This window comes from Castor canadensis, chromosome 3, assembly GCF_047511655.1.
Source record: "Castor canadensis chromosome 3, mCasCan1.hap1v2, whole genome shotgun sequence".
NCBI lineage: Eukaryota > Metazoa > Chordata > Mammalia > Rodentia > Castoridae > Castor > Castor canadensis.
In genome coordinates this window covers 26,328,673-26,588,471 of record NC_133388.1, presented here as the reverse complement: position 1 = coordinate 26,588,471, position 259,799 = coordinate 26,328,673, and the positions used below count along the sequence as shown (strand labels likewise).

General features: G+C 38.2%; 2 protein-coding genes and 1 pseudogene across 10 annotated transcripts; 1 reads left to right on the top strand and 2 right to left on the bottom strand.

Moving 5' to 3' along the window:
- Positions 1-17,705: 17,705 nt before the first annotated feature.
- Ston2 (stonin 2) lies at positions 17,706-151,216 on the bottom strand. Of its 9 annotated transcripts, none has more exons than XM_074067395.1 (10): positions 151,058-151,216; positions 146,989-147,082; positions 136,541-136,675; positions 118,551-118,834; positions 116,468-116,740; positions 96,655-96,852; positions 63,508-63,672; positions 32,790-34,625; positions 26,362-26,564; positions 17,706-24,523 (listed from the first exon to the last, which is right to left on the bottom strand). In XM_074067395.1, the coding sequence occupies exons 4-10, from the start codon at positions 118,636-118,638 to the stop codon at positions 24,440-24,442; spliced, it is 2,847 nt and encodes a 948-aa protein (XP_073923496.1). In that variant the 5' UTR covers positions 118,639-118,834; positions 136,541-136,675; positions 146,989-147,082; positions 151,058-151,216; the 3' UTR covers positions 17,706-24,439. The 9 variants fall into 9 exon arrangements, with proteins under 9 accessions (XP_073923496.1, XP_073923498.1, XP_073923499.1 ...); XM_074067397.1 differs by lacking the exon at positions 146,989-147,082 and adding an exon at positions 136,853-136,936; XM_074067398.1 differs by lacking the exons at positions 146,989-147,082; positions 151,058-151,216 and adding exons at positions 134,455-134,531; positions 136,853-136,942.
- Positions 151,217-177,013: 25,797 nt separating this feature from the next.
- Positions 177,014-221,984, bottom strand: Sel1l (SEL1L adaptor subunit of SYVN1 ubiquitin ligase). Its single transcript, XM_074067393.1, has 21 exons — positions 221,800-221,984; positions 216,054-216,091; positions 214,997-215,222; positions 202,560-202,727; positions 200,785-200,890; positions 199,814-199,976; positions 197,479-197,532; positions 197,329-197,388; positions 195,786-195,867; positions 195,287-195,441; positions 193,535-193,591; positions 189,861-189,929; positions 188,381-188,458; positions 187,290-187,352; positions 186,600-186,687; positions 186,121-186,269; positions 184,850-185,015; positions 184,313-184,387; positions 183,461-183,633; positions 179,307-179,435; positions 177,014-177,269 (listed from the first exon to the last, which is right to left on the bottom strand). Exons 1-21 carry the CDS (start codon positions 221,867-221,869, stop codon positions 177,060-177,062), a joined length of 2,379 nt encoding a protein of 792 aa, XP_073923494.1. The 5' UTR covers positions 221,870-221,984; the 3' UTR covers positions 177,014-177,059.
- A 22,048-nt stretch (positions 221,985-244,032) lies between these two features.
- LOC109680772 (la-related protein 4 pseudogene) lies at positions 244,033-247,208 on the top strand (annotated as a pseudogene).
- Positions 247,209-259,799: the final 12,591 nt, after the last annotated feature.

Here is a 259,799-nt window from a genome sequence, read left to right as displayed (position 1 = left end):
TCAGTAGTCACAAGATACCTAATAGGTTGTCCCTGTCATCTTGCCTTTGTAAAGTTTCCACATACTTGTCCTACAAAGCTGAGACCAATCTTTTTTCTCATTCTTCCAGAGAAAGGAGGTCTTGATCTGTTAAAATTTGTTTCTAGATCTTTCTTTACAATACATACTTGTAGTGTGTTTCTCTACTCGCTCTCATCCTTTCTAGAGAAATTCAGATCTTGAAATCTTGAATTTCTGCCCTTGTTTGTCCTATAATCCTTTCTCTGTATTCTTTTATTTCACTTTTTATTTGGAAAGTGAAAATATTTGGCATAATTACTTGTATATTTTTGAAACATTATACTAAAAGGAAAATTAGGCAAATATTTTCACAATGGTTTTTATTCTTGCATTTGTTTTTCTTGCATACAAAGAGAAAAACCAAAGCTGTTCGTACTTCCAAAAAGCATGGAAATAGTCTCTTTTCTAAATTTTTTATGTATTCCCATTTAAAAATTATATTCTGAATATATTTTTGCACGTGTGATTCTCACTAAACTTTTTTTCTATTCATTCAGCGTTTCTTGACCATCAGGCCATACTTTAGGCCATAAGGATACAGTACAGAATAAGAGTCAAATTCCCTTCTCTCTGATGCTGATGAGATAGACAATAAACAATATAAATAAGTAAAATATTACATAATATACTAGAGAATTGTGGAAAACAAGGTGTGAAGAGTACAGTTAGAAAGGTTCATTATGTGTTTTGAAAAGAGATCCAACAAGGCTTGCTATGCATAGGATATGGCATTTTAGAAAAATGAGCAATGATACCTCATAGGTCTCCCTTTAATCAATGGAAAGATGTTGGTGCCCTTCACTAAGATTAGGACAAATGGAGGAAGGAGCACATTTATGTGAGAAAAGTTCTTGTTTTGGTAAACTTTAGACATCTTTTGAACATTCAAATAGAGACATCACAGTGACAGGTGAGTATAAATTTCTCTTCATGATAACCCGGAGGTAAACATTTGGGAATTGTTTCACAGAGAGGTGTTTGCAGACACAGGAATGTATGAGATCATGTGAAGAGTGTGGGGAGAAAGTAGAGGCATTCGATATTTAGAGAATGGACCAAGGAGAGAGTGCCCCCCTCTCCAAAAAAATAGATTGGGAAGAAACAGTGATGCAGCATATAAACCAGGGTAATGAGGGTGTGGGAAGATGTTTCAGGAAGAAGAGAGAGGTTAATGTGTCAAATGCTGCAGATGCACATAAAATAATCCTGGAAAAGATCTTAGATTTGTCAAATTGGAAGACTTTGACGAAAGGTGTTGTAGCATGGTGATGATGGAAGATAAATTGGAGTGAATTCAGAAGAAAACATGACAGCAGATTGTTGAGAAAACTTATTGAGAAGCTTTGTTGTGAAAGATAGCCCCCAAATGGGGTTCTATTTGGTTGTGGAGGGTATGGCAGCAAATTATCTTTCTTTAATTATTGTTTTTATTATAATTTTTTATTATGATATATTCATTATGGGGGGATTTGCAGTGACAATTCTGATCAGTCTTATATTGCACATTATTTACGTTGTCCCCATTGTCTCTTCCCCTCAACTTCCTCCCCACCCCACTTAAAACAATTGCAAGAGGTTTTTTTTTAGTTCTTTTTCTGATTCTGTGTGTGAAGTCCATCAACCATATACCATCACCTTAATCTCCTTCTTTCACCCTCCCCTCTCCCACTAGTACCTCCCCTCTTTATTTTTATTGTAATAAAATACACATAAAATTTACCATTGTAACCATTTTAAGTGTATAGTTTAGTAGTAGTAAATACATTCATATTGTTTTTTTAAACCAGAATGTTAATTCATTAATTTACAATTGGGCCTAGACTTTGTTTAAGACCAAAGTGTTTATGTTTTGTCCTCAGAGATATTTAATAAGCCAAAGTCTTATTAAAAGCATGCTCCAGATGGCGCAATCAGCACAGTACTTATACATTCACGTTGTGAGTGACCATTCCTACCATCTACCTCTACAACTCTCACCTTGAAAAACTGGAATGCTACACCTGTTACACAATAATTCCCCCTTCCTCTCAGCTGCTATCAACCACTATTCTGCTTTTTCATATGAGAGGATTCATATAGTATTTGTTTTGTTTTTGAAGCTGGCTTATTTCACTTAGCATTATGCACTAATGTTTTATCCACCTCAGAATTTCCTTCTTTTTAAAAGTTGAATATTTACCATTTTATTTATTAATCCATCAGTGGACATTTAGGTTGTCTACATGTTTTAGCTATTACAAATGATGCCACTATGCCTTTGGGTTTTGTGGATATCTGTTTGAGAAACTGCTTTCAATTATTTGGAATTTGTATCCAGAAGTGGAATTGCTGGATAATGTGGTAATTCTATTTTATATTTTACTTTTGCTTCTTGATATCTTCTGTGATTACATGTGAATTTTACTATGGGTATTTATTTTCTGCAAAAAATATCATAGGGCTTTTAATAGGGATCACATTGAATTTGTAAATAAGTTTGCTTAGGATTTAGATCTTAGCAACATTAAGTTTTCCAGCTCATTGATAAGTTTTTGTGCCATCTTTAGGGCTTTTTACATGTAGGATCAGATCATCTGTGAAAAAAAATCATTTTACTGCTTTTCCAGTTTGTATGTCTTCTATTTCTTTTAATTTCTTAATTGGTCTGAATAGAACTTCTAGAAGCATGCTGATTAGAAGTGGTGAGAGTGGGCATCCCTGCCTTGTTCCTCATTTTAGAGAAAAAGCTTTTAGTCCTTTACCATTAAGTATGATGTTCACTGTGTTTTTTAAAAAATACATGTGTGTGTGTGTGTGTGTGTGTGTGTGTGTGTGTATTGAGGTAGTGTTTTAGTCCTTTTTCTGTTACTATAACAAAATATCTGAGGTTGTGTAATTTATAAAGAAAAGAAACTTATGTAGCTTATAGTTTTGGAGGTTCAGCAGCACGACACCAGCTTCTGTTCAATTCTGATAAGGGCCTAATGGCAGATGGCATCACAATGGAGGGAACATATTTGGAAGAGGTGACAGTATGAGACAGGAAGCCAGAGAGCTTCTTTATAAAAACCCACTCTTCTAGGAAATAACTGAGGTCCATGAGAGCTGCATTAATCCCTGGCAGGGACAGCATCCCTGATGACCTAATTATCTTGCACTAAACTCTGTTTTATTTTGGCAGTGGGTAAGGGGATGGGGTGGGGGTGAGACTAGGGTTTGAACTCAGGGCTTCATACTTACAAAGCAAGCTCTCTGCTGCTTGAGCCACACTTTCAGTCTTAAAGATTTTAACACTTCTCAGCATTGCCAAACTAGAGATAAAACTTCCTACAAATAAATCTTTGAGGGATATACTTAAACCATATCCAAATCATAGTAGGAATAGGTTATTGAGATTTTTTTTTTTATCATGAAAGGGTGTTTGGTTATTTTAGCTTGTTGGGTGTTTTTTTTTATCATGAAAAGGTGTTAAGATTTTTCTAGTAATTTTTCTGCATTGAGATAATCTTGTTTCCCCTCCTTCATTCTGTTAATATGTATATTGCATTTGATCAGTTTTCATGTGTTGAACCATCCCTGCATTCCAGGAATAAATTGCACTTGGTCATGATTCTTTTACAATGATGCTGAACTCAGTTTGCTGACATTTTGTTGAGGATATTGATTAGTAGTTTTCTGATATCTTTGTTGGCTTTGGTATCAGGGCAATGCTGACCTCATAGGATGAGTTAAATGTGCCCTCCTTTTCAATGTTTCTGAAAAGCTTAAAGTTTGAAATCAGTTCTTTAAATATTTAGTGAATTCCCCCAGTGAAATCATCAGGTCCAGGGTTTTTCTTTGTGAGGAGATTTTTATTATTGACTCAATATCCTTTTTAGTTATGGGTCTATTTGGTTTTTTTCTTTCTTTATAATTTAGTCTTAGTAGATTTTATTTTTCTAAGAATTTGTAGATTTCATTTTGGTTATCCAGTTTGTTAATGTACAGTTGTCTGTATTACTATCTTACAATCCTATCTTATAGATTTTATAACAATGTCCCCACTTTTATTCAGATTTTAGTGTCTTGAGTCTTCTCTTTTTTTCTTAGTCTGTCTAGCTAATGGCTTGTCAGTTTTTTCCCCTAGTACTGGGGATTGAACCCAAGGTCTTGTGCTTGCTGGGATCCATGATCCCAGCCTGATTTGTCAATATTTTTATGCTTTCAAAGAACCAAATTTGATTTCCTTGATCTTTCTCTAATGTTTTTCTATTTTCTATTTTATTTATCTGTTCTCTAATCTTTAGTTTTTCCTTACTTCTGATACCTTTGAGTTTAGTTTGTTCTTCTTTTTCTAGTTCTCTAAGTTATAAAGTTAGGTTATCAAATTGAAATTTTTAAAAATAAAAATGGGAGTTTTCTTCTTTTTAAATAGCATATTAGTACTCTACTCCTTCAAAGGTCTGTCTCTGCTCCTGTCAGTTGTTGGTATTAAAAAATTATATTTCATATACCGTGTGTCCTAAAGTATGTGCTACTAATTATTTTTTAAAAATAGACTTTATTTTTAGAACAGGTTTAGGTTAAAGCAAAATTGAACAAAGTACAGAGATTTCCTATATATCCTTATCCTCCACACATGCATAAATTATACCTTGTTATCAATATTACCCATCAGAGTGGTACATTTGTTACAATCATTGAACCTACATTGGCTATCATATCACCCAGAGTCTATAGTAGTAATGTAAGAATCACTTTTGGCTGGGTGCCAGTGGCTCATGCCTATAAGCCTAGCTACTTGAGAGGCAGAGGTCAGGAGGATCACAGTTTGAACCCAGCCCAGGGCAAATAGTTTGTGAGACTCTATCTCCAAAACACCCATCACAAAAAAAGGGTGGTAGAGCGGCTCAAGGGGTAGGCTCTGAGTTCAACCCCCAGTAACCCCCCTCCCCCCAAAAAAGAATCACTTTTGATATTGTACATTCTACAAGTTTGGAAAAATATATAATGACATGTATCTACCATTATAGTGTCATACAGATAGTTTTACTACCCTAAAAACCTCTATGCTCCACATGTTCGTCCCTTCTTCCCCTACTTCCTGGCAACAACTGATATATTTAATGTCTCCATAGTTTTGCCTTTTCCAGATGTCATAATGTTGGAATCATATAATATGTAGCCTTTTAAGATTGGCTTTTTTAAATTAGTAATTTGCATTTAAGCTTTCCTCGTGCCTTTTTTTTTTGGTGGTGGTACTGGAGTTCGAACTCAGGCCTCTTACTAGGCAGGTGCTCTACTTCTTGAGTCACATCACCAGCCCCTCCTTCATGCTTAGTATCTGATTTCTTCAGCTGCAACCTGCAGGACTTCCTTTAGCATTTCTTAAAAGGAATATGTAGTGGTAACAAAAGCTAGATAAACAAGCTACGGAAGCTTTGTTCATCTGGGCATGTCTTAACTGTCCTCTACTTTTGGAGGACAGTTTTGTTAAACATAGGATTCTTGGTGGACAGGATCTTTTTTGTTTGTTTGTTTCGTTTTTTCTTTTTTAGCACTTTTAATATATCTGCCCACTGTCTTCTTGTTTCAAAAGTTGAGAAATCTGTTGATAATCTTACTGAGGATCTTTTGTATGTGATGAATTGCTTTTTTCTGGGTTGCTTTCAGGATTCTTTTTTTCACTTTCAACAGTTTGACTATGACTTTGTATTGGTCTCTGAGCTCATTCTACTTGGTTTCTTGGATGTTTCCTGGAAGTTTTCAGCTATTATTTCTTCAAATATTCTCTCTGCTTCTTTCTTGACTTCTTCTCCTAGAATTCTTACAATGCATATGTTGGTCGACTTGATGGTGTACTACAGTTCCCATAGGCCCTGCAGTTTTCTTCTATTCTTTTTCTTTCTGTTCCTCATACTCGATAATTTCCACTGTCCTGTTTTCAAGTTCACTGACTCTTCTGCCACTTTAAATCTGCCTTTGAATAACCCTTGTGAATTTTTTGCTTCTATCATTGTGTTCTTAAGGGCCAGAATTTCTTTTTTGGCTTCTTTTTAGGTTTTCTTCTTTATTGGTATTTCCATTTTGATCAGACATTATTTTCTTGTCCTCCACATTTTCCTCAAGTTCTCTGAGACAGTTGTTTTAAATTGTTTATCTAGTATATCCACCAGTAGGACTTTTTCAGAGACTTTATGTTGTGTGTTCCCTTTGAATGGGTCATACTTTCCTCTTTCTTTATATGCCTTGTGATTTCTTTTGTTGAAAACTGAATATTTGAATTAATAACTCGAAATCAGATTCTCTCTTCCCCAGGGTTTATTGCTTTTTGAAAAATTGTTCTGGGCTCCAGGAGCAGTCTGAGGTACAAACTTAAGGTCTTCTTGGGTCTTTTCTGAACATGTGCCTTTCCATGGGCATGCACTCTTAACTTTCTAATTTCTTCCATGTAATGCTATTACATTTAAATGCCTTAGTCTTTAATGTCTGGCTCCTAAAAGGGGAGAAAGAGAAAAATGAAGGTAGAGGAGGAAGGTTCAGAGCACTTTTAATCCCCCTGGAGCCACTTCAGCAGAAGGGAGAGAAGCTTGCAACAATGGGGGGAGGTGCAACAACCATGGCCATTGCCACTTTGTCTGCATATTTGTGATCTGAAACAGTAATCACTGATTGCAGCACAGATCCCTGATATTTGAAGGACAGTGCCCTTTTTACCCAAGCTGGCTCTTGCATGCTATATGAAATCTGGTCCTGGAATGAGTGGGTGGCTGCCTGCCAAAGGTCTGGATGGTGAATGAGTAACTGTTACTGTGCTCAGAACTGAAAATGAGCAGAATTAACTTGAAATTGCCAACTAAGCCTTCCCCTTGAAGTTGCAAGCCTTCAATAGACTCTAAAGTTTCAATATGGTTACATAAATTCTGCCAGAGCACTTCTTGCCAAATTGGGGAGACAGATTCCAAGTGCTTCCTACTCTACCATCTTCCAGAATCTTCTGAAATACTTTTTTGAAAGTGGGATTCACAAGGGCAAACACAACAATGGGATTGGACTTTGAGCACATGATAAAAGCGAGAGCACACAAAGGAGGGGTGAGGATAGGTAAGACACCTAAAAAATTAGCTAGCATTTGTTGCCCTTAATGCAGAGAAACTAAAGCAGACACCTTAAAAGCAACTGAGGCCAATAGGAAAAGGGGAACAGAAACTAGAGAAAAGGTTAGATCAAAAAGAATTAACCTAGAAGGTAACACACACGCACAGGAAATCAATGTGAGTCAATGCCCTTTATAGCTATCCTTACCTCAACCAGCAAAAACCCTTGTTCCTTCCTATTATTGCTTATACTCTCTCTACAACAAAATTAGAAATAAGTGCAAAATAGTTTCTGCTGGGTATTGAGGGGGTGGGGGGGAGAGGGAGGGGGCGGAGTGGGTGGTAAGGGAGGGGGTGGGGGCAGGGGGGAGAAATGACCCAAGCCTTGTATGCACATATGAATAATAAAAGAAAAAAAAAAAGAAAGTGGGATTCATTAAAGGCTATTTCCAAGGTGATGGGAATAATCCAACAGAAAACAAAACACAGTGGTACAAGATAAACTGCTTATTTTTTCATCTGTTTTTATGAAAGCCTTAAAGATAGATGTGAGCACAAGAACTGTTCACCTCACCTAGGAAGAGAGACTTCTGTGTTCTGTAAAAAGAGAGAAGAGGATGACCAAAGAGTTGATGTTGGGAATATATAGCTAGCTTGGTAGATTTGGTGGTGAGAGGAAAAGGAATGTCCTGTATTTGCTTCCATCTTTTCTATAAAATATAGGATATCCTTATCATCTGAGAGTTCACTGTGAGGGGTGGTAAAGGATTGCTTGATATTTGAGAAGAAAAAGTACAAATAGACATTTTTCCAAGGTCAGAAGATCAAAATTTTAGAAGTGTCTAAGATTGCTATGCAGAATTGACTGTTCATTTGAATTTAGGGTGAGAATCATCATAGCTCTATGCTTTTCTATGTCTTAGTCAGATATTTGTAGGAAGACACAGGTTGGCATCTGGGCTTAACTATTGTGGCACACATACCTAACTGTCCCCAAATAGCCATAAGTTTTTCTTAATAATAGAATGCCCCAAAATTTAGCTCATTATTTTAGTCCATTTGTGCTGTTATAACAAAATACCCAAGACTGGGTAAATGGTAAAGAACAGAAATTTATTTCTTATAGTTCTGAAATTCATCAGAAGTCTAAGATGAAGGCACCAGCAGGTTTGGTATCTAATGAGAGCCTGTTCTCAAGTTCCAGGGTTGTACCTTGTTATGTTTTTGAGAATATGTCCTTATGTGGTGGAAAGGACAGAAGCAACAGAAAAAGTTGAACTCTTTCCATTAAGCCCTTCTATAAGGGCATTAATCTGTTTGTGAGGACAGAGCCTTCATGACCTAAACATATCTTAAAAGCTCTACTTCACAATACTTTTCCATTGGGGATTAAGTTTCCAATGCATGAATTTCAGGAGACTCATTCTGACCACAGCACTGGTCTTGCCTAGTAAGACACTGACTAATTGGTTTGTTTGGTTGGTTTTTTGAGACAGGGTCACTCAGGCTGGCCTTGAATTCATTATATATCCCAGGCTGGCCTTAAACTCACGATCCCTCTGCTTCAGCCTTCTGAGTGCTGGGATTATAGACATGAGCACCATGTCCAGATTAAGATACTGTTTTTCAACCTTCCCTGTACCTATGATTAAGTTTGAGCCAGTAATATGACAGATGTGATGTGAGCAACTCCTAAAGAAGAAACCACTTGCTCTGACCTCAAGCGTGACTATGATAATGAAGTATTGAAACTCAGGGGATAGATGGGGAGTATTTATCTTCTCAGAGATGATGGAAAAGAAAATAATAGACTCTTTGAAATAGAAGTTGTAATAAAGTAAAAAAAAAATTAAAGTGAGGTTTTAGACAAAGGAGATCATTTGAAAAGTAGGAGTGGTAGTCAAAAAGTGAGATGCTAGGATCAAGGACTATAATTGTGCCAGGCATGTTGTCATACACCAGCAGTCCTAGCTGACTAGAGGCAGAAGTAGGTAGATTGTGAGTTTGAGGCCACCCTGAAGTTCACCCTGGACCCTGTCTCAAGAGAAAAAAAAAAACGATGACTAATTATGTGACCATAGGAGTGGCAGCTGAAGTGAGATAAAGAAAAATACAAGTTAAGGAGGAAAACTATTCTCATCATTGGTTTGATTGTATATTAAGAATAGTGACCAAAGTAGGTATGAATAAGAAGATATTCAGGTGAATGGGGAAAGACTTGGAAGCAAACGGGGTAACGATAGTTACGGTTGTAGTGTTTGATAACATAAACTTCAAAGAATCTAAGTTTTTGAAGAGGAATGAGAGCAGTTTATGTAGCTAAAATAGGGAATGAGGCTACTGATCATACAACCTATCTTCAAGTCCTATAAGAGAAAGGCAGCATCCCTTCAGGGGGCAAGCAGTACCCTAGGGTATACATGGGTTTCAGGCAAGGCATGAAATGAAAGGAAAATTCAGATGATATTATAGATGAACGATGTTGAATAACAGATCCCAAGTCTTATAGTGTTCAAGCAATTAGGGAAAAGTGGAGAGGTGCCATACTCTTGGTGTATTAACAGTGTTTGGATTTCTCCTGGAGGATGAGGCAGATGGAGAGGTGAGATGTGTTGGTATAGTGATCTTGAGGACCAAATAGAGGAAAGTCAAGAATCAGTTGAAGATGGAAGGACTGGATGTTCTAGAACTCTTTCAGTCCCTTACGATCTGGCAGATAAAGGGATGAGCAAAAACCTCTTCTGAGAGGTTGGTTTGATTTCTTAGGCTGTTTGCACTGATAAGTGTCCATGGAAATTTCCATGAACAGTCTCATCTGAAGCTCCAAGAATTCTGTAAGCCATTTTATTTTAAAGACTCTGAGATTCAGTTTATTTATTAATGAAATGAATGAAATGGGAATAATATCTCTAGATATATGAAGATTAAATATGTGATAGATTGAATTAGTGACTCTAGTTCTTTACCCTTTCCTATGTGCATACACTTTGACTGTGACTTTGTAGTATAGGAAATAAGTAGAGTATTATTATTATTTTTTACCTCTTTCATCTGTGTCTGGCCACATGACTTGATTTTACCTCTAGAATTAGCAGATGTAGTGGGTGCTATGTCTAAGCATAGGCATCAAGAAGGCTTATGTTTCTACTCATTCTTGTGCTTCTGCTTCCTTATAAAAATGACATCCGTCAAGCTGATTGCTCCAAGTGGTAGATATGAGACACACAGAGCCAATCTGTGTTAGCTAAGATGCTATAGCTAAACCCAGTCTTGGGCAGAGCTTCCACTTATATGTAATGGGACAAGCCTTAGGTTAGTCAATCCCTAATATACTCACAGGTGTGTGAGCTATAATAAAATAACTTTTTAAAGCTGTTGATGTTTGGTTACACAAAAATAGCTAACTTATAACCTATAAGTAAGATTTCAGAAATCAAGCATAGTATCATATGCTTGATGACTGTTGGTGTTCAGTTACCATGGCTATGTAACAAATTACCCCCAAAATTATTAGCCTGAAACAACCTGTTACTACATTCACATACTGTATGTATTAGGAATTTGGAGAGGACACAGTGGAGATGGCTTTTTTATGTTTCTATGACATCTGGTCCTCATCTGGAAGGCTCAAAATCTGAAGGCTAGAATCACCTGAAGGTTCATGTGCTTATATGTCTTAGTTGATTTTTGACTGTCAACTGAAACCTTTCCTGGGGTGTTGACTGTAGTGCCCACATATGGGCTCTCCCTGTGGCCTGCACTCCCTCAAACATGGTGGCTGGGTTCCAAAGGTGAATGCCCTAAGAGAGAGCCAGACAGAAGCTCTTTCTTTGACATAGCCTTGGAAGTCACATAGCATCACTTCTACTATACTCGTTTGGTTAGAGCAGTCATATGCTCTAACCAAGAAGCAGGAAAGAGACTCCATCATTTGATGTGATCTAGAAGGTTCTGGAAGAGCACATGGAACTGAAATATTGCTATTCCTTGCATTCATTTTGGAAAAATATAGTTTCCATACTTAGCGTGTTTTGCTATTTCTACTATTTTTATCAGATAGATATATACTGATTTTTAACAGAACCCACTATTTATACTTGATTCAGCCTCATTTACTTCCATCACAGTTTCCCCCTTCCTACTTAATATGTACTTGTTCCCCTTACCTTGACCTGCTTTGTTTCTTGAAGGGCTCAACATACACTCTTTCTCTGAATCTTTCCCAATTACAATCAGTCACCCAATTTACTCCCTAGATTTCTAAAATCCATGTCTCAACACCATAAATTTGAGAAATGTCACATATAGCTTGCATTATACATTATCTTCTTAAGAATCATTCATTTTGAGGGCAAAATGACATTTTAATTTAAGAAAAATTAACTTGGGCTAGGGATGTAACTTGGTGGTAGAGCGCACCTAGTGTGTACAAGGCCTTGGGTTTGATCCCCAATACCACAAAAGAAATAAAAAAAGAAATTAGTTTTCTAATCTTAAGAATTCCCTATATGTTTATTATTTTATTGATGATGATGATATCAGGGAGCAAACAAGAACAGTCTATGATCTCACTGCAAATATGGCTTTATAAGCACATGTGAAATACTCCTTGCTGGATTATATAAATGTGAAAAAGCCTCCCAAAGCCATTCTTAGGAACATTTCTGCATGTGGTTATTTACGATACACATTTTATCTTTTTCCTAAAGTTTCAAGATTGAGGAATACACTCATTTTCTGTAGGTCCTTCAACCCTCTGCTCTTCATTGGTTTTGATTGCAATTTGTTGCTCTTTTTTTTTTTTTGCCTCAAATACTTTGTTTTCCACAGGCACATCTCTTATCTGCATTTTATTTATGCTGACATTAAAATGAAAAATTACAGTGTTCAGTTACTACCTGTATATCTCCTTCCATGTGAATTTATGTTTTTGTAAGTTGTAGGCTTCTGATAGTTTCATACCTATTTTTTAACAAAAAATTTACAGAGCTGAGGGTATAGTAGAGTGCTTGCTTACCATGCATGAAACCCTGGGTTTGATCCCCAGCATAATACTATGTATGCATATTCCCACAAGCTCTAATGTGAGTACCACTATTGAACTAGGATGTCACATACCATTGTGTAGTTTCCATACTGAATAGAAAGAGTCTTTTGAGGTGGAGGTAAAATCCAGCTCTTGATATACTTGCAGCTTTACATTCTGGTGTGGGGGATGTCATCTCAGAAAGTGGGTGCCCTTTTGAAATTCAAATGACAGGGTCAAATGTGCTGTTCTTGCCCTGATGGTGCACTTGGTATAAAAATTGTCTACTGAAACAGGTGTTTCTGGAGGCCTGGAACCATGTCTCAGTCACCTTTGAAACTTATAGAACACAAAATAGAGGCTTAAACGTGTTTCTTTTTTTTTTTTAATTTTAAATTTTTAAAATTTATTTTTAATTATTTATTTACATATGCATACATTGTTTAGGTCATTTCTCCCCCCTGCCCCCTCCCCCACCCTTCCCCACCTTTTCCCCCCTTCCCTCCAGTTCCAGTCAGGTCCTGTTCTGCCTTTATCACTAATTTTGTTGAAGAAAAAACACAAGCATAATAAGGAAGACATAGCGTTTTTGCTAGTTAAGGATAGCTATACAGAAATATTCCTAGCAATGCTTTTGTGTACACATGTGTTACAACCCATGTTGATTCATCTCTAACTGATCTTTACACTGGTTACTGATCCCCTTCTCATGATAACCTCTGTCACGTTAAGGTTTCTGTATTAGTTCCTCTGGAGTGGAGACATCAAATGCTTTCATGTTTTGGGTTTCCTACCTATTCCTATATCTCCTATATGTGCTCCCCCTTGTCATGTGATCCAACTCCAACCACATTGCTGCATTTGCCCTAGATTTAAAGTCCGCATATGAGGGAGAACATACGATTTTGTGTCTTCTGAGCCTGGCCGACCTTGCTCAGAATGATGTTCTCCAGTTCCATCCATTACCTGCAAATGATAAGATTTCATTTTTCTTCATGGCTGAGTAAAATTCCATTGTGTACAAGTACCACATTTTCTTGATCCACTCATCAATAGTGGGGCATCTTGGTTGTTTCCAGCAGTGAATAGCACTGCAATAAACATGGGTGTGCAGGTGCCTCTAGAGTAACCTGTGTTGAATTCCTTTGGGTATATCCCCAGTAGTGGGATTGCTGGATCATAAGGCAGGTCTATGTTTAGATTTTTAAGAAGTCTCCAAATTTTTTTCTAGAGTGGTTGCACCAGCTTGCATTCCCACCAGCAGTGTACCAGGGTTCCTTTTTCCCCACAACCTCACCAACACATTGTTGTTGGTGGTAAACGTGTTTCTTGACCACAATATTGTTTTGCAATTTTTCTGAGATGACAGATACTAGTTATTACTAGTGTAAAGAGACTAGTTATTACTGTCACTGGGATTGGAGCTGACACAGTCACAACCAACCTGTAGGTGGCAGAGTAGCATAGATAAGTGTTTGGACTCTGGAGTTGCTTTTGCCACCTATTAGCTTTATTACTCTTGGACAAATTAGTTGGCCTTTCTGTACTTTGGGGGTTTTTGCCTATAATATGAGGGCAGTAATAGAATCTACTTCATAGGGTTGTTGTATTAAGTGGAATTGTATGTAAAGGACATAATAGAGTGCTAGCCACTATTGTTACTGTTCTAGCACAAGAAATTTATAGGGCTAAATACATGAAATTCATAAAGGATTTTGTAGTGGGAACTGTGTGTTTTGTACCTTATGTTTAGTTAATGAAAATAAAATGTGTTGGGAGAGTAGAGCATAGAAGGAAAGGTCAGCAAATTATGATGATAGTAATTGTTGCCAGGGCCAGCTTTTGGGGTAGTGTCTTCCCATCTCTCAGGGTATGTGAAAAATATTTATAATCAGAAACACATACTTGAAAATTTTGCAGCCAAGATCTAGAAGATTTTGTATACTGCTATACCTATTTCTCTCTTCTCTGAGTTCTTCTCCCATATGGGGGCAGCACTATGTTGGGAAATTGAATTAGTCCTGACATTATGGAAGCATCAAATGGTTTCAGGACACAAAAGAACTTAATTCTAGGTTATGGAGACATCCCCATTTGGCCATGCTGTTTGTTACAGAGAATATTTCCTAACTGAAGCACTGTCCACCTGCAAGTAGAAATCCCACTACAGGAATTTTTATGAAAAGGCCTTGAATAGAAACAAAGTCATTTCATTCATTTAGAAGTGGAATGTCTAGGGTTTTGCTTTTATTTTTCCTTAATTACATAGCTTTTCATTTTTTTAATGTTTTTCTTTGCAAATAATATATATTTTTAAGTGAGCTTTTTTCAAGTGGAGGAGGCTATTGTCTTGGGTACTTGTTAAGTTCATAATTTTAAAATCTCAAGAGAATAAATTGGTATATAACTTTTTATTTAGTATTTTGGCAACAAAAGAAATAGCAACTTTTTTTTGAACATTGGGTTTCTTACAGACTCCTTGTAAGATATACATATCCAGGTTCAGTGGGAGATCTGCTGCTATCTCCAAACAGTGCTGGAATTGAACTTAATATGTGTTTGCTGATTTGTTTTGTTTTGGACACATTTTTCCCCATACGCTGAGAAAGCGAATTTTCTTACTTGTTGCTTTTTAATGAAGATAACAAACTTAATAAACATAAAACATTGAAATTTTTAACAAGCAAGTGTTAAAGACAGCAGATGAGATAAATAGGAGTTTGGACATAAAGAGCTCAATTTGGGCAGAAATGACGACTGTTTTAGATATCTAAGATACGCCCCTTTCTCTGCCATGGCCACTAGATTAACCAAGACTTTATGATGGTTAGTGAAGAAAAAGGTCAAGAGAGAGATAAGAGGGTAGAGAAGGGAGGGGAAGAGAAAAAGAAGGTGACTAGCGGAATTGAATTCTCTGAGCCCTGGGGTTTGCACTGATGGGTGGAAAATAGATTCTGTCCTCTTCCTTTCTGCGGTGAGGGAGGAAAATAGTACAAGTTTTTTGATTCTCTATCTCCACCAGATCTTTTTTATAATGGGTTTTTTTTTGTTTTTGTTTTTGTTTTTTTTTTTTGAGATAGGGTCTTGCAAACTATTTTCCTGGGCTGGCTTTGAATTGCCAGCCTCCTGACTGACGCCTCCCCACACTTTTTTTTTTCTGGTACTGGGGCTTGAACTTAGGGCCTACACTTTGTGCCCTTTTTTTGTGAAGTGTTTTTCTAAGGTCTCACAAACTATTTGTCCAGGCTGGCTTCAAACTGTGATCCTCCTGATTTCAGCTCCTGAGTAGCCAGGATTACAGGCGTGAGCCACCAGTGCCCAGCTTGATTCTCCTTCTGAAAAGTCTGAAACTTTTGAGATTAATAAAAAAAATAGTGTGATTGTGCTAAGTTCTTTTTTGGAGATGTAAGACTGTTTTCTTTTTCTTATTTGGAAAGCTACTTAACTGGGACCCTGAGAGGATGAGTTGGAAGGAGACTAATAGTGCTTTGCATAATAAAGGTGAAGTAAAGGGAGACTCATTTTACTTCCATTTATTTGGTCTGCCATCCTACTCAATGGGCCCATGAAGCAGATAAACGATCTTGTTGAGTCTGAAACAGTCAATTCATATTGGTAAAACTCAGGGAATAATTGTGTGACTCTTTTTAATGACTTCCTCCTACTAGCTAGGAACTGGAACATTGTTCAGATGGCTTAGGATCTTGGTTGGTGATGACTGTCAGTATCCTAAGGAAGAAATTGAAAAGTTGAGGGTAATAGAGTAACCGTCATTGAAAAAGACATCCCTTAGTTTACGTTTTGAGCCATTTATGTGGTTTTTATGAATGTTCACTTTGGAACATAATCCCCACTAAAGATGGGATTTTAAGAAGTGTTTTCAGTTTTTCCTTGACAGTCAGAGAGACAGTGGTTTGGACGAGAAGTTAGCCTATCTACTCGGCCAAATGGAAAAGGAATTCCAACTCTGTGGGGTATGGTCAATGAACTATAGGAACAGGAATTTCTTATGGTCTGTTCTTCCATTTTTGTGCCATAGCTGCTCACCACTGATTTCTAACCTTTGGCAAACATCTGTTGTATACCCTCCCCGGCCTGGAATTACTATTGCCTTGGATAATGAAAAGAGGAGGCTACTTTCACTCAATGAGATAATATACCTGAAATCCTTGTACCAGTGATCGCACCAGAGCATAAGCGTTTCTGAAGTGTGGGCTAATATGTCAGGAAGAGAGAAGGTTGCTACAGCTTGGTGGTAGTTGGAGGTGATCAGGAGCTTGGAGGAATATGGAACAAGAATGGACAAATGACACTAAGGACATTTTAACTCTCACGTTCACTTCCTCTCGTCCTCAATTCTCCTTCCCAAATCCTACCAAACATTGGTGAACATGCTTGGCCTCAGACAGTTACTTGACTATTGGGTTGGGATATTAAAGGAAAGGGGGACCCTACAAAGCTAAATCCTTGTGACAATGTGAACTCTACAGTTAGGTCTTCAAAATTTATTCAAGGGATGGAAAGTAGTGCGAAGGAGTAGAATATTCTCTAGAATCCCCAACCTAAGAAAATGTTATGCTCTTGACTCTTAACCCTTTTGTGTACCCTAATATTATTTACTAACCCTAATTTTGTACTGACTAGATTATAAAATTCAGTGTGTTCTGTTCACAACAGAGATATCTCAACAGAAGGGGGGCACTGTATTGAGTTCTACCCAAGCAGAACCTTGTATTTTGTAGTAAAACATCCCTGTCAATGTGAACTGAATAAAACACAAAGCTCTGTTTATTTTCTGCTTTGTTTATTCTAAAAATAGAACCTTTATTTTCCTTGACTTTAGTATTTCCCATAGTCTAAAAAACTAGTAGGTTTTTGACAGACAAGTCTTTCTAGAATAATACTTTATTGGCAGGATTCCAAAATTGCTTCACAGTATTTACTAGATTGAGTCCAGCCTCAGGCTAATCAACTTTATTTCTTAGTGTGCAAGAGACCTTCACCCAGGTTAGGCCGATCTGCTAATTCAGCATACTGTTTCTACTCCTGTCTTTTCCCAATTCTAAATTTCCTTCCACAGAGCCAAATTTTATCCCCACCTCCAGGACTCATTTAAAAGCTATTGAAAATATCCTAAATATTCTAGTCAACAGTAATATTTTTCTCATCTGAGTTTATGCTACATTAATAATGATTCATCAATTGATTGAACAATTATTTGTTAAGCATGGACAATATACCAGGAACATAATGCAAATTAATCATTTATTTGCTTTTTTAAACTTCTCATTTACTATATGTGTATATACTTATCTCCAAGAAAACCTTAAGGATTATTATCATTTTCTTTTGTTTTCTAACAGAATTGGGCATAAAATAGGAATGTATAAATATACCTTAAATTGACTAAATAATATACAAGATAAATTTAACTAGAACATTGTAAACAGGTCACTGTTAACTTGGCAGCTTATGATCGCTAACCATATTAACTGGGTGATGGGTTGTATTAATAAATATTTACTCTTCATTATACCTGTCCTCATTAAATATTTCAAGTGACACTTTGTTTAAATTTTTTTATTAATAGTTCCTTTTCATAGCTCAAAAATGTATTACAGATTAGAATCAGCAGAACAAAAACCTCATCTTTGTTGAGACAGCCAGTGTATAGACTTTATTACATAGGCACATTTTTTAAAAAGTAAACTGGGTTTTACATAAAATTAACCACAATAGTGCAAGAAGTTACACTGAATTAAGATGAATGATGAATGAAGGAAAATACAAGCCTTGAATCAGCTGAAACATTCATTGGATCTTGGGTTCATCCATCCTGACACACTGAGATTCAGTAACAGACATTACAAAAAATGGAGGGTAAGGAGGCGTGCCCCTCTGTCAACCACTGGCTAAAACATTGATTCTGATTAATCTCTTGAATATGCAAAGATTCTGTTGGCAAGTGGAAACAAAAGTTATTAAAATGAATGCTGGTGGAGGGTCAGAGGAGTTAATATCATTTCCTTCTCTCACCCCTATACTTTAAAATAATTAAATCCAACAGGCTGCTGTTGAGAGTTGACTGTACCTCTGCTTCCCCAGCACTTCTCCTGTAGGGTATCACTGGGGTTGCCCGTACTAAAACACATGAGGTGAGCACATGAGGCTTCAGTCACAGTGTGGCTAGACAGTGAGGGTTTGATCTGAGACAGAACTGGGAATGAAAGGAAAAGGATGCTGAAATTCCTTGTTCTGTCCAGTTAAAATCATCCATTACATCTAAGTACAGCCAGAAAACAAACTAAACCCACACTCAAACTCATCACACAAGAAAAGCTATTTTGAAGTGTATCTATGTTTTCACAAAAAATTTTAAAGTACATTTTCATTTTCCTAAGGGACAATGAGGAGGTGGGTGGATGGGAAGTGGGTGGATGGCAAAGCCTTTCATCTGGCTTTGCCATAACTTACAAATAGTACCAGAATGTTCGTTGTTTTTCCCATCCCAAAATTCCTTCAGTCTTTTATCTAAAAGTATATGTCTATACACCACTGATCATCCTATCATCTTAACATCCTCATTACCTTGGAGAGCTAGACCAACAACTACCTTAGGTTGTACCCAAATCATAACATCCATTTGGGAACCTGTCAACTCTCTATACTCACACCACTGAGTGATGCCAGTGAAACTTCTAGAGCAATATGCCAACTGGTTTTCAGCTCCATCTTTGATCCTCCTTTTTAAGTGGTATTTTGAAGGCAACTATAAAATAGAAGATTGCAGGGTTTTCTGTGTTTCTGCATCTGGGCAGATGGAAAAGGGTAGAGACGTGGAAAGGAAAATGATGACCCAGTTAGTTTCTCCAATATTCAAGATTTAAATTTCTTGGTTCCTAAGAATATATGAAGGGTCACATTGAAATGAAGTATCACCGAAAATGGTACCAAAAGATATTTTGTAAAATAACTCATAAAACTAATACTAGAAAGGATATGAAGAAACTATTAGTTCAGCTCCATCACTTATCTGTAGAAACTCAAGTCTAATTGGGAAAATAACATGTCAGTTAACATAGAGATTGTCTCCACGAGTATGTCCTTTAAAGAGGCAGAGAAACCCCAACTTCTTCCTTGATGCAGCCATTATGGAATGCCTGCCAATGACTTTATTTAAATGATTCTCAGTATCCTTTGCTTCTTTCAGGGAAGCTCACTGCTAACAAAGCATTTAACCAGAGCAGATATTTTATGACACAATACTTGTTCAGTTGAATAATTCTATTTTTTTTAAATCTCTGATATGCAATCCTTTTTCCTGCAGCTTCTTCCTTTTACTTTAAGAGATGGCCCGTAGGTCAAGTATTTTGAAGCTTTGTGGCTGATTCTGTGTTTTCCACCTCTTTATGCCTTTTCATATTGAATTTCTATTTTCTTTAGTCTGTTTTCTTATAGCTTTTTATTACATCCAGTTATTATTTGCCTCTTTCCAGGCCCTGCTAAACATGTTACTATGGAAAGTTTCTACCTTTACAAGCTTGAAATGTCAAGTTTTTCTTTTTTTAATTCTCAAAAAAAAAAAAAAAAAAGACTTAGCAGGTTTGTTAAGGCATACTAGAGAAATGTAAAAATGGCACATTTCTTGCTTTAGTGAATACATGGGAAAATATTACTAAGATACACATTTGTTTTCTATACTTATGGCTGCCTTATACATCTCCTTCACATTTAATTCATTAAATACATAAATGAGTCACAATATCCAAAGCCAGTCTTATTTAGAGCATAATTAAGACATGGTAATTTGGCATTTATATTGGTAACATTTAGAAGCTTGATGAGAAAGCCTTAATTTTATATAAATTATAAAACTCATGGCTTGGATGGGACTTGGCAAAATATTAGAGATAATTCATTTATTAGATGATTTTTTTAATTAAATTTTGTTAGTTTTATATAATTTCCTATCAGATTCCATTCTTACAATCTAAACTCTAGATATGCTGGAATTAGCATATAATAATCATTAAAACAGTTAAAATTACCATTTCAAACTGGGAGAATCTGTAAAAGTAGGTGGATGGTACTGCTTCTTACTCACACCAGTTTAAGAATTCCCAAGGCTTTCAAGAAAAAAAAAATCAGTTCATTTTGTTTTTCTACTACTAGACTGAAAATAAATCACCTTTGAAATTATCATGATTTCCTCTGACAAGTCTAATCTTACTATGGGTGACATAATAAACACACAGTAACATCGGTTGGTTAATGTTGAGGAGAACCAAAACTAGCAGTGAACTCTTATCAGTGGTCTTCTCCCACTGGTCATTCTTTTTTTTAGAGACAAGGTCTCCCTACATAGCCCAGGCTACCCTTGAACTCACTATACAACCCATGCTGGCCTCAAACTCTTGATCTTCCTACCTCCATCTCCCAAATGCTAGGACTTCAGGCATGTACCACCATGCTAGGCTTCCCATTGGCTATTTTAATGGGCAAGACTGAGGCTCAAAGATCTGTGTGGCAGCAGTGAAACTGAATCAGTAATCTAACTATGGACAACAACTTTGCTACTACACCTTTGAGCACAAAAGTATTTCTCAATATGAGTAAGAACATTATAGTTCAAATTCAACAGCAAATTGAGTGCTTAAGTGCTGACAGTTATTATTAGTTGACCCTGGAGGCAGGAATAAAAGGAAAGCAAAATTAAGTCCTCCATAATAATAATAAAAGCTGCTTGCTTGCTTTAATATGTATTTGATATATACTTGATAATAAGGGTTAAGTAGTCTCAGAGTCTTAGGATCAGTGTCCAACAAACATTTATAATACTTAATCATGTATGAATACCTAACCATTTTCCTTTATTCCATGAATATGTTTGCCATACCAGTAAGGATTTAAGGCAGCTGAACCCTATTGTATTTCAAGCTTTGTGCTAAGTATTAGAAACACAAAGAATAAGGGAAACTCCTTTTCTTCATGTGTCACATTTCCCAGGAACATGAGTTTCTAGGGAAATAAACTGATTCCAACCACTGGATTTGAATAGAATTTAGACACATTTCCAGTAAGAAATATTTTAAATAAAAAATGTTTAAGGATTATGAGCCTTGATAATAGTGCAGCAAAGTAGAAAGGGGAATAATTAAATATGAAAAAAAGGAAAACTCAATAAAACCATGCAGATAATATTTAAAATGAACAAAGTGCAAACTTTTGATATGGGATAACTAGCACTACGTCTATAAGAGCAGGCAAAGGGGGTTTAAAGGTCCCCCTCAAAATGTCTCAATTCTCTTGTTCTATATATTATAACATATACATGTCTTGTCTTCTTTCACTGTAAGGTTGAAAAAGCAAGCCCTAGACTCAAAAGAAAGAAGAGCTCTTGATATTATATGACATCTAATTTATATTTTAATAGTAATACTATGTGTTGGTAAAATGAATTAACTTTTAATATTTTCACGTTATTGATAACATAGACTAGGAATTTTTAGAAAAACTTAGGTCCAGGATGGTAAGTGTAGAATCTGCACATCAAAAAGTTGCCCAATTTTGTTTTTTGGTTTTTTTCTTTTTAATGTAGGTTATTAGTAAAACACTCAAGACATATTGCATTATATCCTCCAGTCCTCTAAATATTACTCATAACCAGTTCCCTAAAAGTAACAGAGGCAAAACAAATTTGATGGAATTAAGATAGGTTTTTAAAAATTAGGAATAATTTGCTTGCTGAATAAAAAAGCATACAAAGGGTTTTCCCACCTCTTGGTTAAAAAACAGAACAAAACAAAAAACAATCCAGGTGAAAGTATGAAGGCAATGAGAATTAATCGAGGAGAAGGAATGAGATTCAACAGGTAATATGCATGATGCTAGCAGGTGGACACAGATCTTGACACTGTGCTAAGTGTGGGTAAGTAAGTTCTGGGATAGATGGCCTTCATTCCTCTTGTCACTCCCCTAACCTACTGGGCATCCTGTGAGGAATCTTAAGTGTCTTTAGTAAAACAGAGGAAAGGATATGCTCTGAAATCCCTTGAGAAACTCCTTTTGGAGACTTCATTGCATTTCAAATAGCATTGAAACACTTACAAATTGTGGGGTTAGATAGGCTCATTCCTTTGAGACTATTTGGAAGGGATCTTGGTCTTCATCCAGCTCAAATCCAATGTGAGAGTCACTTTCATAGCACCTGGGATAGGTGGTTATTTTAACACTTGTGTATTCATAACAACAGCACATTTCACCTCTTTAGAACAATGCTTATTAGAAAGTTCTTATATTGAAGCAAACATCTTATCTAAAAGATCTTCTTTGTTCTTACTTTTCTTGCATGAAGCTATACTAAACAAATCTAATTCCTCCCTTTTTATAGCTCAACAGAAATGTTGAGGCAGCTATTATATCATTCTCACCTTCTCTGCACTCCATTCCCAGCTGTACTTTCTGTTCTATAGGGGAGCTCTATTAGTTTTATATAATCAGACTTTCACAACCCTGTACATTTGTCTGTGGACACAATCAACTTATAAATGTTTCTCTTAAAGTAGAGTATCTGTAATTGAACCCAACACTCCATTTAGATATGTACTGGCCAATACCTCATGCAGAGTTCTCTAAACATCTTTTAACACAGATTGAGAGTGAATACATTAGCTTTGTGAATAGCAATGATATACCCACAATTAAAAATTGAATTTCCATTTCCTTAAGAAAACATTTCTACATGAACTGCTGGAAAACCAGGTCTTCCAAACACCCTTCTCACCAACACATACACATAAGCACACAAATACAGATACAAAAACACTCTCATACACACTCAACTCTGTACTCTGACAGCTGCATTTTAAATATAAAAACTTGAGAATATAGGGTTTCTCATTAATGCCTATTCAATCTCATCCTTTTAGTTTCAGTCCTATGCTTCCTTTAAAACACTGATGATTTCTATAACTTAGTGTCAGTACATAAAATTCAATGAATGTTCATTGAATAAATTAATCTTCAATCTGTCAGCCAGAAACTGGAAATATTATCTATTTCTGTATCATCTACAAATCTGATAAAGTGTGCTTTCTGTACTCTCACTCTATTCTTTATGAGAGAAAACACCATGGTACAAATAAGAAGCAGAGGTAGGCAGGAGCAGATGAAGAAAAAGAAGACTGAGTGTCCTAACTCTTGGAATCAGGATTTAATGTTCACAACTTTGGGAAATGTGGCTTTTCCCCATCCCTACCATACAGTCTTCTGCCTTTTTGATGTATTGTAATACTATGATTATCAAATTGAATTTTGGGGGAAAGCTCATTTAAGCTTGGTTATAAAAATTATCTTTTCAGCTTGAATTTCCTGTAAAGTTGGTTAAAGAGACACACAACAGTTTGTTAGCTATGAGGTATAAAAGAACTCACAAATGCACCTGACAAATGCTTAAGGGCATTTATTCACATGTTTCAGGAATAAGAAGTGGTAAATAGTTTTCAGTGTGCATTTGGGAATTCACAGGATTGAATCTGTCTCCTGAACTGAATATAATCTTACCCTGTTCCACAAAATGAAGACAAGTTCATTGCTTTCCCTTCAACACAATGTGAATCCAATCCAATCTGTTTATAGAATGTAGGTCCAATCACTGAATAAAAAATATTCAATTGGGTCTTTTTTCCCCTTGTCTATTTTGACTTAGGATATATTAGGATTGTTTAGAAAACATATAAACAATCTCAAACCAGGAAGGACACATCTGGAAAACTTTGGATGCATAGTGTTACATTTTAAGATTGGAGACTTGCTACAAAAGGTCTAGTAGACTCAAAGGAAAATTTGCTTTGAACCTTTTCTAAACCTTTTATAGAAAGAGTGACAGAGATGGATTCTTAACTTCTCAAGACTGCTTTTTCCAGAAACTCATGAGTGACAGATGAATATCAGAAATAAATCGTGCCAGCACTGATGTTGGAGATTCTTTTCCAGATACTACTGCCACAAACTATATACCAATGCTGCAACATAAGCGGAAATGAGGAAAAGCAGCTTAATTATACAATAAGCTCCAAAAGTCAGGTGAACCACATGCTTCAGGTGTGAGCAGAGTCAATGAGCCTCTCCAAAGCAACCGCCTCAGGTTCCTGTTAAAATACAGGTAACTGCAAACAGGAAGCTGACAGACTATTCTTATCATGGAGTGGCCCCAGCAGGATTGACTTAAACTTCAGCTATTCAGAAGACACTCTGTCATGACTCTTGGGTCAGGGTTCCTTGATATAGTAGCTCTTTGTCACTGTATCCCACACTCCTTGGGATTGTCCATTTCATCTCCTTCAAAGTCTGGCTTCAAACTCTTTTTTTGTTCAATTTCCACCTGCCAAAATAAAAGTTGCAAAAAATATCAGAAAGAAGGGGGAAAAAAGCATGCAAATAAGCCAAAAGAGAATCTCAGAAGATTTTCTTTTAAGATTCCTTGAACTTTTGCTAATGTTTTAGGCCACGTTAGAGCTACTAGCCTTGAGGCCTGGAATTTCCTCTTCCTCATCATGTTCCATCTGGAAAATTCTTTTGGAGGTACAGGAATTTAGGACCTCATGTTTGCTAGGCGCTGCACCACTTGAGCTACTCTACCGGCCCTGGAAAATTCTTTCTTTTTTTTGCTGGGTAGGGGTATATTGTGGCATTTACAAAAGTTCTTACAGTGTATCAAATATAATATACTTGGATTCATCCCTTCCCCTGGAAAATTTGTATTCTTTGCTTTGCTTTGCACAGTTGCCCAAAGCTAATCTTAGTAACCTTGGGAGCTTCTCTTGTGAATATTTCCACTATAACTTATATATGTATCTAGCTCCACTCTTCTATAAGACAGGGGCAAAGATCTTGTTCACTATTGTATCCAATAGTGTAGAAATAGAGTAGGCAATTGACAAAAGGTTTATCAAATCAATAAATTTCTTTGTAATTGATTATTTAAACCCCTCCAAATACTTCATCTCTTTAAAAACCCTCCAAACTGGTTAAGTATTAGAGTTTACAGTTCTACCATATTTTCTGCAAAATATTGTCACTGTCATTACAAGGTGATCCATAAATTAATCTCACCTTGAAAGAAGCACACCTCAGCTGAAGCCTTTAAGTCAGGCAGGGAATCTTTTGAGCTCAGGAATTTCATAATTAAGGTTGCTTCTCAACATCTCATTGGATATTTATGGTGCTTGACCTTAAGAGTAGCAATGTAAGACAGAACAGGGTCATGTTTGAGGGGAGTGCTTTTTATTTCCTTGCCACAAGATGGAGTGTTTGTTCCTTTTGGTAGTTAAATATTTTAGACTACATAACTAAGGAAACATTTAGAGGAACAATAAATTACCATATAAGTCTAAAGGTATCACTGTGAAAAGGAAGTTACTAAATTACTTTGCAAAATTCTTCAACAACCCTCTCTTCAATCTGTAGTATTTAATCTTCTGTGAAATGTCTTAACTCTTAAGGATATCATCACTTTCTATATATGGCAGAAAACCCCAACTTTAGAGCAGGGTACCATCAAACCTGCCTTTAATTCCTGGATTTGGGAAGGGGAGGTTTTGGGAGTAGAGGAGGCAGGAGGATCTAGAGTTTGAAGCCAGCCTGTGCTTCATAGTGAGACCCTGTTTCAAACAAACCAAAAATGAAAACCAAAACAAAACAAACTCCAACTTTAATTACTCTCACACAGCCCTGATCCTAATATTATTGAAGTTTTTTGGATTTTGAATTTTTTGTATTGTTATGGCCCCATACACAGGTTGTATGTATTCTACATTATTCTAACTTTGTTCAGATTTATTTCATCAACATCCGTGTATGAAATTTCCAGATCCTTTCCTCCACCTCTGAAACATAAATTATATCCTCACTGTTATTTTGTTGTTATTCATGATGACAGACATCATATCCTGTAATCACACCCTCTATTTTTTCTAGCCTTTCTTTTGCCCACGAGAGAGGTTATTTATTAAAATCAGAGCAGAACATTAAGTAAATGTAAAAATGATAAAAGAAAAAAAATAAAATCAGAGCAAACATCCACAGCTACAAATGCAAACCTCCTCTAGAGTGGTAGAGAATACTTGGCACCCAGGGCAAGCACTGCTGAAAGGGAGTAGGGGGGAGGGTAGAGGTCAACAAATGGACTTGGAAACATCAGCCAGAGCCCCCTGAGGCTACCTTGTAGCTGTAGTGTGCGGAATAATTGACCCACTTCCTGACATCAGTCTTGTCTTCCACCGAGATGGATCTCACAGCAGCTTTGGAGGCAGAAGTCGTGGGCATGCTGAACTCCACGTTCACGTGACTGGCAAATTTGGAAGGCACTTCCCGGTCAGAGCCAAGTTCAAGGTGGCAAAAGAAACAGTGTGGGTGACCAGACGCTATGAAAGAAATGAAGAATGTAGAGATTAGGTTTGCTAACAAAGGAGGCCTGGAGGCTTGGCACCTGGCAGTCCTTCAGAGGGTCCAGTGCTGAGCAGTGCATTTGCTTCAGCAGAAACCATGTTCTGTGTGCCTGAGAGCCTTTCATGTAACACCATCAGATTAATGCAGCCCAATATCCTAGCAATGAAATCCACAGCCTGAGAAAGGGGCCATTCTGCCTGCTCAGGTCAGAGTGCTATATGGACACAGCACGAATACCAAGGAAGAAGGGCTGTTGAAGAATAAAAGGCATCAGCCCATCACACCTAATAAAACATCAAAGATAGCCACCTGGAGCAAAATCATTGCTTTCCTTTGAAAGATGAATTGAATTGTCTTTTTTTTCTTCTTTTGATGGTACTGGGGTTTGGAAGTAGGCTGCTACTGCTTGAGCCATGCCTCCAGCCCATTTAGCTATGGTTCGTTTAGAGATGGGGACCAGCCTCGAACCACAATCCTCCTGATCTTTCTCCCAAATAGCTAGGATTATAGGCATGAGTCAATGGTGCCTGGCTGAATTTTCTTAATACCATTTCATATTTTCAAAAATGCTTTTGGCTTATATGAATGATACATGGAACTGACAGACCTTATAGACAACACACACACACACACACACACACACACACACACACACACACACACATATTAGGGAAACATGGCACACTGGATAGGACGCCTGATTCACAGAACACCCAGGTTGGTTTCTAACTCCCCTACTTTCTGGCTCAAGTCCTCTGTTCTCTCCAGGCCTCAGTTCTTCACCTGTAATGTGGAAAGTTGAGAAGAGAAATGAAAGGTGGGCTTTTAATGCCAGGTCTGGCCCCTTGCTGCTCTTTAATTCTGTGTCTGCATTGTACCTATGATTTTCATTTGAGAATGTTGTCAGATTTTTGAGGAAAAAGTGTTAGAGCTCAGTTCAGTGACTGTAATCATCACTGTCATTCATCAGACACATCAAGAAACTTTGTTAGGAGGGTGTGACTCAAGTGGTAGGGTGCAAAGTCCTGAGTTCAAACCCCAATACTGCAAAAAAAAAAAAAGAATGTTGAGTGCCCTGTGCCTGGTACTGCTTCAAACAGATTCTTTCACTGGATCTTCCTAACAATCCCTTGAGGTCTTAATATTATCCTTACTTCACAGATGAAGAAACTAAGGATTTTGGAGGCAAAGTGAGTTGCCCAAGGTCATAGCTAGAAAGTGGCAGAGCCAAGAACTGAACCCAGCAGTCTGACTGCACAGTTCTTAACCACTCTGCCTGAGTAAAACGTCATGATGACAGACTTTATAACCAGGTTTGCAGAGTGACAGGAATGGAGATGGAACAGGCTATGTATAAACAACATGAAGTGGCTTTGACTTAATTATGTAACTGAAACATCCCCTTAATTATCCCAGTTTCCCCAAGTAAACAATTCCAGTTTTCATTACTGGTTTGCACAGGATTTTGTAATCGCAGAATAAGAAGGTACACACCCGCTCTCTAAGGAAAACATTACAGAGTGAAGTATTTGTTTTGCTCTGTTTCACAAAGTTAACATAATTCAATGGTTCTTTCTAAAAAGTTAAGACTTTGGAAAATTAATTGAAAAATTTGTACTGTTTTTAAGAAAGAAATTTAAATAAGATACATATAAGTAAAAGTTATATTTGAAAATGAATCCATTCAATACATCTTTTTAATTGTGTACCACAGATACAATTATATAGTTTCATTTATTGAGCATTTGTTACAGGCCAGATACTGTGCTAAACACTTGATAGCATTATCTAATTTCATTTTGAGTGAGCTAGGTATTAATAACCCTGTTTAGATGAGAAAAAACAGATTTCTCTGAGAGGGTTAAGTAAATTGTCTGAGGTCATATCAACATTAAGCAGTAGAAGTGGGAATAAAACTCAGATATGACTCCCAATTACGTCTTAAATTCTCACTGTATTGCTATGGAATTAACTATAACATATATAGAAGAGTCTCTTAATTCAATGGTACCTTGAGTAATTGTTTTTATCTAATTACCTTTATCTGCACATTGTAGTTCTGGGAAATCATTTCTTTTCACAAAAGTGACTATTTCACCAAAGCATATTCACAGCAAACTCTGAAACCAATATCTTTTCCTAGTTACAATTATTAGATGTGGAAGGCTGGTGGACAGTTAAGGAAGTACAATTTTAAAAGGTGGTATAATTAGTTCACGATAATGAGTGAAATAAACCCAGATATTATGTCATCTTTCTTGTTGAAATTTAACATTAAAATTCAGATTTAGGGGCAGACATGGTACACATCTATAATCTCAGCTATTCCAGAGGTGGAGGTAGGAGGATCACAGTCCAAGGCTGGCCCAGGCAACAACCCTACCTGAAAGCAAACTAGAGCTGTGGCTCAAGTGGTTAAAGTGCTTGCCTAGCAAGTGCAAGGCTCTGAGTTCAATCCCCAGTACCACCAAGAAAAAAATTTTTTTTTCAGATTTTTCTCTATAAAAGGCTAATCATATTGGATTTGTCTTCTTTTTACTTGGTCTAATGAGAACTGGAATTCAAGCAAAGAAAGTTGTCTATGCAGAACAGAAGGTCTTATTCCTTGTTGTGTGACCTGTGAAAATAGCAAGAGTTGTTCTGGAACCTTATATGACTAAGAAAAACTCCTCCAAGATTTGGGTGGCAGGACTCCTTGGAGAGCTCAACTGTGCTTGAGCACAACTGGGCTGGGCCCTGCTGGCAGGAGCCATGTTGGAATACAAAGGCACCTACTAGGTCTCTTGGTGACTGAGATTGTGTCAAGCCCACTGTGGTTGCATGCACGAGACACAGCAAAGCCAGGGCTGACTTTGGCCCACACTGCCTGCAGTCTCATTGCCCTGCCAACAGCAGCTAGGCCAAAGCTGGTGGGAGTGTGTATAGAGAAATTTGGCCTCCTAGGCCTGCTGGGCCTTTTGACTTCAGCTGAGCCCCAACTTCCTTCACTGTAAATGGAGGTGAAGGTGATTATGAAAAAACAACCTGTGAAAGGCAATTTTCCAAGGCTAATAGAGAGCTCAAAAAAAGCGGCTGTTACTAACAGAGCAACATCAATTCTCTGGTGTCAGGATGAGCACTGAATGGGAGGCCAGGGGCTAGCTATATTGATTACCAGCTATAGGTGGGAGCTTGCAGTCTCACTGGGATGTAGATCCTGTACATCTCAAGTTTCTAGAAAAGGGTACCATCAATTTCCTGAATGGCTACAGAAACATACCATTGGCTAGAAATAGTACAAGAAAATTCCTTCAGGGATTTCCTGTTAAAAATATTACATAACCAGCAATGGGGGGTAGGGGCTTAACTAAGAAACATCTCTATATATGCTTATGCTGTCCTGTATGCCCAAAATCTCCCATGATTAAGGTTCTAGTAAGCTACTAATATATATAATCTATAAATTGCACTTTACTTGGCTTGAGCCTACTGAACACTCTGCTGGGAAGCATTAAGGAAGACGACTGCTGAAGATCTATTTTTTTCCCCCTGCCCTGTTGTCCATTTCCCCTTTATTCTGGTAGCAATTTTCTTCTCTCTCTCTCTTTGAGAAATAATCTTTCCTGGCACTGCATGTCATCTTGGTGCTCACGTTGGTGAAAACACTCAGGACTCCCCTCAGCTTGAGCCAAGTGCACAAGGACACTTGTGCAGGCTGCACCCTGAAGAGACATTCATTAGTTTCTGTTACCAGAGCTTCTTTGGAGCTATCTTTTCTGCTGTTTGTTTATTCAACCTCTCCTTCACTTCTTGAGCTATTCAGATTCATCAGCTTTTTTTTTCCCTTAAGGCCATTCCTTGTACCCAGTACCCCCAAAACCCTATACAGTATTTCTAAATATTTTAAATCACCTTGAGATGTGTTTGTATATACTTGGAAAACTGCAAATTACTGCAGAAATTCATTCTTTCTTTTTTCTTTTCTTATCTTCCCTTCCTCCTCCCTTCCCCTTGCAAGTACTGGGGATTGAACTCAGAGCCTCATGCTTGCTAGGCATGTACTCTGCCACTTAAGCTATGCCCCCCACCCAGTCCTTTTGTTTTGTGTATTGTTTTTGAGATAGGGTCTCACTATCTTTGCCCAGGCTGGCCTCAAACTCACGATCCTCCTGCCTCCTCTTCCTCCCAAGTAGCTGGGATTACAGGCATATACCAACACACCCGGCCATTAGAAATTATTTCAAGCATATGTCTATTTGGCTTCACTTACAAAGTGGAACTGTGATATTGAGAAAAGACCTCTGTGTGACTGTAGAAAAATAATGTCACACCTTTAGGGCCTTAATTTCTCATCTGTAGAATGAAAAGGTTTGACTGAGTTATTCACCAAATCCCTTCCAGCATGAAAATTCAGAAATTCCATGGCTCTTCCTTCCCAAGGGCTTCTGTGCCAAAGGAGAATTCAGGGTTTCTTTTTTCCCGTTAAGTCAGATGTGCCCCATGGCTGAGGTTGAAATCATAATGCAATCACTAACAGAATACAGTGCTGATTTCAGGGCAGTGAGAAAGCTAGCACAGAGAGGAAGACTTTGATTAATAATTCCCTCAGTTTAGAAATAGAGGGTAGTAAACCCAGCCTCCCTCAAACAGATGCCCAATTGTCTTTTCAGTTTGCACCACTACACCCAGTGTCTGACACAGAATGCCTGGTGTGTGCCCACTCCCAAGACAGCCTGGGGAGTTGAGCAGACCATACTGCCTATTGCTTTCACATCATACTCCCTTTAGGCTGTGTTATCATAGCTATGATAACACAGCCACTTCACACTCATGCAGGAAGGAACACTGAATACACAGTAAGGACTTAATGGTGAGAATGGTAAAAGCACAGCCACACATTTCAATCAGCATTTTCCCCCTAACCTTATTATTTTGTCTGAGTAACAAATCCACATTCATTAATAGATGGGCACAATTTATTATAAACAAGAACAGAAGTACTTTAAAGGCTCATGGGATCATGGGTTTTTGGGGTCACCCAGACATACTAGAAGAAATAAAGCTATTAGAGCTGGTTTGACTGCTGCCTTATTTTGTCATTTCACTGAATCTCACTGGACCCAGGAGGGAAGTGACTGCCTATGGACTCACTCAACCACAACAGCATTCCCCATGGCTATGAGCCAGGCAGCTAGGCTTGGTAAGGGTGTTTTGTTAATATCAAACATTCCTCCCTTTGTTTTTTTTCTTCATTTTTTAAATTAGGATATATTTGTTGTACAGGGGGAATTCATTGTGACAATTCCAAACAGACTTATATTGTACATTGGTTAGCTCACCCTCACCGTCTCTTCCCCTTTACCCTCTCCCCACCCCACTTCAAGCAATTACAAGAGGTTTCATTGTTCTATTTCATTTGGGTATTTGAAGTCCATCAACCATGTTCCTTCACCTTAATCTCCTTCGTTCACCCTCCTCCCTCTCACAAGCACCCCCACACACTGTACCAATTTTACAGTCCTGCCGTTCATTATTAATTTCAAAGTCACTGTTCAAAGGGCTTCTCAATGTGTCTCTGCTGAGGTTATACTTTACTTTGGTCTACTGAAACCCTTCCATTACTCTCCCTTACCCCTTCCCTCCCACTCCCTCCATTTGCTTTTCATCTGATGGAACACTGGCTCTTTTGGACCTTCATATCCATCAGACCGCCAATCTTTTTCCCATCCCTGAGTGCCAGAGCTAAGTTCTGACTTTTAGTAGCTAACCCAGAAGGCTCACATCTTGTGTATATGATTGTATGTATTCTGGTCCTTTCATTGCCACCCAAGGCATAGTCAGAAAGATGCTCTTCAGAACCCACAAGCCTTCCAGGATCTGGAAATGGATTGCTTCCTGCACCACAGCTAGTATTTTAATGAGTCCCAAAAGAACAAAAATTGAGAAGCTGCCCTGGGAAGCTGCTTTGCAGCTCAGCTGAGCAGAATAATGTACTGCTTTATGGACAGTGTATGATAATAAAGGAGTGAAAAGACAAAGTGAACTGAGTCACTACGCTTATTACTTTGTGCAAATATTTCTACTTTTTTGGTCCCCCATCCCCTCAATCACCATCTCTGCCACACAACAAAAACAAGCACTTCATACAGAAATAGAGGTGGAAGGCTGATCAGCTCTTCAGCAACCACATGGTTGTTCCCCACAGATGGGAAACTACCTACCTGAGTTTTTGTCAGGCAGTCGGTTTATCCTCCACACAATGGAGTTGAAGGCATGCTCATACTTGGCTGTTCCCAGAGTTACTCTCATAACAGGCTCAGAGCCAGAGATGCTAGTTGAGCCAAAACTTGCCCCCCGGTTAACTTTGGCTTTCAAAGACTTTTCCCCCAAGACGCTTTCCCTGCGGAAGTTTTTCACCCACTCACTAGGCACTGGGTAACGAACCATTACATTCTCACAAGGAACCTGAGTGAGAGGATCACGGTTAGAGGAGAAGCCAGTTGACATCCTCAGCCAGCTCTGTACCTCCACCTCCGCCCCATTGATGCTTGCTGCCGTCCTGAGTGTGAAGGGCAAAGTCTTTTCAGCAAACACTGTCCTGAATCGCATTAGCTCGAACCGGCATGCATCCAAAGGATTGAACAGAATAACTCGAGAGCTGTTGAATACATCTTCATCCACACATCCATGAAAGTGGCACTCATGGAGCTTAATCCACTTTGTGGTGGTGGTGGGCATGATGTCCTGTCGAGAAACTATTTCATTTCCTTTGATGAGAACATCATTGAGGCCCAAGCGGCACTCTGCAAGTCCAGAGAGGAAACTCAGAATGTGAATCCGTGTCAAGACTTGGTGTTGGAGAATCTGGTTGTCTCCTTTGCTTACAATACCAGAGAATTCATCCTTGACATCCACTGTGATCTCCTCTTCAAGGTAGTTCAAGCCAACTGTGCTTAGGTCCATTGACAAGACTGGCAGGTCCATGAGATGGTCCTGAACTGCCCGGATAAAGCTCAGAAAGTCATCATAATTAGTGGTGCCCAACTTAATCACTTGTTCCCTCTCCGCTGTGTGGGCCACGGCGGGTTTCGGCTGGTATTTCTTCTTTTCCTTATAGGTGACACGGTCTATCCGCAAGCTATGGATCCTCCCATTCTCATCATAGTTTTGAAGCCGGGGTTCAGAAACCTCATGACAGGTCTCCAGCTTGAACTCACGGAATGGCTTTTCTAGACCCTGCTCATAATACAGCTGCAGGTAACCACTGTCTGTTAGTTTGATGTAGATTGGTCCCCAGTGCCTGGAGGACATGATGTTTTTCTTCTCAGGGATCCTCAACATCATTGGCCAACCATCCCTGGGCTGGGACAGAGCATATCCAGACAGGTGAGCATCTAGTTCAACCCAGGCAATCGGGTCATCATCAGGTAGTGTTGCATTGCCAAAGTGATCGGGATCATCAATTTGGAGTTGTTTGAGTTTTTCAACAGCATTAGAGTGTGACTGATTTTTGCTGGAATCATCAAAACTGATGGCATCCTGATAGATGACAATGAGAGAATCCCTTTGGCTTTTGCCCATGGCACTGGAAATAGAACTGTTTTGGGAGCGCCGCTTCTGTTCCTCAAAGAAAGCACTGAAAGGGTTGATAGGGGAGGGCTGTACATCCTGTAGAGTCTCATTCAGGAAAGGATTGGTTGCTCTCCACGGTGGTGCCTCAGGTATGGAAGGTGAATGGTTTAAGGAGGAGATGTCTAGCTTCTGAACTTTGGAGAGGCTCATCAAAGTGCTCTTGGGACGGTCCCTCTTAAATGACCCAGTTGAGTTATAAGGTACATCTGGGGTCACAGGTGTAATAGATGGTGTATTTGATTTCAGAGGGGAGGTGATTGGTGGCAAAGTGCAGCTGACTTCATTGTCATCAAAAGTAACCCAGCTGGGGAAACGAGCAGAGGTCACTGAAGGGGCAGGATGTCCATTCATGTCTGGACTGCTGGCCTGCCAGCTGATGGCCTCCATCTCTACCTCTTCATCTTCCTGGAGGGAGGAGGAATTGTCTAAAAGAAAAAGGAGAACAGATGAGGGAGATAGATGCATTCAAGGCCTCTAGAATTATGGGAAACTGAAATAGGGGAGTGAGTACAAAGCAACTCCTTACCCGTCTCAAGTACATTAGTGTGGGCCCAGATCTCACAATTTGTAATGAGCATACCAGAGGAACCATGACATGAAATGCAGTAAGAATACAATGGCTACATCAAAATAGAACCAAAGTCTGGAATAGATGTTTTCTGTACTTAGCTGTAAGGAGTGTGTTATTAGTTTTTAAACACTGAAAACCACCTCCCATGTAAAATGATAAATCTTCCCTCAGTAAAGGTTTGTTGACTGAATGAGAAAAGAAACTTTGCTTTGGAGTAATTCATTTTCCATGACTCTGGAGGAATGTGTATGGAGTTCTCTGCCACTTTCCCACCCAGTATTTCTGCTGGCAGTCATTTAGAATCAAAGGGAAATGGACACTAAAAGGGTCATGTTTTCTGACTGACTTGCTAAACCTTCAAGCATATCACATCCAACCATACCAGATCAGCAGTGTCACATAAGATTGTACATAAAATCACACATGGATGTAATGGCTGGCTTGTCATCCATCCCTCCAAGAAATTTATTCAAACAGATAGCAATTTTCCTAATTAACAACATCATTTTGAAAGGTAAGATAAACACAAGAGTACGCACACACCCACACATTCAGACTCACACAAGAAATACAGTAAGTAAAAAGTATTTTCTATATGTGCAGCACTGCAAAAAGTATTCAAAGCATTTTAAAATTAAGGATGAGGCTGGATGCAGTGGCTTACGCCTATAACTAGCTCTCCAGGAGGGAGAGATCAAAAGGATCATGGTCTGAGGCCAGCCTTAGAAAAAGTTTGCAAGACCTCAACTAATAAAAAGCTGGGCATGGTGGCACTCATCTGTCATCTCAGCTACAAGGTTGGTGGTCTAGACCCAGTGCATAAATGTTGAAACGCTATTGAAGAAAACTAAAGCAAAAAGGACTGGGGGCACGACTCAAGTGGTAGAGAGCCCAAGACCATGAGTTCAAATCCCAGAACCTTTAAGAAAAAAAAAAATTAAAGATGAGAATTCACTTTTGTAGATACAGAAATGATTTGTTTTCTAGGAAATTGGTCAGGAAACACCCTAGGTTTCTAGTGTTCATATTTTATGTATTTATTAATTAATATTGTTATTTTTGTAGTAGTTATGAAGGCTAAGGGGAACATTGTGACCCTGAGTAAAATATACCTCTGTAGAACAGGAAGTCATCTTCCCTACGAATAGGGAAAAGCATTTATTTCAAAACTCACCAAATTCCACTGCAGCAGCTCCATGAACTCCTGTTAAGGCACTGTTTCCACCCAACAGTCCCTTGCTGGCCCACCCCTGCTAGAAGGATAGTCTTGTTAACCTCTAGCACGTGACCAGTCCCTGGTTTAAAACATAAGGTCCTTTTCCTCTGGAGGATGGCTTTCTGCCAAAGCTGTTTGTACTCCTGCCAAATAATTCTCTTCTGTTGGGAATTTTTTTCCTCAAAATATCATTTCTCATCTTCTTCTGGGCCAGAAAAGAAGTGAGAGGTCTTTGTCTCTACTGAAGATCATTGTCTTACAACAAATTCCTTTTCAAACCAAGTTATTTAAAATCATGCAAAGTTCTAGACAGTTTTGAAGCATCAGGCTCACAATACAATTTGAATGAAGTGTCTTTAAATTTTAAAGGCAAATATCCCTAGAGATACTATTTTCTCTTTGATGGTTATTAACAAACATCAAGACTGTCTCAAAATTCTCTTTCCTTTGGTAGTTTCATGTCCCAATTAAATATATATATATATTTAATTAAAAACCTATCCTCTGGATAGTATTGGAATGTAGGTCTAATTTCTGAAATTTCAGAATTTTTCTATAACTCATGTACAAAGTAAAAATATCTCAGTGTAAGATAGTTTACAGATGAAAAACTGAAGTAGTTCATAGTTTATATGAAAACAAAGCATTTTTTGAGGTGAACCCAAGAAATAATCCCTTATGACCACTGATTTCTCTATTGCAAACTCTTAAATTATGCTTCATTCATTTCTCACTTAACTGAAATGTAACTTTAATTGGTTTTACAAGGGTAGAGTGACGTTATCTTCAGAGACTCTTATTATTAAAAGATGCTTTTTGGACTTTAAACACAAAAATTTATCTGCATATTAGATTTCAGGGGGGAAATACTTACATTATATATAACAATAAGTTCATGTCCTTGATATATAGTAAGTGTATCCTTAATAAAAATGAATATACTTTCACAGATAAATAGGATTAGAAGAACAAACAACAATGAAGAAATATGTCTAATAAATATATGGGGAAAAAAGAGTTTAACTTTATAAAACAATAAAATACAATTGTCCCCAAAATTAAGAGAAAAAGATTTAGGACAAATAATAATCATTATTGAGGGGGAGATTTACACTACTGGGAATTTTTCCTGAAGGACAATTTGAAAATTTGTATAAAAGTTTTGAAAGGCGACCCAAGAATTCTTATTTATTTATTTATTGGCGGTGGGCATCAAACTCAGGGCCGCTTACATGGTAGGTAAGTGCTCTACAACTAAGGCACATCTTCACCCTGACTCAAGAATTCCTATATGACTTCATTCTAAGAAAATAAAAAGACAAGCATGCAACAATCAATGTACATAGTGGATGTTTATCATAACAATATTCAGATCAGTGAAAAATTGTGAACAAGCTCAACAGTGGGAGATTGTTATATAAACTATAATACCCTTAAAATGGAATCCCATGTTGCCATTGAGAAATGCTCTTGATGTATGTTTATTCACATGGAAATTGACCATGACATACTATTGAGTGAATAATAACAAAAGCCTATAATCTGATTCAGGTTCTCTGGATTTCAATTGTGTATCCTAGCTTAGTTATGTGACTTTGGGCAAGTTTTTAATTTCCATGTTCCTCAGTTTTCTCATTAATGAATCTAGAGAAATATTAAATCATACATGACAGGCAAATTAAAAAAATTCAGTGGATGTAGGCTGCTTTTACTGCTACATCTCAGTATACAAAATATATCTGTGCTAGAAAGTTTAGGAATAAAATGTTTCATGTTTTGTTATTGAAAATGAATGTCTCATGAAAAGTATGAGATACATTAAAAATTTTAAAATCTGTATCCTTTCCTTTAATGTTATATTGCTCACAAAATAAAGAAATAAAATTCAAAACATACCTTTATCACTACTACTATTACTACAACTACTAGTAAATTCTTATGTATGAAAGTTTCTTTAACTAACCTTAAAGAAAAGACACAAAAAGTGTAGCTGTAGTCCATGTTTGAATGCATCAGTTAGATCTTTCCTAAGACAGTTAAGGCTGGTTACAGACAGTCCTGGAAACAATGAGGGGGAACGCAAGACTGGCAAATTTTTCCAGTAAGAAATAAGCAAAAGAATTATTTTGAATGCAAAGTTAACTATTAACCACAATCCCATTTTGTTGACTTATTAAAATGAAACCTAAACCCAAAATCCAACATTAGTTTAATTACCTTCTCTTCTACTTGCTACCTCCAAACTGCTTTTATTATGAATTGGGTTGCTGCCAAACAAATGCTATATATAAAGATTAGGTTCTCTTTCTGTACCACAGGGAAAACTTCCAATACCCAAGAGGTTCCTAGTGCCTTCACTGATGCAAACTAAAGAGAATCAGAGGATTCTTTTGATGTTAGGATCAATCTATTTAAGTTCCTGAAAGATTATATTAAATGAAATCACCAAAACTGAAGGAAAAGTGAGATGATAACTGCCATCTTCTACCCCCATTTGTTAACCTAATTTGTTAATGCAATGACAAATGCAGAAAACTTATTGAGAGATGTGCCCTGGAATTTATTGGGAGTGGCAATAAATATTCCTAGATTGCTGATTTCTGAACATAAAAGGGTATTTAAAAGAATATACTCAAGAGAATATACTGAAATAGCCCCATATACACAACAAGCACTTAAATATCTATGGAGCCATCCGAAAAGTGAAAAAAAGGAATGCAGAATTTTAGGGCTTAAAAAGATTTTAGAAGAAAGTAAAATTCAATTCCTTCATTTTGCTAAGGAGACTGAGTTTCAGTGATTTTAAGAAAACTGCCCAGGGGGAGATTAGAAGACAAGTCCTGCTTTTATGAAATTTTCATTAACTCTGCTATTTCCTTAATGCTTGTTCATTAAGCTAAAATCTAGTTAATTTTTCCCATTACCTTGGAGATTGGCAAGAGTTATCCTGACATACAATTTCTTAGGAGCTTTGCTCAATGGGGAAAAGACATTAATTAAATAAGGATTAACATTTATACAGAGAAGTCTTTGGGCAAAAGATCAGGTGCTGTCACTCCCTAATATGTAAATATGTGTGGATGAGAGAAGGAAGCTTATAGCTTACGTAAAATATGCTGGGAACTACTTACGGCTAGGATAAAAAGCAGAGCCAGAGTCTATTCATCTATCCTTAGTATTGTCCAGTGCTGGTAAAGTTACCTGGTCAGAGATATCCCAAAGCAAAGAAGTGAATGTATCAAACAACCACTTAGCACTACTTATCAGAATCTCTGCCAAGACACATTCTGGTTTTTATTTACTAAAGGGACCTGTGGAACTGTACTGAGCACCCTGTTCCAATGACTGATCCAGCCTGCCTTGCACTTCCCTCCCTGCTTATCGAGACTGGCTGACCCAACACTCAGAAAAGTAGTATGAGACTTTAAGTTTGTTGAGTGGTCAGGAATAGTCCATTTCTTTTATAGGTTGCTGGTGTGTATCCTCACATGGCAACCAAGAATCAGTTTTTTCCCTCTGGTTTTAAATTTTTGCTTCTGCTTGACCATTATCCATTTCTTTAAGGCTTTTTCAACACTCAATTTTTGGATCCCTACTTTTGTCCTTTTCCTTTACCAAGTAAAGTTCACCTGAATTGAGCTTACTAGTTCCCTGGCTTAATATGATTTTCTGATATCAGATTCTCCTGTTGTATAAGATGAGGGCTCCATTCTCCGCTCATGGAGGCTTCACTTGTAACACCTTGCTGTGTCTGACAGGGCCAAGTCATTTCCTGGCAAAGGTCACAGGCAGGGAGCAAGGATAGATTCTGACATCTATAGTAAAATGAAAAATCAGTATTCTGTTTTATAAATTCTTAACATATTATATATCAGGGTATTTCAAAAAGACTAGTGATAAGACCCTAACCTGCATTTTATTTATTTTTTATTGTCATAGCAAAAAGTATCCATTTTCTTCCCATTCTCAACTATTCAGAGGCCTACCAAAGAAGAGTAAACAAAGTAGAGTTTCTAGGGTTTGAGCCTTTTGGATGGATTATGAAGGTCTGCTTATGGGTTATTAAGAAAAAAAGTGGAAAGGGCACTTTTGGTTCAGGAGCTTAGAAGAGGAATATTACCTAGAAGTCACTGTAAGGGAGAATGTATGATAGGAGCAATTGATTTGAGGCTAGTTTTTATGCTCATGAAGTTTAAGGGCTGGGACCCAGGAACAGTACTTCCTGAAGGAACATTGACAAGTCCCCAGAGCAGCAGCAAGACTACAATGTCCAAGCTCTCACTGTGACCAGAATGCATTAAGACTGCCTGTCCACTGCCAGAGTGTGTCACTCATGTGCTTCTACATCCTCACTTCCTCTCCCCTGGTCACACTATGGGAATATGCCCCAGTAACAACCCAGGACACTTGTCTGCTCCAAGAACTTGTGGGACCCTTGAGTTAGAAAAACAGTCAAGCTCCTGGACTTTAGTGAAGGACAGGGTGAATCAGGATACTATATAGTGGGGTTGAGAGGACTGAACCCTGATGTTACACTTGGTCAGAGGTATACCAGTTTCTAAAAGCCTCATCTTTCTTGGATGAGCAGGTAAAATTAGGTTTCAGGCAATTATAAGATGATTCCTAGATCTTGGAACTGCAAAGGAAGTTAAGGACAAACTATATAACCTACATTTACCAGCTCTTAACTGGAATAGTCAGGATACAGGGAAGAGGACCAGACTTACTAAGGATTAGAGAACACCCAAGGGTAAGAGGTTGATTACCTTCCTGGTTATATTAGTGAATAGCAAAACCAAGCTACACCTCAGAGAGTGTGTCAAAGTATCCAAATGGAATTAACCAAGAGGTTTCAGTTTCACTAATACCTCTGTTCATATCCCTTACTACTCTTTTTAATAAACAGGCAGACTTTTAACCCACTAACATCCTACCAATCAGTATATTGGCACCCACCATCTTATTTATAAAATACTTCTGTCTTATTTCCATTGCATATATCCTGGGCATGGACCCATGCCTACCTATTTTCAGAGTAGAGCCTGGAGTCTCACCAGTCTCTCCTGCTTAGAAGTGCCTTGCCCCTAAGGGGAATACATATTTTAAGTATACCCAGCAATGTCTATCCCTCCACAGTCCTGAAACAGGTAGAGAGCAGTGCCATTCTATTGTAGGTCAGATTCAAAGTCTTACTGTGCTGAACCTTAGTGATGGGAATTTCTGCTTCATTAAAGGTATTTCTGAAAATTTGGTTAAGGGCGATATGGGCAACACCACCCAGAGTTGGGAGCTCTTGCACATTATTACATATACTTCTGAACACGTGGACAGGGGATGAAAAGAACAGACATCCTGACCTAGTCTGTATCAAATCTGACTGACTTCTGCTTGTTTCCTTTGATAGGCCATAATATAGTTCCTTGAAGAAATTCAAGAAATCTGATGGGGGTGGCCAACATCACCCATAAAAAGTTAGGTGCAACTCCTGCAAGCTGAAAGAATCTCAAGATTTTTCACTTATGTTACTCAAAGCTTATTTCTCTTTATGTGGACTTTTCAGCAACAGTGACAACAGCAAAACAATTGAACAGTTCATGTATGCAATAGGCCACTTCTTTTTAACTGAGTTTGGATTTGGTAATTTGATTTCATTTTAGTACTTGTCCAACTCTCTCTTCGTTACCAGAATTAAAGGAGACATCCTTACAGACTGATGATAGATACAATTAATAAAACTGTAAACATATCAAGTTAAGATAAATCTTAGAAAACAACTAATTTCTAGCAGCTTGATATATTTATTCTAGTAGGTAGCAATTTAGGTGCACTCTTGAACCTCTCAAAAATTTCAGGAAATCTCACAAGATTATCTGTGAGTCAACAGATAATCCCAGATGATTCATACACTAAGTACTTTTCCTGATTTCCTATAGCATGCGCATCACTCAGCATATATACACATGTGTCTCCTAGGTGGACACAAAGCTCATAAGGCCAAGGCTAGTTTAAAAGTGGTTTGTAGAATGCTGGGTTGAGTTCCTGGCTCCAGGCTGGTCTCCACAGTGTGTTTTGGGCCATGATAAGGCAGAGGAGGATAAAGCTTAGGTTCTAGAGTCAGAATGGCCTGTCCCTGTTACATGAAAACTGAGCAAGAAAAACTCAGAATACCTTTGAAGCTACATTATTACTAATCTGATGGAAGGAAAGAAGAAGAATGAAAGGAAAAGGAAGGGGAATGGAGAAGGACTATGTTTGCCTCATGTTAAAGTTAGTAGAGTTGGCTTCTATTGCTTGTAATGCAAGCTCCTTAGCAGCCAGGCAAGAGACAGGTGAAAATATTCATGTGGGAACCAGGGACAGATATAAATTCTAGACCCCTTCAAACTTGTCTGGTTATTGAGCAAAAAATATTTCAGCTTTATTCTTCTCTACTCTCCTTTACTCTTCCAAAAAGAGATAGAACAGTATTATTATTACTCTAGTAATACAAGAGTCATACTTCAAAGTCTGTAAGTTTGAGTAGAGGGTGTTTTATTCTCTTTATGAGAGACTCTTATTGGAAAAATTGCCATCTTTGACATGGGAGACCAAGGTAGAAACATGTGGAAGGCAGACAGCCCTAATTTCATTTTCAAGTGGTCAAGAAGATGGACTTTATAGTCATTCACATCCTGGATATTCCACCTACTTACTCTGTATCTTGGTTAAGTTACTTAAATACATTAGGCCTCAATTCCCTCATCTGTAAAGTGGAGATGATAAAAGTATATCTCTTAAGTTGGTATGTGAATTGAGTTCATGTATATGAAGAGAACATAGCAAACCTTATGTAAGTATTTGGTATTATTACTGCAATTTTTCCTTGGAGAAGATCTTGGAGAGACATTTGGCATTGTGGGGCCTTTGATAAAACTATGGAACAGAAGGTTTTGTGTCTAGTCTCCACTCTACTACAAACTATTGTGCCAATTTTGTCACTAAAACATGGAATAATCATCTCTGTACTCATTCACGTTCACAAGTGGATATGAACTAACACGTGAACATGCTTCTCAACATTGAGCAACACTCAATCACGTATGGTTAGGCCTATACTGACTATTCATACTGAGGTAGTTTTAGGTTCCAAATGAGCCCTCTCTCCCTGTTTTGTTTGAGTGGTTCAGTCCCAGGTGGGCAATTACTACATATTAGAGATATAAGACCAAAAAAATGTAGAAAGCATTCTTGGAATACTTATTTACAGATATATTAAGCCTAAACTTGTCTACATCAACTATGGATCTGTAATGAGAGGCTGGAACATGTATCAAAGAGGTCATGGCCTTTTCAATAGTTTCACAGACTGTAAGTGTTTCTGGGAAGAAAAGAAATAAAAAGAAATAAAAGAAAGTAACTAGAGAACAGGGGAAAGTGGGAATAGCAAGAATACTTTTGTATATCTTTATACATCCTGAACTGATAGATGCCACTTAATTTATGTGTTCCCATCTATTAATGGTTTGAATGCATGTGTTCCCCAAAAATTTCTATGTTAGAACCTAAATAAAACCCAATGTGGCAGCATTGAGAAATTGGCTTTTAGAGGTAATCATGAGGCTTGGACCTCATGTATGAGATAGAGCCCTTATAAAAGGGCATTAATGGACTAGCTGGGCCTTTTTGCCCTTCTGTCCTTTCTGCTGTGTGAGAACCAAACAGCTCAAGGCACCATGTTAAAAGTAGAGATCAGGGCCCCACCAGACAATGTACATGCTGGTACCTTAATTTTAGACTTCTCAGCCTCTAGAACTGTGAGGAGAAAAAAACTCTATAAATTACCAGTTTAAAGTACTTTGAACTAATAGACTAATATACCATCTCTCCCTAGAACCGCAGGATTGAGTGTTCTTATTCTCATGTGGGAGTGACTCAGGATTTAAGGTGCACTGAATGTAATGCACTCACATACAGATCCATTTCAAAGTACACTGGTTTTATAAATGTTCTAGTCATCAAGTCCTAAAATAAATAGTTTACTCCTACAAATATCAAAGATTAAATTTCTTGACTCTTAAGAAAGTTGCAAAATAAAGTGCAAAACCACAGACAATAAAAAGCACCTAAATCCTGCTGCTACTTGTGATTATCAATGTTACCATCATGTGTGTTGTCTTCAAACTGTCTACTCTGCACGAACACATTCATAATGTACGCATTCATAGGGATTATTCTATATACAGAGTTTTAGAGCCTACATTTTGCTTACTACTTTGAGAATTTTCATGGGACAACAAGAACAAGGAGATGTTGGCATCTTCTGATCTAGCTATTAGTATGTACATTATGTTTGCTGAAAGAGGACAGAACATCAAAATATATTAACTCTAGTAAGTAGATGCAATATTTGGCTACCTATAGAAGCATATAGGATATGTAAAAAGTAATAAAATGTGATACAGAATAAGGATGGTTGATCCTGATGATTTGATTCCTATTGACATTCAGAGTCAGGAATTTTATTAGACAGAGATGAGGTAATGAGATCAAGGCTGCTATTTTCAAATCTAAAGACTCTTTCCCAATTGCGACACACCATGAAATGTTGACAAACAAGCTGCCTTCTATTCTTTAAAAATAGTAACCTACTCAAAGGGTACTTCCTAGGGATTGGCTTGAATCACATTTGCAGCTAAACACACAGTAGACTGTATCCATTATCTGGCACTTCCCCATCTCTACATACATGAGAGAAATAAAGAGAATAAAGATGGAATTATATGACCACCACTAAGAAGAACCTTAGTTATATTACAAGGTAGGTTACACAATACAAAATATAGAAGTTTGCTTTTCAAATGCATGAATTGTACAGCACATTGAAATTTCCTCCTTCTTTCCTTTCTTTCTCTTTCCCTCCCTTCCTTTCCTTTTGCCTCCTCCTCCTCCTCCTCCCCCTTCCCCTCCCCCTCCTCTTTTTGTTTTCCTCTCCTCTCCTCCTCTCTCTCCCCCTCCCTCCCCCCCTCTCTCCCTCCCCCTCCTTCTTTCTTTTGTGCTATGGATTGAACCTAGGGCTTGTGCATGCTAAGCAGAGCTCTACCACTGAGCCTCTGCCCCAAGCTCTAGTATAGAACTTTCTATGCTTTATTCAAAAGCAGACACTATTCAGTATGAATTTGATAAAGGCTATTATCAAAGAATAAATAATGCCCAAAATATTTAGAGAGGAAGAACATAAACTACATGGTCTAAAACCTCCTTAAGATTTCTTGAAAAACCTAAAAGACACTTCTTAAGAGTGTCAAGAGGTGTAAGAGGAGAAAAGCACCTCCTGTCTTCAGTATCAGGGCAAAACTGAATCAGGGAAAAAGATCTTTATGATATGAATTTTTCTTCTAAGAGTTTCATTTAGGATTAAAATTTCTAACTCTTAAGAGACTATGGTAACTTCTGGAGCACACTCTGGTGCCTTTTTGAGCAGACATTAGACTTTAGGGCAGGTGAGGTATGGAAGGAGAGAAGCATGATAACACCACTGTCACCTTTCCTTCTATCATGGTGTTACTTGCATCATTTCCTTTCCTTGGGGACCACTCCCTTCCTCTTAGCCCCATTAAGTTGTTGCCTGTTCACATCTTAATTTTCTTTTAAGATACGGCAGAGAAGCTCCACTCCTGCAGCCCTTCCCAACACCCCCTTACTTCTAGGATGTACAGCATGGCAGCCACATACTATCATGGCACTGACAGCAAATGAACCAAGCCACTCTTGGAGAAGAAAAATGATGAGGGACTTAATTTACCAAGTTTCAAGATTTACAATATAGTTGTAGTAATTAAATAGTATAACAAGAAAGACAATTAGATTAACGGAACAGAATGAAGAGTCTAGAAGTAGACCCCTGTGTAGATAAGCACTTGAGTTTTGACAAAGGTACTGTGAATTCAATGGGAAAGAATCTTTTTGATAAAATATGCTAGAGCAACTGGATATTCATATAGAAAAAGATAAACCTTAACCCTTTATTCTCTCTATATACAAAAGTTATTCTGAGAAGAAACACAGATCTATATGAAGCCAAAACTATAAAGCTTCTATAAGAAAACAGAAAATCATCTTCGTGGGTAGATGGTCATTTCTTGCAGCAACTGTAAAAGAAAAAAATAAATTGTCCTTCCTCAAATTATCAAGACATCACTTAAAAAGTTAAAAGGCAAGCCATTTGTAAAAGACTTTATCTAGGCAGAAAAAAAATCCCTATAAATTAATAATAAAATAATAACTCAATAAGCCATAAAAGAAGTTATCTGAAGACCCAGATATACCTGAAAAGGTACTTAATAGTATTACACTCCAGAAAAGTACAAACTAAACTATAATGAGTCCTATACCAGCTAGAATGGCTGAAATTAGAAACTAGTAGTTTTACCATTATAATACCAAATGTTAACAACTAGAACACTCATACATTGTTAGTGCACATATAAAATGATAAAATTACTTTGAAAGACGGTTTGGCAGCCTCCAATAAATTTATACATTCACCCACATTATGACCCAGTAATTCTTGTCCTATGTTTGTACACAAGAGAAATGAAAAATATATTCACAAGTAGAATTGTTCAAGAATGTTCACATTACTTTCACTCAAAATAGTGAAAACCTGCAAACACCCCAAATACATATTAATGAGAATCGATAAGCAAATTTTAATATATTCATGATAGAATATTACTATAGTAATAAAAACAAATGAACTACCTACATATGCAACAACACAACAAATCTCAAAAGCACTATCTGAATCTCAAGTTCTTATTGCAACATCATTTATCCTGGTTTGATTCATTCACTTAATCTTATAGCAAACCCTAAAAGGCAGATACTATCCCTCAGTTTTAATTTAAAAAGATTCACAGAGGAAAAATAATAGCCAAGATTATATTCATTCAATATTTACTGAGCACATTCTATTTGCTATCAGGCAGTATGTCAGGTGCTAAGGAAATAATCAGACACAAGATTTAACCCAGTCTTATCATGACATAATGCTGTCAGGTATTGGGGGACATGCTAAATGTAAAAAAATGAACAAGATACTGACACTGCCTTTAAGAAGTTCGGAATCCAGCAGAGGAAACAATTAGATAAACAACCAATTACAACACAGTGAAAGTGATTACAGTACAACATAAAGTGCTCTTACACGTACATAAAAAGTGCTGTGTGGACCCCAAAAGGAGATCATTCTTTCTGGATAATTGAAGCCAACCTGGCAAAGGAGGTAGTCATACTACCAACAAACCTCTCCTATTGCAAATCTGTGTCAATCTCCAGAAAGTCTTAGCCTCCCAAAACAAAATACTAAGTGTCTGAGGCTGAAAGCACAAAACTGTATTGTAAATTCATGGTGATTTGCTGGCTTTTGGTCTCCCTCTTCATTTGAACATGATTTGATTAAATTAAGTGGCTGTCTCAATTTGAGTGGTATCTGTCAGAGGTCAGAACACAACCCAATGACTAATGAGAGCAGCAGCCACTCTGGATTGTGCCTGCTTAAATAACCATTCAGAAGCATGTACCTTATCAGCTGACTGCTCTGTGCCCAGCTCATAGCAATAGCAATGCTCACCTTAATCAGCATCAGACTTCCCTCTCTGTTTATGAGTTTTTAGAACAGAGGCTGGCAATAAGTACTAAATCAATTTGAGAGAGGCAGTCCAGTAAGCTAAGTGTACATGTATAATACCAAGGCAAAAATCCCATTGAACAATGAACGGACACCTAAACAACAAAGTACAAGAATGAAAAACAGGTCATAAGAAGGGAATGGCACTGAGAGGGAGGGTGAAAGAAGGAAGTAAAGAAGGTGAATATGATTGATGTACTTTCTATATAGGAATGAATACAGATTTTTAAAACCTGTTGAAATCACTGTAAGAAGGGGACTAAGGTAGAAAGGAAAAAAATGGAGGGGATGAACCAATTAAGGATATAATACACATATACATGGAAATGTCATAGTGAAACTCCCTGTATAGCTATCTTAAACAAACAAAAATGTCTCTTTTTTGAAACTGGAGGACAGGAAGGTAAAACAGGTCCTGTCTGGGGATTGGTGCCAGTGGGAGGGGGGAGGATATAAGGAAGGAGTGTAGGATAGTGAATACAGTGGAACTATTACCTATTTATGCATGTAAATGGAAAAATGAGACTTGCTAAAACTATTCCAAAATGGGAGGAAGGAGGATAAAGGAGAATGATGGAGAGGTGAATTCAACTATGATATACTGTAAGAACTTTTCTAAATGTCACATGTATCACTATTATGACAAATAAAAAACAGAAAAAATAAAACAAGGAATATAACTGCCAAACCAAAACCAAAATCAAAACCAAAACAAAAAAAGAATGACAGTAGGAGGGATAAAAGAGAATGATGGTGGAGGGGTAAATTTAACCAAGATATATTGTAAGCACTTTGTAAATGTCACAATGTACCCCCAGAATAATAACAATAATAATAAAAAAGAAACATGTGTGCCTTATAACAAGATTGAAAGGCAAAGGTATCAATTTTTCATTTTATTTTACTTTTTATCCTGTTTCGGTCATTACTTTTCACTCTATCAGAGTCTCACACAACACCTAGCACCTAGCAGGTCCCCAGTGAATTTGTATTGAGTACGCACACCTGGATCAGGGCTGTGCTCACTTGCAGGTGTGGCTGAGAGTAAACACAGGAAAAGGAAGCCAACAGTGGTGGTGTGGGGGACAAGTGTCAAGCCATGGCTGATATGCATGAGTGCCCTCTGCCCCAGAAGTTGAGTCACTGCATCACCACATTGACACATTGCGACAGGTCCATTCACAATAATGACATAAGGTCATTTCCTGAACAAAGCTACAAACCTTAGCAGAGGCTCAAATCTTAACAGGAAAGCCCTTCCCTGGTGAGCTGAACAGGTGCATGAAATATTGAATTGTCCCATTCTGAATGAGGTGTTCAACCTAAATTGTCTTAATGATCCTCAAGACAACCAACAGGAGATTTTATAGTCTAAATGGGGAAAATGAAATTGAAAGTCATAGAGCTTAAGTTAACTGTCTTGTGGTCAAAAAATCCACCAGGTTTCAAAATCAGTGCCCTCTTTATCTACTTAAAGTAGAACGCACACACAGAAGTGCACATATCCTAAGTTCTCATACTTATCTTTTGGTACACACATGGATGTATTTTTCTTCAGTATTCTGGAGAACTGATTTGTCATCCTTTATGCAAAGTAACTCCACCAATTTACACTTCCACCCACAGAATGTAAGTTTTCTGGTTGTTCTACACCCTTGCCAACACTTGTGGCTCGTCGTTTTCCTATTAGTTATGATGGTGGGTACACAGTGTCATACAGCGGCTTTGTCTTTCACTAATAACTAATGAAATTGTGCCCCTGTTCACATTTATTGGTCATTTGACTATTATCTTTTCAGAAGTACCTTTCAAGGCTTTTGTCCATTGTCTTCTGTGTTCCTGTTGATTCACAGAAATTCTTTATATATTGTGCATATGGGTTGTTTGTCAGACGTATCTACTGCTAATATTTCCTTTTGCCTATTCTGTGGCTTGCCTTTAGCTTTAAGTGATGCTTCTAATTAATAGGAATTCAAAATTTAAATATAATCTAATTATTTTCCTTTATGTTTATGCTTCTGAGTTTTATTTAAGATGTACTTTGGGGGACTTATATCACTAGCGATATTGACTGGTGGGATGGTCAGTTAGGATTCCTACTCTATTCTAAGCTAAATCATTGCAAAGCTCTTACCTGGAAATGGACTATGAAAATAAAAAACTGAAAATGTATGTTGCTCATTCATCAAGAAGTTGATTGGGTATAATTTTTCTCAAGAATCAAAGCTGATGAGCAAATTTCTTTTTTAAAAAGGGACAGTATGGTGTAGTATTAAGGGCATGGACTTTTGAGAAATCTGGATCTGACTAACTCTTGCTGGTGTGTGACCATGAACACAAGACAGTCTAGTTGAGCTTTGGTTTCCTAATGTATCAGAAGGGACTAATACTCTCTATCTCAGAGACGTAGCTGATAAATGGAACAATATCTAAAGCTATTATATCTTTTGCTGCTATTATTGTAAGAAAGAAAAATGGTTTCTATTGAATATAAATTGGTTCTGAAAGGGTTTCCCAGACAGAAATTTGCAAGTTTTAAACCCTGTAATTGTCATTAGTCCCTGTCAAGTCTCACACTCTCTTGGAATTTATGAAATGCAGCTCAGACTCAGAAATTATTTTTATAAGGACTCTGAGAAGACAAAACACAACCACCCAGCCCATGTGCTGAAGATGGGGTATTTACTCACAGGTATCTCAGGGTCAAACAAGACCTAGCTACTTCCATCGCAACTCTTGAGTCTGTCCTGAGCCCCTCTATGGATAGGGATCAGTGAACAGGGCAGCTTTTCATGTAAGGAAAAATGAACGCACAGATTTAAGACATAGAAATTTTCAAGGGTCAACCAGATTTACACAGACCTGGGCTCTTGGGAAGATTAGGGACAGGTGTCTGTCTTTCTGTCCCTAATGATCTTTAGTGGGCTGTGTCTTAAATCAGAAGAGCTAACTGCTGGGATGGTGCTAGTCAGGCAGATTAGGCTGGCCACCTGATAGGAGCACCTTATCTGACTTATCAACTATAACAATCTTTCCCCAGTGTTTGCCTAAAACCTTGTCTGCCTTGCTTCTGTAGTAATGGAAGTAGGTTGTCAAAAGCCCCCAGCCAGTTTACTGTGACCCTGAGCCTCAGTGACCTTATCAACAAAATGGGGGACCATATCTAGCCCATAGTACTGTGCAAAACAATGAGATCTCATGAAAAGTATTTATTGTACTGTCCGGAACATAGTAGTTGCTTGATTTAAAAAGTAATCATCATCATTATTCTTATTAGTTTTAAACAAAAGAGATGCCAACTATTGGATATAAACTATTAAGAAGATGGCTTGTAGATTGAGAATAAAATGTAGTCATCTAGATAATTCTAGAATTTGCTGAATCATGATTTGATCAATTGCTATTATATTTTGAATGTATATTGACTCCAAATACCTCTGTGCCTTCTCATTTATCTACATATAAAAGAGAATGAAAAAAAATCATTTAATCAGTTATCTAGGTCTTGTGTTCTGCAGATCTGACCTTTCCTTGGAGTCGGGGTAGAGCATGAGGTTCTACTATGAAATATTCTTACAAAGTCAATCCCCCAGACCATAATGGAGCTCAGAAATGTTATTATTTTGATCATGATTGTGTATCTAACAGCACAGAATCTGTGGGGGAGTTATCTTTCAGTGGGAAAAACAGGAACTGTTAATTTTATCATCACTACCTTTTTCGAATAATTCCCATGGAGAGTCGGAAATAATGTGCCAAAAGCAGGAAGAGGCTCAGCCAAAGGTGGTGCTATCTCATTTGCGAATCCTCCACACAGATGACCATCCTTATATTTCAAAACAACAGCTCTGAAATTTTTTTATGCTGTGATGACTTTGGAAGAGCAACAGGGCAAGAGATCATGTATGCAGGACTATGAATCAGGGCTGGAAGATCAACCCTTTTAATACTGAAGAATTTAATTCTCTCAGCCTTATTTTAAAATGAGGGGGCTGGATTAAATGATCTTGTTTTAAAGACAGGTCAAATTCAATTCCATATTCTTAAAATCCATCCTCTCTCCTCTTCTACTTTTTATGGTAAAAGACAACCATGTAAGCCACCCTACTTTGGAAAGAAAGAATTAAGAATATCACACTGCTTTTGATGAGACACAAATGAAAGAAACAATAATATAGGACTTCACATTAAAGATGAAAATCTGTACATAAGTGCCATCACACATTCATTACCACAACAGCTTCCTGCTTACTACACACTTTTTCTCTTGCACTGTCTGTGGCAATGACAAAACAGTGTCTGTGAACCCTCACAATAAGTCATTTAATTCTACCCTATGCTATGAACAGTCAAAACTATGTTGAGCTACAGACAGATGGGCTAGCGTGGGCAGCACCTCCTCCCTACTCACTGTTGTCCACATGTGAGTGGTAGGCAGCATCAGGAAGAGGCAGTAAAGTTTAAGTTATGTAGTTCTGAGAAGTCCTATTGGCCTCTAGACAGCTGAATATCCAGGAGTTATTCATGAGCTAATTATGGCAAACATTTATTGAGGACTTATCATATGAAGGCCCTAAAGCCATGCAATTATATATATATATATTTTATTTATTTATGTTTTTAATCTCACTTAATTCTCAATTATTGCTCCTATTTTGTGGGTACGGAAACTAGGGAAAGAGCCTAGGGCCCTGGCCATCTGCAAGGTACTGACAGCTCTTTCACAGAGGAGATGGACAGGAAAGCTCCTGTTTCCTCTCTTCTGTACCCTCTCTCCACAACCAATGATTCACATCCTTTCCTTGCAAGCCTGAAAGTCCTGTGAGGTTAGATAGCTTGGAATGTAGGACACTCAATCTGCTCTTTGACTTTTTGAAAGTATTTTCTTCTAAGTGCCAAATGGTTCTAAGACTACCTCTCTGCCTTCCACAATGAACTCAACTGATATCACCAATATCCTGTGAGTACTTGATCTGTGTTAGGCATTAGTTTCTTTGGTAGGTCTGGGCTAGGATTTGAGCTGAAAGGCAAGCACACGTGAAGGGCACTGAGAAGAGAAGAAAGTGAGCCTAGACTCTGACTCATTTCCTAGAAGAGCAAAGTTTCTATTCCTTTTTGTTTGGCACCTGGTATTGTATCAATAGATAAAGAAGCGGCAAGGCGTTGGAGGCATGGTTCAAGCTGTAGAGTGCCTGCCTGTAAGCACAAAGTCTTGAGTTCAAATCCCAGTACCTCCCAAAACAAAACAAAATGCAGCATGGCACACTGGAAATAACAATAGGCTAGGAGGGAGGAGAAGAATATGGGCCATAGGTTTGACATCAGCTGTCTCTGCTCTGCTCATCTCTCCTCCTCACTGCTCTCCATATCCCAACAGAACCCCGATACTGAGAAACACTAAATGTGAGAGGTGTTTCTAACTTGAAATGGGAAAAAGAGAAAACCTGAATATCTCTGATAAGTACTTATTAAAAACAAAAACAATTTAATAATTCATTTTATATGCCACTCATTGTGAAAAAAAGAAAGATTTCTTAGCTAATTTTATTTGCTTCTCACAAGAAATCTATGAGAGATGTTACTACCAAATCACATAAAGATGAAGGGGAGAGAGATTAAATAACATGCCTGTTAGTTGTTCAGTTAGGAAGGGGCAGAGCTGAGTTTATAATACAGGATTTGTTGCTGAAAATAGATTTTCTTTGTACAGAATTTTGTTCAAATGTCCTCCTTTTCCCCAGGTCCAAAAAGAGGCAAATCCCTAGAAAACCCAGAGAGTGCTTATAGCACAACTTCTCTGGAGCTAGTAGGGGTCATCAGATAGGAAAGGACCATATTCCTACATATTCCCTTTATTTTGTATATTTTTGTAAATGAAGGAGAAGCCATAACACACAGAGACATATGTGCCTCATGGCTTGGCTACTTGCCAATCTAACACAATTATTTCCTTGTCTTTGGCCAAAATGACAAACCATACTGTCTTTGCCTAAGTAAGAGAATAAGCAGTAAGCTGTGTGTGTGTGTGTGTGTGTGTGGCATTTGTGCAGTGTAGTATAAAGCCCATAAGTCACACCTTGCATTCTTGGCTAAAATTCCTTCCTCTCCATAAAGAAGAGAGATTATGTGATTGTTGTAGTCATTCTTCTCTTCCTGAAATAGCTCTGGGAAGGTCAGAACTTGGCTCAGGTTCAATCTGCTTAGTACCAAAGGGACCAAGCTAAAGGCAAGCTGTTGAAACCCTGTTTTGACACCCAGTTGTTGACACCAGCAACAATTACACAAAAACACTGTCCTTCGCCTTTAAAGCTGAATCCTTAAGGAGGGCAGTCAGAAGAGAAACTTGACCTGTTTTACCTGCCCATAACTCTTTTATCTATGACTGTTCTCAAGATAAATGGAAGCTGTGCTGACTTTCTGAGACTTTTACTTTAATTTAATTTACTTAGTCAAAGTAAATTGCAAATCGCAAACTCAGTGAGGCCAAAAAGGGTATTATATGTTTTAACTGTTCAAACCTCACCAAGTCTCCTGTTCTTGGCTGATAAACATCCACTACATATCCAAGCTAAGGGATTCTCCCTCTTCCCTCCCCACACAAGCTTAGGCATGCTGCTTAGAACCCAAACTGCCCCTCACTGTTAAAGTGCAATTGGTATAATGGTGAGCTCTGCTTTCATGATACATTTGTCTGTATTCACAATAACTGTACTGGTTTTCAGGAACCTGCCAATTCTTGCAAGCTTGAAGCCCTGAGTTCAAATGCCAGTAACACCAAAAAACAAACTAATTTCGGGAATCCAGTCCAGTTAGCGTTTTCTTTCTTTTTTGATATGTAATTATCTTCTGGTAGTAAATTCATGTCATTACTCAACCCTGCCAGTAAGAATTCCGTTTAAGAAACATGTCCTTACTTGTTTGTAAAGCCTAGCCATCAAAAAAGACTGGACCCTTTTTGAGCAAAGACATCATCCTGTGTTTTTTCCTCCTCCATTCTTTTTGTCCACCACTTCCATCCTATATCCTCCTCTACACTCTCCTTCCAAAGTCTGGCCTCATTTCATAGATTCTGCCATGAAGGCTTATCATTCCAATCAAGGAAAACTAAAACCTACCTAATGATCAACTCACTGATGAGAACCAAGGTTTTTTGTTTTTTTTTTTAGTTTCTCCAGCACACAGTATTTTAAGTCTGAGGTATGGGAAGAGAATAAAGCAGAGAAAGCAAATTATACAATCCTTGAGGGCAGAGACTGACATAATCATCTCTGGACTCTTCATAAGGCCTGACAGAGCACCTCCAGTCATTCACCTGATGTCTCCAAGTGCCTTCTACATGCAGAGACAATGGTAAGCAAAAGCAGACTGGTGCTCACCCCACAGTCCTCATTCTTGTGGTGAGATTGGAAATGGAGTTAAAACAAAACAAAACAAAAAAACCTGTAAACAGATCATTACAAACTGCAATAAGTATGATGGGGAAAAAAACTGCACACACCTTTCAGGGAAACCAGACCTAGCCTGAGGGTCCAGGAAGGTTCCCAGAGGAAGGTAGCAATAGTGGAGCAGAGATGTAAGTGTGATTTAGAGTAAGGGAGAGAGGCAAGGAGCAAGATTTTCCTGCACCTTGCAAATTAGATTTCAATGAAGTCAAGCATATTCTACTTTTAAAACAGCCAGAGTGCCATTCTTCTATATGTAGGAAGAGATGTGGGAAAAAAATTCTCGAACTCTTCTTTAAGTCTTTCATTTTACACATAACATGATTAAAATCCCCAGATGAGGTACCCAAGGCTATTCTTGGTGACTAGCCTAGGCTTCTGGCTCCCAGTTCAATGCCTTTGTGAGTACACAGCCAAGAGCAGTTTTAGGGACACCAGGGACCCTGAGACTTATAAGTGATGAAGGGCTTATCTCATGTTCAAATGCACATAAAAGATTTTTAAAACCACTTTTAATAAAAGAACAGTGCTGCTTCTGAAGTAAGGCTCAATATGTTCAGCTCTTTTTGACAAAAAATGTATTAAACCAGAAACAAAGAGTGAACCAGACAGATTTCTCTAAGTGTGTGCTTACAATGGCAAGTGAAAACTGAGTTGTAGAAGTGATAATGGCATAAGCTCTGGCTCTAGGAATCACAACAGAATGGGCTCAGACACTGGTCCCAATGCAGAGAAAGGAAATATATTCAAATACAGCCCTAGGAAGAGGAAAAGCAAACAGCCCATCTTGACCTGAACCTTAGGTTTAAAGAGGAAGAATGGGGTAGCGGGGGGGGGGGAGAGGTATGCATAATTAAGAAATCTGAGTCAAAAGAGTAGTCTGGTTGATCATTATTCTCAGGATTGGTCAGGCAGGCCTTGTCATGATAAGTCATTGCTGTCTAGGGGGTTGCAGGGGGTGGGGTTGGGGGGACACAGATTCAACTATTCACAAGAAGATTCTCTATCAGTTCTTCCTTTCTGAAATCCAAGGTGACTACAGGAGAGACTGGCTCAGAGCAAAGGTGACAGATGCAAAATGGAGGCAAAACTGCCGAGTAAAAATTATATTGCTTTTAGTTAACTTGTGGGCCCAAGTGAGGAGTCAGTGCTTTTCAGCAAAAGCAGTTTTGAAGTACTATTCTATGACCAGTTAATCCACAGTAATTGTTAAAGTCTATTGCTTTCATCCAGAAAGAACAATTAGCCTCAAACTCTGATTATTACCACACCTGAGCCCCTCACAGAGCAGAAGCAGCCCTGAGTTATTGCTGGGAATTTTTAAGTACTTGTGAAGCCTCCTGGAAACTCAATACTGTTTCAACAAATTTCTCTAATAGCATTCTCATTTTCTTTCTTCTATTTACAACACTGCTACACCAAGTAAAAAAGAACACCTGCATTTCTCATTCTTGTTAGCTTTTCTCCTCAGTAAATAATGCAAAGTGTTCATTAGAAGGCTTGGTTTAATGCAGAGGAAAAACCTATAGTGTGGTCTGTTCTGCCACCTCCAAACTTAAAAGAAAACGTAGGCAGTAATTCAAGAGCTTTTACTATCACTGAGGGTTGTTTTTTTTTTAAAGCAATAATAGTAAGAAAAAGTTGTCTAAATGTGGCCAGGGGGCATCTCTCAGAAGATGCCACATTAAGAAGAAAGAGTCTATGGACTACAGATTAAACCTCATTTCCTTCCCCACCTCACACCTCTTCAAGCGACAAAAGATTGGAAATATCCCTCCAATCAAAACAACCACTCTTTCCTTCTCCGCCTTTCCATGATTCTTAGCTCCAGCTTTGCATTAACCTCTTGTCTCTGTGAAGAAGATGCTGCTTCATTCAAACATCATAGGAAAAACAGTTGTCCCCCAGACAATGAAGTCGCTTGCACTCAGGCATTTCTGGTAGGCAGGCAACAATGCTGGCAGAATTCTCAACCTGTTGCTATAGTAGCAGAAAGAATGTGATTCTAGCAACTCTGCTGAGATCCATATCCAAATCCCTCCTGCTCCTGCAGAGAATATTAACCCTTCATTGCCCTTTCTCAGGGGCAGAATCACCTGGGAAGAAACCCAGATTTTCCTTAAAGTCAGATGTAATTGTCTCAACATTCACTCTTTCTTTCATTCAGTCAGTACTTATTTATTTAGATCTGTTATTCTGGCTCTTAGGTTTTCATTGGTAAACAAGGCAGACACCAGCGTTGGCCCTTAGCGAAGGAGCAGGATATTAGATTACTGCTGAAAGTATACTGTTTTCTTTTCAGATCATATAAATCTTTCACCTTTTACAAATAACAATATATCAATGTAGCAGCAAATATATGGAAGACATGAGGTTTTTCAAAAGATATCACTGGAAAGGAAACAACTTATCCAAAATAATCAACCAGTTTATCCTCAATATTTGATTGTTTGCATATATTAATTTGACAATACCAATAGAAATTCCTGCTCCCATTCTGTCATGCCTCCTACAAAGTATTAGTTTAACTGAGTTGTTTAATCAAACCAAGTTTTCTGCATAAAACAGAAAAAGCATAATTTGTCAGAGCACCACTGCACACAACTGCTGAACATAAGACTATGATCCCTCATTTATAGTTACCAGGCAACAGAAATGGCAGGCAGGGCTCAGGAAATACACAAAAGCAGCACAGTCATGAGGACCTGAAAGGACCTCTCAGACAGTCCCCACTCCAATTTACTGCTGTGGTCAAGGCAGTAATGAAGAAACATCAGGAAATACAATTTAGAAATGATCTAAAATCCAGGTTTCTTTTGCTCACATTCTAGTATGGAAATCTCATACTGTAGAATGATTCCTTGCTAGACTTCCTTGTTTCCCATGGAGCACAAATATTAGGAAGGTAAGGTTTCTTAGGAGGATAAACTCAATAGGTAATGATATCCTGACAAGCTTTTAGTGAAACTAACCATCAGCAATCAGATTGCCAAGCAAAAACTGAGAAGACAGGTTGCTAATCTCAGCTAGCCACGAGATGTGATCTCAGAAAGGTTACCTAATCCTTTATACCTCAGTTTCCTCAGAGGTAAATTTGATGCATCACATAGATCCACAGGCACAGAATGATCAATAGCAAAACCTATAAATCAGTGGCCTGAAATAAAATGCTTCATTGTTATTCTTATTCTATAAAACATGGTTTCTATCCTGGAGAATATTTGAGAATCTCAAGCATATGTTTGGACACTGGTTCTATCTTAAAATGAAAGAGACTTGGGCCACAGCAAACAGGGAAAATCAGGCCATCAGGAAAGGCTATTCACCAAAACCTGTGATATTAAACTACAACTTGGGAAAAGGCCCCAAGGCTCAGACTAGATGGAAACTTGTCACTTTTCATCAGAGAAAGAGATGATAACAAAGGGAAGTTATGTGATCTAAACTAATGACCACATCCAGATAATACTTCTCCTGGAACTGGACAGTAGACAGCCAAGCCCAGTGACCCATGCTCTTCACATTTTAGAGGACAGGGCAGAATAGAAATGGGGACATTCAATAGAGATTTCAGTAGAATCTCTTCAACCAAAGTCTGAGATACCTTCATTCCCTTTGAAATTCTATAAGACAGATCACAGTAGTGAGTCTGATGTTTACTTCCATGTTACAAGGAACAAACTAGTTCCAGAAGACCGATACTTCTCTGAACTTGGTTATGCTGGGATCCAGCCATGACTCCATGATCCTTTCAAATAAGGAAGAAATACAGCTCCCTTACATGCTCCCTCCCCTAGGGAAGGAGAAAATATTATAATGGCCCTATTTCTTCACCCCTCTCTTTACCACAAGACTTTGCCATTTCTCATGCTAAGAAAGTGGGTGTATTTTCCTGCCCTTTGACACTAGTCTCGGCCATGTGACTTGCTTTGACCAATAGAATGTTAATAGAGTAACAACACAATTACAAACTTGAAGGAAGGCTACAGGATGGCTGTTGTCCCTGCCATCACCATGAGGGGTTTGTGCTCAGACAGCTAGTAAGGGTAGACTGAGAGACATGTGGGAGTAAAGTCACCCTTATGTGAGCCCAGCCTATAATCAATTTATTCCCACTTTCAACCTGCAGATGTAAGGGTTAAGAAATGGACATTGTTATATGTCTCTGAGGTTGTATAGTTGTTTTAATGCAGTGTTATTGGAGCAAAAACTGATGTACCTACCACAGTAAAATTTCACATATGTTTAAGGGTTAAAATACTGTTTGCATTGTTTTCTTAATACATAATAAGTAATAGATTTCCTATAGTTTTCCTCATTAGACCATAAGGTCCTCAATGCAGGATCTTATTACATTCCTAATGCCCAAGACTTATGAGTCCACACCATGTTCTAAACCCCAGGGAATACTACAGTAAATAATATACTAGTCCAGCCATCAATCTACACCTGTGATTTTTTTCCATTTAGTATGTGGGTCAATGTTCTTTTCCTCAAAGGTGATAACAAAGTTTATGTCTGCAGCTGAAAGTGTAGAAAGTCAGCAAGGAACTCAAACCACCTGAGTGTTTTTGCTCTAGTGCTGGATGCACTGGAATCACTCACAGTACCTCTCAGGAATCAAGTGGACTGGCAACCATGGAATTATCACCAGAGCTTTGTAAATTACAGATTTCTAGTCTCCATCTTCAGGAACCTGGTTGAATAGTCTGGCACAAGGCCTAGCCCTGTGTTATTAAAAACATCTCAAAGTGCTGGTGGTCACAAGAATTGAGAACTCCTCTCCCCCACCAATCTAATAGAACTCCATTTGTGGATTCAATTTCTTCTGCTGTATTGAACTATTTGTGATGACATTAATATACCCTAAAGTGTGCACAGGGACCATACCCAGGTAACCAACTGTATCAGTCAGTTATAATTAGCATAACAAACCGTTCTAGACTCAGTGGCTTAAAACAATACATGTTCATTAGTGCTTATAGTCTATGGGTCTGTATGTGGGTGTCTGGTCTTTGCTGGGGCTATTCAAGTATCTGAGGACAGCTAGTATGTCCTCAAAGTTCTGATTTAGGATGCACTGTCAGCTGGAGTGACAGGATCTCTAGGCCACAGCAAGTGAGGTAGCACTACCATGTATCCCAAGACCTAGGTTGTGGGCCACACATTCTACTGGCCAAAGTAAGTAATAAGCCCAAGCCCAGATTCAGGGGCTGGAGAAACAGATTCCACTACTTGATAAGAGAAGCTACAAAGTCATGTTGTAAGGGATTGATAAAAATAAAAGAATAATCGGGACCATTTTTACAATCAATCTATTATACAGCATAAGAGAAAAATGTCACCTCCAACCAAATGAGATTTCTAAGTGAGACAAAAGTTTTTACTCTCATCTCAAAAAGAAGTCCTTACATTAAATCTGATATTGCCTATTTCTAGTTTTGCTTGTGCATACACATGCATGTGCACTTGGCACAACCTTAATTATCCTCAAGTTCTCAGCTGCGAACTAAAGCAAAAGCAATCCATATACTCCCAGCACTACTTTACATCATTCTTTGGTGTATCTGAAGACGTGAATGACAGCCAACCTATAAGGATGTGTTCAGGGCAAGTCTCTCCATGATGTCTCTTCCTGACTTAGGATATGGCCTACAATGAAATGTGGCATGGCTCATGAGGGCTACATCCTTCAAGGAATTGCACAGCATTAACATGAGGAGCACCAAAGTATACAAAGAAATATTAAGAGAAAAAGATTAAGAGCAGCAAATGGCCCAGAGGAACAGGAAACCGGGGCTCACTAGAGAGTACAGGCTGACACTTATTATAATTTAGCATGGGCTAAGCATTTTTTGGGGGGGGGGTGTAGTACTGGAAGTTGAACTCAGGACCTCATGCTTGCTGGGGAGGCACTCTACCATTTAAGCCATGCTCCCAGTCCCTAAACATTCTTCACTCTACCTTCCTACTTCACTCATCCTTGCCCTGACTGTCACCACTTAGTAAATGCACTCAAACTACTGGGACTGAATCTACAACTGTCTTTCCTGATCTAGGATCCAAGGTGTGCGCAGCCTGGCTGAGATTTAGCAGTACTTACTATAGCATCCTATGACTAAGGTGCTGCATTACATTTTTGCAGAAAATTTACCATAACATTTTGGCTAGCTCTACTCAAATTCTTTAAACACCTTCTTGTGAGGTCTGGCGCCACAGGGGGTGGAAGAGGAAAGAATTCCAGAAACCAGAAACACTGCTTGGTAGAGGAATAGCCAAAGCAAGGTAGTGCCTGTAGGCACTTTTGAAGGGAAACACCCTCCTCAAAGACAAAGCTTCTTATGTGCATAGTTTGGTTCCTATTTATATGTCCAGTTTTCAGTCTGCTTGATAGGATTGCTGCTTAAAAGACTAAGCAACAAGAGTGAGTACAAAACAATGAAAAAAGTAATACTACATTCACCATGAAGATGCCTCAGAAAAACTAAATCTGAACAGACACTGCATTCAATTTGGTGAAGATGAAAACATAAGGAACAGGTCATCAAAAGGGGGAATCATTGCCCACACTCCGCTAAATCAGATTGTTCCAGAGCACTGGATCTGGGAGAGAAGTAGGTTTAAAAAGGATAGTTGTGTTTTTATATGGTAATGTGTAGTACCCAATGAGCAAAGGTCTCAAAAGCCAGAGTGGCTATCAGTGCAGTTAACTACATGGGTGGCTTGGTGTGAGGTCCATTTGTTTTCAATTATCAACTGTCAACCTGGAATCTCCAGGTAAAAATCATCATAATGGTTCTCACCTCCACTTCTTGCTCACTTTGCTTCATAGTAAGTGACATTCTTGGATCAGAAGACAATGAATTAGCCAACTACTGCAGTTTATCTATGTGTTTAATTAGCTAAGAGGAGGCCAGAGCAGTAAGAAAGCAAACCCCTGGCATTATCACCACAGGAACACTGATAATGACAATGATGAAGAACTACTGTTCTCTTCAGCAAAAGGCTTACTGTGCTTTTCATAAACTTAAAAGTGGGTCATGAACTCTAAAAAGGGGATTTTCACCCTGCCTGTGTCCATCACTCACAAAAGCCAACTTCACACTCTTCTCACAAGCCAGAAAGTTCAGATGTGCCCTCTTGGTATGGTTTGTGTGACTGTTGTCCAGTGCTGTTCCCAAAACCCAGCTATGTTAAGTATTGGCTACTTCTTATAGAGAATCCTTAAGTTGCCCCCACAGAAGTGCCCAAACAAACCTATACTGCTCTTGCAGAGACACATGGGCTCAAGTCAAACATCTACATGTGTCATAAGGCACCTCTGGCTCGGGCAATTTTTTCTGTGGTTTCCTATGCTGCTCTCCTCTAAACCCTCTTAGCTCAGCACTTTCCCACTCCAATGTAGTCATGAGGTAAATCCTCACGGCCATTAAAAATAGGGCTATCTCTCAAACATACTAAAGCAGTGTGGAACCAAACTAACTTTACACATAGCCTTATCTTTCCTAAAACACTGTTCTTTTCTCCCCAGGTATTACAGTATGGGCTAGACCAGGAACCAGAAGCAGCTGTTTTATTCTTCCACATGCCAGCACAATCTACGGCTTGTGTTTACAGTAAATGTTTGAAGCACAAAAGCTTGTTAACAATGCCTCACTTGATTTCTCTGAATTACTCTCTCACCCACAGCAATCTAGGGAGAAGTCCTTGGCACCAGCCCCACGTGAAAAACCTGCTTCCCAGCCTCCTTCAATTTGCCTTCCGACCCTCCCCTCAGATTTATACAAAGATCTCTGTTTTCTCCCTTAAATGCCATATGAATCCCACGTTGGACACCAGATCTTTTTCTTCCCCACAGCACCACAAATTTAATTCGGTACTTCCACATTCACGTATACTTAGACTTATACTTATTTTTTAATGCTTTTCCTCCATCCCCACCTCTGACATCCCTCATTCCACGTTGAAACCTTTTAAATAAGGTTTTCTGTTTGCTTTTGTTTTGAGACAAAATATCATTTTGGTTTATTTTAAAGCTATGGTAACAATTAGGCTGTATTTCTGTTGGTCAGAGGTGCCCATGCATTAACATGCCACAATCCTTAGCACTTTTTCTTCCTCAAAACCAATCTGGTAAGCAATGTTTTTTTTTCTTTTCTCCCTACAGGGCCAAAAGGGTAAGTTATACCAATAAGAGGTCATGTGTGTAAGTTTTGCTCCAGGGTGAGGCTATCAGGTTACAAATTCTAATAAACCTTGCTGCAGAAAGACATTTCTTTGTCTTGAGACCACTGAGAACTAACCAGCCAAACAGAACACCTTAATTCCCTCAGAAACTCTCCCACCCAAACATAAACCAACACTAAAACAAATAAAGTGAATGGGTGGCCCTGCAGCTGGCAGCCCTTACCATTGGAAGCAGAGGTCCCCTGGGGACCCTGGCCTGGGCTCTGGCTCCTCTCGGATGATGGTGGCCAGGGGTCCAGGCTGTGGGTACAGGTGAAGGTATGCTCCTTGCATGCTTGAACAGGACTCAATGCCGTCTGATTGCCTGTCTGCCACTCAGTCCTCTTGTCTGGGTGGGAAGGGCCAATATGAAAAAATGTGCAGGTTACTCACTGGCCTTCCCCGGCAGACACACCCAGGAGGAGGGAGAGGCAAGGCAGACTAGGAGATTCTTTGGAGGCAGTGCCTGAGATCTGGCTTCTGATTCCTTTTGTTATTACTTCCTGAACTTTGAGCTCAGCCTGCACAGGCATGGGTACTGAGGGGAGATAAATAACACTTGGGTGATTGATTCCAAGAATGTGTGCACGAAGTTCTTCAAAAAGGCACAGCTTAAGCTCAAATACCTTTAAATTTAACCCCCAAATTTGTTTTTTGTGTTAGAGTATTAGCACTGGCACACACTGGAGAGTGAATGGTTACCCTGGGGCAGGGAACAGGAACAGCCTGCAGCAAGCACACCAGATGTGATTTAAAAAATGCACTTCCAGAGCCTAACTTTTAGGCTCAGTTTTAGAGAAACAGGATTCTCAACATTCTCCTGGAGTTTAGGATCTTTGCAGAGTACAGGGGCACATACTTGAAATAGGAATCTGTAAATGGAGGTCTTTATAATGGATTCATACTGTAAATGCAAGAAGCTGTTACTTGATAGCAGGGCCATGGATAGACCCTGACATGAAGCTTTTCACAAATGGAGTGGTCCTTTAGTAACTGTTTTGGTAAGTGTGGATGTTCATAAACAAAAACACAGTGGCAGTGATATGAAGAAGGTGGGGTAGGGTTTGAACTCAGGGCTTTGAACTGAGATCCTCCCAGTCTTGGATCAGGGAGCAAGGATTACAGGCTCAAGTCACTGGTGCCCAGCACCATTATTCTTTCTCCCTCATGTATGTGCACTTTGAGACCCAGATGTTAGGCATCTTGGTTCCTGTTCAGCCACTGGGTGGATGGAAGATCCAGGATTTGGACTCACGTTTGCCTAATTTCAAGACCTTATGTTTTTTAAAAAAATTTGTAGCTTTTCCAAAACTGATATGCCATAGAATAGAATTCTGTGAGATGAAAATGAAAGTGAAAAAAGTCTAGGTTTCTTTACTGTAGATTCTTGAACCTTTAATCAGCTAAAATACATTGTGAGTCTCCAAGATCCAGACTTAATATGCTATGTATCCTTTCCCTTTTTCTTTTCTTTTTAGTTGTTGTTGGTTTGTTTGTTTTGCCTAAGGGGGTGGGGCTTAGGGAAGTGGAGGGTGGGAATTTTTTTTTGGGGGGTGGTACCATTTTTTTTTAACCTGTTCTGTTTGTCTTTATTTTATAAATCACATACTCTTTTAAATCAAGGATTTTGACCATACTCTGTAAATCACAAACATGCTTTTCTAAAGATTTTTATTATAAAATAAATTTTATAGATATTATATATGCATACAATATATTTCAACATAGTCTAAAAATAATAAAATAAAAGGTTATATTGGGCAAAAGGCTTGAAAAGAAACCTCTCTCCAAACAGAGCAATGAAAGTGGTACAATTAAAAATTATACTTACGTCATTAAGGAGATACATAATGAAGCCACAGAGAAGTACCACTATACTCCTAACAAGAACAGCAAAAATCAAAAATCAAAATACTGCAAAAATCAAAATACTGAACATAGTAACTGTTGGTTACCACATGAAGCAACTGAATTCCTCATATACTGCTAGTGAGCATGTAAAATCACAAACATGTTTTGTCACATGTCTCATATACTGCTAGTAAGCATGTAAAATCACAAACATGTAAAGTCACAAACATGTTTTGTCAGTTGCAGAAACATGAACATCCACATAGCTTTCATTCAGAATATTTATTATATTCATTTTGTTTTCTGATATTTTGACATGTTAAAAATCTTGCTGACCCAGTAGGGAACTGCCCCCTCCCAAGGCTAGTCCTACTTAAGGGCCAGATTAGAAACACAGCTCTCACATTCAAGTCACTCTTGATTCTATAGGCCCAACTTGCTCTAACTCTTAATATCCAACCAGTATTTTTCCGGCCTTACAGCATCCAGGACCAATTATCAGGTAGCAACAGAATCCAAAACCTGTTCGGATTATTAAATCAGCTAACCCTAACTGTTCACTCTACCATGCCAAGTCTTTCCTGTGAAATCCCTAATAAAGACCATGGCCTTCCTCTTGCTCCATTATGTCTCCTGATTGGTATAGGGTTTTTCTCCATTGTGAAATTATTTATGACGAACAAGGTGGATCTTATGTCAAAATCTTTCCCACACTCATTACATGGATAAAGCCCTTCTCCAATGTGAACTTTCTTATGCTGAGGAAGGTGGGCTTTCGTGCCATAGGTTTTACCACATTCATTGTACTCCTATGGCCTCTCTCCATTATGAACACACTGGTGCTCAAGAAACTCAGTTTTGTGGCTAAAGGCTTCCTCCCACTCACTGCACCTGTAATGTCCTTTTCCAATGTGGAAGTCCTTCCAGCACTAAGTGCTTCTGAGTAAATTCCTTTTGTTGGACCAGCACTCCTGCTGGGGAAGCCTTTAGCCACAAAAGTTGTTCTCAATACCCTCCCATGTAAGGATTCTCTGCTATGTGAACTCCACAGTTCTTAAGATAGGGAGTCCTGTCCTCTTCCACTCTGAGCGCTTTAATACACTGTACTGTTTCCAGTCCTGGAAGATGCATATAATAAGCCAGAATTGTCTGCCATATGCCCCACATGTGTACAGTTCATGCCTGGGATGTAGTCTCTGCTCCTCAGTCAGCCACAAAATATTTTCCATGACTGTGTCACACATCCCATAACAAGGGTAGGTCACCTGGGTAGCTGGATCGAATTTGGGAGCTCTGACATGTGAAACTGCCTCTTGATTTTCCACTTGAAACCAAGAACCAGAGCAAGTCCCTCTCAAGGGCTGTCTTGCTGAGGCTGGAGTGACAAGTGCCTTGTCAAGGCACCCAGTGCTCTTCCCCCAGTTCAAACATACAATAAAAATAATCCAGGGAGATACAAATCCTGTTGGATATGGCAGATGAGTGGACAACAGCAGCTCATGATGACTCCTTCCCCCATATATCACAGGAAAATAATTATGAAAAGGAACTTGGAGGAACATTTTCCAAGAACCTCCCAGCTGTCTCTGTGTATGGCTCTGAAGCCATTGGAACCTGAGACTGAACCTAGAGCTCACAATCTGCCAGGTGAACCAAACTGTGAGTCACCAAGATGCCCACTTGGAGGAGAGCACCAGAAGTCCCTCCAGTACTGTGGTTTTTGAACTCAAGGCTTCACACTTGGTAAGCATGTACTCTACCATACAAGCCACTTCACCAGCCTTTTTTGTGTTGGGTATTTTCAAGATAGGGTCTCGCAAACTATTTGCCTGGGATGGCTTCAAACTGCGATCCTCCTGATCTCTGCCTCCTCGGTAGCTAGAATTACAGGCCAACATTGAGCCACCGATGCCCAGCTTGGTGGGGATCTTTTGAGTTTGGGAAACACTATTATAGAGAAGGGTTATTGTATTTTTCTTTCCCTCTTTAAAATTTTGTTAAACTTGAAAAAAGTCATAAAATTTTTTAAGTAGTATAGAAGGGTACAAAATAAAAAAGTAAAAATCTGTCTATTATCCCCAATGACCTGTCTCCTTCCCCAGAGGAAACCACTGTCAGCAATTTCTTATGTATCTGGTTCAGAAATTTTCATACACATAAAGCATACATAAAATCCATTTTGAAACAGCACACCCAGGATTAAAGTATACCCATGATGTGCTATTTGGCACTTTTTAAAAACTTAATGATATATGTGAGATTTTCCACATCAGCATATAGAATTGCTATTGGCAAGTCGGTCAAGAAGAATAAAAGGTAGGTCTGGGGCTGGGGTTGTAGCTCGGTGGTAGAGTGCTTGCCTAGCATGCACAAGACCCTGAACTTGATCCCAAGCACTGCAAAAAGAAAAGTAAAAGGCTGGTCTAAAATCTGGGGTTACTGTTTTCTAAATGGGTCCTTTATGTGGTCACAGTGTTTCATGACTGGCTTCCTCCTCCCCTTCCACCTCTGTACTTGATACTCATGTAGAATGGAGAGCAATGTGGGAATTGGAGATTCTGTTCTAAGACTTCACCTTAGCATTCTATAAATTCCAGACATGATCACTAGTATCTTATAAACAAATATACAAGAGTGAATCTAATAATCATTTAAAACAGTAAAATGATATTTCACAATAGAGATTTCTGAGTGTCTTGTACAAACCCTCCCTTTTTGTGTGCACTTTTTCTAAGTAAACACAGTTTGTTATGCTGTCTCAGTCATGAGACAATTACTAAACTGTAAGTCTAAAATGGGTATACATTTGAGCTGCTATACATGAAAAGACTCTAACCTAGTCTATAGTATAGGCACTGAACACACTGTATCATAAACTTGATATAATATGAATATATGTTAGAACAAGCAATAAAACATTCAACTAGAACCAGCCTTCCCTGCCTGCCTCCTTAGAATTGGAAAGGTATTTGAGGGATGATTTAATTGTTCAGGGCTAATATAAGTCAACATCTTATTTTTTCAATAGATTTTCCCATAAAAGAGCTTAAAAGTCAGTCCATTGGGTTTTATTCCTTCTAACATAAGTAGAGAAGTACCTCCATAGTTTGAGCCATTGACCTGATCCCTCTCCTTTTTCTTCTTTTCCCTCTTCTTCCTCTTCCTATACATCTTCCCAAGCAAGGAAAGCCTTGTAGATAAAGTTACAGAGGGAAAGACTGAGAGAAGGGAGGAAGAAGAGTGACTCACACTCCTTTATTGTGCTTATAGTTGAGTGGATGCTATGTAATTTGCTGTAAGATTTGAAAAAAAAGTCAGAGAAACTAATTCTTTCTCTCCTCCCACTTTGCCTCCTGTCCCAATATTAAACTTCAACTTTCAACACAGTCCTTATAATACAGTAGGCACTTATTTGAGTATTTGTACCCCGTTCTGCCCCTTCTAATTTAGAGTAAACTTCAAAGGGGATCACCACGAACAAAACTGTGTTGCTTTTTATTCTCAATAACATTTTTTTTCTCAATAACATTTAACAGCAACTGTCCATTCAAAAAGAAGTCTACACCTGGAATGGACAGTATACTACTCCTCTCAAATAGGCAATGCTTAAAGACCTAAACACTTGCTTTGGCTGCTCTAGAGTGAGTAGCAGGGAAGAAACAGCAGGTGCATAGTGACTTTTAAGAATGTTTGAACCCCAGTTCTGCTTCTTATGCTCTGGTCATGTCACAGTTGGGAGTTCCAGACCCCTAGTCTCTCAGGTGAGAATAACATCTTATATCTATGAGGATAACATCTTCTATCCACAGGGCTGGGGCTGAAGATGAACTGAAAGACATATGTAAAATATCTTGTACACTGCAGAGTACCTCACAAATGTTGGGTCATGACCACCATCACTTCTGGTGCTCTGATTGGTAGCAGTAGAGTGTGATCATTGCTTTCAAAGAGGAATCAAGCTGAGTCTGTTGTACTTGTCTGCCATCTCTAACAGCCATAGGTAGTCTATTGAGCTGCTGTTAAGAACAGCACAATTCAGATTCAGCACAATTCAAGCAGAAAATGAGACCAGTTAATTTTCATGTAGACACAGAACTCCTCCTTCATTCCTATTGCACTCAGACCTTCCAAGCTACTACTTCTTAGAATATTTTGCCCCTTACTTTTCCTACTGATTCACAGATCTACAAGCTTAATCAAATTCAGACTGATTTGAACTAGTTCATTGGTGGGTAATGTTTATACTTCCATCAGGAGGCAACTAATGTTTGTTTATTTCTCTTCTTTATGTACTTAGCAACCATTGAGAATCAGTGCCTCAGAATTACTTCATTGGGATTAGAAAATGGTGAATTTCTTCCATTACTTCCTCCTTTATTAGCTAGGACATTATTGATATTTAAAATGAGAGCATATATTTTTGATATCTGTTTTGGCTATATGTGTTGTTAGATGAAATAACAGTTCCTGTCCATCTATAGGCATCATTAGTATCTAATATACTAAAAAGATGACTTGGTTTAAAAAAAAAAACTACTCAAATTTCTGAGTAACAACTCAGAAACATCACTTAGCAATCTTTAATCAAAAGGTTGAGAGGAGCTGGCGCAATCAGTTCACTGATTCTGCTGCTTGTGAGCTCTATGATTTTGCTTAAGACATTTACTTTTCCTTCCCTCAGTTTTCTCATCTATAAACCAGGGTAATAATGTCTACCTCATAGCTTTTGTGAGAATTTATGAAAAAGTATGTCGAGTATGTTTCAGTTTCTGACAAATAGATGCTCAAAGTAAATCACAGTTATTACTGCTTCACTATCCTCTGCCTCTTTATACCTAGCACAGTGCCTTGCAAACAGCAGTCGCTCAGTAAATGTTGGCTGAATAAATAAAAGGATGATTGACTTTACTTTTTCCTGAGCTGGTGATGCCTTTAATATTTCAAGAGGTTGGGCATATAGAAGGGAACAAAACAAAGATTCTACTCATGAATTTACATTGAATTGGATATGGGAATGAAAGGGACACTATTTGCTCCTAGATTCAAATACTGCAGTCAGCTAATTTGAAAATAAGTACTGTTGGTAACTCATAGGGTTGGTGTAGAAAGGAGCAGGATCAACTCAACTGTATCACTAGAGATGTGAAGACTCAATTTTCTCTAAAAGAAGGCATGCCAGTATTGCTATGACCTGAGGTGCATTAAGTGCTCATGTAGTGCTATGGTTTGGTAAGTGTCCACTAGGGGGTCATGTGTTGAAGGCTTGGTCTCCCTGGTGGCACTAGTAGGGAGTAGCAGAGTCTTTAAAGGAAGGTAATTAGATCACTGGGCTAATGCCCTTGAAGAGGATCTCTTTTTTTCTCTTTTTCACTTCCTGGACATGAGTGAGTTGTTTTGCTCTGCTATATACTCCCATCATGACATACTGCCTCACCACATGATCAAATCAACAAGGGTCAAATGATCATAGACAGAAACTTCCAAAACTGTGAACCAAAATAACCCTTTTCTCTTTATAATTTGGTTATCTCAGGTATTTCACTCTAGTGTCTGAAAGTAATACAGTGGGTTGAACTGTGTCCCTCAAAAGACAGGTTGAAGTCCTAACCTCTAGAACCTGTGAATGTGGTGTTATTTAGAAATGGGATCTTTACAGAAGTAATTAAGAGGAAGCATACTGGATTAGGGTGTACCTTAAATCTAATCACTGGTTTCCTTATAAAAAGAGACACAATGATATATAGGGAAGGAAAGGCATAGATGGGGGTTATGTTACCACAAGCCAAGGAATGCCAAGGATCACTAGCAGCCACCTGATACCTTACTAACATGTTGATTTTGGATTTCTGGCCTCCGGGACTATGAGAGAATAATTTTCTGTTGTTTTAAGCCACCAAGTTTGTGGTGATTTGTTACAGCAGCTCTAGGAAATAGAAACCAGTGAACTCAGATAGAAGATAAGGCTCAGTCAGTCTACCTGTGGCTTGAACTGTTCAGTGGGAAAGAGGGAAGGGGTGGGGGAATCCTAGACAGGAAAACCTGAATCAGCTTTAATTCATCTGATGTCAACTGGGCCCATAGCCGACTCTTCAAAGTTGCACAAGTACTAACAGGTAAGTCTGCATAACCTGAAAAGCAGGTGGGCAGAAGTCACAGGATTTGTTAGCACTGATACATTGTAGATGAGAATGCTCTTTGTGAGAGTAGGCAGCTTTCATCTTCTTCCACAGTGGGGCAAGGGGAAACAATACAGTCTGCCCATGGCAGAAAGGGCACTCCATCCTGAACTCTGTCTTCATTGCATCTCAGAAAGCCTCCATGGTCTAGTGGCAGCATCTACAACTCTCTGAAGTCAAATTTCCTATGCACTCCCTGGTTACCTTACCATGCTGAGCCTCAACACCACCACCCCTTTTTGGCACAATGAGAATTCAATACAATAATGCAGCAGAGAACATGGCTATGCGAGCAGTGCTGACTTGGCACCCTTTACAAAGTCACTATCTGGATATTATAACAATAAGTAGTGGTGGTGGACATTCATAGTCCCTGAACATTCTCTGGGAGCTAGGCACTGAGCTGGACACTGTAAAGACTAAGAGTAAGCTTCAGTCTTTGATAAATGAAGTGTGTTGGGGCTGTAAGATTTGAGATGCTGTTTCTCTTTCTTCTTAACAGGTATTTTAATGTTATAATAGGTTTTATAATGAAAATCCTTAAAATGAAAACTGGTCTAATTTTTTTAAGTGGGGAAAGTGACCATATGCATTTATTAAAAATATTTTTACAACATTGCTCACTCATTGAGGCACAGCACTGGGTATCAAGAGGGACAGTGCCCACACTCAAATTTACCCACACTGAACTCGTAACACTTGGTCACTAGCATATGATTTAGTTTGCACTTAATTAGTGGCTAATTATTTCAGGTGTGCTAGCTTTATTTTCCTAGCTTAACTCCCTCAGGGTATGAACTACCTTCATTCATACCATCTGTTAGAACCTAGTCCAAAGCCCACTCATTCCCCAGGATTAGCTGGCCTTACATACAGGACAATGCAACAGATTTCTCTCTACCTTTCTGGAAAATGAACCATAATCAAGTTGCCTCGTTATTATGTTAATGCTACGAAGGAAGCAGAAAAGCCCATAAGTAAGACTTCTTACATGTTGGGGGGTCTGCTTCATCATTTTCTACTGTTCCCCCTTCCTGCCCACATATACAAATGGCACCACTAAGATCACAGGAAAAAATGCAGGTGGGGCTAAGAGATCCAACTAGGAGTCAAAAGCACTGGGAACACAGGTGTATATGTGTGTGTCTCTATGTGTGTGTCTCTATGTGTGTGTGTGTGTGTGTGCGTGGACGTGCTTGTAGATCCACACACACTGGCATAAATACACCTTAAGCCTAATGCAACTAAATCATTTCCTACAGAGATTAAAAGCCAGCCTTTCTCAGTGACTTCTAAAATTGTTGCTTCAGGACTGTCACAGATGCTTTGGGTACTTGAAGGAGACAATGAAGAGACTTCAGCCCCATATGTCTTTGGAAATGTGGACAGGAGAACTATGTGCCACATTGTGCCAAGTTCTTGTTTTGTTTTGTTTTAAAACTGGGTCTCACTATGCTGCTGAGGCTGGCCTCAAACTCATGATCCTCCTGCCTCACCCTCCCAAGCACTGGGATTATAGGTGTATGCCACCATGCCCTGATTATACTAAATTCTTTACTCTTGTTCTTTTATTTAGTCAAGCTCTATGAGGTAGTATCAACTTTGTCACATTGGCTGGGACACTGCTTAGAAAAGGAAGAGCCAGGACTTATCTCACATCTGGGTGACTACAGCATCACCTCTCTATGTGACCACAGTTTGGCACTATTGGGAGGGAAAGAAGAGGGCCACAGAACCAGTATCAAGCAAAATCATTGGTTCCTAGCCATTTTTCTCCCATACCCCTATCCATTGTCTCACATTATAAGCAATGAACTTTGACTGGAGACCCTCAAGTCATTCCACAAGTATGGTCTTTATGCAAAAATCCAGGTTTGGATAGAGAGAAAGAAGAGAACCATATTGAAACTGCTGAATTAGGGTTGAAAGCTGCCTACTCCCTCCTCACCATGCACAGCAGCTAACTGAGGTTGGAGCATAGACACCAAACAAAAGGCTCCCAGGAGCCCACACATTCTAACCTAACTACTGCCAGCGATTGTGGGTAGGGTAAGCAGTACCACCTCCCCCCCATTCCTCAACAGCTTAATGAAGATTTGGCCTGTCATCTTCCGGGGAGCAAACTCCACGGCTGTCTGAGAGAGACTGATTTTTATTCTTTAACAGAACCGTGGATCCTCCGTTAAGGCCAGAAGTTAGCAATAAAATGGGTCATAAACATATTTATGGGGTTATAACCCCCTTAGAGTAGGCAGCTGGATTTCTTCCAGGCCTGGGGCTGCCAAAACCAAACTCCTGAGGAAGTCTGGCGCACAATCACCAGGGAGAGGTGGGAATCTTGTGGAGGCCATGGCTCTCACTGGGCTGTTGCTGCAGAGAGGAGCTTATTAGACCAGGTCCTCCCCCTGGGACTCTGGAAGTGCCCCTCGGACTCTGGAAGCATATTTGTCCAATACCATCTAGCAGTAAATGTGGGCACACAGCTTGCTTTGGAGGTATAGGATAATTCTGAAAAAGAGTCATTCATATTCTAGAATGTCCAAGATTCTGCAAGGATGTGGCTCAAGTGATAAAAGTGTTTACCTAGCAGTAGGAGGACCTGAGTTCAACCTCTAGTACCCACCCTCTCCCCCCAAAAAAGAAAGAAAAAACTGTCCAAGATTCTATACAGACATACATCATGAGTACGTGCTATCTTTGAATATAGCAAAGAAAAACCTCTCCATTTTCTTCCTATACTGATACTTTTAAAAATCTCTCTTTTGGGATAGAAATTCCAGTGACAAGGTCATTATTACTCAGATATTAAAAATATTTTGCTGTTGACTTCTCCAGATCAGCTGGATATATTAAAGTTACCTTGCTTTCTTGAACTTTTTGTCATTTACTACTTGTCTTGGTAGAATTCAGTTGTCAAGTAGACTGCTGAAGTGAGGATAGTTACCTATTTCCAAGTGGAGAAAGTTATTATGTGGAGATAAGATTAGATTTGTTCATTTTTTGATATAATAATGTATGTAAATCTTTATTAGTGTATTAAATAATAAGCTCTATAAGCACCATACTTTAAAAACATTGTGAGCACAACTATTTATCTCCAGCTACTGTAATAGAATATGGAAATACCTATGATATATTTTGGTAAAAAATGTCATAGGTAATCATTCAGATGTGATGTGCTACTCACATTCATAATTGAAAAAAATGCCAAATTTTAGTAAAAGGTTCAGAAAACCTTTTTCAAACTCATGGACTCCCTCCTTGAGAACCCAAGTTGTAAACCCTGAGCTTAGAGTGGCTACCTATGGCTCTGCCATAGAAAAATCCAGTCTTGACTTTCTCTTTCACATCTGTGTTATATTTGTTCTTTACGGATCTCAGGCATGGAATAATAATAGCAACTATAACAATAATTATAATATTATTAGAAAAGCTGATATCCATTAAGCACATTTATTGTATCAATCATTATTATAGGAGCATTAAGTAAATTTTTCATTCAATCTTCACAAAAACCCAATGAAATTACTCTTTACTGTTCTAATTTTGTAGATGAAGAAACTGAAGCTCAGAAAAGTTGGAAGGGATGCCAGTATTCAAACCAGGAAATCAGTGATCAAAGTTAGATAGTGCAGTGATTCCTGTATCACCATAACATTGTATGTACTTGGAATGAGCTACCTCTCCAGAGAATAAGTTCTTCAAGATAAGAAAGAGGCAGTGACAACTGCTGCAGTGACAACTCAAGCTTCACTTAGAGTATTGGCAGGTTACCCCTTCCTGTCCCTGGTGTTACCTGGTAACTATGATATTACAGGTGATACATAGATTTCTATCTAAAGAAAAGATTTAGTTTGTGCACCTATTGTGAAACTACCTTACTTTCTTCTTGGAAAGACAATGGCTAGAAGTGCCTTTGCCAAAGTTTCTGTTCAAAAGCTAAGAAGTTCATCAGTGAGACAGATGCTATATAGCTCTTATAGGTCATGTGATTCTTAAACAAATACGTTAGAGTGGGAGTCAGGGTTCAAGCATGGCTATGATTCTGACACTGAATGGCCAGGGAATTATAGAGTACAATATACAGAGAGAGAAAATATCACCACTTCTTCATTGTTGAAAAAGAGTTTGAAAGATCCAAGATGTCTTAAACACTGGAGTAAATGAACAAGTCAGTGAGTGAATGAGTGGAAGCCAAAGCATAGGGGCTTACATCTCAGATGAATGAACAGCAGCCACAGGAATGAAGAAGAACATGAGTTTGATTGGGACCAGGGAAGGAAGTAGCTGTTAAAGAAGTTGTAGAAACTTTCCAGGGTTCCTGGTCCTTGTCCCAATGTACTGAATGCAATATTAAGTTGAGGATGTAGAAATCACTGTGAGCTTTAGAGGAGATAAGGTTTGTATCTGATGGTGCCTAGAAACTGGAGTTGAGTCATGTGGACCTTGGGAAATTTGCTCCTCCCTGTTGGCCCCTGTTAGTCAAGTATTTACTCTGTTCTGTAGGTGATCTAATAATAAGTCAGACATTGATATTGTTTTTACCCTCTAGGTACATTTCATACAGATTACAGTTTAATGTGAACATCTCTTATGTGTCAGGAACTAGTCATAGGCCAGTGGACGTACAAAGTCCCTGTGCACATGGAGTTCACATGGGCATGACAGACAACCAGATAATTTTAAGAGAGGGAGATGAAGTGCAATGGAGAAAAACAAAGGATGGTAAAGGGATAGAGAGTAATATGCCATCAGAGACTCTATTTTAAAAGGCAAAATATCAAGAAGGAATGACTTATTTGGTCTTCAAACAGTGAAAAGTTACCTTTGTTTTTGTCTTTAAACAAGATGAAGTAAAATATTGGGCTATAACAATACAATGGAACACTACTCATCAATAGAAAAGAATGAGTTATGGATACCCACAACAACATGATGATGCTCAAAAATAATTATGTTGAGTAAAAGACAAACTAGGGAACATACTTTATGATTTAATTCATACAAAATTATTTAAAATGCAAACTCACTTGTAGTGATAGAAAGCAGAATTGTGGGTGTTTGGGATAGGGGGTAGAGACAGAGGAAGGGATCACAAATAGATATGAGGGACCACTGTGAAGGGTGGATATATTGACTATCTTGATTATGGAAATTACTCTATAGGCGTATACATGTGTCAAAACTCAATAAATTGCAAACCTTGAGCCTGGAGAAAAGCACAATAGCTCTATAGGTTTTGAACAAAGGCCTTTTAATTAGGGAGATGAGCATTACAAATTTCAATAACTTCTGTGACAAAGACTTCTCATGAATATTTATGTTTTCTTTGGGGTGCAGAGTTGAACCCATTTTCCAGTTTCTCTAGAAATAAGAGGTGGACAGACCTAGAGTTCTGGTCAATACATAGTACACTTCTACTTACCACCCACCACTGGATGGGGGAGACTATGAGGACCTAGACAAACTTGATCCCTGCAATCCAACTCATACTGACAGCAGCATGAACAAAAAATGAACCTGAACTATCATGAGTCACTTAAATCTTGGGGTTGTTTCAGCAGTTATCAATTTATAATGCATTATATATTAATCATTAATGCAAAATGTTATGTGATACATATTAATATATCAATTGGCGTAATATTCCCAATACCAATATTAACAGTGATGGAAGAACAGAGAACAAATCACTGAGACTTAATAAGCCTTAGTGGCCTCTTCAGCCAAAAAAAAAAAAAGACATTTTCCTGTTTTTCTCATAGGCTATATAAAGAATGAGTAAAACTGGGTATTTGAAAGCTTTTTGAAAACTGTATTTTTCACATACTCTAGACAATGATCAGAATAGCTGTTACAAATATCTGATTCTGATTTCCTTAAGTAAGTTTCATGGTTTCACTTCCAGTGAGGACTAGGTGACTTTTCTTTGTTTCAAGTCAAAAAGACTTTACTCTTAATTCAGCAACTCCCCACTATTTAATATGATCTTAACAGACGTGTTGTGAAAACCATTCATTGGGACAATTCTTTTTTTTTTTTTTCCCCTTTTTTTACTATTTATTTTATTTTATTATTTTATTATTATTATTCATTTATTCACATGTGCATACGTTGTTTGGGTCATTTCTCCTCCCCCGCCCCCCTCCCTTCACCTTCTTCCCCCCTCCCCTCACCCTGACTTCCAGGCAGAACCTGTTTTGCCCTTATCTCTAATTTTGTGGAAGACATAGGCATAATAAGGAAGACAAAGCGTTTTTGCTAGTTGAGATAAGGACAATTCTTTTTGATACAAGGTGAGCGATGTATGTGTGGATACATTCGAAATTTATAGTTAAGGGCCACATTTGTAAAAATAAACATACTATCAACTATTTTTCATATTATATTTTCTCATTTTATATGTGTGTGGTTTTTTTCCTTCAAAAGACTGGCCCTGAATGCTGTGAATGGAAGATTGATGTATTGCTAACCTAAACCATCACTCCTGGAAAAGGGACCTCAAAGTGCATTTGAGTTCTGGCAACTGAGAAGCAGGAAGGAGAACAACTGAGTGTGTTTGGGCACATACGTGCTCACCCACAGAACTCTAATCAACTACTGGGATATCTTCCAGATTCTTCTGGAAAGTGCTACTGTGAATACTATCACAAAAAGTTCTGCCTATATACTTAAAGTGGATGAAGTCAGACACCTTTCAATGAATATCACCTCTTCATTTTGGAATCAGTCACTTTAAATTATGCTTCAATAATAGATCATCCATCCCAGAATCTCTGAAGTTTACAAAGATTTATTTTGCTCATGATACCCTCCTGGAGGGTAAGCTGCAGCTCTGTTCCCAAAATAGCAGTCCTTTTTTAAACATTAGACCTGTCCCTGGCATTTGTAGGCACTGGCTTGGCCTAACAGTTCATGCTCACAGAATATATGTCTTAAGTATCTAAGGACATAAATCAAGCTAAATGCTGCTAATGTGTGTCCTATACTCCTTGATCAATATATGTACTTAACAATCCAGAAGACCAAAATGGAATTTTGATTTCTTAGACTCCTTGATGTCCACAAAGAAACATTATAGTACAAGGCCAAATGGCCTCTGGTCTGAGGCCCATTCCATCCTCTTTCTCCTCCCCTCCATCCTGAACTGTGAAGGCCCTGTGTGTTGGTTTGTGGTCCCTCATCCACATGACCAAGATCTTCTTCCAGCCCCCAAAGTCTAAGGGTGACACACTAGCAGTGTGGGCCACCCTTGAGTGTATGGGTCCTGGAAGAGGCCCAGAAGTAGGCCTGGGGCTGTCAAGGCAGAGGATTCTGTTGTTCTGGGTACATGAACAATGAAAGTAGACATACACATCTGTAAAGGCAGAGGGGTACCAGACCAGAGTCCAAGCCAGGGTCTAAGGGTGGCAGGCATGGAATGGCTCTGACAGAGCAAAGGAAGCACATGAAAATCTACTTCATTGGCTCCAGAACAAGTTATATGGCAAAGCCTATGTCAATGGGGCAGGAGTGTCACACTGTTGTAAGGGGGAGTGTCATACTATGTGTATGTCATAGGGAGGCACAGGGAATGCTTCACCAGGAATATAAACTTTCTTTGGTCACCAGGTCTAAGGGTTTGAGGGAGGACAAAGTCCAAGAGTTGAAAGTAAAGATTAACAGCTCACAACTGGTTCCTTTCTAAATGTGGTGAAGTGACACAGGGCACACATCATTCAGTGAAAGGTGGAGGAATTGGATTACAATATGCCAGAGTGGAAAATGCCCTTTTAATTACAGTATTCTTTGTGAGAAAAGCACAATAACCTGGTGAAAGGAAAAACAAGTGTCCAAGGATACATTCCAACTCAAAGTAATGTGTTGCTTAAGGCAACTAATTTGTCCAAACAAACCAATCCTGGGTAGGGGAAAGAGGGTGACTCTTGCAAGTTAAACTGGAGGTTGGTCCCTTCCCCCATCCAGTCCTCCTTCTTCCTCCCTTCCCACCCTCCTTTCCAGCTCTTCTCAGGAAAGCTTTTGGACCCCAGTTCTGCAGTGGAATGCCACAGACACCAGATGTTTCAGAGGGCACGGGGGTGAATGTACCTTTCTATTACAAGAACTGAAAGAATAAGAGAAATCACTCATCTGTAAAGGCAATTTATAAAAACTGTCCAAGGACAAAAATTAAACTTTTTCTAGATAGATTAAACTGTTTTTCTGCAACTTTCAAAAATTTTCTTTGTACTCACTAAGCTAAGCATTGGCTTTAAAACAGGAGGAATTCTAAAAGTACGTTATATTGCTATCAGCATAAAAACTACTCCTTATGGTCAAGGAATTTTTTGTGCCTGCTTCACTTAACCTCAGAATAAACCTACAAGCTCAGAACCAGTATTATTATTTACATTATGCAAAAATTAGAAACTAAAGGTCATTGAGTTAAATGATTCGCAGTGAAGTAGTAGAACTGTCAAACCCTGTTTGTCTAAGTGTAAAGACAATGGCTTTCTAGTACTCTATATCTACTTTCTGCACAGAATAAGCAGTTAGCATCATGCCAGTGAAAAGTTAAGGACAAGTACATGGCTCTTTTCAAAAAAAGTAAAAAATATGTGAAAGACTAGCTCTTCAAAATCAGAGACCAATCTCTACCCTCCAAGCAAATAGGCCAGCCCCAAACAATTAAATCAACACATCCATCATAAAAGAAACTTAAAAACAGCTGTAGCAACATACTTTTTTCTTTTATAAGTGGAAATAGTATCATTTTTATTTTACATTTTTCTTTTGGCAACACTGGTGTTTGAACTCAGGGCCTCATGCTTGCTAGGCTGGCACTCTACCACTTGAGCCACAGTACCAGCCCAAACCCTTATTTTTCTTGATGTTTATTCTATGGTTATTATGAATAATTTACATTTAAAAGAAATAAATGCACTAAAGAATAGAAGCTCTACACTACACCCCCACTATTAGCAATTTGGGATATATCCTATCAAACTTTACACATTCATATATACCTGAGCTGGGTATGGTGGTGCATGCCTGTAATCCCAATACTCAGGAGGCAAAGGCAGGAAGATTTGAGGCGAGCCTGGGCTACACCTGGAGATCCTGTCTCAAAAAACTTGGACTACAGGTATATCTCAGTGGTAGAACACTTGCCCAGCATGTGCAAGGCCCTGCATTCCATCGTCAGCACCAGCCCCCCCAAAATACATTATACGTATATATGTGCACATATACATATACAAATGTACATATATATACATACATGCATTATACATACATATATATCAATATATTAGCATATATATACATACTAATAGAACAAAACTATACAGAAATCCATATTGCAGAACTATTACTTATATTCAATAACCTACCCTTTCTTGTTTTCTGTTTGTTTCATTTTTACTTTTTGAGACAGGGTTTCACTATTTATCCCAAGCTGATCTCAAACTCACTATGTGGCCCAGCTGGCTTCAAACTTGTGATTCTCCTGCCTCAGCTTCTCAAATACTGGGATTACAGGTATAAGCCACCACACTTGGCAGTAACCTACCTTTTCAATGGACAGTATTACTGGGATGATTTCCATGATGACATAACATTCCATTAATGTATGTTTGGTTGGAAATCTAGGCTTCATTTGCTGGCTTTCATTAACATGAAACAATACTGCACTGTACACACAGGCACATGTCTAATTAGTTCCTTGGGATAACCTAACTGTTAAAGAGTATAACATTTGCTCAAGACCCTTAGGTTCAATCACCAGTATTGCAAAAATAAATAAATAAATAAAGAGTATGATACTTAACCTGACACTAATTAGAAGAATACCTCCAGAAAAGTCTTTCCATAATCCTTGAATGTACACTGAATTTTTTTTTATCATTTAAACTTTATCAAGACAATGGACATTATTACTTAGCCTGGTCATCTGATTGTCAGAACTAATCATCTCTTCATATAAATTCTTTGTCATTTTTCTTTTGTGAGATGCAGGATCTAAAACATATTAGCTTAGGAATCAAGAGACTTTTATAACCATGTCTCATTACGGTGTTAAACTTGCTCTTAAGGGAAAAAATATTTTCTGGGATCTGACAGCTTCCATTTTTATTGGGTTACTGCTTTAAAGTTTTTTTCATAAGTGATCTGAAACCTTAAGAAAAGTGGTCCATTATTAAAGTCAGGGGTAAAAAAGAAACTTTCAGAGAGGAGCAAAATGAAAAGTAACCAATTTTGCCTAGCCAATCTCTTAAGTTTTGCCTAGCTACTCTTGTCCAGAATGGGTGCAGGACAAGAAGTTACAAGGCTAGAGTCTACTCCAAATACATCCTAGGCCTTGGTTTTCTTTCCCAGGAAACGTGGAAATTCTACTAAATAATCGGCTTTAAGTTTCTACTAATTTTAAAGGACTTTGATTCTTACAGAAGCCAAACAAAAGCTGAGGGTGTAGCTCAGAAGTACAGTTCACATTAGCATGTGTGGATGCTAATTCAGTATCCAGCACATATCCGTGTACCTGGAACCTGCATGTGCACATACACAAACACACAACCACAAAAGCTAAACAATCACTATAATCTTAAACTCCGTTGAGAAGACATCTCTTTCCAGAGGCTTTGGGGGCTAAACACTTGAGAGGAGACTATGTGCCAGTCACTATATTTTAAGCACTTTATGCCCATGGATATTTGTTGAGCTAAAGTTAATATTTTATTATCTAAAAAAAATATAGCTCATAATTTTCTTTGAAGCCTGATTTTTCTGGTGTTGAATGGTTCCCACAAGAGCTTTAGGGAGCAATTTCTAATCTCATTTAGTTCAGTAGTGTTATATCATTCATCTGGAAAGCTATTTAAAGTGGGAGATGCCATCCTTCACAGGTAAATCCCGTTAACGATTTGAAATGCTACCTTCATTTAAAATGTTCAGCAAAATAATTCAGAGTTATAACTAGAAGAACTAATTTCTGTTTTTCTCAATTCTTTTTCTGGACTCAAGTACTTGGGGCCAAAGTATTTTGAAGTAAGCTCTTTTTTTCCCGAGGTGGGAAGCAAGGGTATGTAAAGCTAATGTAATGCAGCAAAATCAAAAGTTATTATACAAACATTTGTCACACAGCTCCTTAGTTTCAGGCTGTATGCTGGAGACCACAAGCAATACCAGAACGGAAACAATGTTGTTACCCTTGAGGACCTAAAAGTTTGGTGGAGAGATAATGTCCATGCAGAGAACCCTCTGCCATAAAGGTAGAATAGGTGGCACAGGTTTCTGACCAAGGAGAACCTGCTTGGGGTAGCTTACTTTGAAATTCCAGTCTTCAGGACCATACAGGACAAAGTAAGAACTTTGTGTGAGAAAACCTCATTTGAATTTCATCTTAAACAACAAGCAGGACTTTGTCATGATTGGAGGAGGAGTTATTCAGGGCAAAGACAAGAGTAGAAACATAGGGAAAATTCTGAGGCAGAATGGGGGTGACAATTTGATTGAGACTCTATCCATGTAAAATACTTGTGAGTTCATTCAGTTTTCTTTAACCTAGTTTGGCCTACTGGTCCAGACCACTACCTGTCTTGTCTGGATACTGTTCTAGAGTCTAACTAGTGTGAGCCTGTCTCTCCCTGCCCCATTCACACTATTTTCCAAACTTGATCACATTATTCATTTTCAGGTTTTACTCTGCTGTTCATAGAAATCAGTTAACTCAAACTCCACAATATGAGTTTGCTTTCAAAGGCCTATATGACTAGACATCTCTGACTGGATGAATATCTCACCACTGTGTAGACAAACAATGTCTCTTGGTCAGTTTGAGTCCTCTCAACTCACTGTGGTTTCTGTGACTTTAGGGCATTGCAAATGTTCCTTCAAACTCAGCTAGCAGTTCCCAGTTTTGAAATAAATTCTCTAAAGAACCTTCCCATCCCACAGTTTCAGAGGCAGCTCCCCTCTTTTGTTTTGCTATAGACCCCTCAACCTATTTTATCAAAGAAGCTCTCTCACTATACTCTAGTTGCCATTACTTATTCTCTTTTTTTTTCTTCCCAATTTTATTTATTTTATTTATTCATATGTGCATACAATTTTGGGTCATTTCTTATCCCCCCACCCGTTCCCTCCCTCACCCTCCCATCCCCTCATTACCAGGCAGAAACTATTTTGCCCTTATCTCTAATTTTGTTGAAGAGAGAGTATAAACAATAATAGGAAGGACCAAGGGTTCTTGCTAGTTGAGATAAGGATAGCTTTACAGGGAGTTGACTCGCATTGCTTTCCTGTACATGTGTATTACCTTCTAAGTTAATTCTTCTTGAACTAACCTTTTCTCTAGTTCCTGGTCTCCTTCTCCTATTGGCCTCAGTTGCTTTAAAGTATCTGCTTTAGTTTCTCTGCATTGAGGGCAACAAATGCTATCTAGCTTTTTGAGTGTCTTACCTATCCTCATACCGTCCTTGTGTGTTCTCGCTTTATCATGTGATCAAAGTCCAATCCCCTTGTTGTGTCTGCCCTTGATCTAATGTCCACATATGAGGGAGAATATATGATTTTTGGTCTTTTGGGCCAGGCTAACCTCACTCAGAATGATGTTCTCCAGTTCCATCCATTAAAACTGCGAATGATAACATTTCATTCTTCTTCATGGCTGCATAAAATTCCATTGTGTATAAATACCACATTTTCTTAATCCATTCATCAGTAGTGGGGCATCTTGGCTGTTTCCATAACTTGGCTATTGTGAATAGTGCTGCAATAAACATGGGTGTGCAGGTGCCTCTGGAGTAACCTGTGTCACAGTCTTTTGGGTATATCCCCAAGAGTGGTATTGCTGGATCATATGGTAGATCAATGTTTAGATTTTTAAGAAGCCTTCAAGTTTTTTTCCAGAGTGGTTGTACTAGTTTGCATTCCCACCAACAGTGTAAGAGGGTTCCTTTCTCTCCGCATCCTTGCCAACACCTATGATAGTGGTGTTGCTAATGATGGCTATTCTAACTGGGGTGAGGTGGAACCTTAGTGTGGTTTTAATTTGCATTTCCTTTATTGCTAGGGATGGTGAGCATTTTTTCATGTGTTTTTTGGCCATTTGAATTTCGTCTTTTCAGTTTAGTTCACTTGCCCACTTCTTTATTGGTTCATTAATTTTGGGAGAATTTAGTTTTTTGAGTTCCCTATATATTCTGGCTATCAGTCCTTTGTCTGATGTGTAGCTGGCAAATATTTTCTCCTACTCTGTGGGTGGTCTCTTCAGTTTAGAGACTGTATCTCTTGTTGAGCAGAAGCTTTTTAGTTTTATGAAGTCCCATTTATCTATGCTATCTCTTAGTTACTGAGCTGCTGGGGTTTCATTGAGAAAGTTCTTGCCTATACCTATTAATTCCAAAGCATTTCCTACTCTTTCCTGCACCAACTTTAGAGTTTGGGGTCTGATATTAAGATCCTTGATCCATTTTGAGTTAATATTTGTATAGGGTGATAAACATGCATCTAGTTTCAGTTTTTTGCAGACTGCTAACCAGTTTTCCCAGCAGTTTTTGTTGAAGAAGCAGTCTTTTCTCCATCATATATTTTTAGTGCCTTTGTCAAAGACAAATTGGTTATAGTTGTGTGGCTTCATATCTAGGTCCTCTATTCTGTTCCACTGGTCTTCATGTCTGTTTTTGTGCCAGTACAATGCTGTTTTTATTGTTATTGCTTTGTAATATGGTTTGAAGTCAGGTATTGTGATACCTCCAGCATTGTTCTTTTGACTGAGTATTGCCTTGGCTATTCCTGGCCTCTTGTGTTTCATATAAATTTAGCGGTAGATTTTTCAATCTCTTTGATGAATGTCATTGGGATTTTAGTGGGAATTGCATTAAATATGTAGATTACTTTTGGGAGTATAGACATTTTTACTATGTTGATTCTACCAATCCATGAGCATGGGAGATCTCTCCACTTTCTATAGTCTTACTCAATCTCTTTCTTCAGAAATTTATAGTTTTCCTTGTAGAGGTTGTTCACATCCTTTGTTAAGTTTACACCTAGGTATTTGATTTTTTTTGAGGCTATTGTAAATGGGATTGTTTTCATATATTCTTTCTCAGTTTGTTCATTATTAGTGTATAGAAATGCTATGATTTTTCTATGCTGATTTTATATCCTGTTACCTTGCTATAGCTGTTGATGGTGTCTAGGAGCTTTTGAGTAGAGTTTTTTGGGTCTTTAAGGTATAGGATCATGTCGTCTGCAAATAGGGATATTTTGACAGTTTCTTTACCTATTTGTATTCCTTTTTTTCCTTCTTCTTGCCTAATTGCTCTGGCTAGGAATTCTAGTACTATGTTGAATAGGAGTGGAGACAGTGGACATCCTTGTGCAGTTCCTGATTTTAGAGGGAATGGTTTCAGTTTTTCACCATTAAATATAATGCTGGCTGTAGGTTTGTCATATATAGCTTTTATAATGTTGAGGTACTTTCCTTCTATTCCTAGTTTTCTTAGAGCTTTTATCATGAAATGGTGTTGGATCTTAATAAAGGCTTTTTCTCCATCTATTGAGATGATCAAGTGGTTTTTCTCTTTGCTTCTGTTAATGTGGTTCATTACATTTATTGATTTTTGTATGTTGAACCACCCCTGCATTCCTGGGATGAAGCCTACTTGGTCGTGGTGAATAATCTTTTTGATGTGTTGCTGAATTCGGTTTGCCATTATTTTATTGAGGATTTTTGCATCAATGTTCATTAAGGAGATTGGCCTATAGTTCTCCTTTTTGCAGGTGTCTTTGCCTGGTTTTGGGATAAGTGTAATACTAACTTCATAAAATGTGTTAGGCAGTTTTCCTTCCCTTTCTATTTCGTGGAACAGTTTAAGGAGGGTTGGTATCAGTTCTTCTTTAAAGGTCTGATAGAATTCAGCAGAGAATCCATGAAGTCCTGGACTTTTCTTTTTAGGGAGACTCTTGATTGCTGCTTCAATTTCATTTTGTGTTATAGATCTATTCAGGTGATTAATGTCCTCTTAGTTCAGTTTTGGATGATCATATGTGTCTAGAAATCTGTACATTTCTTCAAGATTTTCAAATTTATTTGAATATAGGTTTTCAAAGTAGTCTCTGATAATTTCCTGGACTTCCATGGTGTTTGTTGTTATCTCCCCTTTTGCATTCCTGATTTTGCTAATTTGGGTTTTTTCTCTTCTCATTTTAGTCACGTTTGCCAGAGGTCTATCGATCTTGTTTATTTTTTCAAAGAACCAACTTTTTGTTTCATTAATTCTTTGTATATTTTTTTGGTTTGTATTTCATTGATTTCAGCTCTTATTTTTATTATTTCTCTCCTTCTATTTCTTTTGGGATTTGCTTGTTCTTGTTTTTCTAGGAGTTTGAGATGTATCATCAGGTCATTGATTCGGGATCTTTCAGTCTTTTTAATATATGCAGTCATGGCTATAAACTTTCCTCTCAGGACTGCCTTTGCTGTGTCCCATAGGTTATGGTAGATTGTGTGTTCATTTTCATTGACTTCCAGGAACTTTTTAATTTCCTCTTTTATTTCATCAGTGACCCATTGTTCATTAAGCAATGAGTTACTCAGTTTCCAGCTGTGTGCATTTTTTTTGTCTTTACTTTTGTTGTTGAGTTCTAGTTTTATTGCATTGTGATCAGATAGAATGCATGGTATAATTTCTGTTTTCTTATATTTGCTGAGGCTTGCTTTGTGTCCTAGGATATGATCTGTTTTGGAGAAGGTTCCATGGGCTGCTGAGAAGAATGTATATTGTATAAAGTTGGATGAAATGTTTGGTAGACACCAACTAGGTCCATTTGATCTATGGTATGTTTTAGATCTAGGATTTCTTAATTGATTTTTTTGTTTGGATGACCTATCTATTGATGACAATGGGGTGTTAAAGTGTCCCACAACCACTGTGTTGGAGTTAATATATGCTTTTAGGTCCTTCAGGGTATGGTTGATGAAACTGGGTGCATTGACATTGGGTGCATATTGGTTGATAACTGTTATTTCCTTTTGGTCTATTTCCCCTTTTATTAGTATGGAATGTCCTTCTTTATCTCGTTTGATCAATGTAGGTTTGAAGTCTACTTTGTCAGAGATAAGTATTGCTACTCCTGCCTGTTTTGGGGGGCCATTGGCTTGGTAAATCTTCTTCCAGCCTTTCATCCTAAGCCTATGCTTATTTCTGTCAGTGAGATGGGTCTCCTGTAAGCAACAAATTGTTGGGTCTTCCTTTTTAATCTAGTTCATCAAATGGTGCCTTTTGATGGGGGAATTAAGACCATTAACATTAAGTGTTAGTACTGATAGGTATGTGGTGATTCCTGTCATTTAGTTGTCTTACTTGTTTGAAGGTTTGATTGTGTGTACCTAAATCAATCTTACTCTCTACTTTCTTGCTTTTTCTTTTCCTGTAGTTTGGTAGTGCCTGCCCTTTCATGGTTATGTTGGGTTTCACTTTCTGTGTGCAAAATCCCTTGAAGGATCTTTTGTAGTGGTGGCTTTGTGGTCACATATTTAGTTTCTGCTTATCATGGAAGATTTTTATTGCTCCATCTATTTTGAATGGTAGTTTTGCTGGGTGGAGTATCCTAGGGTTGAGATTGTTTTCATTCATTGCCTGGGTGAGCCCCAAGCTGTTCTTGCTTTTAATGTTTCACTTGAGAAGTCTACTGTGATTTTGATGGATTTACCTTTGTATGTTATTTGTTTTTTCTCTCTTACAGCCTTCAATATTCTTTCTCGAGTCTCTGTACTTGTTGTTTTAATGATAATATACCATGCGGTAGTTCTATTTTGATCAGGTCTGTTTGGTGTTCTGGAGGCCTCTTGCACCTATATGGGCATAGATTTCTCTAGATTTGGGGATTTTTCTGTAATTATTTTGTTGAATATATTACGCATTCCCTTTGCTTACACCTCTTCTCCTTCTTCAATGCCCATGATTCTCAGGTTTGGTCTTTTGATGGAGTTAGTGAGTTCTTGCATTTTCTTTTCACAGGTCTTGAGTTGTTTAACTAATAGTTCTTTGGTTTTTCCTTTAATTACCATTTCATCTTCAAGTTCTGAGATTCTGTCTTCTGCTGGATTAGCCTTCCATTTTGTTTTGCATTTCTGTTTCATTCTTTTTTCTGAGGTTTTCCATATCCTGAGTGGCTTCCTCTTTAATATTGTTTATTTTCGACCTGAGTTCATTTATCTCTTTATTAATCATGTTCTTTGTTTCACTTTGGTGTTCATACAGTGCCTCTATGGTTTCATTTCTTCTTTTGCTTTTTCAAATTCTCTATTTTTGTTGTCTTGGAATTTCTTGAGTGTTTCCTGTACATTTTGGTTGGCCATATCCAGTATCATCTCTATAAAATTCTCATTGATTACTTGCAGGATTTCTTCTTTCAGATTATTCTTGTGGGTTTCATTGGGTTCTTTTGCATAGTTTATATTTGTTTTGTTGGAGTCTGGATCTGAGTATCTGTTTTCTTCATTTCCCTCTGGTTCCTGTACTAATTTATTACTGGGGGGAAACTGGTTTTCCTCTTTTTTCATCTTCCCATCATTGCCCTTGCTATTGTTACTGTCCCTGTATTGTGAGCAAGTAAGTATTTTCTAGCTTGTAATAGTAACAATGTTGATATCTAGAATGGAAGGGTGAGAGGAGAGGGAAAGCAAAGTAGGGAAAGAAAAAGGGAAAAACAAAGAAACAAACAAGTAAAAAAAACAAACAGCATAAAAACCAGTGTCAAACAAATAAACAGGGAGAGACAGTGTACTAATCAACAGTAAGCTAAACAGGCATTAGAGAGACAGAGAGAGGATTAAAAAAAAATCCCCAAGTTCAAATGCAATAAAGTTTCAGTCTTAATAATTTTGGTGTTATTCCCTCAGCCTCCAATCCTGCAGATGGTGTCTCAGAAGTAGTTCTGTCGTTGCCTCATCAAAGGGGAAAAAAAAACATAAACAAAAAACAAAACAAGCAAAAAACACAAAACACAACAATACATCCCAAGTTCAAATGCAATACAGTTTCAGTAAGTCTTTCAGCATACAGTTGTAGTGCAGTTGTTGTCTCATCAAAAGAAGAGAAAATGAAAAAAGAAAAAAAAAAGGGTCTGGAGACAATTCTGTGAATGTCTATCTGAGGCTGCAGTTCACCTGCCTGCTGCTGTCAGCCAGCATTTGATGGAGGCTTTATTGATTACAGATCTCAGGAGTGAGCTTAACACTCACCTAGCCCCACAGGCTTTGTTTATTTAGAGTTCTCCTGGGCACAACCACCACTGCTACACTGGGGGAGGTGGCAGTATACCCGCCTTCTCCGGCCGGCGTGTTTATTTACAGTTCACATGGGAAGTGTCCCTTCCCCCCTCTCCAGTGGAGCTTTCCTCACACCGCCACTTTTACAAGCTTTCCCACTCCAAGGTTGCTGGGCAGGGGCCGCCACTCCTGCCTTCTCTGGCCAGCTTGTTTATTTACAGTTCCATGAGGGATTGCCCCTCCCCTCCCTCTTTGGCACTAAAGGCGCCCCATCCTCTTTGCTACGTGTTTCTTGTTGTTGTTAATTATTCAGTTTGTTTTTTTTTCTCTTTTTTCCCTGGGTGGGAGTCAGTCTCTTCAGGGGCCTATGTTGATCTGGCCCAGGGTTGTTTGTGGGAGTACCATGCGCCGCTTAGCTCACCTGGTGGACTGCTTCTCTCAAGCCGGTAGAAGCTGGCATCTGGCGGCGCAGGAGCCCTCCTGGTTTCTCCATTTAACATGGAGTGGAGATGCTATGCACAGGCTGGGAGTGTGGAGGAGTCCGGGTTTTGCCTCTTCTTGGTGGTTTTTCCTGTAAGGTCTATCTCCAGTGTCTCTCCAAGATTTTACTTTAGGAAGCACGCTTTCTGCTTCCTCCCTCTAGTTACCATCTTGGAATCCTCTACTTATTCTCAAACATATCCATAAGCTCTAATAGACTGCAAGCTGCTTAATGGCCAAGCTCATGTCTATCCTATCACTACAGTCAAGTCCTAGCCCAGTGGCTGTTACACATAGATTCTCATTGTGGAGTGAACAAATTAGTGTAAAATCACAGTCTGTCTCATTTTGTATATATAATATAACCAAAACAGGGGTTCTTAACTATTGTTTGTGTCATAGACCCTTTGTCAGCCTAATAAAGCTTACAGATTCCTTCTCAGACAGGCGTATTGAATATGTGAACAAGGACATAGGACTTAAAAGAAACTCTTTATGTTAAAATACCTATCAAACATTGAAAACCAGTTTCTTGAATTTCTGATATTGTAATATATGTACTTCTTTATCAAAACATTAGTGATAGTGTGTTAACACTACCATTAATGTAACTACTAATTACCATCATTTCTAAGTAGCAATGATAAATGACAAAAGAGAAATGATATTTTGAGACAGCTGCCTCTATTAAGATGTGCTACCAAAACATCAGTGATTTCAGTGGGTGACTAAGTGGGAAGTACTGCTAATAGTACTGTGATTAGTTGCCCACATCCATAATTAAGGGAAGTGCTCATTTCACCTTCTAGAAGTCAGAAACAATAAAGATGTCAATTACCCAAGTTTATGGACCCGCTGGACTCTATGTGGTTCTAAATATCTAGTTGTGATCACCTGGTTGGAACTGAAAAAAACACAGCATCTTAAAAGCTGCCCTGTAGGATTGGGAAGAGGTGAGTTCCTGCTGGAGGGCCCAGCCACAGGAGGGATAGTGTTGTGTAGTGATGATCATGCCTGGGTGTCAATCTCAACTTTGTCTCTTAATTAACATGTGACTCTGGACACTGGTGACCTCATCCATAGTCTCCAACTGAAGATCACAAGGGTTTTTATTGTTGTTGTTGTTTTTATTTTTTTTATTAACAGGTTCCAAAATGTGTATAGTTCAGATCATATGTTTGGAACACAGTATCTTAAACTCTGCTGATCAATCCTACATTTTGCACCATGCAGCTGATTCAATAACCATAAGAATCAACTTCAGTATCATGTCAAATCTTTTCCCCAAATCACCTTCTTTGCACACTCTGAGGTGAATAAACAGGGAAGAAAAATGTGGCTTGTTTGGTCAAAGAAAGTACAGGGCAATGAGATTCTGAGATACCCAAACTTAGGGAGTATCCTTTCACTGCACCCACACATATTCACACACATGAATCATTTTAAAAGAGTATAGTAAAATCCAAATGAGACCAGGGGAAACAAAATGAATGAAGACTACTAGATAACAGCCAAACATCTGAAAACAGGAAAAGACAGCACTACATTAGTCCCAACTGCTTGTTCTCTTAATCCTTCCCAATCATGAAGTTACATTTCAATGAAAAACACATGGAGGCATAGGGAATTGGAGTACAGGTTTGGTTCAACCCTATATGTGAAGTTAGTTTACTTCACAAAGACCCACTGCATGCTTTCAATGTGCCAGGCAGTACGCTTCCATGAAGGCCTAGTGGGAAAATCCTAAACAAATACTTGTTCTGCCATGAAATAAGTGCAGATGGGAGGTTTGTATATTGCAACTGGGAGATGCCAGGGAAGCAGCACCAGGACTGGGAAAGGCTCTGTAATTGCTCCTTCGTATAACTCACTGTATCCATACCAGCCTTTGGCAGCATACCACATATAGGGCAGGGGGAGGAGAGGAGAGGAAAGGAGAGATAATTGGGTTGAATCCCTGTTTTTCCCCTTTTAGTTGTGTGACCTTGGCCAAGTCATTTAATCTGTTTAGCTGTTGTTTCTGCATCTATAAAATGACATAGAAATATGTGCTCATCATTAAATGAAATGATGTATACATAATGTGTGTGGCACATTCCTGGCACATAGCAGGTGTTCTGTAAATAGAAATATTTAAAATTATATATAAAAATCCTTTTTAATGACAAAAAAAAAATCTGTTTGCAGATTATCAGTTCTGCAAGGGAGAATACCACATAACTAACTTTTCTCTGTATTCTATGACTGGTAAATGATAGGAACTCCATAAACATTTGTGTCTTGAGAAATGTTTATACTTCTCTGTAGAAACTTTCAAAGAAAGCAAACATTAGAATTTCTTGAGTGTATGTGTGAGTGTATCTGTGTATGTGTATGACTAAAATCTCAAATGGACAACTAATGGACACAAGAATATACAGAATAGAAACAAGGTCAAATTTGTATTTGTTCATGAAAGAGATAAAAGATACAATTTGTTTTTAAAAAACACTAATACTCTCTCAATGTGAAGAAGGAAACTTTTGTTCAGAAAGATTATGAGTTATCTCTGGAATTTTTAGTTAGAAGAAAGAATTTTAAAAGTTATTTTTGTTTTCCAAGCAAAATATATTCAATGAAAAAAACATCAGAAAGTACAGATGTACCTTAAGAATAAGAAAAATTCCTAGTAATCCCATCATACTCATGATAATCACTGTTTACCTGTGAATCTGGGCCCCTGATTCTGGTTTAAGCTGTACCAGCTGCAGCAGGATTAGGACAAATCAGGTAATAGACAGGCATGTTACATCTTGTAAAGAGACAGGCAGCTAAGGGTAGGTGATATTTTCATTCTAACCTTAGCAAATAATGACATGAGAACCTTTCTGAACATCTAAGAAGTTGTCACAAACTTAAGGTATCCCTATCTGACATAAACACTTGTTTCTGAGAAAGAAAAAAAAAAAAAAGAAAGAAAACCAGAGTCCCAAGTCTCTAGGGATTTTACTACTTTGTCAGAACTCCACTGTGATCAGTTAAATGCAAACGAATCAGGAACATCAGGCCTAAGTTTGTTTTAATGTTCATAGGGTTTACATACAAAGGTTTTGCACAATGTAGTCTTGGGTCTGCTGGATCTAGAATTTTAAAAAAAACGTGTATTTTTTTAAGACCAAGAAATGCAGGAGAACATGAGACAATGTAGAGCTAACTTTATAAAGCTAACTAATCCAGGCAAGTTCACCAAAATATTTCTTTATGGATTCTGTTTTCCCAACACTTTAGTAAGTGCATAATTCCAATTTGCCAATTTACGTGTGTTTGGATTTTTATATATTGACATCTGACCAGGTAGGCATAAGAAAACTAGTATAAGAAGACTAAATTTGTTTATGTATATGTACATAAATATCTGTATACATACATAGGTAAATATAAATTATATATAATACATACATGTAATTTCAGAACCTATCAAAGTCTTTGATAAGCTAGTATATGTTACAGATTTCCAACAGAAGTGGAAGACCATGACCTAACATATTGGCTCCCAGTGTCCTGATTTTTCTTGGCCTACTGCATGGGACATACTTTGTGAAATGCTGGGCTCTTAAAATGCAAATGGTATACAAATGTCTGGGACACAAGTGACTCTTGCCACCTGCAGTCTCACACTGTTCTTTTGAGGATCCATTCAGCAGATGATTATTAAACACTCAATATGTGCCTCATTCATTCTGCACACTCCTCAGTTTGCCTATACATACTAAGCATTCTAATCCTACACTTAAATATATATACTTTTCTTAAATACAAAAAAAGAACACCAAACCTGAAGTCCACCACTTAACAGAAGCTTGTGCCACTGCATACGTTTTTATGTTTTCTCTTCCCTGCTTGGAATGGACTTCAAAGGCTGAGGCTTGTTTTTGCCCCATTGATCCCCTTGCTGTTTATGAATCCATGTAAACCCAGTGACATCACATAGTACTCTGCCTGGTGAGGATGACAGGGTGTGCCTGTCTTGTCTAGGCAAAGGAGTCCCTTGGGGAGACAGGAGTGACAGAGAATCGAGTGTTTTTTGGGATCTTGCCTTTTCCCAATTCTCCTGCCATTTGCACTGGAGAGCTGAACCCCAAAGCAAGCATCAACACTACTCTCCAACTCTGCCTCATATCCTGTAATCCAACCAAGGCGAGGGGATTTGTTTGTCTTCCTCCTCTAATTATCCCCTTGGTGAGAAAATGAGAAGAAAGTGTAAGCTGATCACAGAATCTTTGCCTCCACAATTATGCTGCAAATCAGACTGCCCTGTGGGGTTGCCAAATCCCTACAGAACTCCTGCACAGATGACAGGGCGGAGGCTGTGGTTCAGCTTGCTGTAGCACACTACCAAGTAAGGGGGGCCAAGGGAAACAGGCTAGGCTTGGGGCACCATAATGCCTTTGCACACAGAGGGGCAACACTGAGCATCAGCCCCAGTTGTTATCCTCACACACTGTGCCGCCAGAGAGAGCCCTGGTCAGCTGTTCTACTATTCCAGCTCCCACTTCTTCTGTAACAGTCCCTTCATTAAATTTTCTCCAAATAAACTCTTTCTAGGGCATCATCTGCTTTCTGCCAGGACCCTGACCAAAACAAGTCAGGGGAGGTTTTCTTAATGTGATCTGTAGAATGACTTTAGAAAAGGAACATGCTAAAAATAATTAGAAGCTTTGGCGACAGATTAATAATGTCTAGTTAAGGAGTTGGGAGTCAATCAGTGGCAGTCATTGCCCAGCATGCTCAAAGCCCTGGGTTTGGTCTCCAGCCATGTAATAATAATAACCACAACAACAATGCTCTGATTTCCATCACTTGAATCTCCAAGAATTAAAGTAAATTTCTGTACTAAGACAGAAGTATAGTGGTCACTAAAAAAAATCAGCCTTACTTTTCCTCCAGAGAGAGGCCCAATCTACATCTCTCAAAAGCAATGAGAAGCTTGAAGCAGGAAAGGAAAGAAGCTCATCCTTGATATCACTTACTCTGTGTGAGTCTTTGGGTAAGATGCTCTACATAAATTGTCTCACTTGGAGCTGATAACAACTCAGTGAGGTAAGCACTGCTATCGTCCCCCTTTGTCAGATGAGGAAACTGAGTCCTACATAAAGATAGTAGGGATCTTGATCTGGTTAAGTAGCTGGAGAATATAGCTCAGTGGTAGAGCACTTGCCTAGCATGTGGGAGGCCCTGGGTTTCATTTCCAGCACACCCACACACAGTAAGGATCTTGCTGAAGGTCACACAGCTGGTATATGGCAGAAAAAACAGGATTTGAACTTGCCACTAACTCCAGAGTCTAGGCATTTTTAACCAGTACATACACAGGATACCTTATCCCTTGGAAGGTTTAGAAAGGAAGCTGAAGGCAATGAGAGGTGAAGAGGCAGGTGTCGCCTCTCTTCCTAACAGCCTCAGCTGCTGTGAGTGTCTTTCCACCCATGGACTGTGCCCCATAGCGGAAGTGGGGTAATGGGGCATCTATTACTAATCTCTTACTAATACTATAGAGAACTGTGGCTTGTAAAGACAGAATCTGTGATGAACTAGGATACCCTGCAATATTATCAAATACCAACCAAATCCTGTCTGAAGCCTTTAGTCTACAAGCAAGATCATTCTTCATATTTGTAGAATCCAACAGCACATACCATGATGGCAAATGCTATCCAGATATGAAAAATTATCTAGAGACAAACTCCTAAACAACATTTTTGAGAAGGAAAAATAAATATTGCTGATACACTGGATAATTTAATCCACAGAGAAACTAGCACTAACTCCATCTCTTTTAGACGAGATCGCGCGCGTTCAGGGTGGTATGGCCGCAGACAACCTCTTTTAAAAGAAAACAATGGTTTGGGCCAAATAACCAAAACACTAAGAACATACATCTTTCTAACGCCCTTTCAAACCTGGCCCATAACACAGTGCTCATTGGCAGGCCCCTATTCTATCTGCAAAGAAAGGCTACATTCCATCCTATGCCTACTGCAAAGTTTAATAAACGAGACCATGGGGATTACAGACCATCATATGGCTCAATTAAGGCACAAATGAATGTCAAGCATTTATCTGCAAAATGATGTGTTATCTGGACAGTGGCTGAGTCCTGATTCTCGCTGTGCTTTCATAACATTTACTTTCTTTCTGCTTAAATTCACCTCCCCACTGCAGAGGCAAGCTGTGTGGGTAGTAGGAGGAAAGATCCAGCCTTTTGAATATTACACACAGTTCAGTAATCCAAGGAGAAAAACAAATTGACAAGGTTCTTGTACCAATCAGTCAGAAAACAGCACATTAAGATAATTGTCAAATGGTTTCCCAGTATGAATAATCAGCTGACCAATCAGCCAATTTGCTCATGCATTTTTTTTCCAAGGCAATTTCAAACCACTCTGGATGCTAGATTTTTTGACTGGATGATTACACCTGAATTCATCCTGCAAACAGAGCTGGTTGTAGGGATTTAAAAAACCTTAATAAGGATCTGGTTATGCTAAAAGTGATTTGCAAGGCTCTCTGGCTTGGAGCTTTAGCTTACCAGTTGAGTCAGCCCCAGAAGCCCTGCCGCTGGCCTGCTCCTCCACCTGGATGAACTGCAGGTCTGTATAGGAAGGGCCCACACTAGGACTGCTGGTGTCTTCTGAATGGGTGGTCCAGCTGCTTTCGGAAGTCAGAGGGCATTTCTTCAGGGAGTCGAAGGAAGGGCATGTCCAGCAGGGCATGGTCAATGGGAGAACTAGGGATAGACCAAACCCAAAGAGAATGAAATATAAATAGCTGTCCTTTGTTTATCTTTAGTGCTTGTCTTGCTTTGATGTCACTTAGATCCTATGTAATCTCAGCCATAAAAGGCAAGGAAACACAAGAATAATCACTTGTGATGCAGACAGGAGATTCCAGGGTGAGTTACTATCAAAACCAGTCTTAAAACTCAGGTCTTGGGACCCTCGAATCAAGAAAATCTCATTAAAGGAGTGGAGTTCTTTAGGGTCTAATTTTATTTCTAAATTTAGATTTCAGCTTGATTCAAGCCAAACTATGTGAACCTCATACTTTCACATTTTCTGATCTTTACATTTCCTCCGTTTTTAGTGACACACCAATAATCTTGAGAAAACTTGGCAACTGACATTAAAAAAATTAGAACCAGTTTGGGTTAAGAGATAAGAGTAAATATGTGATTACATATATAGATACATGTGATATGTCTCTGCTTGGTATAAGTTTGACAATAACTGAAGTTTCTGCAGACTGTTACATATACAATGAGGAGATTTACTGAGGCTGCTGACCTACATGAAATACAATGAAAAGTGTCCTTTAAACGGGAACTGCAGAGGGCCTGGCTTTATTGCCTTAGTCCAGAGCACCAAATCAACCTTTCAAAACCACTTTAGAACCACTTTTTTTTCTTTTTAAACCAAATCTTCTGATTTTCTTAATTTGTCCTTAGCTAATTATCTACCACGTTACCACCTGGTGTTGCATAAGAATCCTATCACTGCAAATTTACCATCAAGTGCTGAAAAGAATGTGGATAGAGAATAAAAATGAAAGAAAACTACCTTTCATTGAGTAACCACTCAAAGGTCAGGCATTTTTATAAATGTTACTTTGTTTTATCCATGATCCTGGGAGGTAGGCAGTAATGTTATTTTACCCAGGGGAAAACAAACTCAGAGGGCCTGTATTCCTCATTCTCTTAGGCACTTATAAAACATCATCTTTCCTCGTGGGCTCATAGCTCCTTTTCTTTAAGAAGTGCCACCTCCTCTGCAAATTATTTCTGTGCTATTAAAAAATGAAAGGCTCCCTTCTCTGCTTTATTTTTCTTTAGCATCACCTCTGTCTGACATACTACATAACCATGTCTTCCATACTAAAATTTAAGCTTCTTGGCAGGGAAGAATTTTAGTCTGTTTGTCCACTTCTATATTCTCATTCCTAGAATACTGACTGGCACTGGCAGGCATTCCCTTAATATGTGTTGGTTATGTCAGAAGAAGCACCACAAATCATTCTGTAATAGTCTATATCAAATATAGACTGTTAAAACTCAACTTGTACCTGTAGACCCCCTAAAAACTCTGAAAAAAAATTAAAACACTTAAAGAAAAGAAACAAACAAAAAGTAAAATGCAAAACTGAACTGTAAAAATAAATAGGATTGCCACTTCCTAGAGTATAGTAGATTAAACACTTTGAACTACTATAGAAATAAACTTAAAATTGCAGGCAAAATGCAATAACTATTTAATAATATGAATTGTATTCACATATGAATAAAAGAAAAAAAATAATAATATGCATCACAGGACAAGCAGGAAAGTAAACAATTGCCAGAGGCCAAGTGAAAACTGGAACCCAGAACCACAGAGCAACCAACCTGAATTTCACAGCTTGAAGACTGTGAATGAACAAACCAGAGAGATTCTTGCATCTGAGATTTTAAACCTCATGAAACAAAGGATAAAGAACCCAAGGCCCACCCAGGATGGGAAATCTAACAGAAGATCTGATGCATAAGCGAGAAATTTGCAACAAGATGAGTGGGTAAATTAGAAATAACCTCTACTCTCAAGATGGAGATAGCAAAGGACACTGTCTATGTTAGGTTTGGGTGTAGAGTACAGAGGAAAAAAATATATCTCCTGATTTATTGTCCCATGTAGGGATTTTTGCAGGAACTACTTTTGTGGTCTCAAAAACCTCATGCCTGAGATTCCGTTCAAAGTATTTCCAGGTTAGTAGTGGTCTCAGAGACCAGGAAGAAGCAAATATGAATCCTTTCTAGAAGAATGTAACCTGCAAACCAGTCTTCTCACCTAAATTGTCCCTAAATTGATCTGTACATGGCAAATCATAATAACAAATCATAAACAAATCATAAAATACATAAGAAATCGAGTTACCGTGAACAAGAGCAAGCAGGGTACTGGGAGAGAGGAGCAAACAGATTCAGACCTACACAGAATTCAGAAACTAGAACTACTAAGAAGAAAATATAACCACACTTAATATGTATAAGGAAGTAAGAAAAGTAATTTAAATATGAGAATGAAACATGTAGAACTGAAAAAATAAACAAATGAATTTCTGGAGAAGAAAACATATACTTCCATACATACATGGAGAAACAAAAAGATGAAAATATGAGAGAGGAAAACACATGGAGGACATAGTGAGGTCTCCCTGATACCACAGTTCCTAAGAAGAAGAGAGGGAAAAATGGGAAAGGGGTAATATTTGAAATGCTGACTATTTTCCCAGAAACTGTGAAAGATGTTACTTATCAGATTAGAAATTCCAAAGTAGCTCAAACAGAGTAATTAAATAGAAATCCAAAGTGGACATCGAAATTATGTAAGAACAAAGACAAAGGGAAGATTTTAAAAGCTACCAAAGAGAAAATGCTGATTACTTTCAAAAGAATGATGATTAGAGGGACTACCACCTCCTGCACGGGACGAGAAGCCCAGGTACTTCAATGTGCAGACAGAAAATAAGGATCAGTTTAGGACTGTATACCCAGTGAACTATCCTCACAGAACACAGGAGAAATAAAGACAATTTAGACAAACTAAGATGATAATCTAAAAGCAGGAAAGAAAAGTAGGAAAAGGAAATATAGCACCACTGAGATGGAAGGATTACAAGTTTGAAGCCAAGCTGGGCAACATGGAGGCCTGCCTGGACTATGCAGTAAGACTTTGTTTCAAAAAAAGAAAAGAGAAGGAAACATACAAACATAGAAATAAAACTGTAACACTGTACCAGGATTTAACAATAAACATCATTGGACTAACTGTTCCATTTAAAAGGAAAAGACCATCAAGATGAATAAACAAATGAAATCCAATATACTATGCATAAAAGATATATCTAAAATATGAGGAATGAAAGTAAAGGGATAGGAAAGACATACAAGATAAAATATAATTGAAAAGAAAGCTGATATAGTTATATTATACACTATAGACTTTACAACAAGATGACAAAAGTTCATTAGAAATACATAATAATTATATATCATATATATATTTTATACATACATATATATGTATATATATATATATATATTATACATATAATAACAAACTATTCCAGTCATTCGGAGAGCAGATCAGATTGAGTTAATGCTTTTCTTTTTTTTCCAGTACTGGAGTTTGAACTCAGGGCCTTGCACTTGCTAGGCAGGCACTCTAGCCACTTGAGCCATACCCCCAACCCTATGTTACTTTTTGGATAGGGTGTAGCTCCCACCTTGGACTGTGACCTCCTCATGTATGCCTCCCAGGTAGCTCTGGATTACAGCCTTGTACTACTATGCTCAGCTTGGTAGTTAAGATGGGGTCTTGCTAACTTTTTGCCTAGACTGGCCTTGAACTACAATCCTCCTGCTCTCCATCTTCTGAGTAGCTGGGATTAAAGGCATGTATCATCACATCTAGCCTAAACTTGTATATATTTAATAAGATAGCCTCAAAGTTATTAATGCAAAAAAATTGACAGAACTAAAAGAAAAGCAGAGATGTCAATAGTCAATTGGGAAAACTTAAAATATAGCTTTCAGCAATTGATAGGTTAAGCAGGCAAAATGACCAAGGAAGGAAGGTTTCAATAACAAAATAAGCATGCTAATCTAATGGGCATACACAGAACATTACACTCACAGGGGGATAATGTGCTTTCTTAATAATGACACCTAAAACTACTTTCATGAGGAGTTGCTATGTGTCATGACATGAGGCTTAACCAATTTCACAAAAGTTGGTACACAGACCTTGAACACTGATTCCAATAAAACTTAACATTTCTCGAAATTAGTTATCTATGTAACTAGTATACATTTATCTAAACTAGATAAAAGACAATTCTAAAAAATTTAGGCATTAAGAGGCACACTTCTGAATGATTCATTGATCAAATAAGAAACCTCAATAAATATTAGAGAATATTTAGAACCAAACTATAATGAAAATACTATATGTGAACATTTTAAAAATACAGGTAAGCATCACTATCAGGGAAGGTTGTGTTGTTCATATTAGAAAAGAACTGAAAGTTACAAAAAGAGCAGCAAAATACACCAAAGTATGCTAGAAAAGAAAAAATAAACATAAAAGCATTAATTACTAAAATTTTTAAAAGCAGATGTAGATTCTTTGAGAAGACAAATAGAGTTGAAACACTGTGAAGCAAAAAAGAGCACAAAATAACATGAAGCATAAAAAAGTACCCACTTAACAAATCCTATATGTATTAAGAAGGCAATGAGTGGAAATAATGAATATCTTTATACCAATACATTCAAAAACATAAATAAAACTGTAGAAGTCCTAGAAAACAATAACAACTTTTTTTCCCTTTGGTGGGACTGTGAGCTACGCTCACAGAACAGGACCTCTACCACTTGAGCCACACCTTCAGTCCATTTTGCTCTGGTTACTTTGGAGATGGGGTCTGGTGAACTATTTGCCTGAACTGGCCTTGAACCATGGATCCTCCTGATCTTCCCTGATTTCAGCCTCCCAAGTAGCTAGGATTGCAGGCATGACCCACTGGTGCCTGACAAAAATTATAACTTTTTGAAACAGGTTCAAAAGAAAGTTAAAAACTCTTTTTAAATTATTCCAGAGTACAGAAATAAGAACCATTCATCAACTTGTTTTATGAGGTCAGAATTTCCTAGCACCAAAACTTGATAATATACACACACTGTATATTCTATAAAATGAGAATTACAAGCTAATCTTAATCATGAAAATAGAGAGAAAAATTCCAAACAAATTATCAAAAAGAATCTGATATGAGGGCTAGAGAGATAGCTCAGTGGTAGAGTATTTGCCTACCATGTGATCTGGGTTCAATTCTCAGCACTAAAAAAACAAATCAAGTGATTTACTGAAACACTTCATTACTAAACTGGGTTTATCTGATTTAGACAAGGTTGGCCTAACAGAGTGTTTCTCAACCTTTCTTTTATTATTACACCCCTAAGGAATCTTTTTGTACACTTTTCCTCAATCATTCTCTTTAGTTACTCCCTTTCACAACAAGGAAATAGATACTAGTACAATCCACAGATTTCCCCAGTTTTACATGTACTTGTGTGTGTGCACACTTAATTCTATGCAGTGTTTATGTGTAGATTTGTATATCCATCACTGCAGTTTAAGGCACTGAACCATGTCATTCCTGGAAGGATCCCTCGGAGTACCCGTTCATAGCAATACCTATTTTCCTCTCACCTCACCTCAGCCGCCATATTCTGTTCCTAACTCCTGGTAACCACTAATCTAGTTTTCATTTCCACAGTTTAGTTATTTCAAGAATGTCATTGTGCTGGCTAATATTGATTGCCGGTTTGATTGGATTGATATTGGATTAGTAAGGCACACCTGTGGGTGTGCCTGTGTGGGTGTTTCCAGAGATGATTAGATCATGAAGGCTTTGACCTATCCATCCATTCAAAATTTGAATGGACTATTGAGAGGTGGTGGAAACTGTGGAAGATGGGGTCTGACTGGAGTAAGTAGGAGGTCCTTATAGCATGTCTTTTAAGGATGTATTTGGCCCTGGCTTATTCCTATTTGCTTCCTGGCCACCATGACATGAACTGCTCTGCAGAGCCTTACTCTCCCCGCCATGATGGACTGAAACCTCTGAAACCCTGAGCAAAATAAATCTTTCCTCCCTTAATTTGTTTATGTCTGGTATTTTGTCACAGTGATTATACTAGTACAGTTATATAAATGAATCATGTAGTCTGCAGCATTTTAGGATTGGTTTTTACTACACAGCACAGTACCTTTGAGATTTATGCAAGCTGTTTTAGATATCAATAGTTCACTTTTTTTGATTGGTGAGTAGTATTCCATGGTATGGATGTACCACAGTTACTTTAGCTGTTTGCCCATCTCAAGGACATCCATCCATCAAAGCACTTCTGAGCTTTTTCTAGTTCTAAGTTACTATAAATAAAGCTGCTATGAACATTTGTGTACAGGTTTATGTATGCATGTAAGTTTCCATTTCTGTGGGAAAAATCTTCAAGAGTGCAATTGTTGGTGGCTGGGTGCAGGGGCTCATGTTTATAATCCAAGCTACTTAGGAAGTGGAGATAAGGAGGACTGAGGTTCAATGCCAGCCCAGGCAAAAAGATAGTGAGACCTTCTTCATCAACAAATAACTGTGTGGCATGTGACTGTGATCCTAGGTACATAGAAGCATAGGTAGGAGGATCACAGTCTGAGTCTGGCCCCAGGCAAAAAACATGAGATCCTATCTGAAAAATAACTAAAACAAAAAAGAACTGGGGGTGCAGCTCACGTGACAGAGCACCTGCCTAGAAAGCATGGGGCCTTGAGTTCAAACTCTAATACTGAAAAAAAAAAAAGAAGTGCAATTGCTGGACATATGGTAAATGCATATTTATGGGTTTTGGGTTTATTTGGTTTTTTTTGCAGGACTGGGTTTGAACTGAGGACCTGGTGTTTGCTAGGCAGGTGCTCTACCACTTGAGCCATACTGCCAGCACATATTTAGTTTTATAAGTAATTATCAAACTGTTTTCCAAAGTGGTAGTAGCATTTTAGATTCTTAGTAGTAACACATGATTGATCCAGTTTATCTGCCTCCTCACTAGCATTTAGTTACCACTGCTTTTCATTTCAGCCTTTCTGATAGATATGCAGTGATAGATTGTTTTAATTTTCATTTCCCTAGCAGCTTATGATATTGAATATCTTTTCTTGTACTATTTGCTATCTGTGTATCCTTTTGGTGTTTATGTCTATTCTCTACTTTTTATTTAAATAGTTATTTACTACTGAGTTTTAAGATTTCTTTATAAATTCTAGACATTTGTCCTTTGTTGGCTATATGGTTTGCAAATATTTTTTCTCAGTAGCTATCTTTTCATCTGTTTAACACTGTCTTTTGCAAAGAAAAAGGTTTTAATTTTGGTGAGGTCCAACTGATTAATTCCTCTTGAAATTTTAATGCCACAAGTATGTTGTGTATCTATTTTATACTGTATGTGTAGTTATAATGTACACATAAAGATTGAAGATTTCTTGCTCCCACTCAAGAACTACTGTTAACCCCCCCAGAGGTAATATTATTCTGTTGAGAATATATAGGTTAACATTAGAAAATCAACTAATGCAATTCAGTGCAATAATGTATTAAAGGAAAAATTGTATCATTGTCATAATAGATACTGAGTAAATTTTAGTGTCTATTTGTGGTAGTAATTTTTGGCAAGCTACAAGTAGAGGAGATCCCCAAATCTAATAGAGATAACCTCAGAACTCCACAACTGACATCACAGAAGGCTGGAAAGGTTTCCCTTGGAGATTCAGATTAGCCAGTAACGTTCATTATCCCCATTTTGATTCAATGGCATGTCTGTACTTCACACTGTACAGAAAAATCAAATCTACATAGACTGAATGTCAAAGTGTAAAAAGCTACACAAGAAATATTACAGAAGTCAATGCAGCCAAATATGGTTATGACTTTGGAATAAAGAAAGATTAGATTTCTTTACCAAGACATAGAAAGCATTCTGCACAAAACAAAAAATAATCAAAGACCATCTGTAGGGAAGGAGGTAATATCTAACACATCATTCCAACCAGGAATTCACAGAAATCTGCAAGAAAAAATAATACAAATAAATAATAAATAATGGAATAAAGGAATAAAGTTGAATAGGCATTTTATGAATGGAAAAATACAGACGGCACATAAAAACAAACAAAAAATAAAGATGCTCAACCTCATTGGTAGTCTAGGGAATGCCAATAAAAACCATATTGGATGCTATTACTTTGCCCAGCTGCAATCCCAGCACTCAGGAGGCTGAGGCAGGAGGATCACAAGTTCAAGGCCAGCCTGTACTACATAGCAAGACCCTGTCTCAAAACAAAATAAAAGACACTATTACTCTTCCTCCTTCCCCTTCTCTTCCCCTGTCCTCAATTACAATAATAGAAAACTATCACAATCCCAAGTGTAGGCTGGGAAGCAGAGCCATACTGTTTTTCACATACAGCTAGTGGAAAGCAAACAGGAACTGCTTTAGAAAACAGCTTGGTGTTATCTGATCAATCTGACCATGAACACATCCTACAGTACAGTAACTCCTCTACTACTTTTTAAACAAAAGAACTTTGCACATGTTCACCAGATAAGAACACTCAGAAAAACAAAAAGGATGCTCAAAGAAGCACATTCTTAACTGCCAATAAGTAGCAATGACCCCAATGTCCATTAATAACGGAATGGATAAACAAGTCACGGTATATTACTGTAACTACAATGCACTGCTCAGCCAGATGGGCACATCTTACAAATAATGTCACATTAAAGGAGCAAGTCACAAAATAATAACCACATTTTTATTCCATTTATACAAAGTTCAAAACCAGGCTAAATTAAATTATGTCCTTCTTGATGTATGTGTAGGTAGTAGAGTTGTCAAGAAAGAATCAAGAAAAGTAATGCAGTTATTATCACAAAGCTCAAGAAGGTAGTGATACAAGGGGAGGGAATCATGGGGGTGGCTTTTGAATGATGACAATATTTGGTTTACTAAACTAGGTATTGTGTTGTACTTCTGTTGTTCTTTATAATGTAATATATTTTAATGTACCGTGTATTTATTCAATAGTGAATAAAATTTATTAAGCTCACATGTCAAGCAAAATTACTCAGAAAGGAAGCTGTTTTAACTATTTGTATTTTGGTAGTTTTGTTTCGATTTGGTTTGAGTTTTTTGAGACAGGGTCTTGCTATGCAGCTCAGGCTGACCTTGAACTCAAGGTCCTCTTGCCACAGCCTTCTAAATGCTTGGATTAAAGGCGTGCCTTACCAGGCCTGGCTTCACATTAGTTCTTTATATTTGTGAGATAAAACATGAATTTTTCCCTTGAAAGAGGAACTAAGAATAATACAGCTGGGAGAGGCTCATAAACTATTCTCATTTGGCCTAAAACACTTCATTTATCTATCAGCTTCAAAAATCTGAGATGAGTTTTTATATTTAGGTTCTTGATTAAATGTCCTCAGGCCACAAGCTTAGTTGAAATGAGAAAGTACAGTATTGAGCCTGGATCTGGCTTTCCTCCCGGGGACTAGACCTTTGATGCCTGAGTCAGACAGAAGTGAGCTTCTGTCAATCACAATGCTTCCTAGCCACATCCACCCAGAAAAAAACAAAGTGAAAGAAACATCAAAATCTGCCTCTATGCCTTTCCTGTGAGTTAAGAACAAGGGCCCTGAATCCAGATTGTCTGCTGTCAAGCTGGAGCCACTCCTACAGCCTGGGGCAAGTTACTCCATCCATCTGTTCTTCCATGTTCTCATCTAGAAAATGGGGCTAGAAAGAATACAAATCTCACTGAAAAGTGCTTTACACAAAATGGGTTAAGTGGTGGTAGTTAATACATCCATATGTATTGGTTTACATCTAAATCTCTATCTATATCTTTAACTTTATATGTTCCAAACTAAGTTACTGTTATCCCTTCAAACCAGCTCCTTCATCCTTTCAGCTGCCCACAACAAAACCATCTTTTGTGGCATCCTCAATTCTTCTCACATTTGGCCCATCACAAGTTCTGTTAGTCCAAGTATCAAAACATATTGGGAATCCAATCACTTCCAACCACCTCCACACTACCGCCATGGATCAAACCACCACCTTTTCCTGCCTGGTTCAATGCAGGGGCTGCTTCCCCAGCCTCCCTAATCTTGTCCTCTTCTTTTCAATCTATCTTCAGCCATTCTACTCTCAATGCTACATTATTGCAAGCCACACAGTTTTGATACTTACTCACTGGATCATGGAACCACTCTGCTCAAAATCCTCCAATGGCTTTCACTTTACCCATAATAAAAGGCAAAAATCCTCATCAAGCCTCCTAAGGATCTGTGTGCCTGAGGCCCCATGACCTTTTTGCCTCATCTGTCTTTTCTGTACCACATTCTCTCTTCTCCATGCACCACTAACACTGCCACCCCTGGGGCTGTTCACTTGCTGTTCCTTCTGTATGAAAGGTTCTTCCAGTTTTTACAAGTCTTACCCCATCACTTCTCTCTGGTCTTCACTCATATTTACTTCTCAAAAAGTAGCTTTCTGATATAAGAATTGCTTAGTCTCCTCTCACATTCCCTCCTTTTGTCTCATTTTCTTTTATCATGTTTCTGGTACCACTCCCCCAGCAGAATGTGTGCATCATAGGGGAAGAATATTCAGCTGTATCCACAGTTTCTTGAACAGTGACTAGCACACAATGGGGCTGGTTGGGGTAAGTAATACATTTATAAGTTGTCATCTAATATAGTTAATATAGCTAATACAATATTTTTCTATTTCTCCTTTGGGATCCTGGGTGGATTAAAATGTTAAATATTTACATATGTTTTGACATCATGTCCTTTATTTAAGCTTTGATGTCTAATCAAAGGGCTATATGATGTTTGTCAATGCTAGGAAGGTGCCCATCCATGAATACAAAGTAGACCTAACTGCATTCTTCATTTGTGGCTCTCCTGCTATTTCATAACTGGCAATATAAAGCAGCTGTCCCCAGAAGGCTTCATTAGTAACAGATTGCCCAACTGTTAGGTAACCCCAACCCGGGGAGAGCAGGGAGTGTGTCCAGCTTTCTCATAATTATATTCTCACCACTTAAATATTTTTTGCATGAATGCACTAGTTAATTGAAGCATGCTTGTGTAGTTTACTGTGTTTTGTGTTCCACATTAGGAGTAAGATAGGCTCCCTAGGTGAGCTAGCACATTCTCTGGAAGAGGAGAACACTTCATTTTTAATACTGTCAAGTTCCTCTTAGAGAAATGGAAAAATTCACTTTTCAGAGCTCTTCCCTTTCCCCATGGCATGATGGTACCTTTAAATATAATAAAAATATAGCAGATAATTTTGTGTGTTCTTTTTTAAAGGCAGCACCCAGACATACATATGTTCATGTGTGTTTGTAGATGTATATGTATGTATATATACCAGTGCATGTCATGTTATGTGCATATGTTAAGTATGTGTGGATGTATATTGTGTATCTGTATCTCTCCAAATACATGATATGTGTATGCATGTGTATGTGGATACATATGTGCATATGTTTATTGACTATATGAACAATGGAGAATTATAAACTGGTGATAATAGTCAGTTAATAAGAAAAGGACAGGATGATTAAGAGGCTGCCCTAGTTTCCTTGACTATTTTGTTAAAAATCAAAACCAAAAAGTGGACTTCAATGAGGAAGCCACCCCTCCTGGTCTGCCCAACAGTTCATTAGCCCCATCAATGGCAGCAATTTAGGTGTATTGCAGTAGGTTTAAAATAACACCTTTCCTCTATCCAACAGATACTAAGCAAGCACCTACTAAGTTCCAAGCACCATATTCTCAGATACAGAGTAGTTAGAGAGGTGAAGTTCCTATGTGGGGTGAAGAGACAATAAACAAGCAAACCAATAAATACATGGCTTCATTCAGGTGCAGACAAAACTGTGAAGAAACTGAAAACAGGGAAAAGCTAGAGTGTGGGCATGATGTGTTCCTGAGGAGATCATACTTGCACAAAATTCTGAGTGAAAATGTGAAGGAAGATTCCTCCAGGCAGAGGTAACAGCAAGAGTAGCAATGAACTTGTCTAGAGCAGCAAGGGAAGGAGGGTGGTGAGAGCAGAGCAGAGCCCAGTGGAGAGGAAGGGCTGGGTTGAAATCTATTCCTGGGTATGTCCTCTGGAAACGTCATCAGTTACATTTAGAAGCAAAGAACAATTCAAGGTATTAAAAGAAAATAAGACCTCTTCTGTTGAAGAGGGAAATACATATGCATGCAAAATGCAGGTGGTCTTGTCTACTTATTCTCCCAACTGCTGGGCTCTTATTCCACCCCCCACTCACAACACACCCCAAGTAGTCAGAATGAACAGCATAATAAAAATGAACCACTGGACTAGCCTTTGGGATGAAATCTCTCAGCTGTCACCCTTGGCTGATGTCATCTCTGATCCTCCCCCAAACAAGTGGCTCTTTCTCCGGCCCCAGATAATTAGCTTCCCCAGACACAATGGGACAGCCTTAGCCCAAGCTTTTAGGGAAGACATTTGAAGCACAGGGAATACTAGTGTTTTGCTTGGGTTGTGGAACAAATGTTCCGGAAATGAAAGTTTATTTATGTTTGCAATTATGCACATCCTGCAGTATCTGCATAATGGGTTCAATTCAGCTCTGGTCTTGCTGAAAAATTGCCATGTCCATGGAGGAAGGTCAGCACATAATATGATCAGTGAACAGGAAGCCTATGCTGATAATAGTGCCTTAATTTCCTTTTTCCTAAATTTTGAGGGTGAACTTTGCTCTTTCAGTCAGTTTGTCTGCTGGCATTTGCAAATGTGTATATTCTAAGCATATATACACATATGTAAAACACACACAGCTGCTCAGACACAATGTTTATGAAGATTTTAGTCAGGTGATAGATAAGGTAATTTCTACATTCTTCTTGGTGCATGGTGAAGTTTTAAAGCCTTATTCAATTTAGTCAAACATTTTGCAGCTAAGAAACTGGGAGCACCATTGTTAATGGGTCCAATGTGGATAAAACTTACCAGCTGAGTTTAGGTTCAGTTTCTAAAATATTTCTTTAGAGACCAATATGAAGACACCATTTTAATTTGAACAGATTTGCCAGAAGTTTGTTTGCTTGCTTCTTTTATACTTTGCTTCTACTCATGAATTAGCAGACTATTGGTGCATCTTGCTCAGGGCTCAGCAAACAAGTTTTCCGTTAAATTTCTTGACATTTTTCAATGGTTTAACCCTGTATTTTAAGATATCTTCAAAAGAGGTGTGAACATGTTCTTGTGACTAATTTAAGTATTAAATTTAAGTATTTGATATTTAAAGTTCTAAGATCTTTTTTAAGAGAAAATTTACCAACATGACACTTTCAAAATGTTCTTATTATGTCAAGGGATGAATCCCACATCTGGCCTCCACCACTGGTAATGGAAAGTTGTTTAATTTTCATAAAGAGTCAAGAGGAATTATTTTATTTGCTTCCTTATCATAGTATCTTCAGAATCAAAGAGCTGAGGCCTGCTCTCTTCCTATATATGTGGTTATGAAAAAGGCTTTTGCAGCTCCTGCTTTATTTTAATCATATTTTTCTAAAGGAGAACATGTATCTCCTTTTTCCCAGGCCAACCACGATGGCATTTATTCACCTCAAATCCTGCCCTAGTTAAAGTCTGAAAGAAAGTTATTCCTTTGATGGATTTAAGTACTTCTGGAGCTGTTTTCCCTACCAATTGTTGCTCCTGGTCATCCAGTCACCCTTGGTATGCTTCAGTACACAATAAAACAAGTAGCCAGGTCACCAGTGTGAGGACTAATAACTCCCTGGCTTCTCTAACCTCCCCAGTGCAGCTTCTGGCCATTTAAATGCCACAAAAATAAGAGATCTACCAGTAATGACAGTTGCTTTGTTCTGCACTCCACTGTGCTTACAGCCTCCTTGCATTTTAATTAGGGCAAATAGTACATTCCCATTCCAGGCTGAAATCCAATGCTCCCTTGGTAGGTGGAACAGCTTAAAAGATATATTCTTTTGTTTTTTTTGCTCCAACTCTGCTAGAAAGACTTCAAAAAGGGAAGAAAAATTAACTAAGGGAAGGGAAAGGAGTATCCCAATAGCTTTCTCCATGTGGCTACTCTTTGTGTGTTTGTGCTGCCCTTTCTCTCCCAGCTTCTCTTTGTAAGCAAGGAGGCTCTGATGTGGAACAGCTGGCTAGATAAGCTTTCAGTTTCCCTCCCAGAAATCAAGACCAGGAGCTGTACTATCGGTCCCTCTTATCCTCCTCCCTCTCATCCTCCCACCAATCTCTCTTTGGCCAAGGTGTTGTCGTAAAAGGAAATTCACAGAGGAGGTTGCGTGGCACAGGATTAAAAAATAAACATTTTTCCCTTTCTCCTGACTCAGAGACATCTGATTTTAAAGAAGTATATAAGACATGGAGAATAAAATGGGGAAGAAACTGATAATCAAAACTATGTATTACAGGAGAGACTCAGGTTGCTCTGGTGATACTGACATGACTAGGAAGAGGTGGAAGCAAACAGTTGCTTCTCACATATCCTTTTCTCTGGTTGAAAAGGATCATCAGCACACATAGAGGCATACCTACATATTCTACATTTCACCAAAGATTCCAAATTTTTTGCATGTTTAAATACAAATCTCTCTTGCCAAAATTCCATTTCATTTGTGTGTTATCCATAAAAAAGCTACACAAGTGAGGCTATAGATCCAAGATCTGACTGACAAAAAGTAATGAACAAAAGCATTTTTAGAGTGGAAAAGTGACAAACTGATGAGCAAATCATTTCTATGTTATTATATTAGACTAAAAAGCACTAGATGGCCACTTATTTTATATTAATTGGCTACTTTGTTGTAAAATTTTTCCAAGTAGGCACCACTGGCCCAGGGTAAAACTGAGTTAAGAGCTATGGCAAAGCCCTAAAAGTAACTGATAACTAAAGGAGAGGGTGCTTTGAATTCTGATTTAATCCTTTACTGAAAGAGACAACAGGAAGATCTGGCTATAAAATGAAGCTCTCAGGTACATAATTCTCCTACTTCTTCCTTTGCTTCCTCAGAGCCAGTTCCAAACTCAGCTACTACAAAATGGAAAACATGAACAGTTAACAACAAAAAGACATGCAGTAGTTGAAAGACATGCAGTTGACAACTGGACACGGATGGGGGAAATCACAAGGGCCCAAGTTAGCTCTGCTTGGAGGACCCAAGAAGAAACTGAATGGTTTTCTATTAAATTCTGAGTACTTGAGGCCAGATGCAGTGGTTCAAGGCTGTAATTCCATATATTCAGGAAGCAGAGATTGAGAAAATTCCTATTCGAGGCTAGCGTGGGCAAAAAGTTAGTGAGACCCCTATCTCAATTGATGAGTCAGGTGTGGTGGAGTACATCCGTGGTCCCAGCTATAAGGGAGGCATAGGCAGAAGGACATAGGCAGGACATAGGGACAGGGGCTAGCCCTGTCCCCGGCTAGCCCCAGGCAAAAAAATGAGACCCTATCCAAAAAAATAACTAAAGTAAAAAGGAGTGGTGTGTGTGGCTCAAATGGTAGAGCACCTTTCTAGCCTGAGTTCAAACCGCAATTGAACTGCCAAAAACAAACAAACAAAAATTCTGAGCACTATAGTATGTCTTTGAATAGCCACACCTAATAGAACTGCAGAGAAGTGCTTAATAAAATTTGGTGACTCAGGCCAGTGTCAGAGTTCCCACCTGTAATCTCAGCAACTCAGGAGGTGGAGGCAAGAGGATCATAGCTCAAGATCAGCCGGTGCAAAAGTGAGAGACCCCTAGCTGAAAAGCAAAAGGACTGGAGACTGGTTCAAATGGTTCAGCAGGCCCTGAGTTCAATCCCCACTACCATAAAAAAAAAAGAAAAGAAAAGAAAAGAAAAAGAAAACTTGGCGGTTCAATGAATAAATTATAAATTGCTGAGAGGTTTGGATATAAAGCATAGTACGTAGCACACATCTGCTTAACAAATGGCTTGCTCTATTACAGATGCTCCCTGGCATTCTTGGCCTTATTCAAGTGGTTCCATTTTAAGAACTTAGAGACTTCGTGCACTATTTTCCTGTAACTGCTGCAACATATTACCACAAACTTGATAGCTTAAAATGACAGTGATTTATTCTCTCAAGTTTCTAAGGCCAGAAGTCTGAAATCATAATCCCTGTGCTGAAGTCAGGATGCTAGTAGGTCCACACTCCCTCCCTGGAGACTGGAGGGGAGTCTCTTCCTTGCCTCTTCTGGCTTCTAGAGGGTGTAGGCATTCTTTGGCTGTGGCTTCATCACTCTAATATTTAAGGCCAGCATCTCCAAATATTTCTGTTCCATCCTCATGTTGTCCTCTCTCAGTGGGCAAAATCTTCCTCTGCTACTCTTTTGTGAGGATGCACACGACTGTATTTAGGGCACACACTGATAACCCAGGACTATCTGCCCATCTCAAAATCTCCAGCTGAATGGCCTCTGCAAGGGCCCCTTCTCAAAATAAGATAATATTTACAGCAGGGAATAGGATCTGATGTCTTTGGGTGCCATCATTCATCCTACTAAGCCACAGCACTTAGTATTACCAAAAAGAAAAGAGAAGAGAAGGCAGCAATGAATGCAAGAAACCTACAATGCCTCCTATAATGAGGAAACCTGCTGTACAAATCTGGGTTAATACCTGCAGTTACATATGTGGTATTATTAACACAGCACATGGATCCAAATGTTTTGGAATCAAATTAAAATCCAAGCTTCCCAACAACCTGCAGAACAGAACAACTACCTAACTTGAGGAATGCCTATATTAGCCATGCTGAGAAGGCTAAAGGCCAATTTCTCCTGCTTATCATTCGATTTTAGCACTACCAACCATGCTTCCTTATTGTTAAGCACAGCCCAAGGGAAGAAACCCAGGGAATTAGCCTATGTAAGAGAGGTTAGTTTGGCTAATAAGAATGCACCCTGCATCCCTTTCTTTAGTAGATCCATTGATGAGTCAAGTTGGGTATTGGCAGATTTGGGATTTGGCCTTTGTATTTCTTACTTACCTCACAACCTTTTTTTTTTTTTCTTTTTTAAACCACCCTAATGCTCTGCAAAGTTATTCATGGTTCTTCAGTTCCTAGGTTAGAAACACTGCCTGAACAGAAGCTGGTTCTGTCCTTGTGGTTTATTCCAGCTTCTTGCTTACTCATCAGGCATCAAGATGGCTGGGAAATCATCCCTCAGACTCCTGCTAAGGCATAGAGCTCCCTCTTCATAGGGCTGAGTGAAATTTTCATATGTGGAGGCCAATAGGATTATTAATGTCTGATCAACATTCAAGTCAAACTATCCTTTCATATATTTGAATGGTGTCACTTCTTGACTTGCTTTCTAACAATGTCAATGAGTCTCTTATCTTTAGAACAATTATCTTTGTATTTGGGTAAAGCAAGTGATATATTGCCTTGGGTGCAAAATTTAAGGGGCATCAAAAAACTCAGTTGTCAATACTTTAATGTAATATTTTAAAAATGTCAAATCAAATCAGCAAATGATGGGCATCAGTTTAACCACCTATTTTTGTACATGAAGTTTTATTGGAATTGGGGCCAGTTGGAGTTGAGTGTGGTAGAGGCATGTTAGTTGGACCTTGTCTTTAAAATACTGATACTTGCTCACCAAGGATATTTTTTTGCACTATTCTGATTTTTTAAAACTAATTTTAAATTGATTTTTAATTACAAAAACATTTAAACCAAGTTTTTTTTCAAGCTAACATCCCCCCAAAAAGCACATTAAACTTTGGCTTAACTTAAGAAAATACCTTAGACTGGGTGATTTATAAATACTTTATTGCTTACAGTTCTGGAGCCTGGGAAGTTCAATATCATGGCACCAGAAGAGTCAGTGTCTGGTAAGGCCCCACTGCTTATAGACAGCGGCTTCTAGCTGTGTCCTCACATGAAAGAGGAATAAAAGCTGTGTCTTCACATTAGGGAGGCAAGTTCCCTCTAGTCTCTTTTATAAAGGCACTAATCCCATTCAAAAAGGCTCCATTCTCATGAGCTAGTCACAGCCCAAAGACCCCATTGTTAATACCAGCACACTGATGATTAGATTTCAACATGAATTTTGCAGAGACAAAATATTCAAATGATAGCACCAGTGTTCAGGGCTTTTCCTGCATATATAAATGCTTATCCCAGTGCCATTATGTTAGGTGTTCAGTAAAGGAAATTTTTGCCCTCTCCAGCCACACTGGAAACTTGTCTGGACCTGTCACATTACCCATGTGACTTTAGTGACTCAGTCATCAAGAATTCACTGAACATCTGAATCTTAAATATCAAAAAGTACACATAAATATGCAAAATATTCTGTAAAAAAATGAAAACATTTGTTCATGGTAGAATTGTGTCTTATATTTTAAAAAGCATTTTTATTTATGTCAAAATGTGCTTAACAACAGTATTTTTTTTCTTCCTTTTGTTTTTACCATTGAGGTGGAGTCTTACTATGTTTCCCAGGCTGGTCTAAAACTCCTGAGCTCAAGTGATCCTCCAGCTCAAAGTCTTCAGTAGCTATTGGCATACACCACTGCACTTGGCTTTGGAATAATTTTTTAAAAACAAGACCGGTAAAACATTTCACTCACCAACAGAAAACTCTGTTTTTCTGCTAATAGTTCTTTGTGGTAGACAGCACAGTGCCTCCCCAGCAGAGGTCCATATTCTAATCTTTAGAACCTACAAATGTGTTACCCTATATGGCTGTGTACGTGATTATGTTAAGGACCTTGAGACAGAGAAATTATCCTCATGGGCCCAATATAATCATGAGTCTTTAACGTGGAAGAGGGAGGCAGAAGTTAGGAAAAGGTGTCACTTCAGAAGAAAGGCACAGGTAGATGCTATATTCCTGGATTTGGAGGCAGAGGAAGGGGTCACAGGTCAAAGAATGTGGGCAGCCTCCAGAAGCTGTAAAGAACTAGGAAACAGAGTCTCCTGTATATCCCCCAGAAAGGTATGCAGCCCTGCCAACACTTTGATTTTAGTCCAGTGACACCCATGATGGACTACTGAAATACAGAATTGTCAGATGATAAACTCATGTTCTTTAAGCCACTAAGTTTGGGGTAATTTGTTGCAGCAGCAAGTTCAAAAATAACACAGTCCCAAAGGTTATCCAGTCACCCTTTTGTGTTTCAGTGCATAACACAAGTGGCCAGGGTGGGACTAACAACTTCAAGTTTCTCAGAGGTCCCCAGTGCAGCTTCTGACCATTAAAATGCCATAAAAGAAGAGCTTTACCAATTACAACCCTGAAGATTCAGATTCCAGAGGTCTCAGATTTAATGATGTCCATGTTTAACTATTCTTCTGAGGTCTCTATGAGAAATGATCAGTGATCCACACTTTAAGAGACATTCATTAGGCCCACATAAATACAATTCCAATTCCTAGTAAGAATATATGTATTCTTCCAGACAAGTCAACAGCCAGGGACACTAATAACAAGTTGAAAATGTCCCTTATGTCCACACATATGTTCTTTTGTGTGCTCTGTCAATAAAAACTACCCATCAAATGAAACCAGGTGTAATCTCTCTGCTCTCTTCTCTGCTGTTTCAGGATTCTGACATAGGTAAAATTAACCCTGGCATGGAAAAGCAGCCTGCTGAGCATGTACCAAATCAGAACTCTTCCTAGCCTTCTGCCTGTCTCACCTGTTTCCTTATGAGGTGGTGAGGTGCTAGCCCAGGTTGCGTCATCTTCAAATTGAACCCAGTTGCTGATGGCCAAAGCCAGGTCAGGAGGCTGCTCAGGGCTCCCAGGAGGGGAGGCTGCTTCAGAGATGAGACCCATCTTTTCAGAAGAGTCATCCTGCTCAGAATGGGAAAGGTCCTGAGAGCCTCCATCCACCACATTGTTCTCCCCAGAGGAGCTCTCAGACTGGTCTGAAGAAGATAAGAGTCCTGGGAAGTGTTCTTCAGTGGCCCCTGCAACAGATACCAGATACCACCATTGCATGAGGAAGGACACTCAGTAGAACTGTCCCACAGAGGCAAAAACTAAAGATGAGCAAGGGTGACTATAGGATTCACCATTACAGTGGGTAGGGGAGACAAAACAGCTATGACAATGTGTTCCTATGTTAAAGGATTATCCCCCTAATAATGCATAAAAACCATAATCTTTATTTGTCCCCAGTCAGTTTAAGAGGTTTTGTTCACAAATTAAAATGCCATAGAAGTCAAGCAAGAACTACACCTGAGTTGAGTGACACAAATGAGATGCAACAGGGAGTGGCAGAGACTGTGGCTGAACAACAGAGCTTCACTCTGCATTAAAGACATTCCAATTCAAATTTCAAGCTTTGCGCAGTCCAAACATCACATCTGCAGGTTCCAGGTGCAAACCATGAACAAATCACCAGCTGAATGTGACACTGAGGCTCTTACTACTTTATTGGTTCTGGAATACTTAATAACCTTCCAAAAGTTTTTTTGAAAATAAAACAAGATATAAAAATCTGTATATGTGTTAAAATTCATCAACTGTATACCAAGTAATGCCAATTTTACTATATGACAAAGTTTTAAAAGCAAAACTACTAATTATGAAAAGTCTTTCTCCTGTCCCTAGCCTAACATATTGGTTTGACATGTAACCAAAACCTTTATCAGTATCTAATAGGAATAAAAGGTGAGCCACATATATAAGCTTCAATTTTCCAGTTGCCACATTTAAAAAAGAAACAGGACAAGCTTTTTTTTGTTGTTTTTGGTGGTGCTGGGGATTGAACACTTAAGCATATAAAACATGTACTTAGCAATGAGACATATCTCCAACCCAACCCAAGAACATACATATTATTTTTAATAATATGTATTTCCACCCAGTATGTTGAAAATTTATAATTTCAATAGGTAATCAATATAAAATTGTTAATGAGCTATTTAATCTTTTACTAGATCTTTGAAATTCAAAGTAGGTACTTTCAGCACATCTCTGCTCAGATTTGCCATGTTTAAAGGGCTCAATAGCCACATGGATACCACCTTGGATGGCACATCTGTAGACTCACACTTTCTAGGAGTGGTAAATGGAGATGGGATGATCTCAATTGGCACTGGAGTGCTGCAGGAGAACAGAACCAACTGGCAAGGTTCAGCAAATATCCCTGATCCTGTCTTGATCACTAGTCTCTGGTCACCCTCACTGTGATCAAAGCTTTTTCCATGACCCAGGCATTGTACTAAGGAATTGACATATGTTAATTCACTAAATCCTCACAGAAACTCCTAAGTTAGGCACTGTGACTGTCCCTCTTATACAGATAATGAAGCTATGCACAGAGAGTTAAATAAATAATTTTCCCAAGAGCATACCACTCATCTGTGATGATGCAAGGATTTGAGCTTCAGCAATCTGGCTCAGAACCTGTCTGTCACTTTTAACAACTATACTTAAAAACTGAGGAAATCCAACTGCTTGTGGGAGTAACCACCAAAAAAGGCTGACAGTAAAGTAATTTTAAGTAGGAAGTTATAGGTAAGAGTTATAAAGGTATAGAAAAGACCTTATACCTTTGGTGTTTCTAAAACCTTCTTAAGGGCCTTTGGGTTACTAAGATGCTTTTCTAGGTTTCTAAGTGGAAGAATTCATGCATCTCAAAAAAGTGACTGAATTGGTACCCTCCCCACCCCTTATTAAGATCCCACTCAAAGAATGATCAAGTACAAGCCACAATAGACAGGCATGGTTCTTAGCCAGTCTTGTCACTTTAGGAAATGAAACACTCCTTACCCTCAGAGGGGACAGGAAAGAGTGGCTCTTCATTGAAGGAGACCCACTCTGACTGATGGGTAGCAATCACATGATCCAAGGTCGTCATGCTAAAAAGAAGGTTCTGGTCATCTTCACACTGCTGACCTCAGGTGGACTCCAGAATAGTGTCTGGGGTAGATGGGGTGTATGGCAGTACAGTAGACTTGTGCCTACCGTCTGTTTCAGGGGTCTTGCCAAGGGCAATACTCAGAACGTAGGCAGATTAGCTCTTCCTGCCTTTGCATCATCTGCCAAGCAGAAATCTGTTTAAAAAGAATTAAAGATGATCACTTTTTATACCAAATCCACACAGGTCAAGGGCTTTTAGCACTGCCTAAGAGGAGGTTTGAGGCCGCTTCCAACTTGCCTTACTTCCTTCTGCTCCTGGCTTACCTCCACTTTTTATACTGAAACAATTGCCATTAACTTCAGGATCTCTAGATAAACCTGCATATCATACTTGTAATTCACCACCCCAATCTTAGCAATTAGATTCCCTAATTTCCCCAATCACTATGTTTTAGAAATATTGTTATCTATGATATAATGCTATCACTCACACTCTAAAGCAAATACAAAAACTTCTCAAAGTGTTTCAATTTCTTTTACCAGATGGTGAAATAAAACTATGTTCTTTACTATTAATTCAGAGCAGTTTCTTGCCTTGGGCAAGTAACTTTTTTTGTGAGTCTGATTTAAATTTTTGGCAGATATCCAACAATCTCCAGATGGCATCTCTAAGCATGGGGGGTTTACAAATCAAGAAAAAACAGAAATGGAGTCTAGAGTAAGAGGATAAAGAATATTTGCCTTAGTGAAAAATGTGAGTTGAAAAAACACATTTTCAATCTAAGCCCATTTGAATTAGTATTTAAATGTCAAGCCTTTAGTTATATTGCATTTATGTTCTATGTAGACAGAAGAATACTTAATTGACTTATAGTTTTGTTTATGCTACTAATGTCTTTTTACAGCTTGAACCAGCTCTTGATCTCAGGATGAGTTAAAATGATCAGAATTAATGCAAAATTAATGTGCTGCCTTGACCAGTACCAGTTCTTATTAACTGAATGCTCCCAATATTCAGATAATTTCTAGATATTGGCATACAATATCAAGAAAAGTTAAGATATTTTACTATAGGTTATTATCTTTAGTAAATTATACTGGGGAAAATCAGAATAGAAACATTAGTTTTCACCTTTTTTGGTGATTAAAACATTTAGTTTTGTTTTAAACTTCTTAAAAACAATAAATGTATACATAAAATTAATGATTTTCAGAAATATATTTACATACCATACTTCATATGATTCAATACTCATTTTAGTTGAGTAGAGCAGATAGTAGTATAAGTCAGAAAAAATCTGGGTGAAGAGAAATTAAGTGACTTATCCAAACATTAAATGGTGCCCTAAGATTATTTGGTGCCTTAGGATTCCTAAAATGCTTCCTCCATACTTGTAAGTGGGAGAATTCATAAACCTCAGGACAGGAATACACTGACTCTTTATCCCACAATACAAGCAGATATTTTCGATACACCATGTTATGAATTGATAGATCTAATTCCTGAACTGAGGTCTTCTAATGCCAAACCACTCTGATGTTTAGGACATAGTCACAAAACAGTACTACAGAATATATATATGGGCTGTCACCCAACTAACATACTTCATACAAACATCAATTGCAATGGAACTATAATGAAATTTCCTGAGGAACTCCCCATGTGGAATATCTGCCATACTACCCAAGGTGTACAGAGAACAGAAAACCCAGAAATCTCCCTTCCAAACACCTCTCCTAAGATCCTTACCAGCCCTGGGGCTGGACATGTTCAAACAGCCTAGAGAATATGCAGATGTCCTAAAGCAGATCTTACCAGGCAGCAACACATGGCCCACACAGTCAAACAGCCAATTCCCACAAGTTTCTGCCTAGGAACCCTTTCTCAAGCCTCATCAAACATCAGTGTCACTCAATGTGGTAATGGCTGCAGGCCAAGATAAGACAGCAAAACTGAAGAGTCAGACTCTGCTCACAATAGCAGAAGCATGTAAACCCACATCCTCTACCCAACCCTCTCCAAAAGAAAGCCACAATGCAAGGTCACGTGCTGACACATGCAAGCTCACCACTCAATGGGGAGAACATCCTGCTGATCCCGTGATGATGAACTCAGCAAAATCCATGGATAAGTGGGGTGGGGAGGGAGGAAGGGATAAAGAGAAGGAAAAGATGAAGGTAACAGGGAAAAACAGAACATTTAGAATTAGGGAGTTTTAAAGATCAGTAGTGCAGCTCCCAAGTTTAATGGTGAGAAAACTGAGGCACAGGAAATCAAGCTTAATAAGAGAGATGGAGTACATGGGCTGAGAAGTCAGGTGTGCAGATTTGAGTCCTGTATAATCTTGAACTCATAACTCACCTTCTTTAAATCTCTGTTCACCCCTATGTAGCAAGAATAACAAAACTCACTTCATAATTTTAAGGATTAGATGAGGTAATATATGTCAGAGCTTAGTACTGGGTGTAATAAGTGCTCCATAATAGTGACAATAATAGCAGGTGACCTTACAGAAAGCTTACTCTGTAACAGGCCCCATTTCAAAACCTTTATAAACATCAGCATCACATATCACTGTTGCTGCTGTTAAATGCCTCACCCCAGTTGCACAGCTTGTTAGTGGAAGTCTTAGGACTAGAGCACAGGTTTCATAAAGTCACCCCATTTCTATCACTTACACATTCTGGATTTAGTGATTTCTTTTTTCAGTCATTGTTAGAGCAGCTCTCCTAGATTCTAAGTGGAGTCAAGCACTCAGTTACAGGGCCCTGAAGGCTAGTTCTGAAACTTTTTCTTTATACACAGATACATATTCTAGCTAAGAAACCAAGACCATTGCTCAAAAAGTTGCCTGAAAATTTACTTACCCTTCCTTAGCCTGCCCATCCCAGATCAGATATGAGCTAGTTATAGAAAATGAGTAGTCCCAAGAAAGGCTGGTGGAACATTTGCTACAGGAAACCCTCCATCACAGCCCTGTGAAATGCATTCTAGGCTTTTGCTGTGGAATCACTATGGCCAAGAAACCATAAGACACTAGACCTTGAGAAGTGCTATGCGAGCAGCACAAAACTCACAGAGACCCAATAATGGTTAGACTATGTTCAGACTGGAATTAGTTCCTCAGTAAAAACTTCACCCCATTTTTAGAATGTGAATCATAATGTGAGGCTTACAGTCTCCACAAATGAGTAGTGACTCAGAATCAGCAGCAACACTAACCAGAAAACACCAGACATTTCACTGAAGTCTTTGGGATGTCACTGCAGAGAAGTAATTCTTTCTCAGCATCCCTTATACCATAAAGCTTGGAAGTGGAAAGTACGACTGGCTAATAAGAGTCACAGAAATCAATCTGTATTATGTCCATCCTCTTGTACTCATTGGTGAGCTCTATATGTCTGGAAAGGTACCAGGTGTCCTTTGTGATAGAAACCCTCAAGCAGCTCTCAGTCTAGTTGGGGAGATGACAACAGACAAAAGAGCAAATGCAAGTGCAGAATGAGTGACTGCTGAAGGCCGTGACAGTTTAGCTATAGGTTGATCCTTGAGGGCTAGAACCATAGGGACGGAGCAGGTTTCTTGGATTTGAAGGATGGTACTCAACTGCTGGACAGGAAGAGTAAAGATGTCTTTGGGACAGAATTAGCATGAGTGGTGATTAATAATCAGATCTCAGTAAAGCTTCTTTCTGGGTTAGTCTGATAAGAACAGAGAGGCACTTACTGGGGACATAGAGAGGGGAGTGGGATTGATGGCACTTAAGTGGGAAGTAAGAAGCTTCTAAAGGTTTAAGAGTAAAGAGTGACTCAAGAAGAATGCCTAGGCTGAGCATGATGCCTCATGTCTGTTATCAGGAGGTGGAGGTAAGAGGATCCAGGCTTAAGGCCAGCCCAGACAAAAGTGTGAGACTCTATATGAAAAACAAATTGAAGCAAAATGGGCTGAGGGCATAACCCAAGTAGTACAGTACTTGCCTAGCAAGCATGAAGCACTGAGTTCAAATCCCAATATCACCAAAAAAAAAAAAAAGTGTGCTTAGATTAATGTTGATCAGGCTGCTGAGCAGGAGTTTGATGGTGGAAGAGATTAGCTGTGATGGGACCGCTGGTGTATTCCATAAAGCAGGGTATGGCATCATGGGGAATGTGTACTAGGGGTTCTCTGTGAGCATACAGAATTTTAGAGTCTTTGGGTGCAAGGAAGAACAACACAGCATCACTTACTTTAAGGAACCTACTTACAGTCAATTTCTGGGAAGTATGATAGCAACATAAAACAATAACCTGTCTTCCCTAGCCTGTTCTGATAGGTTTTCCATATACAACAGCAGAATAAGAGTGCCCAGAGACTACTGGGGGCTTGAGCTACACCTTACACTGGAAAAGAGGTCTCTGAGAAGAAGTGGGGATGGGGGAGGCATTTAGGAAGGGGTATAGGAATGCATGGCTAGCCACAGTGAGTTACACTATTTATCTGAAGAGGCGGGACTAGTATTGAGCACACTGGAAAAGGACAGGGTGGAGCAGTGACTATTCACATCTCAGAATGAGAAACTACTCTCTTCTTTCTCACTGCTGATGCCTCATTGTCTTACCCATTTCTAGTCTATATCCAGCATCACCCCCTTCAGCTTGTTATCCAACCTATCATGTTAGAGTGGTCTTCCTAAATTTGAAAACGGCCATCCTAGGGTTCTGCATTAAAACACCACAACGCTCCTCAAAGAATAAAGTGAGAAATGAGAAATGAACAGTTTTGCTGCCAGCTCTTAGCATTGAGCACAGTACCTGGTCATGTTAGGAGGTCAGTCAATGCTGCTATATCAGTGCAGGCACTTCATAGTTCTACCCCATCTTCCTCTCTAATCTCATCTGCCACTATCTTCCCATGGGAACCCTATGATCCTATTAAACTGGATTATTTTCTCTGAAAGACTGTTTTTGCATATGCTTTGTTCTATTCAATTATTTGTTCATATTTATCTATTTAAATGCTATTAAATGTTCCTTTTGGGAGAAAATTCTCCTACATTTTTTGGGGGGTGGGGGACAGTACCAGCATTTGAAATCAGAGCTTTGCACTTACTAGGCAGGTACCCTACTGCTTGAGCCACACCTCCAGCCCCAATTTCCCTACATTTTTATTTCATGATCCTTAAGCCTTAACTCATCATTAGCTCAGGTTTAATTCAACAAGCATTTACACATAAATGGCAATCACTGAATCCAAAGTTAGGAAAAGATTATTTTGCTGCAAAATCTTTATAATAGGCATGTTTGCTATTTTTTTGCTACTCAATATTGAAAAGCCCTTCCTTTTTTGAGAGGGAAAAAAAGGCCATCTTCCCATCCCTCCTGACCCACACTTTGTGAATGGATGTTAGAATCTTAAGATGTCATTAAACAGTGCAAGAGCCTTGAATGCATGCAAGAGTAGCATGCAGGCAATGGAAATGTGGTGCGAGCCCAGGGCAGTAACATTCTAATTCAGTGATGATGGTACCAATTTAGCATCCTAACCAGACTGATAGTGAGACTCTGGCTCTGTTCACTGCTTGCTAGGTCCTGTGGTTCCTACCTATTTTTCAAGCCAAGTTTGACGGTCATCTGCCAGTCCAATGAGCTCTCCAATATCTTTTAATACATTACTTTTCTTCTTAAATTAGTATCTGCATCTAAGAACTCTGATATATAGTACCTTTCCTTAACTTCTACAAATCCCATTTCCCATTCACTCTGTAAGCTGATATTATCACAACCTGTGATCATATATCAAAGAATCATGAAAATGTTTACTAATGTGGCTGACATGCCAAGGACGCCGTGAGCTCCCTGAGGAAAGGAACTGCATCTTTTTCTTGTTGGTATCTCTAACTCTTAGTATATGACCTAGCATTTAGTAAATACTTAATGAGGAAATGACTGAATGAACATGTTTTAACATACAGTAGGTAGGCTCACTAGGTCTTCTGAGATGGATGCCAAATGTAGGAAGGCTTATTTTAGTTTTGGAGGCCCAGGTGTGATGGTGTACACCTGTAATCACAGCTACTTGGGAGGCAGAGATTGGGATGACTAAGGTTTGAAGACAGCCCAGGCAAAAAGTTGGCAAGAATTTCATCTCAATCAATAAGCTAGGAATGATGGTACATGTCTGCAATCGAAGCCACATGGGAGGTACAGATAGAAGGATTCGATTACAGTCCAAGGTTGGTCCTGGGCAAAAACATTAGACCCTGTCTAAAAATTAACTAAAACTAGAAAAGCTGGGGGTATAGCTCAAGTGGTAGAGTGCCTTTGTAGCAAGCATGAGGCCCTGATTTAAACACCATTACTGTCAATAAATAAACAAACAAATAAATAAATGGATAGTTTTGGAGAAGATCTGGATATAGGGCAATATGTTTACTCCCCTTTCTCACTGACCTAAAATTACACGATTCAATTCCAATACAGTAGCCACTAGACACAGGGACAACTGGAATGTGGCTAGTCCAAATTGAGTTGTTCTTTAAGTATAAAATATATGCCAGATTTCAAAAAATATGTAAAATACCTAATAAATAATTTTTGATTATATTTTGAAATGATATTGTGAGTATGTTGGTCTAAGTAAAATATATTGTTAAAATTAATTTCACCCACTTTTTATTTTTTAAACAGAACTGCTAAAAATGTAAAATAATACATGTGTAGTTCATACTACATTTTCATTGGACAACATTACTCTAAAGCAATGCATTCTTTATTTCGTCCTTGTTTTTAAAGGCAATTTTTCACTAGATGTGGAATTTTCCCTTCAATATTTTGCTTTGTTTGAATGTTCCTAATGAGAAGTTGTTTATAACTCTCCATGTATATAAATGTATCAATTTTCTACAACTGCTTTCAAGATTTTTATCTTCAGTTTTCAACAATTAAATCTGGTATGTCCAGTGGTTTTCTAGAACTCATCTTAAGGTTTGTGGAGACTTTTGAGTCTATATGTCAATTTTTTTATTGAATTTGGAAAGATTCAGTCACTAGTTCTCCAAATTTGATTTTCTGCCCCTTGCTGCATGTCTTTTGTTTATCTATCCTCAATTTCACTGATTCTTCTGTCATTTCCATTGTCCTTTAAACTCATCATGTGACTTTCCATTTTATTCAACTTTTCTATCTAAAATTTTCATTTCTTTTATGATTACTATTTCTCTGCTGACAGGACCTTTATATTCACTCATTGGGGCAATATTTAGTTCTTTGAACATATTTAAACTAATGCTTTAAAGGCTTTGTCTGGTAAGGTCAACATTTGGACCATGTAGGATTAGGGTTTCTTGACTACTTTTTTTCATTGACTATAGATAACATTTTTCTATTTCTTTGTACATCTAACAATTGTGGATGATATAATGAAGGCATTCTAGATTTGATTTTCCTCTGCAAAGTGTTGATTTTTGTTATAGCAGGTGGTTGACTGCTGGTTGCTCACTTTGAGCTGTGCAGGGCTGATAGCTCACTTTATTGAATAATTTTTTGCGCAAGTCTCTCTAATTGCCACAGGACTCAACTTCCAAACTCTGAACATCTAGGTTTTGTTATGTGGGTTTGAAGTAAGCCTAACTCTAGGGCAGTGGATGGCAAACTACAGCCCTGGCCTCGGTCTACCCCTCTGACTTTTTGCAAATAAAGTTAGCATTGGCATGTAGCCATGCCCATTAGTTTACATATTGTCTATAGCTGTTTTGGATTTGCACAGCCGAGTAATTATACAAAGCCTGTTTTGAGAGCATGATCCTTACCCCAGGACACAGACTTTCTGTATCTTGGCTGGCTGCTTAAGATGTTAATAAGGTGTTAACAAGATCTTTGTACAGTGACTGAGATGAACCACTGACGTCCCTCAGTACTGTCTGACTTCCAGTATACCTGTCCCCATCTCAATCCTGCAGCAGCCATCTTTAGGAAGCTTTATATGTCTTCAGTCTATAGATGTGCAGTCCAGCCCCACCAAAGATTATCTGAATACACTCTGCTTCTCTCTCTCTATCCCCACACAACTCTCTCCCCTTCAATGTCCTGTTATAGTTTGTCTCTCAAAGGTTCATGTGCTGGAAGCTTGGTCCCCAGAGTGGTGGTGATGAGGTAGTGGCACCTTTAAGAGGTGGAGCCCAGTGGAGGGTAATTAGGTCATAGGGGCTTCACCCTCATGAATAAATTAATGCCATTTCACAAGAGGTTATTATCAAATAAGGCTATCCTATGCATTGGTCCCCCTCTGCACACAGCTGGTTCCCTTTCTGTTACTCTGTTGTGTTGTGACACAGCCAGGGGACCTCTGCCAGTTTGGATCCTCCAGCAACCAGAATCATGAGCCAAATATTCCTCTTCTTTATACATTACCTAGCATAAGACATTTTGTTAGAGCAATGCCAAACAGAAAAAGACATGCCTTATCCTGCAGATTCCAGCTGCTTCAATTGCGCCAACCTTTAATCTCTATTTTCTCAGCTCAGCAATACTGCTGTGCTCAGCTTAGATCCCAACTGATCACACTGTAGTCAAAAAACTCTTCAATGGAAGAGAGCCCAGGTATTTGTTGATAGGATTCACCTCCTGAGTTCCTTCCCCAGGGATGGAAATCTCATGCTACCTGTTGATCAAAGCCTGAACAGTTGCCTCAAACATGTTGCCATTTTGTGGCTATTTACTGCAGAAAGGCCAGTTTATTATCAGTTAGAGCCAGAATTGGGAAGTCCTCCCCTAAAACAATCCTTTCTGACTGTGTTCCCTTTTTTAAAAAGAGACCAGTTCAGACAATCTAAATAAAGGCAACTTCATACTGATGTCCTGAAATTAATTAGAAGTTTTATTCACTTTTATAAACCATGAAACTTAAAGGAGCATTTCATACAGCCATATGGATTAATCCTGTCCCACTAGAGTTTGGACAATGTTTTGTTTTATTAGGTTAGCTACACTATCGAATATAAAACATTATTCTTGCCTGGTTAGTGATCCAAAAGAAGTTTTAAATTTGGTCGTCTTCCCCTTTTATCTGCTTTTTAATATGTATTCAGCTAGGCAGCTTCTTTGAAGTTGTCTTCCTGTCCATGTGCAGGGTGTGAGGTCCCTGGCAAACACTACCCAGCCCTCTGCCTAGGGTTTATGCAGAAACATCTTAAACTAGATCTTGGTACCAATTCTAAACCTCAAGTCATGCCTCAGTTTTTTTTCCTCACCAAAAACAAGGATCTAAAGGTCAAAGGAAAAACTAGAAAGAAAGGAAAATTGGGAAAAACAAAACCATGTGGATTCTAAGTATTTCTTTAGCGTTTTCTTCTAAAGCAAGATAGCCCATTAATACATTGAGCTGCTACTATGTTCTCAGAGCTGTACACAATAAAATAACACAAGATCATATCCATCATGGTATTATACCCTGAGATTTCTGTCATAGTAGGCTATAGGAACTACAGACATTTACTTGGGAAGCTGACACAACCATTCTGCCTGCTTCATAAATTCTTAGAATAAACAGAAGCCTGGAAGGCCCCATTACTCCATGAGAAAGACCTAAATCAGATTAAGTATCTCTTCCATCTCTTCCCTATACTTCTTCCACATTCTTTTCCTTTATGAGAGAACAGAGTACTCATTAATAGAACCTGACTAAAGTTCACTGGAGTACACACACACACACACACCCTTTAATAACCCTGAAAGAGAAATGGGGTTGAATGGTCTTCGTTGTTTCTCTTTGTACTTCAACTTTTTTTCCCTTTCATTTAAATGTCTCATTCTTTTGAAAAAACAAAAACCAAAGCAAGCAAACAACAACAACAAAAAAAGAACATGAGTTTGACCACCCTTCTTCCAGTCTCTTTTCTGATTTTTGCAGTACTGGGATTTGAACTCAGGCCTCACATTTGCTAGGCAGGTGCTCTACTGCTTGAGCCACTCTACCAGCCCTTTTTTGTGATTTTTTTTTCGAGATAGGATCTCACAAACTATTTGCCCAGATTAGCTTCAAACTGTGATCTTCCTGATCTCTGCCTCCTAAGTAGCTAGGATTATAGATGTGAGCCACCAGCACTGGGCCTTCTTCCAATTTCTAATGGAAACTAGGAAACAGAATGAGCGCCTCAGCCTCAAATCTGAGAAAGAACTCCAAAAGGAACAAATACCACATTTCGACTATGTCAGTATCTATATTCACAATACTCCGTAACTCCTTCTCTTTTTCAGTCACACATACCATACTTCCCTTCCCCCAGGTGTTCTTTCTCTTTCTAAATTCACATTATTTGTGTGCATAGATATGTCTATGTGTGCACATAAGTACATAATACATTCATACATATGTGCATGCGTATGTATATCCCAAGGTTATAATTACAAAATATTCTATTGTATGATTTTTCTTCAAAATCAGCAATCCTTATGACTGTGCTACCTAATAATTTCATGATCCCACATTCCCAGTCAAAGAGCAAAGTCACACTTGGCTGGAAAAACAGGTTAGACCTTGCCTTTGTCTCTGGTACATTCCTTGAATGACACCCCAAGGCACCCCAATGGCATGTCAATCAATGAACGACCCTGATAGGAAGTCAAGCTTTCAAATTTGCAGAACACTTTCCAGTTCCATGAATGCTCACACAGTACTGGCTTACTCCATCTTGGAAATTCATCTTGGCTTATCTCAGTTCACGTTTTTAGGGTGAGCATACTACTGTTTTGCCCATATGAAAGTAGGGAGTTGGTGTGCACAATTTCTTCTCTTCTATAGTTTATAGTCTATCACTATTGATGTTCCAACATGAGACAGTTCGTTTCCTAGAAACCTGCAGGAGTCTTCTGGGTCCCAATGGTAACCATATTTTCTGAGCATAACCCTAAGGCATTCCAAAAAGTTTAACAAAATATTACTGCTATATTTTGTTGAAGTTAAGATGCCACAGATTATAAAATGCATCTAATTTTGGAGATAAAAATATTGTAAACTATACACACACACACATACAATGAGGAACAATGAAATACAGTCCTGTTTTATATCAAATAGTTTCCAAAAATCACAAGTAGTCTATGGCTCTGGAATGCAAAGAACTTCAAGGATTACTTCAATTTATGTGTTCTTCAATCTTCTTTTTTGTTTTGTTTTGTGGTGTTAGAGACTGAACTCAAGGCCTTACACATGGTAGGCGAGCTCTCTACAATGGAGTTATACCCCTAGCCTCTAATTTTTTTCTGTAGTAATTCTGAGATAACTAAAACAGGTATTTTGCTCACTCGATATATGAAGGGACTGGCTCAGAGAGGTTATGACTAGTTCAAAGTCACAAGCAAATCACAACAGGGTCACAAATCCCCATACTTTAATCTCTGCACTCTACACTACATCACAATCTGCCTTGCAGAAAACAGGTGTCACAGTATCAGCTGAGTCCCCAAATCCATTTCCCCTCCCCATCCAGCACTGAGGACTAATCATTATTGATTTAAGTCAATACACATTTCTTCTTTCCTTCCTGTTTTTCCAGCCTCCTATTGGACTGAGGATAGTCACTTCACCAGGTATTCAGTATTCACTGAATTCTACTAGGCATGGAGGGCACCACTGAGAACACCTCTGTGCCTGTGTGTGGCATGCTGAGCTGAGAACCCTGCCCTGAGCCAGACTGAGACCTCAGGAGCAGGGAGGTAGGAAGTGCATGCTCTTTCTTTCCAACATCCGTATGTGGCAACATATTATGCAGCATCATAAAACTAAACTGTGAATCAAGGAAAATTCTGACTTTTTCAATAAAATAGTAAAGAAAAAGAGAGTACAAAGGTAAAATATAGGGAGGGGAGAATTTACTTTAGAGATCAAAATCTCGAGAACATAGCCTTCTTTAAATAATTTCTTGGTATGATAAGGGACTGAGCCTCAAATAATGCCAGCCATTCTCCATAATAGGGAGTAAATCAAAGATAAGAAAGAACAGTGAAAAATGCAAAAAATGCAATGCCACGTTTTGAAATACAGAGTATTCTTTCCCCAGAAGGTTAAATTTCTTTTCTTTTTCTCCTTGCTTATTTAGGCCACAGAAAAATTAGCTTGCCTTTTGAGAGACATGAGACAAGACTGGAGGAGGGTGATCATTTTTAGTGTAGCAGTTAAGGAACAATTTGGGGTAATTTCTCTTTGTATATCAGGAGGTCAACAGACATTCTAAGGTTTCCTGAAACAGAACTGATCAAATCAGGCCAATGGGTCTATTTTGGCATGAACTGGAGATGGAATGAGAGGAAGGTGAGCAAAAAGGAAAGAAAGATGTAGAATAAATGGTAAAATTCTCTCAGATATTCTTTCCTTTTCTTTTTTTGGCAGCACTGAGGTTTGAACTCAGGGCCTGATGCTTGCTAGGCAGGCACTCTACTACATGAGTCACTTGGTCAGCCTGATACTCTTTTCATAAATAGGAAATTTATTAATTCTTCCAGTAAATAGTTATAAGTACCAGTTAGATATTTGAGATACAGAAGTCAATTAGGTAGGTATAGATCTTGCCACCTTCAAGGGGCTTACACCCAACAGGGGAAACAGGCATGAAACAAGTCAATATAAACAAATAAAATAACTTCAATGACTTAGAGTTAAGACAAGAATAAGGGATCTTATATACAGAGGATATGAGAAGCTCTCTGAAAAGGTTACATATAAGTAGTGCCTCCAAGATGAGAAGAAGCCTAGCATGACAAACACCAGTGAAGAGTATTTGGGTAGAGGGAAGCAGAGACACAGAGTTGGAGATGGGAAAAACAGACACAAGAACACACTTGGCTTGGGAAGAGCAGACCAGGAGGACAGACCCATGAGGTGAGGTGGTTAAAATCATTTGTTTTCAGAAGCACAGGGACTAGTCAGATTAGGGTGTTTAATTTTTATTATAAGAAAAATGAGAAGTCACTGAAGGATTTTATAGCAGAGTAATGAAATTTAATTTGCCTGTTCATAAGCTGAGTGCTAAAGAGATTAGAAGGGGAGTGATGGAGTTAGAAGGCTGCTGCAATAATTTGGACAAAAGAGGATAGTGTCTTGAAACAACCCAAGCACCCATTGATTGATGAACAGGCAAATAAAACAAGGTATGTACATGTAATGGAATGTTATTCAACCTTAAAAAGGAAAGACATTCTGACACATGCTACACCATGGATGAACCAGGAGGATACTACTGCATATAAGCCAGTCTCAAATGTTTAAATACTGTGTGATTCCACTGATAAGAGGTAACTAGACAAGTCAAATTATAGAGAAAGAAAACAAAATGATGATTGTGGTGGGGAGGAATAGAAAGCTGGTGTTTAAAACTTACACTTTCAGTTTTGTAAGATGAAAAGGGTTCTGGGGTTGGATGTGGCACTGATTGTACAGCAATGTTAAAGTATAGAATGGCATCGAGCTGTGCTCATAAAAAGAGTTAAGGTGGTAAATTTTATGTTATGTGTATTTTAACACAAATTTTTTAAGTTTTAAATGACTATACAAACTGAAACTATATATATATAATTCAATCTTCATAATCAAAGGGAAATATGATTGTTTTGTGACCTTTAAAACATTAAAAAAAATCTCTTACTATTTTAACTTAAAATAGTAGACACATTGAGAATGAAGTAGTTTAGGTCCTCTATAGGGGAAAAAAGTTAATGGTGGCTGTAATCTGGATGAGGCAATGGAGATGGAGAGAAAGGGATGTTGTGTGAGATATATTGTGGAAGCAGAGCCTATAGGACTTACCTATGGATACCATATGGGACACAATTCAAAGGTGAGAAAGTGACGTGACTCATGGGATTCTGCTTAAGGACTGCATGGGTGATAGTTCCACTGACTGGGGCTGAGGTGAGCTAAGTCCTAAGTCTCAGTGTTTGTCTCTCTCCCTCTCCTTTCTTTTTGAGACAGGGTCTTGCTATATAACTCAGGCTGGCCTCAAACTCATGATCCTCTTGCCTTAGCCTCCCAAAAGCTGGGATCACAGATGTGCGCCACCTTTGCCCAGCTTAGCATTTCTTTTTAAATATGATATACCTAAGATGTTTATTAGACATCCAAAGAGAAATGTCTACTAGGGACTTGAATATGAAAGTTTGGAGCTCTGGGCTGGAGAGACAAATTGAGAAATCACTGTTATACAGAATGGATATGTTTATTTAGGGAGAAGTGGCCAGATGTCTTCACATGCCTGGAGCAGTATGGATGCAGTCCTATGGAGTTCCATTCAAGGTCTAGGACCCTCAGGGTCAATTTGCTCAGAAAACACCAGGGCACCCCAGTGAGGGTGTGCTTCTGTGTCCCACTCTTCAGTACAGGCGTATGCAGGAGCCAGAGGTCTACACCACTGTAAACCAGGTTTCTTGGAAACAGAACAGCTTGAAATAGGGCTTTTCTCTATTAGACTCCATGAATCCCAGAGCTGAAAAAAAAAAGTGCTGCCACAGACACCAGTAAACACAGGAGAAGGGCTCTTGCAAACTATTTGCCCAGGCTGGCCTAGAACCATGATCTTCCTGATCTCAGCCTCCCAAATAGCTAGGATTCCAAGTGTGAGATACCAGCACCTGGCTGCAGTTTTTTTAATATACTGGAAGCCTCAGAAAAAGCAAAGAACACAGGTCTCTCTCCACACCTCTGTCAGTCAGGCCTTGACCTTGAACAACAATGCAGGTTTCTATGAAAACTGACCAAAGGTCTCAGGTGTGGGGAGCCCAGGGAAGATCCACAGAAGACTCTGTATCCAACCCGAATCTTAGGAGGATGCACAGCATTCTCTCATTCTGAGCACAAGCTCTTCAGGCTGCAGGCCAAGTTCCTCCATTGTTAACCATAATCATGGGGTATCTTTAAGCCCGATTGTCATTTGAGAGAACTACCTTAGGGATTCCTGTAAGATGAAAAGAGATACTGCATGTAAGGCCTTTAGCATGGGGAGTTTAACTGTGCACAGTCACAGTCAGGCGTCTCTAGCACCACTGCTATTTCTGCTAATAAGGGATGTGCACAGTAGTTAGCTTGGTAAAGAGAGAGAGCTTGCTGATTTCACGCTTGTGGTGATGGCACTGAGGAAGTAAAAGTGGAAGGAAGGGGGAGACCTTAGAAATTTGGGGGGAAAGGAAGTAGTGGTGTGAGCTTTGGTCTGAGACAGGAAACAGCAGGCCAGCCTGATGTGAGACACTAGTTGGCCTGAAAATAAACAGTGGGAGAAGGTACGGGAAGCAGAGATACCATGCTGGAGAACTTGAGGCCCCATTCACAGGGTCACTTATGTGAGCAGTGCCCATGCAGCGTGTACTACACAGTCTGTGCAGCTGAGGGGCAACCTGCCTGCAGGAGTGCTCGAAGGCACATGAACAGGGGACACTGCAGCTACAGTCATTGGCCAAGGTGTAGCAGTGCTAGTGTATCCACTTCAGTCAATAGGGGCAGCAGTGTGACCAGAGGGATCACCAACTTCAATGCCATATGGAAGTCATATCCAAAGAAGTCCATGGTGACATAAGAGTGTGGGACTCTAACTTATCAGCATCACTTTAAGAACATGGATTTCACTTCAGAAGCTCCTGCCAGCACTTTCTACACCAAGACCAATAAGGAAGAGAGGAAAATATAACTCCATGCCACAAATTTCAAGCTTAGTGCCTGGTCCTCCAATGAAGGTAGCCCAAGGTAGACTTGTCTAGAAAAACACAGAGCTTCATTCCCCCAGGTACATGACAGAAGGAAAAAAAACATTTCCCCATTTGCCTTTCATTTGTAGAAATGAAACTTGCTCCTCACCTGTGTCCCTGCCCCTCGAGCCTTATCACCTCTCCATCTCTTGTTGCCCAGCTCCAGGGAACGCTGGTCACAGCTATCTAGGGCACAACACAAACCATGCTCTCTTATCTGAATGCTGCCTGCAGATGTGCAGTTGGCAGCCCTGCTAAGCACACACCCCAGGTTTATATCACATTCACAAGTGAGAAAAAGCAGAGGAATGTTGGATGTTCAGGAGAAGGTGAAAGTAGAGAAAATACCTATGTCAACAGGAATCATTGGATTATTCTTCATGCAACAGAATAAAGGGCACAACAGTGATAGGAAATAGCAATTATGCTTGGGTGAGAAGGAGAATGATAGTGTCATTAGTGGCTGATTTGAGGGCAGAGAAAGTTCCAGTACATATCCTAAGGAAATTAGTAGTGGCCTGGTAAGGACTGCAATTAATTGGAGGTGGGGGTGAGAAATAAGTTTTCTGCAGGATACATTGAGATGAAAAGGACTATAAAACAGAACGGTGGTTATAGTAAATGTAGACTTGGCACCCGGAGAAAAATCAGGGGTAAAAAGTGATATTTCAGAGTCACTCATGTTCATACCATATTTGGTATGTGAACAAATATGTTAACATTATGGGAAGTAAGAAGAGACAAAGAGGTAGGTGACTTCTGGAGCATGAGATGGGGACATGGAAAGGAAAAAGGGCATCTTGAGAGATAGGAGGCAGTTAGAGAAATAGAGAAAAACCAGAGTCCTTTAAGAGGTCCTGGAGGCAAGAGAGAATTTTCCAGAAGTAGGGAAACTTCTCTAGTAAAGCCCACAGAAACACACAAAGGGGTCTGGATGGTCACTAGAGACTCTTGAGAAGGTTTGCTGGAGGGCCAACTCCATGAGGGATGGACCAGTCCCTCTCTTGCAGCACTCCTGGGCTCAGTGCTAGTCATACAAAAGGGAAGCAACAAACATTGTGGAATGAAGTAGCACAGCTGAACTGGAAGGTCAAATGCAAGGAATTAATAATAAACCATAATTACAGTTTAAAGTTTAATGACCCGCAATGCAGCTTTATAAAAGAAGGCAAAAAAACTACCAGCATACACATTGTCAATCCTGATTACATGCTTTTATAGGGCAGGTACTTTTCTATTTCCTTGGCATAAACTGAAATCCCCCCCTGAGGTGAGGGGCAAGAGGCTAAGTCCTGGGATCTTATTGGTCACAAATTTCTCTGAATAGCAAAATTGTAAAACCTTTCTGCTTTTATGTCCACAAATTTATTAATTTGGGCTTCATACAAATTTGTTTGAAGACCTTGAAAATACCTAGAAGATGGAAAATAGACTTAAAAATACTGCTTCCACAGAACCATTTTTCATGACTTCTTACCTATTTGAGCATGATTAGAACTGGGTCTGGAATTTTCTTTCCCTAGAAAAAATTTCCATACCAAGAAAATGCCTCTTGAAATCCCAACAAAACCTCTAAGGACTACAAAAATCTCACCCTAAATTAATTTTCTACTTATATAGGAGTCAACACTCTAACATTCTCAAATTGTTCTTTAAAAAGAGTATATGGGCATTACATGCATTATCTTATGTACTATTTAATATCTCTGTGAGATAAGGTACTAGTCTTGTTTAGTTTCCAGCTTAAGGAAACTGTGGCTTGGATGGGCCATGTTTCTCATGGTCATACAAGTAGCAAAGCAGAGGAGCTAAAATTTAAACCCAAAATAGATCACAGATCTCATAATATTCATTTTTGTGGCTATCCCATGGAATATTGATGACTATTCCATTACATCATTTTAAAGTTTTATATAGAGAGATATCTATCTCTGTTTCTTTCTCTCTCTTTCTCTATCTCTCTCTCTGTCTCTCTCTCTCTATATATATATATATTTTTTTTTTAATTAGAAAGAATTTTTAAAACAGGAACTCATGAAACAGATGGCCAGTTTGCACAGGGACTAGTACACAGGTTCCAAGTGATGTATGTTTTTCTATTAATGTACCCAGCTGCCCAGTTACTGAGGGCGGCCAGTGCCACTCAGTGTGCACGGATGAGGAAGGACAGGGAATGCACGAATGAAGCTTCTTACTCTCAGCTAAGCTCTGCTGAATCCTCATCCCGGAGACTGCCACCTGTGGTGTTCCTGCCTGTTCTCCTTTCACTGGTCTTTGTCTCTCCAGGGAAGTGGTGGCAGAATTCAAAGCCAAATTTCTCTTCCAGGGCTCTATAGCAATCAGAGAAAAGCCAGAGTGAGGGGAGAAGTAAATTCAAGAAGGAGGGGGAACTAAGCAGGCCGTGGCTTCACAAGAACCACAGCCTAGCCATCTCAGAGAGGCTGTCAATGACTACTACATCTCAACACCTTCCAGTGGAGAGGGCAGTACTAGGACAGGGAATGCACCTGGTGTTGTTGCCCTTTGTTCAGAGTTCACTTCAGGGTGACCACTTCCACTTCTACTTCATATGCTGTTACATCTTCTGGCTCCTAAAACAGCAGGTAGAGAAGCCAGATTCAACAGCCTTCTACATGGTGCTTCATCTGAACCCAAAAGGGGTGGGAGGACCACAAGCAGTAGCCTCAAATGGCTGCATGGTTCAGTACAGCAGAGTCAGTCACCACATCAGCCCAGAGACAGGTGGGGCCAAGAGGGCTAAAGACGTGCTTAGACATCTTCAGACACAGGAATCTTTTTTTTAATTGTTTTATTATTCATATGTGCATACAATGCTTGGTTCATTTCTCCCCCCTGCCCCTCCCTTACCACCCACTCCGCCCCCTCCCTCTCACCCCCACCTCAATACCCAGCAGAAACTATTTTGCCCTTATCTCTAATTTTGTTGTAGAGAGAGTATAAGCAATAATAGGAAGGAACAAGGGTTTTTGCTGGTTGAGAAAAGGATTGCTATACAGGGCGTTGACTCACATTGATTTCCTGTGCGTGGGTGTTACCTTCTAGGTTAATTCTTTTTGATCTAACCTTTTCTCTAGTACCTGTTCCCCTTTTCCTATTGGCCTCAGTTGCTTTAAGGTATCTGCTTTAGTTTCTCTGCGTTTAGGGCAACAAATGCTAGCTAGTTTTTTAGGTGTCTTACCTATCCTCACCCCTCCCTTGTGTGCTCTCGCTTTTATCATGTGCTCATAGACCAATCCCCTTGTGTTTGCCCTTGATCTAATGTCCACATATGAGGGAGAACATACGATTTTTGGTCTTTTGGGCCAGGCTAACCTCACTCAGAATGATGTTCTCCAATTCCATCCATTTACCAGCGAATGATAACATTTCGTTCTTCTTCATGGCTGCATAGAATTCCATTGTGTATAGATACCACATTTTCTTGATTCATTCGTCAGTGGTGGGGCATCTTGGCTATTTCCATAACTTGGCTATTGTGAATAGTGCTGCAATAAACATGGGTGTGCAGGTGCCTCTGGAGTAACCTGCTGACACAGGAATCTTAAATGTGGACAGGAACCCACGTTGGTATGCAATCTCAAATACACAGAATATAGATGGGAGGACCTCACAGGTCCTGTTGGACTCTTGGTCATTTGTACTCATGAAACTTCTGCAGGTTATTAGAGTTCATCACCCATTCATTTCTTCTTTCATTTACTAAGCATTCACTGAGCATTCCCTATTGTTAGGCATAGTCTCATGAAATTCTAGAGATACACATTAACATGCAAACCCACTGTTTGCTACCTAAGTGTGTGAAATAGACATGCCTGATCCTTATATCCATCCCTGACCTTGCCCCTGCCTAATCTCATACCTGAACCTCACATATCATTGACCCCAATCCCTTAAATGTGTATCAGAGATGAGGCAGGATAGGGACACAAGAGTAAGACATGGTATGAAGGGAGGGTGAGGCTCAGATATGAAGGTTAAGTTCACCAAAGCTCTGAGATTTCAGGGCTGATGTTAGGAGCAGGGATGGGTGATGCACAGGGATGGCCTTGAGGATGCCTGTTTTGTACATGAGTTGGAAATTTGTAAGTTTTTATAAGGTTCCCACTCAAAACAAAAAAAACTGCATTAAAATGTAATATGCCCATGCAAAGCCTAGGAGATGAATAAAAGCATGTTGTTTCTAAACTATCGGTAATTCCATTTGATGAAGCAATGAGCAGGGCAGTAGGAAGACAGGAGGCTTGAAAGACTAGAAGGAGTCAGATCAGACAGGACCTCGTAGCCCAGACCAAGAAGGTTAGATCTTGTCATAAAAGCAATGGAAGTCAACTAAACAATTTAAGTGGGGGAAATAACATTACTCAATTTGGATTTTAGCAAGATCATTCTGGAAGCATGAGGAAGATAAATTGGGTGAAATGATGAGCTAGTAATTATGATGATCAAGCAATGCAAGATAGAGAGGAGGAATTTTTTCTACAGCCATTTAGGATACAAAATCATCAGGAATTGGCAATTAAGTCTCTTTGGGGCTCACGTACGTTGAAAAAGTCACTGTGTGGTAGAGAGATGAAAAAGTCTATTGGAATACTGGGTCAGTTTTTGTAATACTCATCAAGCAAGGATCCCAGAAGGAAGAATGGTAGAGGGGTGATAGGAATATGATGAGTTCAATGTTAGGTCTGAGTTTGACAGACCTGTACAACAATCATTGAGATGTCTACATGGCCTGTTAAATAAGCAGGTCTAGAGCTAGGAGAAGAGAGACGAGAGCTGCCGATGTAGACTAGAGGGTCATGAGGAGCTACAGTTTGGATTGAGTGACTAAGAGAATAACATGAGGAGAAACAAGGAGCAAGGTTGGGACCCTGGGGATGATCAATGCGTATATGTTAAGTACAGGATAGATAGCCAGTTGGGAATTCATTATACATGTCTGCCCTGATCACCATCATGGAAACTTGGGTCCAATTTAACTTCTCATTGCAGGGAAAATCAACCTGCTTCTTTTAGAACCCAGAGGAAAACCAGGTAAAAGAGGTATCTGTGTTCTTTCCACCCAGTGAAATCTTCAGGTAATATAGAGTTAAGGGTGCTCTGTATAGGCTCAAGAACAAGAGAGAGAGAGAGGGAGAGAAAGAGAGAGAGAGAGAGAGAGAGAGAGAGAGAGAGAAGGAAGGCTGAGCACAAAACTGCAGGGTATAGATTTTCAGGTTTCTAGTTTCCAGCACTCCAAGTGAGACCTCTTTCATCTTCCTACAGTATGGGCTTCTCTGGGTACAATTAAGGTGTTTCACACACCTGTCCCCCATCAGGGGGACGTGTCTAGCTAGGGCCAAGACCAAGAAACACAAGTCAACCTTGATGGCTATTCCCTGGAACTAGTTCTTAAGCTTTTTTAAAATTATGGCTCTCTTAATCTCTTAGTTATAATTTAACCCAGAAACTCTTGTCTCTGTAAAAATATTCATACATGCAACATTATTTGAAGTTTAAGGAGCTTTACAGACAGCTTTCCCAAAGTCCATCTGCAAATTCCCTCGGGATTTCTGATGTCCCTGTTAAAAGTTCCCACTCCAGAACAACTTTCTAGCTTGAGTTTAGGCCTTTCAAAACCAAACAAACCACTCCCGAGGAGCACAGAAGGAAACCAGGCACTGTTGCTGACACTGACCCTGAACTGATAATTCCTTATTTCCATTTTCAGCACTGTGGAAGCTATCTCCTTCCCTTTACTGAGAATCCACTCCCTCAACCTCCCCCAACAACCCAGACATACAGGCATAAAACCCAAACAACCCAACCAGACACTAAAACTCAGGCAAAGCAATAGTCCTCGCAGGCTGCAGCTACACAGGGGCCCTAGGGTTGTGTATGACATTATCTTTGAGAATCAGGCTGCTGAGGAGCAAAACATATCCCAAATTCAAGTATGCTAACTGAAGGCAGGAGCACATGAGAGTCTTCACCTGTCAGGAGCACACAACCACACTGGGTGGGCTTGGCCTGGCATGAGAATCCAATAAATGTGTGTAACTGATGGCTGCCTGTGCTTTTGTAGAGTGGAGTTTGGGGTTTTGATTTGTGAAATGTGCTGTTAACATCCAGTCTTTAAAAAATTATAAATTTAGAGAGCAGACACATTAGGAAGTGTCCCAACTTATAGGAGAACTTTAAATGCTGAGGATTCACTCACTCCCACACTTCTAGTTTATTTCCTTCTTTTACATTCTTTAAAAATTTCTGTATGTTTTTATTATAAAACGAAAACACTCCCACTGAAGAAAATCTGGAAAATACAGAAAAGCATAACCATTGATATGCTTCTAAAATGATGTGATTTTTAAAAATTACATTTGCATGTACTTCCCAAGGACACGGCTAATGTTTAGGGTAAGGCCTTCCTTGTGGGATCAAGAGAGGCTGTCACCACAGACAAATAGGACAGGATCTTTTGACCTTGCAACTCCCTAGGCTTGTACCTTAGTGAGGAAATATTATTTATTCTATTGTACTTTCCAAGTTGATGGAAATTTCCCACCATTTATGCCTATTCTCTTTACTTCCACATCCTGGAAGAACAGAAAGAAAAATGTAATCCCTGGAAGTTCTTTGCTATTGATTTTTCACTTCGATGCATCAGTGTTTTCTTCTTTCCATTGTCACATCGCCCACGTCCATCTGGAAAAGGTTTCTCCAAACCTCTAGCAGAGATTTAGAAACAAACCATGCCACTACATATATTTGGTCCTGCCACCACTAATAGCAGTAGTTCTTTGGGTAGATGTTTCACTGACCGTAACTCTTGCAAAACAGAAAAGCCACAAATTCAAAGCATACAAACCCTAAATGCAAACACAGCAGACAGACTAATTAAAGCAGCAACAAGACTTCAGAACGCCATTCTCCATATCTCTGGATTCTTACTTAGTCAAGACAGTGGCACTTATTTAAAAAATACACTCAGAATATTATTTGCTGAACAAAATAAAGTGGTTACCACTAGCCATAAAACTTGAATTTACAACAGCAGGTAAAATCAGTTGGAATTTTGGAGAGAGTGAGTACCTTCCTACTTGGCTCACAATGGTAGAAGTGCAAGCTTGAGGTTGGCATGTACAATATAGAAACACTGACATAGCCAGAAATAGGCTTTTTTTTTTTCCTGTTTCGGCTTTCAGATTTCTGAATGCTTGTACATCTGAGATTCATATAGCAACTGCCACATACACAGGTCAGACTTGATTTTTGGATGTAGTGTTACAACTACATAAATAACCGACATGTGTGTGGAATTTACTGCAGTATTTCCCTGACCTCCCTCTTATTTTTTAAAGAAGCAAAATAGTACTAGTGTGAATTAAATTAAAATTTAGTTCAGGGGAAATTAAAGGACTTTAAAAATGTGTGAGTTGTCACGGTTTCCCACTTCAAATATGTCAGCATGAGTAGTGAGAATTTTACAGTGCTACTGGGAGGAACAGCCTCACAGGATGAACAAGTACTTACAGAGCCCTCAAATCTAGGAGACAGGCTTCTTTACTATCAGTTTCCACCTCACAGAGAAGGAAATTGAGTCTTGGAGGCCTAGGAACTTGCCTGAGGGTAACAATGCTAGTAAGAGACCAAATGGTAGCTGGTCCTAGTCTATTAGTTTAAAGCCCATGTATTTTACCTGAGCATTACACAGGTCAAATGATCCAAACTACCCAGAGAAAATGCCATCCAAGAGTTCACACTACATTTTACACTGGCAAAGTGAAGGAAAGAACAAACTAGAGCTAGAGCCAGCTTGACTTTTCCATTGGAGCTGGAATGTCCCCTGGTTCAGACCTCAGACCCCTCCTTGACTACTTTCATTCCTTCACAGCATTAGGTCTCACCTATAAGCCTGGGACCCCCATAAAGATAGTTCTGCCTTTAATTCTCACCTGCTCCTGCTTGATGATCATCTTCCTGTCAGTGCCTAACAACCTTTTCAAACTTCACACATCCAAAACTGACCAACTATTCTCTCTCCCCAAGTCTACTACAGCCAAGATGATGCACCTCTGTCTTCCCAGAATCCCTGGCCAAAAATATCCAGTCATTTATACTTGCCTTCTCTTTTTCTCTTATACTGTTTCTTTCACAATCGTTTTACAAAAAAACACAGTCTACAAACATATGTCACATATAATTCTTTAAAGTGGCTAGTTCAATCAGTACACTAATATATCTGACTTGTATGTAACTCATCATGAGTACCTTTACTGAAGGAATCATGAGCTTCCTCTATAATGGGCACTGCAACCTACACACAGTGATGTCACCCACCACTTTACTTTTATGTGCTATTTGGTAAAAACTTATGCAACCTTTCCTTTCTCCAGGACATTGATTTCAAAGTGCTTTATAACTCACTGAATTAAATAACTCATGCAATCTTCATAACAAGTCTAGGAAGTAGGTTCTATTATTATCCCCTTCCCAAAGATAAAGAAACTGAGGCAAAAGGAGGTAAATAACTTATCAGAGGCCTCACGATTCAAACTTGGACAGTCTGCCTCCAAACCCTTTACTATTTCACCTTGTTCCACCCACTGGACATACTGTCTTCCCTCGTAAATTTTCTTTCCATAAGGTAGAGACATATATGCACAAATCAACTAGCATGTTATCTGGCTTTCTTATGTCCAAGACCCACCTCTACAAAGTGCCCAGCCTGATGGGGTGCACATTTTCTACCCTCTTCATAGAAATGACAAGGGTTCAGAGTCTCTGGTCCCATAAACACTGTGCTATGACCAGCTAAGTTACCCAGACCAATGAATGACATGTGACAGCAAACAACTGAATCTTTGGAACTATATCACCAAAGCCCTCTCAAGGACCAGGAACTTAAACCCAACCAACAGTACAGCATGTGAGCTCTGGGGCCCTGAGTGTGATGGATGGCACAGTTGAAGGAGTCGGCAGGTCCAGGGCTGCTGTAGCCAGCACCACCCACCTATGCCATTTAGGTTGATGAGTGAGTGACTGAAGAGATATGCTGTGTTTACTGAAATAGATACCACTTCTCAACCAGCCCTTCCTTATAGGTTGCTTTATAATAAAAACACTAAGGAAGAGGAGATAGGGAAGAGAAGAGAAAGAAGTGTGCTTCAATTACCCTGCTAATAGTGTGAACCGACTGCAAACATAAGGGTAGGTTCCTTCACAGTGGGATCTCTAAGGTGTGGAAAGAGTGGGCAGATAGCCCCTGTTGACTCTTTAGAGTACTTTTCCTTTTGTTTCCAGACACCATAAAAACTAAGAGCTTAGCTTCCAGAGCTCAGAGGTTAAAGAGGTGGAGTCAAAGCCCAGCTCCACTCCAAACTCTTGACAAATTATTTAACCCAGACTCTGTCTCATCTGCAAAATGAGATCCTACTTCCCTGACCTAACACCATTGGGGTGCAAATAAGGTGAGGTAATGTGGTACAGAGGACCTGGCACCTAGAAAAACCCGATAAATGCCAGTTACTGATAATGATTTTGATCATTTCAATAATACAAGTGTTTTCACACACTTCAACTGTTCAAAGTCTGATGTGAAGGAAAGCGTAGAGACAAGGAGTAACCCAGAGAAAATTTTATGTTTGGTAAGGGTAGAGAAACACAAATAAGCTGTAGTTTTGACAGCTCTTTGTTCACACAATAGTTAGCATTCAAACGATGTATAACCTAATCCACTGTTTATAGATTACTCTGACCATATCCACTTAATCATGGCATTATAATTTTTCTCACCTAAAAGCTTAAGTTAAGAAAGACCGACAAATATACTCAGTTTCTAAAGCAAGTGGTGAAATAAAATCTGTTTCCATTTACAACACCTTACTTTTCTTTTTTTTTTTTTTTTTTAAATGCAATTAGCTACCTTCAAAAGGCAACCAATAGAGAGATTCTATCAAGCTGGTAAGGTCTGGTGTTTCACTTCAAAGTTCAGGTAGACTGAAAGCAAGTGACAGACCTGCTATGCCAGTTGGTACTTGGTATGAAAAATACTGAAAGCCATTTCATTCAGATGATGTGTTTGCACAGACCCATTGCACTAAAATGGTACCTCCTTTTTAATGAAAGCCAGGGCTAATCCTGGAAGAGAAGGGTGTAATTATCTCGGTCTCAATTTAAAATTAATGAGGAGCTTTTGAGGTTACATCTCCATGGAGTATAATGCTAGCTGAAGAGAGCTGAAGTAGATGACAGACTCTTAGTTCCTAATATCAGCATTCTTATGGACATCTGTGAAGCAACTTAAACTAGATACCACCAAATGTCAGGAGTGGTGGCATCAGTTACATGGAATTGCCAGGGGATTCCTGTGTGACTTTAAACAAGTCACTTGACCTTTGAGGTCATTTTAGAAGCAGAGAGAGACTGATCACCTGCCAGATGACAGTTTATGGTAGGGTTAGGTTTTATTTATAAAGAGGTTTGTCATCCTTAGCTCCACAGTGCTATCCTATTATTAAAATGAATAAGTTAAGAAGGTCAAATCAGAGTCCAGTGTTACTCATCTACTCATGAATAATCTGCCTTTGTGAAGAGGTTATATAAGCTGTCATATGCAAGAATATTCAGAGTAGATGGTTAAATAGCAACTAAGACAGGAAGACTTTAAGAAGTCTTCTAGCTCAGACTTCCCTTCTCCTTTCCTACTTAACTTTTCCACTCCAGATACAACATCTAGTCAGTGAACCTGAAACAGTTCACTGACTAGAGCCACAGTTCATGTAGGTCCTTTCCCTACAAAACCTGTGCTTCCACCTCATGAAATTCTACTTCTAGATCCAGCCCCAAGCAAATGCTCTTTCATGTACCTTCCCAGCCAGATACAACCTCAGAATGACTCTGAATTAAGTGTGAGGTGTACTCTTTGATTATTTGCCTCCTGGTAGTCTCATTATTGCTTAACTAATATTGATTTTGTATAAATATAACATACTTTCTCACTCAGAATACAGGCTATGTCAGAAGACTGAACACTAAACTTCTTGAAATTCCTTGTAACTTCTTCCTCAGAGTCTTGAACCCAGAAGATAGTCAATACCATTCCCAGGAGCCACCTCCCAAAGGTTTTACTGGGCAAAGCAGCTTCTTATCTCTCACTGGGACTAAAGATCACAGAAGCACTGACCACTATTTGCTGGTCAGTGAGGACATCACTGGTGACAAGTCCACGTTAGCATGGGGCCAGGTGGTGTACACAATGAATGAAAACTTTAAAGCACTGTTAGTTTTCAATCCTGCTGTTCTATTATCTAGCTATAGAATTTTGGCCAGCTGTTTTTAAATCTTAGTTGTTGCATTTAAGAAAGATAAGAATAATACTGCAAACCTGTCTCCTGAAATAGCCTGAAGTGTACATTTATATATATTTGTATATATTGGATATATATAGATACGTCCATAAAGAGAGGATATTTAGTGATTTGATACTGACATTTCTTCTTTTTTTGTGTATGTGGTGCTGGGGATTGAACTCAAGACCTACACCTTGAGCCATTCTACCAGCTCTTTTTTTGTGATGGGTTTTTTCGAGATAAGGTCTCACAAACTATTTGCCCAGGCTTGCTTCAAACCGCAATCTTCCTGATCTCTGAGTAGTTAGGACTACAGGCGTGAGCCACTGGTGCCTGGCCTGACATTTCTTAAGTATCAAATCACTAGGTAATTCTACCCAATGGGGATTGTAACATTTTCTAGTGTACAAGCTTAGCATTTTAAATCCTACTTAGTTTCTCTTGTGGCTCTTCCTCTTTTTTGAGTCTAGGGTTTGATGCATCTTTTGAAACTTTAGGCCAAGTTTCCTGGAAATCTGTGATTGAGGGAACTGCTTTAGTCCCTTGTAGTGTTGACCAAGGGAGAGTAGTACTGTGGCCAGCCTGCAAGAGGAGAGGAAATAGCTGACTTTTCAGAATTCTAACCTCCTGGACAAAGGTTATGGTTCTAAGCTTTCTCATCTAAATACCCAGAGTCCTGAGAAATTCTCCTATTTCAAAAAACACACTTGCAAAAGGTGATTTATCTGCCAAATCTCAACTATAATAAGGCCTTTCAAATGTCACTCATTTCAGTATTTAGCTGGGGCCCACCAGATTTCTTATTTTATATAAAATTAATATTTATAGTTTCTAGAATTTTCTATCTACACCTCATTGGATTGTTTTATACTCATCTCACCTTGAAGCAAATAATCTTACCTGTGAACTGACACTCAAAACGTTAATCCTGGAAGTATTTCATGCTGGGTGCACACACCACCCAGCGTGGGTGGATTCTAGGTACAGTTCATACTTTTGCCATGTCCATGACTAAGAAAAATACAGTCCAAAAGAAAACAAATCTTTTTTTGTATTTTATCTGTGTCATGTACAACTCAACATGTTTTCTCCTTAACTCCCATTTTTTGAAGCTCTGTCATTGCAAGAGTGATGAGTCAGAGTTAAGGGAATTGTTGTGACTTGCTCCACCTATTAGAACAAGCCAAGTGATCTTGGGTTGGTTGATCTTGGGTTCTCAGGGGGGTATTTATCTAGGGGGGATGGACTGCAATTTGTATGACCACATGGTACAGATGTGTATTCATGAAGCTTACCTCAAGTGAGACAAGAAATTTCTTGGTCTGACTATATTATAATTCAGCCAAGTGTACACCCAGTGGGCAAGCTCAGCTCCAGAAGAAATTAAGACTGGAATGACAAGAAGGATGAGAGATAGGATTAGAATATGTGGATAGGACTGAGTGAGAAGTCTGGAGCCAGACTAAAGGGTGTGTGCTCAATGACAGGATAGGGAGACTGGACAGAATTACAAAGAGAGGGCACAAAGATATACTGTATGCTTCTTGTTTCTCTGAATCTGAGCTTTTTTTTCCTTTCATTTCCTCACTGTAAGAATTGTATCTGCAATTTAATATAAACCTGCAGACTCAGTCATTCTTATAGACCCCCCTGCCAGCCTTCAGCAAAACTGCTGCCTAGAAACTTCCAGCCTATTTCCTGTTTCCATGGGGTCAGTCCTTCCTTCAGATCGTTCCCTCCACCATCTTTAGTTTAGTGGTTTTCTTTCTTTCTTTTTTTTTTTTTTAATATATGACAAAGCATATATGGAATGGAATTCTTTTTTTATTATTATTATTGTTGTACTGGGAGTACATTATGACATTTATAAAAGTTCTTACAACGTATCAGAGTTGAATTCACCCCCTCCATCATTCTTCGTTATTCCCCTCTCCCCATTCCTAATAGAGTTTTATTCAGCCATAAAGAAGAGTGAAATTTTGTCATTTGCAGGTAAGTGGATGAAATTGGAGAACATGACCTTAAGTGAAGTTAGCAAGGTTCAGAAAGCCAAAGGCTGCATGTTTTCTCTCTTATGTGGAATATAGACCCTATACGAATACAAGCAGCATTATGAAAAACAGGTCACACTAAGGGTAGGTAAGTTTGGTGGTTTTCAAAGTGTGGTCTCTGGACCAGCAGTATCTGCAACACCTGAGAAATGCCAATTCTCAGGCTCCACCCAGACCCACTGATTCAGAAACTCCGAGGTGGGGCTGGGAACAGTAATCCACTTTCTCAAGTCCTCAAGGCAATTTTGATGCAAACTAAAGTTTGAGAATGTGTGCTTTAGATAATAGTATAAGATAATAATTTCAACGCAAGAAAACACATTTTAGGAGAGGATTTCTGAAAAACAACACTCAATCATCAAATGATTAATTTTCTAGTAGTGGAATTTCGAGTCACATGAAAGACAATCAGAAACTTAAGGCCCCTGTATCGGCTCAGGCTATCACCATCTCTTGCCTTTAATCTTACCTCCTTCAGTCTTCTCTCCACATTGCTATTAGAGATGTATGCTCAGCCTGAAAATCTGACTCTGTCAAAACCCCCCTTAAAATCCTTCAGTGACTGCGCCCTGCACATAGGATAAAGTCCCAAGCACTTGGCACACAACTCAAGGTCCTTCATTATCTGCCCTTGGCCATTTCCCTGACCGGGTTTCCTTCTGTACCTTCCCACCTACTCTCTATGTGCAGGAAGCTTACATTTCCCCACATCTCTGACACCAGGGTTGACCATGTGATTGACCTTGACCAACAGCGCGAAAGGTGAAGAGACAGCAGGCACTTCTCAGCAGACTCTAAGTATCACAATTTTGTTCTATCGTGTTCTGTCTTTCCATAAATGTGATCAGCACTGTCCTAGAGAGAGACTGTATTTTGTGTTGTTTTGTTTTTAAGAGTGGGACCCTAGATGAAGTGCCAAACTACAACGGAACTACCTGGACATGCAGTATCAATGGGAAAGACACCTGTGTTGTTATAAACCACTGAGTTTTGGGGGTTGTTATTTAGCCTAAGATGACAGAAGACTTGGAATGCCTTCTCCCCTCTTTCTTACCCTTCTGTCCAATCGCACCTCACCCCTAGATGCATGAGAGACCTGCTCATCCTTCTACACTCAGCTCAAGCATTATTCCTCAATCAAGCCTTTAACCTTCCCAAATTAAACCAGTCACTCTCACCTGTAGGACCTCTTCTAGATGCTATGTCCCTGGTCTGTGCCAGGGGCTTTCTATTTATTGACACTAGTTTTAAAGTCATGTTTTCTTGCTATTATATAAAGTAATAGTAATAGCGAGTATGAGTCTTCATTTTTACAGTGCAAGAAATTTTGGCTCAGAGAAGAGAAGCAGCTTGCCCAAGTATCCCATGCTCTCACCAGGTGAGAATCTGGCTCTGGACTCAGCAGTCTACCCTGTGTCACTTGCCTCTGTCCCTCCCTAGCAGCAAGCTTTCAGATCCCCCCACTCCACAGGAGGGGAAAAGTTTCATCAACAACTGAAAGGACTGCCACAGCACAGTAATTTCATGCTTGCAAGATTTGCCACTGGAAATATGCTTCTGACACCCTGAGAAGATGGTCACTTTCTCTAAGTGGGTGTATTTATTCTAAGGCACCTAGCAATGCTAGGAGATCTGAGACAATTTGCCCTTTTCCCACTGCAGGGGTAAAGTGGTGTGATATGACAAGCAGATTCCCATGGACATTGCCCTAGAGAACCTTAGAGAAGGTCCTTCTGGGTTTATTGCAGGGTTCAAGGCAAGTAACAGAGGGTTCAGGACCCCAAGCAAGTCTGCTACATGTTAATATTTTAGGTTTTAAAAAAAAGTAAATAGGATCTTCGATTCTTCAGATTAAACAAGGAAAGGAAAATGACACAGTGGCAAAGGACTGATCTGGACACCCAGGTCAGACTTGGATCGACTGCCTGAAAGTAGCAAACACAATTTTAGGTTTCTATGAGCTGCTGGCATTTTGTTGTGTAGTTGAGTTTTTTCTTTGTCTCTCTTTTTAACTTTGCTTGCTTGTTTAAAGGAAAAGTAGAAAGTATAAAAACCTAAAAACATTCTACCACCATTCCCAGTCAGCCATACTAATGAAAAACGAGCAGTGAATAAGGTACCATGATATTCTTTTCACGTATAACATTCATACTAATTTTGCAAGGGTTACAATGCTTTGATTCCTAGTTGGAATCCATTTATCTCTCTCATCCTTCAAATGGAGCAGGTTTTTTTTTTTTTTATCCTCCCTCAAAGGTATCCTTTAAATGATACCATCAGTAACATTAATAGCATTTTTTCCCCTTCAAGTGTAGAAAGCCGTTCAGAGGTCCAACTGGTTGTTGGGCCAGTTTGGACACGTCTGATTTACTCTTTAAGCGATCATCCACTTCATATAATAGATAATAAGAGCCAACATTTATTGAGTACTTGGCGCTATGTTGAATGTTTTTCAGACACTGGTTCATAGAATCCTCAAAATACCACGTGTAAATTATTACCACTTTTAGATTAGTAGAGTGAGACCTAGAGAGCATGAAAATGAAGGAGGGAGAGAAAGAGGAAAGCGAGAAGGAAAGTGAGCAAGCAGGTAGGAACCAGAAGCTGCACAAGACCATAGTTAATCATTCACTCGCAGCCCTCAGGCAGCTCTTTTCAGTGGGGGCTGCACCAGAAACACACACACACACACACGAGAGAGAGAGAGAGAGAGAGAGAGAGAGAGAGAGAGAGAGAGAAAGAGAGAGAGAGAGAGAGAGACCGACTCCCCCCGCTCATCTACAACTCTTCATCCCAGCGAGAGGCTGCATTCAGCAAATTGCTTGGCAACGCGCGCAGGAAACTCCATCCAAAGCCCAGGGTCCAGGAGGCCTCTGGGCGCTGTCCAGCGGGCAGCGAGCCTGAGAGGCCAGGCTGGGGTCCTTTCTCACTCAGGACATCCCGAAGGTGGGGCGGAACGCCAACACCGGGATTTTCAGCGTGGGGGTGGAGAAGAAGCACTGTCCCCAGGGACACCTGTTGTCGCTTCCCCACTCAAGCTAATGAAGACGGCGTGGACGCCCTCGATCTCAGGGAAGGGCACCCCCGTGTATGGACACGGGGGGCGCAGGTGTCATCCCCCTCCCTCTCCAGGACGCCCGCGGCTTGTGGAAACGTCGCGCCTCCCCACGACTCGGGCGGGGACACTCTTGGGAGGCGTGTAGCAGCGCCGCGGCGCTAGGACCTCGCGGCCGACCCGCCCCCCGCCGCTCCACCTGCGGGGCCCCTCTCTCGGTGAGCGTCGCCCCCTGCCGCGGGGCATGGGCACAAGTACCTGCGGCGCGGTCCGCACGGTCCCGAGCATCGGTCGGAAGTCTCCGCAGCACAGCCGGGTAGTGTGGCCCGGGGATCCGGCCCACGAGCTGCCCTGGCCGCCGCGCTCCCTCCTGGCCGCAGCAGCGCCTCTGGAGTCTGTCCGCTCCTGACGGCCGGCTCGCTGAGTGCCCGCGGGCAACCAGCGCCGCTCCCGCCGCTCCTGATTGGCTGAAGCGCGCGCCCAAGCCGCACCCTGATTGGGTAGCCGAGGAGCAGGGCGGAGGAATAGGCGGGGCGCCGCCTGGTCTAGTCTTCCAGCCGTGAGCGCCGCAGCCTCGCTTCCCCACCGCACCCGGAGGCCCAGATCCCGACCGTGAAACTGGAATCCTGTCCCTTTACGTGGAACGGGATCCGTCGTGCCTGCACCCGAAGGGCAGGAAAGTGTCGTTTCCAATAAAACATGAGTGGTGAGGAGTGGTGGTCACCTTGGAGTCTCAGCTACACCCCCTGGGGGCTGGCGACAGGGGACCTTCCGAGATGCTATTTGCTCCTCTGTCCTCATTCCTATATGACGGTTTGATTTCATGTTTACTTTTGATACTTACTTTTCACTCTGCATAGTGTGCAGGACACAGAAGAGAAACTTGTAAACAGTAGGTGCCAAATAGTGTTTGTGGTCTCGGATTGAATTCCACACACAATCTCTACGTGTTCCTACCAGGACTAGCGAAAGAGAAGCGACTTGTCCAAGGTCCTATTCACATCAACAAATTATTTTAAGAACGCAGTGATGGGTGCTGTGGGGAGAAAAAGAGCAAGATGGCGAGATCTTCATTTATAAGATTAATAATAATCACCCTAAAATTTTCATGATGCATATTTCCTGGTAGGCACTTTTCCAAGTAATTTATATGTAGTAACTCAGAAATATAAGAAAAGGCTATATAAAGACGTCCATTGGTGCTGTGAGTGACGTGGACAAGTGACACAAGTTCTAAATACAGAGAAATTTTCATCTGAAAGACACACCACACCAGCAATATTTCACAGAGTTGGGAGAGGAACAAAGTAGAACAGAGATAGTTACTCCCATCTTCTGGAATTCCTAGCCAGAGCAATTAGGCAAGAAGAAGGAATAAAAGGAATACAAATAGGTAAAGAAACTGTCAAAATATCCCTATTTGCAGACGACATGATCCTATACCTTAAAGACCCAAAAAACTCTACTCAGAAGCTTCTAGACATCATCAATAGCTATAGCAAGGTAGCAGGATATAAAATCAACATAGAAAAATCATTAGCATTTCTATACACTAACAATGAGCAAACGGAAAAAGAATGTATGAAAACAATTCCATTTACAATAGCCTCAAAAAAAATCAAATACCTAGGTGTAAACCTAACAAAAGATGTGAAAGACCTCTACAAGGAAAACTATACACTTCTGAAGAAAGAGATTGAGGAAGACTATAGAAAGTGGAGAGATCTCCCATGCTCATGGATTGGTAGAATCAACATAGTAAAAATGTCTATACTCCCAAAAGTAATCTACATGTTTAATGCAATTCCCATCAAAATTCCAATGACATTCATCAAAGAGATTGAAAAATCTACTGTTAAATTTATATGGAAACACAAGAGGCCACGAATAGCCAAGGCAATACTCAGTCAAAAGAACAATGCAGGAGGTATCACAATACCTGACTTCAAACTATATTACAAAGCAATAATAATAAAAACAGCATGGTACTGGCACAAAAACAGACATGAAGACCAGTGGAACAGAACAGAGGATCCAGATATGAAGCCACACAACTATAAGCAACTTATCTTTGACAAAGGAGCTAAAAATATACGATGGAGAAATAGCAGCCTCTTCAACAAAAACTGCTGGGAAAACTGGTTAGCAGTCTGCAAAAAACTGAAACTAGATCCATGTATATCACCCTATACCAAGATTAACTCAAAATGGATCAAGGATCTTAATATCAGACCCCAAACTCTTAAGTTGATACAAGAAAGAGTAGGAAATACTCTGGAGTTAGTAGGTATAGGTAAGAACTTTCTCAATGAAACCCCAGCAGCACAGCAACTAAGAGATAGCATAGATAAATGGGACCTCATAAAACTAAAAAGCTTCTGTTCATCAAAAGAAATGGTCTCTAAACTGAAGAGAACACCCACAGAGTGGGAGAAAATATTTGCCAATTATACATCAGACAAAGGACTGATAACCAGAATATACAGGGAACTTAAAAAACTAAATTCTCCCAAAACTAATGAACCAATAAAGAAATGGGCATGTGAACTAAACAGAACTTTCTCAAAAGAAGAAATTCAAATGGCCAGAAAACACATGAAAAAATGCTCACCATCTCTAGCAATAAAGGAAATGCAAATTAAAACCACACTAAGATTCCACCTCACCCCTGTTAGAATAGCCATCATCAGCAACACCACCAACAACAGGTGTTGGCGAGGATGCGGGGAAAAAGGAACCCTCTTACACTGTTGGTGGGAATGTAGACTAGTACAACCACTCTGGAAAAAAATTTGGAGGCTACTTAAAAAGCTGGACATCGATCTACCATTTGATCCAGCAATACCACTCTTGGGGATATACCCAAAAGCCTGTTACTCCAGAGGCACCTGCACATCCATGTTTATTGCGGCACTATTCACAATAGCCAAGTTATGGAAACAGCCAAGATGCCCCAGCACTGACGAATGGATTAAGAAAATGTGGTATCTATACACAATGGAATTTTACGCAGCCATGAAGAAGAACGAAATGTTATCATTCGCTGGTAAATGGATGGAATTGGAGAACATCATTCTGAGTGAGGTTAGCCTGGCTCAAAAGACCAAAAATCGTATGTTCTCCCTCATATGTGGACATTAGATCGAGGGCAAACACAACAAGGGGATTGGACTATGAGCACATGATAAAAGCGAGAGCACACAAGGGAGGGGTGAGGATAGGTAAGACACCTAAAAAACTAGCTAGCATTTGTTGCCCTTAATGCAGAGAAACTAAAGCAGATACCTTAAAGCAACTGAGGCCAATAGGAAAAGGGGACCAGGAACTAGAGAAAAGGTTAGATTAAAAAGAATTAACCTAGAAGGTAACACCCACGCACAGGAAATCAATGTGAGTCAATGCCCTGTATAGCTATCCTTATCTCAACCAGCAAAACCCCTTGTTCCTTCCTATTATTGCTTCTACTCTCTCTACAACAAAATTAGAGATAAGGGCAAAATAGTTTCTGCTGGGTATTGAGGGGGGGAGCGGGAGGGGGTGGAGTGGGTGGTAAGGGAGGGGGTGGGGGCGGGGGGAGAAATAAACCAAGCCTTGTATGCACATATGAATAATAAAAGAAAAATGAAAAAAAAAATAAAGAAAGAAAATTGTTAAAGAGTTAAAAAAAAAAAAAAAGACACACCACACCAGCAATATTTCACAGAGTTGGGAGAGGAACAAAGTAGAACAGAGATAGTTACTCCCATCTTCCATAACTTGTCCATAGTTCTTTACCCTCCCCCACCCAACATTCCACCTACCTGCACTGAATTTCTAAAAAATAAAACCAAGTGCTACAAATATAGGTGTCACCAGACCTTCTGTTCTGTCACTCTTAAAGGCACCCACTCTGCACATCCAGGTAGTTGATAAGTAAAAATAAATAACTCAACACATATAACCATTTTTCTTCAAGCATTTTCCCTGCTACTAGTCACCTATGCTGACAGAACCTTTGATGAGTGAGAAATTAGACTTGGGAGACAAGTACTTAAAGACCCAAGTGAAAATCAGCTAGAGTAGTCTTGGTTCATTTTCTAGGATAAACTTCAAGGCATGTATTTGAGAAGTCCAAGACCTAAAAAGGGAATTAGTTCCATTTTGTCTAGTTTATATTAGTGGGAAAACAATGGATTCCCTTTATATTCAAAAGATGGACTGAACAGGCATGAGTTGGAACACCAGAGCATAACAGGGTGGAGACCATGTGAGGAAAGTTCTTTCAGGCACATCCCTATCCAAGCATCAGAAGCACACAGAGACATCAGCTCATAATTCTGGTTGCTCACTTTTCATATCTGTGGTTTTTGTCAAAGCAGAAGTTCCATTTGAGTTAGTCATATGTTCAATCCAAAGAAGAAAGACTTGTTTCAGCCAGAGAACAGGCTGATTCAAGATGATGTGTCAAGCTTCTCAATCCTAGTTGTATCCCACTAAACTCAGCCCTGGAAAGACAAGTGAAGGAAGGATAATAAGGGAAAGAAGAAACTGGATCCCATGACAAATACCATGGAGTATTCTTGTGTGCAGGAACTGCCTATACATAGTTCTATCTAAAACGCTTCACTTCATTCTGCCTTCTGCACCACATTTCTTCTTAGGTGATTCTTACTTACCATTCAAGACCCAACTAAAATGTCCCTTTCTCTGCAAAGCCTTCACTAACTCTCCCATGTACAAAGCAATAGCATTCTAGTGATCTATTTACACGATCTTTTCACAAGAGGACTGTGCATTAATTAATAATGTATCTTTGGGAGTGGGATAAAGGAGAATGATGGAGGGAGTGAATTCAACTATGACATATTTGCTATATTGTAAGAACTTTTGCAAATGCCACAATGTACCCCCACCCAGCACAACAATAAAAAAAAAGTATCTTCCCACCAGATGTAAGGGTACATGCCAGTAATCCCAGAAACTTGGGAGGTGGAGTCAGGAATATTGTGGGACCAGTCCAGAAAAAATCCAGAGACCCTATCTGAAAAACAAACTAAAAGCAAGAATTACTGGGGGTGTGGCTCAAATGGTAGAGTGATTGAATCATGAGGTTCTGAGTTCAATCCCCAGTGCCCACCCCTCAAACACACACACAGAAACCCCAATGCCTTGCTTAGTAGGTGGAACCTAGTATGTACTTAATAAACATAAGTCTACAGACTAAAAGTCCTGACATGCTGATAAGGTGGTACAAAGGAAACAGGACCACATTCCTATGCTGGGATTTCAAAGGGCATCCTCCAGTTATAGGTTGGATGGATATTTGGTGTGGGTCAAAGTGAACAGTCATTCAATACAACCATGAATAGATAGTTCCTATATGTCAGGTAAGGAAGAAAACAAGGTCTTTTGTATACACACACAAAATGAAATGGTACAGCTGATTTTGGCAATTCCTGAAAAATTCAAACTTAGAGTTACCTAATGTCATAGGAATTCCACTTCTAAGGATATAACCAAGAAACCGAAAACAAGTGAGTGTCCACACAAAAACATAAAAAAGAATGTTCATAGCACATTATTCACAATAGCTGAACAGTGGAAAACCCAAATGTCCATTTGGATAATAAATAAAATGTAGTACATACATGTAATGGAATATTTTTCAGCCATAGAAACAAATAAAGTACTGATATGTGATCCAATATGGAAGAAGCCTGAAACATGTTAAGTGAAAGAGACCAGACATAAAAGGTCACACAATGTGTAATTCCATTCCTATTCAATATCTAGAACAGGCAAATCTGAAGAGACAGAAAATGGATTAGTGGTTGTCAAGGGGTGGAAGAAGGAGAAATAGGGAGTGACTGTTTGAACTGATGAAGACATTCTGTAATAAGATAGTGATTATGATTGTACAACTTTGTGAATATACTAAAAACCACCGAATTGCAAAAACAAAATGTACACACCATACATTTTGAGAGTAGAAACTGTTAATGGGGAAATGTTGATTAAATGTTAAGGTGTAGTAACTTAAAGTATAAAAGTGTGGAAGCCTGTGAAAAGTTAAATATGGCTCATTTAGCCCTTGTATTCCCACCTCCATCAACCCAGAGGGGATTCACTCTCAGGTCTGTGTGGTCCAGTGAAATACTCTATGATGTTGGAAATGTTCTTTATCTGAGCTATTTAATATGATAGCCACTGGGCACGAGTGGCTCTCACACAATTGAGATGTGGTTAGTTGCAACTTGAAAATTTTTAAATTGCATTGAAATTTGAGTAGCCACATGTGGCTAATGGCTACTGATATGGCAATGCAGTTTTAGCTAGCTTAGAGGACTAGAACAATTTTAACTAGCATTTGGAAAAATGCTTGTGGGCATGAGAGTGGGAGAGTTTATGTCATTATGTCCTGCAACCAGCTCAACCTTGTATCCACTAGAAATCCTTCATTGAGTTCTCACCCTTCTTTATATAGTCTCATAATGGACATCAGTTCATAATATAGAGCTTAGTTTTGTCTTTATGCAAAGTGCCCCCATGCTGCAAATATTTATGTCCCAGACACTTAACCTCAAGAAGGTTAAGAGGAAGATGGTACAAAAGAAATCTCTGAAAAGCACTCGGCTCTTTCTATACAAAACTCCCCACCCAGTGATTTTCCAAGTGGGCAATCTTGCTCTGAAGATGCTGAAGTGGAGTTGAAGAGTCTTTATTTAGATGTTTTGTTTCCACCCCAAGTCTTGTAACATCCTTAACTTCTTTAATACATCTTCTGGTTCATGTTGATCGTTCCTTTCTGTGAACATTCATTGAACTTGAAATCAGCAATAAGGATGTAATGATTTTTCAAGTGTTATTGTATAACATAGTATACTCACCCAAGATTTATTTGTTGCATTAATATTTATTGAATTCCTGTCTATTTTGTGCCAGAATAGTGCTAGGTGTCATGGATAAGAAGAATGAAAGACAGAGTCATTGGGCAACTTAGAGGAGACTCACAAATAACATTAAGTGAGTTAATGAACATTACATGCTTATGGCAGTGCCTGGTACATGAGTATTATTATTCTAAATTCATTTAAAGTTCAAAATCACATTTAGGGCCTAGGAATGTAATTCAGTGGTAGTGTGTCTGCCTAGCATGTGTGAGGCTCTGGGTACAAAATCCCCAGTCCTGCAAATAGTAAATAAAAGATTGGAAAGAGCACAGAGATATACACCATCTTTCTTCCTTTCTTTGTGATATTCCCTCAGCCTCAAGTTCCCTTTTTTGATAGATAAAATGGCCAGACAGTTTTCTCCTCCCCCAGCATCCAGGTTTCATTTTGTCACACTCCGGGCCCTCCAGATCCATTTTCTTCTGTTTTACTCACCTTGTCTTTCCTGGCATCCTCAATAAATATTTCTTGAAGGAAAGGTGAAAGAGTGTAACAGAGATGACTTTAAACTCTTGTACCTTGGTAAATACAAAACTTTAGTTCACGTGGGCTAACATCGTCTTGAAAGTAGAAGGGATTGAGAGTAATTTAAAGAGATAGTGCCTCTCTGGGCAGTAGGAGGGGTAAAAACAGAAAGAATAACAAGCAAGCCCATCTTTAGAAAGGGCACCAGCCCCCATTGCCATGTCCTCCTGGTTTAGGGAGAAGCTGTATGATGGCGTGGACTGTGGACTCAGCACAGGCTCTGTATGAATCTCAATTCTGTCACTCCACAGCTATTTAACACTGAGCCTTTTTCCCACTTATAAAATGAGTGTGTCATGCCAGCTTCCAAAGGTAATTTTGGTGATAAAATGTGACAGTAGTGCAATACCTGCCATTTAGAAGATGTTTAATTAATGTTTGCTAAATAAGTACAGCTGTTAGAAGAAGTTGTGTTATCCTTAAAGGCACTATTTCTCGTTATTAGATCATTCCTCAAATCCTCACAGGGCCACCTCCACATAGCTCCTCAGGCTCTCAATCCAGAATTGAACTGCTACCAAGAAGCCTGGGAGGCAGGGATTTGGCAAACCCCTACCCAGACTGTTCTTCTCTCCAGCTGGCACAGAACCCCTCCATATTTGCGGCTCCCACAGCAATAAGGGAACCCACACCCTTTTATTATTTTTCTTTCCCAAACGATGGAGCAATCACATGATTTTAACAGGAAAAACAACTCTGGAATCTGAGACAGTGTGTGGACTGAGCCATTGACTTTCTGGTCCCTGTGTCTGAACCCCAGAGGAAAAAAACATTCAACATTGGCAGAATGGGGACTGAGCTGGACAAGAAACACAGCCAGCACATGCTCACACCGGACTGGCCAACTGAGCAGGTTGTGTTTCAGGATTATACACAGTAAGGATCCTAACAAAACAGGAGCTTATATTTACCCAGTGCTAAGTAGCAGGTGCTCTACAGGCATTGCCAGCCGTAATCATGACAACAATCCAATTGGAAGTGAAGGTTTTATTATCTTTAATATATCAGTGACACGATTGCACCTCAGAGAAGTCAGGAGCTTGGAGTATTTTACCCCTTCTGTGAGTTCCAGAGCCTGTGTGTACATCCCCTCAGTCTGTGCCCACATTGGAAGAGCTTCTAACTCCTAAGTGCACAAGAATGTCCTGGGGATCGTGTTGGAATGCACATTCTGATTCTCTAAGGGCAGTGGTGGGACCTGAGGCTCTGCACATCCAAGGAGCTTCAAGGAGAATGCTGCTGGTCCAATTACTTTAGTTGCAAAGGTTAGAGGAGAGGTCTCAACCTTGGCCACATGTTCCAATCATTCAAAGTGACAATGCCCAGGACATTCATATAGAGTATGATTTTGTTGGCCTGGGGAACAACCAATATTCAACAGGTGAATGAATGCACAACCAGGGTTGAAACCTCAGTCTCAGGAAGGTCACAGACACAGACTCTTAAGGACAACTTGTTAAATGAGCTCCCTTTTCCCAGCCACAGAGGCCTCTGTGGCTTTGAGCATAGGATGCCCTTGAAGGAGGCCTCTCCCAGCAAACTCCAAGCCTGGAAGAGGCAGAGCCACCACCTGTTTCCTTGAAATAGTTTGCAGCTGTACTGGATGACCTCATCACTCTGGCTCTGCTGCAGGCCAAGTTGATCTGAAAGTCCTCTTCCCAAGTCAGGACTCTCCCTGTGTCTGGAGCAGCAAGGCCCAAGAGGCAGAGCTGCAGGGTGAGGGTCCAACCCAGCTGAGAGTGCTGGGGCTCCTTGGAAAGACCACAGCCCCACCCTGCGGACCCCAGGAGGGGCAGTCTCTGGGCTGTGTGGCCATGGTGGTGACTGAAGCTCACAGCCTCACCCCGACTTCCTCCTCCGTTCACCCTCCCCAAACACTTGGGAACTGATGAAGCCACAAGGGGTCTATTCTCCTCCCCCTTAAGTGGATGTATAAACAAACAAATTGCAAAGTTCATCTCTTCTTCCCAGAGGCAGTGTCTGGAGTAGTTTGGCTCATATCTTTCCAAATCTCTTTCTATGCATAAATATGTGTATTTCTATACACACACACACACACACATTCCTGTTTTATAAACAAAAATGCATCATGAAATATTATTCTGAATATTATCTTAGATGTGTTTACATGCAATTATACACACTTATCACTTATTTTAGCATCTCTCACACTTGTTTGGAAATCAGAATCTCTTGGGGGCAGTTTTTCAACGTAGAGATTGACAGGTATCAATTCAGACCTGCTAACGAGAGTTTCTCAGGGAGGAGCCTAAGAAGTCTTTTCATTTTCATTCTCACGTGATCTTAGAGAAAATGCCTTGCCTTTTCAATGGGTGTAACATGTTCTGTAAATGGATGTACTTACTTTTTTTTCTGGTATTGGGGACTGAATCCCAGAACTTGGCCATGCTAGGCAAATAAGTGTTCTACTGCCGAGGTCCCCAGCTCTGAATGCACCATCACTTATTAACCAGCCTCCAATTGTTGAATATTTAGGTAGTTTCCATTGTTTTTCATCATTGTACAGGTACCATGTGTAGGTGTTTCTGTAGGATAGGTCCCAAGGACCTAAGAGTAAAGTAGCTAAGTCCGGAGCTTAAGGGAACTGCTTCTCCCCTCTAAGAGTCTTCATATTTAAATTATAGAGCTTTATATCGGGACAGAAACCTGTCGTTGCTGTTGAGGATTGAACCTAGGGCCTGGTACCATTGAACTACACTTTCAGTCTTAAAACCAGTGTAGTCAAGACCAGTCTATCCAGCAGAAATATAATGTGAGTCACATGTATCATTTGAAATTTTCAGCAACTGCATTTTATATATATATGCATTTTAACTGCATTAAATAAAACTACATTTTATTTAATGAGATTTCTATCTAGTCTGATGTCAAAAATATCATCTCAACATAAAATCAAATAAAAATTACTAAGGACAATATTTGCTATGATCTGAATATTCTCCACAAATTCATATGTTGAAACCTAATCACTAAGATGATGGTTGGTATTAGAAGGTGGGGTTCAGGAAGTTGATTAGGTCATGGGGTAGAGCCCTCATGAATGTGATTAGTGCTCTTATAAAAGTAGCTTGAGAAACCCCCTCGCTCTCTTTATCACGTGAGGATACAGAGACAAGGCACCATCTCTGAACCAGAAAACAGGCCTCCAAGCCGCAGAATCTGGCAGGGCCTTGGATTTTCCAGCTTACAGATTTCGAGGAATAAATTTCTGTTGTTTATAAGCCTCTCTACTTAAGGTATTTCATTATAGCAGCCAGAACAGACTAAAACAACATTCCACACCTATTTTTCATATTAAGTCTTTGAAAACTGTGGTGAATTTTCACCCAGAGCACACCTCAACTCAGACTAACACATTCCACGTAAACACGTGGGCCAGGTGATCTTGAATTGGATAGCAAAGGTCTAGATCCTTTATTCACTTGGAAGATATTTATAGGGAACAAACCATTGTGGGAAACCTACATTATTTTTGGTATATTTATTTATATTTGGCAGTACTGGGGTTTGAACTCAGGGACTGGCACTTGCTAGCCAGGCACTCTACCACTTGAGCCACCCCTCTAGCCCTTTTTGCTTGAGTTATTTTTCAGATAGTGTCTTACTTTTTACCTGGAGTCATCCTCTGAACCAGATCCTCCTGCCTATGGCATCCTGCATAGCTAGAATAATGGGCTTATTTATTGAGGTGAGAACTCACTAACTTTTTTCCTGGGCTGGCCTCAAACCCTGATCCTCCTCATCTCTACCTCCCAAGTAGGTGGGAATACACCTGTGTGCTACCAGGCCCAGCCTAGTATCCACTATTATTAACTGCTCACCCAGAAAGTACTTCACTCACTGGGAGACTGTCCATTGCTCCACAGTTGGGGTTTCTTGGTCTCTACATGTAGAAGTAGAACTCAGAACTAGAGGAGGAGAAAGTGAGTTGGGAGGTAAGACAGGGAGGAGAATTTCTGCACAGACTCAGGGACAGCAATTCAGGGAGGGTGAAGTGGCTTCTTTGTGAATTCTCATAGAAACTTGGGAGGTGCAGCATAAGGAGGCCCTTGGGCTATGACTGCCCGTTCTAGCAACTTGAGCTAAGTGATAATACTTAGCTTATAAACTCAGAAGCAGAGCCAGAGCCACTTCTTCCGATTCCAGAGCCAACGCCTCTCTTTGATCCCAGAGATGTCTCTAAGACGATTATTCAAAGACTATCCCCACTTTACCGATGCAGGGACAGCTATCATCAAGTTAAGGGAATTTCTTAAAGTCCCATATTCAAAGGACTCTGAAGAGTGGGGTGAGACTTGTGATTAAAAACATGTGTGCTGAGGCCCCCTGGTGGAAATCAGGGTTATTGTAAGGACTGGCAAACGCATTTGTGGGCTTTCTGAGATCATTAACTGAATCTGAATATGAAAACATATGACAACTATTACACGGAAGTCCTTACATGGAGGTCCTTAAAAAAAAAGTATCCTTTTACTTGGAAAGTTGGGAATCAGTTCAGTAGACTATTCCACCTTAGGACCGTCATGGAGAGCTCCTCATTGCTGGTTTGACTTCAGCTATATCATTTTTTGCTAAGCATCTTCCAGTTTCTAAGTTTACAGATGGATGTGTTAGTGCACCTGGCTTTCAGTAGATTGTCAGATCCTCAAGGGAAAGACTTGAACCCTCTCATTTAAGGCTGTACACATTCTGAGTTCTGAATTAGTATTTCTGATGGTCTGAACAAAATAGTGTAAGAGCTCAGAATAAATCTGAATTTATGGATTTTGTCTACTCAGACTCCCTTTCTCTTTCTTTGGGCTTCAGTCCTGGATTCTCCTTTCCTCCCTTAATCCACAGGATTTTAGTGAGGCTGTCAATCAAGTGCTCTGCACCCCTGGCTAAAGGGTGGGGGTAGAGAGTGAATCTTAGACAATGATGAGAAAGAAGTGCTGCTTCACGTCCACCAGCTGGGCTAGCAGTGCCAGCTAGCTAGATCACTAGAACTGATTGCTTGTTCAACACTTTTTTTGTGATTCTGATGTCTACTCCCAACCTTAAGGATAAATTCCATTTTCATTAAATCCAAAATATATCTAAAAGACAGCATTTCACATTTGCACTTAATTCAACTTCAATTTGAAAATTCAAACACATGTTTATGAGCATCAAAGGTTCCAACTGCTAAGTGTGTGATAACTCTTTTTCTTTACAGAGTGAAATGATAACCAATAACTACACAGTCGTGCGATATTCTTCTTGACAGTGGTTCCCATTCACGATGGTGGTCCCATAAGATTTTAATGGATCTGATAAATTCTCCTCATCTAGTGATATCCTACCTGCTGTGCCATCAGAGCTCAGCACATTACTCATGTGTGCATAGTGATGCTGCCGGAAGTAAACCTATTGCACTCCAGTTGCATGAGAGCACAGCATAGACAACAGTGTTCTGTGCATAGTACTGAGGGTATAATGATAGTAATTGGTGGTAAGCAGCAATTACTGGTTCACTTACTTATTACACTATGCTTTTGTTGTTTTTGAGTGTACTCTTCTTATAAAAAGTTTGCTATGAAATAGTATGGTGTGATTGCATCAGCCTCATACAGCTCATGCTTACTGCATCTTGTGAGTGCATCAAGAGGCTATGCCCAGGTTCATTCTTCAGCACTGAGAAATAAATAAATAAGTAAAGGTCATCTTTGACCTTGACTTCTAACATCCAGGTCTGCATAAATCTACTCTATGATGACACAAAAGTGAAATCACTTAATGACACACTTCTCAGAGTGTGTTCCTTTCTTAAGTAATGCCTGACTATAGTTGATAAAAATTAGGGTTTTTTTTTTTGGTATTGGGGTTTGAAAACTCAGGGCCTCATGATTGGTAGGTAGGTACTCCATCATTTGAGTCACACCTCTAACACTTTTAAGCTTTAGTATTTTTGCTGGGGGCCATCCATGGACCTCCATTTTCCTCCCTATAGCCTACCACATAGCGTAGATGACAGGTGTGCACCACCATGCCTGGGTTATATGTTGAGATGGCATCTCATTAGCTTTTCGGCATTGAACTTTGATCCTCTTGATTGCTGCCTTCTGAGTGGCTGGAATTACACACATGAGCCACTGCTCCTGCCTGATTAAAATTGTCTTCCAAAAAGCTTATGGATTGGGGTATAGCTCAGTGGTGAAGTACTTGCCTAGCTATTTAAGCCAATGGATTCAATCTTCAGTACTGCAAAACAAAACAAAAAAAAAAACTTATGCTACATTTGAATAATGTCTAAGGGGTTGGGTACCACCAAGAGATATGAGGCAAAGACTTTGTGAAGAAAGTGAAAAAGCTTTAAGTTGGAAGACAAGAATTTCTGCCTCCTGGTATTGGAGTCTTGCATTGCAGCCCTTCTGCCAGAATAGTGGTTGCAGCAGCCTGACACGAGGATGGACAGCACATCCAGGAGAGCCTCTTAGAGGGTCAGCTATCCCTTCAGTCCTGTCCTACTTTGTCCCCTAGGACCCTCCATCCTTACCAGCCTCATGCTCTTGTTTCTACCACAACCTCTCTAATCCTGACATCCAACAGGAAGGGCCACATCCCATTCTTTACCCACAGGCCCTTAGGTGGCATCTCTACTCTGCACTACATCACGCAGCCTAGGGTGAGGCTTGGGTCTGTCCACCAAAACCAGGGTGGCAGCACTGAGTTATTTTTCAAGATTGTATTTGCAAATATTAAAAAATCAAGTATCGATTTATTCAAGGTGATAGAAAAGCAATACCAACACAATGATGCCACTGCTGTTGACTAGATGCAGCTGAAGACATGCTAGCTTATTCACAGTGCTTCCATGTCCTATAAAGAGAATGTCAGTGGTCTTCCATTAGGCTTTTGTTTTGTTTGTTTTTGCTCATAACTATATACTAGTTAACCATCACCAAAAAGCCCTAACAGGCTGTTAGACTAAGCCTGAATTGCTATCAACAGTAGTGCTAGAACTGAGTCCACAAGTTCTAGTTCCTAGCACTTGTTAACATAACTTCTTAATGGCAACCTGTTGACTAAGTTCAGACAAGAGCTCATCTGCAGTTTCAGTAGACTGTAGACTAGCACCCAACTGGGTGACAACTTCAATCACAGAAGGAGGGATTCAGAAAACTCACTGTATAAAGAACTTCTCATTGGCTCATGATTCTGTGAGTCTAGAAAATGAGTCATCACAGGCAGGAATATTTACGAAAAATTTTTAGCCTCAGAATATTCATCAAATTAGACAATGACTCTTTGCCCAAAGATAGTTGCTGTGGCAGGTATAAAAAGTCATCTGTATAAACCATAGCACAGATAACCAATGTGGTGCTATATATGGGAATTAACTGTGCATTTGAGCAGAAAGATAAAAATGGAGAGTAAGGGAAATTCCATTTTGAAGCTCAGCATGTTTTCTTCTAGTTGCGGAGATGTTATGGAAAAACCCACAGTGATAAAACCTTATGCCAACGCTATAGGAATGATAACAGAGGAAAAAGTCCCATGCTATCATGTCCTTAAGTCCAACAAATTGAATCTTTCAGTTGGTGTTATGAAAGAGGAACACTATTAATTTTGCCATCTTATGTTTTATTAAGATGCACCAAAAAGCATCAATGATAATTTTATGTTTAGATTGTTAACTTTTTAACACTGCCATGATATATATTAAGAAATTTATCTTCCATCTCTGCCCTATTGTTACCTAGTTTTTTCCCATCTATGCACACCATGGTCACTTGTTCCATATGTATCTTTTCTATAATAATACATATAGCTGTTCTTCCTTTCCATTTTATAAGAAGGGCACTATTTGATAAACATCATTCTCTTTCTTGCATTTTCCTCTTAATTTATTTTGGAGATTTTATCATATTGGTACACAGAGGAACTCCTCATTCCTTTTTATGCTGCATAGTAATCATTTATATTCCTTGGATGTAAATACTTTAACCAGTCCTCCTTTGATGGACATTGAAGTTATTTCTAATCTTTTGCTAATAAAAATAGCTCTGCAACACCCTTATACAAATAGGGCGAATGTCTGTCTTAGTCTACCCAGGGCACATGTTCAGTCCTAATTGTTTTTCCTATTTTCTAAGATATCCTTTCCTAAAATATCCTACCTTCCTTCCTTCCTTCCTTCCTTCCTCCTTTCCCTCCCTCCCTCCTTCCCTCCCTCTCTCCCTCCCTATGTTCCTTCTCTTTCTTATTCTCTTTTCAGACTGGGTCTCGCTATGTAGCCCTGGCTAGTCTGGAACTCACTATGTCCAGGCTGGCCCTGAACTCTAGATTCTCTTGTCTCAACTTCCAGAGTGCCACCAAGCCAGGAGTTCTGGGAAACCTGTCCAATGAGGACACCTGGGAGTGGGGACAATGCTTGTTATCTCTGTTTCTCCATGTCATTGTACCCAGCAATTGGGTGGACAAGACGTCTCTTTGGGTTGATGTCAGTCAGTGTCTTTCTGTCCTCTGCTACCTTAGTGTTTCAAACAAAACAAAACTGCATGAGAGATGCAATGAGGAAGTATTGATAATGCTACACAAAGGCCAAGCCGATGCTTCTAGCAGTTACAATGACTTTGATGTGGGAAGCTGGAGGAGCACATGCCCCTCAGCTTTTATTTTTCCACAGAAGATTTCTATAAAACTGCTTTCTTCCACTTCAACTTTCCCTCAGCTGTAGCCCTTTGGTGTCCTCTAGTGGATATTTTAGTAACTACATCACACTCTTCAGAGGAGCAGGTATTAGCAGATTTAAAACAATTAGCTTTATGAGATACAAGGTAGAAAGTCAACAAGCACACAAAGTTTAGAACACTGTGATGGTTAATTTTGATTGTCAACTTTTGTGGATTAAGAAACACCTAGGAGCTGAGTAAAGCACGCTGTGAGAGCATTTCTAGAGATAATTGGATTATGAAGGCCTTGACCCAATCAATGGATTAATCCCTTGATGGATTCATAATGCAATGGGGGAGTGTTAAAAATTAACACTCAGGTCAGTAGGGGTGTGTCTTGGGGACTATATATTTCCTTGGCCCCTTCTGTATGTATTTCTTTTCCCCTCTGCTTCCTGGCCACTATGATTGATCCTCAAGATTATACAATAGTATTAACCAACTGATTAAAGAGAGATATGCATGGAAAGGCTCATGTCCTATGTAATTTCACACACCCCTAACAGTGACAGAGCAGCGTTTGTGGGCAGCATTCACAGACCTGTCAACCCCAGCTCCATTTTAGTTTTCCCCCTTCCTGGCACAGCTCTTGAATGTAATAAGCATTCAGGATGCATTGAGTGGGATTGCCACACAGTAGCTAAGAGGGCAGAGGTTGTCTTGGTTTCTTTTCAATGGTGGTTTGAGTACTCAATATTTCCTGCTTTCCAGTTTGCAAAGGACTTTGTTAATTCAATGGATCATATTCGATGTAGAATTCTTCTACCCCTATCTCTGGAGTGCAGCCAGATTTGGGGCAGTGGTTAATTATTCCGGAGCCCCACAGAGGCCATGAAAGTACTGTTTCCTCCCTTTCCTCTAAGCTGTGTTCTCAAAAGGGATTTTTCTACTTGATTGGGAATTGAGAGCATCAGGCAGGAAGTTCAGGAAAACCTTATACAAATGGCCAAGGCCCACAATACCACATAAACCCTCAAGTGCATTTGCATTTAGGTGGTTCTCTCAAGAGCTGCCTCTGAATCTCAGCATCTCTTACAATGTTCTTTCTACTGCAAAGTCCATCTGCTAATTCAAACATTAATCAATTTAATTTGTGTGTTGGGCATTGTGCCAAGCTCTGGAGACACACTGGTGAAGAAGATAGACTGGTGCTTGTCCTCTTGGAATTTACCAACAAATACTGTAATCAATGATAAGAAAAGTTTTAAAGGAAAAAGGCAGAGGGGTATAACAATTGGACCTCATCTAGTGTGGGCACAGGTGAGTCTGAGCAGAGATTGGAGGAGCAGAGTGAGCCTGGCCAGAGAACAGAGAGGCAGGGCAGAGAGGTGTTCTGCTGAGAATAGCTAGAAGAATTAAAACAGGTTTGGTTAACACCACACATACACACACACCTCCATCAGCCCCATTAATCTTTTTCACTAGCTCAGGTATTTCAGGAAAATAGATGTGGGAGGTCTATTTTAAATCTGTAGATAGACTGGGTTGGTAGCAGTTATATCAGAAGCTCCTAAAAAATGAAAGCAGGGAAACAGGTTGGTCTTGAAAAGCTTGGGAAGGCCACTATTTCGGAAGTTATGGAAGATGGGCTGGTGTATCACCCTTGTATTCCTACAGTTAACAGCACAAGTTATAGACAACTTATTTAGAAGCAAGTCAAATGCTGATGATTTCCATAATTAATTTACAAACAACAGCAGTTGATGCTGCTAGTTCTACGAAGCCCTGAAGCTCCCCGAGGCTCTTGTGATGCTTACTTTGAGGCAATTTTGCACATCCTAAGACCCCAACACATACTCTCCAGTCCCCAGCTGTTTTAGCCAGGACAGCCCCAAGTGCCAAGCACATGAGTACAAGAGCTGTCTTGAATATTCCAGATGTCGAATGGAAAAGGGTTTAGGTCCCAGCCACATGGCTTCTTCAACCATTCAAGCTATTCCACCCCACCATGGACTTGGTAGGGTAGAAATTAGCTAACCTTCAGGTGCTATTCTTTTGTTTTTAAAATTGCAAAGCAGTGCTGGATGCCTGCAAATACTGCTTTAGCAGCTCAGGCCATGACAGGCCTGTCAGTGTGAGCAACGCTGACAGGTAAAAGGGACAGATGTTGCACATTTTATTGCTCTTATTTCCTGCTCTCCATGGTACTGTGTGCACACTTCCACTATCGGCTTTACCATATTTTATTAGGGAACTAGCATGGTGTAGCAAAATAAGCACTTGGATTATAATAGTTGAGACAGCCTTTCCTTTGAATTCCAGCTTTACAGCTAACACTAGTTGAGCGATCTTGAGCAAGTTGCTTAGCCTCTTTAAGCTTGCTTGGTCATCTGTTAAATGGAAATGATGTGAAAAGTGCTAACATTGTGGCCTAGTTAAGATTCAGTTAGTAACACATGAAGCGCTTAGTGTCTGTCACGTGTTGTATTCCATCAGTCAATGGAGAAGATGGCTCTCAGAGGACAGGAGCCTCTTTAAAATTTATTCTTTTACTCAGGCTCATCTTTAAACTCATTGTACATTTCTGTTTCTGGTAAATAGTTTCTATAACATAATAATGGCTTTTGAATGGATGACAGAATGAAATCTTACGTAATAAACTTTGAGACTGACCTTTTAAACACAGGGCAACTTTGCCTATACATTATTTGGAGCCAACCATTTTAGGACATTGGAATGTGTCATTTCCATCAGAAAGTGGTGTTAATAATAATAAAAAAGTCCTTTCAATTCCTTCTGGTATTTAAGTCATCTGACAGTTGGACAGGACTTCAACAACTATCCAGTGCAACAAGTCTCATGGTGCCTGTGAGAACCATGTGAAGCGAGTCACTTGCCCAAGGCCACCCAGCCACTCTGCCCACAACTCTTTTCCCTTTTACTATGCATCCTTTCTTCTTCCTTTGCATTTCAGGGCCATTCAGTGGGACTAAGACTGATTAGTATTCTCTTTTATGAAGGGATCAGGTGACTCAAGAGGGTCAATAAGAAAAGTGGGTGGCAATTGAAGACCCACAGAGGTTGTATCTGGATCCCACCTTTATGCATCTGTCCCACTTGTCATAATGACTCCTGCACTGGAATGGTGACACAATTAAAATGACCCTTCAATAATTCTAAGAGTTCTAATGGGATGCAGTTTTCAGCAGTAAATTTTGGGTTTATCTGGTGACGGTCTTTCTGCTACTTCACTATCAAAGGCTTACATGTCCTGCCCGTTGCTTATTGTGCTGTTTGGTGAGACCTAAAGATTTTTCTCTGGTTTAGCTAACCTCAGTACATAAAATGGCAATTTTGTTATGACAGTTTAATTACTTTTAAGTTTCAAATGAGTGATGAACTAGATACTGACTAAACAAACTTAAGGCTTCTTCAATTACCTTTGTTCTTGCCTTTGGAAAAAATAAAGGCTGTTCAACAGCTTTGGTGTAGATAGTTCTACTTACAGTACATATTTCATTCTGAGTCAAAAATAGGGCTGAGAAATACTGTGCTATTTCCACTTCTCTGTAAAAAGTAGATTTGAATAATTGTGTAAGATGTTACTAGCTAAAGAACAGTGTCCAAGTAGTATGTAGAGGAAAATAACACAGGAGAATAATGGAGGGGATGAACCACACAGGGCATGATATATGTATATATGGAAATATCACAATGAAACTCCTGTATAACTATTATATACTAATAAAAATGTCCCTGTATAACTATTATATACTAATAAAAATGTTAAAAAAGAGAAAATAACACATGTGCAGGTTGGAACAATTCAAGTAAGTTTTTTACTAGTAGATAATGGGGAAACAAATCCAAAACAGCTAGAAGGTTCTCTCCACTCCCCACTAGCTTATATACAGGCATACAACCAGGAGTAGTTTCTATCCATTTCAGATTTAGAACAAGAAATTCAATTAATCAAATTTTCCTAAGAGAAACACATTATGGGCAAGGCCCTGGGGGAAGAGTGGGGGAAATCCAGGTGGGTAAACGCTGAGACTCACAGCTGTGCTTTCATATCTTGAAATAAACCTGTCTTCAAAAACAGAGGTTTCTGTTCACATTTAAATCTTGAATCATGTAAAACTCAATGATATCTTCATTTTCAAAGTTAGAATCCTTATTTGACTTTTCTAATGTATAAAAGATTTATGAGAAATACTTTTCAATTCTAAGAGGCTAATTAACAAAGTTCTGTTGTGAGGCAGTGAGAAGGCAAAAGGAAACTGAACTGAATACCAGCAAATACTGAAATGCCTGTTTTGAAATCAGCTAATTAACCACATGCTACTAATTTACATAAGAAAAAAATGATGTGGCACTTTTTAGAAATGAAATTTAGTATACAATTCAGCATTAATACTAGGCCATGTTTAAAGAAAGTAATCCAGAGAAAAAGAACTTGGCTTTTAGAATTTTGCTCAAAGTGTAATGTTAACAATACACTACCCGTTTGGTAGAATTTTCAAGATCCATTATAAAACTTTTCAATCAAATGGCTTTTTAAGTAGTGCCAGAAGTGACACAGAAGTAGCTTCTTTTGTCCTTCTGGACAGGACAATTCTAAAAGCTCATTTTGTTTTTGTTTGTTTATTCATGGAAAATATACAAAAAGCAAAAATTTCCTTTTCCTGCTTTTACTACAGAAATTACATCTGTCAGTGTAAGTAAATTTCAAAACTGGTATTACCAATCTAAATTAGTATCATAAAGGAGGTTAAAGAGGCTATTTCTCATTAAGTTGCCTATAATGAAGAGTGAGGACTTTTTTTTCGTGGTACCAGAGTGTGAGCTCAGGGCTTTGCACTTGCTAGGCAGGTGCTCTACTGCTTGAGCCATGCCCCCTGCTTTTTGTTCTGGTTGTTTTAGATATGGGCTCTTGCTTTTGCCCAAGCCAGCCTGGACCACCATCCTCCTATTTTATACTTCGTGCCATAGCTGGGATGACAGGCACACACCACCATGCTGTTTTTTTCTACCGAAATGGAGGTTTCACAAATCTTTTTTGCCATGGTTAGCTTGGAACCTCGATCCTCCTGATCTCAGGCTCTGGCTTAGCTTAGGAAGACAGATGTATAGCACTGCACCCAGCTATTGGTTGAGATGGGATCTCACAAACTCTTTGACAAGGCTGGCCTGAAACCGTGATCCTCTGCATTTTAGTCTCCCAAGTAGCTAGGATTATATGAGCGAGCCACTGCTCCAGGTTCTGAAGACTTCATAAGGACTCACCATAAAAAGATTTAACAGACATTACCCCCAGCTCTAGGCTGGGTGGTCAAACTGCTGATACTGCTGCTGTGATGTACAATATCCCAACGACTTTTATCTTAGCCAGAGTCAGTCAAGGTCATCTGGGTAGCTGAATTGTGGTCTCTCTGAAGTAAAAACTGAGATCCAATACCTCACTTGCCATAATTTGCATCAGGCAGACTTTTTAATCCAAGGATTTGATATTTATAAAACTGGAACATTTTGCCTTGTTCACTAATTTGAGTTGTGGGCTAGGAAGCTGAGGGCAAAATGTGTAGCCCACAGCCCACTTCAAACTTGCAAATTTTTTGGTTTTTCAACTGTGCTGGGAATAAACCCAGAGCCTCAGGGCATGCTAGGTAAACTTTCGTTTTGTTCCTAACTTTCATTTTGCATAGAAAGCTTAGGCTAAATATTGTTTTCTATCTCTCTTTTATTCAGATCTTACTCTAAATAGATTTTATTGTATTCTATGAATGCACCTTTTAAGTCTTTTTTAAAAAACTGTTGGGACAAGAGAATGTATAAACACATTTCAGATAAATTATACTACAGGCTAAATTAAGATGAATCATGCTTACTATGTATGACAGGCTGATTCAGGTCAAACACATCAGAAGTTACAAATGGTAGCATTTCTTGGCAAATTCATAATATCTTTAGGTAATATTTGACTTACAGGAATCTGAATTTTAGGAGTTAATATTGAAAGATGGATTCAAATTGCTCAACATGAATGTTTTCCAGAAGCTTCTGAATTTTCCTAAAGGATCATCAAAAAGCTGAATCATTCAGGTTAAAAGGAGAAGTCTGACTGGAAAGGCCTGGTCATGGCCTACAGGATACGGGATAACCAGAGGTGGAATCTTTATTTCACAAGTTCAAGATACAGTACAAAACGAATCTGTACATCTCTCTATTAACAGGTTTGTTTGTTTACACAATTATATTACACTTCACCAGTCTTTATAGTGCATTTCATTAAATACAAAGTAAATTTACAAAAAAAGTCTACCATGGTGTTCCTTCACAATGCCAGCTCTCGTAAATATTTATAGTGGTTACATTTTGATCATACCAACATTTTTTTTTAATCAAAGAGCCTGTTTGTCAACCCAAATAGTAAAAGCAGTACACATGAACCAAGGGATCCTTCCCATGCCAACACAATCTGATTTTTCACTTGCACAAAATAGTCAATTTAAGATACAAATCATTGTTTCTTAGGGCCATTTAAAATTTTCTTGATTTTGGAGAAATTTGGCTTCTTTTCAATGAATATTATACACTTAAAAACCAGGGAGTACCTTAGACAATATTGCATTCAGAAATTTTATATTCTCACTTATAATTGAGCAATAACTGATTTGAATATGTTTCTTTTCTCTATTTCTCACATACTTCTAGTCATAATATTGTATAATATGTATTGGATTTACCTTTAAAGCCAATCCAGCCGACACTGGGGCAAATATAGCCCTGATGTTGGCAGGGAAGGGGCTGTTCACCTGAAGCATCTTGTTGGAAATGTACCTGTGAAATGTTAGTCCAAACCTCAGTTAAAAGGAGGGTTTTGCAGATGTAGACATTGGTACACACACTCACACATGAAGAATTGTGGTTTTCATTTAGGGGCCAACATGCATACTTCAAAAAAACTGGTCTGAATAACAAACACAAGGAGTAGAGAAGAGAGAGAAAAAACAAACAAACAAAATTCTCTCTATAAAATACCCAAGTTTCCTGGAAGCTCCTTAACAAAATCAATTACCAGATCATCACTAGATCACTGTGGAAGTTTCTAAAGCTTCCTGATGTTGTAGAGACAGAACAGTTTAGTAGCAAACTCTCAGATACTAACCTTATATGTAGAAGGGTAATAAATCCTCAGGAATATCAAGATTAATAATTTACAAGTTAATCTGGCTTAAGTGTTAGATAATGGATTTTGGAGAAAAAGCAGCCTTTGACGTACTTTTTCTGTGTCATTGACTGTTAACCAAAAATAAGATAAACCTCACCCAGAAAACAGAAACAAAAACTTCCAACACAAGAAACCACCAATACTACCATTGTAAAACAGAAGAAAAATGGATGGTCTCAAGACTCTGAAACAGTTGGCTAGCAAATACACAAGAGAATAGAAGCTCAATAGAATATGACTGTCACCATCTTTGCAGGTCAAAAGACAGACTGCAAAGGGTATCAGGAGAGATGAGCTACTATGGAGAAATGAAGCTACACTATCTGGAAAGTCTAAATTCTAACATTAAAACTCCTGAATCCTGGAGTTAGTTTAATATCACTGACATTAACTAATTTTAGTTATTGTCACTTTATTCAAATGGATGCCATTTGATTAGGTAAGTATTGTGCATTATTTTTAGGAGAAATTCCAAACCCAATTCCTATTTGTTTAGGTACCATGACCCATGAACAAGAAGAAAAAGGGAACAAAGTGTTTTGAGAGACTTTAAAAGAAGCCATAAGAACTGAGTTATTTTAGAGATACCAAATTTCTGGTAGCAAATGGCCCAGGGTACAATAGGAGGTAGAGAGAGAAACCAAGGAGAAGATATTTGCAGTATTAATAGTAATAAAAAAGGACAGCCAAGGGTAAACTAACAGAAGTCTGCTATTACATGAAGAACAAGACTACACTTTCCCACCCAGCCTTAGGTAGTGCATGACAATTTTAGAAAGTTTTTCTCCAAGTACTAATGGAGGAAAGTAAAGATAAGATACATAAATGCTCCCAAGGAGATATTAGGTGGATGGCAGAGGGAAGACAAACAGAAGTTGGCAATCATCTTTAAAGGGGTTTTTGACTATTTATTTATTTTTAGACAGGTCTCATTATGTTGCACTGACTGGTCTTAAACTCTTGGGCTAAAGTGATCCTCCTGCCTCAGCCTCCCAAATAGTTGGGACTACCACATGCCACTCCTTGACTTTTCAACAAATGAACCCAGTGCCTTCTAAATTAAGTGTGGCTTCTGCCATGGATTATACTTCTGATGAGGTGGAGAGGCAGTGGTGAAGGCACCAACATATTGTACCACCTGCACTCAAATCTCTAAGCATTAAGAGACCAAACAAACTTTGATATTTACAAGAGCTGCCCAAAGCAACATTACACTTTTGAGGATAACATTTCCTACCACTCACAGATATGCTTTCACACATATGGTCCTCTCTATGAACACCTCCTCAAATCTGAAGGCAAATATCTGGGAGGAGAGTTTACTTACCGGGTTTCCCATAATAGTCTAAACAATACAAAAAAGTATACATCTTCACATTTAAAGCCTTCATATTTGTTGTAGACTAATTAAATCTAGTTCTAAATATAATCCCAACTTCAATAATCAAAGCATTACAACTCTACAAGTAATAAACTCTTCAAGTTTTCTGGCAGGTGGGGGATTATGAAAAAAGTTAAAAGGTTAATATAAACAGGCTGATGTCAGCTCACTTAGACAAATGCATCTCAGACTAGCTATAGGCTGGTGAACACCACATTTGACAACAAAAAGAAAGAGCAATTTGGTTTACGTTTTAAATATTTCATTTGGGTGATTATGTGAAGCTCTCAATTTTCTGTTATTTTTTTTCCCATATAATTAACCAGGAAATCCTGAAGTGTAATACCTTGAATTTCCTAATGTTAACAGTGGGAAGATGGTGAGTGTGATAGCTAAGAAATGGTTGACTTTCTACTGTCATACAAAATTCAGAAATTAAAAGCTACTTTAACATACAGAAGAGTTCAAATAGGCCTTTGCTTTTTGTCAATCATGGAGTTAAATACATCCTCAGTTCTCTGAGTTTTAGGATTGTAATGGTAATCACTGTCTGCCATATCCTGACAACAGTATTTCATATTTGAAGAATTCAGGAGGGTGATCTGTTCTTTGTGTAGTAAGAAATGCAAAATAAAATAAAACCTGGGAACAAATGCTTCAACTTTAGGAAAAGCATGCCTATGATCTTGGTACCCCATCCAAAGTCCTTTAATATAGTTTTCTAATTTCTCCCATTTAGTCCATCCTCTGGCTTCTGGATCAAAACTCTGCACACTCAGAATAAACAAGCAAATTACACTGAGTAGGTGGGGCAAGTTCACATTAGCACAAGGAATCATTCAACCATGTTATACTTATCGTCCATTACAAAGAAGTAAAGTTCACATAGAACTCTTCAACAAAGCCTTTCAGTCTTTGAAGGAGAGAAGTATGGTAGGAAGTATGACAACTGCTAATAATAAGAAATTACTCAGCCTTCCCTTTTAAAGTAAAAAAGATGCTGAATCTGTGTACTTGCATGTGGACTGGTAAATTTTCTCAGTTACTGCAGCTCCAAAACATCCTTTTCTTTTTTGTTTAACTTAAAAGGCCAGTTCTACTTTCAGACTTTTAAACATGTTTAAGGTTAAACTTGCAACTAATTGGGTTTTCCCAAGTTGATCACTTTTTAGTGTCAGTGCACAAGACCTTAAAGATGATTTATAAGAACTTATGCACATTGAGAAAATGATCAAAAGGACCCAAGAAAGACAGATGGACACAGGAGACATTACTTCAAATGTCTCACGTTTCCAGAAAAAAAAAAAAAAGCCATTGAGAAAAGCCATTGAAAGTTGTTATTCGATGTGGCACTGAAACAAACATTCAACTTAGTTTAGGTAAGAGTTACTTATCCCTGAAAATAAAGGCATCAGATTCTAAGCAGCTTTAGGAATTCAATGCTTCTTTGTGCCTCTCCTAGGAGATGGCCACCATACAAAGTCCTAAATCAAACGCAAGTTCCTTAGCTGTCATTGGTCAAGGCTGGACTCAGTGGTTGTTACTGTGGTGGCTGCTGCTCTGGTGGCCCCTCCTGCTGGGGTGGAGCTGGCCTTGGCCCTGGAGGCCTGGGCACAGGCATGTCTTGGTGCTGCCTTTGCCTGTAAGCTATGACTGTTCCCAACAGCAACGCAATGATGGTCATGAGGTAAAGGTCCCACTCAGGTCCCAAAAGCTGGTCCATATCCAGTTGGGTGAACATATCTCGAATCTTAATGAAAATAATAAAAAAAAATTATTATCACTCCAATGTCAGACTAGGAACTGAGGAAGTTACATCACAAAATCAAGATAAATACAGAATTTAAAATAATTGCTTTTTGGAACATTTTGCAATGTGTTTTTTTTTTTTTTTTAAATGGTTTAAAAGCCTTCAGTTGAAGCTTACTTGTCTTAGGAATTGAGCTATTATTTTGTAACAGCTGACTATATAAGATGTCTGACAGAGTTCTTTTCATAAGAAATCTAATGTACTACTTTCCAATCATTTTCCACAGGAAATATTTGCAAGGAACACTGGAACAATAAAGGAACAAGGTAAAAAAATTAGAATCCTGTGTGCTGTTTGTCATGACAGCAACCAGCTGAAAAGCTCTGTTCTGAAAGACAACTGAGCCATTTTTCTCTTAACTGAAGACTGTAGGAATTCAAATGTTTAATAGTTGAATGAATATTGCTTTTTGGTTAAGTTTTAACTAAAATGCAGACTATTTTAACACATGAATTTGAACTTAAAAATTATGTTCTTAGTTTATGAGGTTTGTTTTTTTATCACTTATGAGCAGTGATGCCTAACATTCTGTCTGCTACTCAATAAAAAAAGCAAATATGGGATTTAATCCCTTATTTAAATAAAGTTATATTTGAAAGGTCCCCATAATATATGTTGTAGGTATAGGCATTAAATTTTTCTGGGAAAAAAATGACAAAAACCACTGTGTTTCCTGGGGAAGGACCTAAGATGGGTGCTTTTCTGTACTGTTCTGACATTCTTATCATCAATACTTATTACTCTTGTAATAAGTTTTTAAGGTTGGAATATCTAAGTAGTAAGATTCTGAGGGATTTTATTATCTTCTTTATATTTTTGTATTAAAACAGTTAGTATGATGTACTGCAAACATCAAATTCTAGACTATACTCAGTGATCAAAATTGTGAGAGACAAGGATCTGAAATAGTTCCGCTACACTGTTAAGCTTTTTAATTAAAAGAACGAGATTATTTCAACTGGAAGAGTGTAGCGCACACGGTGGCTTGGGCCAGCAAGGAATTATAGCAACTGACATCTCACTTATATAAGCAACTGAGAGTAGTTCAACATGTCTAGTGCTCTGGGGCCCTAAGTGTGGAGGTAGCATGTCCTCCATGTAGCAGAGGAAGTCTGTTTCTTTTTATTAATGTTGAAGCAGCATGGTCTACATTTATATCTGCAACATATGAGAGAAAGCCAGACCTTAAATCTAATGCTGAAGTGGTATGCCCATCAGTTCTCAAAGACATTCATAAAAGTGTGCAAACATTATCCTTTTATGGTCCTAAATGAACTAAAGTTAAATGGCCACTGTTTTTAACACAGCTCTAAGTATTATAGGACTTCCAAAGTGAAATGTTACACCAGTTAATCCATTATGAGGGACTGCAGTTACTGGGTACAAAACACAAACTGGTAGACCCCCAATAACACCCACAAGTAAGTATTACTAACAACAGCTGGTAGTTTTGAGGGGAATTGGTGACTCATCTTCTATCTAGGTTCTCCTATTAGTTTATTTAAATAACTCAGGCTATTTTTAGGGTAGAAAATTTGGGTGGCATTTTTAACTTATGTTTCACTATCAGAAGAAACTGAAGAACAAAAGCTTGGGCAGGTTCTCAGGTTCTTCTTCCTTTCTTTTTTCTTTATAAGGCACTGTTTCTAGTCATTGCCAGGCATTCATTTGATTTTATGTTTACTGAATTTAGTTGACACTGCTTCAAATTGACATAAGTCAGTCTTATTTTTCTCTAAACTAGAAAACATTTCCATCAATGAAAAATGCTGTAACATTAAGTACTACAAAATGCCACCTGAAAAAGTGTTAACTGCTTTGTGCCTGAGCCTCATCTGATGATGTCCTTCTGTATTTTACCTGGGTAGAAGGGAAAAGACCTATACTTACAGCATACTCCTCCCTTATTTCACAAATTTTAAATGCAAACCTGAGAAAGCGTTATCACTTATAATTAAAGAGGCATGGTCTACTTACATTTGTTTCACGTATATACTGCAAGAAATAGACAACACCCAATTTGCAGAGAGCTAGGAAGACTGGTACTTGTGCATCTGGGCTGGCCTCTGCTGCCATGTCATAAAAACGTTTTGCAAGGTGAATATCCTATAATGTAGATAACAACCGAAAACTAATTTCTTGTCAAAAGAGGTAAAATACTTATTTAGCTTCTATATTAAGAAAATCTGTATTACCTTTCAGATTTTCATTTTAAAATGAATTTCCCTCACCTAAAGAAAAAAGTCAAGCTTTACTTGGGTAAAATTTCTTTAATTATCTAATCAAATAATTTTGATGTAATTAAAAATTATTTTTGATGTAAATGTAGAAGACTTAAGTCATTGCTGGGTAGATGTGCTGAATACAGCCATGTATCTGTGCATGGCGTTGTTAACCTGGAGATTTCCGAGGGTGATCTCTAAGTTCCAAGCTTGTTTATTTCCACTTGAAACTTCAGTCAGTGTAAGCACCTCTGGTTTTGTTCATAATGGGGTAGGCAAACTCAAGAGTCTCCAAGAAGTACTTGTGTAGAAAATGAGGTCTTTAGTTTATAGTTCCTCAGCTTCCATAAGTGTTTTTTCCTAAGATGGAACTGTCTGAGAAAAGGCTTGTGTGCACAGCAACTTGTCCAATTTGCAAAAGAAGGCACACCTTTTACCCACCCCTCCCCTTCCTCAAGTTCATTGCCAATAACTATAAAAACTAGAAAGAAATATCCTGAAATACAGGTCTTGGAGAAGGCTTCTGTACTGATTAACTATAAACTGATTATAGGCATCCTGTCATAGATGTATTTCCATAAAATAAGTCAGCATTAATTCTGGCCCAGGGTGGAGTGTTCAGAACTCAGATACATGGAAGAATGGGACACTGGGAGCTTTGATAATTTTCACTTAAAGATCTGACTTCTTCCATGCACTGACTATTGTCTAACAATACCAAACTGTCAGGAAAGAATTCCATGAGACATGGAAAAGAAAGGCTGAACACTCAAAATTACTTCCTCCTACATATTTAAATATAAGCAGTTACTTTCAGCTATTCATTATCATTGTTCCTGGGGTGTGTCATTGTTTAAAAAGAGCAACTTCAAATAATATTCATAGCATGGTTAGTGTCTCTGGTTTTTAAAAAAGAAATGACAATTTTTTAGCAGCTATATCTTTCAAGAGCTTGAGTTAAATGCTATGATACCACAGACTCTGTAAATAATGCAGTAGGGTAATTAAAATTTATCAAACTGAAGAAGGTATGGTGGCTCATGCCTATAATTCTAGCTACTTGGGAATCATAGATCAGGAGGATTGTGATCCAGGCCAATCCAGGCAAAAAAAAAAAAAGTCCTGGAGAGCCCACTTCAATCAATAAAAAAAAGGTCATAGTGGCATGCATGTGTCATCCCAGCTGGAAGCATAAATAGGATTGTGGCCTTGGCAGGCCCAAGCACAAACACAAGACCCTATCTGAAAAATAACTAAAAGCAAAAAAGACTGGAGGTGTGGCTCAAGTGGCACAGTGTCTGCCCCGCAAGTGCAAAGCCCTGAGTTTAAACCCGAGTATCAATAAAGAATAAAACATAAAAAACTTATTATATTCTGCATTATCTTTTCCAACTACAGCCAATCTTCATGTTTTTATTATATTCTGCATTATCTTTTCCAATTACAGCCAATCTTCATGTTTTTATAGCTGTATTAGGTGTTGGATTGATTAGGGTTTTTTTTTTTTTTTTTAGCAGTATATGTTGTGTCTTTCACAAAACAGGAAAAGGTGATGATGCCTTATAAAAAAAACATGTCATGATGTAAGAGTTACTCTGATTTTTGTACATGATTACTTAATTATTATCAAAATCTGAACCTACTCTTATCAAAGGAACAATATGCCTTTTATTACATTATTTATAACCATTTAAATAGTGTTATATACTATATTACATCAGAAATTAAATTAGAGCATATTAATTTCCTTGTTTTATATAACCTATTATAAAACCAGTTTGTTTAACCATTTTAATCTTCATTGCTTTCAGTAAATTATTACTAGATATATCTGATTAGTGCCATAACATACATGTGATCTTTGTATTAGTCATCAAAAACATAATAAACTTTATTTTAATTAAAAAAATGAAGTCAACCTTTATGATAGAAATAGTTTGACTGGCTGACTGATCTGATAATTGAGGGGCTTCACATTAATATGGCATGATCTTCCCAAAACTGAATGCAATGCAGCTCCAGAGTTTTGAAAAAACTACATGTAAGTATCTAATCATAATAATATTCTTGGTATTAATAAATCTTAAAATATAAAAATTTACATATTAAAATAAAATAAAACATCTAAGTGTGAGCAAAGCAAACCTTTTCAAAAAATAATGCATTAACAAAACAAAATGAACAATTGTCTCTCAATTCATATTGGGTCAACAAAGTGTCCCTAAATGACAAAGTTGGGGTAGATATAATAACAATCACTTTGTAAGCCTTATGAAGCTTTTTCAGTGCTCTGTGCATAAACTGGGCAGATGAACAGCTCCGGTGATCACAGAACACATTTGATTGTCAGTCTTGGTTTCCAATTCTTTTCTTTAACATAAATGAAGGAGGCCTAATCAAGCTATCAATGAATACAGGATTATTTTGTTTTTTTGAGTATGTATCCCAGCTGGCCTTGAATTCATGATTCTCCTGCCTCAGTCTTCCAAATGCTGGGACTGCAGGTGTGTGCCACCACTCCCAGCTTAAAAATAACTTGTTATGAGCGATTACTGTGATTTTCTGCACACCACTCTAAAGCAGTTTAAAGTTACAATAAAACTCATCCCAGTCTTACATACATATTTTGGTGAACTAGGTTCCAGTCACACATTTTTAAAAATGTAAACTAGAATTTGTGCTAAATCCACTTAATATTATGTAAACTAATTTTTAAAAAAATGGCTGGAGGAATGGCTGAAGTGGTAGAGTAACTGCCTTGCATGTACAAAGACCTAAGTTTAAACCTTGGTATTACCAAGAAAAATGTCCAATAAAAACTGCAGTTTTAATAATTAACACAGAAGTAAAATTTTTAATAAAATTTAAATTATTTTATTGAACTGGTTAACAACGTGTTAATAGCTAGTCAACTGTGACTAGCTATATCTTATGAAGTTTTCTTAACACTTACATCATAGGAAACAAAATTAAAAATAAATTTAGTATACTTGTTTCAGGTAAGTATGATAATGACCAAGCGTTCTATCTAAGCATTAAAAATACAACATTAGAACCAGGTGTGGTGGCTCATGCCTGTAATCCCAGCTACTTGGGAAGCAGAGATGGGGAGGATCACTGCTGGATCCCAGCCCAGGCAAAATGTCAGTGAGACCCCCATCTCAACAAACAAGTTGGGCATGGTGGTATACTCCTGTAATCCCAGCTATGCAAGAGGTATAGGCAGGAGGATATAAAGCAGTATATAATTCTATATATGGAAGCAGTAGCTAAAAATATGTATTTAGGGAGAAAAGAAAAAAATCTTTGAGTAAAGATCTTGCTTGTATATTTAAAAAATCAATAATGGTGGGTATCAAATTATTTTGGTATTTATAATCTTTTGGATACTTTAAGAGACATTTAGTAATTTTATTTAAAAAATGTTAACATAATAGCTGAATTTACACCCTCAGAAATTTAAGAAAAAATTTAAATGAGAAACATGTACAAGAGGTACCTAGTTTTTCAAAATTCTTTTGAGGGTAGACAAGCAAGACTAACACAGGGTCTCGAGGATGTTAAGAATTATTAGGGAGGCAGCAGAATGAGGAAATATTAATCTATTTTCAAATAGTTTATAAACAATAGAGTTTAGCTAAAGATGGACACAGTTCCTTAAACTAGGAGTTATCAACAGAGGCAACATTGCATTTCTGTCCCTTGAATCTGTCTTTAACATCCTAAATACAATGGTGTGGATATTATTACATGTGTGGCCAGAAGATGAGCGATGAAAGGACAGTCTTTTGAAAGAAATACCAGAAATCAGTCTTGTCACTCATTGGCCTCAATCTGATGGAATTTCAGAGAAAGCCTATTTTCCTTACAATTACATCACTCAAACAGTTGTTTTGAAGCCACACTTACCTGTTTAATGCCCAGTCCTTTCTCATGCATATATCCCAGATTAAACATAGCTTGGGCACTGTGCTGTTGCTCAGAAGCTAGACGGTAATGTATAAACGCAGTCTCATAATCTACATCAGTGCCAAATCCGTAGAAATGGTAGTCCCCAAGCTTAATTCTAGCCACAGTATAGCCTAAAGAAAGTTAAATGCAAAAAATGTGCTTAAAACAGACCAAACTCTTAGTTCTCCTCCATTATTATGCTTTTATGGAACAAAGACTTTCACTTTGTAGTACACAAACTTTAAAACAAATCCCTCAGTTAAGCTATAAAGTTAGTAAAGATTTAAGTAGAAGTGTAACTTCTGCAGAATGTTTTGTAATAGTCAGGGAGAGGTAAAACAAGGTGTGTAGTCCTACTTCACTAATATTCCTCTTCAAATGATCATGCTCCATTTTATCATGTCATTTAACATTTTAAATAACAGTTCAGGAAGACTACTGTTTAGGCCTGGAGAAAGGATAGGCACACAATGTTGAAAGGAGTATTATGAAAAAGAAATATTAAAAAAAAAAAGTGGGGAAAGGTTAAGAGTCCTTTCAGACTTATACTCTATTACACATTCTAACTAGAAACGAAACAATGATAAAAATGGACAGCACAAACACTGTGGAATTCAATGCAGAAATAATGGCACTACCACTATCATTTTAAGAATAAATACAGTCACAATGTGAACAAGTTAAACAATAGTTAGTATCTGTAATTAATTCTAAGGTGAAGAATGACATGCTTTAACAAAGTTCATGGGCGATAAAAATGAGATCAAGAGGTTCCAGGGTGAAACTCTTGCCCTAGAATTAAGCACTTACCTTGTGAGGCGGCCCTGTTCCAATGTAGCAAAGCTCTGGGATAAGTTTCATTCTCACCTACAATGGTTGCTTCTCCTACAGGAAAAGAAATTAAATACAAGCCAGGCATTTAAGGAATGACATTAGATTTCCAGGCTTAATTTGCAAGCTAGGTAGATATAAGGAGTGCAACAAATATTAAACAAGTATTGAGGGACTGAGGATGTGGCTCAATGGAAGAGAGCTTGCCTAACATGTGCAACCATGGGGTTTGATCCCTGGCAGCACGAAACTCAAAGAAATTGAAGTTAAACAAATATTGGAATAAAATATTTGCAGTCATCAAAGTAATTACCAGAGCTGAAGGTATGGCTCAGGTGGTAGAATGCTTGCTTAGCAAGCACAAGGCCCTAGGTTCAAGCCCTGATACCATAAAAACAATCAAAAGAATCACTAGATTCAGAATGGTACTACTTTCTGAAACATGTTTTATTCATAATACCGATAATAAAACTAATCACTGAGCAAAATTTATGACAGGACTAAAATGAACCTTACTCTGATCAAGAATAAAGGCCGCATTGCTTTGTGCCACTTCATAGCCTTGTTCAGCCAGCAGGAGGTACTGGATCACTGCAGCATTGTAGTCACCATCTTTGTAGCTGTTATAGGCAGTCATCAGCCTCTCAGACCAACGACCTCGTTCACATACATTCTTAAAGAGCTGAGAAGAGAAAAGAAAAAAAATGAAGAGATATATTCCAAAAAACTTTAGCATCTTGGCTGCAAGTAATTGTTAAGTTTGCTCTATCAATCTCTAGCACTTTGCTTTCATTTACTCTTTAGAAGTAAACAGATTTTATTTATAAAAACAATAGACCTAATTACATACTATCTCCTCTGGCCAGGTGCTGATCTAGTGATTTATGTTTATTATGGATATTAACATACTTAAATCTCCCAAAAGGTTCATGAGGGGCCATCCTATGATTAAGTCCTATTAACAGCCAGTTATGGTTTGACTATGAAGTATCTCCCATAGACTCATGTGTTGTATGCTTGGTTTCCAGCTGGTGGCGCTATTTTGGGAGGTTGTGGCAACTTTAGGAAGTGGAGCCTAATAGGTCACTGGGACTTATCTTTGGGAACTGTATTTGTCCTGGGCTCCTCTCTTTTCCCTTAATGTTTCCCTCCTGCCATGATGTGACCTCCTTTGCGCCGCCATATGCTCCCTTTGAAATGTGTAGGTTTTTTTTTGGGCAGCACTGGGGTTTGAACTCAGGGCTTCACTCTTCTGAAGCAGGCCCTCAGTGCTTGAGCCACACCTCCAATCTGCCACAGCCTCCCTGATAGATTTCAACTCTCTGAAACTGTGAGCCAAAATAAATCTTTCCTCTTTTAAGTTTTCTTGGGTATTTGGCCACAGCAATATAAAAATAACTAATTCACAGCCCCGTTTTACAAGTCAGAACACCAAAGCACACAGAGATTTAGAAACTCTGCCAAACATTTATCAATGTCATTTTAGAGTGTCAGGTCTAAAAGAGCTAAAGAGGAAAATTTCCAATTAGGAGTTATTGCCATCCCTTTGGAACATTCATTCAACATACTCTTTTTGTTAGTATGTATCAAATATTGTCCAAGGTGCTGGAGATACTGCAGACACATCTGCTCTCACATACATTGACTCTAATAGAAGAGACAAAGGAATTATACAGAACTGCTGATATACTACAGAGGAAATTATGCAAAGAAAACCAGAATTAACAGCAGGCTGTCCCACTGGGCAAATTCATTTCCTATATACAAGGTGGTAGAAAAGCCCTTACCTCCACTGCAGTGTGACAGGATCGCATCACACCTGTGCCACTGGCATGCATCTGTGCTAGATTATAGAAAGCCAAGATATGGCCACCTTGAGAAGCTAAATTAAAATACTTCAAGGCCTGTTTATAATCTCTTTTGACTCCAATGCCATCTGTACAAAAAAAAAAAATCACATGAAAGTTCAGTAATAGTCTTAAGATTTAATGAAGCATCAGAGAAGCCGTACCTATGAGGAATAAAACTCTAATGAAAGTCAGAATTCTTACTCAGTAAAATATGTGAATCTGATTAATACAGACTAATACATCAATACAGATCTATATAACTTACAGTAAAAAATAAGATACACAAAGAATTGCATTGAGAGAACCTTAATCTGCCAGAATTGGATAGCTCCTATTTCCGTATTATAGTGCCATCTGGTGGAAAACAGGTTAGTTTGGATATTGGTGTATTCGTCATTAATTCTAATGTTACTTACTATAGTACATAGAACCAAGTTGTAACTGTCCATCCACCCAGCCTTGTTCAGCAGCTTTTTGGAAATACTTTAATGCCAGATCATAATTCTGTAGAAAAAGACATAAGTGATAAGAAAGCTCAAAAAAGCTGATATACTCAGAAGTTACTGTTCATTAAAACAATGAACAAAACACATATAAAATACCCATGAAGAACGTTAAAAGGACTACTTCCTAACTTTTTATGATACGTAGCTATTAATATACTTCAGGTCATGGAGAGATAGTATTTAAGATTGTGAAGAAAAGTAAATACAGGTTTTGTGAAACAATTTGTATGTTTGCTCTCAGAAAGTGTAAGTACTAGTAGAACACCAAATCAGGAATTCAAAAATAATCATTCTTCTACTAACCAATTAATCCTTTGTAAATGGCATTTTTAAAACCCTAGTATTGTTAAGAGAGAGAGACAGAGAAAGAAATAGTTTCACTGCTTCAGAAGGTACCAGAAATGGACTCATCCTATGAAGACAGCTGAGACATGGGTAGGGGAAGTGAGATGGTAATGAACTAACTCATAGGCAGCAGGAAAAGGCTCAGCTTTGCTTACAACAGCCTCACCTGGGCTGACTGGAAACTAGTCAAGGAACACTTTCCTCCCTCATCAGCTGACTGCTTATTAAAGTCAGAATGCTAGACTGCACACTTACAACTTGAACTCCTCTCCCGTAGAGGTAGGCCATTCCAAGCCCACTCTGTCCAACTGGGTTGCCCTGTGAACCAGAGAAATCGAATAAGGAGTAAAAAGAATTCACTTGAAAAAGCAGAGACAAGAATAAATGACTGTGAAAGAAATCATTTACAAGTACATTCAAACCATGTCTTAATAGTTTTCATTCAAAATGAAACTTTCTCCTTCCCATCAGACTAAATATAACCTGATTTTTAGACATTTGGGGGCTGTCAAAAATTTGCTTTCAAATCGTAAACAGTAAATTCATTTAGAATTAATTTTGGTGACTTACCTAATGACTACCTGTACCATGAATTTATAACACAAAACATGACTAATGTATTTCATTAAATTTATAACAGTTCACATTTCTTTTTTTTGGATATTGCCCCAGTATAAAAGGAAGATGCCATGGAATAGAGTCAGTGTACTCACACAATACTTCTATCAGGTGGCAAAGATATACTTAAGAGTAATGGAGTGTCATAAAACAAAGGTAATCAAGCTTTGAGTCTGAAAAGAGAAAAATCTAGAATTTTTCCCAACCTAGAATTTTCCCCAACCTAGAGGGATCAAAAACATCTTAAAAAAGTGTCACAGCACTATTCTGGGAAGCACGCTAGTGACATTTGTAAGTACAGTAACACACAATTAACAAATAAATAATTACACGCACTGGAGACACACAGAGTCTTTAGTATCCATATGCAGCTTTCTCTGTGTGAGGAAAGCCTAAGCTATGTATTATGATTACCAAAAGAACTCGATTATGCAAGCTTTTAAACTTCAAGTTGCAGTACAAATATGGTAGATTATAAACTTTCAGTTTCATTGTTAAAAATCAGTATTTCCTTAAGAAAATTTCAAAAACATTTAAATAGAGAGTTAAAACCTGCTTTTTATGGGAAAAGGTTTTTCTAGTCGACACATTTACATGAATCCTGTTTTCATAAGCACTTTCGGTAGTTTATGGCATGAGATGGTTATGATTAGTCCTTCAACATAATAAATTTATTTTAAAAATATTAAATGATACACATTTCAATATACTGAGTCATGGAGCCTTACCATGTCAGCAGCTTTCTTAAAGTAGTGAAGAGCTGTCTCATTACTCTGAGGTACAATATCACTTCCTTCTGAGTACATCTGTAAAAGAGACTTCCAATTACATTTAGAGCTGTAATCTTCTCTACAATTATGTTTTTCTCCTGTCTCATCCCATTTTGTTTTTTCTAGGTCTCATAAAAATCTTTCCACAAAGCTCAGAATTCCACTCAGGTTATTTCAGAATTAAAAGCAAACTCTTAGAAGTAAATATTTTAATATTTTTATGTATTTGATGTCATGTCAAATTTATGAATTATCTATAAACATGAATATAGAAATCAGTTCATAGATTCATCTAAAGAGAAGAAATCGTTAATTCCCAAATGGATCTTCTTTTTCACTGTGCCAGGCTAAGACATTTGCCTGGGATTAGGGAGTGAGTGAGTGAGTTAAAATGGACAAGGAGATGGTACGCAGTGTCATGCCCCTCTCTACCACTGCTTGCCCCGGGACACCCTTGTCACACTTGGGGTCTTAAATTTAGGATGACAAATAACTAAAAGGTTATTTATCAAGGTTTAATTTGAGTATCAGGTATGGAACATGATAAAGGGCCAAGAAGAAAGGAAAACAGCTAATGCTTTTATTTTTTTTAAACCTATATACATATTTAAGGAAACCAAAAAAGAAAACTTTTTTAAGATAGGGTTAGTTAGTAATTCAGAGAATAAGCCAACTGGGTGAGTGAAAAGTTTTTAAGTGCTTAACAAAAACAGATGGGGGAATACCAATTCCTACGGTATAATGTTGGAATGTTTAAAAGTAAAGTTAACGGGCCCCAGTTAACTAGGTGTGAGTATGCAGTAAATACTAGTGAGATTTTCCAATTTCTAAGAACCTTTGAGATAGTTAATTTGAACTTTCTTACTTTAGGATTTGGTTAAACATGAAAATGCTCATTGGTTTACAGTATATTGGTTTTTAAAATAATGAAAAAGGAAGTTCTGAGATTCTTCCATAACATGGAATCTATTAAAGTCTTTAGATATAAATGCTTCCTTGCTTGAGAAAAGAACTGCATTGAGAGGTGGTCATGGTCATCATGTGGAAGACAATTAAAAGGTCTGAAGATAAATATCAACAAACTTTTTATTCAGCATGAAAGGAAACACAGCTATCTTAGCAAAACACTGTATACCACAGAGTATAAATTCTTCATTACTACATATAATATACAAAGTAGGCACTCAGATAGCGATAACTAGTTTCAATGGAGAATTAATATACTGATGAACAAATGCTGTTATGTGTAAGTTGTCTAAAAAGTGTTTCGGAATAGCATTTATCTTATGACAAAACCCTTTCAGTGGAAATTTGATTTTCAATTTATTATTTGTAAATTGTAGCTTGTGAATACAATATGTGCTTACTATGCAAACACCTCTTGCTGTAACCCAATTGCCTCTTGCTATTAATAATACACTCACAGGATGTACAGTACCTTTCCCAAGAAGGCCATAGCATGTGAATTGCCAGCATTAGCTGCTAAATTGAAGTAGTCAAATGCTCTCTGTGAAAGAATTTATGAAAATAAATTAGTTTTTAATGGAACCTGTTTTAGCCAAAATATTTCTTTTTGGAATACTAAAAATTTTTTTTGTTATATTAACAGTAGCTTTAAAAAAAAAAAAAAGAATGCCCAAGGCTGAAGGAGTGCCTCAAGTGGTAAAGCACCTGCCTACCAAGTGTGAAACTCTGAGTTCAAACTCCAGCACCACCAAAAAAACCTCCAACCAACCAACCAAAAAAACCCAAACAACAAAACAAAGAAAAACCTCAAAAAGAATGCCCAATTATCCATATTTCAAAACAGAAATCCAGAAGTTTTATTTTATCTGAGAATTACATCAACATACCATTTCTCTTTAAATCCTTTCACAGGTATAGCCACAGAAATTTCTTGTGCTCCCTAAACTTAACAGCCATAAAGACTTGTGTTATTTATAGGCAATGTGAGTAAGCACTGGGCTGATTAATAAACATCTAACAGCAGCTCAACTTCATTTTTCTAATTCACTATTGGTAACCTGGGAGAAAGGAGAAACTAAGAAGTCATGTAACACATATTTTGGAATACAATTTCCTTTTGTACTGTTTAGAGAAAATTTTTGATTCTACTTAAAATCACATAACTAAGCACACTGGTGCCAGTAGAAATTGATCATTATCACTCTCAATTCCATCGCCCATCAGTAGAAATTATCATCACTCTCAACTCTACTACTATCTTTGTTAATGATCATGTACTCCATTGGTTATTCCTTTTTTCTCTTGCTGGTTTAACCCCTTTCTGATCTTTTCACCCTCAAATACAAGTAATCTCTTATTATTAAAAAAATAAAACCAAAACATGTACGATGCATCTATCCTTTAGACCTTCAATTTCTCTCCAATGATGATATTATCTGTCAGCAACTTTCCTTTATAGCCAAGCTTCTCAAAAGAACTGTCTGGAGGCATGCCATTCCATTCTACAATCAATCTTAATTGGCTTCTATCCACACTACTTCAGAAAGAAAGCTCATTAAGCCACCAGTGACCTTCATATTGCCAATGAAATTTTTTCTCTCATTTCATTCCACCTCTTTGCAGCATTTGGAGCAGTCTACTTCACTCTCCTCAAAACACTCTTGCAGCTTGGCTTACCAACAGGCCACTCTCTCCTGGTTTCCTTCTAAACTATCATCTAAGCTTCCTTTGCTCATTCTTATCCTACCAGCTGCCTTCTAAACATTAAAGTTCTTCAGGGTTCAATTTGTTACTCCATTCTCATTTTACATTTTCCAAGCAGGCTTATCCACTGCCATGGCTTTACATACAATTTAGATGAAGGCAACTCATAAATTTCTATTGTCATCTCCACAGTAGTCTATTCAAATACTTTTGAACACTCCACTGCTTGAAAAAGATACCTGAAACCTCTTCTTGACCCCAATTTGCTTCTCCTCCAGAATCTCAGTTTAAGTAGGCAATGTCTATCATTCACCCTTCATTTCATGTCCAATCCATCACTAATCCAACCATCTTGCTACTTTTATCACCAAATACATCTTGAATCCACATACTAACTACTATTGCTGCAGTTCTAGTCCAAACTTCATTCTCTCTCACATGAACTTCTGGAATACTTCCCTTTCTGATATCCTGCTTTTATTTTGGGGGGGTCTTCTAATTCATTCTCTATACTGCATCCAAAACCAGTGTTTTCAAATTTGAGTGTGCTGGTTGCAGCTCCTTGAAATGTTGCAGGCATATTTTGATGTGATCAGGCACTGCTTATCTCAGCATTGCACTCTGGACTATTTGCACCATGGGTATCCTAGCCATGTTCCTTCTTGTGCCAGGGCCTAGGTACTTATTGTTCTTTTTGGTCTGGAATGACCCTACCTCCAGTCTCAATTTAAATGTCATCTGCTTATTCTTGGAAAAATCTTCCCTGACCACTGGTTGCTTCCCTATTAACCAATTATTGTATCCTTTACTTTTCCTTTGTAGTAATCACTATATATGTATTTATATATTTGTTGGTGTGATCATTTACAAATACCTAATACCTCTACTGAATAGTACCATATCCTAAATACCTAATAGTGACTGGCACATAGTAGGTACTGAGCTATTTGTTAAATTAATGCAGTAATATACTGGGAAATCCTTTTCTTTCTTTTGTAAAGCTGGTGAAATAATTTATTATTGTGTAGATGCTTTTTGGGTAGGCAGGATATATCACAAGAATATCCCCAAATTTGTTATATAAAAGATATGCAACAAACTGTTTTCCGGAGTCCTGTTCACTCACTCAATGTTTTTTTTTTTTTCTTCTACTAATGATCTCATCTGGTGCTTTACTAGTCTAAGATGTACATTTTAATGACTTAAGAGACAACAAAAGTGGCCAAAAGCTATCTGAATAAATGGAAATCCATAGCTATTTGGTATAGTTTTAGTGATAAATATATTTTGTTACTATTTATTTTTTAAAGTTGAAGAAAAATATTATACAAAATAACCTTACTTGGTGTAGGTAACTAGCAAGGCAGAAAACAAGAGTTTTATTAGTCTGACATTTATTGAAAACTTACTATGTGCTAGGCTCTGTTAGGGGCTGAGATTGAAGTGGCAATAAGGCAGACATAGTTATGCTTTTTTGGGATTAGATTCTAGCAGGGGAAACATCTTAACTACATAAATAACTTACAATGGATAAAGGTCATAAAGAATACAGGTTTCCAGAAATCTTTTGTTGTATGTGACCTTTTCTTGGAGTGGGGATGGGGCTCAGGGGAGACATGGCACAGGTTGGCATTGAGTTCTGGAGGATGCACAGGAATTAGTTACATGTAGAAAATAGGTGGGTAATAGTCACTACAGGGAGGGGGACTAGCATCACAGAAGTCCTGAGACAGGGAAGCTTCGGACAGTTTGAAAGGCCTTAGAAAATGTTTGTGTACCTGTGACTTACAGAGTAAGGGGATGGTGAGGTTAAAGAGTCTGGTGTAAAGTTAGGAGGTCATGTTAGAGGCTATGGTTTCTAAGTGTGTCTGGAAGACACAGAGCTCTAAAGAGCTTTAACAAAGGACCCTTAGGATCAGATGTGTGGTTTACAGTGATAAGTTATTACTTAGCAGATGCAGGTGGCAGATGATTCACACAATTGGTAGTGTAACGATAGGAAGAAGAGAAGAGATTAAGTGATATCTAGGACAAAGTGCGGACAAAACATGGTGACTACATATAGATCTGACTGTAATAGTTGTATGTTCCTAATTTCTCACAAATAACATAACATTTTCCTCAGTTCTATTAAATATTTTCTAAAAGGTGCCTCAAGACCTACTTCTATCACGTATTTACAGAAAACCAAGATGTGTATGTGTGTTTGGGAGGCAATATTGAGAACTAGGATTAAAAATTAATAAAAATCTTTCCCACTATTCTGATGTATAGTCATATTTTAATTCTTTAGCTTCCTCAGAGGTTACATAGATCTTGAAAGCTCATATGTGATAAGTGTTTAAATGACACAATCTTGATATTGGCATTGACTAACAAAAAATACATCTGGAGAATCATTTCATGTTATAATGTTAGGAAGGCCATGAACAGGGAAGTTACCTGATGATTTTGTTCAACTCCACGTCCCCCATGCAGATGCAATTGTCCCAAACCAACCTGAAAATAAATAAAAACAAGGCAAAAGCAAATGGTAGCATCTCGTATATAATTAAATCAAACCAATAAGAAATCATTTGGTCATAAAAAGGCTTTTTTTCATGACTCAAAAAACTAGAAATTCAGTCCTAAATTCTAAAAGTACTATTCTAATTAACCTAAAATTTCTGAGAACCAAAGCTGTGTACTTTAAGTTACAAAATATTCTTCTGAAATGGGGCTGAAATAAAGGCATTTTTAGACAAATTAACACTGAATTTGTCTTCAGCAAATCTGCTCTAAAGGAAATACTAGGAGTGATTTTTAGGCAACAAAGAAAACTATGAGCAGTTTGGAGATGTAGTAAGAAATAAAGAGCAAACAAAGGTAAGTGTGTGAATAAATCTGAATTAATATGTACTGCATAGAATAGTACCTTGTGAGGTTCAAAAAAATATATATATAGAATTAAAACACACATAGAGCACTATGAGGTCTCTGTGCTCTCCTGGGAATGGAAAAAGTGCTCTACTAGACTTTGATAAGTGAGGATGTGTATTGCCATCTCTAGGTAACCACTGAATGAGGAATGAATGGTCAACTATCAAGCTAGTGGAGAAGAAGAGATGCACTAGCAGAAAGCATCAACCCACAAGGGCAAGAAAGCAGAGAACAAGGAAAAGCAAGATAAACAGAAAGCAAGCAAAATAGAAAATGTAAATCAAAATATATCATTAATGTAAAAAAAGATGTTTAATTGGACAAGATAACTTTGTTCTACTTTCCATAATGTAATATTTGGATGTACTTTTCATTAGTTTTTTTTTTAAGACTCCCTTCTGTGAGGATTAAAACTAATTATTCTTAATAAGTATCTATTGCTTAATTCTATATTTCCCAAATCAGAAACAACTGAAAACCTAATAGAAAAAAAAGATAAATGTTCTTTTTATTTTCCTACAATTAAAATAAATTGCAAAGCAAACAAGTGTGTATGAGTGTGTGAGCATGGAATTTTTATGAATATTATGAAGTTTACATTAAAAAACCCCTACTTCTGTCAGGCGCCATGGATCATGCCTGTAATCCTAGCTACTCAGGAGGCAGAGACCAGGAGGAATGCAGTTTGAAGTTGGCCTGGGCAAATAGTTTGTGAGACCCTATCTGGAAAAAACTCATCACAAAAAAGGGCTGGTGGAGTGGCTCAAGGTGTAGGCTGTAATTTCAAGCCCCAGTACTGCAAAACAAAACAAAACAAAACAAAACAAAACAAAACAAAACACTACTTACGTTCTTAACTTCAAAGAAATTATGAATGTGATAAACAAAAAAAAAAACACGAACGGTACCTAACTCTGAAGAGCACTTGATATTTGAATAGTTCCAGAGGATTCTTGTTTACAGAAAGTGATAGTTTCATCCTTCCTGACTCCAGTAAAAGCCTTCATTATCAGGGTCAATGTTACCCATTCAAGCAGTGATTTTCAACTGTGGTACAGGAGCACTATCAGTGCCTGGGTCTGATCCCAGAAGAACCCAAATTGAATCTCTTGATACTGTGAGACTCTTGGTTTGTTGTTTTTTTTTAATGCTCTGTAGGTGAGCTAATAATTGCTCAGAGCAATGAAAATGATACTTACAAATGTGAGTGCTTGCCCCTCTCAGATTAAAATGTACAATACAGGAAGACATTCCCTGAGATGTGTATGTGCATACCTGTGCTTGTACATCACCTTTCTCAGCTAGGAACTGGTAATACTGAATCAAATCTTCTTCTAGCATTCCACTATTCATTCCTGGGTTTTCCACTTCATCAGGCAGCCGTATTCTCTGTACTACGGAGCCTCCTGTTAGTGAGATATCACTAGCAACTGAAATAAGAGGACAAAATAAGAATATGGAGGAAAGTCAGGATTGTCCCACAGAGTAATTCCAGCTGCCAAATGTTGACAGATGTGATGTTGAAGGTATTGTTTCTAGAGTAGTCTATACATTATAAAATAAACTATTAATAAATCAGACTTTTCCACAACATATTTAAGAAGTGGAACCCAAGCAAAATTTTAGAAAAGACGACTTCTTAATCAACTAGCTTAAGGATGAATCCACTAAGAGAGCCATTCAAGATATTTCAAATATCACAATAAAACCAGATGTATTTAAAGTTAATTCCATTTTTGTTTTCTGGAAGGTGAGAGAGAAAAAAAATAGCTACCATGATTGGCAACAAGACGATAATGGGTCAGTGCCGATTCACAACTCTGGAGCACTCCGATGCCAGCCCAATACCGGTAACCCTGTAAGACACCTTTAAGTGAGAGATGGCAATTTCACAGGCTTTAGTGGCATTCTTTTTAGAACAAATAAAGCTAACCATACTCATAATGCAATTTCACTATGGTCTGATCAAAATACACTAATAACTCATTTATCCTCAGTTTTAAGTTTTGAGATCATTTATTCAGAAAATTCAGCAAGGAGACTATAGCTAAGAACTAGAAAATAAAGTTCCTACAGCAATCAAAACAAAAGCTTTGAGTTTTATGTATTACGTGTGTGCACTTGACTCATAAGAGCAAATTACCTGGCTATTACATAGAACCAATTTTAATCTTATTTTAGACACAATCATAACAAAATGAGGCAATCTTCCAAAAGTTAGCAAAGAAATAACAATTTAGTAAAATAGGGAAAATGAAAACTAATGGAGGGAGGCACAGAAACACTAGTAATAAATGACTTCAGAATGTATAGGAAGACAGTTAATTATAAAGAACATAAAACAGAAAGTAGAACTCTATGAAATCGGCCTGCATAGACAAGTAACTATAAACTCCAACAATCCTAAGAGCATAATTAATTATACAACATGTACATTTAATGCTCTAATTCTGTAGTTACTATTTAAGGAGTCTGCTAAATTTTGAAAAGATTTCTATAAACTTTTCAATATACATTTGTCATGCAAAAATATGTTTCATGCTTCATGAAAATTCAACTGAAAGGAAATTTTCAATTAGTATTTGAGGAGTGTTACCGTGGATTATGTAAACAAATAAAAAGCCATAAACATTAGTTCAAGATATTTCAGAAAGTTAAAGTAACATCTTTGTTTTCCTAATGATAAACACTCAAATTTTTTTAATATATCTGGGTAAAATGATCTGGGATCTATGCAGCTGGATAGAAAAGTAGATTTTCCATCTTTGTTAAGTTTCTTCCTCCATCACTGACTCAACCAGTAGATCCTTTCCTGATTTTGGATTAGTTTCTGTTTTCACTCTCATTTCTACTGAGTGTGTCCCTTATATTCTCACAAGAATGTGCTTATATTCACTTGAGACATAGCACCACGCACCAGAGGTCATGTGACTCACTCTGTATCAGTGTATAAAGCACAAGACAGATTAAGTGCCTTAGCAGAAAAAGAATTTGGTGGAAAAATTCTATATTTACCACTAAGCTACTTAAGTGATCAATGCTATCAGGTAACATACAGAGACGCTCTAAAGTGTTCCATACAGGATATGATATGATAAGTCCTTCAGCAATTTAAATTAAAGTCTATGATATTCAATCCAAAAAAGGATTCTGATAAATAATTCCAATGTAGAGAAAATTTTCATCTACATGTAGATTCAATTTGTTATATCCATTAATAAGAATTTGAAGGATGTTCTTAAGCAAATCTTAATTAGGAAAGGTGGAAAAGCTGTGGCTACTTAATGTTATTAGTCTTCCACTGAAGACATACTTACCAAAACCATGTGGGCTATTAGATTGCCTCCAAGAGCTCCAAAAGTATAATATACAAGAGCCTGTAAAAGAACGAAAGATGCTTAACTGAATACAGGTCAATATTTAGTCAATTCAAATTGTCATATACAATAAAGTTGTAACAGTGTTACCTTTGCCTGACTTGAATTAACACCAAGTCCAGAGGCATAGAGAAAGCCAAGAGCCTGAAACAAAATAAGAAAAGTAAAAAAATTTTTTTTTTTAAGTGGAACCGAGGTTTAAACTCATTAAAAATTCTTTCTTCGGTGGAAGTTTATACATTGTGAAAAATGCAAGAGTCTTTAAATACTAAAATATTTGAATGCAAGTATGCACAACTGTGGACTTAAACAGCTCAGAGGCAGATTCAAGATTTTACAAATTACACAATTAAATGCAACTTTAAACAAGCTGAAAAGTTTAGTTAGAAGATTAATGACAATTTAATAAAATATTAACTATAAAAACAAAGCTGAACATACTTAAACATGACTTTCATTTCATCTTTTTGAATAGCCATTTTGAAGATAAAGCAATTCTCATATCATTGTATCAATATATTTTTCTATCTATGAAGAGTGGGATACACTGTGAAAAAGACCAAGAGATTACAAGGTTACCTATACCAGGAATAACAAGAGGCAGCAAAGGGCAAAGGGAGAAGAGTCACTTTGCAATGCTAGAGCACACAATTTTCTAAAAAACCACCACATAACAATGGACTGATAAAATTCTACCCTTTGCCTTCTGTGCACTGTCCTTGATGACACGAAGTTATAAAGGTAGGTGTGGCAGGTGTGATCATCAAAATCTATGAGCTCTTCTACATTTCAGCCCACCTGTAGTTAGGTAGGACCATGGGCCTGGATGTGGCTGGAACGGATATAAGCCATTTTTAGAGCTGGCTCTTAAAAACATTCCAAAAATTCCTCCCTCTCTTTCTTCTTCATGGTGGCTTGGAAGCCCCGAGTTCCAGACGGGTCAGTTACACAGTGGAAGCAGCCATGATCAGGAGTCACCATTTGGAGGAGAGTGATGAAGGGAGTAGAGCTCAATCAAATCTAGCATGAGTAAGAAATAAGTCTTTGTAGTGTCATGCCTGTTGCTTCAGGTAGAACTGATTACCATGGAAGGAATGCTTTGCAGTATATAAAATGCTGTGGCATTGCAGAGTTCTACTGCTACAAGAAAATGGTGCTTTATAAAGTAAAACCATTCTTCAGTGCAAAATGCCTTTTGAAGGTAATATATGTATGAAACTTATGTAAGTTGATTTAAGCAAAGAGAAAAGCTTTGAAAACAAAGGAGTGTAATTAAGATATAATCTGTTTATAACTAAAATCAAGAATATGAAAGAGTTGCAGATTCATTAAGTATTCAGTTTCATAGAAAACAATGGGTATGATTCCTGGTAACTACTAAGTCTAAAAATAGACTTTCTCTGTGTCTAGAAATTTATTTTTAAGCAAATCTCATAGCTGGCATGAACCTGAATTATTGAAGACAGTTTAATTGATAACATAACCAGATATTATGTTCTCAACTGATATAATGCAATGTGGAACGCAAAGCATCCCCTAAAATGTAGTCTACTTATGACATTCTGTATATAGGAAATACCCATGATGGAGAAACAAACTAAAGCAAACCATAGAGTTGCAAACAGAGAGGCAGGACATTCTGTGGAACTGGACCTACCTCTAACAAGGGAAAAACAAAACAAATCAGGAATAGGATTATCACAGAAATAACTAAACATAAAGTGGACTGTACACTTGCTTGGACAAAATAGGTATAAAGAAAATTTTTTGGTTCGACTCTATGCATGTTGTGGGTATTATCTGATGTAAAAAATTACTAGAATGGAAAGGTGAAGATCATTGACTTAAAAAAGCAAGTTACGGAATAGCACACACTGGCATCTCATCTAAATAAAAAATTCAAATACACATACACAAAGAAGGTCTATAAAGATGTGATTGCTCTAATATTATCATTGCTCAGATCTGGGTGGTACACAGGTGATGTCTGCTGTCTTAGTTTTGTTAGTTTGTATTTCTAGGTTCCTACAGTAGACATGTATTGCTTCTATAATAAAATATTTTTTAAAGGGCATCAAGATTAACAAGCGCTTCAGTATCTAAACTTTGGAAAAAATATAATGGCAAGTAATCTCATATAAAATAGAAATTACCTTCAGTTCATTCTCTATAGAGCTAATGTGGAAAAACTCCAAGTGTAATTGTAGCATGATGCAATTCCAAAAATACTTTCACTGAACACAAATGTTATCAGACTAACAAAAAGGACTATCCAAGAAAATAAATGGTCAGCCAAAAAATTAATATTTAAAAACATGTTATCATCCAGTCCTACTTGTTTAAAGAAGTCAGGGCATACAGAGTAAACTGCTATTATAATCAGTAAGTACTGTGTGCAGAGATCCTCTATTGAAATTGCACTTACAGTCTGTCCTTTGGGAGAGCCTTCCTCAGTCAATTTCTCAAACATCTCTTTAGCTGCCTGGATATTCTGTGTCAGGTAATCACCAAACAAAAGAGCATATGACACTCTCTCCAGGGCCTTGGTATGGTTCATGCTGGCTGCCTTTTGAAGATACCGATATGCTCTTTAAATGTAAGCAATTAAAAAAATAAATTAGCACTGTTTTGAAGCTGCCATTAAAAGTTTTTTTTAAGATCTACTGAAATGTAACATAAATAATTTCTTTAAGAAATTTCCTGATATTATTTCTATTAAATCATGTTACTTATATATATAGAAAAAATATTCTGGATACTTTGATTTACACAACGTACCAGTTTCTCCTTGTTATCCTAGTGTCTAGGAACAGTCTAATTATACTAATACATACTCTAAAAACATCTATTACAAAGGTTAACTAGATTTGAAATAAGAGAATTGTCATATGATGTCAACTAAATATTCCAATAGTAATTATTGCAATTTTCTTTTTAACTTTGCACAGACTAACAAAATCAAAAGAATATAGAATGTTAGAATACAATTATTTATCTTATATTCTTTCCAAGTGTAAGTTCTTTAATTCCAGTTGAAAATTTCAAAGCAGTTCCAAAAAAAACAACACACTTGATGATAATTCCTTTATTTCATATTATTTTGAATCCTGACTAGCATATATGCCTTCTTGGTTCTTAGTAACTATGACAACTGTAGTCTATTATTTCCATTCCTCCTATTGTTTATTCTTAAGATCAATATTAATAATCTTTTTATCCCAGCAAGTTAAAAATCTGATAAAAGTAATGCCAGTAATGAAAGTCAAATTTTTTTCTTGTAATGAAACTTCAGAAATCTGTGTCTCTGACAGTACAGTTTTTAAAAAAGAAGTATTGGCTGCTTATTCCAGTAATAGCCTATGCTGGGAGAAGAATGGACTTCATAGTGCTACCTACTCTCTTTTTTGGCTTTTCTTATTGCTTCCATTGAGGATTTTCATTCCGGTCTGATACATCATTTCAGCTTCCTGCATCTGTCGTCTCTTATTAGCCTCTTCTTCAGCTAAAAATAAAATGCCACATGCATTTAAAAGGATTTGAATTATTTACCAAACATGAAAAATTATTCTTTTTTTGGACGATCATACAAACACAATAAACAATCTTTCTTCTATTTCCATATATGACTCTAAGAACACTTAGGTTAAGAGTGCCCTTTACTGCCACAAAATAAAACTTTAAAAAAATATAAAATCCATCAAAAACACTTTCTTTTAGAGAAAGCAATGTCAGGCTGCTGTTGGAGGGTACTTTTCTGTTAGTAAAGCTGGTATTTATTGTGTAATTCAATTAAAATTTCAGACTATATGCCAAGGTTAGCTAAATACAAATAGAAAGCCACTAGAAAACAATAACCTGAAAAATACTCCAGTAGTCACAGGATACTTTAACCCTGAATATTCTATAAGGACAAAGTATTAAATTACATAATAAAAATTAGAAAAAATATATTTGTATTAAATAAAGTCCAGATTTAGTGTTATTTTCTCATATTAATATAATAGTGAAAAGCACAGAACTGTTACAGATTTTACAAAAATTATTTTACTATTGTAATACCACATTTTAAATAAAAATACAGAACTCATCAAAAGACATACATTTATAGAAACAAATGAATTCTTCTTGTAGTATAGAAAAATCTGATGTATGAACTAGAATTCCCAGTCATACTAGCCTATACCCCAAAATATTTTATAAAAGGAATAACATCCCTCATGTTTGATGTTATCTTCTAGGAATTCCCAATAGTCTATTAAGGCCATTATGTTGAAAATGTTATTTGGTACTAATGGGGTTATGGTCAAGATTTTCTGTTTTTCCTTTATAATTACAGAATTTTCCCACAATTTAGCTTGCCTGTAGAGGTAAGCCCTTTTACACTGATATGGATACTTAAGATGGTTAAATAATGTTATTTTAGCACAACATATTTCTCTTCAAGTCTTTAAAAATAGGTATTATTTAGTTTTCTTCTAGTCACTATCAGCTTTCACCATAATAGTTTCGCTTACTGCAAAAAAATATTAATTAATATTAATTAATTCAGCAGCCTGCCTGAAGGGCTTACAGACCATCTGTGCACAGCAATCAATGAGTGTGAAATGTTGCTTGAATGATAGCCTGAAAATAAACACACCATATACTTCCAGCTCCTGATGAGTCCATTCTGTATTTTTTAGTGGTAATGAAGTTTGAGCTCAGAGCCTTGTGGTTACTAGGCAGGTGCTCTACTACTTGAGCTACACCCTCTCCCTCCCCCCAACTATTGTTTTTTTGCAGGGCAGGAGAAGTTATTTTTCAAATAGGGTCTCACATTTTTACCCAGGGCTGGCTTCAGACAGTGATCTTCCTACCTAGGACTCCCAGTAGCTGTGACCACAAGTATGCAACATCACTCCTGGCTTATTTGTTGGGGTCAGTCTCACCAACTTTTTGTCTGGGCTGGCCTCAAACTGCAATCTTCCTTATCTCTGACTCTCAAGTAGATGGGAGTAAAGGCATGAGTGACTGTGCCTAGCTTTTTTAGGTCCATTCTTTAAGGCTATAATCATGTCATTAGTACTGGCTATTTTTGACCCAGGTGGAAAAGGATGGCTAGAGAAGGGCCTTTAAAATGTTAATTTAGACATAAAGCAATATGGACATGCTTCCTATTGAGCAATACTTACTTTCACAAAAGCCCCATTTTTCATCTGTCTTGTAGTCATAGGTTGTGGCACACCACATTCTGCCATCTTCTCTACCATCTGATGTGCATTCATCATATTCCTTATCCAGGAAAAGAAAAGGGAAGTGGCAGGGCTCCCCATGTGCTGTGCCTTCAATGGCAGTCAAGACTGGAAAGATAAGAAATAAAAATCTAAACATGAATACCTCAGGTATTCATGGATTCAACAATGTCAATTTCAGCTGTTACAATTTGAAGGCAAGGATACATGATGTGTGATTTGTACTGGGAACATAAAAGGGACTGCACTGATTTTGGTTAGGAAGCACTTGAGGTTAAGTCAACTTGGTGAGCATGATTACCTGATTACTTGCATCTACATCTAGCTTACACTTTGTGAAGTTCTTGAGTTATAACCTTAGAATATTAAAAGTTTACTGAAACACTCCTGCAGAAATAAGGCAAATACAACTAAATCAATTCCAATGCGAGGCATTACTCTCCTTTTTAAAGTTAATTTCAGTAACATAAAGTTATATAGGGAAAAAGCTCCCCTCATGGAAAAGCTAATCATTCACATACTCCTCCATGATCCCACATCATTTTATTAGTGTACTTGTCATATGTATTGATGCTTTTGTTTTTCTATACTCTAGCTCTCACTAGACTTTTTTACATTGTGTCTGTGAATTCTGGTAAAAGAGTTAAAGAGATGACAGCTGCCATCTTTCCTCTGAAATGCTAGAAAGCCTTTATAGAGATCATGTGCATGAGAATACCTGTGCAGTATTATAATTTTAGTCCCTTCTTTCTTTCCAGTGTAAAAAAAAAGGACATTTTCTAAGATACTCATTTAAAGGATATTTTCAGTAAGTTATGACAGACAAAATGCATTTCAAATGATTTATCACCAGGTAGATGTCATTCATTATCCTGACAAATACTGACCAAAGGCAAATAACTTCCTCATTTATAATATGTCCAGGTTTTAAAGAAATTAACCTTTAATGAAATGTATAGGCACTGTATCCTTTAGCAACAACCTCCAAGGAATCGCTCTATTTTTTGAAAAGGGTATCCCTATGCACTGCTACTAGACCCAAGTCTGCTTTAGAAAGATATTCTCTATAGAACCTCTGCTTGTAAACCTGAACTTCAAATCAATGAGTACATTCTGGTTTTAAAGATATTTTTCTATGATAATAGAAACCTTTGTCATAAAAATGAATAGCTTTTCGCAGAAATTCTAGTTTACCAAATTTACACTTTCATATGATAGAATTCGCTTTCATGTGATGAAATTGTACAACAGAAAAGAAACTGTAGAAAACCAAAAGGATTTTGGCGACAAAAGGTTTTTAACAGACCACAAATTTAACAGCAACTTAAGCAGGAAGAATCCCCAGGATGGCAACTGCTTTATCAACTTGACACTTGTCAAAATAATGTGTTTATTAGCAACTTACTACAAAGAAAATTTTGTATCTCTCAGGTATTTTCTGTAAGCAAAATCACAATGTGAAAACTGTTATTACCTTTTAAACCTGTTCTAAAATATTTTAAATTACTGACTGGGACTTTCTAGTTTTAAATAATTTATCTCAAGTATAAATTCCTCACAATAATGTAATTTCACTATATCAATTTTCTTTCATGAGAAATTTTGCAACAGTTTCAAAGCTATCCATTATAAACCTCTATAAGCACTGCACCAGTTTAAAAAACAAGGTAATCACTTCTGATATCAAAGGAGATTGGTTATGCAGTTTAAAACAGTGACAGTCAGTGACCAAATCTGACACTTAAAATGAAAGGGGAAAAATGTGCCATTAAGTTATTTCTGCAGTTCCATGCACAGTTTCATATTTTCTAGATAAGGAATATTTTGGCTCTATGCCAATGACAAAATATCACAATATACTTTGACATCAAGAGAAAGATAGTTAGCTTATGATAAATGAGAACTTGCTGTAATTATGAACAGATTGATCTATAAATTAGCAGAAATCTGTTCTTGCAAAATCAATTAAAATTGAGAGAGCTAGAAAAAGTAAAAGAAAATAAAAAACATGAAAACATTCAGCACTGTCCGGAGTATGGGTGAATGTGCACTTTTATGCTGCTGTCAGAATATAAATTAGTAGGAACATTTAGTAATATTTCTTATAAAAGTCTGTATCTTCAGATATAACTTTTCCACTTTTAGGATTCTACTTCCAGAAATGCTCATACAAATAAAGACATGTAATAGTTGCACAATATTCCAATTTCAAAACATAAGCTCAGAACTCAAAAGGTCTATTGTTAGAAGATTTGTTAGGTCCACTATCATGCAGCTCTATAATGTAACATGGGCACCATCAGCACGGAAGGAATTACAGGGCACTGGGGAGTGATGTAGACAAGAGAGGGCTGAATCTGGAGGCAGGAACATGTTTCCCTATCAGGCACATACAGAGAACCATCAGTCAAGAGAGGACGACATCTGTAAAGACGGGAGCAAATACTGGCAAGGCATCCCTAAGATGATGAGGACCAAGACTTGGCCGGGCATCCAGAAACTAGATGTTTAATGGTAGGGAGAGGCCTAAGCCTCCTGGAGCTGGATTAACAAAGACAGAGACAGGAAGTAAAATCAGTGACTACAGACCACTCTGTCAAAGAATTATGCTATTATGGAGAATAGAGAAGTAGAGAGGTAGTTGGAAGGATATTTGGGGCAGAAGGTTTTTGTTTGTAATATATAAGATATTACAGCATGGTTAAGTGGTGAAGGAAAGAATCCAGGAGAAATGCAAATGTGGCTGGAGGGCCACACTGGATTAAATGTTTTGGAAATACAACACATTCTTTCCTCAATTTTAATTCTAAAATCAAAACAAAATCAAACCCCAAACCCAAACAAGTACTAGGGTTTTCCCCTAGTACAGTGGCTTGAACTCAGAGCCTCACAATTGCTAGGCAGAAGCTCTACCATTTGAACCATGTCTCAGCCTATTTTTGCTTTGTTATTTTTTGGACAAGGTCTTGCACTTTTTGCTTTGGCTGGCCTCAAACTTCAATCCTCCCTATTTCTACCTCCCAAGTAGATGGTATTACAGGTATAAGTCACTGTACCCATTCCAGAAGTTAACTTCTTGATTCACACAAATAAATGCAAATTTCTCATTTTAACAACTTTCACAATGCCATTAAGACTGACTTTTGTACCTGTAAATTTAGATGAGAGTTCTATGAAATAAAGGAAATTTTACTCACACTGCTGGTTTGAAGCAATCTTGTACTTCTAAACAGAGTAGTCAGTAGCAAACCAAATATATTTGTAGTCAAATATAGTGCACAATCATTTCATGTTAAAAAGCTACCAACCTCAGCAGAACTATAAGTGCTCAGCAGCTTATTAGGCACCAAGATAAAAGCTCCATCAACGAACCAATCATCATCCCCACAATTTCAAAAGCACTAAAAACAAAGCACCAGTACAGATGATTTAAAGGAAACCAAACTTGAAAGTAATTGGTATAACATTATCTCATTCAATGTGGCATCTAAAAAACTGACAGAAGTAGAGAGCAAAATGAATATTGCTTCCCAGGAGCTGGTTATAGGGAGGGGACATGCTGGTGAGGGATAATTATAGTTAGACACAAGGAATAAATTCTAAGAGACTGTTTGACAGCAAGGTGAATACAGTCAATGATGATTAGACTGCTGTCTTGAAAAATGTGAGAGTGGATGTTGTGTGCTGTACCTTATGTGAGGGAATGCATTTGTTAATTAATTGGATTTAACCATTCCATAATATACAGGTACTTCAAAACATGATGTTTACATAATCAAAACACAATGTTATCAAATAAAAATAAGAACTAAAAATAAAGAAAATAAAGTGAAATGTATTGGCCCTTGTATTGTTGTCTAGGAACATGTCAGCTACCTTTTGAAGAAAATACCAATGTAAGCAGATTGCTTTCACCAAAAGTTGAGAGCTGCTAAATCAACTGAGAAAGTACATCTGTAAACAAACACTATACAAATGAGACATTGCTTTATAGATTAAAATGTATTTATCAGAAGAAAAGTAAAATGTCATATGTAGAATGAACAAAATGTAAGATCAGAGTTCATAAAAAAACTTTAGCTCTACGAGAAACAATTAATTATTAAAGTAGAAACAGAACAAGCACTGGACAATGTGCCCATGACAAAGTAACAAGCTTTATGACAAACAGGTGACAGCACTGCCAGAAACCATTCACAGCAAAACTTGCACAGGAAAACTGCAATTTAAGAACAATGAATTTATCTATATAATGGCTTTAAAAGTAGTTTTTTTGTGTGTTTCAGAGGCCCTGATGGGGGTGGTATGAGGTGCTTTTTCCTTAAAGGAGTTTTCCTGCCCAAATAATTTCTTGGAAAACCAAAAACCAAACCGAACAAAAGAAACAGCAATACCAAATAAAGAAATAACAAAAAGCCTTTCTACTCACATCAGGATCTGCTGCAGGCCACTGCTTAGGCGTTCTTTCTCTCCTACCTTTTATTTAATCAGCTCATCAGGTGAAGGGTCACTCCCTCCCTGTCAGCCCTACTGAGCAACAAATGGAAGCACCATTCTATTATCGAACCAACTTGCTTCCTTCAGAACACGATTTAGTAAGTTTAAACTGAAATCCTTTTGGTCATTTGAAATAGGTCAAGATGCTGGTTTTCTGTTTATATTTTTATTTTAAAGGATAAAATCCAAAAAACAGGAAAGCACACAAATTGAAAAAAAAATCAGTCAAGTCTACCATTTCAAATTCTTTCTCCAGAGGGAATCACTGTTAATAGAAAAGAACTTTTGGATCTTTGTGTTTTCATTTACAAACATGAAACAAATGGTCTCTGTCTCTCTCTCTTTCCCCACATACAGCATCTATGACAGGCTTGTGTGTCAACCTGGCTGGGTCACAGTGCTCAGATATTTGGTCAGTTATAGTTCTACATGTTTCTGGGAGACAATTTTTAGATGAGATGAAACATTTAAATTGGCAGACTTTGAGTAAAGCAAATTATCCTCCATAATGTGGGTAGACCTTGTTTCATCAAATTGAGGCCTGAACACAACAAAGACTGACCTTCCCTGAACAAGAAGAGGGTCTGTCCACTTCTGATGGTTCTGTTTCTCTGGAGATGCCTAATACAGGATCATTCTAAGTGAATTATTTTACAATATGAAATTTTTACTTAACATATACTGATATTCTTTTAGGAGACATGGCAGAATGGCAGAGTTCTATTAGCATCTCCTGGGAAGGCATCTGCTCATCTGATGCAGGTACTCTGGAGGATCCAGGATAGCAGCTGCCACCAGGTTTGACCAGGTGGAACAAATATGAGAATGAGTACTATCTCTAAGAAGGCTGAATAGTGGAGAAAGAACTAGAGCACCTGATGCCACAAGGCCACTGTTTGATGACGGGCTGTTACTTGTAACCACACATGTTCCTTTTTGAATGGCTACAAGTATTCTTTTACTACAATGTTATCATTCCTTTCTTGACAGCTATTTATTCACTCAACAAATTTTTAATGAAATGATGTGTAGAAAATAGTAAACACAGTAAGCCTACTGTTATTCTTTGAAAGACCCACTTACAAGATGGACTCTAGGCTGTTGTCTGGAAATTTAGATTTCAGGAGAGTTCCCATCATTCTAACTTATAAAAGTGACCCACCAGACTTAAACTGCTTGCACTGTTAGTTTATGTCCAATACCTGTTTTCCTTCTGAGAGTCAACAATTTTGGTATATGCCAGGCAGAGGTGACTACATGACTAGTCACCAACCAAAACACCAGACTTCACTGGTAGTCAGCATTTCACATGTGTCATCACAATTTGCTGTTGGGGGAATCAAGTGCATCCTGTAATTTAACTGGGCCCTACGAATTAGTCAAAAATTATGTTTTTCAGCTGTAGTTCCCTGGAGGAAATACCATACTGGAAGTGAAAATGGCCCATTCCCAAATCCCTGGCACTAAAGACTTACCTTCCAAATTCCAATAATAATTGGGTCCCACAGCTAAATCTACATATGTGTATTTCTTGGCTTTTGTTTCATTTTTCCCAGGAGTTGTAACATTACTATGGTCGAAGAGGAGACAGACTGAGAATTTCTCTCTCCCTAGTTTTGGTCAAAACTGCAAATAAATTTATTTATACACCTACACACACACACACACACACACACACAGACACCTACACACAGACACCTACACACACACACACACACACACACACACACACACAGACACACACACACACACACACAGTGTCATTTCCCCTTAATGCGGCTGAGGGTTTGGACCCAGAAGCAAGCCTAATGGCTGGGAGCTCTGATAACAGTATGACAGCCTTGGGAGAGGGACCTTTGGAAGCTGTGCCTTGTTTCCTCCAGACTTTGCCCCATACATCTTTTCCCTTTGCTGATTTTGCTTTGCACCCTTTGTTGTAATAAAGCATAGCCAAGTCCTGTGATTCCTTCTAAGAAATCATCAAATCTTTGGGTAGTCTTGGGCACCTTGACACAGTTGGGACACAAGTGGGATTTGCTAGAATGACTCTGACTTATTGAAATATTGTGAAAGCGTTGTTTGGGAAGAAGGATAAGGGGCAGGGTAGATAAATCTTATGGTACTATCCATAAAAGGCAGCTGAACTGCTGCCTGTTATAAGAGTTAAAAATCACCTGTGGGATCTGAAAATGAGAGCTCCAACTCCAGAAGAGTTGGCTTGCTGTATACTCTGGCTGCTTTTGGCTACTGGCTAAAAACAGAATAGCTCAATAAACAGAGGTCGGACTCTGCAACCTTGCATATTTAGGAAACCTTTCTGTGGGGCCCTCAACTATGAAAAGATTATGACTTCTTGGCTGGCCAGTTTGGATCACTTATAAATGCCCAAAGAAAGGACTTTTTCTTGATGAGTCCACCTCAAATTCAGCTGCTGATTGGCTATATATTTCTGATACAGTGACAGATGGCATTCTGAACTTGTGAGTACTAATAAAAGCCACAAGTTGGGAGAGGGCACATCACAGAGACTGTGATCCTCTACTCACTCTGGAATGGTGCATCTGCATCCTGATGGAATAAGTCTCACTGCTGTTGACCCTTGTGTTTGCTTTTCTGATTAGCTGCAGTTTGCAACAATGGGCTAATAACCTGACTCCTTCACCCTTCTCTTGCTCCACATGTCTCAGTGAAATGTGATTATTAAGGTGTAGCTATTCTCAGAAAGGGCCTGCTCTTTTCTAGGTTGCTAACTAATAAACAATCAGGATAAAAGGGGTGAGATGATATGTTAGGCCATTTTTAAAGTTTTTGAAAATTCAAGATTTTATTTTGATCAATTTCTGGACATATCTTTCTGTCCAAGTTGTATAAGAATGCTTTTTCTGTGAAGACTGTGCCTCTCTTGCATGTAACTCCTTCAGACAAAAGACGTGGATGAGATTAGAGAATTGTTGAAAAAATGTAAAATTATGATTTCTGAATGGAAACACTGACTTTTCTAACAACTGAGGAAAACAGACTGAACCTCCGGCAAACTCCTTCGGGGAGGCAAGAGGGAACAGAGAGGGCATTAATGGTCTTCATTGTTCAAAACTGTTTCTGGAAGCTTCTACTGCTTCCTAAAGGAAAATTTCTGTGTACCTTTCCAAACTGTTGACAAGAAACTGAATTCATACTGCTAAGCCTATGATCACACCTAATATGAAACAGCAGGAAGTTTTCCACACAGAAAACCTACAGATGCTGTTCATGAGATAGCTGGACTGAATCATGAACAGCAAAAGTATTTGGAATCTACTTCCAGTCTCTCTGAAACCAAAGAGTGGACTAAATTGTTTAGAGTAGACCAGGAAGTCTAGGAAAATCTGCCCATGGAGGGACACAACATTGTATTGCCTAATGTAGGTCCTGCTTGAGGTGCCCCAGTAATTGTAAACTCTTTCTTTTCAGGGTTACAGTGTGTACCCTCTGAGCTGGAATCTCAGTTTTCAGGTCAGCTTCAATTTACTGGATACAGTCATGCTGTGCCTGAATTGATGGACTGGGCCCAGTAAAAACGGTAATACAAAACCTTAAGGAGGAAGCCACCTGGCTTTCTAAGATAGAGCTACTATGATTAACAGGATTTGTTTGAACTGGCTAAGTATAAGACTCCTAAATGGCAAAAGTGAAATCAATACAACAGTTTGGCTTCACTCTCTCTGGTCTTATTGATAAGAACTTTGCTATAACTGAGGGGTAAACTGTGCAGAGAAGAATTAACATAGCAGGCCTAAATTCTGTGAAATGTCCTGCTGACAAGGGTTGCTGTTTGCTGGCATCTGTGAAATTGGACTTCTGGTTAGTTCCCACCATCCCAACCAATAGAAATGCTCACTCAAACTGTACAAACAATATGGTGTATGCCAAACACCTGCTTTCCTTCTGGGAGTCTGCAACTCGGTATGTGCCAGGAAAAGGGTGTCAATTTGACCAGCCTCCAATAAAAACTTCAGGGCTTCTAATGAGCTTTCCTGTTACGTTTGACATGTGTTATTCTAAATTTGTTGCTGGGGAAGTTAAGCATATCATCCTAAGAGATGACCCTTTTGAAGCTTGTCTCTGGTTCCCCCAGACTTCATCCCATACTCCTTTTCCTTTGCTGATTTTTCTTCTTCTTCTTCTTCTTTTTTTTTTTAACTAAACCATAGCTGTGAATACAACTGAGTCCTTTGAGACTTGCTAGTGAACCACTGAATGTGGGATTGGGTCTTGGGGAGCCCTAACACAGTTAGGAATAAGTATGAAATGTTCAAGAAATAGTAAGAAGTGTGGCTGGAGTCATGTGAGTGAAGAGAAGTGACAGAAGATGAAATTGCAGAGGGAGAGGAAGGACCTGATTATGTAAGGCCTCATTAGTAAAGGTAAGAAGTCTGGATGACAGGAAGCTATGGGAGGCTTCTGAGCAGAAAGCAGGATCAGTCCAGCTGTTGTCAAAGAGTGAAAAGCAGGAGGTCAGATAGCAAGCTCTTACAAATAGGAAGTTCTTTAATTATGCTTGGGTAGTTTAGGAACTGCTGCAGAAAGGACAAATGAACATTTACCTTTGATACAAGGATCTATGTTTAAGGGGGTGAGGAAGGCATTTTAAGTAGTGGAGCATAAACTGCATGGTAAACTTGAAGAACTTGCTGAGAAAGGATGTTTGGGGGAGAGCCATAGGAGATGAGGTTATAGAAGCCAGCTGGCTTGCTGGACACCAAAAGCTCTGTCAGTCATGCTAAGGACTATACACTTCATCTCTTAAGGCAAATGGGGGAAGTAATGGTTTAAATAAGGGAGTAATCGATCAAATTTGGTTTTAGGAAGAGTAACATGGAAGCAACATGAATGAGAAGCTGACAAAAGGAGCAATTTATAAGCAACTGTCATATAACCCAATTCTAATGTAGTTGGAATGGAACACACAAAGCTGTGCATATGCAATTTATACTATATGTTAAATATGTGTAAGCACATAAGCCCTTTCATATATTAATAATAAATTAAAAATGAATCTAAATCATTATTGAAAATTAAAACAAACTGAAGCAATGAATCTAAATGTTTATACAGTTATTGGCATAACCACACAGAAAATTATTTAAAACACTTTTTCAAATCCCTAATAAAATATACACCGAGGACAAAGAGTCATAAAAAATCAATCTTTTCTCTCCTTTTTACTGATCTAAGAAACAGAAAGGGGTGACTTGATCAAATTATCTTAGAGACATGCTAATGACAGACCTCTAGCAAGCACATAAAATGTATTTACTACTGGAACAGCCCTTACTTCAGGAATGCTTTAGTAGGATGGACTTGGTCTGTCTAGGTTGTTCATTATACATAAACTCTATGTTCATTCTCCTATAACTCAATCTGTGCATCTCTTCTATCTGGCAGTTCATCTATATATCTATCCTTTTTAATATTCTTTATAATAAGCAGGTAAATATAAATCTTTCCATGAGTTCTGTGAGTTGCTCTAGCAAATTAACTGAACCCAAGGAGGAAGTCATGTGAATCCAACTTATATAGTCTGTGGGTCAGAAATACAGGCTCAACTTGAGGCTTGCAAATGGCATGTGCAATGGGGCAAGGTCAATCTGGTGGGCCTGAGCCTACAAGTTATGCTATCTAATGCTATCTTCAGGTAGATAGTGCTGGACGCATCAGAGGACACCAACATGATAACTCCTGAAGGATTCACTTAAGAATTGCTTGCTTTGTATGTGAGGAAATACTGTTTACTGAGTGAGTGTTGCAAAAACATGTTTTGATTTTTTTCCCCTCTATATCTTTAACAATGCTTGAAAACAAAGCAAGCAAATAAGCAAACAAACAAATGAGCAAGCAAACAAGCAAAAAATCCCATACTCATTGGTCTCCTTTGGAGGTTGCTAGGATACAAAATTACTATCTGAAAACATTCCAAGGGAATCCAGAATTTATCCTGCTTTCCCAAAATACTTAATGAGGTAAAGTTTTTTATAAAAGAATTTCAGTAGCAAATACAGGAGGAATAGTAGAGTCAGAAAGTCACCACTCTGCAAACCCAAGTGGGATTAGAGGATCCAGAAAACAAACATAGTTTATAAACATAACCTCTAGGCAAAAGATCAGTGAGGAGCTCTGGAATGGCTGGTTTAGGCTGGCACCAGCTAATCTCACTGATTAATGCTAATTAATCAGAGATTAACTATGAAAGGTGGGACAATCAGATACTACATGCCTCCCAATCTATTAAGAAGTACAAAATATGTTAAGAAGTGTAAAACACCACTCATGACATATTCACAGTCTACCCAATCCTCTAGAGCTAACTTCTAGTTTACAGCCAATAGTAGAACTAAATAACATTACAAGGCAACAACTGGCTAAATCTAAAATGTGGGAAACTAAATAGCACATTATTATTTCTTTAATAAATAAAATGACACTTAAAAAACAGAGGCAAGAGAACTGTTACAGATTCAGAAACCTAAGCTCTTAGCTTGGATATGGATTCAAACAAATCAATTATAAAAACACATCTGAAACAAGTAGGAAAAATGAAGTTTGGGTATGGGTGATAAAAGAATATAAGCTAATTTTATTGAAAAAATATTCTTTTTTAGAGATAGGCAGATAAGTAAAAGAACATGTGGAATTTGTTTTAAAATATTTTAGGAAAAGAAAAAAGTTTAAGAGCTTCAAAGGAAGTTAAAAGAATTACTTTTCTGAAAAACAATTTAACAAAATGTACCAAATTTTTTTTTATAATTTATGACCCCTCAAAAAATTTACTTTTAAGAATTCTAGGCAATTTGTATAGATGAGCAGAGATACATTTAAAATGGTCTCCCAGCAAAAGGTTGTAAGTGACTTATTTCTAAGTTATGATGAATATACAAAATAATTTATAGAGATTAGCTAGCAAATTATAAGTAACATGGGAAAACATTTGCAGTAAACTTTTAAGTGCAAAATGCAGGCTGTAACATATCATATACATCTGGACCCAATTTAGTTTTCTTAAAACTATTTATACACCTCGAAAAAAGCCTATAAGAGTGTTCTCCATGTTAATAGCTGTTCTAGTTAATGGGATTAAAGTACTTTTACTTTTTTAAAAAAATGGTTTTTCTATTCATGAGTATGGCAATTTATAGAAAAAAATGAACCTGACTTTTTAAAACTTCAAATTTAGATCGATTCCTGAGAGTGGTTAATTATGAAATAGCAAGTGGCTACTGTAGTGATCTTTGAAATTATAAACTAAATGACAGAATGGTGGCAGGATAGGGCAGAGTGGGCACGTTAATAATTAATTTTTAAAAGGACATTTAGCACACTCTCTAGTGAGAATAATCAAATTTTAAATTTAAAAGAAGTATCAAGCAGGTGAAAGTTCTAAGAGGATTAAAGTTTACATGTTTGCATAAGTTCCCACTGGAGAAGGATAATACCTAAATCAAATTACCTAGAATGAATGGAAAAGTTATTGTAAAAATCTTATCAAAATTCTGATAACAACTAAAGTTGCATGTTAAATAATTCTTTTTGTGTTTTTATTTTGTGTACTACCCTGACAAATTAATTAAAAAAATTTCTGTCTGAGAAAAAGAGATGCTGGTATCCAAAAAGAAATGTTATGATAAAACATGCAGTTTTATCTATTGAATTTAGTTCATGTAACATGGGTCAAATCTTATAAGTAATTCTGATGTACTAAAATCTGTAAGACTATACTCTATATATTGTACGTAGTTGATAATCAGTAAGATCAGCCTTCATCAGCATCTTTCTGTACTCACAGTTTTAAAATTTCAGTTGCCTCTTTCCTAAATCAGGCAAAACAAAGAAAATGTGGAGACTACCTGGTTTCCGTACTTTCTTTGGTTCTTCATAGTCCTTGTCTGGATTTGTAGATTCTAGAAAGCTAATTTCTTCAGTGACACTTTCTCCCTCTTGGCTCTTGAGGCTGTCTTCCCCTTCTTGAATGGAGGACTCTAATTCTAACTCTTCTGAATCAAGAAATATCTGACCAGCGACTACTCTGCCTGTGGAGGCACGGTCCTTTACAGTCTCATCTGATGGCAAACTCTGAAAATATTAAGTATTTTTAGTCATTAACAGTACCAAGACTCCTTCCAACCCAATTTGACCATTAATTTCACTAATCCATGACGTTTTCTTTAATCCTTGAACTGCCATACTTGCTCATCTCTATAGACTTTGGCTTGTTCTCATACATCTTAATCACCTTCCTAATTCTTACTCTTTCTTTGAATTTCAATTTAGATTTTATGTTCCCCAGGAAGCCTTCTTTAATCCCCAAAGTCTGAGTTAGGTTCTACCATCTTACCTTATAGTTTCCTCATGAAATTCTGTATTATAACTTTCTGTTTTTATCTATATTCCCTCTAATCTAGAGACCAGAACTCACCCATAACAAATTGGTCTCCTTGGATATATAAGAATCAGCCATATTCATTAACTCCTTAGATTTTAAAATACATATATATAAGAGGAAACCAACGGTAGAGGTTAAGTCTTCAAAATTAAAAAGAACTAAAAATCTGAAGTAAAGTCAACCTGTCTTAGGCCATAAAAAATGTTACTGTCTTAAGGCTTTTTGAGACAAGAGATGACAGAGAAACAGAGAGAGAGAGAAGAAAGGGGCACACTTTCAAGCTGGAATTAAACTTAAGAACCAACATCTTAAGGGAATTATTTGCTATTTTCTCATGTAGGTCAGTGATTTTTTTTTTATGCCACAGAGCTAGAACTAAATATTGATATTACTTATCCTTTTCTTTTCAATTCAACTCTGTTACTCAAAAGATGCAGATCTTTATAGCCTTTCTAAGGTACATAATTTTCTGCTTTTATATTGGTCAGCAAATATTGGCCAGTGCAAATTTTAGTACATACCTTGGAGTCTAAGGATTCATCCTGACTGCCTTCATCATCTGTAAAGAAATTTTAAGACAATTTGGTTATTTTTTTGTTGGGAATTATAAATATTACTAAAAGAAAGTATCTAAGTATAACAAATAATAATCACATTGGATAAATAAACCTAGAATTATTTTAAAATAACTGTATTCAGTGACTGTTCACAAAAGATTAAGTGAAAGGAAAAAAATGCCTTTTTTTTCTTTCTCCTGATAGGAAAGCCAATACTCACTCCCTGCCAAAAACAAAACAAAACAAAACAAACAAACAAACAAAACACCCACACAAGTCTCTTCTTCAGAATTCATCCAATCCTTTCAAATAGATTTCAGTCTATTACTGAGAATGAGTATTAAGTTCATAAAAATGAATCTTCAATTTCATATTTCAGGTTTCCACCTATTCTGTTCCTTTGCTTGGGATATGGAATGACATTAGCTTACGATAGTGCTAACTAGCATTTTACTGTTCACTAATACTACCAAGGATGGGAACTAATTTTTTTTTTAGGTGAGTTGAAAATATATTTAGATATGCATATTTAGGATTTGTGTTTTAGTTTACTAAAAAGATAATCAGATACAGGTAAAAAGTACCATTGTATTATCATGCATTCACCCACCAGAGCTATTTATTAAAAAATCAATAGCCTATATTAATGAATCCAGTCCTAATCCCACCTTTCTTCCAAATTCATAAGGTTGCTTTGGCTTTGTCAGATTATACTATTTTCTTTTATTCTTTCTATGTTTTCTGGCTACTTCTATTATTCTGGTTACTTGTTATTCTTTTTCCTGCTCTTATATAAACACATGCAACAATTCAAAGCCCTGGCGCAAATGTTTGATCTCTGTATTCATTGCCAATTTAAAGAAACAAAATTGTCAGATGATCTCTAAGTTTCCTTATTACCTAAGGCAGTTTCAGTACTGCCTTCTCCACAAGCTATCTGAGAAATTAACCATAAAATGCTATTATACTATTTGAGTTTTACTGGAAAATCTGGTATTTTCTTTTAGATGGTATATTCTAAATATTATTTGTGATTTATAATGAAAAGATGTTTTGGGGTTTTATTATCAAAATACTGAGCTAACTTTAAGAAGTATAGTCTACTCACGCACACAATATACAGCTCTGTTTTACAGTGTTTTGAATATCTGAGAAAACCAGTCTATCAGTGAAGTTCTGCCAGATATGAAGGTGTTACCAATTCAAATAAAATTTATATAGCCACAACTCACATTCACTTACTTTTAGATTGCCTTCAATATATATATGTATATGTGGTACCAGGGTTTGAGTGTCTTGCCAGGCAGATGCTCTACCATTTGAGCCAAACCTCCAGCCTTCAAAATGTTGGGGGAAGGGTAGAGCATGTATTATTTCCATAGTATCCATAACAATTTGTGAGTGATGTCAACTAGTTAACAATCATCTTCCTACTAAATTCTTTGCAAGTCATCCAAAGCCCAGGTCCTAATAGATAGTTCAAGTTCCACTCTCAGTAAATCTTTGGACAAAGGAAAAAAAATTCATTTCTATTATGTATCAAAATTTATATGTAAATGTAGTTAATCACAAATACCATGTAGTTAATATATGGACAGCTGACTTTATAAGTGTGTATATGACATATTCATAAATGCTGAAACTGGGTTAGTGGAGTGCTAAATCACTGATCACTAAATCTAGTATCTAATCATAATAGGTCACATAAGTGGCTAATAGGTCAATAGTATAAATATCTATAAACAATATAAATATCTTTATTGTTTGAAACACCACAAGAGCAAAAAAAATTTTTTTTAAACTCTAAGAAAAATGACTTGTGACATCAGGGTTATTTCATGTGAATTGCATCATGCTTCTTCATCTTTCCCTGCTTCTCTCTTCACAAAATAGGAATATATATTAAGACTACTGGTAAACAAAAGAATTCCTTCTGTTACTAAACTGAGAAAGCCTACTCCAGATGGTAGTGTTAAACTATTTTCTCTTTTAAACTGATATTCACATAAGACTTTTTTACAAAGTTGCTGATAAACCTAAGCACTTCTGATATGTAATATTCAGAAGTAAAGACACTGAAGTCATACATAAATAAAAGTAAACAGTAATGCTTTTATCAGAGCAGACATCCAACAACAAAAAAATGCAGAGGATTCAATAAGGAATTCGGATTTCTCACTCATCACTATCACATCCAATATGTGACTGTTCAAGTTACTTTATTAGCTGTACAACTTCCTTTGACAAAGATTCATAATATCATTTTTATTATATCAGCTAACAGAAATACAAGGGATATTTTCTCAAGGAAAAGTAATAATGACAAATTAATTTTACCACCTGTTATGTAAACAGATTGATATACCTTCAAACACAGAAAGCCTAAGAGTTTGGTGAAAAAAGATCAGCTAGCCTGCTTTCTGCTTTGCCACTGTGCTCAGGATCTGTGTAGAGAAAATTTGTGTAGGAAATTTCTGATTCTAAATCAGCCCAAATCTGAGGCTTGGAGAACTAAGTTTGAGACCTGGTTTCATCGCATATTAATTTGGACACACATGGTTCAATATCAAAAGCTTGCTCAGACTCCATTTTCACAATCTGTCAAAAGGGAATACCACTACATTCCTGCTGATTCACAATGATGTTGTAAGGAACACATAAAACAGTAAAATTAACCATTCTGCACTCTAAAAATTACTCTCTGAATTTAACTATTACCTGAAATACCTGGCAGTGGATCTAATTAAAAAGACTAAAAAAATTGTTTGGCATAAAGAAAAAAACAAGGTAAACCATTTATTTCTTTCTGCCAAAAATAAGGAAGTTCTCTCGTTCCCCCCCGCCACACCCCTGATTGTGTGGTTGAAGCCAGGGCCTTTCACATGCCAAGCATGAGCTCTACTTACGACTAAGCTATATCCCCAGCTCAAAGAAAGCTGTATTTGTAAGTGAGAAAAATGATTGCCTTTTCGTAGTTAGCTTAAGAAAATAAAGGAGAAACCTCCTTTCAATCTCCTTTAAATCTTCTTGCTCAAAAGAAAAACATTTCTAATATAAGTATCATATTTTTACATATCTTTAAAACAGGGTATTAGATGATAGTTACTAACAGTAAGAGGATCAGGATCCTCTTTATTCTACCTGGTTATAAATGCAACCTGCCCTGGGTACCTTTAACATGTAAACACAAAATTACAAACCCACAACCTGATTTTTATACAGGAGACAACTTTAAATCTAAATTTTATAAAACCAATGAAACCTGTTGAAATTGTTTTACGGGGGTGTGGGATATGGGAGAATGAAGGTGGGAAGGGCTGTGTGAATGTAATTAAGATACACTGTAATTTGGGGATACTTAACTCTCATATATAAAATAGCATAGTATTTGCATATAACCTATATACATTCTATTTTCTTTAAATTACTTCTATATTACTTATAATATCTCACACAATGTAAATGTTATATAACTAGTTTTTACACTGTATTATTTACGGAATAGTCAAGAATAAAATCTATATGTGTTCAGTTAAAAAAAGATACATTGTGAGCACATATGTAATGTCACAAATACATGCTAATGAAAATGTAAAAAAATTAACTTTTCAAAATATATAAATTTTTAAAATGAGGCTGAACTCCATATAAACTAGTACGCTAATGAATGGAAAAATCAATTGAAAAATCCAAGCCTTTAATTTATAAAACTTTGTGTATCACACGAATTGTTATTTGAACTTCATATGAGCATAGCACAGTTGTCTCTCTATGTATGTGGCAGCCTGTTTCCAGGATCCTCAAGCTCCCCACCCTAGAACACCAAAAGCCAATGATGCTAAAGTTCTTCATATAAAATAGGCATAGTACTTGTATATAATCTACACCCTTTTTTTTACTTATAATACCTAATAGGATGTAATGCTATGTAAGTAGTTGTTATATTGTACTGTTTAGGAAATAACAAAAAGAATAAAATGTCTGTCCATGTTCAGTATACAAATGCAAATCGTTTTAGTTCTAATACTTTGTCTGTACCAGAGAAATGTCTCAGCACCGCTTTCATTATGATGGAATCAGAGCAGACATTTCTTAAACTCAGTTCTCTGCTTACATCAATACAATTCATGTGTAATACTTCAGTCTTTTAGTGTAGCCAATTGTTGATCTTCAAGTATCCTCTTCACTGACACAGAGCTCTAAATATATGAAATAAGATGTAGCAAAATTTGTATGATTTAATTTTAACTCTGAAAATTGCATTCAGAGGGATCTATGTCATGTTCTTTAATTACTATCATTCTTGAACTTTAGCATGAAGAATCACAGAGCTTGTTTATGTACAGATACCTGACGTATTCTAGACCTACAATGAATGTTTAACAAACCCCAAAGAGGAATTCCACTGCAGGTGATCCAACAGGTACTCTATCCATTAACCTCAACAGGTTCATTTCATACTTCTTTTGATAAAATAATGGCTAGAGTTGCTTTAAGACTATGTGCTGTATCATCTTTAGCCATCACTATAACTAGAGGTGAACAGAGCTCAAGCATTATGTTGGCAGTAATTAGCATATGTCTGCTGCTTCTGAAATGGTGTCTCAAACCACTCACAAACAGAATTTTGGTTAGGCCTCTTATTTTAGAAGCAGGATGACGTTATGGTTTGGTTTACAACTAGGACAGATAATTTGGGGATTCAAATAACCATCTGGAAAATTTTCTGTTGAAAAAGAGTTGACATTTATATTCTGCCTGTTCCAAAAAAATTTTAAAGCCACAGAACAGCTGTCTTGTCAACTGAAACTATTATTCCAAAGCTTCACTGTACTAAATATTTCTTTATCAACACTTACAAATACTAAGTATTTTTTAAATCAACACTCCCAAAACGTAAGTTTTCTGATGTAGGCAGATCAAAACACTAAAAAAGAAAACAAAAATCATTTCAGAACTAGTATAAGGCAGTTAATTTGAAAATCATATCAAAAGTATATGAACTTCTCTACCTCTATAAAAAGGTGCAACTATTGGCTTTTCATTTTATAAGTATCAACTCTTCCTCAAAAATCATAAAGTCACTATCAACAAACACGGGGCCAACTCGGAAACACTATGACAGAGGTCCCACTTTCTCAGGAAGATTTTTAAAAGAGGGCGGGGATAAAAAGTGGCTACAATTGCACCAGAGGTCTGCGTTTTTAAGAAAGATAATAGGCCAGGTGTTAAGCAAACCCAGCAAATCAGTGTCTACATTCGAAGTCTTGAAGAACCCTACTGTGCCCAAAGTGACAGCTCCTGTGTGTCAACTGCAAACGCCAAACCCAGAGTTCCAGACCCCAGGCAGCACACATCCACGCGAGGGTCCAGGGAGCCCTGGTCGGATGTCACTGTGGGTCTAAGCCGGCGGTCAGGATTCATTCCCAGAGTCAATTCCTCATTTCGTGACAAGTCGCGCCAAGTTTGTTACGCGGGAGAGGAGTGTGGACAGGGTGACCGCTCCTTCTTTACCTCTCCACCTCCAGGTCCCTAACACTTCTTTTGGCCCAGGCCAACCGAAGCCCAAGGGAAGAGCAAGTGACAGGACACGGCGAGGTGTGACCGGACAGAGCAGAGTCCCGGAACCCGAGCACCTACGGCCCTGTCCACGGATGGAAGCCGGGGGGCGGCGGCTCAGGGCCTTCAGCCCGAGGGTGTGGATGCTTACCCGAGGACGCCGAGGCCGAGGCTAGTAGCACCGCACAGAGCAGCAGCGTCAGCCCGACCCGGACCAGCATCCTGCTCTCGCAGCCGCTGCCACCCCCGGGATCTATCGCCTTCGTCTCTGCCACCACCGACTCAGCCGCCACCACCGACTCAGCCGCCACCACCGACTCAGCCGCCACCGCCGCCTCGCCGCCACTCTTCCTGCTCTAGTTTCCTGCCTCCGCCCCTTCCCAGGTTTCTCTGACCCAGCGCGCAGCCAATCCCTGCCCGTCGCCGAAGTTGCTTGCCAATCGCTGTGGTCTCCCCGCCCATCTTATTGCTCCGCCCCAAGGTCATTCATTGGCCAATCAATGTGCAGGATTCCGACATCCTGTTTTCTGATTGAGCCACGGCCTCACAGACATGGCCCCTGCTAATTGGTAGCGCCTGAATCTGAGAGCGAGTCAAGGGCTAGGAGTAAAGAGACTCACCCAAGACTACAACTCCCACAATGCACTTCTTGAGAGTCACTGGACGTATGCGCTTGGGAAACGTAGTCCATCATAGGGCAAGCAGGTGGGCTGTGAAAGTCAGGAGAATGTAACACCTGGGCTAGATTATAACTCAAGGTTATGCATCCACAGGAGTACAGGACTAAAATATTTTTTGAGCTAAAATAAATTTGACCTAAAATAAAATTTTTGAGCTAAAAAAAAATCTAAGAACAGATACAAGGTTAAGAACTTGTAATGTGTTAAGCATCTTTTCCTATTTGCTTCATTTGTAAAATAATTGTACTTAAAGATGTAAGCACTGAGAAAAGTGCAACAGGGTGACTGAATTTTTTCAGTATTTTATTTAACTTAGACTGAAAAATATCTTAGGTATTTGAAAAAGAATAGATAAAACAGTACGGTGGTTTACGGAAAACAGAATGCAAAGAACCACCAGTCTTTTCCCTGACAAAACAGAAAGAAGTAAGTCGCGCTAAGTGTAGATTATCACAACTCTAGCATTAAATTTTACTAGGGCTTCCAGATCTAATAACCATTTAGAAACTGTGCCAAGAGCTTTTGCAAAACCTTTTCAAACACTTCCCCTCACACCTCTCCTCTTATGAATTATTGGAATGTTTTCTTCTTCCTTGATCAGATTTAGTAGGTTAGGTTGTGTGTTAGAGATAGAGGTAATAGTGATGGCTTTGTAGAAACAAAAATAGCTTATGTAATAAGAGCCAATTCAGACATATTCCCTCTAAATGCAGGGCAGGGGCCTGGTGTTCCTGCTCCCTTCCCCCCTTTTCTGTCAAATTGTGATATTCTGCTTTCCTCAGCACCCACCCTGAATCAGCTCAGAAGCCTGGAAGCTAGCCAGGCCAACTTCAGGGTTGGAAAAAGCCTTCCCTGGCTCTATGTCTTGACACTTCTGGGCAGTTGTCTTCCCTTTCCTTTGCTAGAGAGTCATAGAAAGAAGGTAAAAAAATTTAAGTGCTGTTCTTCATTCATATCAGAGGGGATGAAGGAAAAATAATATCTTACAAACAAGTTCTCTTTTCTATTGAAACTTCCTTGGTTCTTATCTCCATTTTTGTAACTAAGAATGTTTCCTTACACTTCCTCTGACTTTAAATCATATAGTAAAACCTGGTTTATTTTCCTTCCTTTTTAATTTTATCGATCATCAAGCTTGAGCCATGTAATTTTTTAAATACACTATGTATTATTTACCCTTTTTTCTCTTTCTCACCAGAAAGTTCCTTAATGACCCTGAATTTACCTTACCTGGATCCTAATAGACAACTCACTGACATCATTTTCTCAGCTAACCTAAACCACATGTCATAACTGTATTATTCTCCCTTAACAATTCTTCCATATTCCTATTTAAAAGTTTTCAATGTCCTCTATTTTCATTGAATGAAAAAATATTAGAATTTCCTCTATTCACAAAATATGAACCTGTGGTTACCTTTTTTTTGGGAAGAACTTCAGCCTTTCACACACAAAACAAAAAATTATCTGATTAATAAGATTGGGGAAGATTCAATGCTTAATTAAGGCCCAACTTCTGTTTTCATTTTTGTTTTTATTGAGTGCTTCTTTTAGATAGGGCCCTATGCTAGGTACTGTATTGGCCAATTTCCACTTTTTCTTAACTGCTTTACATATTTCCACATGAACACAGTCTTGCCTTCCCACGGGGTCCTCTATCCTCTTCCAACTGCCCTTGCTTCTTCTTTGCCACAACCCTGGCATCCTTCCCAATTTCACTTGCATTTCTTTTTGGCTGAGCCTTTTCCAACCAGACCTGTTCTCATTAATCTTCATTTCTCTTAAGTATCTGTTGAACATTTTCAATCTTGCTTTTTAAATACATTTAAACTTTCCAGGTCCAGAGACAATGTTATGATTCTGTTCATAGATATATGGCACCAGACTTACCACTGATCAGCAATAGATAATAATTGTTGATTGATAGATACACCTTACTTGTCTGCTATTAGCTTCAAAAGACATATTTAGGGAAAAACATTTTCTATATAATGGAGTGTTTAAAAGTATTGCTATTATTGATTGCTTGTAAGGGATGGAAATTAGTTTCATTCACTTAATTTGAAAGGGTTTAGCATTGCTAGAGCTTTTGCCAGTAGCCAGCAACAAGTGACTGACATGTTGTGAGAATATTTATAGGACCTTGACTTGTTGGGGAAACTCCAAGTCTCTACAGCAGGGTCAGAATATGCTGTGGGAGAGTCAGATTTATTTGGTCAGCCTGCTATACTACATGATGTTTAATTAGAAAAAAGGTTGTGAATTCTCCGTGGCCTTATCCAGTCTGAGCCTATACTCTCAACCTGCCAACATTCCCAGTTAAGGTTATGTACTCACTCTACTTGTACAAAATGTTAATGTTATTATTATTCATAGATTTCTCTTAACATTTGCTCAGCTGTCTGTACTCTACCCAGTCTGACCATATCAGTGTTCTGTTTTTCTCAAAGGTTTCCAAGTTGCAGCAAACCTGTTTGCTCTGCATTGCAACACAACATAGAACTCAATAGAGGGAGGTAATATGTACCATCTTATTGAGACACCCATGGTATGTGTTCTTCAACACTGCGTTAAGTAATAATGCCAATGAGTTCAACTACAGGTGTGTTCCTGGTGATCGTTGGCTAGAGGGCATTGATAGTGTGCTCAATAATTATTTGTAGAAGGAAGGAAAGAAGGGAAGGAAGGAAGGAAGGATGGATTATCCTATGAATATAATATTCCTAATGCAGTATTCACTAATTAAATACATTGTTATCTACTCAAGAATTATGTGTTCTGAATTTAATGGGAACTCCAAGTTGTTTATCTCCACTTTATAAAATTCACCTAATCAAATTCGTACTGAAATTTAGTTTAATCCAGTCTCTTTCCAGAACTAGTAGTTAACAAATCTACAAAAATGTTGTACCCAAAGATGCCCATCCAGTTATTCAGGGCTTAACAATATCCTGACTTTTCTTTTATCTGATATGGCTCAATACCAGAGTTATAGGCCAAAGGCCCAGCTTCAGAGGTTCCACATTTCATGTCTGGCCACTTGTCCACCTCCTCCCACCATGGCAAATAAAGAGACAGGTAATAGTGAAAGTCAGAGAAAGGACATTTATTAATGTGGTGCATGTGCGCCATTGGAGGAGGCAAAGTAAGCACTGCAGCTCATCTTCCCTGTAGAGACAGGTGCCTTAGGTTTAAGTAGAGGAAGAATTGAGAGGCAGGGTGAGGTGAGGACAGTATGCATAATTATTAAACAGTCCCAGTCACACGTGTGTTCCTGTGGGCAGAGGCAGGGGTCCACCTGCTCATTATCTCAGATTTGGGCAGGAGGGACTTTGTTACAATATGAAAGTCATTGTTGCCTGTCACATTCGTGGGCTGTCCTGTGGAGGCTCTGCTGTTCCTTTCCTTTGGGGTAGTTTCCTTTGTAAAGATGTTATCAGTAAGTGCGTCAAAACATAAACTTACTTTGTGAATTTTTTTAATGTATTCTCTGAGCTTTATTTTCCATTTGCCCAGAAAAACCACTTGTATAAAGCTTTTTGGAAGTTTCTGCTCCTTAATGTCTTTAGCGCTGATGGCCTGTTAGGTTTGTTTTCTCTTCATGCTGAAGTGTCAGTTGGTGATTTTGTGAACTGGTCAGAAAGTCACAGGTCTTTAATGTTTTTGAGGAAATTTATATGGGACACTGCTCTTTGTCTAGCAAATAATATATGTTTAATATTTCCCATTACTTGCATGTACATGACTATGTTATTAGAAGCCACTTTATCATTTTTCTACTTTAAATAGAAACATCTATTTATGAATCCTAGTTGCAGTTTCCTCACAAATAAAATACTAAAATAAAATAAAAAAGATGTTATCAATCAGTCCTGTCCTTCCTGGATTCCAGGTGATTGCAGGGGAGACAGACTCAGAGCAAAGGAAACATACAAAATGAAGACAGGGAAGCCAAGCCTTTATCCTGCTTTCAGTTAATTTGTGGGCCCAAGTAAGGGATCAGGGTGTTTCAGCAAAAGCATCTTCTAAGTATCTGTTACAACCACTCAGAAAGAATTCATATTCCTAAAGTAAATGTCACTTAAAGATGAAAATTGGTAAAAACCCTCAGGCACCCCTGCCCCTCAGCTTCTATCAGCTTCAAAGTTTGGATATAGCATAAACACTCCTCCACAATCTGTGATCTACACTTTGAATTTTATGCTTTTAATCATGTCATGGAATGAACATCTAAAGATTAATTTGATTATCTAGCATTCATAACTTCAGATACAGCAGGTACATCTTTAGTAATCATCCAGAAGTGACATTTGCACACCATGGGTATGAAGAAGCCTATTACAGAATTTAGGCTTTGGTTAGGATATTTGTGGAAGGTCTAGGGGCGTAGGTTTGCTCTAGATTGGATGCTGTTAGAAGGGCCTCTGCTTTTTATGATTAGATAAAAATAAATCAATATTAAGGAAGGGGAGGTTAGAATGAGGCTAAAACTATAATTGGTAGAGAAGCAGTGGCTGTTCATTCTGGCCCAAGAGAGGAGGTGTTTGGTATTTTGTGGGTGGCACAAAGCACTTGTTTTGTCTGTGCTTAGGATTATGAAATGGCCTTGCTGGGTGTCATCATATTCTAGAGTCACAGTAACCTGTCTATGCTTCATGTTCCATCAGATTGCTTATGTCTAGTTAGAGAATAACAAAGCTTCATTCTGAGTGCCAAGCCAACTTCTGAATGTCAGGGGCTGTCTTGTTTTTCTCTTTTTCTTGATGCTGGGGAGTCAGCACTGAATAAAATAGACAAAAACCTGTACTTTACATTCTAAACAGGGAGAGAACAAGAATAAGATTAGTAAGTAAACTATGTTAGAAGGTGATAAGTACTATGGAAAAAATAATAAAGCAGGGAAAGGGAAGAAGGACAATGGGAGAGAAGGGTATTTAAATTTAAAATAGAGAGGTCAGGGCAGATTCCCTGTAAAAACTTGAGCAAAGACTTAAAGGTGATGAGGGAATGAGGCAGGAAGTCATAGGGTTTTGAGAACAGAGAGCAGTTGTGTACAAGGAAGAGCTTGTCTGCTGTGTTCTAAGGTTAGCAAGGAACCCGATGGTTGTAAAAGGTGAGGGAGGGAGTCAGACATGAATTCAGAGAAGTGATTGGAGATAGATGGTTTAGGGATTTTAGGCCAATAGTAAGGGGCAAGCAGAATGCTGCTTTTGACAACTTTAAGAATGTTGATCTCCAGTTGTGGCTTGAATAATGGTCTAGAGCTCTTCCCTCTGTAGCACAGGAATGACCAAATTTATCAAACAACCTACTTTATCAGTTGTTTGTGTATAGTGCTAACGTGATAATTTAAAACCGGTGTACTCAAAAGTTTCACTCAGGGCTGGTTGGAGAGGCAAGCAGTACCTGCCTAGCAAGTGTGAGGCCTGAGTTCAAACCACACTGCCACCAAAAAAACAAAACAAAACAAAACAAAACAAAAAACCAAGTTTTATTCAAAGGAAGTTCACACACTGGTTAGAAATTGAGATGACTAAGTGTAAAATAGTTATTTTCGGAGGAAAAATCTGGCTGGAGGTGTGGTTCAAGTGGTAGAGTATCAGCCTAGTAAGTGTGAAATCCTGAGTTCAAACTCTAGTACTGCCAAGAAAAAAAAAGAAAAATATTCAAATAAGGGAAATAATATTATTGTAAATGCAAATTACTGCTGTGCTGATGGATTGTAAATTCAAATCAAATGACTTCACTGGCCAAAAAAGAAATATATAAACATATTTCACATTAATATGAAAAATATGTTCTTGTAGAGGCATACACCTGTAGAATTAAAGCAAACAGCACAAGAATTGAGATTTAGCTGCAGACATGATGCCTCGATGTGTGTGTTTCCTGACTCTTGTAACACTGTCATTCTTTAAGTGCATAAGCTGGTTATTTTGTAGGTGTGCTCTAATTTTAGTTTGTGTCATGATTAAATATGGGTTATGCACTTTGGGTAAGAACACCATAGAAGTGCTGAATCCTCTGCAGCAAACAAATGCTGCCTGTGAGTCCCAATCCTAGCAAACATGATTTTGATCATTTTGTTAAGGAGGTGTTTTGGTTTGATTATGAAACGTCCTGCACAGGCTCATGTGTTGAACACTTGGTCCTAGATGGTGGTGCTATTTTTTGGGGTGTGCATGGAAACTTTAGAAGGTGGGGCCTCGCTGGAGGAATTAGGTCACTGGGGGTGTGACTTTGAAGGTTACAGCTGGTCCCTTCCTCTCTCTCTGCCTTCTGTCTGCTACCAGCAGGCTGGTCCTCCACATGCTTGTGCTTCCATGATGTTCAGCTTCACCTCAGGCCCAAAGTAGGGTAACCAGCCAATCACAGACTAAAACGTCACAAACTGTGAGGCAAATTAATAATTTCTTCCTTTAAATAACTTCTCTCAGATGTTTGGTCACAGGGACAAAAGCTGACTAATACACATTTAATTTTAGCTTTTGTAATTAATATATGTCTTGTAGGACGTACTATGTAAACATCTCATGATTTGTTAAACGTTCACTCCACTATTTTATCATCATATTTATGATTCTTGCCTAAATGTGTTGTTTTTATGACAATTGCCAAATGGTGATTTTCTAATGCCATCATTCTTTCTATGTTTATTACTGGCTTTCTAGTGTACGCAGAGCTTTCTTATTTATTTATTCAGTCACTTAATCAATGAATGTACAATGGTATAGACTCTTATATTCTTATTTTATTCTATAGGTTGTAAATCTTTATTATCATCATCAGATCATCTCAGATTTGACCAACAGATGCCCGTTTAAATTGACATCTATGTCTTTGTGACATGGCCCATCATTCTTTGAGCACATCCTTACATTTTTGTATACTTACATTTTTTTCTATCTTCTCTAATACAACCCTGGAATCAGTCATTTTTTCAAGGAGTCCTGCTCCCTTTTTGTGGAAAACAGTATGTACATCCTTGGAGTACTACCAGGGTATTATTGCCTCTAAAATTTCTTAGCAGACAGAATGGGAAGAGAGAAAGAGAGAGAGAGAGAGAGAGAGAGAGAGAAAGAATGAGTATAGTGTATGTGTGTAGATATGTGTGTGTGTAGATATGTGAGTACATATTTCTACATATATATCTATATTTAAAAATCTCTGAGAAGTTGAATGAGTGAGCTGCAGAGATAATAGGGAAAATATTTACAGTACATGTATTTTAAGAATACATGTATTTGTGTTCAAATATATGAAAAATGATAATAAATTATAACAAGTTTGTTAAAATAACTGTATATAATAATACAAAAGAAATCTGAGTTTAATAATAATGCGAGTATGATGTAAAATGTATTACAAAAATATAAATAAATCAATAATAAAAATAGAAAAAAAATGGGAAAGATTTGAATAGATACTTTTTGAGGAACATATGCAAATGAAACATGAAAAAATATCCAATATCATTAGTCACCAAGAAAAATCAAATTAAAATCACTTTAAAATGTCACTTACTCCCACTAGAATGGGTAAAATTAAAAAATCCTAACAATACCAAATGTTGATAAGGATGTGGAACAATTAGAACTCTCAAATACAACTGGTAGGGCTATAAAAGAATACATTTACTGTATAAAATTGTTTGGCAGCATTTCTAGTACGTTTAAATGTACTCTTTACCTAAAACCCAGTATTTTCATTCTTCAGTATTTACTCAAGAGAGATGAAATTATGTATCACAAAATGTCTCCTACAAAAAATGTTCATAAACACTGTGCTCACAATAGTGAAGGTCTTGAGCAATTCAATGCTCACCTTCAATTGAATGGATAAACAAACTGTGGGTTATTCACAGAAGAGAACTCTACTCCATGATAAAGATGTGTGCACCATCATGGGTAAGTCTTATGTTGAGTAAAACACTATGAAATTTGCTGAGTGATAGAAACTAGACACAAAAGAGCACATACTGTGTAATACTATTTATATGGCATTTAAGAGCAGGGAAAACTAATTTACAGTGCTAGAGTTCATAATAGCAGTTATTTGGGGTTAAGAGTGGGAAGGGGATAATCTGATTTGTGTGCAGATAACATGAGTATACACTTTTGTCAGACTCATAGAACTGTGCCTTTAAGATTCTTGCATTTTAATGTATGTCAATTATACCTTATGGTAGGCAGAATAAATCCTTCCCTTCAAAGAGGGTCATGGCCTAATTCCCAAACTAGTGAAAATATGTGCTGTGCATGGCCAAAGGGACTTTTCCAAGTGATTAAAAGTAGGTTCTTGGGATGAGGAGATTGTCCTGAATTCTTTGGATGGATTACACCTGTTTTTACAAGGGAAAAGCAAGAGGGTCAAAGTCAGAAAGAGAAGATGAGATGATGGGAGCCCAGGTTGAAGTGAAGCCTTTTCTGGAAGGGACCATGAGCCAAGGAATGCAATTTCCAGACTCTGCAAAAGGTAAGAAATTGATTTTCCCCTAGAGCCTCCAGGAGGAATATAGCACTGCTAACTTCTTGATATTAGCCTTGTAGGATCCATTGATTTTTATAATACTGATATACAGAACTGTAAGCCAACAAATTTGTGTTGTTTGAAGTCACTAAATCTGTGGTAATTTGTGATAGCAACATGAGAAACTAATATATACTACATTTAAAAACATTTCTAAGATCTCCCATGCTCATGGATTGGTAGAATCAACATAGTAAAAATGGCTATACTACCAAAAGCAATCTACATGTTTAATGCAATTCCTGTCAAAATTCCAATGACATTCATCACCAAGATTGAAAAGTCTACCCTAAAGTTCAACTGGAAACAAAAGAGACTGTGACTAGCCAAGGCAATACTCAGCAAAAAGAGCAATGCTAAAATTATCACAATACCCGACTTCAAACTATATTACAAAGCAATAGCAATAAAAACAACATGGTACTGGCACAAAAACAGATATGAAGATCAGTGGAACAGAATAGAGGACCCAGATATGAATCCACACAGTTATGCCCACCTTATTTTTGACATAGGCACCAAAAACATATGATGGAGAAAAGACAGGCTCTTCAACAAAGTTGTTGGGAAAAGTGATTATCCATCTGCAAAAAGCTGAAACTAGATCCATGTTTATCACCCTATACTAGGATCAACTCAAAATGGATCAAGGACTTTAACATCAGACCTGAAACTTTAAAGTCAGTACAGGAAGGAGCAGAGACTACTCCGGAAGCAATAGGTATAGGCAGGGACTTCCTCAATAGAACCTCAGCAGCTCAGCAACTAAGAAAAGGATGAACAAATGGGACTACATAAAACTAAAAAGCTTCTACATGGTCTCTAAACTGAAGAGACCATCCACAGAGTGGGAGAAAATATTTGCCAGCTGTACATCAGACAAAGGACTGATAACACAAATTTACTGGGAGCTCAAAAAACTAAACTCTCCCAACATCAATAAACCAATAAAGAAATGGGCAACTGAACTAAACAGAACATTTTCAAAAGAAGAAATTCAGATGGTCAAAAAACACATGAAAAAATGCTCACCATCTCTGGCCATAAAGGAAATGCAAATCAAAACCACACTAAGATTCCACCTCACCCAGTTAGAATAGCCATCATCAAAAACACCACCACCAGATTCCAAGATGGTGGCTAGAGGGAAGAAGCAGAAAGTGTGCCTCCTATAGTGAAATCTTGGAGAGATGCTGGAGACACACCTTGCAGGCAAAACCACTGAGAAGAGGCAAAACTTTGACCCCTCCACACCTCCAGCCAGCACAGATTATCTCCACTTCACGTTAAATGGAGAAACCAGGAGGGCCCCCGGGCCACTAGTTGCCCACACCCAGACAGCTTGGGAAGACGCGGACAAGCTTACTGTCGATTAGTACACTAACGCTCCCTGTTTATACCTTTGAAACTTTTTTGTTTGATTCCTTGTTTTGTTTTTTCCTACTTGTCTGTTTATTTGTTTTTCCCTTTTCTTTAACTTCTTGCTTTCCATCACCTCTCACCCTTCCATTCTAAATATTACCATTGTTATTATTACAAGCTAGAAAATACTTAATTGCACACAGTACAGGGACAGTAACAACACCAAGGACAATGACAGGAAGACAGAAAAAACAGGGAAACCAGTTTCCCCACAGCAAAAAATTAGTACAGGAACCAGAGGGGAATGAAGAAAACAGATACTCAGATCCAGACTCCAATAAAATGAAGATAAACTATGCCAAAGGACCCAATGAAGCCCACAAGAATAATTTAAAAGAAGACATACTACAGATACTCAAGAATTTTATAGAGATGATACTGGATATGGTCAATCAAAATGTACAGGAGACACTCAAGAAATTCCAAGACAACAAAAATAGAGAATTTGAAAAAGCAAAAGAAGAAATAAAGGAAACCATAGAAGCACTGTATAAACACCAAAGTGAAAAAGAGAACATGATTACTAAACAGATAAATGAACTCAGGACAAAAATAGACAACATTAAAGAGGAAACCACCCAGGATATGGAAAACCTCAGAAAAGCAAATGAAACAGAATTGCAAAACAAAATGGAAGGCCAATCCAGCAGAATAGAACAAACAGAAGACAGAATCTCAGAACTCGAAGATAAAATGGTAATTAAAGGAAAAATCGAAGAACTATTAATTAAACAACTCAAGACCTGTGAAAAGAAAATGCAAGAACTCACCAACTCCATCAAAAGACCAAACTTGAGAATCATGGAAATCAAAGAAGGAGAAGAGGTACAAGCGAAGGGAATGCGTAATATATTCAACAAAATAATAATGGAAAATTTCCCAAATCTAGAGAAAGATATTCCCATACAGTTGCAAGAGGCCTCCAGGACACCAAACGACCAGGTCAAAATAGAACTACCCCACAACATATCATCATTAAAACAACAAGTTCAGAAATTAGGGAAAGAATATTAAAGGCTGTAAAAGAGAAAAAACAAGTAACATACAAAGGTAAACCCATCAAAATCACAGCAGACTTCTCAACAGAAACATTAAAAGCAAGAGGAGCATGGGGTGAGATCTTCCGGGCACTGAATGAAAATAACTTCAACCCCAGGATACTCTACCCAGCAAAACTATCATTCAAAATAGATGGAGCAATAAAAGTCTTCCATGATGAGCAGAAACTAAAACAATATGTGACCACAAAGCCACCATTACAAAAGATTCTGCAAGGGATCCTGCACACAGAAAGTGACACCCAACTTAACCATAAAAAGACAGGCAGCACCAAACCACAGGAAAAGAAAAAGCAAGAAAGTAGAGAGTAACCTCAACTTAAGTACACACAATCAAACCTTCAAACAACTAAGACAACTAAATGACAGGAATCACCACATACTTATCAGTACTAATGCTTAATGTTAACGGACTTAATTCACCCATCAAAAGGCACCGTTTGACAAGATGGATTAAAAAGGAAGATCCAACAATTTGTTGCTTACAGGAGACCCATCTCACTGACAGAAATAAGCATAGACTTAGGTTGAAAGGCTGGAAGAAGATTTACCAAGCCAATGGCCCCCGAAAACAGGCAGGAGTAGCAAAACTTATCTCTGACAAAGTAGACTTCAAATCTACATTGATCAAACGAGATAAAGAAGGACATTCCATACTAATAAAAGGGGAAATAGACCAAAAGGAAATAATAATCATTAACCTGTATGCACCCAATGTCAACACACCCAATTTAATCAAACATACCCTGAAAGACCTAAAAGCATATATTAATGCCAACACAGTGGTTGTGGGAGACTTTAACACCCCATTATCATCAATAGATAGGTCATCCAAATAAAAAATCAATAAAGAAATCCAAGATCTAACATATACAGTAGATCAAATGGACCTACTTGATGTCTACAGAACATTTCATCCAACTTCTACATTCTTCTCAGCAGCCCATGGAACCTTCTCCAAAACAGATCATATCCTAGGGCACAAAGCAAGTCTCAGCAAATATAAGAAAATAGAAATTATACCACGTATACTATCTGATCACAATACAGTAAAAGTAGAACTCAATAACAAAAGTAAAGACAAAAACCATGCAAACAGCTGGAAACTAAATAACTCATTGCTTAATGAACAATGGGTCACTGATGAAATAAAAGAGGAAATTAAAAAGTTCCTTGAAGTCAATGAAAATGAAGACACAACCTACTGGAACCTATGGGACACAGCAAAGGCAGCCCTGAGAGGAAAGTTTATAGCCATGAGTGCATATGTTAAAAAGACTGAAAGATCCCAAATCAATGACCTAATGATACATCTCAAACTCCTAGAAAAACAAGAACAAGCAAATCCCAAAACAAATAGAAGGAGAGAAATAATAAAAATAAGAGCTAAAATCAATGAAATAGAAACCAAAAAAACCATACAAAAAATTAATGAAACAAAAAGTTCGTTCTTTGAAAAAATAAACAAGATCGATAGACCCCTGGCAAACCTGACTAAAATGAGGAGAGAAAAAACCCAAATTAGTAGAGTCAGGAATGCAAAAGGAGAGATAACAACAAACACCATGGAAGTCCAGGAAATCATCAGAGACTACTTTGAGAACCTATATTCAAGTAAATTTGAAAATCTTAAAGAAATGGACAGATTTCTAGATACATTTGATCATCCAAAACTGAACCAAGAGGAAATTAATCACCTGAATAGACCTATAACATAAAATGAAATTGAAGCAGCAATCAAGAGTCTCCCCAAAAAGAAAAGTCCATGACCTGATGGATTCTCTGCTGAATTCTATCAGACCTTTAAAGAAGAACTGATACCAACCCTACTTAAACTGTTCCATGAAATAGAAAGGGAAGGAAAACTGCCTAACACATTTTATGAAACCAGTATTACACTTATCCCAAAACCAGGCAAAGACACCTCCAAAAAGGAGAACTATAGGCCAATCTCCTTAATGAACATTGATGCAAAAATCCTCAATAAAATAATGGCAAACCAAATTCAACAACACATCGAAAAGATCATTCACCACGACCAAGTAGGCTTCATCCCAGGAATGCAGGGGTGGTTCAACATACAAAAATCAATAAATTTAATAAACCTCACTAACAGAAGCAAAGACAAAAACCACTTGATCATCTCAATAGATGCAGAAAAAGACTTTGATAAGATCCAACACCATTTCATGATAAAAGCTCTAAGAAAACTAGGAATAGAAGGAAACTACCTCAACATTATAAAAGCTATATACGACAAACCTACAGCCAGCATTATACTTAATGGAGAAAAACTGAAACCATTCCCTCTAAAATCAGGAACCAGACAAGGATGCCCACTATCTCCACTCCTATTCAACATAGTACTGGAATTCCTAGCCAGAACAATTAGGCAAGAAGAAGGAATAAAAGGAATACAAATAGGTAAAGAAACTGTCAAAATATTCCTATTTGCAGACGACATGATCCTATACCTTAAAGACCCAAAAAACTCTACTCAGACATCATCAATAGAGACAGCGAGGTAGCAGGATATAAAATCAACATAGAAAAATCATTAGCATTTCTATATACTAATAATGAGCAAACTGAAAAGAATGTATGAAAACAATTCCATTTACGATAGCCTCAAAAAAAAATCAAATACGTAGGTGTAAACCTAGCAAAAGATGTGAATGACCTCTACAAGGAAAACTAAAAACTTCTGAAGAAAGAGATTGAGGAAGACTATAGAAAGTGGAGAGATCTCCCATGTTCATGGATTGGTAGAATCAACATAGTAAAAATGTCTATACTCCCAAAAGTAATCTACATGTTTAATGCAATTCCCATCAAAATTCCAATGACATTCATTAAAGAGATTGAAAAATCTACCGTGAAATTTATGTGGAAACACAAGAGGCCACGAATAGCCAAGGCAATACTCAGTCAAAAGAACAATGCTGGAGGTATCACAATACCTGACTTCAAACTATATTACAAAGCAATAATGATAAAAACAGCATGGTACTGGCACAAAAACAGACATGAAGACCAGTGGAACAGAATAGAGGACCCAGATATGAAGTCACACAATTATAACCAACTTATCTTTGACAAAGGTGCTAAAAATATACAATGGATAAATAGCAGCCTCTTCAACAAAAACTGCTGGGAAAACTGGTTAGCGGTCTGCAAAAAACTGAAACTAGATCCATGTATATCACCCTATACCAATATTAACTCAAAATGGATCAAGGCTCTTAATATCAGACCACAAACTCTAAAGTTGATAGAGGAAAGAGTAAGAACTACTCTGGAGTTAGTAGGTATAGGTAAGAACTTTCTCAACGAAACCCCAGCAGCATAGCAACTAAGAGATAGCATAGATAAATGGGACCTCATAAAACTAAGAAGCTTCTGTTCATCAAAAGAAATGGTCTCTAAACTGAAGAGAACACCCACAAAGTGGGAGAAAATATTTGCCAGCTACACATCAGACAAAGGACAGATAACCAGAATATATAGGGAACTTAAAAAACTAAATTCTCCCAAAACTAATGAACCAATAAAGAAATGGGCAAGTGAACTAAACAGAACTTTCTCAAAAGAAGAAATTCAAATGGCCAAAAATCACATGAAAAAAATGCTCATCATCTCTAGCAATAAAGGAAATGCAAATTAAAAGCACACTAAGATTCCACCTTACCCCTGTTAGAATAGCCATCATTAGCAACACCACCAACAACAGGTGTTGGTGAGGATGCGGGGAAAAAGGAAACCTCTTACACTGTTGGTGGAAATGTAAACTAGTACAACCGCTCTGGAAAAAAATGTGGAGGCTACTTAAAAAGCTAAACATTGATCTATCATTTGATCCAGCAATAGCACTCTTGGGGATATACCCAAAAGACTGTGACACAGGTTACTCCAGAGGCACCTGCACACCCATGTTTATTGCGGCACTATTCACAATAGCCAAGTTATGGAAACACCCAAGATGCCCCACTACTGACGAATGGATTAAGAAAATGTGGTATGTATACACAATGGAATTCTATGCAGCCATGAAGAAGAACGAAATGTTATCATTTGCTGGTAAATGGATGGAATTGGAGAACATCATTCTGAGTGAGGTTAGCCTGGCCCAAAAGACCAAAAATCGTATGTTCTCCCTCATATGTGGACATTAGATCAAGGGCAAACACAACAAGGGGATTGGACTTTGAGCACATGATAAAAGCGAGAGCACACAAGCTAGGGGTGAGGATAGGTAAGACACCTAAAAAATTAGCCAGCATTTTTGCCCTTAATGCAGAGAAACTAAAGCAGATACCTTAAAAGCAACTGAGGCCAATAGGAGAAGGGGACCAGGAGCTAGAGAAAAGGTTAGATTAAAAAGAATTAACCTAGAAGGTAACACACACTCACAGGAAATTAATGTGAGTCAACTCCCTGTATAGCTATCCTTATCTCAACCAGCAAAAACACTTGTTCCTTCCTATTATTGCTTATGCTCTCTCTTCAACAAAATTAGAGATGAGGACAAAATAGTTTCTGCCAGGTATTGAGGGGGTAGGAAGGAGAGGGAGGGGGCGGAGTGGGTGGTAAGGGAGGGGGTGGGGGCAGGGGGGAGAAATGACCCAAGCCTTGTATGCACATATGAATAATAAAACAATAAAAAAAAAACAAAAATATCACCACCAACAGGTGTTGGCAAGGATGTAGGAAAAAGGAATCCTCATACACTGCTGGTAGGAATGCAAGCTAGTGCAACCACTCTGGAAAACAATATGGGAGGCTTCTTAAAAATCTAAACATACATCTTCCATATGATTCAACAATCCCACTCCTAGGGATATACCCAAAGGAATGCTACTCAGGTTACTCCAGAGGCACCTGCACACCCATGTTTATTGCGGCACTATTCACAATAACCAAGTTATGGAAACAGCCAAGATGCCCCACTACTGATGAATGGATTAAGAAAATGTGGTATTTATACACAATGGAATTCTACTCAGCCATGAAGAAGAATGAAATTTTGCCATTCGCAAGTAAATGGATGAAAGTGGAGAATATCATCTGAGCGATGTTAGCCAGGCTTAAAAGACCAAAAATCGTATGTTCTCCCTCATATGCAGACTTTAGATCTAGGGCAAATGCAGCAATGTTGTTTGACTTGGGTCACATGCTAAGGGGAGAGCACATACGGGAGGAATTGGGATAGGTAGGAAACCCAAAACTTGAAAATGTTTGATGTAACCACTGCAGAGGAGCTAATACAGTAACCTTAAAATGAATAGGTCAATATAGGAAGGTGACCAGGAAGTAGAGAAGAGGTCAGGTAGAGATGAATCAATTCAGGTTGTAATATACCTGTGCATGGAAGCAATGCTAGGAATCTCTCTGTATAGCTATCCTTATCTCAACTAGCAAAAACTCTTTGTCCTTCTTATTATTGCTTATGTCTACTCTTCAACAAAATTGGAGGAAAGGGTAGAACAGGTTCTGCCTGGAAGTGAGGTGGGTGGGGAGAGAGGAAGGAGGTAGGGGGCGGGGGGAGAAATGGCCCCAACAATGTATGCACATATGAATAAATGAACTGCTTAAATGGGCAGTTCCATGGGCTGTCAAATAAATGCATACATATATGTATAAATGTAAAATATATAAGTATATAGGGAAAGTCTTGCAATAGAACAGAACTGGTGCCTACTCAGGATTGTGTCATCTGTCAGCTTCACTATGGAACCTCTGGCAAGTCATGCAATATCCCTGGGACTCTCTATGTAGTCCAGGTTGGCCTCAAACTCACAAACTCACAGTTCTCCGGCCTCAGCGTCTTGAGTGCTGGGATTATAGGCACGAACTTGACACATCAAACTTTATTTTTCCACACTTTTATTCAGAATAAATGTAAAAGTGACTAGTTGCAGTGGGTCAGATTGAATTTTACTCCCTGTATGTAAGATAACTAGTAGAGAGCTGAGGATCATATGGAGAACTTTTTTCTTTTTTTGAGACAGGTTTTCACCATGTTGCTGAGGTTGTCCTTGAATTTACAATCCTGCCTCAAATTAATAATTACATGGAAGTTCTGTAGTTATTTCCTATTTTGCAGTTAGGGGCAAATCATGGTCAAAGGCCTGACCAAATATTAAGCAACCCTCCCAAGTTATAAAGCTTGAGCTGTGTGAATCAGTATTTCAACTGAGCCTGACTTCAGAGACCAAGCACCAAGAAGTAAAATGAATCCATTCTGCATTACAGAGTAAGTTATATATTTTTCACACAAGTACACATGCAAGTATTTATACAAGGGAATCCAAACCGAATTTCAATTATTTATGTATTCTCCAGAAAAATTGGAAATTTAGTTGTGGAACACGTGGAACATTTGACCTAGTAATGAGTGCCAGGTTCCTTTACCAACCCCTCCAACATGAATTAACCAGATTTGCACCATTTCCCTGACCCAAATGTCTTACTTGCCAAACCTGAGAACTATACTACAGGCTTGGGGTAGAACTCAGTGGCAGAGCCTGTGCATAGCAAGCATGAGGCTCACTACCAAAAACAACAGCAATAAAATAACTGACTTTCCTATTTAATACCAACTAAATTCATCCCCTAGTCCTGGCAAACCTTGTCTTCTATTATCTCCTGAAAATTCTTCTGTTTTCTTATTAATTCAGGCCATATAATTTGCTGAAAGAATGATCAGCAAACTATATGCTCAAACTCTTTTGCTGAGGGAGTTATAAAGTTCCCCTATAACTTTATGCAATGAATTCAAGTTCCCCTGCCTGACTGTCTGACTGCCTGGCACCTTTTCTCCCTCCTCTCCTCTACATTTTTAATAAGGTTTTCCATTTCATTGAATCCATCTATTCTGCTTTAGTGCTCTAAGCACTATCCTGAACCCTCCCATATTGTTCCTCTCACTGGATACCTTGCATGCATTTTCTGATAATCTTCCTTTACAAAACCTAGCTCTAAAGTTGCCTTTGCTAAAAAAGCATACATGCAGCTTAATCTCTTTTTTGTTAGACTCTCTTCCTTTTCCAAAATATTTTTGTGCTCTTTTAATTAGTATGTATTTCGTGATAAACATTGTGTTAAACATTTTTATTCCAAAATTTTAATGGGGGTGGGAGTGGGGAAAGTATCATGAACTACAGAATAAATAGTACTATAAAAATCTCTGTATATGACAAGATGTTGACAACCCAACTAATGGATTACTTACATTCATCTTTAGCTTGGTAAGAATCCATTATAAGAAAAAAAAAGTTACTAAGACAATAACTGTCTTGACCTGTGTGAAGTGAAGTGATAAAACACCAGAGACTGGGTGGCTTAAACATTGAAATTTATTTTTTCACAGTTTTGAAGGCTGAAACATCCGGGTACCAGCATAGTTAGGTTCTGGTGAGGGCCTTGTCTTGGCTTTCAGACAGATGCATTCTTTCTCTGTGCCCACATGGCCTTTCCTGGATGCATAGAAATAGTGAAAGAGATATCTCACTATTCTTATTGGACCACTTATCTCACCTCTTCTTATTGGACCACTAGTCCCTACCTTTATGTTCTCATTTATGGCAGCCCAGTGATGAGAGATAAAAGAAGTCCAGAGTTGAAACCTGAAAGGTTATGAAAAGCAATGAAGAATAAGAACATCCTGCATGACCCCACATTCCCTCCCTGCACAGATCTGTTGTATGCCTCTGTGTGTGTGTGTGTGTGTGTGTGTGTGTGTGTGTGTGTGTGTGTGTGTGTATATGTGTGTGAATAGACATGAGAAATGTCCTGGATAAAGAGGAACATTTCTTTCATGAATTGGATACTTTGAGAATAAAGAAATATGTCATGCTTCCTGCTGGACCTTCTGAAACCTTAAGTTTACAAATTCTCACATTGCCATTCATAGAGAAGCTGGGAAGATGAGGACATAGGATCTCTGGGCCCAGGAGGGTCCACAGTGTGGCTTGGGGTGTAGAGAGGATCTGAATGTTCAGAAATACCTTGAAAGCAAAAATGGAGCATGAGAATCAGTAAGCTGATTGGTAGAAACTGGGAAGATGGGCAGCCCAAACCATCTATGATAAAAACACATCTCTGATGCATTGCAGAATCTTCTAGGTCACAGGGCCAGACTGTGAGCCAGGCAGTGGGAAGTCACAGGAATTGCTAGTGCTGAGAGAATAGACAATGCATTACACCAGGAGAGTACTCCAGTAAAGATCAAGAACACTGGATTCCACTATGTGATGGAAACTTCTCTGAATGCACGTGTATCCTAACATGGGGAGGGTGTGTATGTGTGTGTGTGTGTGTGTGTGTGTGTGTGTGTGTGTGTGTAGACTTTGGATTCATTCACTTTTAATGTGGAGGTAACAAAACAAAACCAAAGCAATAAAAGCATGTTTTATTAGTCAGTGGAATATGTAACCTCTAATAAACTAGATTAAGTTGCGTGCCATTAGTGGGCTGCTGGCACCACATTTAGGCATGAAAATGAGTTGTAGAGCACTTTGTTCACCACTGTGACCAAGGAAGTGCACACCTGGTACATCTTTAATCACCCTGGAGTCAGCTTACAGTGACCTGAAAGTCAGATGTGTGGTTCTCCTGTTGTCTGCTGCCTCCCAGAGAGCAGTGTTGACCAGGGCTGCCTGCTGCTCTTGATGGCCTTATGTGCCACCCTGTGACTAGTACTCCATATGGCTCCCCTCAGGGTGGGTGGTTCTGAAGCACGTATCCTCAGTGACAGATTCAGGAAGGGGTGTTCATAGGGAGAATGGCTTGGGGCTGTGAGAGTTATGGGCCTTGATGATAGATGCATGGCCATTTTCTATGAAACTTGTCCATGGTTGTCAAGATGGATGAGGAAGGAAGGTTCCAGAATCAATGCCCTGCTGCAACCCCATCAGGCCTCCCTGGGATGATCTGATACCTAGAATGATCCTTTGCCACAAAGCCAACCTATATACTCCCTGTTTTCTAGGAGATCCTAGTCTCCTTTTCTGTTAGAGGCTTCACTGAGGCCATTTTGTCCTTCATTCATGCTCCATTAAATTACAGATAACCTTTTCACAGCAAAATAGTTTGAGCTTTGCAGAAAAGTTGCATTAATAGTAGAGTTCCCATATTCTTACCTCTGTTTTCCCCTAATGCTAACATCTTAGATTAGTGTGGTACCTTTGTCACAATGAATGTGTGAATATTAATAAGTTATCATTGACTGAAGTATTAGTCTATTTAAATTTCCTTAGTTTTTGCCTAATATTCTTTTTCTGTTCCAAGATCTCATCCAGGTCACTGCATTACATTTATTTACATCTCCTTAGGAGGCATGAAAGTTTCTCGGATGTTCCTTGTTTGTGATGACATTGGTAGTTTTGAGGAATACTGGTAGGATGTTCAGTACAGTGTTCCTCAGTTGGGATTTGCCTGATGTTTTTCTCATTAGACTGGTGTTACGGGTTTTTGGAGGAAGACCACGGAGGTGATATGTCATTTCCATCACGTCATATCAAGGGTAAAACTGTCAGCATGACTTATCACTGTTGAAGTTGACCTGGATCGGCTGCCTGAGGGAGTGTTTGTCAAATTTCACCACTGTCAAGGTTCTCTTTTTTCCCCTCCTTTCTGTGCTGTACTTTTTGGAAGAAAGTCACTATGCATAGCCCTGTCCATCACTTCGAACTAAGTGAGAAAGAGTCTGTGTTACAACTGTTGTAGTGTTTTTCAAGGTCATTCCATAATCAATTCATTAGTGGTGGTGGAAGTCACAGTAGAAAATAATGTTTGTACCTGTTTTCATGAATAGTTATTTTCTGAGGGAGATTCCCTCACCAACAGAAGAGCATTCACTCATATCCAGCTAAATAAGACAGCAGTAGCAAGGGAGGAAGCTGCCACTTGTGTTGGTGATGCTGAATTACCAGCGCTTCCCCACCAGGAACATGCAAATGGTGGCCTGCATGCCATTCTTCCAACAAATTAAAAGTTACACACTAAGCAAACAAACTTAAAACAACTGCCAAAACAAATACACTTTCACAAAGAATGTTTAAAACTTTAATCTTACATAACTAGAAGTTGGCAAATATCAAAGACAACTGAGTGTAATCATTCTTGTGTCTGCATAAGTGCTCAGTTGAGGGCGGGGCATGTGTATGGGGGGATGAGTCACATGTTAAAGAAATAGGTTCCTTACAAAGTATATTGTTGTTTCAATTTTTTATTTTTCTTGCCTTAATGTCAACAATATTTACAATTTTGCTGTTTCATCAAGATTTTCACCAAATTTCTGTCTTACTGACAGTAGTTCCAATTACATAATCTTTCCTGAGTCACTGAAGTTCTTATGTGGTTTTTAAATTCCAATTTAGGAAACCACTCTTCTAAAGCTATAGCAATTATAATTGCCAATAAAGTTCTTAAACATTATGAAATTAAAAACTAAGCCACACATGATACTAATATGTTAAAACAGAATTATGGGATAGCATGTGATAAATACCTTTGATTATGGAAAATACTGCCACATATTTTAATTCATCATCTAAATTACTATTTTTTCTATTATGATTGTAATTATCTTGTGACGTGGTATCTATATCCACTCTGAAGTTGAACTTTAAGATAGCAGTTTGATACTCAGTTTATTAAAGTCTTTCCTCAATTAAGAATATACCTTAAGGGGAGGAGTCGGGTCCACTGCCGGGTGGAGGGGCAAGGCGAGTGTCCTTATCCTAGCGATTGGGGCTCGGGCCTGTGAGCTAGTTGGAGTCGTGGCGGCGGGAACGATTGGGTCGAGTGGAAGAAGACATGTTGCTCTTCGTGGAGCAGGTAACATCTAAAGGGACTGGTTTAAATCCTAATGCCAAAGTATGGCAAGAAATTCCTTCTGGAAATCCTGATGCCCCTTCTTTAACTCATGGAACTGAAAGCTCTTGTCATGAAACGGCAGCGTCAGGGTCTCATCCTGAGGGTAATACAGAGCTTTCAGAAGATATGTGTAAGGAATATGAAGCAATGTATCCTCCATCTTGTGAAACCACAGGACATACTGCAGTCATTGAAGAATCAACTGATGGAATGATTTTAGGACCTGAAGATCTCAATTACCAAATACATGAAGTTTCTGGAGAAAGCAGTTCAGCAATTTCTGCAGAAGTCCTAAAAGAATGTCTGAGGAAACAATTAGAATTCTGTTTCTCATGAGAAAATTTGTCAAAAGACCTATATTTGATGTCGCAAATGGATAGTGATCAGTTTGTTCCAATTTGGACAGTTGCCAACATGGAAGAAATAAAAAAGTTGACCACAGATCCTGACCTAATTCTTGAAGTGTTGAGATCTTCTCCCATGGTACAAGTTGAGGAGAAGGGGGAGAAGGTGAGACCAAGTCATAAGCGTTGTATTGTAATTCTCAGAGAGATTCCTGAAACAACACCAGTAGAGGAAGTGAAATCTTTGTTTAAAAATGAAAATTGCCCCAAAGTTATAAGCTGTGAGTTTGCACACAATAGCTACTGGTATATCACTTTCCAGTCAGATACAGATGCACAACAGGCTTTTAAATACTTAAGAAGTTAAAACATTTCAGGGCAAGCCAATCATGGCAAGGATAAAAGCCATCAATACATTTTTTGCTAAGAATGGTTATCGATTAATGGATTCTAGTATGTAGTCAGCCCATTCAGACTCAAGCCCAGTAACCCTCACCAGTTTTTATGTAGCCGGTGTATAGACCTCACCAGCAGTACTCAGTATACAGTATTGTGCCTCAGTCTTGGTCTCTAAGTCCTGCACCTTACTTTGAAACACCACTGGCTCCCTTTCCCAACGGTAGTTTTGTGAATGGCTTTAATTCACCAGGATCGTATAAAACAAATGCTGCTGCTATGAATATGGGCTGACCATTCCAAAAAAATCGTGTGAAGCCTCATTTTAGGTCATCCAGTGGTTTGGAATATTCAACAGAGGGCTCTGTATCATTGGGGGATGGACCATTGAACAGATTTAGTTCAAGGAACTTTCCACCTGAGCGAAATAACCTTATAGTAGCAGGGAATCAAGAACAAACTTATGTTCCAAAGGAGACTCCCATTTTACAGACGGAACAGAATGGGGACTATGGAGAACTGTTTTCAGAGGTCGAAGAAGATGAGAAGATGACAGGATCCCAAGACCTAATCCTTAAACCACTGAAGCAAAGGCTCCAGCACCAAAGTTTGACTTACTAGCTTCAAATTTTCCTCCACTATCTGGAAGTTCATCAAGAATGCCAGGTGAACCCATTCTGCAGAATAGAATGTCTGATGTCGTTAAATGTGTCTGCAAAGAAAAGGACAATGAAGACATGAGAATTTGTTGTCCAGTGCCTGCAGAGGATGAACAGACAGACTACACTTCTGCCCAGCAACTCAATATGAGTACCAGTCCTCTGTGTACAGCTGAGCTTCCTGTATTAAGCACAATTCAGCAAGAAAAGGATCTAATAGAGGATTCCACCATTGAGAAAGATGTTCTCAGTCAGATGGCTATACCAATTTCTTCCCCAAGTACTGCAAAGCCATCAAGAGCAAGTACTGCTTCGCCATGTAATAACAACACAAATATACTTGTAGCTGTGGCCCTACAGGAACCCCGAAAGTTAAGTTGTGCTGAAGTGTGCCAGAAGCCCCGGAAAGAGCCATCTCCAGTTCTTATACAGCCTCTTCGGGAACTTCGCTCCAATGTAGTATCTCCCACCAAAAATGAAGAGAATGGAGCTTCTGAGGAGTCTATTGAGAAACCACATGAGAAAACAGAAGCAAGAGCTAGTAAGGATTATTCTGGCTTCCTAGGCAATACTATTCCCAGGGGTGCAGCTGGAAAAATCAGGGAACAGAGACGCCAGTTTAGCCATAGGGCTATACCTCAGGGAGTAACTCGATGTAATGGCAAAGAGCAATATGTGACACCCAGATCACCAAAGTAAAAACAAACAAAAAACTATTCAAAAACGTTCTCTCTTCCCATTAAACTTGAGCCATGGCTATATTGAACTGTTTTGGAGGGGAATGGGTAGCCAGGAAGGAAACAGAAAGTAAGTCCTTAAATCATTATGGATTTTGGAATTGAGAGCAGTAGGATCCCAAAATTCATCTCTAAAGTGATTTTAATATGCTGGAGGATTCCAATCAGTATAAATATATATAAATATATAAATACATATATATAAATATAATTTTTCTATTTTTGTTTTTGATTTTAATTTGCAGAGATTTTTCTGCCTGGAATCAATTTGAGGGTTCAGATTTAGCTTGGGTAGGGGACAAAAACATACATCCTTCAGTATAGGAGATGAGGGAGTGAGAGAAAATATTTTTTGAAGAAGCATTTCTGTAAAAATTAGAAATTACTTTTTTAAATCTATTTCAAGTTTGGCTTGGAGAATGCCATCTCTTACTATATGGCCTTGTGTTGCAAAGCAGATCAGTGGCTGGGGTATCTGTTGTGGGTATGAGTGTACAAGAGTGATTTAAGCCAAATCTGTTGTCATGTTAGTAAATTATTTGAAAACAGAGTGTATTACTTGAGTAGACTTTTTTTCCTTGTTTGAAATTTGGTTTGTCTTTTTGACCTTACTAATATTGTGTTCAACAAGCTGTTAAACTCTGATTGTACTTGGAGGTGTGACTACCAATCAGTTTGATACTCAAGGAAAACAACGGGAGTTTTTCAAAAATTGAAACTTTCGTCTTAGACCTGAGTGGTGGATAGGTCAAATGGATTTCAGAGGTTTAAGTTGCCCTGTAATTTTTCCCCCTTAAAATGGGAAACAGTTTTTTGTTACTTTATTTGTTCTTTGTTCTGCCTACTCCCAAAAGCAAAATAACTGCTTTGACCAATCTATATAACTGTTCCAAATGTCAGAATTGAATATTGAAGTATTTTTACTCTTCTGTTCAGATACTTAGAATTTTAGGTCCAAGATGGTAGGGCAGACAGACCTGCCAATAATTTATTTGTGTTAGTGTTAAAGATGAAACAATGTAAATGACTTTTTAAAGTGTTAAATAGTATAGAAAGAAGAAAGAAATTTAAAGGATAAAAAAAAAAGAATATACCTTAATTTATGACTTGCCAGGGAATAGCCTTTCTGAAATTTGTCTCAGAATTATATCTGAACTCTTCTTTAATAGTCATGAAAACTTTTGCACAATTTCATATATTTTATTAGAATGTCAGCTGAATGTGGTGGCTCATCCCTGAAAACCCAGCTATTCAGGAGATCAGGAGGATTGTGGTTCAATGTCAGCCCAGGGAAAAAGGTAGCAAGAACCTATCTCAACAAGCAAGCTGGACATGGTGGTTTGTACCTGTGATTCTAGCTATGCAGAAGGTGTACGTAGGAGGATCGTGGTCTGAGACCCACCTTGGGCAGGTGTGTGAGAGCCTACTTGAAAAATAAACTAAAAGCAAAAAGGGTTGAAAATGTGGCTCAAGTGGTAGAGTAAGTACAAGGCCTTGAGTTCAAACCCCAGTACTTTCAGAAAAAAACCATCATCTTTGTTGCATATTTTTACCAGTTTTTTTTAACTTAGGAAAAATTCTCTAAAATTTTAAAAACATATTGTTTAATGCTTTAAAGATGAAATCTAATTAGATGTTTTGTTGAGTTACTTTTTAAAAGTTAAAAATAAGCAAAGAGCCATATCAAATGAACATGGGCAGCCCAAATTAAAAATATTATTTTTGCCAAACTCTCCTAGAGCCTCTAAGATCTTGTCTAACTGGAATTCAATTGCTTTAATAGCATGTAATCTACATTCCCATTGCAAGTCAAATTATAGTGTAGGGTTGAGTTTCAGATGTGTTTCATCATCATAGTCCATTTGGGGGTAGTTCCAGAAGGTACTACATTTCACTTCTGAATTGTTCCAAAGAACAACATTGCTACTGGTACAAATGAGACCATTTCTCCCAGCAGTATATTCTACTACTTGCCACATATAGCATGCAGAAATGCTTTTGGATTTGGTAAAAATTGTGACTGAACTGTTGTTTTCCTTGCCAATTGTGTTAGTGAGATGAGGCAAGCCCTTTGCTTTTCTTCATCCATCTCTTCAGTCAATGCTTTAAACTAAATAGAGTCTTCTCCAAAATTTTTTTAAATATTTTCAATTAAATTTCTTTATAAACTGATATATGAAAGCCTAAAATTTATACTTATAGGGTACCATGTGATATTTAGTTACACGTATATGTTGTGTTCTATTAAAACATACCTGTTGCCTCAAACACATCATTTCTTTTTGGGGAAAGCATTCAAAATCTTTCTTTGGACTTTTGAAATGTACAATACTCTATTGTTATCTAATGTGCAATAGCACACCAGAACTTGTTACTTTTGTCTAACTATAATTTAGTTTCCATTGATCAACCTCTCCTCATCCTTCCCTCCCCTTCTTTCCCATTTTCTGGTAACCACTCTTCTATCATCTTCTATGAGATTAACCTTTCATATTCTCCGCATGAGTGAGATCATGTACTTGTCTTTCTGCGCCTATGTATGCCATTTAATATAAAGATCTCCAGTACCATCCATGCTGTCATAAGTGGCAGGATTCCATCCCTTTTAATGGCTGAACAGTGTATGTGCACAACATTTTCTTTATCCATCCTTTAGTTGATGGACACTTAGGTTGTTTCCATTTCTTGGCTATTGTGAATAGTGCTGCAATGAACACAGCAGCACAGATGTCTCTTTGACATGCTGATTTCAGTTCCTTTGGATATTTACCTTAGTGGGATTGCTGAACCACATGGTAGTCCTATTTTTAATTTTTTGAGGAACCTCCATAATGTTTTCCACAGTGGCTCTACAAATTTGTGTTCATACCAACAGTGTGGACATAACTCATCAAAACTTATTATCTTTAGTCCTTTTGAAAATAGCCATTCTTACTGGAGGGCTATTTTCCAGTAAGAAATGTGGTCTTGATTTACACTTCCTTGATGATTAGTGAATAAGATCTGTTGGTCATTTGTATATCTTCTATTGAGAAATGTCTGTTTAAAGTATTTTTGTCCATTTAAAAATAGGGTTATTTGTATTTTTGTTAAGTTTTGTTTGAGTTTCTTATATATTATGTATATTAAGCCCTTGTCAGATGTATAATTTGCAAATGTTTTCTTCCATTCTGTGAATTGTCTCTTCACTTTCATGATTGTTTCTTCCTTTGTGTAGAAGCTTCTTAGTTTGGTGTAATCCCACTTTTGTGGCTCCATACATATTTTAGGATTGTTTTTCTCCATCTGTACAGAATGCTATTGGTATTTTGATAGAAATTGCATTGAATCAATTTAATAGAAAATATATTTATTCAATGGATGTTTTAATGATCCTGATTTTTACAATCCATGAACACAGTCTGCCTTTCCATTTTTGTGTGTGTGTCCTCTTTAATGTCTTTCATCAGTGGCCATAGGTTTCATTTGGAGATCTTTCTCTATTTGGTTAAATTCGTTCCTAGGTAAGTTTTTGTGTGTATGTATCTGGGGGTTGAACTTGGGACCCTCATACATGGCTAGGCAGACACTGTACTAGTACTTGAGTCACTTTGCTAGCCCTATAAAATTGAATCATTAGGAGAATCATTTTTTTTGGGTGGGGGAAGCACTGGAGTTTTAAATTAGGGGTTTGTGCTTTCTAGGCAGGCTGTACCACTTGAGCCGCACCTCTAGACCCTTAGGTAATTTTTAGTACCTATTATAAATGAGATTGCTTTCTTGATTCCTATTTTAGATCTTTGCTATTTGTCATATAACCATACTAGTAACTTTTATGTGTTGGCTTTATATTTTGCAGCTATAAATTCTCAAAGCTTTTTGGTGGCATCTTTGGTGTTTTCTGTATAGAAGAATGTGTGATCTATGAAGAGTGACAATTTGGTTTTCTCTTTTCCAATTTTCATGTCCTTTATTTTTTTCTCTTGTCTGATTGTTGTGGCTAGCACTTCCACTGTTACATTGAATAGAAGTGGTGAAAGTGATCATTCTTATCTTTACCTATTTGTTTTCCTTTTTCTTCTTCTTGCCTAATTGCTCTCTCCAGGAATTCCAGTAGTATGTTGAAGAGGAGTGGGGATACTCGGCACCCTTGTCTCATTCCTGATTTTAGGGGAAATGGTTTCAGTTTTTTATCATTAAGTATGATGTTGACCGTAGGTTTGTCATATATAGCCTTTACAATGTTGAGGTACTTTCCTTCTATTTCTAGTTTTCTTAGAGCTTTTATCATGAAGTGATGTTGGATCATGTCGCAAGCTTTTTCTGCATCTATTGAGATGATCAAGTGGTTTTTGTCTTTGCTTCTATTAATGTGCTGAATTACATTTATAGATTTACATATGTTGAACCACCCCTGCATCCCTGGGATGAAGCATACTTGGTCGATGTGAATGATCTTTCTGATATGTTGTTGGATTTTGTTTGCCAGTATTTTACTGAGGATTTTTCCATCAATGTTCATTAAGGAGTTTGGTCTATAGTTCTCATTTATGGAGGTGTCTTTGTATGGTTTTGGGATGAATGTAATACTGGCTTCATAAAATGAGTTAGGCAGTGTTCCTACCCTTTTTATTTTATAGAAAGATTTAAGGAGAGCTGGTATTAGTTCTTTAACTATATGATAGAATTCAGCAGAGAATCCATCAGTTCCCAGACTTTTCTTTTTTGGGAGACTCTTTATTGCTGCTTCAATTTCTTTTTGTGTTATAGATCTATTCAGGTGATTTATGTCCTCTTGGTTCAATTTTGGATGGTCATAAGTATATAGAAATCTCTCCATTTCTTCAAAAATTTCAAATTTATTAGAATGTAGGTTCTGAAATTAGTCTCTGATGATTTCCTGGATTTCTGTGGTGTTTGTTGTTATCTCCCCTTTTGCATTTCTGATTTTACTGATTTGGATTTTTTCTCTCCTCATTTTAATCAGGCTTGTTAGGGGTCTGTCAATCTTATTTATTTTTTTCAAAAAACAAACTTTTTGTTTCATTGATTCTTTGTATGGCTTGTTTTGTTTCTATTTCATTTATTTTGGCTCTTATTTTTATTATTTCTCTCCTTCTGTTTGTTTTGGGATTTGCTTGTTCTTTTTTTCTAGGAGTTTGAGATGAAGCATTAAGTCATTGATTTGAGATCTTTCTGTCCTTTTATTATATGCACTCATGGCTATAACCTTTCCTTTCAGGAAAGCCTTTGCTGTGTCCCATAGGTTCTAGTAGGTCGTGTTTTAATTTTCATTAACTTCCAGGAAACTTTAAATTTCCTCTTTTATTTCGTCAGTGACCCATTGATCATTGAGCAATGTGTTGTTCAGCTTACAACTTCATGTTTTTACTGTTGTTTTTGTTGTTGAGTTCTAGTTTTAATGCATTGTGATCAGATAGAATGTATGGGATTATTTCTATTTTCTTATATTTGTTGAGGCTTGCTTTGTGCCCTAAGATATGATCAATTTTGGAGAAAGTTCCATGGGCTGCTGAGAAGAATGTATATTGTGCTGAAGTTGGATGAAATATTCTGTAGATATCAGCTTGGTCCATTTGATCTATGGTGTGATTTATATTTCTTTCTAGGATTTCTTTATTGATTTTTTGTTTGGATGACTTATCTTTTGGTGATAGGGGGGTATTAAAGTCTCCCATTACCACTGTGTTGGAGTTTATATATGTTTTTATGTCCTTCAAAGTATGTTTGATGATATTGTGCATTGACATTGGGTGCACATAATTTGATAATTATTTCCATTTAGTGTATTTTCCCTTTTATTAATATGGAATATCCTTCTTTATCTCATTTGATGAATGTAAGTGTTTTTTTGAAAATAGTTTAGTACATTTTTGTTATAAAACTCATTTACAGGAGGTTATTCACACGAACTTATCAAATTTACTCCTAATAATTCACAAAAACAACTAAACAAACTGCACGGTAAATCCAAGGCAAATTATATACAAGGAAGAAAAACAAATTTTAAAGTAGAATATATTCATGTTAAAATAACTGACACTGAAAGAAGACAGGGCCCTCTTCCTTAAAGCCACAACAAGAGCAAACAGAGTCATACTTTTTATCTCACAGGACCATTAACCAGCACTCAACAGCACTGTTTTGACAACAGCATCAGGAAAGGCCACGGGATACATACCAAACACTTTTTGCAAATGCTTTTACCAACTGGAACGAATAAGTTTCAAATCTAATGTGAAGCACAACTGTGTTCTGTCGACAGGCTCATCTCTAGAAAGGGGCACAGGGGCTGGGACGTCAAAAGCGCAGTGGTGGAGCTCATGCCTAGCATGCCAAGAGGGTGCTGGGTTTGATCCCCAGCACTGCCAAAAAAAAGACTACAAACAAATAAGAAGCAATTCTCCTCCTGATTCGTGGATAATTTGACTCAGTAATAGTAAGTGAACAGATGACTACAACCTGAGAACAGGATCATCGTTTGATCAATGTAAGTTTGAAGTTTACTTTGTCTGAGATAAATATTGCTACTCCTGCCTGTTTTCCGGGGCCATTGGCTTGGTAAATCTTCTTCCAGCCTTTCACCCTAAGCCAGTGCTTGTTTCTGTCAGTGAAATGGGTCTCCTGCAAACAACAGATTGTTGGATCTTCCTTTTTAATCCAGTTTGCCAAATGGTGTTTTTTGATGGGGGAATTAAGTTTGCTAACATTCAGTGTTAGTATTGATAGGTATGTGGTGATTCCTGTCATTTAGTTGTGCTTGTTGTTTAAGGGTTTGATTGTGTAATTGTGTGCAGGCGAATCAATATTACTCTCTACTTTCTTGCCTTTTCTTCTCCTGTGGTTTGGTACTGACTGTCCTTTCATGGTTTTGTATGCTTTCATTTTCTGCATGCAGAATTCCTTGAAGAATCTCTTATAGTGGTGGCTTGGTGGTCATATATTGTTTTAGTTTCTGCTTATCATGGAAGACTTTTATTGCTCCATTTATTTTGGATGGTAGTTTTGCTGAGTAGAGTATCCTAGGGTTTAAGCTATTTTCATTTAGTTCCTGGAAGACCTCACTCCATGCCCTTCTTGCTTTTAAGGTTTCTGTTGAGAAATCTGCTGTGATTTTGATGGGTTTACCTTTGTATGTTATTTTTTTTCCTCTCTTACAGGCTTCAATATTCTTTATCTAGTCTCTGTGCTTGTTGTTTTAATGATAATATGTTGTGTGGTAGTTCTATTTTTGTCATCTGTTTGGTGTCTTGGAGGCTTTCTGTACCTGAATGGGCATAGTTTTCTCTAGACTTGGGAAATTTTCTATTATTATTTTGTTGAATATATTATGAATTCCTTTTGCTTATACCTCTTTTCTTTCTTCAATGCCCATTATTTTCAGGTTTGGTCTTTTGATGGAATTGGTGAGTTCTTGCATATTCCTTTCACAGGTTTTGAGGTGTTTGAGTAATAGTTCTTCAGTTGTTCCTTTACTTTTCATTCATCTTCAAGTTCTGAGATTCTTTCTTCTGCTTGTTCTAGTCTGCTGGAGTGGCCTTCCATTGTGTTTTGTATTTCTGGTTCATTCTTTTTTCTGAGGTTTTCCATATCATGGGTCACTTCCTCTTTAATATTGTCAATTTTCATCCTTAATTCATTTATCTCTCTATTTATGGTGTTCTCTGTTTCACTTTGGTATTTACTTAGGACTCCTATGAGTTCATTCTTTTGTTTTTGTGTCTTCTCATATTCTTTATTTTTGTTGTCTTAGAATTTCTTGAATGCCTTCTGTACATTTTGGTTGACATTGTCCAGCAACATCTCCATGAAATTCTCAGTGATTTCTTGCAGGATTTCTTCTATCAGAGTATTCTTGTGGGCCTTGTTAGGTTCTTTGGTATAGCCTATCTTTTCTTTGTTGGGGTCTGGAACTGGGTATCTGTTTTCTTCATTTCCCTCTGAATCCTGTACTAATTTATTTTTGGGGGAGGATGGTTTCCATCCCTTTTTCATCTTCCCATCATTCCACTTGGTGCTGTTTCTGTCCCAGGTCTGAGTGTAATTTAGTATTAGCTAAATTACAGTAGTAAAACTAATGAAACCCAGAAAAAAAGAGAAAAAAGAAAAAGAAAGAAAATTAAAAAAAAATAGAGAACTAAGGAAATCAACACAGAGAGACGGTGGCCTAATAAACAGTGAACAAGACAAATACTTAGAGAGAAAGAAAAAAAAAATTCCAGGTTCAGGAACAATAGAATTTCAGTTTTAGTAGTTTTGGTGTTGATCCTTCAGCATCCAGTCCTGGTGTTGATATTTAAGCAGTAGCTCTGTCGTAGTCTCGCCAGGTGGTTGGGTCAGGAAATGAGCTTTGTGAACCATTTTCTGCCCTATTTCAGGCAGCAGCTCATCACCTGCTTACTGTCAGCTGTCTACTTTTTCAGGCTTGTTTACTGAAAGTTCATAAGGAGAGCTTCCCCTCCCCCCCTTTCCAGCCTTCTACTTTTGCAGGTTTTGTTTACTGAAAGCTCATGTGGAGATCAGCTACTTGCCCCTCTCCCTTTCTCCAGTGTGCTCAGAGCACCCCACCCTCTCTGCTGGGTGTCCTTTTCAGTTCCTTGTTTATTATTCACTTTTTTTTTTTTTTTGTGGGGCAAGGGTCAGTCTGTCCAGAGCTCTATGCTGGTTTATCCCAGGGTTAACCATTGTAGTGGGACTACCATGTGCCACTTATTTACTCACTTGTTGGTCTGTGTCTCCCAAGCAGGTTTGGAGCCTGTGTCTGGTGGCATGGGAGTCCTCCTATTTACTCAGTGTAACGTGGTGTGGAGAAGCTTTCTATGGGCTAGGGGTTCAGGATGTCAGAGTTTTGCTTCTTTTTTTTTTTTTTTCTGCTAAGTGTGGCTCCAGCATCTCAGCAGGATTTTTGATTTATGGAGCTCATGTTTACTTCCTCCCTCTAGTTGCCATCTTGGATCCTCTTCCTATTATTTATATTTTGAGACATGATCTTGCTGTGAAGACCAGACTGGTCTCATACTTGTGATCTTCCTGCCTCAGCCTCCTTAGTGTTGGGATTAAAATTGTTTACTACCATGCCTGGCTAAATCATGTGTTGTAAATTCTCCATCCAAGAGGTTCCCTGTACTGGCCTACTGCCTGGTTGGTGTTTGGTGACTCATTTTGACTGCTAGGTGAGGTTTTGATTCCCTGAAAGTTATTGATGCTTATTGGTGTGGAACATCATCTATGCATTGAAGGATTAGGAATTTGTTCCTGTCTTCATAATCTGGCTTTGTTGGTGTCTGTCTTTGCAGAAATTTTAAGCAAGCTGCTTATTTTCTCTACTTCAGCACTACTCTAGGTTTGCCATATATATGCTATTGGTATGCTGTTGCTATTTTAGTACTAGAGGATCATCTAAGCCCAGGTTCAGTATGAACTAAAGGAATACTTAAAAAAAGAGTTGTCCCCACAATCTTTCCATCTAGACACTGGCATGTGGTTGGGCAATGGGGGATTCTACCCAACTTTGGGCAGAATCACTGTGAAGGAACCAACCCCAGGCCCTTATGCATGCCTGTGGCCATCAACACCATAATGAACCCACAGCCTGCCAAGACAATGCAGCATTGGGTAGGACTGAGATCCACATAGCTATGGGCTGCCTACTGCTCTGGCAGACTTCTGGCCCAAGATCACTGCAACTTAGAATAGTAGTCCAATAGATTGGTATTTAAATCTAAGCCTAGAATTAATGTCTTTTCCCTTCCACAAGTAGTAGGTATCTCTTTCCATGTTGCTTGGAATTAGTGGAGATGTGACACAGGCAACTCTTTCCTTTCTGATTTCTTCAATATATCTTTTCTTATTGTTATACTAAAAGCAGGTACTATGATCTCTCACTTAGCTTTCTTAGCCCTTGTACATGAATAACTGTTCAAACTGGTTTATCTGTGGGGAGATAGTCTGTGGAGGAAGTTTCTTAGTTGCTATCTAGTTGTGCCTCTAGTCACTGAATTTTCTAAATCCGTTTTATAACTGATGCAAAATGAATGAAAGACTGATGAGTTTTAGCTTGTTTTCCTTTTCTAAAGTTCAACAATACATAGAGTGACTATTAACTTTTCAATATGAATTTTGATCTTGGTACAACTTAGTTGAACTATCAATAACATTTTAAACTTTTAAGTACATTTTCTTCTCTTACCTTATTACTCATTAAATTATTACCTTCATCTTGAGTGAACATTTGCTTTGTTATATTTGTGTGCATTTTAGCACCAGATTTGTGATCATTTGTACCAAGCCTAGATATTGTGCTTCAAGTGACACAAAAAGCATCATTATGCTTGATAAATTTTGAATACATAATGTCATTCTTCTAAGAAAATCACTAAGCTTCTTCACTAGCATTTACCTATCTTTATTGAATATTATTGCTTTTATTTGTTACTTTTTCAGTTTTAGTAATTGCATTTTTGATTTTTCTGTGTGCAAAGTATGTTTTGTAATGTGTAATTAGATCTTTTGTGTAAAGAATATGATGGTATCAGTTATAGGAATTTATTTGGTCTGTGCAGATTGTGAATTGAGAGTAATTTGCTAATTTTAATTTTTTGAGAGCAATAAAATCTTCATTAAATAAGGAATATTTAATATCTGGGTCAGGAGTTTTACATGCATCATATTTGACAGAGATTTGCTCATTTTTCTGGTTTTCAGTTTAAGCATGTTTGTGCAAATTGTTTCTTTGAAGAACTTTTACTGATATTATTTTTATCTTTTTTGCTACAGTTTGAATGTTCCAACCAAAATTCATGCTGAAATCTGATCTCCATTTGGGACATCAAGAAGATGGAAAGTTAAACTATAGTATTTGGAGATGGGATCTTTGGGAAGTAATTAATGTTAAGTGATATAATAAAGGTCTAATTCAGTGGGACCTAAGCTTTATAAGAAGAGGAGGAGAAACTGGATGCCAGTGGCTCATCCCTATAATCTTAGCTACTTGGGAGGCTGAGATTGGAAGAATTATAGTTCAAGGCCAGCCTGGGAGACCCTAGGTTTTGAGATCTGTGGGGAGTGGAGTTGTAAAAGCCTATGAGGACATATATGCAGAACAGCTCCTTTTCCTGAGATGTTTAGGTCAAATAATCTGCAGGCTGAGATTTGGCACAGCCCCAGCCACAGAAGAGAGCAAGAAGTGAGATGCACCCCAGCTGCTTTTCTTAAGTTGTTTAGAAGCAGGAATGCAGGTTTCTCCTGTTACAATGTCACCCCCTCCCTGAGGAATGTTGCTCCACCTCCTTGTTTATCTCTGGATATAAAAGACTTGCTGAAGGAGGATGTGAGGTTTTTTTGGGTGAAAGGAGGCTTTTTGAATGAAGGGAAGCTTTTGGATGGGGAAGACTTTTTAATGGGGTTTTGGCTGAAGGGAAATTGCTGAAGGGTGAATTGCTGAAGGGAGGATTGCTGAAGGGAAAAGAATTGTGGAAGGGGAACTACTAAAAAGGAATTGCTAAAAGTAAAGATAGAACATGGGACAGTACAAGTCTGCACTGAGAACTTTATACCTAGGCTTTAGAAAAGACAAGCTAAAGAAAAGCTAAAGAGAATCAATGGAAAAATCCTCAATAAAATAATGGCAAACCAAATCCAACACATCAGAAGGATCATTCACCACAACCAAGCAGGCTTCATCCCAGAGATGCAGGGGTGGTTCAACATATGTAAATCTATAAATGCAATACAGCACATTAATAGAAGCAAAGAAAAAAGCCACTTGATCATGTCAATAGATGCAGAAAAAGCCTTTGACATGATCCAACACTACTTCATGATAAAAGCTCTAAGAAAACTAGAAATAGAAGGAAAGTACCTCAACATTGTAAAGGCTATATATGACAAACCTACAGTCAACATCATACTTAATGGTGAAAAACTGAAACCATTTCCCCTAAAATCAGGAATGAGACAAGGGTGCCGAGTATCCCCACTCCTCTTCAACATACTACTGGAATTCCTAGAGAGAGCAATTAGGCAAGAAGAAGAAATAAAAGAATACAAATAGGTAAAGAAACTGTCAAAATATCCCTATTTGTAGATGACATGATCCTATACCTTAAAGACCAAAAAAACTCTACCCAAAAACTCCTAGACACCATAAACAGCTACAGCAAGGTTGCAGGATATAAAATCAACTTACAGAAATCATTGGCTTTTCAATATAGCAATAATGAACAAACTTGGAAAGAACATATGGAAACAATTCCATTTATAATAGCCTCAAAAAAAAATCAAATACCTAGGAGTAAACTTAACAAAGGATATGAATGACCTCTACAAGGAGAACTACAAACCCCTGAAGAAAGAGATCAAGGACCTTAATATCAGACCTGAAACTCTGAAGTTGGTATAGGAAAGAACAGGAAACACTCTGGAAGTAGTAGCTATAGGCACGGACTTCTTCAATAGAACCCCAGCAGCTCAGCAACTAAGAGAAAATATGGACAAATGAGACTTCATAAAACTAAAAAGCTTCTGCTCAACAAAAGAAATGGTCTCTAAACTGAAGAGACCACCCACAGAGTGGGAGAAAATATTTGTCAGGTGTACATCAGACAAAAGACTGATAACCAGACTATACAGGGAACTTAAAAAACTAAACACTCCCCAAATCAATGAACCAATAAAGAAATGGGTAACTAAACTTAACAGAACTTTCTCAAAAGAAGAAATTCAAATAGCCAAGAAACACGTGAAAAAATGCTCACCATCTCTGACCATAAAGGAAATGCAAATCAAAACCACACTTAGATTCCACCTTACCCCTGTTAGAATAGCCATCATCAAAAACACCACCACCTTGTACACTGCTGGTGGGAATGCAAGCTAGTGCAACCACTGTGGAAAAAAATTTGGAGGCTTCTTAAAAATCTAAACATTGATCTGCTGTATGATCCAGGAATCCCACTCCTGGGAATATACCCAAAGGAATGTGACACAGGTTACTCCAGAGGCACTTGCACATCTATGTTTATTGTAGCACTATTCACAATACCCAAGTTATGGAAACAGCCAAGAAGCCCCACTACTGACGAATGGATTAAGAAAATGTGGTATTTATACACAATGGAATTGTACTCAACCATGAAGAAGAATAAAATCCTATCATTCGCACGTAAATGGATGGAACTGGAGAACATCATCTTGAGCGAAGTTAGCCAGGCTCAGAAAACCAAAAATCATATGTTCTTCCTCTTATGTGGACTTTAGATCCAGGGCAAATACAGCAATGTGGTTGGACTTGGGTCACATAATAAGGGTAGAGCACATGGGAGGTATGGGGATAGGTAAGAAACCCAAAATGTGATAGTATTTGATGTTCCCACTGCAGAGGAATTAATACAGAAACCTTAAAGTGACAGAGGTCAATATAGGAAGGTGACCAGGAACTAGTGAAGAGG

What these genes read in the sequence shown, in the direction of transcription:
- Sel1l (XM_074067393.1), bottom strand. Translation starts at nt 221,869, where the DNA reads ATGCTGGTCCGGGTCGGGCTGACGCTGCTGCTCTGTGCGGTGCTACTA. An exon ending in GAGTTGAACAAAATCATCAG is followed by an intron (nt 189,930 to 193,534) that starts GTAACTTCCCTG and finishes ATTCTTTCACAG; the next exon opens with AGAGCATTTGACTACTTCAA. An exon ending in GGCCTTTATTCTTGATCAGA is followed by an intron (nt 184,388 to 184,849) that starts GTAAGGTTCATT and finishes CTTTTCCTGTAG; the next exon opens with GAGAAGCAACCATTGTAGGT.
- Ston2 (XM_074067395.1), bottom strand. Translation starts at nt 118,638, where the DNA reads ATGACGACCTTGGATCATGTGATTGCTACCCATCAGTCAGAGTGGGTC. An exon ending in CTTTCCTGTCCCCTCTGAGG is followed by an intron (nt 116,741 to 118,550) that starts GTAAGGAGTGTT and finishes TATCTGTTGCAG; the next exon opens with GGGCCACTGAAGAACACTTC. An exon ending in ACTGCCTGACAAAAACTCAG is followed by an intron (nt 26,565 to 32,789) that starts GTAGGTAGTTTC and finishes TTTCTTTCATAG; the next exon opens with CGTCTGGTCACCCACACTGT.